Source organism: Phoenix dactylifera, chromosome 9 (assembly GCF_051530095.1).
Source record: "Phoenix dactylifera cultivar Ajwa chromosome 9, Ajwa_hap1_PhDact_Kaust_v1.1, whole genome shotgun sequence".
Taxonomy (NCBI): Eukaryota; Viridiplantae; Streptophyta; class Magnoliopsida; order Arecales; family Arecaceae; genus Phoenix; species Phoenix dactylifera.
The window spans coordinates 31,797,353-32,037,253 of NC_143198.1; the positions used below are offsets into that span (position 1 = coordinate 31,797,353).

Sequence of the window (239,901 nt, forward strand, 5' to 3'; positions counted from 1 at the left end):
CTAATAAACACATCTTTTCTAAAAAATTGAGTTTTGGTTCTGCTCAGCATTTATTATTCATATCTTGAAGATGCATGCAGACATGTAGTTTCCTGTACCAAATCTTGCTTTCCTTTATCTTAGCTTACATTCAATCAAGTAGAACTGTGGAATGTTTCTTGATTGTGCAAGCTTAAACTGTATAACCAAAAAAATTTAAATATTCATGCCTTTCTAGTTTTAACAAAAAGCCTGTCTCTTCCACATCGTGTATGCTAACGATGTGGCACCAACCATTCATATAGATTTCTTATAGCACATCCTCAACTTATGATAATATTGTAGTCTAGAAAGCATGACTTCATAGGGAACTAAAATTTAACATGCAAAATGCAAGTGATTCAACAAAGTACATAAAGAACAACGATGATCTTTTCAACCAATGAAATTTGCTTGACATTACATGCATGACCGATGGACAGCTATTATCCTATTTAACCACTAAAATGACACAAGAGAAGTGCTAGACATGATAATGTATCAAAGAATTGTTTTCCTTTTTGGTTGGGGGGGCGTGAGGTGGGGAGTGCATTTAGTGTTGCATTCAATGGGGCTATAATGGGATGCCGTGACACTTATTCACAAGACTTGGCCATTTATGTCACTTACAGTAATTGACAAAGTTCCTGCCTAGGATTAATAAACACATGTTTCTACAATGATTTCCATGAAATGTAACATAAATCAGGAGCGGAAAGACATACACCTACGATGCACATTCAGACCGTAACTCAACAGGCATTTTCTATTTACCAGAAAGGAGTAACCAACAATGATTACCTGCATTGGTGTGGTTTAGGTCCACTAAAGTGGAAACATAGTTCCACTATGGGCTCATCTACCATACACGGCAGACTTTGAGATTTCGGAAGCACCATCACATGTTAACAGCGTATGACAATGTCCATTTCTGAATCTCACAGCCCACTGTGTACAGCAGATGGGCCTGAACTGCACTCTAACCTGCACCATGCAGAAATTGTTTGTTTTTAGAGGATTGGTAAAAAGGCTTATTAGTATCATGGAACTGACAATAAAACACCCTCAAAGATACTGACAGCAATTCCTAAACAATGTCGTACTTACCTATCAAATATCAGCCCATCAAGATAGTTTCGGTGTTTATTTTTTTTTTAATCTTGTGGTACCTTTCCACTGGAAGAGTAGGGTTTCGATTTTTGAGTTTCAGTATTGGGTCAAGAAAACCTTAAAGATAATAGAACTCCAACTATTTATTCACACAAATATCATTAAATGCAACCAGCTACATTGGTCATGACATATTTTGTTAGGCCTTGGCGTGCCGCTGCATCCCTGGTTAGCGTATTCTAGACAACAAATAACACTGCACCGCAGGTTACTATATTCTAGACAACAAATAACACTTTCTTGAAGCCAACTCTATTATGATTCCTGCATAACTAAAGCAAATCGTATAAGAAGTTCAGGATGAAAATACGCTGAATAACGCCTTGATGTTTCTTTACCACTGTTCAATTGAAAGAAAAGGCCCTTACTAAAGCAGGATCTTATATATTTGTGTCGCCACAAACAGAGACTAGAGCAAGTGCTGGATTTAAAGCTGGTGTTAAAGGTTACAGATTGACTTATTATACTCCAGACTACGAAGCCAAAGATACTGATATCTTGGCAGCATTCCAGGAGTTCCGCCAGAGGAAGCAGGGGCCGGACAATACGAGAACCGGAACGGCACAGATAGAGATAGATGTTGGGGAAGGAGATACCTTGTGATAGAGAGCTTTCCAGGCCCCATCATCGTTGGCAGCCCTCCTCATGGCGGAATTGGTCATGGAGAGGCGGCAGAGGCTAGTGTAGTCCAGGTAGCTGAGAGCGTGAGTGGTGATCTCCGGCACCAGCTGCTCCATCATCGACCCCCCGACCTGCCCTCTTTTCTCCGCCACCGCGGCCCTCTTTTCTCCGCACATCGCCATCTCCCCGTTCGCCCGGGTGGTGCCGGAGTCCCCGCCGCCGCCGCAGGAGCACTCACACTCGCAGGATTTCTTTGTGTTCTTGATTGCTTCAGCCTTCCTGAAGACCCCGCCGAAGGCCCAGAGCGCGCAGAGGCAGCACAGAGCTGTGGCTCCGGCGGCGATCAGGAGGGAGCGGAGGGAGAAGGGGGCAGGCGCCGTCCATCTAGAGGACATCAAGGGCTCGGACGGCATCAAAGCCTAGGAGAGGACAAGGATCGCATGAGAAAAAACAGAAGCCTGATAAGGATCTAGGGTTTTTATCCCAATGGAGGGGATTTTTTTTATTTTTCTTAGGAAGTTTGGATCGGTTTAGGGGGGGAGATAAGAGGCAGTTCCGCAGACTTTCCGTCATTTCTATTTTTTATTTAATCCGGATATCGAGTGACCGGTGTCATGCCTCCGTCCCCGGTCGGCTTAGGTGCGCTTAGCTTACACTTACCCTCGGTTACCCAATTTCGTAACCGAAGGGACTCGAGAGGATGGGCGTGTCCGGAGATGCCGCAAAAGACTGGCGAGAAACCCCTCGATCAGCCCGCCATCCGCGTGTGGTCTCGAGTTGGGCCAACGTACTGGGCTTGCCCAATTTAACCATGTTGGATTCATTTGCCCAAAAACTTAAGCTGATAAGATGAGATAAATTTATTTATATATTTTATATTTTTTTAAAATTTTATTCTTAATAGTTTGGGTTGTATACATTTAATTGCAACAGCATTATATATTTTCATTGTTATGTGCAATGCATGGGATACCAAGGTCTCGAAATCTTTTTAGTTGGCACAAATCGACCATTAAGCTAGTAGACCGGTCCAACCAAAAAGCAATACAAGCTAAAAAAACTTTTCAATCTCCTTTTTCTCTCCCTTTATTCTTTATTCATATTTAGCCATATTGCTTTATGGTGGGATTGGTCCAACTAATAATTTTTTCGAAGAATCTGATTCTACATAACTCGACTTAAAATTTAATCCGTACGTAAAAGTATATTCAAAGCATAAGAAGAAGAGATTCAATGATAAATTCTTTTGATTTCATGATGGAGGTGACCATGGAGTAAAGCCTTAGCTGCGAAGGTTGTGACCTTGAAGGGGACCAAGTTTGCACGCAATGATGGTGATGGAACGGACTGGACTTATGCAAAAAGGCGTCTCGTCTAGAGTCAAGAAATTGCCCGCACAGGACTTGACTCGTGAAGACTGGGTCCAGTTTTATTGTCGGACGAGTATCTGACATTGGTGGCTTCAAAGAAACCGGAGCTTTAAAAGGTTCATGCTGAGGTTCCCGTGATTATTTTGAATGGCTGCCATCACCGAGCTGATGCCCACATCACATATTTTGTGTCGGTGTTGAAATGCTTTTTAAACCACACCTATCTCAGAATAAATGCATCCTCTTATTCTCAAAAAATAGGTTGTCCAGCCACCAATATGGTAGCCCAGTTGGAACGGGGCGTTTGTTTCCAATCAAGTGATTTCGAATTCGAAACGCGCGGACGTCGATTAAATTTGGAGACCGGATGCCCCACGCCTGGACACATGGCTGAAAGCGCTACTGGTCGGCTGGTAGCCTGGATAGTGCCAGATGTGACGTACTCACACGGAGGGTCGGATCGGATAACCGAGCCAGCCCACGGGTGGGAGGGTATGAGTAAAATCGGCCAGGGTGCCCAACACACGGTCATTTCTGCCTGCATCGAATATTATTCTGACATGGTGGGGGCCCAGTGGGGGCTCCTACGTGGGGGTGGGCTTGTCTCTTCCTCCCCTCCTTCATTTTTTTTCAAAAAAAAAAAAAAAAAAGCTGTCCGGCCCCAGAAAAATACTGTTCAAAATATGACATTTAAGTGCTCGTGTGGAAACTAAATGAAGCCGTGGTAGCAGAATTCTTCAACCCCAGAAAGAATCAGTCAAATTCCTCTTGATGGGCAAGCCTTGGTTTCCTGCGGTAACAAGCCTTGGCCGAAAAGTTAATGCACCTGCGCCAGTACAAAACCATTTGGTTTTCTACGAGGACCAGGCCAGCACCGTAGCTCCACGATTCAATTAAGCTTCCTCGCGAAGGAAGGGAGGGGAGGTGCCTTTCTTTGCTCTTGATTAAGGGCAGGTCCTGACCGGTGGTCCAGTATTCCATCTACACAAAATTTCCACGGAGGATTTCTTGATTGATTGGGACTTGGGTCCAAGTTAAATATTTGGATGGGTGAATGATGCACGCACCACGAGTCATGGAAGACGGCTTTTTCTCCACTTGTCTTTCTGTCTGTCTGTCTATCTGTCTGTCTGTCTGTCTGTCTGTCTGTCTATCTATCTATCTGTCTGTCTACATGCTTACACACATGTGTGCATGTAGTTTGATAGCACGCCAATCCTTCAACTTCGTAGCCAAGCAAGGGTGAAATTTTAAAAAGAAGAAACCTTGATTCTTCTGTTCATACTATCTATTTTACCGTTAGCACTTGCAATGTGCCTATGCAGATACATGCATAAAAAACAAGTAGATCCAGTATGGTTCTCTTAGTTTTTTCAAAAAAATTATACATATAAAAAATCTCAGTAGAGATTAAAGCATGGTTTTATTTCCACCATCATTTGCTATTGATCACCGCTCTGTTCCAAAAATGGGAAATAGTCCATGAACCATCTGTCCCTGGGCTGCCAGTTTGGTCTCACCAAACGGCCGCCGCTAACCTTTTTGGGTTCAAGGGCAGTTTCGTTATATTGTATAATATATCACAAGTTTTTAGCTGCCGGCTCGTCGCAAGGCAGCGAGGAGGCGTCTCTTCTTCCGGTCCCCCGTAGGGGGAATTTTTTTTTATATATAAAAAAAACAACCCTAATCATTCCCTATCTCCGCTCTCCAATTGATCGAATTCGGGAGCACGATGCACGCCAAATCGAAGATTTCGGAGATGCTCCCCAGGGGCTTCAAGGCGGGGAAGTGGTAATCTCGAACCCTCCTCGATGCCGCTTTCTCTTTCGTGTTTCTGTTCTTAATCTGGTGTTTTGATCGGTTTTGGATCTTCTTGCTGGGGAACTGGATCCTGTTTTTGTAATTTTTGTCACGGAATTTTGGTTGATTGGGTGGCAGCAAGACGTCGCTGAAGCTCGCGGTGGCTCGAATAAAGCTTTTGAAAAACAGGAGAGAGGTTTTGTTGAAGCAGATGAGGCGGGATTTGGCCCAGCTTCTGGAGTCCGGCCAGGAACAGACCGCTCGGATCCGGGTTCGTTCTGTTCCTTTTAGCACCAACTCACGTTTGTATCATGAAAGATTATTTTTTTAATTCGATCTTCTGTGAGCTCCTGTCTTTTAGTATCACAATCTTAAGTTTGCCGATCGGCCTTTTCAGTGGGCGTTGATATGATGAGATTCGTAGTGCCAAAAATTTCATGTCAACTGAATAATTGATGCTGTCATGATGAGACTAATAACGCTCTGATAGTTGACTTTGGTTTTAGATTCATTATGGTGCTTTAACTTAGAGTAATCTAAAATAAAGTTTCCTAGAACTAAAGATACAAAATATTTTGTTATGTATTTGATTTTCCTCTAAATTTATTATGGTACTTATATTTAGATTTTTTCTTACACATGAAACTTAATTTCAATAGAATAACAATTTTTGGATGGTTAAAAAACCTAATGGCTGAATTTCTGTTACTGCAAATTGGTATTAGATTAAACAAGGAAACTGTCCACAATAACATCATACAGAAAGGAAGCAATTTAGTTACTTCTCAGTATGGTACAGAATAAAATTACTGGTTTTATGACCATTATAAACATATTACGGAAATACTTCATTCTGGATCTAGTGTCCAACAGAACTTATTCTGAATGGAGATAAGATTATAGTATTGTTTTTTCCTGGTGTCAACTGACGTAGGACTTGTTCATCCATAAACTAGGGAAACAGGACCTGTACTTTGAATTTCTTTACATTGAGATATAAACTCACAATAACTTTAAGCTTCATTCGCGTGCAAGCAGAGTTTGAGAGCAATCAATCTTGATTATAAGGCAACCATTTTGGGCTGACATTTAGATCTGACAACCTTCAGGTTTTTGATAAAGTACACAACACGACTTCTTTCTAATGCTTATAGAACTGCTTCTCAATTGCATCGCAATCTAGAAAGCCAAAACAGGAAAATCAAGAGAACAGTATCTGAATACTTATGATTAAAAATTATCTGAGAAAGACATTTTCATTGTTTTATTCTAAATTCAAAATTGCTCTTACTGAAAAAAGAAGAGGAGAATCTAGAGAACGATATAGGATAAATGTTTACATGATTATGTAATTATATTCCAGGAAAAATATGTTAATTATTTGTCATAAATATAAAAGTTTTCTGATGCATCTTATGTCCTTACGCATAATAGCTAGGATTTTACTGTACACAATTAAACTATGACCTGACCAAACATAGGATTGAATTTGTATATGGCCATAATAAACTTTCTGAGGGGTTTGCAGAATCTGATTTAAGTTTATCCATCTGGATTCAGTTATTGTCATTATAAATTTGATAGCCTGGATAATATGACATCTCATTGCTGTCTTCTGAATTGTTGAGGACTTATTATTATATTATACATTTAAATTTCAGTTCTGGATTTAATTATGTGCTGGAGGAGTCCATCTATCAAAATTTGTGTCGATAGGCTCAATACATGGAATTTATGAATTTCAAATAATTCATCACTTCCTTCACTGAGGAGAGAAGTGAATGAGCAGCTTATTGCTCGGAAGCATCCTCCATTTGACTAAAATGATAGAAGATGTGGAGGATATTTCTACACAGTCCGCTGGGAGGTATGGAAGAACAGGAACGATAAAATTTTTGGGGTTTTAGTTTTGTTTCAGCACAGTATGTTTTTCTGAAGCAAGTGTCCGTTGTACTTGGATGGGTGGACCTATGAATGTTGGAGTCTGCGAGATCTGATACTGAGGTGAACATATTGATTAATTAAGAACGTGAGCATAGCCTTCTGTCTTGATCACAACATTAACTCTACCATACAAGTCAGCTATATTGAGTTAATTTCATTTTGGCTGTTATTATTTGAAGATGTGGCAGCAATTCACTTATGAGTAACTGATAAATGTAGTCATACTCTACTGCTGACTCAGACCTTATTTAAATAGCTCCTTATATATTGATGTGATTTGCACCTGAAATTGGACATGATGGAGGTGCAGCATTACCCATCGAGAACAAAAGAAAAACCAAATTTTATTATCGATCTCCTGCAAACCTCCTTTGGATTGACTTTTTCTTCTTGCATTTTCAGGTTGAACATGTGATAAGGGAAGAGAAGACAATGTCGGCATATGATCTCATTGAGATATACTGTGAACTTATTTTGGCACGCTTGCCAATAATTGAGTCACAAAAGTATGTAAAACCAGAGAATTTCATTGTTCTGTTCCATTTTGTACTCATAACTATGTCTAGAGTTTCCTCTATGTGGTTTTGTGCAATTCGCTTCTCTATCATCTTATCTATATTACACGCACGTGATAAATGTTGCATGTGTTGGAGAAATTTTAATTTTCATATATAATTTTACCCATGTAAGATTACATCTATCATTATCCTTGTCTTTGAAAAAATGAGAAAAAGAAATGTTTCTTAATTAGTTTGTTCTAATAATTGGGGACTATTCGGGGAAAAGAATTTGCGGCATTATAAAAGGCTATGTACGAGTGCTTTGACCCATGTGGATACCCACCAGTGCATATAAGCTTGTTCGAAAGAACATCCTGATTTTGCCCTTTCCTACCTCCTACCAGCTGTACTTGAGCCAATTTGTCTTCATCACCTCTCCTTACTGTTTTCCTCATCTCCTGTCTTTTCTTTCCAGCCACCTGTTTGACTAACTCCAAAAACAGAGGACCCTAATCTGAATGAGGTTTTCAGGCTTCATGGTGTTTTGATGTGATTTAGTGTTTTAGTCTCTCCATGGGCTGTAGCCTCTGGCTATAAATTAAACTTGTTGGATCAAGCAATTTTTGTCGTAACATAGCTTATTGAAAGAGTATGACTCAGAAGATTATTAGTTCTTAGGTTGTGATGCATCTTATGTCTCTTGATACTAAAAATAGCACATACGCTTAGAATTTGCTTTGTCAGAAAAGATTTACTCTCCTGTGGAATCCATGAAAGCTTCACTCTCTCTATTGAGATCCCAGTTCAACTTTTCAATTCTTAATGTAACATGGGTATGCTATGAGTTTCAAGTGAGCAATTTTTAGGAGGCTTTGCCTTTCATGTCATGTCAATAGAATTTACAGAATCTTTATTATCAGACTCAGACATGTACTCAGTTGTTGGATCCAGCATGTTAGGGAATTGGTTAATTGTAATTATATCAATCTTTTACATTCTAGAATATGAAATTTTTGAAGTAGCATATATTATGGTGTTTTATCTTATATATGTTTGATACTACTTCTTTGTTTTTGTGTGCTAATTTATTAGAAATGGTTCAATTTATACTGTGATGATGATGTTGCCTTTGATTCCAAAGGTCATGGTGTTTGTGTCTTGTTGGTTGGAGTGCTGAAAAGTGCCATGCTAATGAACTACTGATGCTTTCATATACTTCAAAGGTGGCCACAAGTATAATCATGTAATATGAGATAATTAAAATAGAAGGGCATTAGCATCATAAAGGATTAACAAGACCATATGCATGTTATCTTCCAAAATGTTTTAAACATTTAAAGTTTAGTGATGTATGACGTACCCATAATATTGCTGTCAAAATATGTTTAGCTTGAAACGCCAAATTTAGCTCAAGAAAATGGGGTATATGAAATTCCACCAAAGTTTTCAGTACCTCCATTCTTAACCAAGCTCCATCAATAGAAGTACATTTCTAATACCATGGTGGGATTTGTTTTCAAGTCATATTGCACTCATGGCTGGTAAAGCCAGACTTTCTACCAGTCATCTGAATCTCTCCAATATTTATCATCATCAGTGCAAGAGTCTGATAAACATCTGGCCTCTGATGCGTATTCAAATCCTTGGTCTATGTCCATACAAATTCTTCAAGCTGAACATGAGAGTAGTTGAAAAAGTCAACCCTTAGAAAGTTGCAGCTTTCACCTTGGTAGCATTGTAAGGTTACAGGATTGCATGGACCACATAAACTTTTGAAACTCCCAAAGAACAAATCATAAGCTCCAGTTCATGAAGGTATAGCGGTTGATTTAAAAAGTACTTACCTAAATTTATGTTTTATATATATAAAAAAAAAACTTATGCAACCACAACCGCAAAAGCTACAATTCATGATGGTATGTGCATGTTCCTGACTATGTGTTTCCACAGAAAAGGACTGTGTTACCACAGAATCTGTTCAGTTTCTTCTTACTTGAATCTTCCTCAGGACCTTGACACGCATTGCTGGTTTTGCTAGGATATGTATCTGATATATTTGGCTTATGGATAAATAATATCTTTACTCAATACTATATGATTGTCATTATTTGGATAAATTTTTCACTGTGTTAGAGTTAGAGGTCATTTATCAGATTCCTTGATCTTCCTATAATTTTGTTACCAGGAGATGCCCCATTGATCTTAAAGAGGCTATAGCTAGCATTGTTTTTGCATCTCCGAGATGTGCAGATATACCAGAACTTATGGAAATTCGCAAGCATTTTTTAGCAAAATATGGGAAAGAGTTCATTACTGCAGCTCTTGAAGTTCAACCCGAATGCGGTGTTAGCCGTATGGTAAGTTTTTTTAAAGTTTTGTTGCACTCTTTCTCTCTCTCTCTTGTGTGTGTGTGTTTGAGGGTGGGTGGGGGGTGGTGGTGGTTGGGGCTGCATCAGGGAGAGGGGGGCTGGTTTATGATGGTGGTCGGTCATATTTTCATGGTTGGAAGATATTGGGTGTGTCGAATTTTACCGGCTAGTCTTGTTTCTAACTGTTCTTCTTTCACATTGTTAAAATTTAGGTGGTGGAGAAATTGTCAGCGAGGGCACCTGATGTTGAGACAAAAATCAAAACCTTGACTGCAATTGCCCAAGAACATAACTGCAAATGGGATCCAAAAGCATTTCAGGAGCAGATTCAGAAGACTAATGATGATTTGCTGGTAATAGGCTTTAAAATTTTCTTCAGATGCGTGTGTGGCTCTAGGCCCCTGCATGAAAAACTGACACCTGAGATTTCTTGAATCTGTAATTGAGCAGAATGGCCCTGCTACTTTCAACAACAAGATGACAATGGAATTCTCTAGTGTCAATCCAGCCCCAATGAATGAATCAATTAGGAAAAGGTTTGAGAATGTTGTGACCAGCAAACCGAACAATTTTGATACATTGCCTCATGAAAACACCAACACTCCTATCACTTCGGTACCTGTTACTTCTTACTCTAGTCCAAAAAGTTCAGGTATGAGAAGCATAACCTTCATCCATGAATCTCTTGTTGTGGTTTCATCACATATTCAAATTACATGCAAGATTTATGACCTTTTATGATTGTTCACATGCAGAAAATAGATCTGGAGAGAAAGAATTCAAATTTTCATATTCTACAGAAGATGGTGCTTTAAATCAGTCAAATTGGAATATGGAATTTAAGGATGCAACTTCTGCCGCTCAGGCAGCTGCAGAATCTGCAGAAATGGCTTGCATGGCTGCTAGAGCTGCTGCTGAACTTGCAAACTGCAGCAATGTTTCTAGACAAAGTTCTTCTGGGTCACAGGAATCGACTGTGCATGTGCCTGGCACATTAGAAGGCTCGAGGCTGGATGGTGAGAACCCTGTTGGGGAGCCGGTAACAATGGAGGAGAATGAAAGGAAAAGCTTCCAAGGAATGAAACCAGAGATGCATAGACCACAAGTGGTACAAACTAGCACTATGAGAGATGCAGGCTACGTTTATGATGGCCATGAAACTGTTGGCAATATATCATTGAGTAGATCTCTGTCTCATTCAAGCACCTCATCAATCAATGATGATGTTTCAGAGGTCGATCTTCAAAAAGTTGATATGGGATCATACAGTTATAGTCAAAAAATGTTCTTGGAGGCAGACTATGCAGTTCAGCATCAGAAGAATGAGAAAGTTGAGCATGCTGATGTTGGTTCAGGGAATGTAAAAGAAAGCAAATCAACCTCTTTCCACCGTACTAATGCATTGGATGGTGATACCATTTGGGATAATCCTGAGAATACTACAATTGGTGAGTCTAATGCTGCACTCTTTGATGACTATGGTTCTGATCCTGATTATCATTCAGTACTAGGGAGGTACAGCAGAGGAAACTTGTTGGATTTGCTTATGCCGCAACAGTCTACGGAACCTTGGAGTCCTAAGCAGCAAAAAAGTGAATCCCTGGTTACCAGTGCCAGATCACCTTTTATGACGGAACCCCATCCCACAGAGTATTCAGAAACTAAAGGTACCCTTCCATCACAGCCCACTGATAATATGCCTCCAGCTTATGACTCGGATGGCCTCAGCTCTGAGGATGATGATGAGATAGACCAGTCCACATGTACAGAAGTTATGAAACCTAGCAATTTGCTTCATTTCCAGAGAGGCTCCACAAAAGGCGTACCATCAGCAGGATCTAATCACGAAAAAACTTACTTTAGTGGGACGAAAGATGTTGAAAGAGCTAAAATAAATTCTCTCTCATCGTTCCCTGATTTTAATGAGAAAAACCATGAAGAAGAACCAAGTTCTTCTAATAAATACTGGAAAAGTTCTGGTTTGAGTAAGCGCAGAAACCAGCCATCTCCGATATATGAGAGGAACCTTGATTCACCAAGAGATTCATCGGTGGATGAGGGGGAAACTAAGGACAGGTTTGAAATGGCATCATCACCTGGTATTAAAGATTTTGAACTTTCAGATGAGAGCCATAAAAGTGGGCAAGGCCTGACCTGGGGAGGATTAACTGGTGGATTTAAAAACAGAGGTTATCATCGTCCACCTTATGTAAGGAGCCCCTTGGTTGATGCTTCACTCCCATCAAAGCAAGCCTCAGACGATGCTCCTTCTGCCATTGAGAAGCCTGTTGTTTCCAATGTGGATGATTCATCCGCAAGCACTGAGGTCCCCGTTCAGAGACGATACAGGAAAGGTTACAAAGAGTCAAGCTTAAGATCTCCAATGGCAGATTTCAATCCAGATAGTAATGAACAGGAACATCATACTGTCGGAAATAGACATCGCAGTGATAATTCTTCCACTCCACCAGAACGAGGCCCAGATGTTTCACCCATTATTGAGAAATCAACTGTTTCCCACCCAAGCAAGTTTTTGCGAACTTCTAAAGTTCCCAAGCAGGAGATGTATGGCAAGAATGCGCCCATGAGGACATATACTGAATCAAGCTCAAGTGTGTCAATGAGCTACTTGGAGAATAATGAGGAAGAAGATTTAGAGTCACAACATTCTGTTGGAAGGAGAGGCAATGCAGATGCAAAGCCTCCTCGCCAGACAATATACATACCATCAGAGGGTCAAAGAGGTAATCTTACTAGAAGTATTGATCGACCTGAAATGACAACCATCTTTAATATGGAAAATAAGGCCTCTCAATCAAGTTTTTATGCAGCTGAATCTTTTTCCAACTCAAGAATCCATGCGGGAAACTTAGTTGGAAAAGAGAGTTCCAAGTCTGTGCAACCAAATTCATCAGCTCAACAATCTTCAGTGACACCTTTAAGGACTGAATCTTCAACATTCGATGGAAGTTCAGAGACTTCGCATGCTGACTCTGTGCAACCTCTAATTCCAGAAAATGATGCAAACTTGAAGTTACCAAGTTCGAGCAGGGAAAAAACATCACACGGAAGTTCACAAAAAAAGGCTTCTCATGTACACCCAAAACTTCCCGACTATGATTCCTTGATAGCTCATTTTCAGTCACTTAGATCAAATCGAGCCTAGCTGCAGGTATTACATTTTTTTTCCTTTTTATTGCACATATATGGGGCTTGTGGCAATAAGTAGGCGATCCATCTTTGAATTTTAAATTTCATGGTTATATGTTTAATAAGTCTAGCAAACATGCATTCATACAATTTTTCAGGAGTCATTTGTTATCAGCTCTTGTGATTTTAGCAATACAGAAATATTATACAATAGATGAATTTAGCTTCTAAAGTTTTGCTGGGGTGTCTAATTCCCTTTCTATTGTCTTTTTTTTCTTTTCGTTTTAATCGCTGCTTGGTGAATGTAGTAAAGGGTCTTTCATCTGATGAGTAACATAAGTGATGTGCTTCCTAATACAAAATTCACTGCCAAATTTTCCTCCATTTCCCCTTTTCCAGAATTTTTTTTTTTTTCCTTTCGTGCCTCGTATCCATGCATCTTATACTTTACATGTCATTTCATGGTATCTTCCCAAATTGCAGAAAACTGGCATTAACACTTTCACTAGCAATGGCTCTTCTGTTATTAGTCAGTTTAATCAATTTAGATTTTAAAAACATGCTTTTCCCGGTAGAGACAAAAAAAATTTGAGAAATAATATTTAATAGAAGAGCGGGGGTTCAATTCGGGTCAGACTGTAACCCCTCATGGGTAGGGTGGGTGTTAAGGTAGAAAAGTTGGCATTAGCCCCTCTCAATCTTTTTTTTTTCCTTTTTATCTCAAAAAATTAAGAAAGAAGGTATCTTTTTATCTTTTTCAAACAAGGGTCTATCCATAATTTTTCTAGGAACCAAGAAGCATGAGGTCGGATGCGGCTCGGTTATGGGGCTGATGCTAGTTTTAATAGCATGAAATGACAGCATCCCAGGTTGGCCTCATTGTTCCTATGAATATGTCTTAGAAAACGACGTTGTTCATGTGAAATAAGCTTCCAAAACATCGTTCATGCAATGTTATGCAGTGCGAAGATGCACATCAAATGCCAAGTGGATTTATGCTTTGGTTTTGGATTATTGATGCGAAAATGGTATTAAGCATGGCAAAGCAAATACCAGCAGCCATGCTTGGCTGAATCACTTTCCCCTTTCCTGGTATGTGGACCTTGCTTACATGGGCATGGACCACCAATGGACTTGTAATCTAAGTAAGCTGAAATGTGGTAGTGCCGACCAGTGTAATCTCTAGGCCAGTCTGGTGCAGGATCAGAGCTGTTTCATGTTTGTCTGGGATGGGACCTATTTGGCCCCTCATCCCGTGACAAAATAGGAGCCTAACGTTGGAATGCGGGACAAGAACAGGCCAACGCCTTCCACATTACTGCTGCAAATGTAGGGAATTTCAAGAAGCTCTCGATTTCCTTGAATATTGAGGAATAAGAACAGTCATATTTTTATTGAATTATTTTTCCCCCCTAACCTTTAAGGATTAGACATGTTGCCAATCTCCTTTTATTTGTCGAACTTCCCTTCAACATGACCATATTTTCTTGGCAGCACTTGCTCTTCCAAGAAGACCTCCCCTGGATCCACCTTCAAGCTCATTGAATAGATGATCATATTGGTGTAACCTCAACTCTCGACGACAGGAGTTCATTAGGGATAGCAATCAGGTTAAGTTGGACCAAATATGAGTTGGGCTAGATACGATATAGGTTCTAATTTTATTAAACAGGTCAAAAATGCAAATCCAAATATAATTATTTTATTAAACAGATAATTCAAGTCGACTTATAGCAGTTTAAATCAAGTTAAACGGATTAAATGGATTAAGAGTTGCTATTCCTAGATTTCATGAATATCAAGATCAGTGAAAGAGAATTTGAATAGTTCATGGATGATACTCGTTATTTCTGAACATCCAATAAAATCAAAAAATAAAATATCTTGGAGTGCCGGGAGCAACTCCCTATCTCCGGTCCATAGGGTCTACCTGAGTGACTGATTACATAACCGGCCACCTAGTCCGTAGCTCCATTAGCTTCACGGAAAATATGTTTGGCCTGAAAGGCCCCTCCGTTCCTCATCATTGCCTAGATATCTTGGAGCAAAGGGTGGACACAACCATTACCCCTTGGGCTCTCCCGAATCCAATTAATGACCGTAGCCGAGTCCTCTTTAGAATTGGCCCGTAAAATACACCGGGCATGATGAAGGCCCGCCCAAGTAGCCTTCAACTCCGCACCTAAAATGTCAAAAAGTTGACTGCCCCTGCAGCCACGATCCTGACTGTCGGAGTTATCGTTCTTTAGTCCATTTAACTTTCCCATATATACAAATAATATTTATATAAATTGAAATAGGATATTAGTCGGCTCAATATTTAATCCGATTTGTCTTAGGCTAATTCTGAATTTCTCGACAATTAAATTAGGCAATTCGAAAACATTTTTTTTAAAAAAAATATTATCTCTATACTCAAATGAATTAAAAGATGCCAAATTAACTCCCTTGTATATTCAACCCTCTAAAAATCTTCTTCCTAGCTTAAACTCATTTAAATCTCTCCAAATCAACTTTATACGTATAATATAAGAATCACGGCTCACACATGAGGTGCACAATGATATTAATTTAGCTGTCACATAAATTTATCCGAAACTAACCTGCTCGGAAAGACGAACACCAGCCCCACCTGAACAATCAGGTTTTGTTTTTAGCCATTCCATGAATTATGCATGCAACACACTTTTTTTTTCTTTTTTCTTTTTTTTATAGCAATTCTTATTAGGCCCCCTCTCCGTAGGAGAATATTCGATGCGTGTAGAACATTTTTTACTCATACCCTCTTTATTCGTAGCAGAACTCCGCCAGCATGGCAGTTCTATTTTCATGTAAGTACGTCATACCAGCACCATCTAAATAAATGATGGATAGCGATTTGGGCCACTAAGGTAAAACCAAAGCCCCGTTTTCCTGGTGCCATCGTTTCGGTGGTGCGTGCAACACACGGCCGTGGAAAAGAATAAGCCGACGGCCGTTACCTAAAACGATGGCGTAGGCCCCACTCTCCTGGGACCCTGCCGTGGACCCGCAAACATCACCGGCCATCATCATAGCTGGTTGCGGTGTTAGTTGGTACGTCCGAGTTCCCACGCAGCGACTTCCATCGTTGCGAAATTCGTGGGTGGTGCGTCGCCCATCCCAACTATTTTTACCATTCACACCACCACTCAACCCTCTACCGTCTCTCTCACCATCCCAAATCCCCTGCGTCGCCCACGCCACAAATTCTTCTCCGTTTCCCATTTCCTTTTTTGAGTATTGCAGCCAGCTACGTCCACCCGAAGAAAGAGACCCTGAAAAGAACCAAATCCACCAAAATGGTTAAATTTGTCGTTGACATATCCAACTAACACGACCATTGAAGAATAAATCTCCTATTATATTATCGGAATATTTAAAAAATACGAACGGACCCGAACATTCCCCCGAGAACCCACGCTTACGTGGGGCCCGGTCCCCAGAAAATGGACGGGATGGGACCCGACGTCCATCGTCCCCCCGACCCCGCACGCTGGGCCCCACTCTGTCTCTCCAGTCCGTTACGTTTGAATCGCGGCTTCCCGATGTGCCGCTGAATTCCCCGTATGGCGCCCGCAGGATAGTCGTGCACCGTTTTTTTCTTTTTTTTTAACGGCTTATATACGTAACGGATATAATTGCTCCCAATAAAACTAAAAATTAATAATTTATTAAAAAGTTTCAACAAACTTTTTTATTTTTTTATAAAATTTTTAAAATAATAAGCAGCAAAAGTAGCGTCCTGAAACTCGCAGTTTTTTACTAGTAGTGCCCTCGAGCAATGCCCTTGTGCAGTATTTTTTTAGCTTTTTTTTTTTTTTTTTTTTTTTTTTTTTTTTTTTTTTTTTTTGGCTGAGATGGAAGGATCCTATCCCACAAGTATGGATACATCCAATAAAATTGAAAAATAAAATATTTCGAAGTGCTAATGGCAACTCCTCATTACCAGCCTATAAGATGCTGCCGGAGTGGCTGGCTATATAAGTAGTCACCTAATTCGCAGCTTCATTAGCTTTACTGAACACATATTTGATCCGAAAAATTCTGTCATCCCTCATTATAGCTCAAATATCTTACAGTAAAAGATGGATGCAAGCATTGTCTCGATCGAGTCTTCTTTGAGAACAGGACGTGAAGGGCCACCCAATTAGTCTTAGAACGCCGAGGATGCGGTGGCGCGCGGTTCAACTGTCTGGATTCTCGGTCCCAATCTGCTGTCTGAATTGGAGGTCGAAGCAGAAGTCAAGCTGCGCGAGATTTCGTCGAAGGTGGCGATAAGATGGCTGAGGGAAACCGTACAGGGAGGAGGCGATCGTAGGATACGTGTGATTCCGAGACGGGGACAACGTTGGGGGCGTTGACGGTGGACCCGCGAGCGTTACGAGAAGCGACAGAGGTGGACGCCCGTTGCAGGACGGACGGCAGAGAATCGCTGCCACGAATCGCCCCTGGCCGCAGACTTCTGCCCGTGTTTGCTTCACCTGCACGCGAACTCTGCCGCGCCCTCGTACGATCGCCTTCAGAGCCCACGCAATTGACCTTAAACATAAACCACCTATTTTTATCAAACTCTTTTCGGTACGTACCCTAAATAGCGACTTAAAAGCTCATTGACAATTTAGTTGCATAAAAAAAATTAATAATAAATTAGATAATGATATGTTCTCCCTCTTCTCGTTACGAATAAGCTGAATTTTAATTAGTAGATGCAATATATTGAATGCCTTATATATATATTAGAAAATTAAATATAAATATTATTTTTATTTTTTTGGTACAACTGCTTTATAGCCAATAAAATTTAAAAAAAAGCCGGCCAAAAAAATAGAAAATATTTATGTGATTTATCCAAAAAAATTTGCTACGAAAGAAGACCATCCAGTCAACTATTGAATTCTCCTCGAAAAAATATAAATAACTCTGATGGAGCCGCAGTTGTCCACCACACCACTGGATATCATGAAGCAGCAACGTAGAGTGAATAAAAAAATAATTTGAGCTGATTTATCCCTGTTTAAAATTAGCCTCTAGCCATCAAGGAGATTTAAAATGCATAAATCTTATAGTGATTATTTAAATAAAAAGCTAAAAGAATCTCTTAAACATTGTTTGCCGTTCAAATTCCTCAAAAACCTTAATACGGGCGCTACCAACGGCAATCGCGTCATGGCGACCGCACTACCGCAGCCGCATGGAGCAATTAAAAAAAAAAAAAAAAAAAGACCGCGACCGCGTCCCAGTTTCCAGACTTCACCAAAGCGCGTGAGACAGCACAGTCCGTTCGATGCTCCTCTAGCGGCAGAAGATCGAGCTTGTGTGGGACCGACACCAATTGATGTTTCTCCATCAGAGAGATCTTCTTGGGATTTTGTCTTGGGAAGCGTGAAGCGAACCCAACGCGACCCCACAAACCCGCGGCGCCTCCCACGAACCGACTCCGTCCCCAGAGTTACCAGAAACAGACAAACTGTGTGGCAACGTCACAGGAGAAGCGAAGTAAGGAATAGAGTGCGGATACGGCGACTTGGAGAGCTTTGAAAAGAGAGGAAGCAAGGAAGGGTAGCTCGGGCTCGGCTCTTCTTCTCTCTTTGCCTGCTTTCAGTCCTTAAGATCACCAACACCGGCACCAAAATTTGAGATTTGAAGAGATATATATCTATATCTTCTGCTCTTCATCTGTATATCTTCTCCTTCGATCTTTAGCTGGTGTGGAAATCGAAGAGTGAGTTATGCTTTTCTTCATGCATTGTTAGTGTATATAGGTTGATGCATGTGTTAGCTTTTGAGTTCTTAGTTGAAATCTGAAGTATTCCAATAACTTCTGTGTCCTTTGGAGACATGTCGAGGTTCCATTTGACGGATCGAAGGTATCCACAGTTTTCCCTTCTCTTTTGAAGGAAATATCTGGTTTCTGTCCATCTTTCTGAAACCATATAAACCAAAACGTTCGATCTCTTGTTTTATTTCTTGCTTTTCGTTTAGAAGATGCAGAGTCCATTTCTTTTTACCGAAAACATCTCATTTTTCTTCGACCTCTGAAGGGATAAAAAAAATACAGAAAAATCCTCGTTTTTAATTAAAGGTGGTGTTTTGGAAGCTGAAAAAGCTTGGTTCTCTGAAAATTCACAACCGAAAACAGCAAAGAAAAAAAAAAATCCGATCTTGAAACCAGGAGAATTGATATACAGATCCAATTTTTACGATCACATTACCTGGAGGAGCACATCGAGGAGCTTCGCCCCTAGAAGCGATGCAGGGCCCGTCGACGGAGGCGGCCGGAGCTGTCCAGGGGGCGGCGAAGCCCCGGTTCCCGGATCCGGAGCAGCACCTCAAGTGCCCCCGATGCGACTCCACGAACACCAAGTTCTGCTACTACAACAACTACAACCTCTCCCAGCCCCGCCACTTCTGCAAGGACTGCCGCCGCTACTGGACCAAGGGCGGAGCCCTCCGCAACATCCCTGTCGGTGGCGGTACCCGCAAGAACTCCAAGCGCTCCGCCGCCTCCGCCACCGGCGGTGCCACCGCCTCCAAACGTCCCTCCACCTCCTCCCCGCCGCCACCTCCATCCTCCGATCATCTACCAAAGCCGGAGCCTTTTTCCGTCCTCTATCCGCCAGCCACCGACCCCGACGACCGGCTGCTCGACATCACCGGGAGCTTCAGCTCGCTGCTCGCCTCCAGCGGAGGCTTCGGAAACCTTCCGGAGGCCTTCTTCTCCGGCGTGCCCGGCGGCGCCACCGCGAGGCTGCCTTGTTCCGGTACTCTGAACAGTTCGATCGAGGGTGGGATGGATCAGCTGCAGAGCTCCAGCGATAGCAACGGCAATGAGAACTCGGCGGCGCTGGAGGATTTCTTGGGGGATTCCAGCGGCTGGGCTAATGGCTGGCCCGATCTCCGCATCTATACTCCAGGTTCGGGCTTCCAGTGATCAAGAAAAAAAAACAGAATTTTAGAGCAAAGAGAAAGACAAAAACTCTCTTCTTTTCTCTGTTATGTTTTCCTCCTTTCTCGTTTCCAGGGCTTTTTATATCGTTCTGTGGAACTGCTCTCAAAAACTCTGGTATATGTTTAGTTATATAGGTAATTAATCGCGTACAGATCGATATATAGTTAGTCATTTGGGTTTGAAAAATTTCTTAGATTTCTTTTGGGCTTTGGCTTCTTTGCATGATTGAAACATGGTGAGTCAAGAAGCTTATTGGTTTTATTAGAGTTCTTTTGTGCCACAATTTCCTCTGGTTCTTTTTGATCTTTTGGAGGAGAATGCGGTTGATGGTTGGTGGTTTGGTGATTGAGTGAGACTTGATGTAAGCGTGTGGATGTCAAAAAATTATAGGTTTTATTAATGTTTTTTTTTTGTTGGAATATTGATAAATGGATTGCATGATTTGTTTTTTTTTATTATTAGGAGTTCAGGGGTCTTCCTGTTTTTTTATTATTAGGAGTTCAGGGGGCTTGTTGGTTCTCTGACTGCTTGCTTGTGCCATATCTCGTAACAAGTGCTCTCTTTTGGAGGAGAACGTTGATGGTGTTGTAGATCGATAATTGAATAAAGTATTAGCGCAAGCATGTCCGAACTTAGAAGGTTAATGGTTCCATTAATTTAATGACAAGTTTCTGGGAATATTAATAAAATGGGATGCATCATCATGTTAATATGATCATGAGTAAAGGAGCTTAGTAGATTTTCTTTGGAGTTTTCTTTTGAGCGACATTTTCTTAGAAGGTAGTCTTTTTATTTTTATAATAACTTTGCCATTATTTGGTCTTTCTGCCTGGTCTGGGATTCCTTTTTTTAATTCTTTATCCCTTTAATTACCCTTTTGGAGGAGAATGTGGGTGGTGATAGGGATTTGATGCTTGAATGGAATTAATGCAAGCATGTGGATGTTAGAACGCCAAAGGTTCCCTTATTCTATTGATGGTAAGTTGTTGGGGTTGGTGATATTAGTGGGATGCAGTATAAGTTCCATCTTCTCATTCCCTTTTAATTTGATAAGTATTCTTTGTTCTTTGTATGTTGTATGAATGGTCACAGTTGTTATGTTGGTTTTAGGGTATTTAAGTTGGATAATATTCCGTGAAGTCGTTATAGTTGTTGGGATTATGGGCTAGTGGATGCAATTCCACCTCGCATTCCATCATTTCAATATGGTATGATGTTTCTGGCCTATGTTCTCTGAACTATATAATTAGATATCATTGTTCCTTCACTTGGCATTTCTCTCATATTCGTATTCTTTGTTCTTTGTATGTTGTATGAATGGTCACAGTTGTTATCTTGATTTTGGGGTATTTAAGTTGGATAATATTCCATGAAGTGGTTATAGTTGTTGGGATTATGGACTAGTGGATGCAATTCCACCTCGCATTCCATCATTTCAGTATGGTATGATGTTTCTGGCCTATGTTCTCTGAACTATATAATTAGATATCATGGTTCCTTCACTAGTCATTTCTCTCTCATATTCCATGCACTCTTTGGTGGCCTCTGTGGAGGTTAATGTACCTCTGTGAGATTGCTGTGGTGGTCTCCCATCCTTTCGGTGAGTCAGTGGCATGGGGGTTTGCATTTGATGTTATGTCATCTTATATTCTTGAATCCATAATAGAAATTTTTTTGATGGAAATGAAGCGAGGATATTTTATTATCCGATCACCAGCAGCATAGATTTGATGTGATGGGATAATCTTTTGAACTGTTGGGAATACGATGTTATGCTAAGGCGATGGATGCTTAGTGTCTGTAAGCTGCCAAACGAGCAACTTTTGGTGGGTTGGTGCAACAGGAAACGAGCTATTCTCGGCTTCAGCAAAAACAAGAATTGATAATTTGAAGACCCCAAAATTGTCATCTTCTAATGATACTGGAGCTAATATTTTTTGTAGGACCCTCTCTTAACAATGGGATCAACCATGACATTTTAATTAACTTATTATACCTCTCAATTCTTTCAATAGAAATCTAGCAGCATGGTCGAGTTTGGATTAGGTTTTGTTAGTTATTGTACTTCCATAGGTTCGGTAAATCTCATTTTCGATGCATGCAATTGTAAGTTCACACCATTGTCTCGATCTCTGTGTCAGTTCTGTTTTATCAGAGTTTAGTCTACTTTGTCTCTTAATCCGAGAACTTTGAAAATTATTTCTCGGAAAAATATAAAGTTTTGGTGCGGCTGGTAATCAAAAATTTCATTCATACTGGCGATGTACTCTGCAGAAGAGGTTTGGGCAGTCAATGCTCCTTGTTTGGTATTGAAGCTGAAACGGGTTCTTATTTGCATGTTAATTGCTCTTTTAGCAAGCATTCATGATTTGCTGTTAATATCTGTATGGGGATCGAAGAGGGTCAAGAAATGCTTCAGAAAAAGTTGAGACCAACTTGTGTAAGCTATTTGTGGGAGAAGTTGGCAAGAAAGAAGAATTTGATGAATATATTTTGCATAAGAATGGTTCTGCGCTTTTTGGAGGGTGGCCTCCTTGTCATTTACTTTTATTCCCCACCTCTTCTTAGTTCCCTCTTTATTCTCATTTTCCTACTTTTTTTCTCTCTCGTTATTTCTGTAGTTTCTTATTTATTCTCTTTTATTCCTATGTACTTTTTGATCTTTAATGGATTAATAAAAAATAAAAAAGATGTGTTTGTCTGGATTTGGATTTGGAGCCTCAACTCATGGTGCCTGCACAGCTGCACTGCTGGGGGGGGGGGGAAAGATGTGTTTGTCTGGATTTGGATTTGGAGCCAGCACAGCTGCACTGCTGGGGGGGGGGGGGGGGGGGGGGGGGGGTGGTTGGGAAATAATAATAATAATATTGTCCTCTATTTTTTTTAAAAAAAATAATGTGACAAATGCTACTCATTTTTCCTGCATCCATTAAACTTTTTTTGGGCAAGTAGAAATGAAGGCTAGTATGCTGCAACTAAAGGTGGTAATTATAGCCGACCCACTGGCTATCTAATTTGACCTAATTTGAACGGGGCAGGTTTTATCTGACCCGTTTGAATCCTAGATTGCGTATATATTCTAGATAAAAATAACTGAAGCGGGTTCAAGTCGGATATGGATAATGGTACGTCCTAACTCGAATCTAACCAGATATAACCTTAATCTAAATTCTCCCTTCTAAAGTCACAATTATTTTAGAGTATTTGCACGATAAATTTTTTATCCGACCCAATCCAACCTAACTCGTCTTGTCCATCTTATCCGACCCGCACCATCTGCTTTACCCGATCCGATCCGAGATGGGTAGAGGGCGGGCATAGGTTTGGAATTTTTAATTGCGGGAGGGGAATGAGAATTGGCAGATTCAATCCACATCCCACCGTTGCCATCCCTATCCGCATCAGTTTCACCTATTCAACGAAATCGAAGAGAACCTAACCCTTCTTTTCATAGGATAAAAAGAAAAAAAACACGGTAAGAACAAAGGAAGGAACGCCTCTCGTCGTCAAAGGGATGAGGGTTTGATAGCCGGTTAGGTGAGGAGTGCCGGCGCCGTGTCTCTCGGTGCATGTCGTCTTGCAGACGTACGAGAAGTAAGAGAAGGCAATCCAATGCATGGCAATGTTTTGGCGTCTCCTGGCTCGTTCCCAAGTGTCTCAGATGCAAGCCAGGTTATCGATGGCCCCAAGATTGGATTTAGGTGCATTTTTCGTGTTCGAGACCAAGGAAAACAGCAAGGGGTTGGGGGATATACTACAAGGTGGTAGTTTTGGCGCATGCAACATACGTGGAGTTAGACGGGAGAGAACGGAATCAGTCAAGGTGCAGTTTCATGCGACACTGAGTATCTTCTTCTTTTTTTTTTTTCAATTCCTTCCCGAAGCTGTCAAAATTTCTAGATATGATCCCCCTCTTCTCCTTCTTCTGTTTTTTTTTTTCTTTACCCTCAAGCTCGCAAAGAAACAATGGAAGGTCAACTCTATATGTTTCATTCTATATAGTAATTAAAGATGACATAAGATCTAAGGTTAAGTTATGACCTGAGTCTAATATTTATTCTTTGGGAATGTTAATTAAATGAACCCTTCGAATTATATTATCACGAGGAGTGGATGTGTTCTAATAAGATACAAAGGTTAGAGGGTTGAACGTGAGTCCTGCTGTTTGAATTTCCAGGTTGGAAAATCCAAAGAATAGCCTCTCGTCATTAAAAAGTTTTTAGTTTTATAGATGGCGAGAAGGGGAAAAATATATAGGAAACAGAAACTATACAAAATTTTGGAAAATTCCGTATGCTACATAACCTATGTCCATGAATAAATTGTAAGGTATTCGAGGGAAGGTTTTCTTTCGTGGTGGCCCGGCATCATTGTTAAAATTTATTTCTGTCGGGCAGCACGGACAAAACCAGCATTTTTTTTTCTTGGATGTGATGCAATCATGATTTTGATCCATGGCCCACGAGAGTTTTCAATCCCATCGTGTTTTGTTTTGTTTTGTTTTGTTTTTAATTATTATTTTATTTTTATTTTTATTTTTATTTTTACAACAGCGATTCAAGCGATATAAGTGCAGCACGTAAAGTCAAAAAAAAAAACAGAGAATTCCAACGTTCTTTTATGTGTGGGTGGGTAGCCTAGCATCATCATGCAGACACGCATTTCAGCCCTTCTCCACAACGAGAGGCAAAGCCTAGGGCTGTGCACACCCTTCATGGCTCAGAATCTCAACAAATATGGTTTATGCATCATGGGTCATGAATGCATTCAAAGCACATGTCATCATCACATCATAAACCAGGTCAGATATTATGCCGGGCTAGCCTATGTTGCATTATATAAGAGGGTGAGCCGTCTGTAATACTAAAGTTGCTCCATTGTGATCGAGAGGTTGCAGGTTAAAAAATACAGTATTAGTTTCTCTGTATGAGATATCTCGCTCCTTCTAAATCTTACAATAGCGAGAGTCTCGTCCAGTGAACTGCCTTTTTTTAACTATGTTGCACTATATAATCAACTTGATTGATGATTCCACAAACTAGTGTGTTTTATGAAACTACTCAAAAGATTTTAAATACTTTGTTCTGCATAACCTCAAGGTAGGTGTGGATTGAGGGATCTATGAAGTCTCAATGTAATATTAACATTTTTTTCTTACTATTTTAGCATGTCAATTAAAAATATAACTTGTTCTCGTGCGTGAAATTTGTTATGCCATATCATTGCTAAAAAACCTTGTAGTTACTGATAAAATGAGCGATAATTTTATCTAACAATGCGTTGTTATTTAAATTTTAAGCATTACCGGTCCTGAGACATTCTTGCATGTATGGGCCCGGATGTCCCTTGGAGTAAGCTGGATCTGTCACAAAGTAATTACCTTGTAAAAATTTCTCCTTCCTCTTTTGAGAAATTTTAAGGATATTGGAGGATCCATAAAATTTATCAACATGGACACGGTGGGTGCAATCGGTGAATTTCAGTACAGCTGCTAGACAACTTTACCAGTGTTCTAACTTGGATTTTTAATTACCTCATCATGTAGTAGTAGCAGCTAAGAGTGCCAACTAGTTCAATTAGTAAAATTCCTAGGTGCCAAGTACCGGTGACTTAAAATCAAATCTCAACTTCATTCCAATATATGTCCTCAACCGAATAGCACCCATCTTTTTCATTGAAAAAAAAAAAAAAAAAAAACATAAACACTTGCAACAACTTGTAAAGTTGGTGATCGGTAAATTCAGCCAAATTGAACCGCCAGCTGACTATTACCGTTTCTTACCGCTCTCTCACTGCTTGCTTTTCTGACCTTCCTTATTCTTCTACCATGGAGCCCTTAGATTGAAATTTTTTTTCAAAATATATATAAAGTTCAGTTAGGGTGAGCCGAGCCACTTTTTAAAGAAAGAAAGCTACCTAACATTCAATTCCGTAGAAGTTGTGTTTGAATACCGACTATTTGACTTATTATCATATTTACTAGAAAAAGAACGGTCATACTTTCAAGAATGATTTTTTTTTAAAAAAAATCATAATTGAGCTCAGAACAATAGTTGATGACCATGATCTTGGCTGAAATTTGAGCAAAGTAGGGTCTCGAAACTAGCCGAATAGATATCATTTTTGAGAGCTAGGAGCCTAGGATGGATGATGTATGTCAAAGATTGCCCAACATAGACAGCCTTTTAAGTAGCAGGAAGCCCATCATTCTCCCCATCCAGGACAGTTCTTGGAGCACTCACCATCATTTGCTCAGAGGCCTGCATTGGACTTTAATATCCATGAGTAATTGTAGTCATGCGGTTATCAACTTTGCCAAGTAGCACCTTGCCGAGCGTTGGAGCAATCCCATGTTTGGTGGTTTATAACTAGATATAATAACAATGCTCTTCTGATGTTAGCAAGGAAAGTAGGTTTGGTGTGACTTCTGTTAAACATCACAAATTTGACTGGGAGAGCAATTCATACAGCAGGATGGTCAAGTGTGGAAGTTGAATTGTGAACCCACATTTATATTTTTCTAGGCAACTAGCTAGAAAGGCCTAGAATGCTCCACATATGAGTGGGCACACCTCCACAAATAAAGTTTTCTAGCACTAATTTTGAGGCATGGTTCATTTATACATATTTTTTATACGAATTGTAAGAGCTTGTGCGGGCGTATGTTCAGTCCCACATCGGTTATTTGTTGGGTAGATCTTGAGTATTTATACATGATCAAATAACCCTAATAATACCTTCCGACTAGCCAATTTGGGTGAGGTTCTGAGTTGTTACCAATGGTATCAGAGCAGACCCAGCCTATAACCTATGTGGACTATGGAACACTGCAGCACAAATCCATTGGGGCTGACCACGGGCCGATTGTGGTGTTTGTGATTAGATTTGAATGGATTTGAACCCTTAGCCTGACGAGGATGTCGGGACTTAAATGGAGAAAGTATATAAGGACTCGTGCGGGCGTGTATTTAGTCCCACATTGGTTATTTGCTGAGTAGATCTTAAGTATTTATACAGAATCAAGGAACCCAAATAATACCTGCCGGCTAGCCATTTTGGATAAGGTTCTGGATTGTTACACAAACAATAAGTAACGCACTGATATGCAATTGAGAACCTAAGTTCTGCATTATTGAGATTTTGAGAATTAATATTGAATTTCCCCTGTTCTTCTTCTCCTTCTTCCTCTCTTTTCTCGCCTCCCCTTCTTTTTCCTTTTCTTCCCTCTCCTCCTCCTCTTCCTTTTCATTTCTATGCTTCCTTGTCATTTTTCGGTGTGATACATGCACCTAAGTCAACAAATCCATCTAGGCACCAAAGGTGCTATCCCAAATTAATCCACTGTATTTAGTTCTCAAATGTAGCTTGGTTTAGATACACTGTAGCCTAATGACTGGTGAGTAATTAAAAATGGTATTGATGCATAGCAAGCAACAATCAAGACATTTGGGTCATCCAACTTTGCCCACATTAGCGTATGATTGCGAGCGCATAATTGTATTTGTGACCTGATGTAACCAATTTGGTGTCTTAATTAAGGAATTATTGGTTATGATGATGTTTGCTAGCTTAGAAGAGGACCATGAGAGTATGAGACCCACATATATGCATGTAGGTCAGTGCAAGACGTGAACCACATCAAGCCCTTCCTCCTAGGGTTGCTTGGCCTACGTCCAACATACATAGTGCCCGTGATATGAGAGGGTTAAGTATGGTTCATGCAGGATCTCGATAGTTTCCACCTACACTACACATAGGCCCTTTAGATTTACTCGGTCGTAGGTTGTTACCCAATAATGCCGGCTTAGGTTTGTTGTTATCCAATAATGCCGGCTCTCTTAGTTCTCTTGGGGGAAAGTTTAGGTTACTTCTCAACCTTGAGAATCTAGACCTTAGGCGAGGGAATAGGATTTATATCGCACATTATGATTCCATTTGATCTGAAAAGATATATGTTTCCTTTTATCTTGAAGAAACGTATACTCTCTTCCAGACACATGCATGGCTCCAAATATATATTGGCCGAAGCACAGTTTCTTGCTTATAAGAAATATAGGTATGCCCGGTGAAGATAGCAATTTCTTTTTTCTATCAAAAAAGCCGTATCAATTTCCTTGAAATATAATAGTGATTTTAAAGAGTTGTTATGGCTGCTATCTTTTTTTTTTTTTTTGTTTTTTTTGCTAAAAACGGGTTTTCATACAGTACGTGTGTGAATACACCCAATAAAGTCAAAAAAGACTAACTCACGAAGAGCCAGTGGCAGCTCCCCCTCCCCCACCCAAAAAGTGTACTCTGAATGATGAGCCGCGAAGGCAGCCACCCAGTCGGCTGCCCCATTAGCTTCTCTGAATACATGTTTGGCCTGGATGGCCACCCCAACCCCACACATCGTCCCTATATCCCGAACCAAGGGATGGTCTGAGCCCTCACCCCTCAGCTCCTCCTGGATCCAACTAATAACTGTGGCGGAGTCGCCCTCCAAGACAATCGCGTCAGCCTGCAGTACCTGCCTCGCATAACGAAGACCCGCCCAGGCAGCTCGTAGCTCTGCCCCGGGCACCGACGTACCGAAAACCTGACAGCCTCCTGCTGCCACCACTCTGGAGTGCGGATCCCGTATCACAAAACCCGCACTGCTATCATTTAAGTTGATGCAAAGTGCTGCTTTTATGTAATAGGTCGCATTGGCAGAGTTCCATGGAAGTTGTTGCAGGTGTTATTTGCCGTTAGAATTGGAAAGCAGACTTTTGTGCTAAGTTACATCGAGAGCTTGGAAGCACGCCAAGAATCTCTTTTTCAAAATTTTATGAAGAAATATTATAATAATGAATATTGACTTTGTTAGATCAGATAACATTCCCAAGTTTTGATGACTTAGAATCCTATAGAATCAGCAGATCGCAGAATCATATCTCAGCTCCATCCAAAATTTTGCAATGTTGCCACACCAATGGAAATTTTAATTCATAACGATATTGGCCACCCATCGAGGTCATGCCTCGAATATTCAAAAACCAGGACCTTTATGGATCCTCGACACTCGTAGCTACAATTGCATACCTCAGCCACCAAAAGATGGCTTACACATTAGAGCTAGTTGTCACGTTTGAACCGACTCTGTTAAGTGCTAAGGCTGTGTGCCAATGTTCGACATGTCACAGGAGAATGCTGGACGATGGGATAAAGCATCTCTAGAGGTTTTTTTTTTTTTTTTTCTATTTTTTTTTTTTTTTTTTTGCTAGGGCGGGTGGATCATACCTGACGGGTATGGATACACCCAATAAGGTCAAAAAATAGGATATCTCGAAGAACCAAAAGCACCTACCCATTTTCGGTTCACAGGGTGCCTCCGGAGTGACAAGCTACATACGCAGCCATCCAATCCGCAGCACCATTGGCTTCACGGTATATATGCTTGGCCTGAAAGACCCCTCTAACCCTCACCATCACCCAAATGTCTCGGAGCTATGGATGGTCATAACCGTTACCCCTCGAACCTCACCAGATCCAACTAATAACGGTGGCTGAATCACCCTTCAGGATGATGGACCTGGCCTGTAACACACACCGCGCATGGCGAAGACCCGCCCAAGCAGCCCTCAGCTCCGCACTCGGATTCGAGGTGTCAATAAGTGACTGCCCCCAATAGCCACAATTCTAGCAGACGAGTCCCGAATAACAAAACCCGCACCTCCCCTTGTGCCACCGTCCAGGACTGACCCATCGAAGTTGATCTTGAAAAAACTCGAAGGTAGGAACTCCCAAATGAAAAACACCGTACGGAATGCTGCCGAAGCAAAGTAGAAGCTCCATATATCCCGAACTATCAAAATCCCTCCAATGAGGATGGTGTGACACAGCTCTGCCGTCTGTACACGGACACTCTCCGCCACAAATCTCGACGACATACGCAAATTCCAAATAATCCTAACCCATGTACACTGAAACAAAACATGATCCACCATCTCGTCTACACCGCAAACCCCACACTCTAACGGAATCTCTCAAGGTTTTGATGTGGCATCACTTACAACGATCCATGAGATGGCGATTGCTTACGGGCAGCCGCGCTGACGCTAATTTATAGCATAGTTAAATGAGCAAACACGCTCACTTAGAAAACCATCCATCCCAAATCTTGAGTGTCGCAAAATGGTACAATTCTGTCCAAAACATTGACCTCATCTGCAAGCCCTTCCACACCTACCATTAGCCGCTTACAACAGCTTTTAAACACCACCTTAAATTCGCTTCCAGCTGAACATAGAACACAGACTTATCACGGCTTCTGCAACAGTACAGCAAAATTACATCTCAAACGAGAAAGCCAGTGTTGAAGAATGGTTGAAAACTAGCCATGAAACGCAACAGTTTGATGGATATCTAACAAAAACTTCGGCATCTCAGAGGAATAGTTCAAAAGGGATTTCCCCATAATAATAATAATAATAATAAACAAAAAACATGGATGATCGCATATGAAAAACATGGGCAGAAACTGCTAGTCAGTTTCTTCAAACACCAACAGAATCATCACTAGCTATATAGATGACAAAAAACAAACATAAATATATAGAAACAGCATAAATACTAGATCTAAGGATTTATAAGGATTCTATCACATTATCAGATATATATCCTCTCCCGCACAAGCTACATCTGATTGGAGTTAAGAGTCTACTGTCGGTCTACACATAAGCAACTAGAGCTGACATGGTCTATTCAAGTAGTCACTAACAAAAAGTCATCCAAAACTAATTCCAGTGGCTGAACTCAACAAATAGTCGTTCGTTTACATCGCATTTATCCATGCTCACTAACGTCCGATTTCTGGATTGCACCAAAGCATCTCCATCAGGATGGCACTACAAAACAGGAAAACCACATTTTGTCAGGATTCCAGAAAATATTAACAGAACAATGTGAGAAATATTATACGATCATAATGGCCAGATAGAATAACTCCATCATCAGAAATCACACAAATCTGATGTAATTTAGTGACTAGCATAGAGAATTAGCACAATCATAATGCAAAAGGTGTCTTCAGGCATAAATGAGAACACACCGCCAAAAGCTGTAGAGCAAAACCAGAGAACGTGCAGTGGCAGAAAGCTAACAACCATTAAGATGTGATAAACGCAAACTCAATTAAGCTAGCACCCTGAACATGGTGCCATGGTGACTGGAATACAGTAAAACAAGTTAACCAATGATGACCTGAGCAGATCACATTGCCCGAGGGCTTCTGAGACAATCAAAACAATCAAGACAGAGCATTAAACAGCTAAAATTAAAAAGTTGACACTGGACGGTAAGCAAGAGCATTTTGCCTGGAACAGTAAAATGTAATTATCGTGCCACATCAGCTTCCCCATCCACACCAAAAATGTGATACCCAAACAACAGTTCATAGTGAGATTTCTTTTTTCTGTTTCTCTTTTTTCTGAGTCAAATATAACAGAGGAAACTCGCATATAAGGGAGGATTTCCCAGGTCTAAATTATCTCCCACAATCATGAATGGGATTAACCTACTTATCTCTCATCAATCACTCACAGAGCACAGCACATACAGACACAGATAATATAACCAAAACAAAAACTTTTTGAGTAGCCAAAGGGATTGCTCATGTGTTTTCATGGTAAAACACAGGCATAGAAACTTACTGTATGTCGAGGTGTCAATTTGCTCTGGCAGCTCCTTTATGTCCACCTCAAACCTCTCTTGAACCTTCACATAATGAATCAACCAATCAAAGCTCATTAGCATCACATCCACATCCCAGAACAAGGCAAAGCGTATACACAACAAACAAAACAAACCTGATTAAGAACATCTGAGTCAGAGGCAGAGGAGACAAATGTAATAGCAAGTCCCTTGGTTCCAAAACGGCCGGCTCTGCCAACCTGCAAACGTACGAGAATGGAGCAGTTAGCAAATCAATGACGAACTGACTGAATTACTCTACAATAAATCAATGGATAAAGAGCGTGACCCTGTGCAAGTATGTGTCTGCAGAATCTGGCATGTCATAATTTATTACGATGTTAACTCGTTCAATATCAATCCCTCTGCCAACCAAATCAGTAGCCACAAGAATCCTCTTGTGCCCTTCTTTGAAGCCTTTGTACCTTGTCAATCTGTGATATAGCATAACAAAGCGCACAATACATTTCAATGTCATTGGCAATCAATTATCTAGCAAAAATGAATAGAAAATAACATAAACACTTGTCCCATTATGCCTTGATGTATTGAATAACAAATGTAAATTGGTAAAAAAAAGTCTGATAAGACAGGTGAACATAATAACACAGAACAGTCACTACAGTCCAACAACAATGAATTGTCACCAATCACAACCACAAGCATTGAGAGAAGCATTAGAAGCTAGCAAGTTCTCAAAAAAGGAGAAATATTAAATACAAGTAATTCTCCATAAACCAGAAAGAAGCAGAAGAAGACAGCAGAAAAACAATAACAGTACAAAGCAATTAAATTAATAGAACATACATTCTACATGACATAGCATTTATGGAAAAGGAACATGAAAGTATATGAGTATGATGCTTGTATGATGCTCTGCAAATCAAAGGCTTCTGAATAAGTAAAAGACACTCTTTTCCATTAAATAGTTCGTTCTTAAAGCATTTATCTTGCTAAATCAGCACTTCCAAATATTGTCACCAAGATCACCTGCTGACATTCACCACCAGATACAAACATTCGCATGTAATAGCAAACATCATGCAGCGATAAACAAAAAGCGGAGAAGAAATGTAATTCAGCACCAGCATAACTTTCGATGTTCCAGATATCAGACATCAATGAAAAACAACATAAATATCAAGAGAGTAAGGTTGCTGAAAAACAAAATTATAATGTGATTTACTCCAGATGTCACCCAGGGCTTCTGAGTATAAAATCCGGAAGAAAGAATTGAAGGTCTAAAAACCAAAATAAAAGCCACTGACAAAATTTACAAGGATTACTACTTTTTGAGAACAATAAGGCCATAAGGAAAGAAATAAGATAGAACTGAATCAGATAATATGATTCTCTTGACATATTAACATACACAGAGATATTGTTTTTGTAGTAAAACATGCAATAAGAATTTTTTTAGATGAAAACATAATAAAAATAACACAAAAACGACTCTACACATAGAAACCATGCAATCAACCTGCTAATTTTAGTTCTGTTTGAGGATGACTAGACAATTAATTTGCAGGAGTAACATTTGAAATTAATGATCATTGTAGTTCTGTTTGAAAAGGTCAGCAAGACTCAAACCTCTCTTCCTGTGACATTCCAGAGTGGATGCAGATTGATGGAAAATTGCACTCTACCAGCAACTTGTTCAGCTCTGCAGCTCTGTTGACACTTTTAACAAAGATCACCACCTGATTGAAGTCCAGCGCATCCAAAAGATCATTCAATTTCCGGTTCTTTTCCAACTCGCTCAGTTTGATGTAGTGCTGCCATTGGAATAAATGTCAGAAGAATGCATATCAAAATTATCTACCAAATGTGCAACATATGATAGTAAGTACCTGTACTAAACCATGCAGGGTAAGTTTGGCCTCATCGTCCACGTATATTTCCATCGGCTGAAAGGCAACAAATGTCAGAAAGAATATTAGGGCCTTTTCTTCAAGCAAACTGAACCCAGTACCAAGTGAATGATGCATGAACTCCAGTCCACTTGATTTGGCATATACAGCCTCTTCGTGGCAACTTGTAAAAGTATCGCTGATAAATCATTTTTTATAGCATGCCCAACAAGGAAATTACGATGCTGCCCATAGTTCATTCCTGATTAGCAACGTCTGCCTTGTCTACCAACATCATGATCACAACATAAAAATACAGCAGGAAGCCCAACCAAGAATAACTAGGGCCGCCCTGAGAGCAGCAGGGATTGGCAACGAAACGAACCACGACCATGCAGATACAAACACACCATCAGTCCAAGATGGAAAGCAGACGCCAACCTAGCTGCAAACAACCTTCATGGAAACCAGACTTTTTAAAGACCACTACGAATGCTATGACATAAGCCACTCCCCCTCATTCCCAGGAAATAAAAAACAAAAGGGATAAAACTCCATTCTTGCCCACACCATCTCACCGACCTAACTAAAATAGGTTCAGGAAAAAGGTGAAAAAAGGAGCAGCGAAGACTATAAACACTAAAGAAGAAGCACGTCCAGAGTAAAGTAGGGCATAAAAAAGACTTGACTTCTATATTTGAGCAGGCTACAGTACATTACATCTTGCATAAATCTCTTGCAAACAGGACGTATCTCCTTGCTGAGTGTTGCTGAAAACATCATGACTTGCTTATCATGAGGTGTCATTTTGAAAATCTCCTGCACATCTCTCCGCATGTCTACAGAAATACACAAAGGTGAAATGCAAGAATAAAATAAAATAAAACGAAAGTAGAATAGATGCAATTCAACAGTAAATGCAAATAACAAACTCCTCAAAACCAACATAATGGGGAAAAAAATAAAGCATACCAAGTGACTCGAGCATCTTGTCGCATTCATCGAGAATAAAATGCCTCACATTCTTCAAAGAAAGATCTTTATCCCTAGCTAGTGCCAGTATTCTTCCTGGCGTCCCAACAACAATGTGAGGACACTCATTCTTCAGTATATCCTTATGTTTTGCAATATGAACTCCTCCATAGAACACAGCAACTTTAATATCAGGCAAGTATGTGCTGAATCTCTCGAACTCATGGCAAATCTGAATAATGTAGAAAGGTGTCATGAAACATGAATTGAACATCTACATCAACAACAAGGGATCCACACAAACAGATAAAATTTCAAGAAAGGCAAAGAACAAACCTGGTAAGCTAACTCTCTCGTATGGCACAAAACAAGTGCAGCAACTTGGCCTGCAACAGGCTCGATTTGCTGAAGTGTGGAGAGAACGAACACAGCAGTCTTCCCCATCCCAGACTTTGCTTGACAGATGACATCCATTCCCAAAATAGCTTGAGGGATGCACTCATGTTGTACTGATGGAGAACCAAACAAAATTGGAGCAGTACCCTCAGTAAATAAAAAATAACCTTCTGGGTCCTTTAATGGAAAGGTTTAACAAATTCTCCTCCGAAATCAGAATGTGGAAGTAGTGTTTACCTGAAAATTTATCAAAACATATGTCATTCTCTGAGAGAAACGTTTAAACATGATAAATGATTTCTTCAGAAATATGTAAGAGCAGAATTCAACTTCGAACAATAATTTCCTTTGGGCAAGTGGGAGGCATGTACAAATAATGGTTGCAACCAAAAAGTCCTCAACCTTGTAAGCTTCAAAGGTTTACTTTCACAACTTCTGTCTCGGTTCTAAATTTTTTTACAATTTCATTTTTCCCTACCTATGTAAAGAATGCCTTCACATTGTTTGCTACTTTGAGTTATTAGCAACAAGTTGATCAAAAGACAGTAATTCATTAATAAAATGAAAATCAAAATGAAGAGAAATTCCATGGTTTCCAACAAAAAAATATACGAGCAAAGCAAGCTGCGTGAGCACAAGTTTACACAGAAAAGAACCACATTTTATGTCATCACGCCAAAACAGCACTCATCATAAAGCTGCCAGCATGCAACAGCAAAGTAAGAACTAAGTCAAAACATTTTCCAAATATATAGTTGTTACAGTACAAACATGTACTATACTTTCAAGCTTTCAGACAGACAGGAAAAATCCAAAAGAATGACTGACTCTCGTACACGCTTGAAAGTGTTGGAAGAAACTCCTTTTGGAAGGCCTCCAATTACATGTAGGGAATCAATGTTCCCCAATACAACACATCCAATACAGTTTGTACTCAAAACAAGAAGAAGACCCAAATCACTACAAAACATCCAAAGAAAAAAAAAAGGAAATAGCACTCACTAGAAAGAAAATATAGCACAGTCTTCCTACATAAGTAAGAACTGCTTCATTTCTTCCAAAAATATCATCTTCTCTTGTCTCAATCTAATGGCGAATCCATAAAGCATGCAAGTTTTTAATTTATTTTATACAAGGAAAAGAAAAGATTATTGTCCACTGTGATACCTTAAGCCACTACAAAATTATGCAAGACAATGACCTCATTTTGCTTCCAACACCAAATGTTCATGTTCAGACCTCCATAAAATAAGTCCATCAATAAATGACAACAGCTTCTATCTGTAAACTATACTCAAGGATTCGCCCTTTGCTTCTATGCAGATCACGTGCCCACTAGCATTATGCCACAAGGCATAGCAACTAAGACCTCTCCAGTCATAACATCAACAGAAAGAGTTGTACCATCCAACCACAAAATCTTACAGACCTCTATCCAACACTGCAATCAACAGAAAATGAAAAAGTAAAAACTGATCCCAAAACCAATCCACCCCCAACTTGAATGTTGAGAAAACAAGAAAGAAACCACCAGAATGTCTCCAAATATGAATCCTTCTGCACATGAAACCCATATGGACAACCACTACAAACCTAAGTTCACATGAACTTAATATACATCTTAACCAATTTCATGCCCTAATTATTTTTTCACATGAACCTAACAAACATCTTAACCAACTTCATGCATTTCAAATTCAGTACAAAATCCCTCAATAGCATCTGAAGCTAACCAATACCCCTTAAACAGCCCCGCACTCTCACAGAATCATCTAATACAGAGCAACTAACAATACATCTAGCACCTTTCATCACTATTCTCATTGATAAAAATATTATGTAATGCAAAAACCAACGCGCCCCAAAAGAAACATTACACCAAAAGAAACATTACACCGGAAACACAACCAAAAAGCCAAGTGGTTCTGAAAAACCACAAATGATCAACAAATGATGCAATGCCAACAACACATTAACTAAAGAGTACACAAACAATAAAAGGAAAAAAAGAAGAAATCAATCATTCACTGGAAAAGAGATGCCAACACAACTCTTTTCGTACTTCAATTGGAAGCAAAAAAATCAATAGAACCATATCACCAAGATAGGAGAAAAACTTATACTACATAAAGCATTTTTGGCATGTAGACATCACATGATGATGACATGATATTCTACAAGCTAAATTTCACCCCTCTGATTAAATGTTGTTAATAAAGCCCAGCAGTCCCACATTCTTACAATGGATAATTAAATAAAAGCTAAGTGTATCAATTATTCTGAACAAGTAACACCAAGTAGCACACGATAGATTGCTTACTGGTAGAGAAAAAAAAACACTAACTCTTCCACTCACAAATTATACAATGGACAATTGAATAAAAGCCAACGCTATGCAAGTGTCAGATTGATTATGCTCCACAAGTAACACCAAGTAGTACACAACAGATCGCTTATTGGTAGGAAAAACACCAACACCTTCCCGCAAACAATCATTTGGCACAGTGGAGACAGTTCACAGTGTATGTCAACCAAATCAAAGGAATATCATAAGTTGAATCATTGTTTTACAACATCATGTCAATGTGAAAAACAATGATGATTGAAATAAAATGCTTGCCTTCAGAAGGATGCTCAAACCCTGAATCTACTATAGCCCGAAGAAGCTCTGGCTTCAATAGGAAGTCTCTGAATCCGGAACTGTGAATTCCAACATATCCTCTGCATTGCATAAAACAACGAAAGTAAGAAGTCAATTTTTTTCCAGAACAAAGGCTGGCAATATATAAACATGACTTTGTAGATAAAAACACCACGGACTATATTGCAATTGCATCAAACTGTTCATATTTTACAGCAGCTTTCTCTTTCAGAAAATCATCAATCGAGAATTTAATGGACAACTAACATCAGCTCAAGCGGTCAAATACAGCACATGTCATCAACGAATGGTAAGAATATATTTTTCCTAAAATAGAGCAGAAATTTAAAGAAAGTAGTTATGTAATTCCATAAACTCAATATACCAAGGGGAGGAAAAAACCTACTATATCTATGACTAATAGGATATGAATTCCTCCTGACCGGAATCAAATTAGAGGCAAACTACAAACTCAAAGATACGTACTGTTGTTTCAAAATACATCCCACTAAAATCTGACATTCAGAAACAGGAAACCATGCTTACGAGAGTTTAAGATCCACGAGTATTGAAAATACAACAGAACGTAATCAGTAAGAACATCGGAAATCCAAAAAAAAAAATTAAAAAAGACACGACTAGCAGACAATTCAGGAGAAACATCTAGAGAGTACTCAATACGAACAGTAACTAAATCAGCAACCAAGCAGATAAACCGAGAAAAATGATCAAAAAATGAGATTTGTCGTACTTCTTCGCTGATTCATTATTAGCCTTGGCCGCAACGCTGTCGGGGGCCTTCTCCTCATCCTCTTCGTAGTCGAGAAGCTCCTCCTCGTAAGCATCGTTTTCCCTTGCTTCACCCATTCTGTACGGCTAAAGAAAATCAAATCAGGATCCAAGACGTCTCGCGAAAAGACAAATAACCGAAGTATATCACTAAAACTCACCTTCAAGTCCGGAGATCGCGGATTAGGGTTTGGAGAGGATGCGAGACTTCTGCAAGAAAAATAAAAGACGAAGACGGGGGAAACCCTAGGCTAGAATTTTGAGCGTGGATTAGAGAAGGGGGGAGGAGAGAATGGGAATTCCTAAAGTTTCCGGGGAGGAGAGGGGGGGGGGCGCAGAGTGGAGATCGAAAACCCTCGGCTAGGGTTTCGAGAGGCTATAAGGATGGCAACGATAAAGACCGACGGGCTGATGAGGAGCATATAGAGTCGTATCGTAGGGTTTTAAATAAAGCTAGGTCTTGATGATAGAGGCGCATCAAGGTATACACCGTTGATGCGGTGACCCTTCACAGTAGGGACCGTTTGATTGACTTCTCTGCCATTGCATGGCCTGTTCGCCAGCATAAAGCTCTCTGGAATCCGCGTTTAGAAATTTTTATGCGACGCAAAATCTGCCGTCGTTTTTGACGCATCCAATCCGCTCGTGCTTTCTTCGGCAGGACGCTGCACGCGAACGGGCGAGATGTCTTCATATAAGAGCATCCAACGGCAGATATCATGGGTCCTCGTGATCTGTGTCCCATTGCAATACGGCAGTTGCTTGCTACGATCTGAGAGATTTTTTTCCCGAAGGGTGGGGCCCTGAGGAGGGCAGAGATTCGGGACTCCTGGCCACAGCTTTCGACTTGACTTCTTTTTTTTTTTTTTCTTTTGGATATAAAAGTAGTGTTGCCTAAATTACAAGCACCAACAAGGCCATATATGCAGCCGATCGGGGAAACACCGTTAATTTAACGGCCACAAAGGTGGAGCTTAGTTTTGAGCAAAACTCAGCTACGGTGATGGATTAGATAAAAAATCAGAGACGAAGAAAGATAAAAACTCTCTGTTTTGTGAATTTATTGGATGGTGATAAATTATAACCCCTTTCAAACCATGCATGTATACCGAAAGATAAATAGAGCCGTTGACTGGATAGTCTTCTTTGCTGTCCATCACTTTGAAGAGGTCTTATGAACACATCAAGAGTCTCTTTTCTACCTTCTTGTCATTTTTTTTCTTAATTTTGCTGACTGCACCTACACTAAAGTAGTGTCGGCAGTCCTCGTATCCCAAAAAAAAAAGGCTATCGATTTTTATAGTAATAAGCTAAGATGTATGCTTAATGATTGAGGCTCATAAGAATCAGTGATTGTTATTGGCTATGCGTGTAGTATGGTATTATTTCTTACAGATTAGAGAGGGTGAAGGTAGAGGCAAGACAACTTCATCGGTAACATAGTATTTCCTACGGTGTGTAATTTGCACCTCAGGGTATATGTAGAGTTATCTTGTTTAATAGTTGTCCATGGCATCCAGCTGCATAGCATTTTAAGATGCAAATCAATCTGCGCTCCTTGATCCCTTGCATGGATGTAATAAAACTTGACCAAACTATGCTGCATAAAAGCAAATAGTGTGCATAAAAGCAATATAACTAACCAACCAATCCATAATTCGGTACCTTTTCCAGCTCTTATAAGAGTTGACACGCTAGACAATTGTTTTTTTTACCATGAATTATTGCATGACATGGCTAATAAACCTACTTGAATTGAAATTCCCCCAGAACTCTAGAGGAAAAATCATGTAATTAAAACATGCGACATAGTTACGCTGGTTTTACAACCCAGATCCAAATTTTATGCATTGAAATGGTCGATTTAAAGTGGAATAAGAATATTGCCAAGCTTTTGTACGGTCTGTCAAAGCCTGATAATACACCCGCAGCTGTAGGGGTTTCATTTAGAGTTCTTTGCTGACCTATACATGACAAATTTAAAACCAAAACAAACATGCACATTCACTGTCTCGGGCGTTGACTTATTTTTCCAAGCATATTTCTCCTCCTTTCAACAAATCAAAATGGATAGGAATCTTTCTAAAAATTAGTGTAGAGATATGGTTGAACCAAACACCTTTGTATCAATACAAGAGATTTTAGCATGGCACACTAAGTATTTATCATCTCGAGACAAATTTGCTCAATTTATTTTTTGGAGTATATTTGAAATTAGCTATGGCCATCTTTGGAGCAAGGGATGAAAATTGTTTATGCAACAACCCATGACTTCATCCAAAATGGCTAGCCGGAAGATATTATTTGAGTTTCTTGATCCTGTATAAGTACCTAAAATCTATCCAGCAAATAATCAATGTGGGACTAAACACACGCCCGCACGAATCTTCACGTACTCTCTCCATTCAAGCGGTCCTCATCAGGCTAAGGGTTCAAATCCATTCAAATCTAATCACAACCCCAATAGATCCGTGCTGCAATGTCCCCTAGTCCACATAGGTTATGAGCCAGATCCGTTCTGATATTATTTGCAACAATCTAGAATCTCCTTTAAAATAGGTAACTAGAAGGTATTATTTAGGATTCAAGATCTACCCAGCAAATAACCTGTACGGGTCCTCACATTTTCTTAAATATTCTTTTTATTTTTCAGCATATCACGAAATCATGTTTAGCCAAATCAAAACAAAAAATTAACACTGCCCAAAACCCGCATTCCATGATCACTTTAAGTTATTTTTCTAGCAAAATCACAGCCACTTGGACTTTTCTTATACACGCTTTCTTACATTCGTACTCTCTACGTCCCAAACATCATTCATACCCGTTTAAGCACCCATGGCATTTATGCTGGTGCTAACATACCTAGAACTTTATTTTGATTTAAGTGACGGTGACAAATGTAATATCCTTTAAAGTATACGGTAGTATTTAAAATTAACCAGCTTGGTCAATGTTGAACTACTCATAGATGTTCTTACTCTCCAAATTTTTTCGTTCTCTACTCAAGCTAGCCCAAATAGGCACATAAATTATAATAATTCAGAAGCTCATCCAAAAATATTAGTCGAAAAATATTTTTTAAAATTATTTATAACAAAACAAAACATGAGCTCCAAATTCTTTAGCATTTTGTTCGGATGCGGAGTCGCAGTGCTTTACGCAAGCCCGCGACCCCACTTTTAAAAAACAACAATAATTGCAAAAAAAAATCATAAATTAAAATATAAATCATATTGTTTAATTCAGTCAAAACAATAGTTTGCAATGCTCTTCCCTTCAAAATATACTGTTGCTGAGGGTCCAAACCGAGAACGATTGGCACAGCGGTGTGAACGGGGTTCCCTTTGAATTGCTTTGGTTGCGTTCCACCTTCCGCCGGGAAACCTGCAAGCAAGCCTCGCACCACCACTGGGGTAGTGGGGGCCCTCCGACGATCAAGTTAGAGGGAATCGAAGGAGAAGGAGAGGTAGCAGGTAAGATAATGCTATGGAGAATCTTGCTTTTTCTCCCCCTTCCCCCCCAGCCCCATATATATCAGGCTGGGGGGTTTTTCTGGGGATTGGTCATCGTGTGGCACGATGGGGTTGCCACTGACGTGGCCGTTACAGGGCGTCGTGGGGCAGCGCCGGGTACGGCCATGGCAGGGCGTAGTGGAGCTCCGCTTTGTACGGTTGTTACAGGGGATCGTGGGGCAGCGCCGGATTCGGCCGTTGCAGGGAGTAGTGGAGCAGGGGGCCGCGGCGTGCCTCAGGAGAACAGTCTATTGTTGTCAAGAGATTGCCGACCCGAGGTCGGATTGCTGGATCCAGGGGGCAGCCGACTCGGGGTCGGACTGCGGAGCCGAAGATATCCGACCCGAGGTCAGATTGCTGGATCAAGGGGCAGCCGACTCGGGGTCGGGCTGCGGAGCCGAAGATATCCGACCCGAGGTCGGATTGCTGGATCAAGGGGCAGCCGACTCGGGGTCGGGCTGCGGAGCCGAAGATATCCGACCCGAGGTCGGATTGCTGGATCAAGGGGCAGCCATAGTCTTTCTGGGCGCGCGTGCCGGTCACGTGGGGCATGGTGGCTAAGTTCCCCCGTAACATATACCATATATGTTAAACTCGCCATTACATTAAAGGATGCAAGTAAATTATACTCATTAGCGTGCATCAAAGCCGACCACACCTCACTAGATTGATTGAACAATTAGAATTCACTACAACACTAGTGCTCAGCTGGTCATGAGCTGCCACATGATAGGACCGATGTCGTGCAATCATGGTTCGCACCTCGCAAGCTCCTCATGGTTAGCAACATCCTAGTCGGAATTGTTGGTGATTTCCGAAATTCTGCCAATATGACAGACAAAATATCATCTGCGTGCGAGACGCTTGCACCCAATATCCGGGCCATATTGAGGTTAGTCATTCTTGGCCGACTCATGTGCTCTAATTCTACGGTAGTAGGTAAACTCCTTCACCTATACAACCATCCACAAAGGAGAACCTGAAGGTAAATGCTTAGATGCCCTAACAGACTATAAAAGAACCTCCTTTTGTTTTCCGAGCATCATCCTAACTTAGGGATCAGAGGATTTCCTGTTGGACACACTCCGACAAGAAAATTTCTTCATTTACGTTGTTTCAGGTTTGAGCGCGGCCATCCAACCATGATCCCTATGGCACCTGTTTGCCACGAGTCTTCATCTCGGAGTAGTAGATCATTGGGTTCTCCAAAGTTATTGCATCTCTTATACGGTGTTTAAGATGGATCGGTTCTCAACAGCAACACTAATCATGATCAACCCAACATAGTACCCTTCCAAATCCATTCGATCAAGGAACAACAAAATTTACTTACAACCAAGCATCCTTCATCATCGTGGGTTCACAAAATCATGTAGAAGCTCAAACATAGCTTAATAACCCTTCAAGCGCATCCAAGCATCCTGAGAAATTCAGGATAAGTTTCTCCCTACCAAAGGAAAAATAGGTATCTTTAGAGTTTAAAAATATACTATGCCCCAAGTTAAATTTTTTAAAACATTATATAGTAATTTTTCTGTAGCTAAATAAATCCTCAATGAGCCAGCAAAAACTTTTATAATCAAATTAACCAAGCTCAAATTTCCATTTTGACTATGGAGCCAGGCAGCTGCATCGCTCGGGCTACCACCATGGACTCGTTTAGTTTGCAAGAAGGGAGAAAATATGATCAATAGAAAAATAGAAAAGTACCTTACATTTAGTTGGAGTTTTTAGAAAAAATAAAAAAATAACTTTTGTATGAAAATAAATTTTTCATATTTCATAAAAAATTTACAGATAATATGATTAACACACTGAAAGAATTTTTTTTAAAAATATTCTTAAGCTTTTAAATAAAATAAAATAACATATTTTTTCTTTACTAAGAGCATAATAAATATTTTATATATTTTTTTATTAAAAAAAAGTAAGTACTCAACGGGACATAACTCACTTTAAAATATGACATTTTTTATAATTAGTTAAATATATAGAAATTATTTTTCCAGATATTATATACTTATATATTAGCTCGTTGAAAAAAAAAATTAATGAGAGAAAACTCCGGCGTCCAGGTTGTTGCGAAAATGCGCAGCAGTCACGTTTCACTCAGGATTTGGTGCTTCGCACCGTAACCCACATACACCATCCACGTCATGCAATACGTAGCTTTCGCACGGTATCATGCTTGGGTTCCATACTCTAACCTCGGCGCCCGCAGCGCACGCAACTTCTTTCGACCCGCCTCCAGAGTCCAGACCACGAGACCACGCCCGTGTCTTTCCCATGGGCCCTGCCGTAACAGTAGTATACCGGCGCGACCCAGTTCGATAGCGCATCAAAGAACCCCCATTGGGCCCCACATATATGATCTCAGCGGGCGCGATTCAAAACGGTCACTTGTTGAAGTCCCCAGGTTCTCGTCTCTTTAACTTCACCACCTCACTTCGCGCTCGAGAGAAAACCACTTATCAGCATTGGAAGTCACATCGCCACCCCACGATTCTAATAAAGAGAGAAACGAACGGCTGATTTTAAACATTGCATATATTTTTTAAGCGGTCAGCTTGGGATGGATAATTGGATATATATGTATGAGGGAATTAAATGCGTATCAGTCTCCAACGGCGGTGTTCAGCGGCGTTATCGATAAAAACCCCAGGTCCCAGATCCTTTCTCTCCTCCCTCGTATTTGAATCCCAAAGAAGGAATTAAATTCTCGCATTTTCTTCCAATTTCTTGCTGCTGATCCTCTGATTCTTGGTTCTTCCAGGGTTTCTTGAATTGTTCCTGGCTTTTTTGTTTTGTCGATGGTCGAAATAATTAGTGGGATCACTAGTAACACAGCTTGGCTTCAAATCGAGAAGGATTTCTGTTTTCGGGGGAAGCGAACGATCGAATGAGGGTTTATGGTGGGTTCTTAGCTTCAGAGAGCGGTAATTATGATATATTCTTTCGTTTTGAACCGAGAAAGACGGTGTTGTACAGTTGTACTTCGTCTGGGTATCGAAAATAGGAATTGGTCTCAAGAATCGTTCTTGTTAGGTTTTCTGAATTCTTGTATTGCAAGTTGATCTCCCTTCTTTTTCATGTTTCACTGTTTTAAGAATACAAAAATATTGCCTTTGAAATAAGAAGCAATAAACCTATCATTGTATGGTTACAAGGAGGGAGGAGAAGTGGATGTCATCAAGACCGAATCTTGTTAAATATTGTTTGGGTTCCTGAATGCTTGACCCTTGTTAAATATTGATTGCGTTCTTGAATACTTGAGTCAACTTATCTAGTAGTGATGCTATCGGAGCTGTAAATAATTTGGTTGCGAGGTTATTAGCAAAATAAGGGTATAATGTATGTTGTGAATTTGTTAGACTGAATGTTGGCATCGGGGAGGGGGTGTAGAGATGAACTCCACAATGGATGAGATCAATCTCCTTCGCCAGGCCCAGCGCCATCACCTGGTGGTGAGGGGGATAGGGGAGGAAATTGATTTAGAGATAGGGCCCGGCGATGATGACCCTTCGTTTTCCAGCACCACGCTTGTTGGTGTACATGCACAAGAATCTACTGCTCCCGGAGAGAAAGAAGACCACAAGCAGCTTCTTTTGGCCTCTCAGGCCCCTAACGAAGGGCAGCAGGAGCTTGTGAAGCTGCCACAGGCAAAGAGAAAGAAGAAGGTGGTGAAAAAGTGGAGGGAGGAGTGGGCGGATACCTATAAGTGGGCTTATGTTGATTCTGTCGATGGCATGAATAGGATATTTTGTTCTGTTTGTAGACAGTATGGGAGGAAGCACAGGAGGAATCCATATGGGAATGAGGGAAGTAGAAATATGCAGATGAGTGCGTTGGAAGAACATAATAATAGCTTGCTCCACAAGGAAGCTCTTCGGCTTAAAATGGCATCCAAGGACAAGGGTCTGCCTGCTGCTGAGAGACCTGTCTACGTAAAAGGTTAGTGTGTGTCTCTCTCCATACATATTTGTTCATACGTACGTGCATATGTATTTTCTGTTTATGACCTCATTTCTGTACTTATTCTTGATGTTTCTGTGTCTCTGTAAGTTATAGATACAGACAGATTGAATCTATATTGGCTGATATTTTGAATAGAAAAATTCACTTACTAAATAACAGGCTTATATTCACCTAGCTGATAACCAAACAATTTCCTTAGCTGAATAGCAATTTCCTGACCAGTTTACTGCTTCTTTAACTAGGTTGTCATAACCTTAGGGCATAGGCATAGTTCTGACATGAGATAGCGTATAAATGAATGATTGAATACTCATAGAAGTTAAATTTCAAATCCTTTGGTAAATCGGGCATAACCGGGTATTAAAAAAAAAAGAAATAGAGAGAGACAAAAACAATCTAGCAGTAATGCAAAAAGATCGAACAAATAATATTTTCCTATCTCTTCACCAAGCTTTCCAATCTCACCCATCCAAGATCAAAGGAAACCGCTCACTTTTTTGATTTTTATATTATCCAAAGTCCTCATCAGGCTCCAATACCATATTTGTGTTCTTGGCCTTCCTGACCGGATGATCAAAGGATGTTCCTCACCAGGTACTTACACCAAATTCCTGCACTGGGATCAAAAGCTATATTGTAAAACACAAGTAACATAAGGACAAGCTTCTCTTCCTAATAATGTGTAATAACCCAGGACTTCATCCAAAAAGGATAGCTGAAAGGTATTATTTGTATTTCTTAATACTATATAAGTATCCAAGATCTATCCAACGAATAACCGATATGAAATTAAATACACGCCCGCACGTCTCATGTCATACTTTCCCTGTTAAGCCCTGACGTCCTCGTCAGGCTAAGGATCCAAATCCATTCAAATCCAATCACAAACACCACGATCAACTTGTGGTTAGCTTCAATATACTCGTGCTGCAATGTCCCATAATTCACATAGGTCATGGGCCGGGTTCGCTCTAATACCATTTGTAACAACCTAGGACCTCACCCAAAAAAGCTAGCCGGAAGATATTATTTGGGTTCCTTGATCCTATATAAGTATTCAATATCTACCCAGTGAATAACTGATGTGGGACTAAACACACGCCCGCATGGGTCATCACATAATGTCTTCTCAAAATCTAACTTTAGTAGCTTTCTTGGTCTCATCACATGGAGCATCTCTTGCCTTCTCATCTAGTTTTGTTTAGGCTTACATATTAAACTCCAGCATCCATTTTAACCGCTCTTTTCTATTGAGTCTTCTTTAGTTCCTAAATACCATTACTATTTCCCATCTTCCCATAAGTATATGTTCATAACTGCCTATGTTTTGATGGATAAATCTCTTTCAGATAGATAAATCTCCTCTTTCTACTGTAAAAACTGTGCTGCAACTTAATATGGAATTCTAAATTTACTTGTTTTAATCAGTGCAAGACCAATAGTTGATTCGTATTAACATAATTGTGATAGATATATGTTGGAACTTAGTCAACACAGATATTGCCATGGTATTGTGTCCTCTGTTACTGGAAAAAAAGTGGATTCTTCTGACCAAGACTGACACCTTAACCAACGTTTCAACATGAAGGTCCCTTTTATTTCTTCCCCTTTTCACTCTTACACTGCTATCTATCTTCAAATTAACGATTCTTTAAGTTTTTTGTTCATCATGTTGGCAACCGAACCATAAGTTGGCACATACTGTGGAATGTCTCACTACTTTTTCATTTTATTAGCAATGTGAAAACATGGGAGTCCTTTGTGCAAATATATGGCCAGTCCTTGTCCTTGTATTGCACACCTTTGCTTATGTGTGGATATTTGCTTTCCCCATTCTCTGTTGTTATGATGTTCTCTTTATCTTGGAAGAGCACATCTAATACTTGCTTTGAATTATGATATCTATGAAGTTTTTGAATCATATCCAGTTTCTTTTTTCTATACTAATGGTCTACCAGCTATATTGAAAGGAGATTCCAGGTTTCTTATCTCCTTAACATCTTAGATCATCCTTGTCATGATGCAAGAAATAAAAGATTTTCTGCCCTATAAGTAATCAAGGAGTTCATGTAGCATATATTTTCACATAAGTTTACTCAACATCAAAGTTAGATGTTAGTTTATTGAATAAATTGAAATGACTTACTTTTGTCTTTACTTCATACTAAATATTACCTTGCTGTTTTTTTACTGTGGCATGGAAACTTTCAAGCATTAATGTTAAAGAGTGCTGGATCGATTCTTGAATCCATTTTGAGAAGGGATCCTCATGAAGTTGAGTTCATACAGTATGTGCAAGATGTGGTTCATTCTTTAGAACCTGTGTTGGTGAAGAACTCTCAGTAAGTTTCTTCTTCAAATAAAGTTACCACTACAATTTATTGAACAATGAGATGACCATTCAATACGAAACTTTCTATTTGGGTTTAGAAGGTTTGTAATATCTGAAAGCTACAAGAAGTATTCCTGTTACCTTTTCAGGTATGTTCACATCTTGGAGCGTTTGTTAGAACCTGAGCGAGCAATAGTCTTCAGAGTGCCATGGGTTGATGACAGGGGAGAGAGGCATGTGAACCGTGGCTTTCGCGTGCAATTCAGCCAGGTGCTGGGTCCATGCAGGGGTGGCCTTCGTTTTCATCCATCCATGAACTTAAGCATTGCCAAGTTTCTAGGTTTTGAGCAGGTACTGTTTTACAGCTCAAATTTGTTCTACCTTAAACGTGTAGTTGTTGTTGTTGGTACTCTGCACAATAGCATAGCTGCTAATATTTTGGCTTCACCAATAAATTAGCAGATACATTAGGTAGATCAGAGTTGGTAGAACAATATCTGTTTCTTTAGTTGATTCCTCCATTAGTTCAGTAATTAGGGGTGCAGTGATCTGTGGGTATGGCAGCTTGGTTTGGATGTGACTTGGCTGAGGCTATGGGCAATACAAAGGGACTGTCAGTCGCTTTTTGCATGTAATTGAGTCCTGTGCTCCATCTTGGCTTGATTAGGATTTCATATTGCTTTGTCTGATTTTTTCAGCCCAATCTCATACTAAAAATTGACATTTATTTTCCTACGGTAGTTTGTTGAAACATGTTGAAACTGTAAAAGCGAAAAAATGGAATTAAAATTGAAAGCATCGAACAATTATTTATTGTGCTTAAGCTCGCTCAACTCAGTATCTATGATGTCTGGCGTACCTTAGACTTTTTATGTTAGCGTAAAAATGTTTAATTATGTATGTAACCTAGGCTAATCTAAATCCATCAGTAGGCTAGGATCTTTTGGCTCATTGATTTTGAGTGTAATAAATGTGAGTAGTATATAAATTGAGCTGTGGTAGAACTGCGCCATGTATGCCTGCCTTTCAGATTTATTAGCCTAATTGAGTCCATTGAGGACTTGGGCTTGCTCATGCCCCCAAAATCCAAGTTAAGGCAACTGATTTACCCCCAATGTGGGAAATTTGGAAGGAGATGAATGAGGTTCTTCCCAACGTAGAGACAGCTTATTTTTTCTCCTTTTTTCACCTTTCAGTTTTTTCCTTTACCTTCTTGTCTGCCATTGTCTTCTAATCCTGATATGTTGATGAGTATTTTTCTTGCAATTGACCTTGCCCTCCTCTCACAAAAGAGGAAGTTAGTTGTGAAAGACCAATACATTGGCAGAAGGACTCATAAAATCCTAGTCTTTAGCTGTACCATTTGTTGCCAGGTGAAAGTTTAAATAAGCATGTCCGCACATCCTCATTGTGTATTATTGAGATAGTTATCAACAAACATCACTAACGACTTCTCCCTTAAAGTATAGCAAAACAGTTATTGGATAGAGTGATCCTAGATGCAAGTGCAGTTACTTCAGGAAGTTTTGCATCTCTTCGTATTTCTGTTGTTGTTTCCTCTAAAAATATTTGTTGGGTTATATGGTTGCTTTTGCTACTGTCATAAATGTTGGCTGTTAAGGTCAAGTATGACTTGAAAAATGAGATTGTTGGTTTATTGCATATTGACATGGTGGAGACGTCTAGTTCTTACTGACTTTTTACTTTTCTGCAGACTATGAAGAATGCTCTATCACCATATAAACTTGGAGGAGCTGCAGGAGGGAGTGATTTTGATCCAAAAGGAAAAAGTGAGACCGAGGTATTGCCCATTTAGTCTGGATTTTTTTCTTTTTGTAACAAGTTTCTATTTTATACTGTAGGATGATTTGTCAAGTGTATGCCATGATGGCAGATAATGCGTTTTTGTCAAAGCTTTATAAACGAGCTATATCGATATTTGGGGCCTGAACAGGTAGTGGAAATGCCTTGAACATGTTTTATTTGCTTCATTTGATCATGCAGTCAACAAAAATTAGATGCTAAACCTACCAAATAATTACCTAAAAATGTACGATTTTATGTTTACTTATTATGTTCCTTGTAGGATCTTCCTGCAGAAGATATGGGTGTTGGTCCAAGGGAAATGGGCTACCTCTTTGGGCAATATAGACGCATCGTCAGTCTCTTTCAGGTATGTAAGAATCTTCAGGTGTAAATGGAAGGTGCATTGAGGCTAATTGGTTTATGTCAAGGTCTAATGTGTCGATTTGTACTGACCATACCATGCTATGCTGGTAAGGTATTGGTATGATACTGAGGTTTAGTTTGGTATATGAGTCGAACTAGTCCGTATCGGTTTGGACGGAGCAGAGTTGCCCCATACTCTCTGAAATCGGGGTGCGGACCATATTGCATCAGTCCGTATTGCCTGATTTCAGGTGGTACCGTGATGAAAAGTGAGAAAAAGGAGATCAGGAGTTGTCTCAACATGGGGTGCGTGCTATATTGTACCATATTGAATCGGTAACGTACCAATTTGATACTTGATACAGAGATTGCGGACCTTGATTTATGCACTATTCTTTTAATGCATTAGATTTTCATAATTTATGTTAATTTTAACCCCCGAGTGGATGTACTTTGTGAAATATGGCTATTTAATAGTTTTGATATGTGTATTGAATTGTATGACAAATAAAATAAGCGCATTGGAGCTTTTTGTAAACTTGGGCTGTGTTACTTTTTAATATTTCTTGCAAAATCTTTTTCCCCCATGCCCAATTAATTGAAGTGTGTGTGTTTGTGTGGTCTTTCAACTAAAGTACTTTCAGGCATTGACTATCTTGTCTTCAGATTTTATTGTTATGCTTATGCAGGGAAGTTTTACAGGACCAAAGATCTTCTGGTCAGGTTCTAGTCTTCGAACTGAAGCTACTGGATATGGACTGGTACCTTATTTTTTCTGATCAACTTCAAATTTTTGAACTTTATTATTTTTATAATAGAAGTTTTTATAGATTGAGCTAATGGTAAGGTTGCCCTGTTGCCCTCTTAGACGGGGGTAAGGCTAAGTACTTGTGGCCCTCCTTAGACTCTGCAATGGTGGGGGTCTTGTGCACCGGGCTGCCCTTTTTAATAGATATGTTTATGGCTTTTGCTTGTTCCTAAATTCTCTCAAAACATCCTATTGTTTCTGCAGGTTTTCTTTGCACGCCTTATTCTTGCTGAGACGAACAAGGAACTCAAAGGATTACGGTTTTCAAATTTGTCAAACCTTTTTGCAGAAATAACATATATAAATCTAGGATTGCATTGACATATCTATTGAAGGAGTCATGTGAAGTGCAGAGCCATAACTCATCATCAGCCAATAATTTCATATACCTCATTCTGTTACTAAATTTTATATCCTTACTTGCTACTATGTTTCATGTTTGCATTCATCCTTACTTTGGTGTTATCGACCAATGCTGCATTGACATATAGCATCAGTTAATTATATATTATACACAGAAAAGTGGCCATCAAAACTTTTTATTCTCATTCTTTAGTAATTGTTTTTCAAGTGAAATTTTGGTATATTAACTTCATAAGAGGGAAAGACAAGGTCCAAATCAAGATTTTTCACCAATTCAAGATTAGCAGCATATACTTTACACACTTTCCTCTCTCTACACTCTCCATATTCATTTTGTATTACATATCATGTGTTTAAATTGATGAAGACCTTGCACACCTTTTATCATTTTCAGGACTATTCTGCTTGCGATTGAAGTGAGACATAAGCCTCAATGTTAACCTTTTCAGCATAAGCTGAATTGGCTCTGAGATTTGTTTTTTTTTAATCTTATTCCATAATTTCTCTTTGGTGGTTCATAATTTTGACTTTGTGATATAAATAATAATCTACATCTCACTTATGCTCCAATATATACATCCAACGTTCGCCATACCGGTGCATACCACTCTTTATAGGGCATACTGTACTATACTGACACCGAATTGAGACTCGGTATGGGGGGCGTATCGAGCCTTGGTATACCAAACAAACCATTGTACTAGGCGTACCAACACTACATTAGCATAATACTGATACAGGGTCCGATGCTGAGATTGCGAATCTTGTATACAACCATGTTGTTTCTTTATTTAATAGGTATATTCAAGGTCCACGATCTTGACACTGGTACTGTACTGGTACAATACTGATTTGGTATGGTATGGTATGGTATGCGCCCTGTACCGAGGTAGCTTCCAACCTCTCTTTTGCTCTGCCCGAAACCTGATGGTACAAGTCGGTATGGTGCACACATTGGTGTCAAGTGGTATGGGACGGTTTCACTTGGTTTGGACTGGATGGACTGGTTCAACTCATACCGAATTGAAGATCGGTACCATACTGGTAGCTTACTGATACGGTAAGGTATAGTCGGTATGTGTCAGTATGACAGACCTTATCTATATTTATTATTTAGCGATCTCATCGAAAATGCTAGCAATCCAAAATAATATATGCGCACTCTAAAAATCTCTAGTAAAAGAGGCGAAAGTAGGAAGATCCTTAAGAGTCATAGGGGCTTTTCTAGTGGGAGAAAGCCTTTTGATTAGAATCTTTTCAAATCCTATTTTGAGTTTATTGTCATTTATGTTTTTTAAAATAAATTTTGAGTACGATTATTCGTAATAGTAAATCAGTTAGTGATTGGATTTGGGTGATCCCATAAGTAATCAGGGTTGAAGACTTGAAGTGGTTATGGGCCATTTAGCATTTCTCTTAATTTTGGTATCTTGTTCAAATTGATAGTTATTAAAAATCAACTTCTGGTATATTTGCCTGAACCTTTAACTGTGATTATTTAGTTCATTTTTTACATTTTCTGGGAACTAGCTAAAAACATGGAATAGAGACATATTTGTTTTAATTGATGAAGAAGTCCTTGTAATAGCAAAGTACTGTTCTTTAGAAGGTTTTGCTTTATTTTTTTTTCCTTGTTGTACTTTAAGAATCTTTGGAAGTCTCATTCAAATTAATTGTCAATCATTTTGGTTTTGTTATACTGTAATTGGTGGGAGGCCTAGAGTAATTAGAACTTTTTTTTTTTGGCTGATTCTATAATCTACAACTCAGCTCGATGCAGCGTCATGAGGGTTTTTAGACCGATACAGACATTCATACGTCTATTATACTATTCCTTTCCCATTGCTGTTACTGAATGGCCAGTGTGGGCAATTGCAGCATATGCACCCATAATATATGATTATTTTGTTCCATCGTGCTAAGCTTGCCATTTGCTTAGTATGCACAAGTTTCATGGGGAACAATAAATGCTTAACACCCTACCCCCAGATGTTGGGTTTTATAGATAGTTTGACAAGTTTGCTGGAGGAGCAGTGTATGGTTTGTGACTTTGTAAAGAAGTTGAAATGTTGTAAGATGGATGAGATAGGCGCTTCATACATTTGTGGTGACAAATATCAAAAACCAGTCTCAACCTGCTGTGTACATTGAGGGACTGGAACTTGGTATTTGCCATGAGGTGCATAGGTAGTTGCAAAACATGGGGTGGTATGTTGATAGTGAGCTCCATACGGTAAAAAGGTTGAAGCTTAACCAATCACGAAACAAGAATTGGCTATGGCAAGAAACTTTGAACATACATGCAAGAGAGTATTTGATTGGGGACAAGGATGAATTAAATGACTAGCAAGTTGATCGTAGTGATTCTACCATCAGCCACTTGTCCTTTACTATAGAACTAGGAAGCATGGATGCGGATACGGGATGTGGATATGACATGGTACTAATATGCTCTTACTATAGAACTAGGAAGCATGGATGCGGATACGGGATGTGGATATGACATGGTACTAATATGCTGATACGACAAATCTTTAAAAAATAGGATATGATATGGCTAATATACAACAACAAACATATGTACAAATTTACATATATATGTGAAAAAACATAAGTAAAGCATGGTATGTTATCAAAACTACTGTCCATACTTTTTATATTAGCATCCACTTCCACAAACTCATCATTTGGTTGTCATTCAGATTCATAGACCATAATCCACACTCCGTACTTTAATATCAACATCGCAAACTCAAAAATTAATCAACCATTATTAAAAGATTAATGCTTGTTAAGAAAAGAGAAAAAAAACCTTCCCCTCTTTCTTGGAGGTATCCCTGAAGTATCTTGTGCATATCTGGGCAGTACCAGACCTTTCTTTTAAAAAATAAAAAGTAGGATGCTATTGTTAAGTATGGGGCACATATCCCAGAATATTTGACAAATATTGATATTTAATACATAACTGATATGGACATGGCCTGTGATTTAAAGTATCTGTTCTTCCTAGCTGTATGGAGCTTTTAGTAGAGCTTAATTCTAGAGAGCTTATGCATGATACATCAAGTCAGAATCATGCAGATAGACCATGACTATATAGGCTAGAGCTAGCAAAACAACTTTGTTTGAGCTTCTCTTGCAGCAATTTGTAACCAATATATGAGCAAGAGGAGCTAGCATATATTTTTCTTTGTGAAGAAATGCATTATTCATATTATACTGTTGTCATAGCCACTGATTGGTTGCATCCATCAATGTCTCCATACAAATGATGATAGTCTTGGCAGCTAAAGGTAATGACTTTCTGAAAATCAAAAAACATTCCTGTGATAGAGTTGCTTGTTGTGAGTTTTGTGCAAGTGTCCATGCATTTCAGACTTGACTTGTAGGTACAGTTGGCTGATAGAGGGAGCTTGCCAACAAGAAGGGAAAGAATCAGGTCTTGTGTGTTGAACTAACTAGCCTTCTGACAGGAGGAATATTAAATTTTTAACACCTTTTTAGTTTGTGTATGGCTTCTCATGATGATGGATGACTCTATTGAAACACTAAATTCTGATAAACATGACCATATTATTGAGAAATGAAGTCGTGGATATACTATATATTTTGGCCGACTGGCAAAGATGATCTTATGCCTTTATCTGAGACACTGTTTAGTGTTTACTACTGTTTTATGTGCCCGAATGAAAGGTAATGCCCTCATGAATTATTGGGGCTGCAACTGTGGATTAGTACTTGGTGAGACGTTGTTGAATCAAATCTCTGTTTAAAGTTTTAGTTACTGAAGTGGAGTCAAAACATGTTTTGAATGGTTCATGTTTAGGTTAGGTCCGTTTCTAAGATCCCATTTTCTTTTTTCGGTGTAAAGGAAGCTGACCCTGATAATGAGGTTGAACCTGGAAGATGTGATTTGGATCAGATTACAGCGTGAGTTGTGTACTAATGCCCTAAAAGTTATATGCTATTGACATAAAAGATGCAAACAAAGGATAGGGTGGTCTTCGACAGTATTTTATGCCTCAAATTAATGAAATAAATCTATGTGCATTTTGGAGTCCAGTGGAGGAGAGCTGATTATGTGTCTTCCCATCAACTCAGGCTGTCAATGACTTCATCAGTCGATTGTTTTAAGCATAGTATGAAGTATGAATATTTAAGATAATGGAGTCATTTATTGGTAATCAGGTCATTCAGCATTTCTTTCCATGATCTAAAGGTGTTTTTTATCAGCAGTGGTACCTTTATAAGGTTGCCTTTCATCTTTGATGTTGTCATGACCGCATGATTTTCCTTTAAGCATGGAATTGTCTCCTTTCATAACTCATCAAATGATGGTATTTATGTGCACAATTATGTGCCCTAGATATGGACTATAGTAGTCACTGTAATCTTCTTGTCTACAGATGTGTAGTTAGTGGTGCTGGGAAGATAGCAATGCATGTACTGGAGAAGCTTCTATCCTGTGGTGCCATGCCAATCACTATATCAGGTACCTGCAAGCAACTTGTTAGCATTGCTTAGAAGATCAGGTGTTATTCATGGAACTTCAGAACTTTTTGCTTTCTAAACCAATATGACGTACTGGACTCTACCATTGTGTCTTTGGTTATTTGCTAAACTTGGTCCTCGCCTTTTATATTTTCTGTTTTAGTTTCAAGACATGGCCCAGATGGGGGTATAGTTGTTGGCAGCATATGAGATGTAGAAGCCAAAGTCTATCTAATTATTTATTGCAGGTTGCTCGGTATTTGGCATCCTGCTTAAGTCAATTTTGTGTTCTTAGGTTATCTGAGACTGAGACTCCAAAATTTATAAATGGTGCAGATGCCTGTTCAGATTCTTGTGCTCTCTGTCTTCATGACTTTCAGAAAAGAATGGAAGAAACTCACATGTCATCTTATAAGTTCTGCAGAAGTCTTAATCTCTACTAGCTTAACTCAAAGGTCTGATAGCTATAATTCCAATGTCAGCTGGTGACTAGATAGTGTCTTAGGATGAAATCTCTTTCTACAATGAAGTTGAGGAATAGATCCCATTTCACCATCAGAAGTGGTAAAAGTAATATGCTTTGCAAAATGTTGCCTAGTTGTCCTTTAATTGAAGATAAAACTTCCTCATTATTTTTTCTAAAATACTAATTTGTGAAAAACTTGGGAATTTTTGTGGAGATTTCATACCATTAAATGTTTACATAATGTTTTAGTTCATGCTGTTGCAGATTCCAAGGGCTATCTATTAGATGAAGATGGATTTGATTATGTAAAATTTTCTTTGCTTAGGGACATCAAGGCTCAACAAAGAAGTTTGAGGTGCGAACATGTTACTTTCATGTGTATTTCACATTTTCCTGCCATGTCAGTCGCAGAAAATATGACATCTACTATTTGTCATGTAACAGAGACTATTTGAAATCATATGCACAGGCTAAGTATGTCAAGGATGCAAAGCCGTGGAATGAACAGTGTGATATTGCATTCCCCTGCGCTTCACAAAATGAAATAGATCAACCTGATGCCATTGCTTTAGTTAGTTCCGGTTGCCACATAGTGATAGAAGGTACGAATTTTTCAGTGTGAGGTACTGACTAGATCTTGGTAGCATTCTTGCTCTTTATCTTGCGTTGGATATAATCCTCCCTTTTGAATGAGTAGGTTCAAATATGCCCTGTACCCCTCAAGCAATTGATGTTCTGAGAAAGGCCAAAGTTCTGGTTGCTCCAGCAAAGGCAGCAAGTGCTGGTGGGGTAATGTACTAGGCATTTGGTTCTCTTTATAGCTGCCTATAGATTTTTATCATTAATGAGAATAATATAATGATCTTATGTATTTTGACGCTCCTCGTTTTATACAGTTTTCAAGAAATAGCACATTTGTAGCCTGAACAGTATCCTTAAGCTCGGCTTGAGCTCAACCTGAGCTTAAACAGCTCCTTTATAAATAGGCTGGAATGAAGCAACCTGCTACTTGGTCTGGCTCGGCTTTGCTTGTTTACACCCTAACCGTTGTAAATTTCCCTTATTTATTTCTGACAACTTCCTTATCCAACAAAATTTTGGAATATTGTAATAGTTTTGCTTGCACTGTCCTATGTAAACCATGTCCTTTTCACTTCTGATCAACATAATCTGATCAATGTCCTTCTCGCCCTTCCCTCTCTTAGCTTTGCTAATTTGCAAATTTCTTATCAACTTATCCTATGCTTGACTAAAGGTGTGAATGAACCAAACTTGAGCGAACTAAGGCCAACTCGAGCTTGGGTTGACAATTGGCATGCTCTGCTTGAGCTCGATACGAGCTGGAAAGGCCCAGCTCAAGCTCGACTATTTGAAGTTGAGCTAGCTTAAGCTCAGCTTGTTTAGGATTGAAATTACATATGCTTAGACATAGTTAAATTTAGGGGCAGAGGAGAGAGCATACAGTTGATGACCAGCAGTAGTGGCGGCCAGACTTAGAGATGGGAAAAGGGTTCAGGAAAGGAGAAGAAGCCCTTAGGGATCAAAATGAGGTAGCAGTGAAATGCTGTTAGACTCTGGGATTTGGGCCAACCTTGAGGACAGGAGAAAGGATGAGGGGCAAGGGTGAACTCTGAGAACTGCTGTTGCGGTGTTATCATTCGAGATAGTGGTGACCGGTGAGCGATTCAGTGAAGCAGTTAAGATCCTGAGTACATTGGCCAACAACTTGCCATATTAGGGTAAACTGGTGCATAAAGTAAGCGCATTGGTAAGGAAAAGGAGGAGAAAGGAAAGAATGAAGGCAAAACAAAGAGGAGGCATCAGCTGAAATTTGAGGCATTGTGAGTTGGGTGGCATCATTCTCATTGTCTTAGCTCTCTTAATCCCATCTGTGAGATATCCATCTAATGAATAAAACTTAGAAATATTCCTTAGGCCTGAGCCTAGCTCGAAATAAAATATTCCAAAGTAGGTCCGATTTTGGCCAGGATCAATCTGTGAGACCCGGCCCAACCTGAATCCATACTTTTTGAGTCCAGCTTGTGGATATCTAACAGAAACCAATATAATCTGTGATTGTCTAATATCTGAAGACATTCAACAATAACATCAAAAAGGGATGGACAAAAACAGGAAAATACTGCTGAAATATTATAGAAACACAGCCTAATATATATGAATAGAACATAAACAACAATTTAAATGCCAATATGTGATCTTTAGGTGCAGAGCAAGCTCACCACAACATGACTAAATTGCATACTAAATTCTGGATATCAACCTCCAAATTTATGTCCCCGTACCAACAACCAAAACTTGATCTTCGTGTTCCTAAGCCAGATTACAACAGTTACTATATCTAAAATTCGCAAGTAGTTCACACTTGTCCAGAATCAACGAGTTTAAGATAATATGAATCATCGTGGCACAATCAAAAAATAAAATTAATCAATCAAAAAGCAGCAGCTAGAGCATTGATCCAAGTAGTTGTAGTTTTCCAAGTGTCTCTCAAGTTGAAAGAGTCCAAACTGCTCATTTGAATCCTAAAAAAAAAATGAACGATAGAAGAGAGTGCAAGAACGGCTATATCAAGGTTTTAAACTAGATGACATGGAATAAAGCTTGCCATATTATGTCATATATGAAGATCAGCAAAGCTGTCTTCAAATTCATTGATAGATCCCATTCCAGTGCTAGAACATGCTACACAAGAAGAAACCATTAATCAATGTAAACAAATTAATGGAACTTATAAACAAAAGTACCAATACACTGTAACATACCTTCAACTCTAATCCAATCTTGACCACAAATAAGGGCTTCAAGCCTTCAACTGTTTCACAACTCAGTGAGCTTTTAAATTGACTCACTCATCCTCCAGTACTAAATACTGATTTAGATGCAACAGTTGAAGTGGGTGTGTCTAGCAAATCATGTGCCATGCATGAAAGTATTGCGTACTTTGGTGTGTTTACCATCGACCAATTAATAAGGTTGAATCATCTTTTCGAGGAAAGTCACTTCCAAGCAGGGTATGCCGTACCGGCCGGTACGAACCGGTTCGGGCTGGGACCAGTACCGGATCAGTGTGGGATCCGGTACTGGGAGCTTTTCATTGGAAAACCGGTCGGTACGACTACCGTACCAGTACGGAGCTGGTACAAAATTGGTACGGAACCTGTTCGGCCCGTCACCGGTACGCCGATCGGTACCGGTACGGCGGACCGCTTCCAAGTATCTAGCAAGTTCTTTCAGATGCTGATTACTTAATTGCCTACTTACATGTTGGTTCAAATCCGATAATAAAACAAGGTCATCATTAGAGTCTCGATGCCGTCATCTCTACTCAAAGTAGAAGTCACCATATGTTTAGCAAACTTGTATTAGCATAGTCATTGAAAAGCACTGTGAACTTTTATGTACTCCAGTATATTTTGGCGCTCACTACCAAATGCTTGCTTGAAAGGAAACTCTACAAAAGTTATCATGGATTTTGGATCCAAATATAATCATAATTACTAGATACAAGTATAATGCCTTCCAATATTTGTTAAATTTTCTTTGCATTTGCATCACCATAAGACTAATTGAATCATTTTCATTTGATGCTTCAATTTGTAAAGGCTCCTCACTTGCCCCATGTCATGAAAGTCTGAGGTTGGACAATTGAATCCATAGATCACTTTTAGTGGCATGATAAAATATCTTTAAAAGGTTGTAAATAGTTTCAGCCACTTTCCAATCATCAAGAGAGGGTGCACATTTATAGTTAGGGTCCAATGAAGCCAAAGAAGAGAGTTGCTTTTTTGAAAGTCACAGCACTTTCCAACATATGATACATTGAGTTCCAACATGTTGGCACATCCAAGCAAGGACATTTCTCACAAGGCACTTTCATGAAGGTGAGCCCTTTATGTACTTTACACTCTCGCACACATTATAATTACATCTTGGATTTCTTTTAGCCCATCTTGAACCATAAGATTAAGTGCATGAGCTACACAAGGAATATGGAATAACTTCCCTTGGCTGAAAGCAAATTCTTTTCTAAACCACAGCACTGTTCAAAACCAGATCAAGGAAGACTTTAGCAGAGAGAATGTCGTGCATATAAAATCTTGAAAACTATGATTAAATCTCAAAAAAATTGTGCAAACTAGGTTAGATCTCACAGATTGGTAGAAAATAAAACAAGTAGGCCCAAATGATGCTCCCCAAGTGTGGCACGCCCCTCCTCCAAATCTTCCGACTATCCCCGACGACCCCCACCTCTCCCTCTCCCTCTCCCTCAAGTCCGGCGTCGTTGCCCTGTTACAAGATAAGCCCCCTTCGCCGGAACCATCTCCCGACCTATGCTAAAAAAAATACGGAGGACTGGAGGAGGGACATACCTTGGGACGCCGAAGAATGGGAAGAGGGAGATCCGCGGAATGGGGAGTCGGAAGTCGGGAGATCTAGGGCACCGAGCACGGAAGCGGGCTACTCTTCTCCAAATGATCCTCCGCCGCAGCTCAAGATCTAGGGCACAGCCGCACGGGAGATCTAGGGCACCGAGCACGGAAGCGGTCTACTCCTCGTCTCCTCCAGATGATCCTCCGCCGCAGCTCAAGAGTCAAGACCTAGGGCACAGCCGCTGCGCCGCACGGGAGAGAAAAAGGAAGGGGTCCAACAGGTGAAGCGGATGATTTATATATCATCCGTTGCGGGCTGCGGGCAAAGCACAGAGCACAGTAGTCACTAGTCAGTAGCACTGCGGGCCTGCGGCCCAATGGCCTGCATGTCTTAAAAAAATGATCCAAAAAAATTGGGTCGGGTCGGGTCGGGGTGCGGGTCGAAATTGGGCGGACCCGACCCGACCCGAAAAATAGAACGGGTCCAAATTTAGGACCCGACCCGGCCCCGCGGGTCCTAAAATGCGGGTTGGGTCGGGTCTTAAGCGGGTTGGGTCGGGTCGGGTCACGGGTCGACCCAACCCATTTGCAGCCCTAGATCCATGGGAATGAATCGTGGAAAGAGGGAGAGGGGAGGACTAAGGAGAGGGAGAGGGGAAGAAGGAGAGGGAGAGTGGAGAGGATTGGGGTTCTACAGTTTAGGTTTCTCTTAGATGTTGGTAGGATGTTGGGCGTACTCCTAATTTTTAGTCTATCCCACATGGAGTGGGAACTCAGATTAGTATATCTTCAGAGGGGTGTGTTTTTAACATAAGATACCCAGGCCCGAATTTCTTTAAAACTCTAGGCTTGTTTCTGCTCTGGAATTGATTCGGCCTCAGTTTCCAGGCCTAAGCCTTGATCACAGCCCTAAGACTTGAACCCATAGCCCTGTTTTTTCCAGGTCAGGTCTTCGGTCTGTTCGGGCTGGCCTGGCCCATTGACACCCCTAAAATCATGGCTCAAGCTAGACTAGTCTATTAGTTGAGTGAACCAACGTCAAGCTGAATTCTGAGCCAAGTCTGAGCTTCTCAGTGCTGACAAACAGCTTGCTTGTTTGACAGCCTTAAGCTCAGTATACTTTATGAATCATCAGGAGCCACGGAAGAACTTTGCATTCCTTTTAGCATATATTTTGCTGTTGCCTGATGTGGACCTTTAATTACATGGTAAATTGTAGGTTTTCTATCAAGATGAAGGACATAACAAATTTAATGATTTGTGTTTTTTTATTAAACAAGTGGTTTTAGTTGCAGATTACATAGTGTTATATATAATCTTATATTTTTGCCCTTTTTTATTCTCTAGCAGGTTGCTGTTGGAGAACTTGAACTTAATCATGAATACAATTTAATGCAGTGGTCAGCTGAGGAGTTTGAGACTAAATTACAGGTGGCTTCTACCCTTCTCATATAACTGCATCACTCCCCTTCCAAAGAGATATAGTTTTTATCTTGGAATCTGGTAGGTTGCTATTTGCTCTATATCGCCAAACTAACTATGCCCCCTGGAAGTCTGCGGACTAACAAACAGTGACCTCCAACCAAGATCTTACAGCAATGGTTTTTCCCCTTCGTTTGATCATCTCACTTTTTGCATATCCCGTGTTGTCCAGAGAAGCAAATTCCTTTTCACTATCAATTTGTGATTATCGCCATGGTGCTCTTTGCTTGTGGTCACTGAGCAAATTCTCATGCAATTTGCACACACATGCCAGAATGTAGCCAACTGAAACAGGACATCTGATGGTCTTCAAAGAGCGACAATGAAAGAATTTCATTGACTTTGTTTCTGAACATCCAGCTGATAGCTGGCCACTCAAATTACCCGTCTTATTTGGTCTACCTGGGTTTTACTTTCTGTATATTACCTAGGCTTTAGCACTTGATTGGGCCACCCATAATATTCAGCCAATAAGGTGTCTTGGATGATCCATTTCTTATTAGATGGATGCTAACAATCAAACAGTCCTAACACTAGTAGGTGAACATTAGCTTGTTGATGAGCAGTCATAATAGTACATATTCCTTGACACACTGTTTTTACACTTGGTGGTGTGCATTGACTGAAAAGGACAGAGTGCTAAATGGGTTCTTTAAGATGACTCTAGTTTTGAACCTGTAAGTTGAACATTTACAAAATGAATCCTCATGAATGTGTTCTTGATAAGCACCACTTACAAATACATGTGCTACGCCATTTTATACTGCAAACCGCCTATTAATACTAAAGTCATATTTTGAAGGAGTGTATATCTTTCAAAAACACAATATTTCAAAATGTCTGGTTTCTGTTAATAATGAAGTCAGACCTTGGCGCAATGTAAGGTTGCTCCATTACAATTTAGGTGCCGTGGGTTTGCAAAAAGGAAACAACTTCTCTGCACGTTGGGTAAGGTTGAGTACATCTGACCTTCCCTAGACCCTATGGTGGCGGGAACCTCATGCATTGGGATGTCTTGGAGTCTCTTAATCATATTGTGTGCTATTAGGTATGAATACTTGTATAGCACACTGATCAGAGTACGTTTGACCCTCTCTAGACGCCACAGTGGTGGGAACCTCTTGTATTGGGACGCCTTGGAGTCTCTTAATCATATTGTGTGCTATTTGGTATCAATACTTGTATAGCTCACTGATCAATAAGCCGCAGCACAAATTGGTGCAAACCAGCACTGAGTTAATACAATATCTATATAAGATCTTCAAAATGCAATATGTTCAAACTGGTGAAGCTAGGGCATAGTGCAAGTATAGGCTGGTAGGTTGAACAGTGTGTAATAATGCTAGGTGATTAAGAGTTTATCATGCCCTAATGTGAGAGCAGTTGTCAAATTCCTTCAAAAATCGATAATTAAGGAATATCTTAAAGAGTTTATGCAGGGTTCTGGTTGGATATTTTTATATTTTTTAGAGTTGTATTTCTTTTTGAGAGATTGATCATGAAAAGTTCAAATTAAAAAAAGCCATTTCTAACAGAATCCAAATATAAAATAATATAAACTCTAAAAAATATAAAAAAATCCAACCAGAATCCCTAAACATACTGAGATAAGAAATTATAAACATAACTTTATATGCAAATGCAAGGCTGGCTTACATAATCATTTCTCTATCTCATTCTTCTTTCTACATAGCTTTGTATAATGTCACAACTCTTTTGGTTGAAAAACTGTAGTCAATTCCACTGCCCCCTGGCTGTGTGCTGCTTGTTCGGGTTCCTAATAACTATGTTATTAAAATATAACCCTTCTTCAGAGGTAATATTGCCCAGAAGCCACGGATTGAATGATAGTCATTTATCAACCCTACTCAGTCATTTCATGTTTCTGTCCGTTTATTATTCTGTGGAAACTATATGTGCCTGTTGAACCCTGCTATAGAGCCAGGATGAATAACTTAATCCTTTAGTCACATCCCATGATGGAATTGTTTGTTTCTGAACTTCAAATCCCAACATTTCTCAGACCTCTCAGCTTATAAGCATTCATCAGTTCAATGAGTGACCCTTGCAGATCATCATGTACAGACAATCAATTAGTATAATAATTGCCAGAATGATCTTTTGATTGTTCTCTTGGTAATCACATACCTTTCCCCTTTTGACTCTTCCTTTGTCACTGATTACAGGATGCAATGAAGCAGACCTATGACAGATCGCTTAAAGCTGCAGCTGATTATGGATTTCTAAAAGACAGCCCAGAGTAAGTCTTCTGACTGGTGTCGAAGATGTGGGTGAATCATGACTTGTACTGACTTCTTTATGTACATTTCTTCCTGCTTCATTTTCTGGATACCTGATTGCTGAGTCTGTCATTCTGTAGTGCCATAAATTTGGGCCTATGGGTCTTGCTCATTAATAGAACATACTGTAAATTCACACTAAGCTATAACCTTGCTTTGGATGGCTAGAAATATTTTTTCTTAATGGATGGATAGAAATAGTTAAAAGCCAAATTTGTATCATAATAATGGTATGGAAGCTGCATATTTTCCTATACGTGTTTGTCAACATGTTTGTCCATATAATTGTGAAATCATGATCTTCATCAAGCAAAATTAGAGCAACCATAATGTTAATAGGGTTTTCATTCTTTTGGCATTTTTGCTGGTTATTTCTGCTGGTTATTTCTGGCCTATGGTTGCTCTGCAAACTGTAGATGGCTTGTGTTCGGTTCCTCCTTGTCAAAGTCCACACTGAGTTTCCAGTTTTGTTGCAGAGCTTTGGTGCATGGAGGAAACATCTGTGCGTTCCTTAATCTTGCTCAGGCTATGATCGACCAAGGCTGCACATGATTCAAGGTTCACAAGATCTCATGGTCATCAAATTGGATTATCAAATGGATCAGGCTCAGAGGAGCAGGTATATATGCCAAGCATGTAAAATTCTCCACTGACTGTTGCAGCGCGCACAGGTGAAGTCCTGTGTCACTCCACGTTGCTGAAAGTCTTCTTCTTTTCGGCTCAACGGAATGGAAGATGCTGCGACAAGAGGCCAAGACTGTTGTAACGTAGACATAAATGTGTGGTAGATCTAGCAGGAAAAAAAATCATCCAGAGATCTGTTGCTGTCAGGGTATGCATCAATCCAATTCACATATTCACTATTGTGAAAATGTAAAGGTGATTAAGAATAAAGTAAATTATTCTTTACTGGTCTCAGAAATTTGATGATGACATAGAACCTGTATTCCAATTAGTCGGGTTTCTAAACCATACAGGCATCATTACATGACAATTATGATATTTACATCCCTGCATCCTGGCGTTGATGTTATTTTAAATGTCTTATATGTATGGCCTAAATATAAACCTTGTAGATCCTACGTCATTCTGGAGTATTTGGATTCTTAAGGTTGAAATCTCTGAGATCTCCGGTGTACGTGTAAAAGAACTTCCATGGCTTAAAGCCTAACATGGTGCCTGCTGGTGAGTGTATTTTCAAGTAACAACTCAACTTGCGAGCAACCGTAACCAGCTCGACTCATTGGCCATGATTTTGATTCAAGGATTTTGATTTAAGGCATGCATGCCTGATGACCTAAGAGGCAGCTATTTGGAAAGACTCTTACTGAGTTCCCAGTCCACTTGAATCTCTCACCAGGGGTCTATTGAAATCCATGGGCTAAGAAAGAAAATGAGAACATGTATTCTAATTTTAAATTCATTGGCAAGGAAATCCATTTCCAGCAGGGATGGTTCGTTGGGTTCATGGGCGTTTCCAGAATGCGAAGCCATATGATTACCTTCCATTTGAAACTGAAATACGTCTTGGTTTATTGAAAGCTTCTAAACATGAACTGCAATAGGAACAAAAACATACTAAGATGCTCGGACTTCTTTGTTAGAGTAAGCTTTTGCCGAATTTAGTTCATCCTTATCCATTGATCAACATGATGACAGCCAGTACAGAAACTTGTGGCTGTTGAAATCTTATGCAGTGATGGGAACCAGATTCAATCTACCTGCTCGTAACATATCTAAATTGATCTGTGAATGTTAAGCTGCTATTTAGTCATGATAGATGTTGCAGTTATAACGCGTATTTAACAATATAAATATATCAAAGAAAAAAGTTTAAGATAATACATTCCAGGACAAGAGGGGTAGATGTTTCTGTTTCAATAATCACGGAGACAACTAGGCTTTAACGGATTTCCCCACAACACCACCCGTTCCTTCTAACATGACTGGAATTGAACTCACCCTGGTTGATCAAAATCCGAAAAGCTGGTTCATGCGGGGAAACCTTAGCTACACAATAAACATCGATTTCATAAGTATGAAATATTTATGAAATGTCATGTATCCATCAAAATCCAAAAGAACAATTCTGGAAATATAAACAGAAACAGAAGATTCAAACTTAATTACTTATACTTTATGATAGCAAGTTTATGATCCTGTTTACTTTTGGGATCCCTCAAATAATTTATCAGACCTCTCTTGCAAATAATGCTCAAGCATATCTTCTTCATCATCTGCAAATGCGACAAGGAAAAAAATGGTTCCAATGCTCAATATATAATGACAAACTTTGGACAATTTTAATATCTGTATGTCAAGAGGATCTGATCAAGTTCGGTGGCTCAAACAAATGACACTACAGGAAAGAAAGGATCACCTTCAAAGTCATCATCAAGGTCAATGTCTTCCTCTTCCTCCTCAGATCCTTCAGCAACTGCAGCCACACCTTTCTGAAGAAGTCCCACACATTGATGTTACACTACTGTTAAATCAGAAAAAAAACAAAAAAGTTATAGCTAGACTGGTCATGTTCTTTATGGAGCAGTATGGGTTGTTCCATTTCATCATGTAGCTGTGGTGGAACAAGTAGCCACATAAGAGACAAGATTAATCAACACTGCATACACAATCTTTTTCATACTTAGAGAAAGCATAGGAAAGAGATACCGCTGTACGTCTTCCACTTTCAAACCACTGCCTTCCTGTAAGCTTCTTCTCCTTGGGGGCTGCAAGTGCAGACTCTGGAATTAGCCTGTATAACAGAGGCGTTTATTTATAAACTTTAGCTCCAAACTAATTTTCAACTAATTTTTGGATTAAAAATATCAAAATTTGTAATAGACTGTATACAGTGAATTGGAAACAAAAGACCTACCATAATAACATGGGAAAAAAAACCAGCTGACATTGAAAATCAAAGATAAGCACATTTTTCTGACTTAAAATCACGGGCCACTTATAGATTTTAAGCACATCTAATGTATCTTAATGGGGGGAAAGCAAAGGATTGAACTTTTTTTTCTTTTTTGACAGATACATGCCTTGCAAATGCTAAAATCAAGAGTGCAGAGTGGAGCCCTCATGATATAATTACCCTTCTAGTCTCTTTATTTGTTAGCAAAAATTGAAAAAACAAAAATCCAGATTCATTAAGCTTGGGATGAATGATAGAAAGTAACTTACTTGGCTCGCTCTAGTGCTAATTCAGCTTCAAATCATTCTCGCCAAGCAAGAAAAGTTTCAATAGTAACTGGTTCTCCGTGAGGAACAATTATCTGGAAGTAGTTACAAATAGGCAATATTAATACAAAAGAGTGGTAAAACATTGTTTATTAAGAAATCAACATTGTCTCAAATAGCAAAAAGTAATGGCATAAATAGAATGGAAATATAGCATAATAGCATATTGAGTTAGGCTATCTGAAATTTTTAGCATACAACTTATCCATAAAAAATCATTTAGCAGAAGATTTCAAAGAGATGAAACAGATCCCAACAAAAAGAGCATTGCAATGTATAAAAGACATGGAACAATTAAGAGCGATTTTCATGCTCTTGGAAATAATTCAAATATTTTGAATAAGCACACCAGCAGCATGAACAAAATCATCATTGCTATTTCAATGCAATTATAATCTTTAGTTGAGGAGCCGAAGAATTGATTCAATAAAATCAAGATAAGGCACAAATGAAGGACAGGCAAGAAGCCTCAGATAATTAGCAATATGTAAGCCAATAAGGAAAAAATATTATAAAAAGCAATATAAATGATTTTCCAAGGAAGAAGAAAAAAAAGTCTGCCTGTCAATGATATGGTGTTAATGCAAATGAAGCTGCAGATTGTTTCTTCACTTTGCCTGCTGTCTAGAGATGATTCGGCCCCATTCCTTTCCCAAATTTTCAACAAACTTCAACAGGGAAAAGTAGTAGTTACCCCACTGAGCCAAACTGCTATGGAAGTGGAGGTGGGAAAGAAAGTTGTATATCGACATAAAAATACACAGCCAACTAATGAATTGATTGAAAGTGGTGGATGAGACAGCCACCTCTTTTGCCTTGCAGAAGAAGAAGGTACTGTCAAAATGCTCCACATCAATCTTTCCATGGCAGATACAATAATAGGTCGGAGGATGCTCCATGAAGCCAGCCAGGTGAACTTTGGATGTTCAGAGAAGCATGTAGGTCCCATACATCCATAGATTTCCTTTACCATGCATGCCATACATCACATGTCTCCGCCATGAAGAAAGGCCTTGAGGCGACGCCCTACCAGCATTGCCTTTCCACTTTAAAGTATTGGTAGCTTGTTACCCTCTCTTCTTGATTACTTATGCCAATCTCAACCATTTGCAGGAGAAGCATTATTACCTCTCATTTCTCGAAGTCATTTTGATTGGATATCATCATACAATTAAAATATTGAAAATGTAGATTGACTATCATTTATAACCATCAAAACATCCAGAATGTTACCTCTTATTCTGCTTCATTAGATATCCTGCTCAGAACCTCAATAAAAGACAAGTAACCACACTGAGAGAATGGAATCCTTTGATAAGCCTGTTAGTGCTGCCAGAGACACCTTATGTCATGCATTCACAGCTCATGTATGAGGCAACATGATGAAAGACTTGTAGTTAGATATGATGGTCCTAATTGATCTTCAACTCCTTTGCCATTATAATTATGATAATCGGGAAAGCATTATTTATTCAGCTAGCAGGCCTAAAAACTTTACGTACCAACTTCCATCTTTTCAAGAATGGTATCAAGGTGGCATTCCTTAATGAAGCTCCATTGTGCCCAGATGGAAAAACCCCATGATATCAATCTGATAATGGCCAGAATCACTGAAAAAAATATATTCCAAATTCATCTGTTCCTATGGTTTCCTCCCACTTCAGCAAAAAACAAAAGAGGAACCTCAACAATAAACAGAACCTCTTTTCATCCCCTCTTCTTCAAACTTGTTCATAGTTGGAGCTCGCACTATACTCAATATCCACAAATCTATGCCCATTTAGTTTGATCTCCACATGTTTGGGTACAACAGACAGAAATATAGTATTCAATATGTAACATGGTTTTATTTCAAACTATGGAAACAGTTAAAGCTTGGTCAAGTTGTTTTGAAATATGATAGACAAATCCGGACAAGGTAAAAGAACCACATAAATACAGTTTTCTTGTAATAAGGGTTCAAAGCTGGTCTAAATAAAAAGTATACCAAAGCGCGCACACCCCCCAAAAAAAAAGTTCCATGGAATAAATTGTGATCACTGACTCACAATATGATGATTCAATCATTCAAAAAACAAAGGTGGATAAGAAATTCCTTTCCTTGCCAATCTGTTGTAAAAAGGATCTCTCTAACAAAAACAACAATTACCAACTGCCACTCCATATCCCTTTTCCCCTTGTTACATAAAAAGATTGGATTGTTCTTTTTGAAAATCCTTAGTGGAGGCGAGGAATCCTTCAAAGCATAGATGGATTTCTGCAGCAAAAAAGGCGAAGTCCGGATGGAGACCAGTTTGTAATTGGATTCATTAGATATATCAAAATAAGGCATAAGAACTGGAACGCCAAGACTTCCTGTAAGGGATGACGAAGGCCAGGGGAAAAAAAGATGCGCAAGAAGAGAGCTTATTCAAAAGTATAAAGTTTAAAACATAAATTAGGTACGTATGACCTTTTTTTGACTAGGTGATTTTTTAAATTAGAAAGTCTGTAATAATGGCTAAGCACAGGCAAAACTGTGGCTCCACCACCAGCAAATTTAATGAATGAGCAGACCTTAATCTTAAATCTATGAATGCAGAGACAAGAATTATAGAAGAAAACTTGACAATACAAGTCAAAAGCAGACCTTAATGTTAAAAGCACATTATCAGAAAGCAGTGGGATCATAGGCAGAACAAACAGCCATACATCATCTTTAGCTGTATCGGTTTCTTCAGATTCCTCAACTGCGACCTCATGCCCAAATTTTTCACTCAACCACTCTTTAGCAGATGTGACAAGTGTATAGACCATTGCCATGCCAAGATTCTGAGCCACCTGGAAAACATAAATTTCAAATGTGGAACATCTCACTTGCTGGAAAAATGAAGAAAAGAGATAAAATATATCTGCATATGGATTGTGAAACATATATTGCCCGTAGCAAAAATAATCAAATATGGAACATCTCACTTGCTGAAACAATGAAGAAAAGAAATGAAATATATCTGAATATGCATTGCGAAACATATATTGCCCACAGCAAAAAGAAGTCCACAGGTTACCTCTGAAGCATCCAACTTCAAAAACTCAAGTTATGTAGAGTATATCCCTAGTCTTGTCATGAGTTGCATCCTAAATTGATTTGCAGACAGAATGGTAACGACGGCCTAGAAGCCTTACACCGTCTAATTGGATGACATCTAAGAATGCTAATCTAGCAAAGATTTCCAGTAAAATCCTAGATCTAAGCTCACCCACTGTCAGTAAAGTCCTTGGTTTTTCTTTCTTTTTTTTAAAAAAAAATATATATTTCACAAGATATGACATTATGATGCTGAACATTGTGCAAAACATCTTTCATTTTTTGCTTTTGGCTTTTCGCATGATCCAGTCAGTTGATATTTTTTTAATATTTTTATTAACAACGAATAGGTCCATACACTCCATGGATCTAGTAGAATGACATGTTATTCTAATGAGGACTAGTTTTCCCGACATGTATGTTGATATTAATTATAAATAGACTAATTATAATACCTATTGATAGACTTTGCTTGAATAGGTTACAGTAGTTTTCCTAGCATTCCATAAGATTAATGCTTAGGACTGCATAATAAACCTAATTGTGCAAGCAACAAACAGCCTTAGCTGGAGGTCTGCAACAGGTAGGTTTCTATGTGTCAGTCAAGCTATCACTTCCACAGATTTAAGCAGAATATGTGCTATCACACTTTCGCACGTCACCAGTATAGTCTGCAGATTACCAAAATATAAGTATAAAAGAAATTTGCTGATGAGAAAGAAACTGAAAAAGAAAAATATAAAAAGTAGATATACAACTTCACGATCAAAGAAGAAGAAATATTGTAAGAATCTACCTCTTGCTCGAGCTTTTCTTTTAGTACTGAAAGATCTTCCGCTTTAATTCCTCGTACACTGCAGGGAGTAGTAGCATTTGCAAGTTGTAGATGAGGAACAGGGATAAGAAAAGAAAGAAGAAAGAATTAAAAAAAAAAAATCAAAACCACGTCATAAAGAACCATACTGTGTGGGTAAAGAAACAACCGAAACCAAAGTGAAGAAGCCAATGCTGAAATGTATATTTATAGGAAAAAAATGTTTATCTACTTCATATATACAAATAAAAGTTCTCTAGCTAACCTTTTAAGATTCAATAGTGGGGGTTCATCTGGATACTTTTCAGTATGAGAGAATATCAAAGCCAATTTAACTGCAACAGACAACTATTCTTTAGCTAACAGTATGGAATATGAATACATTATTGAGTAACTTCAAGCTGCCAGCTCACATGTATGAAGCTGCCAGTTTACATATGCATACATATATGTATATATAATAATGAAATAGAACTAACGTACTTAGATATGAAGAAAATAGAAGTCATATTTCTTTTTGGCAGCATCCAAAACTTATAGAGATGAACAGACAAAACCTGGAGTATAATTTGACTCGTCGACATCATTATCCTGTTGAAGTAGAAACTAAATTAATACCATAGAGAACATGAAATAAGAGACCATGATAAAATTTTAGCAAAGGAAAATGCTGGCATTTGTGTTCAAATATTAACATCTATACAGCATGAAGCTGGCAACAAGTAAAACAGAAGAGAACGAAGCTCAAATTGATACCCTTCAACCTCCATGGACTTCCAAAAATGGAGAAAGGGTCATGTGCTTTCGAGAGTTAAACCAAAGGTGTCGTTCCGCATGAATCAATGGAAGAAAGCAAGCATAATGCATGGGGACATGCAGCATGGTCCCTGAGCCTCTGATGATCAGACAACAAATAAAGTGTGTTGTAAAGCTACAGAAAAGCTTTCAGGAAAACAAAAAAAATTAAGACTGCTGGCTCACAGCAGACTATCTATCACTCATAGAAGTCATTGATGCAAACCATGTTTTTCTAATTGATAAAAACAAAAAAAATCTGAACTTCTTCTAGATCACACCCTTCTAAAACACTCTGAGGTACCATGTAATTTTAGATTCTGCATTACATGATTTGCTACTAACGTCTTGCAATCAGAAAACATAAGAGAATTATACCCAGTACATACTCGCGGAGAAAATGATGGGGAAAAAAAACTGAGAGATGACAACTAACTACTTAATTTTAAAGGGCATATGAGAAATCTCTGGACCAAAATAACGAGTTGAAGCATTGGCCATTTTGACCTGTGGAGACAGCATAATTTGGAAGCACCGATTGTTTGTGCTCAGCCCACTCTCACTGGAATCGATCTCTGTGGATTAAAAAATAATGATAATTATTAAAAATAATGTTAAAAAAGAGTGATAGTGCGACGAGCTTAGCTCCTGATTAAGTTAATGGTGTGTGGTTTGTTAAAAGACATAAACATTAAAAAAAATCCGTAGTTTATAAAAAGGGGAACCTTTGATGTCGTCCATGAGGATGGCTTTCTAGCGCTTCGATTTCCATCTCCTGCTCCTGAGCGTAGTCTGTCGCAAAGGGCGTTGCCGAAGAGGCGTCGGAAACGGGGGAGGAGATTAGGTAAATTTTAAACGGCCTTAGTTCGAGATATTACCGATCATCGCCGCTCGAGCTCTTGGGTTCTCTGCTTCGCTTCTCTCTCGAGGCTGAGCTCGAGGGGCGGCGTTGCAGAAGAAGAGAAGCGCGTTGCAGCGATGGCGGACGGAAGCACCGGAAACATCATTGGGCGAAGCTCTTTCTGTATGTGGTTCCCCTGTTAATGGTAGGATAAAGAGTTCTTCCTACGTGGTAGATATTAATTGGGGGATGTTTTGCCCGTGTAGGTTGCGGCTGTGCCCGGAGAGTTCAATTTGATCCCGAAATCGCAAAAAAAATCTTTTCTTTTTTTTTTTGCTAAGGAAAAAAAAATAAAGCTCTCTATTTCTCGCCTGCACCTTTGAGAAATCTAAAGGCCCATTTCGTTTTTTTTTAAAAAAGAAAAAAGTGTGGTCATTGGCAAAATCAAAAAAAAAAATATTTGATTAAAGTTTTCAAAAAAAAATAATTTTATGAAAACTACTCTTAATTCATGAAAACTCATAAGATCTTTTTTTTTATTAACGATATAATAAATATTTTATATGATTTTTTATATACAACTAAATATAGATTATTTTAAAATATATTATTTTTTTATAACAAAATTATTTTTTGTACCAAGCAAGCTTTCTCGCCCTCCTCGAAGCTCTCTACACCCCTAACCATCTCTCTGACAGCAAAAGAACAAGGAGAAATAGGAAAAAAAAACGGGGGGGCAGATCAAAGGACTCGTCCGCCAAGAATCCAGCGCAAGTTGAGGGAGGGGAGGAAAAAAAAAAAAAAGCGAATAAAATCGGATTGCCCCCTTTCTGCCTTTCTTGAGATAAATTTCTTCAAGCACTCTAGGTTTTCTTTTCCCCTCTACTTCCTTCTCTCTCTTCCCCTTCTACCTCGATCGCTCATACGAGTCGCTGCTCCTCCCTCTCCGTCGGGACCTCCCCGTCTCCATCTGAAGGTAGATTTCTTGGTTTCTTATCGCTCTCTTCCCCTTCCTCTTCCCCCGTTCTCTGATGAACAGTTTCTTTCTTTTAGTATTTTTCCTAATTATAGACGAGATTTCAATGCGCATTTTCCTTCCAGAAAGATTTCGCCATCATAGTTCTTTTTCATAAAATGGTTATTTTCACTAGTTATATTTGTTCCTGGGGTTTTTCCTTTTCTTTTCCTTTTTCTTTAATCCTCTGTTTCTCTCAAGAATCTTTTATACAGGCTTGAAGAAATACTTGAGAAGACCTGATATTTCACTTACTATTGTTTTGTCTTTTTATTTTCTTGATCTTTTCGGGTAGGTGGAAGGGTGAGATCTTTCTTTGTTGTTGGAAGCCCAATGCCACCAAGAGGGAAGAGTGGTGATCCTTGATCGTTTTCTTCTGATTGTTTCTCGTGGATTTGGATTTAGAGATGGGCAGTGATCAAGATGGGTGTTTGAACGGGATCGATGCGTCAGCTGGAGGACTGGTTTGGGTCCGCCGTCGGAATGGATCGTGGTGGCCTGGGCGGATACTTGGTCGGGATGAGCTGCCTGCAAAATGCTTGTTTCCACCGAGATCCGGAACTCCCATCAAGCTTCTTGGAAGGGAAGATGGGAGCATGTGAGTATTCTCCCTTGCTGATCTCTTACTCTTAGCTGATACAAGAATCTACTTTAAGATGTAACTTTCTTTTGATTTCTGTTCATCTCAACATTGTTTGAAAGCCAGATTTTTGTTTATACTGCAAAGTAACTGAAAATTTCTTGAGTTGGATTTACTCTTATTTTTGATTTTTTGGTAAGTCTCCATGGCATTAGCCTGCAGTGCATGTAACATAGCATGTTTCTGTTATCTTGTTGTTCATCTTATTTTTCATGTCAATATTGAATGTTTGGTGCAATAAGGTTTTTCATTCGACATGCCAAAGCTCCCTGAGGATTCCTCATACTAGTTTGGAGGAGAATTTGACTGCTTCTAGATGGCTATCTGTAAATTTGCATAATTGTGCTTGGGCATGCCTTATTAACTTGGCCTGAAGAGGATGAATGCTGGCTGATCTCATGCAGACCTCACGTGTAAAATTTTGTGCAAGATGACATGTACCCTAATTTAATGCAAGTCTTGCAGTAAATGAAGTGCCCTCTGCTGGATTCCAGGGGGCAGTGGAGCTATGCCCATCCAGTCATGGCTATGTATCAAGCAACATATGGATATATGTAGATACTTGCAGATATGTGCACAAGCGCATAAACCTGCAGGTCCTTGTTTGTTGTCAGCATCAATGACCCAAATCTAGAAGATTTGCTTTATGAACTTCAAAGGGATATCATACATGTGGTGAATGAGATGGCAGGTGCTCATAAGTGGATTTACTATGATAATACCACATGTAATGATGTTAAGAACCATCTTTATACAAGTTTAACATAGGAATGATGAAAACATAACACCATATCAAGTTTGAGAGTTTAAACGAGTACCACAAATGAATTATAAAAACCCAACTCGACCTCAAGTTCAAAATTTAAATTAACAAGAGAAAATGATAGTTGATTACTTAGACCAAATTAAAAAAGGGCACATTTTTGGAATGTTTGAGTCTAAAAATCGTTTATGAGAAGGTAAAGGGTGGTCTCAAGAAATTTATTAAAGATTAAGACAGCTGATGCAAGCTGTTGATTGTTGAGGACTATTCATCTTCTTCCATTTCCTTAAGACGCAGTTAGCATTTTGTTTCATTTCATTGTACTTCATGTACTCTCCGATCTGCTTTCACTATTTTGGATCATATGCTTCCCTGTATTATGTGGTTGCAGATTTGAGGAAAGCTCGATGAGTGCTTTAATTTTATATGGTTTGATTAAAGGCTAAAGCTTTTGGCCATGTTTCATCATCATAAGACGAAATTACAAGTGTCCGGATAATATGTTAAATAAGGAAGCTAATGTCTTAAGATTCTTAAAGTGCAAGTGCACAAATTGATGTTACTTGAATGTCATTAAAAGCCCAGTGCTAGTCTAGCAAAACAAAAAAGCAAGGAGGCAGATGGAATGGTGACAACGATGACAAGGACAATGCAGATGACAATGTGCATGTAGATGTTGGTGGCAACATTCTTAATGTCAAGACAATGATTGGTGGAAAAAGAAGGATATCCTTTGCACCAGCATAACATGTACAGAAAAAAAAAGGTGTCCTTCAATTATTGGAGGTGGCTCATAATTCTCATGTCTACTAAGTGCTGAAACAATGTTTGAGAATGGTGCACTAACACAATTGTTGCAGGTCATCATGGCTGGATATTTATACCAAAGTTATAATGATATCAATGTCATTATCTTTTTCATTTGATTTGGGTACAAGGTTGGGTTGCGCAAAGCTTATGAAATTCTTGGTAGGCATTTTATGGCCTCCACACATCACATTCAAGGATTCAGTAATGCAGCATACTTGAATTGCTACAGTTATGGCCCTGAGGTACAGTTTCCAACCAATGGAACATCAAGGGGAAACATCTTTATGTTGGAAAGGAGCTACTTAGTTGATTGTTGGTTCCCAAGATTTGTATCACCATCACATCTGAACCCACAATCACAGAACCAATAGTTTTTGGGAGCATGATCATATTAAAAAAGTCAGGGTTAAGATTTTGTGATGAACTATGTTTTAAGGCATAGACATATTCATGGTAACTATTGGTGTAGCTTTTGGATTACCAATATGCAAAAAAAGGTAGCTGTTGCACAGCTGAACACATAACAATGACAAGATGTTGATGCTTTCACAAATCAATATGCTTATGAACAGGTATACAAGTAATCATGTGTGAGGTTGAGGTTGGGAGTTGTTCTGGGTCTTTCCATCACAAGTTTTTATAGAGGGGTGCAAGCTTAGAGCCATTGTAGGCCTAGTCTGAGTTTTTGGAAGTTTTTGTAATAGTTAGGAACAAGGTCTGCAGTACTGGCCTCGGTACGGGCCGGTATGTACCGGTACCGAATCAGCGTGGAATCCGATACTGAGAGCTTATCGTTGGAGAACCAGTACAGGACTGGTATGCGGAACCCCAAAACTCGGCCATTCAATGGGACCGGTATGGGACCGGTCCGGGCAGTCACCAGTATGCCGACCGGTACCGGTACAGCGGACCTTGGTTAGGAATATTATTGCTCATGGATGAGATACAAAAGGCTGGGAACAAGGATTTCCATTGGAGCAAAGTCACGCCACATGGTTCTAATATCTTGTGCATGAGTGGTGCAACCATCATGGTTTGGATTTATAGCAGTAATTGCATATTAAATTTATGATGCTGTTGATGATTATCTATATATATATTCTCTTAGAAAATGGCTATTTCCTATCTTTTTAAGGTGTTTTTGGTTTCCTGTGGCTCCTGGAAGGTTGAGGCTGGGTCATTAAAACACTCTTTTTAGGAAAGATTTTGGTCTTGAATATCCTAGCGGAAAGCCGTAACGAAAAACTTTTGGTTAGGGTCAAGAAGCAGAAAGGAGAATATTGTAGAGAGAAAGGAATGGAAAGGTTTTGAAGAGAGGATGTGCTTGGATGGATGGGTGCATTGAGTGTTTGGTGCTGCATTTGCAGATGTCTGGCTTGTTTGTGGAGAGAGTGAGAGAGAGTTGAAAAATGAAGTTCGAGAAGAGAAAAATTACATATGTCAGATGTAGAAGTTGAGAGAGAGTTAAAAGGCAAAGCTTTAGGGAGAAGAATGACACGACAAGGTCTTTTCACTTCACATATATGGATTCTCTAAATGAAAGTATGCTTCTTGAGTAGGCATTGTTTAGGGATGTTCCCTTAAGTATTTCTTTCTGTAATCTTCTTAGACGAACTTTTAGATGTTCTGGGAACTTGCTCCAGATTTTCAACTAAGTTGATCTCTGGGTAAGAAAGAAACGATTTCCTTAGAAGGCTATGGGGATTTTTCTGTGCAAGTATTTCTGTCTATATTTGGCATAAGTTCTTGGTTCCTCTAGACCATGGTCATTGCCCAATTGGGGTAAGCTGCACAAAATCTTGTGAAATATCTATTTTCTTTTTTTTTGTTTACTCTTTTTTTTCTTATCAGTAAATATAATTTTATGGAAGCTTGTGGGCATTGTTTTCATAGATTGCCTTTCCTAGACTAAATCTTAAAATTTCTGAAGATAGTTTAAATAGTTCCAATTTAACATGGGATGCACTTTGCTAACTGCCTAATTATCATAAGCAAAAGAATTCTCTCTTTGTTTTTTTTTTCACATTCCACTTCGAGATCCATGACCTCCTGCAAAGTAAGGTTTGAAGCATTTGCTGAAATCAACCTGTTTCGGCTGAAATTGGCTATTCTGGTTTCAATTTCAGTTGATTTCATTTTTTGACCAAAACTGACTGATTTGGCCATTTAATCTCATAAGTATGAGGAAAAATGCCTAGATTCAAGAATTTGCTAATTCTAGTCTAGAAATGATGAAGAAAGAAGCCTATAACGCAACAAGCAGCTGAAAGCTTATCAATCACCAAATACAATGATTTTTTGAAATATTGAAAACCAATAAATAAATCATATATATGTTCACAATGCAACATATCTGTGTATTATATAATTTTCACTTATGTACAATATTATTAGCTTCAAGTTAAAACTACTGCAATTTGACAAATAAAGAAGAAATATGAAACAAAACACTTTAAATTTTAAAATATTGCACATTGACTTGTCTATGTTCTTCTCCACTTTTTTTGAAAATTTCCTGATTTTATATTGAAACTTTGTTATTTGGAGTGAAACTGTGAAAACAGAAACTCCCCTGGCCCGATGGAAACTGAAATCAAGTTTCTAAGCCTTGCTCTAAAGCATCACCTACTCTCTGAAACTGTCTTCAAAATGCATCTATGTTCCCCAAGCGCCCTCACCAATAAGACCCTTCATTTCTTATCAGCTTTACATATCACATTCAGTAGTTAAGATTATATTCATCAATGTTTTTTTTTTTTTTGTAAAGGTGAAAAAGAAGTATGAACATGAAGGACCTGTGCTTCTAATAGACAAAAATCAATTCAAAATATTTCTTGAACTTATGTTTTGTAGCTAGAACTGATATGGGTGGCATCCTTCCCTGCTTTCCTATAATTATTAGATTATTGTTATATAATTCTCCAAATAGTTTCATAAGGATTATCTTTTTAAAGAACTGCATTTAATTGTTGATTTCTTGTTGAGTTTGAGCTGTTCACTATGAAATTCATGTTTATATGCTTAGGAAGCCAGGCAGGCACTATAATTTCTATCCTGACTTCCTTCTGAATTTGCAATTAGGGACTGGTATAACCTCGAAAAATCCAAGCGTGTGAAAGCATTTCGCTGTGGGGAGTATGATGAGTGCATTGAAAGGGCCAAGGCTTCTGCAGTTTGTTCTAAAAAAAAGGCAGCCAATGCAGGAAAGTATGTTCGCAGGGAAGATGCTATCCTACATGCTCTTGAGCTTGAAAAGGCTCACTTCTCCAACAGAAATCAGATTAGCTCCGGGATGAATAACTCTATGGATAAAACAAATAATAGTTTGGTCATCAAATCAAAAAACATGCACACTCTTAACAAACAGCCTAGTTATGTTGCCAGAAAACTCAGTGTTCTTGATGAAAACTCTGCTCAGGAGTTATCTCAATCTGTGTTGTCATTTGAACAACCAAATAACCCAATGGCTGGTGACATGCAGTATATGCTGAAAAAGAGATGGAGGACCCCAAATGATTCAGAGGATGATGCCACTGAAGGAATAAAGCGTATGAGAGATCTTCAGGAAATAGGATTGAGGACAGTATCTAAAAGAAAGCCTGCTATTAGTTTTCATGCAAAAGAGTTCGATGAGCTAGCTTTTGCTGACAATGCTTCTCCCAGCGAATCAAACATTGATAATGGTTTTTCTAATATATGTCATATAAGTGGCAGCAAAGTTTCTTGCTCATCTCTGAAAAGAAAACGATCTCATGTGGTCCTGTCATCTGAAAATTTGAGGAAGAGAAACCATCATCGCCCACAGACCAAGGTTTCCAAGGGTTCAAGGGTTATAATTCCGTCGTATTGCCATTGGGGTGGTGGCTTCGCTGGACGGTCATCTCTCCTGGGAGAGACACAAAACAAATTAGGGGCTCTTAAATCTACTGCAAGGAAGGGAGAGTTTTCGGCGGTCACTGATAACAGTCCGAACTGTTCAGGTACTTCAAGTGAGGAGGCTTTGTTCAATGATTGTGAGAAGACTTGTAACACTGTCGATGGCACCGATCTTCTCTCTGAAATTAAGGATAGTGAACTTTCGAGCATGCTAGAATTCATCGATGATGATTGGTCTGATGGCCTTATTGATGTTCCTCTTCTCATGGAAGACAACATTGGTGGAGGTATGCTATCAAAGTTCTCTGTCATGTGATACGTTATATTCATGTTTTGTTCTGAAAGATGACCTGCTTATCCTCTTGTTTGCACGCTTCATATATTTGAACATCATTAAATTACCCAATGTCCAAACTTTCTGATTTCTTGAGAGTGATGCAAGTTGGGTTACTTCAGCTAATTGTAAAAGGTAAAGTAGTATTGAGTATGTGTACTTGCACTTGTGATTGGACGACTAGTGTGGGTTGTGATTCCTGCTCGACTTCATAGAATTTGGTGTTTGAAGTCATAGATGTGACAAGAGATGTGGGTTTATAGCTGGAATTCAAGTAGGTAGAGATCAATCTGGTGGAGGCTTTAATTTTTTACATGAAAACTCCTTTTTCCTTAAGGATGGTTGAGTAGTGTAAGTAGGTTGTTGGCTCTGCTTGATAATACAGCAAGTATCCATTTGTTAGACTGGTAAGAAGAAAAAATGGAAATGGGAAACTGGAAAATGAAAGCTCAGATTCGTCCAAAGTTGAGGACTTGTGGCAATCTCTTCAAAAAAAGATGAAAATGGGCCACGGTATAGAACATTCAGGAGAACTGTTAGCAACCCCTTCTTTTACCTTATTAAACTTAGTGCAGGTATACACCTTGCAAAGATACCACATACATGCATGTGAGCACATGCATAAATGTATATATGTAAAAGATGAAAGTTTTGTGTAAGAATGTTGTGTGCACATTTGTGCGTGCCTGTTATGTGTTATAGATCTTAAATTGATAAAGCTCATAAGTGGATATTATCTCAAAAAGTGGAAATGGTTCTGGTTATGAAGGCTTGTTAATTGTGGTTGCTAGTTTTAGGTGCATGTGTTGTGTGTGTGATTGTTGAGTCTTTTTTATAATATTAAAGTATTTGTCGTAAAATAAAAGTCAAAATGATTTTTTATTATAAAATTCTTTTGTACCAATAAAATTAAAATAAAACTGTAGTGTGATTATATATGTAAGTGGATTAACGTTTTCAATTGGTCAAGGAAATAACCAGTATGGGGTTTCATCTTATGTAACATTCCCACCCGACTAGATTGAAGTTGGTCTATGGAGATCGGCTCCATTTAAGAAGTGGTGTAAGTTATACCTAATAATCTGGTTGTCAGATGGTTGAGATTACTATGATGAAAGGTTTTATTCTTTGTAAGTCTTCTTTTTTATTCATTATGTGTTCAAATAAGGGAGATCTGGTTATTGCTCTACTTGCTGGCGTAGTGAACAAACTATCTTATCATCCGAAATTCCGAGTACAGTAGATGTCTTCTTCTTCCTCTTCTTCAACTTATATTCCATTTATTTTCAACTTTCTTAGACTGAACTAGAAACATCTCAAAGCTGGAACTTGGGACTCCCTCAAATTGCTCTACTTGATGTAGTGAACAAATTATCGTATCATGTCAATACTGTAGATGTCTTCTTCTTCCTCTTCTTCAACTTATATTCCATTTATTCTCAACTTTCATAGACTGAACTAGAAACATTTCAAAGCTGGAACTCAAGACTCCCTCAAATGTATTTTTTGTGCTTTCATAGTTAAGGATTTTGGCGTGAAATTTTCAAAAGATGAAACTGGCATGGAAGATGTATTTAATATTTTGTGAAGCAATTACAGTAGTAATATTTGTTGAACTTAAAACTTGGTATTGTATATGAAATCTTATTGGTTGTGGCTCTAGCTTAGCGTGGGTGCGTAGCATGTGAGGCTATTGATATTTTCATACTCAAGAGTCTCGTTCAGGGATGGTTCGATCTCTTGGAATTTGTTTATAAGTATTAGAAGGAATTGTGTATAAATTAATACTTGCATGGTCTTCCAAGGGAATTCTCTCATCTTGATTAAACTTTTATAAAAAGTTACAAAAGAGATTAGATGCAATCCCATTTTACTTAGTCAAAAGACTAGTAGAGGGGCTCCAATAATGTAAAGCTTATAAGTGATCCTATGTATGGACCATCTTTAGCTTGGAAATCAGCTTTACAGGTATTGGCATTGTCGAGTGAAAAATGAATGCTTTATTGGAGACGACAACTTTTAGTTAAGGGCTGAAAGAGCAACAGTGAAAACATGTACTGACTATTGTAAACCATGAAGTTTGAATATATGAAAAGGAAAATAACTTGTAAACATTTAGTTTATACTTCTTTAGTTGAAATCTACAACAGTGAGATTTGCATGTCTTTAGATTAATAACGTCAATTTTTCTGCAGGCTCTATCATCTTGAGCATGCATAAATGTAGTCAATACCACAATCAACAAGCAGTATCCCATCTGTTTTGGTGGACTTTATAAATTTTATGTTGCTTACCTTCATCATGGTCAAAACAAGCCTTTCCTATCACTTCTGATGACTTTTAATGCAAGGTTTCTTAGGCATGCACTTATTTTATGATTATTCGACTTTGGGTCGTTGGCATACAGTATCTTACCCTCATGGTTTATGCTTATTAGGTCTCCATTGTAGTCTTGTGTTGATTATGTTGGTTTGTGTTATTTAGTTACCAACGTCATAGTCCATATAATGTCGTCCCTATTACTGTGAAAATATCTTATTTTAACTTGAGTCTAATCTCCATATGGTTGTTACATGCCATTACTGTAATCACAAACTTCACTTGATCTGCCATATATTATCTTTTTAGAAATGCTTTTAGTTATTTGCTATATAATAAGATTAAGCTAATGCAATTAATCATTTAAGGTTATTAAGTTGGCTATCATTCTTGATTGGAACCTGATTAGTGAAGATATACCAATTTTACATGTTGGTTTGAACTGATCTTTTTTCCATTAACTTCGGAGCATTCCATCTTTAGATCTTTTCATCTTTATCTTGTCTCGTAACTCAGTAGTGAATAGAGTGCAATATGGGGCTTCTTCATAGAGTATCAGGATTCAGAAATTAATTCATCTTTCATAAGTGCAAAGAGAGATGAGCCCAAAGCCTTTGTGTAGGCTCATGCCAAATGGAAACTCAATGGCCTTAACAGAACAACTTCGTGCATCTTCTATTACAAATGTTAAATGTGGAAATGATTATATAGAGATCTGGAATTAAAGATGTCATAAACTAGTGGCCTTATGGTTGCTATTTAATTAGTGCATTGTTCATACTAGTGTGTTGCTCATACTTGTAGATATATCTCGCTAATTCCTACCTAATGTTACCACCTTTCCAGATTATCCACAGACATTTGAATCTTGTGGATCAAGAAACCTTCAGCTTCATGCAGCGGATAAGCAATATAATTATTGCAGTCCGGATAGGGTGATATCATGGTTTTGGGAAGGACTTGGTGAAAGTGGCTTTACTGGATCTGTAAATCAGGTTGATCATGTCAGACAGAGGATAGACAAGAGGAGCTCAGAACGGTATCCAAATGGGAAAAAGAATTTGAAATATCTAAGACAGAGCAAAAACATAGATTCAGAAAGTTTTGGTGACAGGGCTGATCGGTTCAAGAATTCCTTGAAGGATAAAATGCAGAAGGAGAGGTTGTTTGTGTCTTCTGAAACTAAAATTGGTAACCATTCTTGCGGCGAGTCCCTGAATCATGGCCGGTTTGTGAAATGTGAGTCAGTTTCAGATGTAGGTGATGTTCCTCAAGCTCAAACTTCCAAATTTACCAAATTGTTTTGCATGAATGATGTGGGATCAAGTTTTGATGGGGAACTAGAAGCTGCCTGGTCAGCTGAAGCTGGAAGCAAGCTCTCCAACTCATTATCATATGCAAGAGATAGAGGTACATCGTTCACAGTTGACGTGCCCATCTCCACTATCCCACCCCAACAATCATTTGCAGACCACCAAGTTCATCTCCCAGCTTTCTCCAAGCACCAGGTGCCAAAGCCAATCAGAAGCATGTCGATGGATTCTCTTCTATTTGATGTTGAGTTGAATGTTCAAGCAAGTTACCAGGGTCCACACATACCTCTTGTTTCTCTCACGAGTAAATTGAATGGTAAGGCCATTGTAGGCCACCCTATCTCTGTAGAGGTTCTTCAAGATGGTGCAACTGCTGCTTTGGTGACTAGAAATGGCTGGTGCCCACCTATAAGCAACATTGACCATTCACTTAAGAATAGAATCAATATTATTGGTAAATTGCGGCCAAAGGGTTATACAACACAATCACATCTCAATATTCAAGGGAAGAAAGCCGATCATACAAAGGTCAAGTCTCCTTTGCTGAAAAAGAAGTCTTCAAATAATAAGAAGTCAGGGTTCTCTCCTAGAAAGATTCGCAGGCTATCATCAATTGCTGTTGATCGGAAAGACAATGAAGAAGAGAGAAAGCCAATGGTGGAAAAGATCAAGGGACCTGCTGTTGCATGCGTCCCTCTCAGGCTTGTTTTTAGTAGGATTAATGAAGCATTGAGCTGTTCAGCACGACCAGCAAATGTTAGCTAACACTGAGTGGACTACAACAACTTTTCTCCTTGAAATTTGCTGATGTGATGAATTGGTGCCGTTGCCTGCTCGGTACATTGCAGTTGCTGACATTGTAAATTCTGTCCCCAAAATTAGACATACTGATCTTGTTCATATCCTTTGTATTAGTTTGCAGTCCATCACTGGATTAGGAAATTGTTGGGCGTTACCTGTAGTTGCATTGAACTATTTAGTCTAGAATATTACGGCATCAGATATTTTGGCTTTCACAGGTTATGGTGGCTGTATATGTGTAGATCTTAAGATGAAAAATGATGCTTCAAATTTTGACATTTAAAATACATGAATCAATCAAAACCGTGTCTAAGTTCACTTTTACGAGACTGACTTGTATTAAGTTGCATTATGCTTGTTAATATGCCCCTTCTTCTTTTCCTCCTTCAACCCCCTTACTACTGATTTTGCAGCATCCCCTGCTGTATTTCTTCGAGAGCCGAGTGGCTTTGGCAGAAGATTGTGCATGCTGAGTGCCTTATGTTTTATCGTCCGAGTAATTTGACATCTGTTTTCATACAAATCTATGTATTATCTACATGCTAATGCTTTCGTTCCTCTTTGATATGATATGATCTCAGTATGGATTATGGCAGGCTAAGTTATAGTTAATTTGGAATATATTTAGGAAATGGTCATTTGAATTTGTCATGATGCATGGCAACTTGCTACTTATGGAACAATGCTCATGCAGGACCGCTATTGCATGTCACGGTGATAGCGCTGCACCTTCCTGGCCGCACCACCAGAAGGGACAATAGTGGTGTGCCTCCAGCACCGTGCATGTCATGTTCGCTTCATATTCAGTGTTTGTGACGATGCATTCCATCACGGGTCTATTGTTGTTATATGCTCTTTATTCCAAGCTCCTGCAAGGTTGAGGGATCACCACTTGAGAATTTTAAGCAGTGTAGGCTATGTAATGTGTGTAAATGCATGTGGCTGCATCCATTGTGTCAATAACTCTTCAATTATATTTAGTTTATCTATTTTCTTTTTTGGTTAAGTGATAACCTATGAGCAGTCATGTAGAGAGAAAAGAAGGGCACGTCTACAAATGTCTGTCCTGGTTGAACAAAAGGTGATGCAATGGGAGTGATAAAACCCTTGACAAGCAAGTGAAGTGCATCATCGGACAAGAACAGGTAGGATTTGTTTGGTTTGGAGAAAGAATTTTTTCTTACTAAAATATTTTTCTATAAAGCATGTATATGATGCTTGAGAAAATAATTTTTGCATATTTGGTCGGCCATGAAAAAGTGACCTATTCTAGAGGAATATATGTTTTGGTTGAGCATTTACTTTTCTGAAAAAGTAGTGTAAAATGCATATTATGCCTTTAATAAAGAAAAAAATTTTACCCCATTCTGTCTAAAAGCTAAAGAGCATTTTTGAAAAAAAATATCTCAATTTTCAGACGGTATAAATTAGACTTTTTTATGTCCTATGTGGGTTTTCTTTCTCACAAAATATAATGGAAAAGCTACTTTTTCATCTCTCTCCTTTGAACACTCTAACTAAACATGTGGCATTTTTGAAAGTTATTTTAGTTTTAATAAAATTTTCGTACTAGTCATACCTGCTAACAAATTTTATAATTACATATATCATATCATATCATATTATTACACTATACTATATAATATTATATTACATTATATTTCAACATTATATTACATTATGTTACGTTGTAGCAATATTATACTATATAATAATATATTATTATATTATATTATATTATTTGATATTGTGTTATATTATATCATATTATGTTATTTATTTTATATATTATAATCATATTATACTATATAATAGTCTTATACTATATAATAATATAATAATTAATAATATATCATATAATAATATCTTAATATGTAATATTAAATTGCATTATACTTTATTATCTAATATTATGTAATATCTTCCATTATTATTCTATCATACTAAAAGTATGTTATTAGTTCGGTTATCAAATGTATGTTAAAGTTTTATAATAGTTTAGAAACATATTTATCAAATATCAATCAGCTTTTTGTAAAAGCTCTACTTTTTTAAGAGCTCCAAAAGCTTTAGTATCAATAGCAATCCCAAACAAAATTTATGTATAGGATGGCAACAACATGAATAGATATCTTGAATTTTTAATACACATATATAACATATAGAGAGACACACACAAACACATACATGCGGGCATACACACAGAGCATTTAATAAATATGAGCATTTAGTAAATATATATTGCCCACATCAGGGCAAATTGATTGAAAACCAATAAAATGTGTTCATGTTAAAAAAATTCTGATTTTTCCTTGAAAAATCAATAATCAAATATATTTTTATATCAAATAAACTAGAGGATATCAAATGCTCCCTTTTTTTTATTGGGAATTCCAATGCTTTTTAAATCAAACTGTCACGAGTATTATAAAGCATAAGTTTTTTTTTTAGGTTAAAACATAAACATAAATTTGAGCAAATTATTCTTCATGCCGGATAAAAACATAACATCACCAATGGTCCCATATCCATACATTTCTTCCCCCTCAAATAAGTGGAATTGTAACAAATTGAGCGTGCCATCAGAGGGCTGCTCTTTAAGAAGAGAAGGATTTGAGGCCAATTGTTAGTGGAAATTAACTGAAAAAAAAAAGAGAGAGAGAGAGAGAGAGCGAGAGAAAATGGTACTTACGGCGCTAGCACGTAAAAAGTGGTTCAATATTGTTACCGCTCGATCGGGAGTATCTGATGGGTCGGATCGAACGGACCCGCAGGAACCCCTCTCGAGGCTATTTCGGTCATTCCACTCGAAGTAATCATTTTGGCCTTTTTAGGGTTTTTAGATCGCTATAAATTGAGTATTCTAGGGTTTGCGACTCTTCGCACCGGGCGCCAACCCTTTCGAGGCTGAGGAGGCAGGATCGGGACCCGTTTTGCCGTTTTCTTCTCTCTTGTAATAAGAAGTCGACTTGCTTCTTCGTTACCTCTCCAAGGCTTCATTTCTTTTTTTGCTTTCTTTAGTTTGCTGTCGAGAGTTATCTTTTGAATGATCGAAGGTTTAGGGTTTTGATCGTGGTATATTTATCAGATCTTTCATTGGTTGGTTCCGGTGATTGTAACATCTGAAAGTATTTCTAGAACTACCGGATATCTCTTTGGTAGATTAACATTGCTGAAAATTTAGGGTTTCGACCCGTAGTTGAATTTTGTTTACTTTTAATTTGATTTATGAGTTGGTACCCGTAGTAGATTTTGATCGTTTGGATTGATTGTGCTGCACCGAAAAATTTCCCCGTCTGATGTTCTTCTTTAGCGGTAGATTGTATTTTCTTAACTATGCTTTAAGATCATTCTTGAAGGAGACATTTGTATGATTATTAAGTTTTAAATTTGGCACTCTTAGGGTTTGGTCTTTTTCGCTATTCATTTTTTCTTTTTATTTCTATGGCCTGAAGTAGCTTGAGGTACTCCCGGTTCATGCTTCTATCTTCTTTTTTCTTTGTTTAATTTGGTTTCTGGTTTAATCCTTGCAGTCAAAATGGCTACGGTTCCTGGACCACTTATCTGGGAGATTGTGAAGAGAAACAATGCTTTTCTTGTCAGGCAGTTCGGTAATGGCAATGCCGCCGTGCAGTTCAGCAGAGAGTCCAACAATCTCTACAATGTGAATTCCTACAAGCACTCTGGTAAAAAGTTCAGATTTTGATCTTGTTTTCGTTATTTATCCTTTTGGTTGGGTTGAGAGGGGGGGGGGGGTTGCCCATGGATCTGTGTTGTATATAATTTGTTATGCCACATGAAAAATTATAGGTCTGGCGAACAAGAAGACGGTGTCTATTCAGCCAGGAGGGAAGGACCTCTCTGTTGTTCTTGCGACAACTAAGACAAGGAAGCAAAACAAACCTGGTAATCTGTATCACAAATCAGTCATGAAGAAGGAGTTCCGTAAGATGGCAAAGGCAGTCATGAACCAGGTACTGTTTCTTCTTTTAATTTTTAGTTGGTTTGATGCTACCTTATTGCCTTTCTATTTAGTATGATATTTTTTTGTGTTGTTTATTTGGCATGAAATTCTTTTATGCATCCATTTTTCATCTATTTCTTGCAGTTATTTTATCCATATTTTGTTGTTTTCAAATGCATTCTACCTAGCCGGATTAAAGTCCTCTTCTTTACCATCTTCTGGCAATGGAAATTGGACTCCATATGATACCTTTTTTTGTTACTCTGGGAAGTGAAGCTTTTTATCTTTTTTGTGCCAGAAAAGAATGAGCAGAAAATTAGAAAGTAGTATTGAGATGATTGTTTATAATGCCCCTTGTTAGCATGTGTTTACTTCTGTAAGGGATTCTGCTCAGTAAATATGTTGCTAGTCTTGAACTTCAATTCTTAAATCATTAGTTTCCAATGCTTGCTTGCACAAAACGTTGCTCTACAAGCTTCCAGCTTTGCAACTACCATAAAATGGGATCTTGGAACAAAACTTACAAGAAGGTTCTTCAAAACGATGTTCTGATCAGAATTGATTTTTTTTTTTTTTTTAACTTAGCTGTGGTATGTTCTATAATTCTAGAACTAAAAACCTGCATTTCGGTGAAGCAGTTTTGGAACCAATGGCAAAGTTTCTTTCTTAGCCCATAACTTTGATCTCATGGCTCCAAAGAACATTGCAAACATATTTTATTATTTTTGCCTGATGAATGTAGTTTAAATGAAAAAGTTGTTTCATATTTGATGATGTTCTAGTAATATGCATTCTGACATGACTACTATCTGTGTTAATTTTAGACTTTGACAATGTCAAGGTTCTATTTGTATAAACCATTTGTCCATGTAAATCTGACTATCACAAAGTCAAACAAACATTTGTTGTCACATTTCTATTGTACTCGTTCTAATTCTATCAGACAATGCTTTGTTTGAGTAAGCAATAGTAATAGGGTTTGGATTTCTGTGCTTTTTTTCTTATTGCTCTTTCCTGTTGGCGGCATGGACCTACTGGTTTTTGTGGAATCAATATTACTGTGTTTAAGTGCCATGATGAGCAGCTAACATGCAAGAAGATCTGATCAACTGGTTGGGTCTTCAATGAAATATACTTGTTACGCTTGGCTTCTGAGCTTTTTTTCCCCTCTCTTTCTAATTCATCGCTCTATAAGTGATAGTGGAGAACAAGATCATGGTTCTTTATCCTTACTAGACCATGAGGTTTGTTTCTACAGGGTAGCTTTCCATTTCCTTTTAACTAGTAGGGTTGAATTTTTTGTTTTCTTATTTTCTTTTTAATTGCTCTTTCCTATTGACCATATTGGCTCACCAAGTTTTCTAGAATTCAAGTTTAAACATGTAATTGCAAATTTCCTTTCTTCTTTTAGTCCAATATTGATAAAACACTGTAATGTTAAGCTTCTAACATGTAAGAAGATCCTTTCAACTGATCAGCCCTTTAATGAAATATACTTCATACTTGGCTTCTGAGCTTTGTCTTGCATCATCTAATCGCTTTACTGTTATAGGTCATAGTGGAAAACAAGTTTGTGGTTCTCTATCCGTAGTATGCAATCAGATCAACTTCTAGGGGGTAGTCATCCTTTCCCTTTTAGTTATTGCATTTCAATGAATTTAGTGGGACGTGGATTTGTTGTTTTTATACTCTAGTTTCAATTTTTGGACCTACTAATCCACACAATGTATTTATACACAATTGTCTAATTGTTATTGGCTTTTGCATTGTTACATTCATCGTGGCAACGATTAGTAACCTCAAAGTAAGGTTAGTCACATTAGTTCATTAGTCTTGGTTTCTAGTCGCTTTTTCTCGGATGGATGATTTTTTTAAAAAATGTTTTCGCACAGCCGCCTGTAGACTGCGATCACTATTGTTCACTCCTTAATCTTCTTTTCATGGAGCATTTGGTGATGGATCATTTATTCACATTCAAAGATTTATTCTTGGCATTGGATTACGATTCTGATCGTTCGTAATTCATGGTTATTAATCTTTTATGTTTTGTTCTTGTCTTTAGGTGACCGAAAACTACTACAGGCCAGACTTAACCAAAGCAGCTCTTGCCAGGCTCAGTGCTGTACACCGCAGTCTCAAGGTTGCCAAGTCTGGTGCAAAGAAGAGGAACAGGCAGGCTGTTAAAGTAAAATACTAGGTTTCTGGATGGTTGGTTCTGCAACTATTTGTTTTTGTTCTGAAGAGTTTTGTTGAAGACCCCGCAAATAGAATCATGAGACCATTTAATTATTTTACCAAGTTTCGTTTTGAGATGCCTTACTCGCTTTGGCGCACATTTTGAGTATTAGATGATTTTAGGCCCTCCAGTCGTTTATCAATATCGATCTCATCATTTGGTGAGGGGAATGTTATGCCTTTCATTTGGTGTAATATCATCAGAAATGAATGTGCGTTATACTGTGTGGAGGAGGTATGAGCAACCATTATATTGATTATATGCTTGGCAAACAGCTTACCACCAGCGGTATTTCTGTTTCTCGACAGACTGATTTATCCTGTGTAAAACCTAATTGCTGAGCTCTGATCTCAGGAAATTAGTCCAGATTAAATGACTTATCGGCCAAGGGCAGCTGCAAAGATGCAGGTTGGCAGACCCATCGACATATGTTATGTATATTTGAAATATGTAGTCTGACCTAACATCCAAGGACAGGCTTTGTCGCAATAGGTATAAGCATTAAATGTATCCCAAAATATTGACAACGCCGGCAGTACAAGGCCGTCTGCACCATATAATAAAGCATAGGACCATTTTTAAGAATCTGGAAGAATTAGGCCATTTTGAACATACTCCTTTTGTTTTTAAACAAACATGGTGAACGTGTTTGTGCTTAACACTTCCAAACCGTGCATGGTTTCTGAAAATTTTCACCATATGTACACATAAAAGAAGCGACCGGTACCCCACAATGTTTTGCTGCTCCCACCCAGCAACTTTATGGACTTGTTCATTGGAGAAAACATTTGAGGTGGAGCAAGAAGTTGAACCTAAGAGCAACAGCTGCTCTTCTGGGCAACAGGCCGACCTTGCATTCGTATCGTAGCTGGTTTGCTGGCATTCGTAGCTGGTTGGCTCGCCATCCTGCATCCAAAAATTCAGCAGGGTTCTAAAGGCTGTCGAGTATTTACAGTTGGAAATACAATTCCCCAGGGATTGCTAGGTTCGTGTATTGTTATGGATGATACGTTTTTATGGTCAGTTAACTTTCCGTTCAGATGGATCAGGATAGTGTGTTAGTATCCAAAGATCATCTAGAACCCCAAGTCAGAAGAAATGGAGAGCTCGCTGACACAAACTAAAAAATAGAAGCAGCTCACCGATTCTTTATCTCTGCTGTCATGGTCATAAATGCCTTCTCTACATTAGTGGCATCCTTGGCACTGGTCTCCAGTAATGGTATCCCAATCTCATCGGCAAATGCCTTAGAAGCAGAAACATGAGATACTATTAGTTGTGAATAGATCATGTGACAATCTTGTGTAAGACATTAAGTAGATCTTGCCTGATCCTCGAGAACAGGGTGCACATATAAAGATATTAGCCAAAAAAACCTTAGCAACATATACCTTCCCAGTTTCATAGGAAACCACCCTATCAGCATCCAGATCACATTTGTTTCCTACCAAAAGCTTGTTCACATTGTCGCTTGCGTACCTATCTATCTCATTTAGCCATTGCTTGACATTATTGAAACTCTCTTGGTCAGTTACATCATAAACAACCTGCAAGGACAGACCATCAACCCAGACTGTATTTTGAAGCATTGAAATGCAATTACATGACAACTGAGATATGATGACAGAACTCACAATTATGCCATGGGCACCGCGGTAGTAGCTGCTTGTGATTGTCCTGAAGCGCTCCTGTCCAGCTGTGTCCCACTAAACCGCAAAGAGAAAAAAGAAGTCAAAGATTGAAAAGCCACTAAATATTCCATGGCACAAAGGTATTACTTACAATTTGAAGTTTTATGGTTTTCCCATCCTGCTCTACTGTACGAATTTTCTAATGAGACACAAGAAAATGTAACTACATTAACGGAATGGGAGTAAAAGAAAGTAAGACATTAAAGCATGAAACAATACTTACAAAATCAACACCAATAGTACTGATATAACTCTCTAAATACGAATCATCCTGCACAAAAGGAGGGAAAAGGTAAAACCTCCTTCCTACAGGCTTAATGCAACTGTCATTAAAATCAGATATTAAAGAGCACTTCGAAGAAATAAGTGATGAAGGATTCATGAATCCACATGGACATGCATACCAATCAGAAATCAACAGATGAAACCACCCTGTCATACATTAAACAACTACCCATCATGCAATTAGAAACACATTAAAGGCAACTTTTTATGTTGAGAATATACATGAAGCAACAATGTGTTCAATTGTATAAATAGAAGAAACAAATATTGTCACCTTAATACCTGATAGATCGTGACCAGTGAAGAAAACAAAGAACATTGCCAAACTAATTTATGGTAAGTAGGTTTGAGCACACCAACTCAAAAGCATCATAAAGATACATTAGAAGAATTAAAATTTACAACTCAAAGTCAAAGCTCATTTAGTACATTGACCTCAGCAGCGGGGCACAACCGCAGTTAGGACCATAGGTATGCACCACCACCACCACCGCATGCACCCCTTTCCCCCAACCAAGAGAAAGAGAGGGGGGCACAAAGAAATACTACATAATGTAAGAAATTTTACGAGAATAGAGGATTAAAATAAATAACACAAATTCCACAGTAGTACAAATAAATCATGGCTAACAGCTACTTAATGTACTTGATTTGACATGAAGAGGGTAGGGGATCCAAATGGGCCAGCTGAGCTGAGATTTTCTGAATTCACACTAGGACTGGCCCAAAGGGCCTAATACCCAGCCCACACAATATAAAAGTTAGCATGTGGGAAGGCCATTTGCATGTTTCTCACTATAAACAACAACTGCTTTTTCTTTTTCCTTTTTGTTCATCCCGTGTCATGCGATCAAGCAAAGGTTTTGAAGTTTGTGAATGCCTCTCTTAATTCAGTTTGTTTCCCTGTTGCATGTGAGTAAGATCCCAAATCGTGCAACCAAGCACAAAAAGAAAAGTAGGGTGTCCCAGTGCACGAGGCTCCCATCACAGCTTGGTCTGGGGAGGGTTAGACATACGTACCTTTACTACTATTTCCTATTTTGATCCGTGACTCCTAAGTCACAATAAAGTAATCTTACTGTTGTGCCAAGACTCGCCCTCTATCATGCAACCAAGCAAATGTTTAAAATTTTATAAAGATCCCATTTTCTCAGTTTTTTGCCCTTCGAATGTAGCTTTAAAATTCCTTCAATAGGACTACAAATAAACTCATGCTGCCATTATAAAAGACATCTTTAACCACCAACCCCCAGACACCTGCCTTATCATTTCTATCATGATTTGATCAATGGATAATCATGTTTTCTCCTAGCATCAGTTACCCGTCTATTTGTTGGCAGCAGGCACAAAACTTACAGGGGGATATTTGAACAACACAGAATGTACTATCCTACTGCAATGTCCAATAAAAAATTTACCTTGACAAATCAAGTGTCATCTTGGAATCTTAATGAAAAATTTAAACATGCACACCAACCCTAGTGATTTGATGAGGAGATAAAATTATACTTTGTAAAAAGAGAATTGCCAAATACAGTCTACAGAGTTGTTTGAAAATAATTCAAGTTCTTGCCAAAGAGGATACAGTAATATGCCAATAAAACTGCTGTGCCCAAGTTTGTCTTTTGCAAAACATGGATAAAAATCCCCTTTTAAAAAATGAAGATTATAAAAATTAGAAAAAGGTGTTGGATTGAGTAGAAATGAGCCAGTACCTGAGAATTATGCCAATCATGTTATTTTCTTAAAGTCTTTATCAAACCATAAAAAGGTGTTGCCAATGAATTTTCTTAAAGTTGTCTTTTCAACAACTTGACAACAACGAATATACATATTCAGTCTTCCATGAATGAATCACTAAAGCACACTTCGTGCAGTGGGTGTCAACCTTTCACTTAAGTTGCTTATTTGATTTAACATGTTAATAGATGTTCCTAGACCTTTCTGAAATTCTTAGCCAGATAAAGGGTATTAAAGCTAGAGGATGACAGAAAAGCAGGAATCTCAAAGCAATGAAATCAGTGAGATTCAAGAATAATAAAGGTGGAAAGAAATAAGAAAAGGTGTTTACTGTGAATCTTAATAAATGACATGTGCAATAAGTATGGGTAAAAATAAGAAAGGATTTCACCGCAAATCTTAATAGTAGGCATGACTTTCCAACCCCTGAATCTCCAATAAGCAGAAGCTTGAAAAGATAGTCACTACAAAATATATAATTCAGTTAGAGTTGCTCTTCATACACTTAATTCTTAGCTAACAGAAAAAGGATGCAATGCATGTTTATTTTGAAAGCCTGACAAAAGAAGAGGGGAAAACTTTTATTTTTTCTATGTAATTTTCAAAGACTACTGACCTTTAAGAAAATTCTAGATTCATTAAGATTAGCCAACTATATGTATAAAGTGTTTGCCATCAATAAAATAAAAGAAAAATAAGAGGAAAGTAACATGAACATAAGGACGGGGGGCATTGTATCCCTTAATTGACACCAGCTGCGTACAATTCATCATTCACAAAATGTCCAAGAAACAGGAAAAGAAGAAATGATCTCTAATTCGTTTTTACCCTGACATCCAATTGCAAGACACGTACGTCTTGTCACAAGTCACAATTGTGACAACCATGCTCTTTTCTCTTGGGAAACAACCCACTTTGTTCACTTCCAGTTACTATTCCCATCATGAAACAAGCTAAGCAAGTTCCTTTTGTGAGATAAGAGTATAGCTAAAGGCATACCCCTTGGATATTGATGTTGTATGCCTTTGAAGCCAAATAACTTTAATAATAAATATTTGAAGTCATGCTTCAAACACTTTCATGCACTCCATTCATACAATTTTGGCATGTTTATTACTCATTGACCTTTAAGCGGAGAGAGAGAGAGAGAGTTTTTACATTGCATATTCTGTGATGGCTAAGGTCAAATCAGAGGATGATCCATCTACTCCTACAATAGATGTGTTGCTTAGCTGGGCATTATAGTCAAAAGGCTGTCATGATAGATGGTATCCCTTAATAGAAGAACAACTGTTTCACCAGGCAAAGCGCAGTGAAAGCCCTCAATAAAAACAGGAGTGTTTCACATATAACGATCCTAAAAGTTGTGAAGATGCTTTGTTTGTTTCTTTTTCCTTTTCCTTTTTTTTGGGGGGGTGGGGGGGGGATATGATGGTTTAGAGACATCAAATACATGATTCATATGTTCAGGCCACATATTGTTGGTTCCAATGTAGTCATATGAGGGCCAAATAGGAGCGCTGCGTATAGTAATATGCACATAGTTCCCTAAACAATTGGATTAGCTTAGAAGTGGAAGTGGTTTAAAAAAAAAAGGAATCCACCATCTCATATTAGTATTAGGATGGTGATACAAGTGAACATAAATTTAAAGATCCAAGTTGATTTTTCCCATTTTCTCATGGTCTGCAATCAAGTATTTGGTTCCTCCCAAGTCCTGATAGAGCTCATAAGATACTAGTTATGAATCCAATAGTATGACCATTGCTATTTTTAGAAATATTCATGTTTGGGTTAAAATTATAGATTAAACTGCAAGGTAATTACTACATTGTGAACATGGAACAGCATTCCAGTGAAAAGCTATGTTCTTTCGAGCTCTTTGCCTTGATTAGAGAAATATTCATTATGCAAATATATTGGATCATGCAGTTAGCTATTTTGTGATCTTTTTTTTTTAAGGGAAAAAGGAGAAAAAACCCACCTGCCTGCCTTTTTATCAAGGCTGTTTTGTAAACTTAAGGGTCTCCAACTGAAGATGGTTTTGCTGACAGAAGCAGTGGCTCTTTTTCTATGTTCTCGCCTTCAGAAAAATAGCAGTCAGTCCCCTTGAGAGCATCAGGGAGAACCATAATACCTAGCCACTTATAGCGTATGTGTGTGTGTGTACTAGAATTCTTCTTCCCGAACAATCTAGAGAAAGAGAAATAAGGAGTTTAGGAGAAAAATTAGCAACTATTGGAGATCTAGAAAACACCATTATTGTAGTTCATTAGTTACTAGATTGCCTCGTCTCCATCCTCACTGGCTTACTTTGGATTAGCAATTCATCCTAAAACATCCATAAAAAAACATATTGCATTTTGCTATTATGAAAACACATGTTTAGCTATGATCAATTCCTTCTGGCTGATGGCAAGAAACCTATCATTGCCTGAATTGTTTCCTGCTGGTGGAACACATAATCAGGCAGCCCAAACTTTATTTTAACTGCTGGCCGAGCCCCTTTATTCCAACAGTCAAAAAAGTGACATTAGAACATTACTCATTGCATTAACTAATGAAACCAATTTTTACATCTTTGAAACCTTCTAATCCTAATAAGCAAAATTCTTTTGTAGTATATCTAGGACTAAAATGTGTGAATTCGCCTGTTCCCCATAAGTTAGTTATAGCGGCAAACCATGTGAATGTCGGGATTGCAATTGTGAAAAAAGGAGGCAGCAATGGTGAGCCTTGCTGATATCAAGGATCATCCAAGCTGGTTGGTGTGATCCAGCAGGGAAATTGCATAAATCTTGACGCAACAATTGCGGAAAAGAGGTGATGGTGGTGAACTTGACAGATACAACAGATCTCACTTTCTTTCCACAACCCAGTCCGAATTCTAACTGCTTAAAGCAAATAATCATCATTCAGGAATCAGGAATATATCATGTCATGCCTAATTGCCACAACTTAAGTTATGGCTCTAGTATGGTTCGTAAAATCTGATTATAAAACCCATGTCAATGGCTAGTGGTCTGGTCTGCATTGTCATAACCCAATCGAGTTGATTTGCATCTCTAGATCTACGTGAACTTTGTAGGGAGAAAATAAATCGAAGTAGCAACGAACTGGTTCTGATTATAGGATCCCTGGTACAAATAGTTAACCATCTTGTTGTGATCAAATAAACATGTTCAATGTCACCACAGCTAAGTGTGTTTGATGTAGTTTCGCTGCTTCTTATTTATATAGTGGGGGGTGGCATAAAGAAGTTGTTAGATAAATTGATTTCTTGCAATATCACGAGGGTAACAAAGAAGATCACACTTACTCGAGTAATCTGAAGACTTTTGCATTCCAATAAAATCTCGATGGGAACAAACAAAAACATAAAATTATGGTTAAAGTTATCCTCCATGCTCATTTAACTCTGCTCGCTCAACTTCTCCCGAGTGTTGAAGTAGAAACGGCAGATAAACGCAAGATTCAACTATATGCCACTCATGGCGTCCTTCACATCGGCACGTCTCTCAAAATCTTTTTATTTATTTATTTTCAAATGTTTGCTCGATCAGATGGGAATATTAAATTTTAGGAATCAAATCATTCAGCACCCTTCTAAAAAATCCATTACACCAAGCACGTGCAAGGAAAGCTATTACAATCGCATCAAACCCAACCGTGAACAAAATCACCAACCATTTTATCCAGCACACGATACCAAACAGGAAAAAAAAAATCAAGAAAGCAATCGAGAACGATTAAGACGCAAAGGAAACACGTAAAGATCAGCAAGCTAAGGCTAGCCCTAGAAGAACTTACTATTCGGGATTCATGGCGGAGGAGCTGGAACTGAGATCGACCTTTCGAACCCTAGAAAGCCTCTTTGGGAGACCAGGGGGGAAGGAATTGAACGAAAGCTAGGGGCCGAGCTCTTCTTCCACCTCCTGGGAATAGAATAGGGGAAAGGAAAGGGGGCGAGAGGGGTTGGGACTTGAGAGGTATTTGTAGACAGAAGAGGAGACGCGGCTCCGGTTGGTCGGATCGACGCTTTGTCACCGGCCACGATAGCGCGCGGTGGGGCAGCATGGAAAACCCTGTGAGTACAGCACACACACCAGCTTTACCGTATATATATACATATATATATATATATATATATATATATATATATATATATATATATATATATATACATATATATATATATACACATATATATACATATACATATATACATATATATACATATACATATATACATATACATATATACATATATATACATATATATATATACATATATACATATATATATATATATATATATATTATTTGTGCTAAAAACGAAAGTATTATATATAATTTGTACGAATACAAAAAAAAATCAAATAGCAGTATATCACGGAGTGCACTGGGCAACTCCATCTCTTCCACCCAGAGATGGTCCTTCGAGTGGTTGGCAACAAATGGGGCCATTCAATCTGCAACCCCATTAGCCTCTCTAAACACATACTTCGCTTGGAGTACCATTCCACCGCAAACCATGGCCTGCATATTTCTCAGCAGCGGATGATAATCATCAACCTCCCAAAAAACCTACTTGATCTACTCAACTACCGTAGTAGAGTCATCTTTCAGAAGGACCTCTCTTTCCTGCGAGGCACACCAGATGTAGTATAATTCAGGCCAGACCGCTCTCAGCTCCGCCCCCGGCATCGAGGTGTCAAACAAGTGGCGGCCTTAGCAACATTCACCCTAGAGTCTGCAGGTCATAATATCTTCGCATACAGTTTCTAAAGGACCCAAATTTTTTTTCCTAAAAAAAAGGAGGCTGCTTCATTTACGCGGTAAAATTTTTGTATGTTTGGTTGCAAGACCAACGGTGAGAAGAAACTTTTATCTTTTAAAGAAAATCTAGATTTTTTTATTTGTTTATTTCGAAGGAAAAGTATCCAATTTGGAGAGCTTATATTTTTGCTAGATTTTTTGTTATCAAACATACAATAAGATAAATATTGTAGCGAGCCTTGACCGAAACTGTTGATTGTGTTAATTTACTTTTCCTTGCCTAAATAACCTGATTAATTTACTCGTACTTGTTAGAGATGAATCTTTCTTGTTTTCATATGAAGAAAGTGGGAATTGAATTACCATGGATGAATTTATTACGAATAGATGCATTGCAAACTAAGTAGGGTGCGACGTCCCTCAAATAAAATCCTCTTATTGTTACGGGCAGAGCCTAGATCACCGTAAAGAGAAGGAAAAGAAAGAGAGAGGACATATCATACATTCATACTTGTGGTACTTCAGCCTCATGGAAAGCCGTATGGAGGAAGAGGAATCGGCATCGTATTAGCAGTGTGATTAGTAGGAGAACATGGCTTCGTATTACTGGATAAGCTTAAGCCTACGTGATTAGGATCTAATCAGTTCTTTTTTCATTGCTTGTTCTGGTACTTTTTTCTTCAGCATTTTTGTTTTGGCACGTCAGCAGTGATATCATAATCGAATAGCTTCCAAGCTGCTGGTATTGAGCTAACCAACTCTTGAAGGATTGTCACAGAAGCTGCTTCTGGGTGGGAGGCCATGCCACCACGTAAATTTCTTTTAATACTCCTTCATACTAATAAGTTGGGATATGTCAATATTTTGATAGTCAATTAAGTTTAATTCATAAATAACTATCAAGAAGTTATTTGAATCCCTCAAGAATGATGTGATCACTGGAGAATAACTTAATGAATTGTTCCACCAATAAAAATAATCGCACTACATTTGGAGGTTTTCGAATTTTTTAAATTTGAAATTCAGAAAGTTTGAAAATTAAAAAAAAAAAAGATAAAATGACAAAAGTATTAATCTAAAAAAATGATAATAAAGTAATTTCTTTTAATTTCATGTCCTAAGACTTTGATAAGCTTCCATTGCGGAACACGCATTCAAAGAAAAATCAAAATCGAAGGCACTAGAAGGGTGTGTGCCTGCTAATATTCCGACGTGGACCAAATCAACTCTGGTCGAGGACTAATGAGTAATGACTTGCTGGCTAAGTCTCCGAGCTCGAAGAAGCAGCGCGCTAATCCATACGTGTGGAGAACCTCCGTTGATCCAAACTTCAAACCTCTAAAATCCCGACAAGCAATCTAAAATTGAAGTCAATCCCACGGAACTCATCGCCAAACTTGGAGCCAAACCATTATAAATTCGGCAACCACCTCTGTCTCATAGAAAACACTCATGCCGAAGTCGGGAGTGAAGGCTCTGGCTCGGCCGCCGGAGGAGGCTGTCGCCGGGGACAGCGGCTCTCGATCGAAGCGGGCCCGCTTCGACCGGTGCTTCTCGGGGCTCGAGTTCAAGATGGAGCCCGGCCCGCTCAAGGATCTGGACCCGGAGAAGCTCAAGAACGAGATCAAGCGCTGGGCCAAGGCCGTCGTCGCCTACGCCCGCCAACTGAGCAACAGCTTTGGAAGCTCGCGCGAGAGGTCCGACTCGAGATCCGATTCTCAGAGACGAGGAGGAGGAGCGAGTTGAGATCGATGAAGGCAGGTCCAAAGAGATGACTCCTTTATACGTTTTAGAGAACTAAAAAAAAAGAAGAAGAGGAAAGAAGCTGTTCTCGAGAGCATTCGAATCCGTCGGCTAGTGATGGCGGGTGAACACGGTTGGTTGGGTTGGAGTCTTGTGCATGGAATGCGTCAATAGAAAGATGGTTTAATTAGTCTTGTTTCAAGGTTTACTATTTTTCACAGACACGTATGTTCTCTTTTGTCCTTGTTTGCTTCTCTTGGTGTGGAAATGTGTGCACAGATGCTTCAATGCAAATTTTTCATACTCACTATATTCAATTTTCTGATATTATTCTGCTATTTTTTTCACATTATTGAGGTTGTTTATAAGAATGAAAAACGATATATATCATGGCCTCAGCTTGATACGGAGTTGTCGCTCTCGCTGTTAACAATTTATTAATCTTCGGCTCCAAAATCAGGAGTAGATGTTGGTCAGTAATTCTGCATTTATTTTTCTTTCTTTATTATTATTATTTTTTTTTTTTGGAGTGGGGCCTCCGCGTCATTTTGAAGCTTAGGACAGTTTTATGATTAAAAAGAAATTATTGATTGAACCAGATCTACTAGCTCAGCAATGGACTAATCCAATCATAAACCAACACGCACAAAGATAGATAAAAAAAGAGAGAAAAAAGAGCAATACAAACATATTTATGCGTATTAGCTCATGATCCACCAGCTCGGTGGTTGCTAAATGTCTTAAGCCGATGCAATAAAAAATTCTTAAGATATAACTTTAACAACCCAGGACCTCATCCAAAATAGCTAGCTGAAAGGTGTTATTTGAATTTTTTGATCCTGTATAAGTACCCAAAATCTACTCAGCAAATAACCGATGTGGGATTAAACACACGCCTGCATGAATCCTCACATATTCTCCCGTTCAAGCTCTAACGTTTTCGCTAGGCTAAGGGTTCAAATCCATTCAAATCTAATTACAAATATTACGATCGGCCCGTGGTCAGCCCCAATGGATCCATACTGCAGTGTTCCCTAGTCCACTTAGGTTATGGGACAGATCCACTCTGATACTATTTGTAACAACTCAGGACTTCACCTAAAATAGCTAGCCAAAAGGTATATTTGGTTTCTTTGATTCTGTACAAGTATCCCAGATCTATTTAACAAATAATCGATGTGGGACTAAACACACACTTGCATAAGTACATCCGTACGGGTTCTCACAATAACCAAAAGAACAACGAAGGCGGAATCCTTCCACTCGAAAACCTTACCGAAAAAAAAAAAAGAAAAAAAAAAGCTCCATTAGCCCCACTTAATTTATAACTTTCAAATAATCGCAGAGCTGCAATGTGGCACCGAAATGAAGCGGGATAGAGTCCATCGATCAGATCAATCAACATGAAAGTTTTCCGGTCTATTTACCCTTCTTCAGTTTCTCTTCACCTCCGAGTTGGAGATACGTGTCCCGTCCCTGTCACCTACATTAACTCACTTCATGCGCAACAAAACAGAGCAGAAAAGCAGGAGGGAATAACCTCGGGCACAAAATAAGAGATGGCATGCAACGAGAAGCTGCGATCACAAGAAAGTCTCGCTGCATTTACAGTTTTAAAGGGGCGTGATAGCAGCAATTGTCAATAAAGTTGTACGCAATCCATCTAATCACAAAGTAAATCTTGTTGGGAACTTTCCATTTTAGCACTACAATTTGCCTATGTTCTCTCGTGATCATAAGATTTCCTATATGAAATCTGAAGGATATTTGGTAGAAAGATTCCTACGCATGAAAAGAAAAGTAACACTAAATTGCTTTTGGGTGACTGTTTTATGTACTTGCTAAAATTGGCTCGGCAGGTCTACATTCAACCATGCTGCTATTTATGGTATTAATTTGTGGATTTGTGCTAATCCTCTCCTGCCACGCGATAGAGAGCAGCATTAGTTGGTAGTAAATGCTAGCCAATCAAGGTTAGGATCTATAATTGGCAATCTAGTAATGGTAGCAGAATACGCAGTTAATGTTTATGAGTGAAATCATATGGCAAAATTTTCACTTTTTTGCCATCCAATTTGTGTTTACCTTCTGTCCATCTTTTTTTTTTTTTGTGGTAAATTTAGATTTATTTTGCCACTCTAGTATAAGTACATCTAATGGAAATTAAAAAATTAAATAAATAAAAATTTAAAAAAAAATATGTGTCACAGTTGTTCATAATGTAGTCCTTGTGTTACGCATGCAAAAGCTCGCAGCTAATCATCCTGCGGTGTTTGAGATTTCAGCCCATGTTGTTGCGAACCTTGTACCAATGTGTTCTGTGTTGAGTGATGTTTGGAAAGGGGAGCAATGAGAGCAATTGATTGTATCAAGCCATGTTGAGTCGAGTTCAAAAGGTCTCAATTTAAAATTGATCCATTTATCTGATCCAGATCCCACCCATTTATCGTGGACTCGAGGCTGATTTAGCAGCTAGATCACCTTTAAAATTTAAGAAGAGAAAAGTAAAGAAAATGATAGCTTGACACCATAAGTCATAAGATGCCTCGGCCTCTAAGCTTGCACTAAACCCACCGAGCTCCTGGCCTTCGTGGCCCTATGGCCTTTGAGAGACCCAAAATCAACTAATTGATCTAGGAAATGATTTAGCTCACATCAGGAGCAACCACCTGCAAATTGGCCCGAGGCTAACTCATGAGATGATGCAAACTAAACCGCTGTTGTCAAGTGACCTTCTTGAAGGCTTTGATCCAGTCTTTTGAATTCAATATCGCTGATGCTTCTTGATAGATAGAAAAATCTAGGACTCTTGTTTAGCAGCTTCTTGCGCCTCCTTAAGTGATCTTGCTCGCCTAAGAGCCCCCAATGTTTGAACTTTCTCAAGATCAACTTTCATGATAGTACGAAAGAGAATGGTATGGTTAGCCAGATTTATGATTAGGAATTGCAGATTGGCAATTGTGGTTGCTGGTGGAAGTAACCTATTTGAGACCACAATACCTTGGGCTAAGTTGAGCGCTATCTGGGAGGGTCTAGGTTTACTGTCTTCCAATATTATCTAAAAAGGGGTCTAAAAATCTATGATTTCATCGATATATTAATTTAGACAAACTAGAGGGATAGCACTCATCCTCTGCTTGGAGATGTTTAGGGGCTTATCTCATCCATGGCTAATTTTGAAGCAAAACATGTCTATAAAGAGATTAAGGTGCATTGGGTTGCTCAGTCTATTTCCTTGGTTCCCAGCCAGTTTCATGATATTTTGATTTTGGATTCGGATGGGTGTATAGATAGGAGAGCTGCTTAATGTTAGCCATTAAAAATAAATGCCACGTAGATAAATGGGAATCTCTGGGCTGGATCAGCTGTTCCGTATCCCGTGTCGATTCCTGGCCCTCGAATCCGTTTCGTCGCCCGAACTTTCGGTCTATAAATAGGTCATCGGAGCAAGCCCTCTCCCGAGGTTTGCCTTAGTCGATGGAGGGGAAGGAGAGCGTTTTAGAAGCCATATACGAAGAGTCGGAGTTTGAGGCCGACGAAGAAACCCTAGACGCCGACGGTCTCCAACAAGATGTGGAGATGCTCGATGCCGAATCCCTAGACGCCGACCGCGGACCGCCGGCAGGGGACGGCGCCCCCTCGGCCGGAGGCGCCGACGGGGGCCGTGATCAGGCGGCCGGGGGCGGGTCTCGCTTCAGGAACCAGAGGCGGAGGGCGAGCAAGAAGAAGAACCGGAGGAAGAAGAAGGGCGGCGCTGCTTCCAGTATCACGGATATCAATAAGTAAGTTTTCAATCAGCACTTTCCATGGCTGCTCTGTGATCAAATTTTGAGTTTTGTGTTCCGTGACTGAATTATATCCATTCTTTGAAGAAATCCTAGGTTTTCTTTGTGTTGAAATCTTTCAGTTTTTTCCTGAGTTTTTCGATTACTTTCTCAAGTGACCATTAATCCATAATGAGTACACAGAAGAGAAGATGATGACTAGATGAAGGGTTTGATTTATGTTCCAAGAAAATGATATCCCATCTACTTTCCTTAGAAAGATGGATTTTGTGACTTCCGGTCTGCCTAACAGGAAGTTTTCTATTAATTTTTTGTAGACCATTTTCTCGATTTTTTTAAAAAAAGAAAAGAGACTTTCCATTTAAAAATGGGAAGAAACTTTATTTCATTGCCGTGTTCTTTAACGTTACATACTTTTCACAAGTTTAGATTCTGTTTTCTAAACCTGCATTTCTTTGCATATATTCTTTCCTTTTTTCCATAAGTTGAGAGTCTATTCTTTCTTAGTCTCTCTTAGTTGTTTGCTGGGATCCTGATAAGAGCATCCAAAGTTTAGGTTGTCTTTTTTAAATTGTTCTCGCGTCCAAGTTACAAGAGAGGTATGTAATTCTCTTCTGCTTGTCATTCCCATTAGATTGCATCCTCTAATGATTCATATTTTTATGACTCCAATATTCTGCAGGTTTGTTATAGACACATGCAGGCGCTTGAAAGAGAAGAAGTCATACTTAGTTTGGAATGCTGTAGGTTGTCTTGGTGTTTTGGTTGTTAGCGATCTTGTGAAAGAGGTATATATTTTCATCATTCATTGCATCAGCTTCTTTTTTGATTTTAGGAAACAACTCTTATTCCCTCATCATAATTTCTGGTAATATGGTTATAAAAACTAAAATTTTTACTAAAGTTGATGTGATGTCAAATCAATTTTTGCTGTTTGTTGGTAAAAGACTTCCACTGTCGACATGGATAAATAAGATGGCGATCAACTTGTCAAATCATGTTCTTTGCCTAATAAATGAAGTTGGAGTAGTGTTGCTGACTCTAGTTGGCGTTGGATTATCTGATGATATGGATAAATAAATAAGATGGCGATCAACGTGTCAAATCATGTTCTTTGCCTAATAAATGAAGTTGGTGTAGTGTTGCTGACTCTAGTTGGCGTTGGATTATCTGACTTTGGTGTTCTGGCTGTTGCAAGGTCCTCCATGCTCCTGTCTTAGCTTTCTTTTGATCATGCAGTCTATGCTGTTGTCCATCTCCATTGAGGTTTGCTAAAAAATGGCTTTTCTCTCTGTTCTACCCACTTGCTAGCTAATACTTTATCAATGTTCTAATGTGCCATATTCACCTTCTTCCCTTTCTGTGAAGCTATATGTATTTTAAAACTTACGCAGCAAAAGAAAATTAGCAACCTGATGAATAGTTGTTGATTGATATCATCATTGGAAATTTTTGATTCCAATGAACGTGACTTTGCAAAAGTCCATTTGAAAATGAGGCCTTGCTTTGAGATTAAGATGTCCATACAGTATATGATGGTTTCTAGTTTTGAGAGATAAGTTCTCTGTGATCCTGGAGAAGCTGTTATTTCCCATGTTGAGGGCATATTGGTATATTTTAGTGTTCATTATATTAATCATGGTAATATGATACATGACACTGACCTTCTTATATGCTTTTATTGCTGTTGAAGATGAGTGGCAAAGAAAAGCACATGATTACCAAGAAATTTCCTGTTATATGTCAAGGGAAAAAAATATCTTACACTTGCTGGTAGACAAGCTGTTAAATGATAAAGCCCCCAATGTATTGGTTGGTTTCAGAGTTATTCATCACTAGCTTTGTCTGTAATACTCTGATAGTTTCTGTATATATTTCTTTGACTTCTAGTTTGAAGTTCACATATATTTGTATGCTCATTAGTCATGTCCAAGAGTCCCCAAAAATAACTTGTCTTAGGTCATTGTTGTTACTATCTTATCAAGCATTTCACTAGTCTTCTTGTTAATACTAGATCTAGTTACTCTGTCTCATTACATTATTTGAGCTGATGAGGTTTTCCTGAGTGGATGACATTCTCGTCATCACTTGGCTTTGCCAGCAGGTGTTTTGTGGGGTTTGAATTAATGATGTGGCTATGATATCAGGAAAGGTTGATCCAAAGTCACTTATCTAGTTTTTTTAAGCAATTATGTATCTTCAAGCTGAATATGAAAAGTTCAACATGTCTAACTTTTGCTTGAGAATACTTGTTGGATGTCTTCACTGATGCTTTGACGTAATGACCCTCCAGCTTGTTTAAAAGTTATGATGAAATCTACAAATTTGTTTACCATATGAAGCCTACTTAGGTAGCTCATTGTAATGCTGATGTGATGGGTTGTATTTACTCAAGGAAGAGTGGATCTAGGATCACTCCTCCCTCCCCTTTTGTTCTCCAAGAAAGAAAAAAGGGATGAATATTAAATGCAAAGGCATGCCTTTAGCAGCATAACAAGAAACTCTTCTCATAAAATTCAATATTGTAATCCCCTTTCAGTTTATGCTCTATGTGCCTGTTCAATCAAATCAGTATACACAGTTGTTTTTTTTCGTTTTCTGCTTTCAGTGTCAACCATTTCATCGGCGTGTCATTTAACTCATATCTTTGCATGCATTTGTTTCTTTGCGTTGCACTAAGCAGAGTGGTATTACTTGCTTGAGCTTGCTGCACATGGCTTATAAAGATCATTGTGTGTAGAAATGGTGCTACTTTTCTATATCATGAGTCATCTAATTTGCTTTATTATCTCTGACATTTATACTGAAAAAAGTTGACATGATATTTGTGGTTTCTTGCTTTTAAATCGAGATAGAGAAATTCATGCAACAAAAGTTTTGTTACGTGATCTTTTGTTTAGATTGAGCGAGGAATTATTTGTGGATGATCAAATCTAGTGAAAGAAGTGAAGCCTTGAATTTTCACAAAGTCATTGATGGGGGTTAATTTGTTCAATTACTTATACATGATGGTCTATTTAATGTTAGTTTTTCTATATAATTCGTGGAGAAGAAAATGCTTAGATGATGAAGAAATTAAAATTTGACTGACCTACTCGCCCCTTTCAGCAGGTATGTGCAAAAGATGCAATGATCAGAAGATGTCTAACATGGTACGAAAATATTGTTAATCATTAATTTTGCTCTAGCGACTGCTGTCCTGTGAAAGCTGCGGATCAGCATTTGAATATGTTAAGACAACCTTTAGTAGATAGAAAGTATATGATGAAAGGAAGAGATAAGGGATGCAGGTTGAACTGAAAGTTGATCTGAAATCTTTTTGATAAGGATCAAATATCTTGGCGTCTTCAAATACATATTTACATGATTGCTTACTTCTATCATGTTGATGCAACATTATGTTGTTTAATTCAATTTGTTATGTCAAATGACATAATATTTTAAATATCTATGAATTTGTTAACAGATAACAGCTACCTCTACAGCTTTACCATGCATTGCATCCTTGTGGTTGTGGTTGATTAAGAGAACAGTTGAGACTTCGACGTTTTGGCAAGTAGAAAATCTTTTGCTTGGAAGTGTTTCTAGTCTTTGTTTGTTCCACCTAATGATCTTTTTGAAGAATTATAATTACTAATGTTGGAGAGCAAAAGCTAAAGAGCTGGCTCCAAGTATATAGCTATAAGTGGTGGATGCCAGAAAAATGTACAAGACATCAGTAACTCAGTAATATGGTGGAACAGTGTGCTGATGGCATTGGTTGTTTGGATGTTGTCATTGTGAAATTATTGAGAACATAAATGATCCCTGACCTTATTGTCATGCCATGTAGTTCTTTTGAAGTAAACTAGAGGATTAAGATTAATTAATATAGAGTAAAATAACTTTTCATCAGTTACTGTTTTTGACAACATTGTTGTGAAGTTCTTACTAGGTGTCTAAATGCAGGTTGAAGCCATTCAGAGCTGTGGAGGACAGAAGACTGCTGACGGAAGGCGCTTCCGCACAGGTGGTGGAATTTTATGGAGTATTCTGAAAACACGTGAACCAAATGTGTACAAAGAAATCATGGCAAAGGGGAGGGCATTTGAGGTATGAATTGATGGATGTGTAGGCTTGTATTTGTTTTGATTGCATCCATGTTCAGGTTGATTAATTTGGTGTATGTACTATTTGTCTTTGCTTATTTGAACTGGTTGAATGCTGCTGGTTTTCTCATGAAGCATTGAAACAATGGTATCGCCTAAGAGCATAGGGCAGCAGCATGTTTAATTTCATTTTTTAAAATTCCTGTTATATTTAAACATTTTATAAGAGGCTGTTTGGAGTCCTGTAAGTGAAGCCGCATGCAGGTCGAGTTGCAAGTGCGGGCTAGCCTGCTTTTTTGAAAACTTGTAACTCAAATTGCACAGTAAGTCAAGTTGCTCATTGAGCTGCAACTTAGAGCTATCTTGCAATAGATTGACTCAAGGTCAAAATAGCCGCTGGATTAGTTGCAGTAGCTCGAGTAGGTATCTTAATTATAAAAAATTCTCTTATCCTCCACCACCTCTTTCTCCTTCTCCTTTCCTTCTCATACCCTCTTCCACCATGCTCTCGGCCCCTCCTTACCATTGCTCTTGATGCCACCATGACCCTTGCCACCTATGGGAGGCCTATGGCCGCCTCCCTTGCCTTGAACTTCACCACGACAAGCCTCTCCTCCTTCTCCTCCTCCTCCTTTTGTTTCCTCTCCTTTTCCGCCCTGCCCTCAAGTCCCTCCTTGTCATGGCCCTCGATGCTGGCATGGCCCTCGATGCTGTTGCCGGCCATTGTCACCTTCGGGAGCCACCTTCTCTGCATTGGACTTCACCATGCCACCCTCCTTTGTACCACCTCCTCCTCCTCGTCCGTTGCTACCCACCCCATTCACCTCTCTCCTTCACCTTCTCTAATCTCCTCAAGGCCTACATAGCTGCTCGCTCCCTCCCTATGGGCGCCCAGGTCCTCGCCAATAGCGGCTTTGATGCCGACTGCTTCATCTATCCTTATCTTCATGTACCTCGAGTGCTCTTAGTTGGCTTTTATTAGCAAAGTGTCCAATAGAATGTCTCAATTTTTCGAAGGACTTGATTCTAGGAAAATTTCTTGCATATAAAGTCTTTAAAATAAAAAGTCCTATTCCTGGACCTTGCTTTATTGTGAGTTATGAGGTCGGTAGTTACGACCTGCCTTGTGATGAAAACATTTGAGGGTGAGTGGGAGGAGAGATTAAAAAAATTCACCTAAGATTCTCTCTCTTCTCCACGTTGTGTATATGTACGTAGAGTGCACAAGCACCATCAGACATCCACAACTCATAGCGGCCACACTTCTCATCTCCACCTTGTGGGGGGGGGGGGGAGAGAGAGAGAGAGAGAGAGAGAGAGAGAGAGAGAGGTGAAGGAAATGAGAGAGAACTGCAGAGGAGAGGTGGTAAATGTTGGAGGATTATGTTGCATATATTGGTAGTGATTGCATTCTTCTAGATTGAAAACCAGTGTGAGAAGTATTGTTAAGTTCCATATGCAGCTGTACTAGAGAGTGTTGATCTTTACTTATTTGTTACATTATAAACCGAGGACTGATTTGCAGTTGGCATTTGAGGTGTCTGGTACATGATTGTCATAATGATACTGGAATGCAGGAAAAGCTTTAGATAATAAACATGAAAAATTTGGTGCAAAAACAAAACCAAGCAATCTAAGCTCTTTGTCTGGATAGAATGTAATAAAAAGAGTTAAAAGAATGGGTCTGCATCTGAAAGGCAAGGACTCCGGGTACTCTGGATGGATTTTTCTCTTGTTATCTTAAACCTGTTGCATATGTGGGTTAATTGATATATGTTTGCAACATTAATAATCATGATACTTGATCTAGTTTAAATATGCTTTTAACTTGCTAAGATTCTGTGAGGTCCCTAGTGCCAGTTTGACTAGTAATAAGGCCAAGAATGCATGAATTAGTAACACAATGGGCAAGGTATGAGAGCCTAATGAGCATCACAAAGATGGATGTTTGTCATTATGTTTGATGAAGCTGAAGGGTTGAGCTTATGATGTTAAAAGTGATTGGAATTGAGATGGCAACGATCCTGCATTGAGAAGGGGTGTTGCTGCAGTGAAATGGCCATTGATGGGCCTTGAAAGGTAATCACTGAAGCAAATTCTGGTTTTTAAGGATATAAAAATGACACTTTTATGAGGATGTAGCTTGTCAGGAATGAAAGAGTTGTAAACCTGTCCTCACTTACGGACTGTTCTCCTTTATTTTATGACTTTTTTTCATCATAAGGAAAACTTGTTAAGTATTCAAATAATGTGCAGTAAATTGGGTGTGTTTACTCAATGGTAAGTTCATTAGTGTATTTTGTCTAGTAACATTTCCTGATTACGCATTTTGATGGTACTACCTTGTGTTTTGACCATTTACAGCCAACCCATATTCAACTCTTCATTTTCATAATCTGGACATATCACTGTTTCCTGAACTAATGGATTTATATCCTACTTCACAGAATATATTTGCATGGTTAAATGGTATTTTATCAGTACATTTTGCCAGCATTTTGTATAAGATCTGCACATTATATAGTTGGTGCTTAATGTTTTTGCTTTTATATGAAACAACCTTCCAGTTATTTTGGCCAACTTTATTTAAGATCGGTCTGCATTTTTAAGTTGTGCTCATAGCTAGAGCTATTGACATGCTTTCTTGCAGAGGCAATTTAGGCATGCAAAAGCACCACAGATGACAGGCAAGAGTGAAATAGCTACTTCTCAGAGTACAAATGCACCTGTTGAGGTAGCAGAAGAATTGGATGGTTCAGAGCAAATGCCAGATACTCATCAACAACGTGAATCATCTGATACCAAGATGGACCGCAAATCAGTACTGGATAGGATAAGAGTGCCAGTTGCTTACGATGACCTGTTTGAAGAGGGTGAGATACGGGAATCTGCCTAATTTTTTTATAAAGGTGGATCATCAATCTTATTTAACTGTTGATCAACATTTTCAAACAGACATACAACTGGAGGTTTTTCAGTTGAGGAGGCCGGACATTGTGTCTATTTTGTAGATTTAAAAGCATTAATGTAGATTGCATTTCTTGATGAAATCTTGGCCTTGATTGCTAAACGTTGATATAAGTGGAACACTTAAAGGACATTTTCCCAGGTTGGAGCTCCAGCCGATGAGATCTCCTTCTTCTTTTTTTTTTTTGAATTTACAAGAAATATAAAGAAAGAAAATCTTTTTTAATGTTGGGTTTTTGTGTTTTCCGATAATTTTTTGACTTAAATTATTTTGATATCTTTGGTATACTCGTCAGAATTACACGCAACGAGAATAGCCGACAGAAATTGTGATCAAATCTCAATTTCCAGGTAAGTACTTGTAATGTGTAACTTTGGGGTTGGCATCAGTGTAAGATTTATGCTTTTTGGGTAAAATAATTTTTTAATATTTTTAAATATAAAAATTAAAACTTTGTTTTTGTTTTTCAGAAAACTAAAAATATATGCACTATTTTAAAAATATAAATATAAATTTTATAAATTGTGATGGTGGTGATCCAACAAAAATGGTGATGATGGTAGTAGTAATGATGGCCATGTTGGGGGGGGGGGACATGAATCATTTCTAATAACTTTTTTAAATCAAAAATTAAATTATTTTTAAAAATAAAAATATTTTTAACAATCAGGCTTTTTTTATTTTTATATTTCAATTTTAAAATTAAAAATCAAAAATTGTAGTCCTTATAGCAGGCACTTGTTAGCTGTTGTGGACTGGGACGGGGTTCTACTTGCTAGCTATTAAACCAGGTGGACCGTGATGAATGTAGATGTCAAGTCTAATAAATTAAGGCTATTTCGGAGGGAATCTTGAAAACATTTTGAGGGTTGGGTTATGGATTCAAAGGTAAGAATAATGACTCCTATGATGGCCTTGGAAATTGGAATATTGAAATATTACTGAGTTGTTCTTGGTTAATCTTGCTCATTAAATGAAATATATAAAAATAATAATGGTATTTATTGGATTTCATTTAACTGAATATAAAGCCGGACTTTAATGATCCAACTATCCCACCAGCAAATCTTTAGGTTAGCACGACTGTGTTGATGTCTTTAGAGTAAGAATCGTGACTCATACGTATGTTGGCCTTGGACTCGAATAACAGCCTTGGTGCGCTTAGGGGGGGCTCCAATAATTACTTGGCCTTGTACTGGGGTGCTTGATACGAAGAAATCAGACTCTTCTCTTTCGCTTGTATCCGTAGTCTGGTTCTGAAAAAAGTTTCTGCTTTTTGTTCAAAATTATTATTATTATTATTTGGCTAAAACAAGTATTTTATATATTGCAAGTACTAATATATTTAATAAAATCAGAAAACAAATGGTGACGTAGTGTCTGAAGTAACTATGGTATTTTCAAAATGACTGGCTGCTTAGGCAAATGCTTTATTAGCTTCACTAAATATATCAGCTTTGAAGCTCCAATTTTTACACCTGGTTAAAATTGATGTCCCTGCTCCAGAAGTTCTGAGTTCATGTAAATTTGGCAGAGCTTCTTTTTACTTTTTCATTTTGGTGAAACTAAAACTAGCGTTTAACATTTATGCCGTAGTACGTTCAGTGCGGCGGCTCACGCAGTGCTCTGGGGTTGGGCTCAGGAACGGCCCGTGTAAATATCGTGCGCTTGTAGCATATCCCTCCGCTCTCGCGTTGCCGACTTTCGGGGTCGCCTCCAGTCGAGCGCGCGGCGGGACTTCCGACTTCGCCCGGGGGTGGGGGACGAGCAAGGATGCTGAGCACAAACTGGTGGATACGTCGCCGGCAAGGCGGAAGAAGAGAAGAAGACGATGGCGTAGATGACCGATTCTCCCTCCCCACCCGCGATGATGTCCAGCCCATCGACACCCAAGGTCTCTCTTCCTTCCTTTATTCTCCCTCTCCGCTCGTTCCGGCTTCTTCTTTTGATTTTCTTAGCCCTTCTTCGTCTGAATTTCTCCCCAAGACATGCTATAAATGTTTGTTTTCTGGGGTTCTTCTTCAGAACAAGAGGAGATGGTCCGCTCTTATGAGAGGAAGCACGATCAACAGAGTCTTATTTGGAGGGTAGGGTAACTTCTCCTGTTGGCTCTTTTCCAGTTCAGCTGCATCCCTCATCCAGATTGTCTTGCTTGGGCGATAATTTCTTAATTTCCGGTTTCTTGCAGCGCATTTTTGCTGGTTTTCTTGTTGGCTATGCGGCATTCTTGATCTATTCCATCTTCCACCAAGCTTGGTTTCCCTGGGAACTGGTAAAGAACATTTTTACTCCCGCCATGATCTTTAGATCCTTTTCCAAGTAATCTTCATTTGATAGACCAGGTTTTTATCTAGAACTAAATCAATATGGCTGCTCCTATAACTACACATTGAGTATGATCTCTGGTAGAGATAGAGGCCGACATATTCAGGTTCATGTCAGAAGTTATGTTGGAGCTCGAAGAAAACCTAATCTGCTCTCTAGATTGGTGGAAACTATAGTTTGATCTAGTAGGCTGACTTTTGCTAGTATAAATTGATCAAAGAAACTCGATCTTCACTCTCAACATAGATTGGCTCAGAGGGCACGCTATTTATAAAGGGCCCGTGAATAGCACCATATCATAAAGATGCCATATAAGCCAACTCAGACCTTAATCCCAAACTAGTTGGGGTCGGCTACATGAATCCTTTTCTTTCGTCGATTTAGGTATGCAGATACCATGAGCCATCAAAAATAACTGAACCCATAGGGTGATTCTGTGAAGCAAGGGATCAAAGGTTTCAAAGTTTCTACAGTTATGAAATCTGTTTCAGGGAAAGATGAAGGAAGACATCCAACTTAAATCAAGCTCGGGGTCATGTTTGTGCCCCCCAACGCTTGGGAGTACTTGTAACACTTGAGGATCAAAGAGCGAATGGCGGTGGCTTAAAATTTAAATATTTAAAACAAAAGGCATGTTGAAAAACTACAAGTTTCGGTGAATTGATGGCTTAAGTGCCACCCATAGCATATAGATGATGAAAAATCTTTTAGACTGGTCTTCCTAAAAGGAGGTTATTTCTGAGAATTTCAGAAATTTTTATAACCCAGTACTGGCCATCATCTATAAATGTCAATGGATGAGAGCTATGTGTAGTTTGGTCTATCGACACCATTGTAGCCCTAGCCTCTAGCTTTTCTATCTTCCAAAGTTCTATTAGGAATTATTATTGAATTGGAAATGGCTAGTGCCGGTCATTGATTATTATCGAGCTCTGAATAGTTTTGGTGTTGATGCTGCTGCTTTTCTGAGTAGAACCATTTGGACTAATGTGAATTTTATCATTTAAAATTAAAAAGATGGATAAAGCTCAGGTCCAGATGGCTTGTGCTGCAGTTCTATGCAGTGCACAACTTACCATCTTCTTGCCTTCACGGAAACATTCCATTTGCATATGTATTATTACACAAAACATTCCATTTGCATATGTATTATTTCACTCATGGCTTCATTATTAGAAGATAATTAATACATGTACTGGTCGATGGGAATGTGTTCAGGGTCAAGAAAATGGCAGATTTAGTTCCTGTTATAGAAATATTTATGCAGGTCATGCAAACTTGAGCTTTGTCCTATCAGCTGTAATGCTTTATGTATACCAGGATTATAAAGCTTGTCTAGTGCATGGAAAACTTTATCTTATCCTTATTTAGCTTTTTATTATTAACATTTTGTTGGTATACATAAAAATGCTATTAAAATTTTGAGACAATGCCAATATGGTTGCTTGCTAATCTAACTAATGCGATTCTCTTTACTTTTATGTTTTTAAGCCACAATGGTCCTCTTTCCAGAATTTTATGTGACTATCCAGGGCCTGTTTGCATATGGTTACCATTCTCTTGAGCAACACCTCTACACTTTTCATGGAGCTCAACATTGTTTTAATTCCATTTTTGACTAATGTCAATTGTTCTTCTACTTCCTTTACATTCCTGTTAAGGGTGTTATGGTCTTTGATGGGAAGAACTAGTGGTGAAGTATCTGACAAGGTTTACATTTTGTAACAATATTAGTGTGACTTACCATCACATTTATCTTTTGTAGCTATGGACACCATTTACTCGAGCATTGTTACATGAAATTGTTCCTATCGGATATTTGACATTTTATTTTTACTTATGACCAGCGCTATCATGCTTACTTCATGGATGAGATGCCCACATGGATGGTCATATTTGCAGGTTTGTCACTGTTTTATTGTTACTGTTTGTGAGTGTTTCCAAACAGTCTTGTCAATCCATAATGATTGATCAGTTTATTAAGAATGTTCAGTTTGTTCTCTTAAAAAAAATAAAAGTTTCTGCTACAGCCTTCTAAGGTTGCATGGATATTTTACTACTAGGTATTTACTCTACAGCTTCTATCTTTTTTAGTCACTGATAATCATATCGCACAATTACCAGTCTTTTTGGGGATTGCATGTCTTTCCAGTGTAATTAGTTCCTGTATCGCATGTACCTGCTCATAGCCCAGTTTTATTCTTTGCATCTTTTTTGTTTGATATTAATGATATACATATTTGATTTCCATTATAAACAGCCAGCTGGTGTCGTGGTGTAGTTGGTTATCACATCAGTCTAACACACTGAAGTCTCTGGTTTGCCAATTTTATTATTTTTAAGAGGGCAAGCCTTAATGCGATGGTTAGGTTACTCAATTGTCACCCAGAGGTCATGGGTTCGCAATACGGAAATAGCCTCTCTACATCTGTCCCTCCCAAACCTTGCAATGGTGGGAACCTCCTGCACTAGGCCTCCATTTTTGCTGTTATAAATAACCAGAGTTCTTTGCTGGCTCTTGCTTGCTCGTTTCAGAGCTTTCAGGTATGTTAATATGGACAAGGCCAAAGTTGGGATCAGTTGTGAATAAGTTTTGAGTAATTGAGGAAACTATGGTCCTCTGCAGTACTGTTGTAAATGGCAGAATCCAGCATTTACAATCCACACTCCATTTAACTGGTTGTATCACATTTGAAGGTGCGATAATACAGTATGGAAATGATCCATTCTCTGATATAATATGAAATGTCTGGGTTGGAAAGGAGTAATCACACATTGTTCCAAGTCTTTGGTGTTGCAATGTGCTTGTTGGAGGTGGTTAAGCATGCTAAATTGTAGAGATGAAACATGCAACACTTTGAAGACATTACAGAAAACAACAAGGATCCTGTGAAGTAACGAAATTGGAGTCATGACTATATCAGAGGGCATTGATACAGAAAACCATGAAGGTGAAGGATTCTCTAACTCAACTTTGAGTAGTGGGAGTTACTAGCAGGATATCTGCAGCCTTGATCCCCTAGATTGGGTTGCTGCACCAGTAAATTTCTGTAAAATGTTAGCCAAATTTGTTGTCACAATGTGTCACGTATAGTTTTTTTTACTAGCACAGCTGTGCAAATGGACTAAATGTATTTAAATATAAACATATTGTATTCCAAATTTATATTTATCTAATTACATTAGTTTTATCTCTGTTCAGCTTTTGCAAAGTGATTTGTGTTTCTTATTGGCACATAAAATCTAAGCCAGTCATTTAGCATATTATAAAAGTATATCGGTGTATTTCTCTTCTCTTTTAGCTGATATATTCCCCTGCCTATTTTACAGACTGGGTTGCTGTGCTAGCTTGTTTGTTCACAGTCAAAGGGCTACTCCATAGTTCAAGCTCGTATAAACGGTGGATGTGGTATTCATGCTATACTGGCTCATTCCTGACCATCTTTTGGCTGTATTACATGTTGAGGTAATTATCATTTTTCTTTATTGCTCGGCTTGATGCATGAAATTCTTTCGAAATCGGAAGTTGGGCATTCTCTAAATCAAAATTTATTTTGCTGCCCATTTGGTAGAATAAAAAGAGAACTTTTTCGTGAACTTACAAAGAAATATTGAATCCATCGGTAAGAGAATAGTGATATTCTATCACCATTTTCTCTCTCTCCATTTAATTATTTATAAATTGCTTTGCTGACACAGCTTTGACCTGTGGTAGTTAACTTTGGTTTTGTTCTTCTTTATTATGTTTCACTCTTTTTTCCTTCTAATAGGTCATTCATTCACTTGGCATTGACCACTTTCAGTTGATTTGTTCTTGCAAATCGAATAATTATTGTCTTAAGTTAAATTCTTCACTGTATTAAAACTATATTGTTATATTTATCTATAGCCTAGGTGATTGTTTAGTAGTCCTGTTTATCACTCTAAATCTGCTTTCCTTTTATTATTTCCCTCTTACAGGTTACCAAAATTCCGGTGGGATATAATATGGCTTCCTTTTGGCCCTTTGAGGTATTACCTACATATGAATTTTGCTTTTTATTTAGTACCAATTCAAACTTAGAGAGTATGAAAATGATGAGCAGTGATGGAATGGTTGGCATTTGGAGCATATATTATTACTCATGGGATTATCATATGTGGAGAGCTATTTCCAAGGCACCATTTTAGATTTCAGTTTATTTATGTAATTTTTTTTTTGACAAATATGTCTTGTTCTTTGCAGTGGTGCTGGGATCTGCCTCTATGTAGACCATCTGCTGATGGAGTCACTACAAGATATTAGAAAGTTGCGCAGCTACATGTATAACTACAAAACCTTATGATTTGCATGTTCCGTTTTTAGGGAGTCTTCCAGCAAATTTCTTCTGTATACAAGAATTTGCTATTGGTAAAAAAGAGGGGGGAAAAAAGGAAAACATGCATCCACTTCTTAGCCAGTCCTCTTCCTGTATTCGATTTTACCAGAAACCTGGTTTCTGGATGCCATTTCATAGTTCTAGATAGCAGCTATTCTTACCTTTCTGAATTACAGTGTGGCATGGTGAGTTAATGTGGAAAATGGTTCTCATTCATGATGACCAATTTGCATGCTTCACAGAAGTCCTAATTGAGCTCATCCATTGCAGCAAAGCCCATTTAGATATTGTTCACCAAAAATGAAGAGTTGCCGTTTTCTTCTGTTTCTTACACCCCAAACTGCTTTTATATTTCCTCAGGGTTCGGGCCTTAATATCCAGCACCAAATCTAGAATAACTAGGTCATTAGTTGCTCCTAGAGTAATTTTATGTTTCAAGTCTCCCTATATACTGAGGGATATTTCTTTGTGCGATGGTAAAAAGATTTGGATCGACAATCAGAGCGGTCCGGGTTCAAGTTCTGGGATAATCATTTTGTACGAAAACTATGTGAAAAGTTATATCTCTTCAGTCCTCCTGTTTTAGGATCTTGGGGTATAGGGACCTTAACTTGGTAATGGTCCTTCAGTCTCTCTACACATTATGAGAAGGCCATGAATGGATCGAGAGCAATAGCTTTTCACATAGCCTCAATGATGATGACATCTTAAGTTCAGTGGCAAAACCTCACCACAACCGAACACTAACATTTACATCCAATAAAACATTTGGAGAGCCTATGCATGAGCCTTCTGGGTCCTAGCAGTGGCATGAGAGCCATGTTCCCCTTTTCCATGTCCCAATGACTTGGCAGCCAAATTCCCAAACTTCTGAAGCTTCTGGTGCACAGCATCATAGGGGCCGACGGTTCGGATGGGCGACACACACAAGCCAATAGCATCAAGGTACCAACCGCTCCTTCCGCTAAAGCCAACAATCATCCCTCCATCCATTGGGAATGTGAATGGCGTCCCCTCTTCAACTCCGAAAGGCCCGAAAGCCCTCTGATTACTCTTGAACGTAAGCGATCGAATCACGGGTGAACCACTGTGTACCACCGGAGAATAGTGCCCGCTTACTGATGTCAGGAACTCCTCCGGGTAATGCAGTTTGACCTGCAGTGTTCCATAAACAATGTAAATTTGAAGCATAGAAACTAGAAGCATGATCCTTCTAGGCTGCGAAGTTTTACATAACAATAAGCACGAGACGATAAAGCATCAGTATACCTTGTAGCATAGAAACTAGAAACATGATCCTTCTAGGCTGCAAGGTTTTACATAACAATAAGCACGAGACGATGAAGCATCAGTATACCATGTAGCATAGAAACTAGAAACATGATCCTTCTAGGCTGCGAAGTTTTACATAACAATAAGCACGAGACGATAAAACATCAGTGTAGCATAGAAACTAGAAACATGATCCTTCTAGGCTGCGAAGTTTTACATAACAATAAGCACGAGACGATAAAACATCAGTATACCATGTAATCGTTTGTTTCATAACTATTATGGATCCAACATGTATCTCAGAAGACATAACTTCAGTAATTATGGCATAAGAAATCAGTTCTTCAAATATAATAGAAGGTATAGTTGACATAGAGACATACCTGGACTGTGAGGTTGCCCCCAACTCCTCCATGCTTTTCTGCCAAAACAGGCTTCCCATTCTTGTCATACAAGACCCGAATCGAGTCGATGCACCGATCGTAGACCAGATATATCTCTCGAACTCCACTGTAGCTGCCATCATCCCAAGGACTTCCACCATGGCCGCCCCAAGGGCCTACTTTAACCGTCTTGCTCGAGCCGGCAACCTTCTTCTGAGAATGCTTATCAGACACAGCACAAACATGTTATCTGTTAGAGATTTTGTTGCCAAGAATTTTGAGAAATAAATGTTTTGACTTACTCGCCAACTCACCAAGGTGGAGACTAATTACTGATAGACTTATTAAAAACACTTTAAACTACGACGAAAACTTTGCATGTTTGCATGGGCACCTCAGAGAATCAGAACCAAATGACAAACAGTGTTAAAAAATGAGCTAGCAGGAAAGAAAAAAAAGATGTCTGAACAACATAGCCCAAAATTCAATGCTTAAGACAATTTGCCCAAGATTTAATAACAGGGTTGGCGCATCCGACAGGGGTTGTATCTTTCGCACTAACGAAGGATTTACCTTCCTTCGTGGGAATCCACCGTTGGATCGCGCAAGGATGGCTTAGAGATCTGTGCAGAGTGCGATCCAACAGTAGATGTCTTGAAAGAAGATCAATCATTCTTTGGCATGAAAGATGCAACCCGAACCCTGGTGTATTAGGAAGAACCTTCATCATAGATCAGAACAACTTGCTTATGTTTGCAAAACACTAATACAGGATCCTTTACTGACCATGCTGGGCTAGAGAGCAAGCACCAAACCAGCAAGCTCTACCTACAAGAAATGGAGGTAAACGGACATAGACTGGAGAGCAACTTGGTGCTCAGATTTATAAATGAATGTGGAGCTTGTAGAGGTGAAGGAACCAAGCACTTTGTTCTGTCGACAGCATCCCATATATGCCTTCTGCTTTTCAAAAGCATAAGCATATAATGAGAGCTTTACAGGTAAAATATGGAAGTTTAACAGTGGATCAGACTGGAGAAAGCTTACCACAAAATAGAAAAGCTCACATATGAACAAAGCCCAAGACTTGGCTCAAAGCTTGGTCGAAGTAGAGTAATTTTTTTTTTTATGCATACATGTTGTACAAAAAGAATCATACTATATAAACTAACTAATGCAAGTGCTGCACTAGTAATGTGCATTTTCCGAAGTGGGGCATTGCAAATTGATAATTTCAGCTATCAACAGGATTCTCCTCCTTTCGAGTCAGAAAATATAAAGACACCTTTACAGCTTCAAGCATCAATCTTCGACGTGATTCGAAGCATCAATTGACTTGTTACGTTGTGGTACACAGACTGATGATACAAGTAGAGTAATGAAGAATTCTCCACTTTCGATCAGAAAAAAAAGGCAATTGGCATCTTTCTTTTATCTCTAGTTGAAATAAGGTGAGATTAGCCGATCAAAAGATCCTCCTGAAGTAGCATCTCCCTCCTCCTATCCACTAGTCTCACCTCAGAGAATTTTCCTAGAGAATATAGTTCCAGAGTCCAAAAACAAATCAGCATTCCAGCTGCAGGTTGGCGGCCTTCTTTGTGGGTGTGGATGGATGGAGACACCTCCAATCTGAGGGCCAAAAACCTTGCTGATATTGCACGCTAGTGGTGCAAGATGCTTATTATAATCATGTGAACTCCAACACGTATCCGGTTATATATAGTACGCTTCCAAAAGATCATGCACCTCTAAGTTTCTATACGATTACAGGCTTACATAAGAATTTCGTTTCTGGAAATGCAATGGACAAAATGATCGAAGGCAGGCTACAAATCCTACTGTATAAATATGAAGATGCAGCAGCATATGATGGATATGCTCTACCTTGTTGTGAATATTGTAGTCAACATGATAACTAAAACTTCCTTCATGCTCAAATATACATTTAATCACATATCTATACCATAATCTGGAAGCTTCAAATAAAGTAACCGATGAGCTTCCGATTCGCAAATCCACTTGTAAACATTGGAACACTCATATGGCATCCAACCGATGATGCGAAATAACACAGTTGCTTAGATGAACGAACATCAGCGCACAGGTCCAGCCAGCCCTATCCAACCACATGTAATAATATTACAATGGTGGAACCTAGTTATGATGCTACCATAAACACAAGCTCCTAACAAGTTTGAGTAATGCTTACATGCAAACATGCTGCACAAGACCTTTGAAATTAGGACTAGTGATTCAATGAACTGAAATTTTTCTCTCTTATTGACAAACAAGCACTTAGAGAAGGAATTAGATCCGAGTTTATAAGTCCAAAAAAAAATTAAAAATATAGGAAGAAGATTAAAATCTAAACAAACAAAACAAACCAACCCCTTCAGAGGGCCTACATACATGTCAAATAAACGCAGATAGTTTGGTAGTGTCGATGCTATCGTTCTGGTTCATTTGCCATTGCCTATCCGCACTCTCTCTTAATATTTGTAAGCAAAATGAGCTGACGAGAAAGAAGGCCCGGCCCACCATGGCCATATGTATAAAAAGGTCGATTATTTGCTCTTAAAGACCCAAAGCCCACCTGGCCATCTGTACCTCATCGACCCTTGTCTTTGAAACAAGCCCTCTTAAGCTCTATGTTATGGACCCTTTATCATCCCTGACTTCTTTCCCCACGAAGGGGTGGCAATTTTTGATCCAATTCGTCAACCCGGCATGCAGATGACCAGCAGATTTAGATTTGATATAAATAGATTTGGGTCATTAAATAGATTGGTTTCAATGCTAGATTTTTGATCCATTTTGACCTATTTAATGATTGGATCGGACAGTAATCTAATCTATTTAATCCATTGAAAATATGTTTACTCCATTTAAAACCTACTTTACCCATTTGCGTCTCATTCAACCTAATCTGCACAACTTGTTTAACCGTTTAGATCTATTTAACATTAGATTCACTTAACTTATTTAACCCATGTAGCCTGGTTTAATTCGACCTGTTTAGTAAACTAGTTATATAGGTCATAATGAATTATCTATTTAATGAACACGCCAGATTCGAATCAAATTTTTGACCTATTTAATAAGTAGGTGGATTTCAAGTTGATAAGTCTTTAACCTGCCTACCTCCATGCTATCAAGCATCGAATCTGCATACTCGTACCTTTTGGAACCTAGTTCGGCCATATCATTTAGTGGTTGGCTGAAATCAACTAATGGTGTAACAAATCAGTTTAATTTGGGACCCAGCATCTTGGAAATACCGACCATGGGATTGCCTGCGGCTGTCCATTTGAAGGGTACCCACAGCCAAACCATTCAGCTAGTTGGTCTTCAAATGCCCGAGGAAAGCAGCCTACTGCAATTCAGGTAACACATATTCCCATCTCATTGGTAGGTGGCTACATGTTATGCACCATGATTGGATAGAGAGAGAGAGAGAGAGTTGATACTTTGCTTTCTAATAAATGTTGGTACATAATTTTCTTGGAAGTAATGATACAACCATAGGATCAAGACAGTTCAGCAGAACATATGCTTCTGGTTTTATACTCAATGCCTAAAGAACATAGGCTCTTTTATCTGGAACTCAGAAGCCGGATGATAGATTAGAGCTTAGTAGGAATTCAGAATTACAATCTGAAAAACTTGGAAGTGGAGTATAAAGATATTCGCGCAATGATTTCTCTGAATATATGGATCCCATGAGTGTTTCTTCAAGCCAAAGAAAACAGTTGTTTCATGGTGACTGAAAGCTACAAGCATCGCGTATGAGGAGACTCTATACGAGAGCGCTTTAACCGCACGTAATGTTCTTCTTGATTTGAAGTAATTCTTATGTAAATTTGTTAGGTTTGACAATTCTATGCAACTTCCACTCGACTGCTCGTCTGGAATTATTGGTGTGGATGAGACTCCCAGCTGCCGCGACCAATCTTGTCGAACATCCTAAAGTCATTGTTCTTGCTGTCGGATGTGGAAGTTGCTGTGTCCTTTCGTCTCTACTTGTTCTAGTGATATTCCCTCTTGGTGGATTGTGAAGGCTCGTTCGTGATGCCAAATTTTTTTCCAAAACAAGATCTCATAAGTTGTTGGTGGGGATCGCAATTTATATCTTATATCTGCAGTTGCTCGGATTATCCGGATCAATTCGCTTTGCAATTTATACAGACGAATGAATATCTGTTTTGAGATCTGTGTAGGCGGACGAATATTTGGAATGTAGTTGCTTTGAGATTTGTGCAGATGGATGAATAATTTCGATCATCCACTGATCGCTTTGAGGTCCGTCTAGGAGGATGAATATTATGGATTATCCATGCAGCCGCTTTAAGAACTGTGCAGGCGGAAGAACATTTCTGGTCGTGCAAGATGCTTGAAGATCTGTGCAGGCGATGAATAAAGGAGTTTGGAGCAATTTGAGATCTATAAGATGAATGATCCAATAGTGGATTTGCAGGAAGGAAGGTGAGTCCTAACACCATTCCAACAATGAATTTTTTTATGACATAAATGGTAGTTTGGTCATAATATAATTGAATACTATCATGCGATGATCACGCTACTCTATGAATGAAGAAGAATGGTTTGAATCTTTGTAAGTCGGGAGGGTGACTTTGAAATTGGCCAGATGACTTTGAAATTGGCCCCAAGTTGAGAGGTTTAGCTGCAATTTTCTTCTAAATATTAAGATGCAAAAGCTTCCACGCAGCCTAACTTTCCAATGAGAATTGCTTACAAAGACAAATTTCTCTTGTAATCATTCCACAAGAAATCAAATTTTCTAACCTTTAGGAAGCTGCCATGGGTCTACAGCAGCCTCTTTTTTTTCGTTTTTTTCTATAGCATTGCCCATTTGGTACCTTCTCAAACCAAACCTAAGCTCTACGTTTCCAAGGCGGCGAGACTTCAAACCTTGCAAGGCAGTGACACGTTGGGCCCTCTGTAGCAGTTAGTACAGGTAAGATTCGAATGGACAGTCCAACCGAAACTCTTCATCCAAGATTTAAACTCAAACCAAGATTTAAAATAAACTTCCAATGATGTTGCGACGGCTATTATAATTATTTCAAAGCCTTCCACTAGATAATGGATGTCATGTAGACACATACCTGCCATTCTAGAATGAGAAATTAATTAGGATTGCTATTTAACATTTCTACTTTTCATTAGTCAAAACTAAAATTTAAGTTTTTAATGTCATATGAGTCAAAAAGTAAATCTATATTTGTTAAACACCAACATAGCAAGTAATATTGTCGTGTCTTTTAAATCATTGTTTGTCGTAATGTATAACTTGCCGTGACATCCACTTTTTTTTGTTAATCCACTTCGCAATGAAATGGACAAGGGCGGTGCTAAGTGCTAAGAAAGTTAAGTATGACTTGCAAGAATAGGTACAATATATTATGAGCATTTGGCTCAATAATGAATTACCAAGCTGAGCCTCGGCAGCTTCTATGTAATTAGTCGTACCCAACGCTAAGCAATTAACTATTGTTATTCAATCATTTTCGAGAATCATAGTCATCCAAAGTCAGGATTTAAGTAAATTTTGGTTTTAAAGGATGTGCAAGGCTATATATATATATATATATATATATATATATATATATATATATATATATATATATATATATATATATATATATATATATATATATATATATATATAATAGAAAATCATAAAACAAGAGAGTTTAATTATGACTTGCAAGATCTGTTGACTCAGCAACTTTTGTGTGACTCGGTGCCAAAATATATAAGTAAATATGTTGTTATTCAATCACTTTTGGTAGCTGAGTCAGGATCAGTTCATGCTTTGGTTTTGAACAGTACACAAAGTTGTGTACATACCCTATTACCCATTAAAAAGTTATAAGTAATAGCTGTTATTTTTATTTTAAACTAAGAATAATGAATCAGGATGGGTCCGCATTAAGACTATTCCACTGTTGAAATCTTATAACATTTCAATATTTTTTCAGAATCTAATAAGTTTTTCTTCAAGGACTGATATATCATTAGGAAAGATCTGAGATTGTTCAAGAATCGCAACCTCGTGTCTTATAATTGAGGCATCAAAATCCCCCTTAATTTAATAAATCATACAATAGGAACTGTATTTAGATATTAATTTTGGTGGATACCCATGATTTCTTATTTATAGAGCAACGACGGTAATTAGGGCACAGAATTTCCAAATTTTTTTTTTTTTTGGTAATTTTATTTTTCACGTACGTCGTCAGCAGGTCGCCGATGCCGATATATACCGAAATCTCCGCCTTCATCTCCGTTAATATGAAAGCCTTGTCCCCGAGGTAATCCCGGGGACTCCGTGACTCCATCCAAACTCTAAAGGAGTTATGCTAAACGCACCCCACGTTCTTTGATTATTACCTAAATTTATCCCTCACTCCGCATGCCACACGCCGGTTGCATATGGCGGATGAGAAATTTCTCGAAATAAAGGGGGTCTTTTATCGGATACCTTCTTATTTCTTCGAAACCGGAGGGCGTTTTGGGAAACAAAGGATCGGGACGCCAAATACCACCCGGGACCACCGAAGCCAGCTGTCTTACGTCGTTTTACCAGCTGTCAGTCCGGGCAGCTGCCCGCTCCACCAACGCTGCCCGGCTCCCGTTCGTCTATAAATACCTCCTCTCCCCGTTTCCTCCTTGTCTCCGTCCGCTTGTTCGCCTTCTCCTCCGAGTTCCCTTGCCCTCTTCCTCTCCCCAAAACCCTAACATTTGCTCTAGAGATATCTCGAATTCTCAACACCAGAAGGGAATGGAGGTCATCCGATCCAGCATTCTCTCTGCCTTGCTCATGGCCGTGGTCGCCGTGTTCTTCCTAGCCGGCGGAGCCGCCGCGGCCGACCCTCCTGCCCCGAGCCCCACCTCCACCGCCGGCGCGATGGGTTCTCCCCTCTCCATCGCCGTCCTCGCCTCCTCCATCGCGCTTTTCGTCGGATCTCTCCGTTATTGATGGTTCCGCGGGTGCTGAGGTAGACTCGTAGGTCTCTGCGGTTCGGTGGCGTTTTTGGTTTGGGTTTTCTGATCGATGGTGTCCTTGTTGGTCTATATACTTCGTATATGTGGTTGTCCTTTTTTTTTTCTTACAGCATTGTTCGGTTGGGGCGTCTGTAGATGCCTTTTGTGGCTCTATGGGGTTAGATCTGGACGTTAGGGTTTCAATGGGGTTGAACTATGTCTAGGTAATAAAGACCCATACATCTGATCTGGGAGTGGGTCTATGTGACAGTTTGTAGATATATTACTCTTACTGCATGGATCAATATAGATTGGTGTTATTTTTTTATATAATTTTGCGCTGATTATTGCTGGATTTGATGTTTGTGTGAATGATCTGGTACTTTTTATGCCGGACTTTTGCTATCGGATGTTTGATTCTACGCTTCGATACTCATTCTACATGGGGCCAGATGGCTTTGAGGCGGTGGTGAAGTTCTCATTGGATCAGTTAGTAGCCATATGATTAGTTTTGGACGACCAAAATTGTTGCTTCTTTTTTTACTATTATTTTCTTGTTAAGCCAGCTGCTTTTATGTCGTTGTTGTCATTGGATTGGTTGTTGAATGGTGAGCTGCAGATGAAAACGTAATGGAATGGATGTGGATCTTAATGTTGATATAATTCTCTAACAAAATGACTGGTTTTGATTTATCGCCCCAAAACCGAAATACAGTGTGTATTGATATACCGCAATGGATCTATGGTTTTTGTGGGGCTTACAAAAATTACAATTTGTATATTAAATTTGCTGGACAGGCGAAGGTAAGTTTCATTTTTTATATGATTTCCATGTTCATTGTTTAATTATTCGTGCCTATTTTCCAACCTAAAGCCCTGATTCAGTTGGGACAAGTCATGCCCCTGCTTTCATTTGGAGTCAGGTATATGCATGTTGAAATACATGTTTAATAGTTTCTCGCATACTTGTAAGACATTATTTCAATGTTTACTTGTAAGCCTCGACAATTAGCTCATATAGTGTTATTGTTTTTGTCATGTCATTGTTGCAATGTAGAAATTTGAAACGGAAATTTGAGGTTTACCCTCTTGGTCATTTTGCACCGATTCCTCCTGATTAAATCTTACGGTCGTTTGTGCCTATGTAAAACGTGCATGCCCCTGTATCCAGGAAACAGGGCTGGCTGGGCAAAGAAGAGAGTTTCAGAAATTGGATCGATCTTTCTTCGCCTTTTGTTTTTTGTTGTTTCTGATAAACCCCCTTAAAAAAAGGTATTGGTTCTGTCTTTATTATTCTCCCTTTTGTCTTTGATATCAGTTTCAAACAAATATCTTTTTACAGTCATGCATACCTCCTCCTTGTCTTGAACCAGTTCACAAGGGCCCGGGCCACCACAAAACGTCGTAAACTAATCATTTGATTGTTTGATGCAGCATCAATCACGCACAAAGACCTTGAGATGCCTGCTGGATCAAATTCAATCAGCTGCGCTCATAGTTCCCAACATCAACCTTGATTGACTGCGTTGGTTGATCAGTTAGTTTGCATTTTCGCTTAGTAGAGTATTAAAAGATCATGGGCTTGAACAAGCCATGTGGTGATCAATGATTTGGGCAGGTGAAGTCTATTCAATGGGAATTCATAAGAAAACAGGAAATCATGAGGGTGACCTGCATTTTAGACTTTGGGCTTCGGTTCTGACCAGTCAATTTGAGTTTCCACAGTAAAATTTAGAAAAAAAAGACCTAAGTTGAAGAAAACATTAGATTTAAACTTAGTCGTAATTAAATTCTACAACCAGGAGAAAGGTCGTAGTTGAATTCTACAACCAAAGAAAAAGGACCCATACAAATCGAGGGAAGCTGAGCTAGAAAAAGTTTATTTTGTTTTACTTTGAATGCCAAATGTGATATTTTTTTAAGGACAAGCACGGTCAAATTCGATATATATTGTTGATCTACTTCTTCTCAGCTTAATAATTTTTGTTAGATTTCTTAAATTAGCCGTCCGTGCGAAACTCGAATCGGCTAGCCCTAACCTTGCAGCCCTCCCAATTCCTGCACCGAAACATCTTAATTTCCTTGCCTCCCATCTATTTCCTCGTGCAACCCGAGTTACCAGTCATGGCAATCGAAGTGTCGGGTCAAAACTGACTCGGGTCATAAGTTCCATCCGGGTCTTGTCGGAGACCGACCGGTTCCTGTTCTAAAGCTGACTGGGTCCCGCTATGTGAAGCGTTGGAACGTGCGAGAAGGGACAAACCGGGCTTGCTTGGAATTCCAGTCGAGCAATAAATTGGAACAAAGACCGCGTTCATCTTGACGGAAGAAAGCGACAAGTCTTGGCGCGGAAAATGCGGGCTTGGTGCGTGATTTCTAAGTCTAGGCGTGGCAGCGTTGCAGGTTCGGGACCGCAAAAGGCCATGCCGGTCGCCGGAGTCCAACCCACGTACCTCTTTTGGTCTATATTGTCCCGATTCCTGATTGGTTTTAAAATATTCGTTGTACTGACTACTATTTAAAATAATCATCTTCTTAGGTTATTTATAACAGCTGTTGTATCCAATGGCAGCTGCCTGCTGCCATTATAGTGGCTTTATCAACTATATCTTAGTGTCATTTTTAAAAGCTTGCCAAGCTGCCAACACTTAATAAGTAGCATGTAGAGATAAGTTTAATGACATATCTGGTTGGAATCTAAGCCAAATGACAAAACACCATGAGGGAATAATACTTGTTTTTAAACTCTTCATCATGCATGGTATTGATTTATGTCTTATACATATGAAATCCAGTCATCATGTTGTTGTCCATGAATCCTAGCCCGCTGTCTTTAAACATGTCTCCTAAATATACTCTTTTATCTTCATTCGCTGCAGCAACAAGATCTTGTATGGGGTTGGATAGGATGAAAACCGCTAATACCTAGTCTGTTGCCGAAGAAAAATTAGGTCTTGGTGTCTTCGTTATACAGCAAAGGCATGCTTTCCACTTTACTATTCGACCTACTTACGTAGTTTGTATAATAAGCAGCTAGGCGCCATAAAGTAATACTAATATGATTATATGAAGTGACCTCTCTACTGTATTCCAATTCAAATCGTAGGCTTCCTCAATCACCCTCCCCCGTCAATGCATCGACAAACGACGAATGAGAACTGCCAAGTGAGTTCCCACCACCCTCATCACACGAGTACACGCCTACCTAATGTTTTGTTACTTTACTGCATTTCAGACAGGACTGGCGACACATGGAGACTTGAAAAATAAAGGCACACTAATTGAAGGACAAAAGTGACAACCAGAGGGATGTCATCAACACCAAGAGATTAGCTTTTCCATTTGTGAGTCTCTGTGTGAGAGAGAGTGAGTGGAAACCATGTGGTGTGTGGCCCTTTTGCTCCCTAGCCTTCTTTATTTGAAATCAAATGGTTCTATTTGGTGAGTGCTTTGGAATCGATTTCTTAGCCCACTGCTCCATTTTTCCTTTCCTGCCGGATTTCATGCGAGGTTGAAACTTTCTGGCTCTCGCAGAAATTAAAGATAGCATGTTATTGGAGGACGGAAAGATTTAATCTTTTTAACTCTCATACTATTGCAAGACAAGATGGTCCCATTTAGTATTGTCCACACCACAAAAGCAAGAAGCAGAGAAGTGGAGTTATATTTGAAAGAGGCGCCCTCTTTCCGATTTTTATGCCTTAGTTAGAAATTTGTATGAGAAAGAGGAAACCATATAGGATATGTCTTAGCCATGTATTTCTTTTTCTTTTTTTTAAAAAAAAAGTATTTTCATTTCAAATGACAGAATAAAATAAATGAACTTGCAATTGAAGATTTCCTTGGCAATTAATGTTTTGTATGCAAGGAGTGAAGACCATTAATGAGATCATTTATCATGTTATCCACATAAGCAAAGCATAATAAAAAGCATATATTAAAAGAATGTATTCTTTTCAGTTAGATATAATGAGTGCAATGAAGCTTGCATTCAAAAAACAATTTCATGCAGCCTAACACGCAAACATCAATTTAAAGTGTATCGACTAGCTATTTATACTTTTTTTAGTTGGATTTATTTGGTTAGGTACTCCGCAACAACAAAGAAAAAACTTAGTCTATAGTATAATAATACTTTACTATTCTTATCTAAAATTTATTCACATTATTAAGTAGCATGATTTAATGTATATTCTGATATTTTATATTTTAACAATTAATTCTTTCAAACAATAATCTATTAGTCTACTTCTTTTTATTCATTATGATATTTTCAAATTTTAATTATTTAAAATATTTAAAATACCGATGACTTCTATATATTTCAAAATTCGTAAATGATAATTTTTATAAGTTTTTTAAAAATGCATAATTCATGATTTTTTTCTTTATGCTGCCATTAAAGACCAATGATAATATTTAGCATAGAAAACTATTAATATTTTTATGCTATGTTTTGAAATAATTTTAATGTTTTAATATTTTGATATAAATTTAGTCAAACTAATGAGTAAAGTCCAGGTTAAATATCTATTCCTTATGCTTCGATCTAGTTTTCTATTTATTGCATATGATACTGATTTACATAGCGATTCCGCTACCATTTTTTATGATATTTATATTAATTTTTATTATTAAATTTCATTCAAAATATAATTTATATTCGACTTATATCTTACTTAGAGAGAAAAAAATAGATATAATTAATATCTGATTTGTATTCATACAGGACAATCAAAGTATTAGGTTCGAATATTATAAATACTAATTTTAGTATCTATCCAATGTCTAAATAAATATTTATATTTATCAAAAATAAATAAATTTAGATATGGATATATTAATATTTAATCCGTTTTAATTTATTTTCAGCCCCTACTCATATATATTTCAAAATTTATGACGCAATTTTGACGAAAGTGCTGATACCTTGGACGTCCGCTATTTGTCATAATGCCTATCAAATAAACTTCTTCTCAATCTACGCTGAATTAAATCCAAATCTTCCATAGATGATTTTAAACCAAGATATCTTCGCTTTTCCAATGGCACCAGATCTTAGCCGTTCATCCGGTGGGTTTTTGATGGCACGCGGACCCCCATTATGGAAGGATCTTTCAATAAAACATTTAGAGTTGCGCGGGACCCACGTGACCCAGCTGTCACATATAAGGAATTGCCAGGCCGACGGTTTCGGGCAGCGCTGCCCGTCCAACTAAACCCCTGCCCGGAATTCTTATATTCCCAGTCCCCGTCTTTAAAGCCTCTCAAACCTCCCTCTTACTCTTCCCTCAGAATCCTAACCCTCATCTCCCCCTTCCGCTCCGGCGATCCGAAGCCCTAGAAGACAGAGAATGGCAGCTCTCTATTCCAAGGTCCTCTCCCTCCTCTTCGCGGCGGTCCTCGTCGTGATCGCCCTCGCCGGCGGAGCTGCCGCGGCGGAGGCCCCCGCCCCGAGTCCCACCTCCGGCGCTGGGGCCCTCTCCACCCCCCTCGCCGCCGCCCTTCTTTCCTCGTCCGTGGCGCTCCTGATCGGGTCCCTGCGCCATTGAACGCTCCGACGGCTCCGTTATCAGGTCTCGTCCTTCCGGTTCCGGATCCGACGGCGTCTGATGCGTTTCTAGGCGTACCTACATACTCTCTGGACATGCGTTTGTTAGTAGATTCTTTGTTATAGCATTGTTTTGGATCTTATCTCTATTGACGGCATCTCCGGCGCCTCTATGGATGCTGGAACTCGACTGGTGTTAGGGTGTTTCGGTTTGATGGTTTGATCTATAGATCTGATCTGTATGAGACTTTTTATATACAGATATATTACTCTTGGTTTGATCTGTTCTGCTAGTTTTATACTTCTCTTTGTACGACTTTTTTTATGGATTCCGGGATTTTCTTTTGATGTCACTGCGAGAAAAATTTCATTTGATTCCCCAAGGGAGCATATCGAAATATCATATGCGTTTTTTATCCGATGGTTGGTACTTGGTACTTACCTGTCGGCCTGAGAGATCCAAGTAACAGGTGCCGTCAGATGGTGATCAGACGGACGATATCGAGGCTGCGACGCTCGGTGGCAATTTCGTAGTTAAATTGTTAATTGTTGATAGTTTCCGTAGTGCGGTAGGCATGGTTCACGTGGACCGTGTGGACCGGGGTCTGCTAGTGGTTGAAGATGGAAGATTCTGGATGGTTGCCACATTTCATGGGTGAGAAAGAATATTCATATACATACATATACATGTACATGTATATATGTTATTATAATATACATAAACATACATACATATACATATACACATTTATTCTCTGGGGAGACCAAGAAAACTGCTCATGGTGGTTCGTCTCCCCAGGTTTGCCAAGGTTGTTGAGTTAGGTCTGATGTCGCTGTGATCTCTGAGGTCCAGAATTCAGCTTCTTGGATAACTTGCCTTGATGAAATAACGTTACCCTCAAATAGTCTCTGGTTTCTAGAATGACCAATGAAGGAGATGAAGGTAATTCCTTGGTTTTGGTTAGGCCTCCTAACTCCACTGCTTGACCATCAAGTAGTTGTTGCAGATTTGCTGGCATCATCTCAAATCCCTCAGCTTTGAGAGAAATCGCTTGTGCTGCATTGCAATGAAGTAGGAGAACATGTTGCACCCTTTCTACCATTTCGTTGCATGAATTGCAGCAGGGGTTAGTTGGAACATGCCTATGATTAAGAACATTGCTTCAAGAACAACCTTCCACCGAGTTTCGGTACCACCCATGAACAGACCGAAAATCTTCTGGACTTGGCATGTACCTGTTACTCCACTGTTGGTTGGGTTGTGCTCATGCGAGATTAGTGTGAGGTTGTGCTCATGCGAGATTAGTGTGAGCAGCCGGTGTATAACAAAAAAAAAAGGAACAGGCTGGGAATGAGTCATCCGGTTAATTTTGGGGATTATAAAAAATTCAGGAATTAATAATCAAAAGATCTTAGGGGGCTAATCTGGAAAATAATCCAAGATAAAAAAAACAGACTCTGTCTCCAAGTTTCAAAGCTGCAGGTTTTCCAATTTTAGTAATTATTAAGTCCTAAAGAATGGACAATCAAAATTCTTGCTCTGCCTTAGCACAAATTCAATTTTGTTGGAACCTCTATACCATGCACATCATATCACAAACACCTGATCTCTAACTATATCAGTTAAAAAACATAAAGAATCTCATTATAGTTAGCATCCATGACCTCCTTTAATCAAGGGAGGCATATTAATGCTTTGGAAGTCTCCCTGGCTTTGACAATTGAATGGCGAGTCTTTTAGAGATTTTGTGTCGGCCCTCTCCGATCCTGACAATTGAATGGCTTTTGTAGACACGACCAAAGATCATCACTTATTCGACCTCATTGTTCCCCTCCCTTAGCTTTGCTGTCCGATTGCCGACTCCTGGCTTTCATACTGCCTGCCGGAAAAATAGACCATCAGCCGACAAGACCAGAGGTCTATCTATCGAATTCGGAGGCGAATTGGAAAGCTGTTTTTTTGGTACAAAAAAGATCGGTTTTTCAAATAGCGGTATTATAACCGTCGCAGCGGCGAGTTTCCGCCACCCCGCCCAGCTTCACCTTATTTCACTTGTACCTTCTTTTAGATAAAATATATATTTTTAAAAATAAAACCTCAAATTTCTTTCAAAAACGGTCAAAAATAATATAATTTATCTAACAAAAAGTGAAGTCATGATCCATATGGAATATATTCAACTCATGAGAAATAGAAACATGATCCATATAGAAGTCATGAATAGCTTAACAAAGTCTTGTTATGAAAAAGAAGCTGTAAAATGGCTAATAGAAATAGGAATAAAATAGTTGTGTGCTAAAATCTATCTATATAAGTCAAAAAGGTAGCTCAGGACTTGATGGCCTGTTGCTAGGATTTGCATGACAACCAATCTGACAGCGCAGCCCCAAATTGATCTTGCCCTAGCAGCAATGCCCTTCTGCTTAGCAACCAGAGATTCTTAGTCACAAAAATCATAAAAATCAGGTTACCCGTAAACAACCTTATAGAGATTCATGGAATTTCCACTGTCTGCAAAATCACAGCTCAGTTGTCTGCAAAATTCATGGAATTGCTACTGTAGGATCCCACACACACTGGCATCTATGGTCGCCTCGCCCAATGGACTGCTAGGATTTTGGATGGAAATAACGCCATCCTTTGCTCATCTTACTGTTTGAGAAATATCAATAATCATGCAGTGGGCATGTAGAAAATATCGCAAAGGTAGGGGCTCAAGCTACTAATGTACACTCCACGCACAAGCAAAGAATTAAGATGCTCTTGTTACCATTTAACTGGACTGCTAGCCTCAAGGGAAGCCATCTTGTCCCATAGAAACAAGAGCTCTGCCCTGCGGCTATGGCTTTTCCATATGAGTTCATGGCCAGCGACCATCTTTAAGCCAAGATCTGGGCGTAAGGCAAGACATCGGTTGATACCTGGTATCAAGTGCAGCACAGCAGATGAGCAGAATGACCTTAAAGCTTTACAAAGTCAAGTATGCCAGAACTCGTAGCCTTGTTGAAATAGTCTATGAATGGCCAGCGCCTCCGTTTTCAACTACGTTTCTAACTACTCTCACAACTTCCTTCCAAATTGAATCCAAGAAAACAGCAGCAGGCTATCCAGTTTCACCTGATGGGTAATTGATTAAACAGTCATATTTCCAAACCAAGTAGAAGCTACAACAGCATTCCTCCTAAGAGATGGAAATCCAGCTTTAAGATGAAGTTGTTTACGTCTAACATGAATTTAAGATAAACTACACATAAAATAATGGAAAATTCAGCAGCAGTTGAGCAAGACAAATCACAGCCTGTTATAAATCCCGACATCATCCCAATATACAGTTATAAAGTGCTCATGGTGTTAAACTAACACAATCCACCTGCACAAAACCATCCAATTCATCTGCAACTTAAGACACCAGGAATGGAAAAAGAATGTCTAGAGTTCATCATGGGAATCGGCCTTCGAAGGAGAAGGGGCATGATTTTCAAAAAGGTACCATACGGCAAGAGATGCATGAAGGGCTGCACCATATGGAAGTGCCTCCTCATTGACTGTAAAGTATGGAGAGTGTGCAGGATGTAGTGGTCCATGTGAAGCATTCATCATCCCTACAAAGTAGTAGTATGCCATGGGGATGACTTCAGTAAAAAACGCAAAGTCCTCAGCTCCCATCACCGGCTGCCTATCTCTGACATTGCTGGACCCAAGCATTTCCTCCGCAACCTTCTGGAAGTGTTCATGAAGATCATTGCTGTTAACCGTCACAGGGAAGAAGGGACGTTCTTTGATAAGAAAGTCCACAGTAGCACTGCACCTCTGTACAGACGCTTGTGCAACAATTACCTATTGTGACCAAAACCAAAAGCATCAGATTTGGGAAAACGTCTGTGCCATAAAAGGTAAAGACATGGAGATGCATTTATTCCATTTCAAACTCTCCTTGGTACACCCCATGCATTGCAAGTGGGTGAGGCTAGATTACAGGTAGCTCGTAGGGGTTCATTAAAGTTATGTGATGAGCTCTAAGTTCAGCCATTGGAACTGTAGTATTAAAGATTCTGCTCCCACAGCAGCAATAAGTAACCCACGGATAATATTTTACATGCTGATTCTCATGGCTGTCTTTATTCAAGGACAATATAATAAAGATCCGGGTTTACCAAATGAAAAAAGTTATCTGATGAACAATGCCCAGTATATGTGATAAGAGGTTTTCCGGTTTACCTGCCTCTCCTGAACCAGTTATGACTCGGTGGTAGGGTTCGTAAACAAAATATTTAGAACCTCCTAAACATTTTATTAGATGAGAAGCAGATACAATTTTACCTTGCATCTGGTCAGAATGGTTTAAGCGCATGTTCTGCAATATTCAGGTTATATAGGAAAACAGGAAAATCAGAAGTCGGAACAGGCAGTTTGGATTCTTGATATAACCTCCCATCATTAAAACAGCTGATGCACGATTTGGCAAAGTTATGGTTATGGTCTAATTTGTTTATTAGAAAGATTAAGTGCAGCTTATTGAGATCCCAACTGGACCTGACCTATCAATGGTCAGGGTTCTCTAAAACACTTTAGTAGCTTAGCTTTAGTTGGCCAAATGGGTAATGCTCCTTCAGCCACATGATTATGATGTTTATGGATATGAGGCAAAATCGACTCCAACATCTACCAATAAAGGCTTGGTCTAAACTATGATCTTTCCAGAGTTATCCTTGGAAGAAGTTCCTAGGATCTCATACCTCCTCAATTCGTTGCTTCAGTTGAGAAAAGCTTTCTTTTGAAAAGGCACGGAAAGTTCCCCCAATTGTAACAGAATCTGGAATGACATTAAACGCGCCACCTCCTTGAAATTTTGCCACTGTTAGTACCTGTAATGAAAAGTTTACATGAAACCAATGCTTGCACAGTTGTCAGAAGAATCAGAGGAACAGTAATGTAAGGAACTTTTAACTCAAGATGATCATGCAAACTGAGATGTAAAAGATTGCTCCTGGGAATGAAATAGGCACGCTAATTTCAATTAAATGAGAAAATACAAAACAACGAGGAAGCTCCCAACAAATAGATGCGCTTCTGAAGGATTTTCAAGCAAGAAGTCAAAAGTATATAAATTGGATACCTGTGAATCCAAGGGATCAGCTTCCCGTGAAACAAGATGCTGCAAGCTTACTATCACATTCGATGCAGCCAAAATTGGATCTATCGTGTGCTGAGGAATGGCAGCATGACCTCCCTTTCCACTAATTACAGCCTCAAAGAACCCACTCCCTGCCATAATTGGCCCAGGCCTGGATGCCACTACACCAACAGGTAAATCAGATGCTACATGAAACCCAAAAATAGCATCAACATTCTCCACAGCTCCAGCTTCTATAATTTTTTGAGCCCCACCACCTCCTTCCTCAGCTGGCTGGAAAAGGAGGACAACCGTTCCCTATTGCAAATAACAACTATCATGAGCAGTTTATAGTATGAATGTGCGGTATTTCCCCACACAGAACATTTTTTTTTTACTCTCAATTGAAGGAGAAAATGGATTCTCGATCATACAGTCACTCTATAACCTGAAAAGACTAATTTTGTGGCATAAGCACAATAGACAAACAATAAAAAATTAAAACAGTATTGCAAAATAACTGCAGCAGCTTCATCTCAACAGAAAGTAAAGGGGCCCAATTAACACAGACATCAAGAAGCCCCAATAATGAAGATGAATTTTCATGAGGAAAAGATAATTGGAAGATACTTTGCCAAATCAAGGATCACATATTCCTGGATTGCACAACATAAAGGAATTTTTTATCTATGCAAAACCATTCTAAAGACAGAAAAAGACTGATGATTCACCAGCAATGTGAAGGACTCATAAAGTAGGGTGATCCACAAAGATCAAAAGATGATGGCAACATCATATGAAGAAAAGAATCTCAGGTAACTGCAGAAGCAGATAAATATAGGAGATTAGAAGGAACAAGAAAAGGATTCACAGAAAAAGACACTCATTAATGCAGCTTTCCTCAGAGAAAGGAGCAACATGCACTTAACAGATGTATTTAGTTAGTCTAAACATCTGTCCTAACAACATGAAGTAGCTAGTCTTACAAAGACTGCGTCCCTAACACTGACCAAGCAAACACCTTTTTTAAATTAAGGAAAAAAAAAGCTGATTTAGACTATGGATTTTACAAAACTACACAAAAATATAGCTAAATATATTTTAACATGGTTGTTCATTTACATGCATCTTTAATTCAATGCAAATTGTGCGGACCTGCCTTTGTAAGGTAAAAAAAAAAGTTAGCAGTTTAAGACATAGTGCATGACGAGCACATGCCCAAACAACACACAAAGGGATAAAAAAAGACTAAGGTAATGTAGTAATTATTTGATGCAAGAGTTGTTTTTCCTTACTTCCATAAATTCTACTGAATTACTGCTATCACTCCAGCACTTATCCTTTCCGTTCATCGTAACAGAGTGATCTTGATACTAGTTATAGACTTCAGAGATTGATTGTGAGGGATCTGTTCTTTTTCTGATAATATGTGCCACTCATATCACAGAACACTTTATGTCCAGTGTACAGAGCACAGCAATTGCCTCCATAGTGAACAACAAAGAGGTGCATTTTCAATAGTTTTGCAGTTAAAACTTGTAAAAGGAAACAAATGTAGCGTGTGCACGCACATGCACACATAGTGAGAGAGAGAGAGAGAACCAAAAACTGTGGATTCTCGTACGAAGGAAATCTTGCTTAGATCGCAAATGATCCTGCTGATTTCAAATGCAGCCACTTCACCAAATCCTTAAACCCACAGATATATCTTTTACGAGCCCTATCAGAAATATTCAGACCTTAACCATGGATTATCCATTATAAAGCTAAATTGTAGCTGTTCATGAGTTAGGGTGAATTCACCGCATAGATCAATTGGTCTGTGAAATCCTTTTACAGCATATGTACTAGGGGAAGATTGTGAAAAATCAACATATGAGTAGGAACTTAACAAATTAATTTTTATACAACACTTCTTTCATAATGCTGATTGACTAGTGATAAGGGCTATCTTATTTTCTAGCAACAATCGTCTGAAATCTAACTTCCAAATGATACAATTCAGTAACAATATATTTTGTCATGGAAATCCTAAAAACTCACATTTCAAAAAATTGATCTCAACAAATTAATACAACCACCCCAAAACCTAGCCTTTTCTCATCAAGATGGAGTTGTTCAAAAGTTCATCGTAGAATTGAAAAAGCTCCAACAAAGGACTAAGCCTGAGGTTATTACTACTTTTTAGCATTGTGTCCACCCTCTTACAAATAATGTCAATACTCCTTCTAAGATAATGTATTTAGTACTTTACTAGGTAAAGTGGGCATAAAACAAGCTTACCTTAGTTACAACCAAAGACCCCAAGCTGTCAAGCGTACCTGATGTTAGCCTTCTAGGGTGCAAATGTCAATAATCAAAATTATCTACCCTTACAAGAAAGGGCACAGGACTTGAGGATCAGATCTAATGAGTTGCTTAATCAAATAAGGGTATGTTTGGGAAGTTCCTGCCAGATCTGACGGGATCGACCGGGAAGAGAGTGCAGGGCCGGGAGAGAGAGTCTTGTTGGTCTTTAATCCTGCAATGATTGGACCTCATGAACCCATGACCTCTCCCTTTCCCGCTCCCTCCCTCCCACGTCACACTCTCTCCCCGGCCCATTCCACCAAATCCAGAGGGACCAAAAACAGGCCCTAAGTGGAGTGAAATGTAGAATTATGATATGCCCTTTGGTCTTGCAAAGTCGTATATTATCTAAAAAGCCTAGCGCAAGGTCGGAGGAACCAATACCAGTTCTTTAGCGGGACGACTTGGTACAGGCCGTGCCGGGCCTGTGTCGAGAGAGGGACCACGGAAGAGAGGAAAAAAGAAAGAGAGAGCAAGCGGAGGAGGAAGGGCTGGAGGAGGATAGCAGATGCCGGCGGAGTGCCGGCGGAGGCTGTTGGAGGCTGATGGAGGTTGGCGGAGGCTGGCCTTAGCCATGGGAAGGGAGGTCGCAGCCGAACTCTATTTCAAACCGCTACCCTGTTTCGTTTGAAACAGAGTCAGGCCGCGACCTTAAAAAATTTTGCGTTTTTTAAGTAAAGTCGGCAAGCGATTTGCAGACTTCACTTAAAAGTCGCAATTTTTTTAAAGTCGGTACATGCCTTTTTATAACATATATAGGTGACAGACTTCTTTGTGAATAAATGGATCAATCAGGGGGAGTTATAGATTTATTCTTATCTCAAAATTGAGCAACCTCAATGCTAGATGCAAGAGGATTTTGTCCATAAATCATCGATACCCATGCAAGTGGGCAGGTCATACCATTAAAACACGGCAAACCTGGCATTAATTTAAACACAATAGACCATTAGTTCGCCTTACACTTAGATCAATCTAAACTTTATATATGGAAGAGGACATCAATGCTAAAATGATACGATCACAATATTTCAGAAGATCAGAAAAGAAATGATGAATGTCAAACCTGCAACTCATCACGATGCTCTTGGAGGATCTTAGCAGCACCTAGCAGCATCGCGACATGGGCATCATGGCCACACGCATGCATTTTGCCAGAGACTTTACTTTTGTGCTCCCACTCCACGTTCTCCTGTTCATTGCCAACAGAGTTGGAATCAGCACAAGCATTGCCAATAATTGAAACTTATAAAAAGAATGCGTGATTTAATAAATTTCAAGCAGAAATAAACTGAAAGATAAGTTGTCGCGGTGTAGAGGGAAAAATTAAGGAACAGAAGGTGCCTAGTAAAACTTGGCAAATATAATAATAGCAATGTGGCAACAAAAAAATCAAAACATGACGTATGGTTTCCAATCCAAAGAGCAAATCAGACCTTCTGTCTTATTTAAGGTGCCCAGATTCCGGTTCTTTACATCGAAAAAAGTTTTCTTTTTTTGGCTTTTCCCTCTATCAGATTTGTCTATTTTTCTCTTTCAATAGTAAATCACAAAGGCGATGTTCCAGTTCCGGAAAAGAGGGAGAGGGCGGGGGGGAGGGGCGGGCGGGCGGGGAATGTAAGATAACAAAATCTAGACTCGATCCAATAGACTTCAACATCCATCAAAGGTTAAATATTCAAAGCTCAAAATCACCGTTTTTATCAGAGGCCACGATGTTGCAGAATCCAAAGAGGAGGAGGAAAGTATTGTTTTTTATTCTCTCTGTGTCTTTTTTCCCCTTCCTCTGTGTCATCGTCTGTTGGTAAAACATCCTAAATTCGAAAATCCCTCACTTAAACAAACTTTTTCCTGCAGAAATTCCACCCCACACCCAACGAATTCCTTGCCGCATGCCAAAATCCCATGCCAAAATCCCATCAAAAATACAATCTTTAAAGCTTAAAAGGGCATAACCTGCATCGCAAGCGCATCCATGTCGGCCCTCAACGCAACAAACGGAGCCTTCCCAGTGCCGACAAACCCCACAACACCCGTGACGGCGATCGGATGCTTATAGGCGATGCCCATCGCGTCGAGCTCCCTCCTGATGAGCTCGCTGGTCTTGAATTCCTCATACCCGAGCTCCGGATTCTCGTGGATCCTCCTCCTGATGCCTACCATCCAGTCCAAGAACTCCGATTCCTTTGCCCTCTGGAGGAATCCAGCGGGATCGGGAGAGGAAGAACAAGCAAGGACTGAAGTCAGTAGAGAAACAAGGTGAGCCAACGCGACCCATTTGGAGGAAGCCATCCTCTCCTCTAAGGCTTTGCCCTCTCCGACGAGCCGATGCCCTCTGAAGAGGGAGAGAAATTGATAGCAGGAGATGGAAGAAAGTGGGGATTTTATGGAGGTTTTGGTGCATAAAAAGGCGAAGGCAGAGGGAGGAGGGGTTGGAAATGGGTGCGAGCAGGAGTTTATTCTGTGGTCCTTCCGAGGCCGGCGGCCATAGAGGAGAGAGACGGGAGTAGTTTTGGATAGCAACTACGAACTTTACAAATATTTATTACCTTCCTACACTTAAATTTGTGGGGCCCAACAACCATCATAAAAAAAAAAAGTCCCGTTTGCCAAACAGGAGTGAGAACGCTCCAGACCCAGTTCTTTGGGCCTGTGCGAATTTGCTTTGGCATGTAATGATTTCAACTTTAAAGCACTGACCGTAACATGAGCCATGGTTTTGGAAGCCCTTTATTTTTATTTTTTTTGTCCTCGGACTTTTTTACTTTTCAGCAACCAAGGTTGGCTTTCCGTGCATTTTTCTCCTACGAATTAGCTAAATACTGCTTCATGGCTTGAGATACCAAAGCCGTGTCCAGTCCGGTACGGGACGGCAGGACAAGGTGGTGGAAGCCATAAATCTGGCTCGGCGATGCTTTGGTAAGCGAGTTGGGGCCGCATGACCTTTTTATTTGGCCATGAGGCGTCGCCTGGCCCGCTTGTATGGTTTGGCCAAAAAGGACTTTGGAACCGGAAACGGACCACCGGGGAACATGTTTGCCCATGAGTTTTCGGGTAAAATGCCGATTGGGTGTTCCGTGGGTTTGCTTTTTGGTGCAAATTAAATGGTGGGGCATTAATATGCTTTCGTGCGAAAGCCAACTGGTGTTTGACAAATTATAGATATTCGCTAAATTGTGCACGTGCAAAATATGCATTAACAGGATAAGGACAACACGGTACCGAAGAAAAAACACACTAAAGAAGATAATGACAGCATATTATAGCCATTTTGACAACAAGACGTGACAATGACATCACGTGTTCAAGATCAACCAATATTTTTTTGGACGAGCAATAGAAGTTTCACGAGAAATTCAAATTTTGGTGAAATTTAGATAATAATCACGTAATTTTTATGCACGGTAACGATTGAAAAAACAAATATTCGGCTAACAACTGAAATTAATAGCTTGGGCTCACCGCTGTACATGCCACGGGACTCATCCAATCTATGCTTACAGGGAGAAAAGCACTAATCACTTGACTTGCCGCGAGGCTGGTCCCCAAGCCTCACTATTTTTAAAGTCAAGTGATGGCAATCTGAAAACTGCAGATGGGGCATTTTAGAATAGCCGAAGATGCTCTCTCTTGTAGAGGAGATTTGTTGGCATGTTTTTACTGCTTTGACTAATAATAGATGGCTGACATGAGATGGACACAATATGAATGTTGTGGAGGACCTCTTCGAATTCTAGTGCTTTTAGAATTAGGTGATGACAGCTCGATACGGTCCGAAAACTGTAGGTGAGGCATTTTAGAGTAGTCGGAGATATGCTTTTTCTTGTGAAGGAAAATCTGCAGACATATTTTCACTGCTTTAGCTAATACCAGATGGTTGATTGGACGGCACAACATGGATGTTGTGGGGGATCCTTAGGTGTGGTTACTTTTCCGATGAGGGTTTGGCCGACTATGGTCAATATTGAGGCTGTGGATGGTATGCAGGTTACTAATCTCCTCCTCACTGACAGGACAGGATGGGACTCTAGCCGGATTAGCCATCGATTTTGAGAGCACCTTGCAAAAAAAATGCATTCGCTTATGGTTCTTTGGTGTGCTAGCTCGGATGTAAGGGTTTGGAACAAGACCTGTAGCCCCAAAGCCCAAGTGAGGGACATCTATGACATTTTTCAAAGTGAGCAGTGTCAGAAGCAGGACTACGCATGGATTTAGAGGTTTGGTCTTCACTCGGGGATTTTTTTATTCCTTTTGAAGATGACTTAGGGTTGGCTACCGACAAGGGTTGTCCTGAGTAGGCGCAGAATGAGCATCCAGCCGTACTGCCATGGTTGCGAGGTAGAGGAGACCATGGATCATGTTTTGTTCTAGTGTGATCGAGCTATGCAAATATAGATGCTTGTTGATATCCAATCAGATGCCTTGTGCCAATTCGGCTCCTTCACCTATGCACTTAGGTGGTGGACCAACACAACTCAAACCCGGTATGTGGCTATCAGGGCAACTTATACTACTTACCATATTTGGCTGGCTACGAATACTTGGATATTTGGGGAGAACAGTTCTACACCAAGATTCGTCATGGAGAGGATCCGTGTGCGAGCTATGAAGATCACCCATCCAAGCTTATCGGGCAGGCCATTGACAGCTCGGGACACCTGGAACTCTACCTCTACTCTTGCAGCATCTCAAACTATGTATATCACCTAGGAGCCCCCACCCTCGAGTTTTCTCAAGGTCAACTTTGATGGATGTGTTTTGGATAGTGGCAGAAAAAGTGGTGCGAGTTTCGTGATCAAAGGCCCAAACTCTAAAATGGTGGCAGTCGGTGGGTGCCTAATCTTTGATAGCTCGATCCCTAGGGCGGTGCTGAGGGTAGCTTGGGCTAGTTTGTGTCATGCTCGGCGTGTGCTGTTGGCCAATACAATCTTGCTCAAAGGTTACTCGGCTACAGTGATCAGCTGGATCCAGGGGTGCACTGGTGACATTGATGGTCGTCATCTCCTGCTCCAGGACATCTGGGGAATGGCAAGCGATGATATTACCTTCCGATTCAATTACGTCTACAGGGAGGTTGATGGAGTTACAGACTAGGTAGCTTTTTTTGTGGCTATGTCAATCATGGATAGTTGTTGCCATTTAATGTACGATTAGCTGTTACCGTGCGGTTATGGCACTACCCAATAAATTAGGTAACAAACACTACTCTTATCCTAAAGAGGACCCACAGGTAAGCAAGACTATGCTTCTCTATATTCGTTCTCTCCCTTCTCCGTCTTTGCTCTAAATCTCTGACTTAAACATCGAAGGATCCTCGTCGAAAATCTTCCGACAAATGGACTTTTTTACAAGTCAATCCCGCCTTTCTCCTCAGTTTCACCTAACCCAGCATACCTCAGTTCCAGATGATCTTAGTGTATCTCGATTCTAACTGACCTCAATATACTTTGGGTGGAGACCAATATCAACCCATATTCAAGCAACAATGCTAGGCTAAAACAAGACATCGGTGTCACATGATAATTGGTAGCCCATCTAATTATTGGACTTTCTAGTGGAAAGAACAATGTGTACAACTAGACGGAAGGAAATGATCCAAATCATCACATGGTTGCAGTGCACTAAAACAAAACAAACACAAATGATAGCTATGTAAGCGACAAACTTGACATGATTTGAACGGTGAAGTGCACGCAATCTAATAGCTGCCACAAAAAAAAAACGATGCTGGATAGGAACACCGGACCCAGGCCTAGCAGCCGTTAGATGCACGATCCAAAGTTGCGCCCGGGTGATTCGAACCGGATCGGAGCCGTCCGTTGAAGGGGAATATGTCCTCTGATCCGAGGGGGGACAAGGACAAGGAACCGAAGTCACGGGAGAGAGCAAGCGGCAACACATCAACTCCACTGCAAAACACCCCAAGATGCACCCTCTCAGGCGCAGTGGGGGCCACATGGACTCATATTATTAGAATTCCACTCTCATGGCGGTAAACAACGAGGCGGCAGCAGTGGTTGATTTGAGTGCGCGAAGAAGACTTCTTCGTTATCTCGTCTAGGTCGCCTAAATCCTACAAGCTTTGTCCGCCTCCTAAAAGTTAAAAGAGATGCCGCAATGGGTGCTGAAGGACTCCAATCCAATAGCAAGTGCCTAGCTAGCCAAAGCTAGTAAAATATGATTCCATCTACCAACCTCATCTGTATTCGACCTATAATAAGCAAAATTAGATTTGGGCTAAATAGATTTGGATCTTAAATAGATCGATCCATTTAAACTCTTTAGTGATCGAATCAGGTTTAGGCTCTAGTCTCTTGACCCGTTTAATCCGAATCGAATCAGGTCAAATTAAGTAGATTACATATTTATTAATAGGTTAATAGATTATATAAATTATGTAGGTTAATAGTTTAGGCAGGCAACCTATTTATCAAACAGATTAGGTAATTCAATGAGATCAGCTCTTTATTAAACATGGCAAGTTCGTATTTTAAATCTTGACTTGTTTCATAAATATATCAAGTTCAAATTCAGAAGTTTCCGACCCGAACTAAATCAAATTTTTTACTACTTGTACCAAGGGAAGCGATTTCATTCATCAAAGGTGGGGGCGCATAGAAATACTAGGGCAAGGCTCTCTCCAATTGTGCATCTCAAAGTCGCGTCAGAGCCATATTCGCTTAAAAGGCCGAAAAAGTGGAGGTTCAATTCCTGATAAAGTTCCACTCGCATATATGGCAGAAGTTGCGGGGACACGTGTCGTATGCTGAGCCGTCGAATATGCATTTGCAAGCTCAATTTTGCACGTGGGTCGCCAAAGTGGTCCAACTACGGTATGATGAAAGCATTTGATTCGCTTAGCACGTCACTTCAGCAGGGCCATCTCAGGTGTACCGCCATGGAAAAGGCCAAATCTCTCGAGCATCTTTGGACATGAACCGTGGTCCCTTGTTATGCGAATTTACTGTAGTTTTCTCACTATTCTGCATGTGTGTTGCATGTGATATTTGATATGCCTCGGATCCAACCACTGCAATATGGTAAAACTATGAGGCCTGCAATGGTTATAGCTTGACCCACAATTAGAGGGAGTTAAGCTAACATGTGTGATGCGCGGATGGTTACACAGCAGTTAATGCATGCATCCGTCTCACTTGCTCACAACTGCCGACCCCCGCCCTATATAAATAGCCCTAGAGATTTTTCAAAAATATTTTTTTTAAAATGCTTTTCTCACTTACGCGGGACCATTGTTGTCGCTAAATTCTGAACTAAAGTTAGGATGCTTCTCGGCTCACCTTGAGATCGGTAAGACCCGAGCTGAATAAGACCGGATGAGACCGAGGTAAGAAATATCTAGTCGCCTTTGAGACAAACCTGCAAAAAATCCATTTACTGAAAAGTTTTCGGAGGATGCTCCAATGCTTAAATCAGAATAGTAGAGCAACAATATGGAAGGAATTTTTTTTGTAGAAAGTAGTCTCCAAAATGAACTTACTTTGAGATTCTCGGGTCACTGTTTTATATGGGGTAGAATACTGATCCATTACTTGATTTATCACGGCGTATCTTAACTGTAACGGTTGGCTGTACATTAACAATGTAGTAACTATCCTGCAAGGGCTGTATGCGGTACCAAATATACCAATCATGCATTGACTGCAGTATCGTCATAACTGTTATCTTTATTAGCACGGACAGAGTGACACCTCGGTCTTCACCAAAGTTGTTCACCTTGGTTAAGGAGGTCGCTCTAAGCCGAGGTCAAAAATATCCAATATTTTCTTCATCAACTACTTTCTCAAATTGCAACTATCTTCTTAAAATTCTTATCCGACTTAGGCATTGGAGGGTTCCCTTTGAATAAATTCTAGCTAGTAGACTTCTTCTCTTTATTTTCAAATGAAACAATTAGTCCCAAGCAAGCTTCTTTGTTCGAGTACAGTCACAATCACTCTGGCCAGCCAACCTCTTCGGCTCGAAGCTAGTCCAACCTTTATAAGCTCGGGGTTCGAATTTTGGCAGCAACAGATAGCTAGCTATGATCTAACCATTTATTGAGTAGGTTTGACAAATATAATCTTCATTAATTGTTCATTTTAAAGTAAATATAGAGGAAACTTTTTTTTTTGATGAAAATAAAAATAAGAAAAAGAAGAGATGAATTCCCAAGAAGTCTGCGCAAGAGACCTTTCATGCAGACCAAATATGTGGGGTGCAGGTTCAAAGTAAAAATAAAGACATACATCGCACGTTTGAGGAGTGCACATTATAACAATAGAATTAATAAGTTTTTGAAAACCTTTTTTTTAGGCATGAGACCTTCCATTTATGCACAAACCAATAGAGTAGTAATGTTTAAAAGCATTTCAAATCCAAATCATATCCGAGGGCGAGGGACCGGCTGTACCGATCCACTACAATGCGCGCACGGAAGCTTTTATCCGACAAGCTGAAATCGTTCCATATCTCCAGTACGCATCATCGACATTCACCTCTCCGGAAGCCACTGCATTTGCTTTGCTCACACGTGACGTCACATCCACACGTGACGACGCGCACCAACGTCCTGCACGTCGGCTCGTCCCCTCGGCATGTGAGAAATTGGAGCCGTGATCTGACTAGATTTCTTTTTCTTGCTTGTGTTCGGGTTGTATCCATCGGGCGAAGGAATGTTTCATCTTCTTTCGCGACGTCGATCGTTGGATCGCGCCCCTGGTCAAAAGACTCCGCGCTGCACAAATCTCGGAGCCGATGTTGCGCGATCCAACGGTGCACTCGCGCGAAGGAAGGATATAACCTCCGTCCGCTTTCCTTTTCGGTTTGGGTGCTGATCTAGGAAGTAACCTTTTTGTTTTTTTGTGCTATCTTTTGTTTCGTCGGGGTGTGGGTCAGTGGTTTGACCGCCCACCATTGAGCATGCATCGGTCAAAGAGAAAGTTTTAACAGAAAGAAAAGATATTAAAAGATATTCCCCATTCATCACGCATTTGAGCATCCCTTTACCAGACTTGGAAGCCAATAACCGATTCCCACCTACCCATCTCAAAAGTTTCCAGATAATCTCGCCGACAAGAACCAACTCCAAAAATTCTTAGGATGCCTAACTTTATTACAAGAACTTAGTCTACGCCTGAAAAAAGTCTATCCAATAGGCTGAGGAACCGGAAGATACGAACCTAAATAAATTCTGTGAATGGAACGTTCGAGCTCTGGATCAAGAAGGGGCGTTGAAAGAGTTGACCATACTTCAACATTATATTTCCAGAGTCTCGTCAACCAACAAGTGAAGAGCGCGATGAGGAAGGAAGTGGGGATGGGGGGGAATAAATATCCCTGCAGGAGGCTGCAAAACTGATAGGAGAAGGGATCCAGATCCACAGGAGCCCACAGCCCATAGTATACACCTCATTCACAGAACGTCGATGCCTGCTTCAAATTGAATAACAGCATCAAAACAGCGATAAGTATAACACAGGATAATTTAAAAGAGAGAGAGAGAAACAGGCTTGAAATCTACAAAGCATTTGGTAGAGTTCTGCATGAGAATGTTACAACAATCTCTCTTCGCGCGAAGCTTCGATCCCTTAAACTCTCCAATATCTACCAACCAACCCCCAGTCCACCACTCTCTCTGTGCGCGCGCGAGCGCCAGTCAAATGCAAGATGAGATACGCTATGGTTTGAAACAACCAAGTATGACTATCTTCAAATATGGTCCCAATCTCGGGCTTATTCTTTCAGATTCTTTCATTCCTCTATTGTCTACTAATCTGAGTCACCGTCCATGCTCCCCAATGTCCTCATTGCCTTTAAACCTCTTGGTCTCTGCAAAACAAAATGAAATGAAAATGAGGAAACCAACAAGCATATCTTTCGTCTATTCATCATCCAGTGTCTCTTCTTTTCTGACAGGAACTCCTAATTTTGCAACTCATGATTTTATCAGAATTGAAATCACTGACCTTTTTGGAGACCTTCTTCTCTCGGACTTCATACCGTTCCAGAGTCAGATCGCACAGCCATGCACCTGGGCTCACCAGCTGTTAAGCATAAATGAGGGGGAAAAATTAATACACTTCTCTTATATAAAATCGTTATGAATTGGATGAACAAGAATATATGAGAAAGTACAAGACCCTAGCAGAAGCCACCAAACCTACCATTTATAGATTTTAAGGCGTTGAAGCTGACTTAGTAGAACTTTCATGGTCACTCAATAATATAATCTACAAAAAAGCGCAGATAATCCGAATTCCCCAGTTACAGTATCAATCAGATGAAAATAGGCCAGATGAAATTGGAAGCAGAGTCCCTAAAATAACAGAAAGCAAACCCTTTGCATTTCCAGGTATTTTTCGATACGAACAGTCACATGCCTTCCTGTAACACATCACAACTGCACTCGCAACGAGCACAATCTAAAGAAACTAGAAAACCGATCTTAAATGTGAATATTTATCTCTTTTTTTTTCATTTTTCCTCTCACTCGGTAGTGAACTGTGCTACCGATCAACACCATCATCTCCAAATTCAAGATGAAATCAACCATCTTAATTCCAGGAATCATGGTGGCAAGGAGCCCAAATTCCACTACAACAATGTCAAGAACCACAAGTGGCTCACTATCTAGAAGCTCCAAAGGACTAAGGGGAGAAATTAGGGGAGCAAAACATGATAAAGATTCCATTACGGTTGATGAGAAGTTAACCTGGGTTTTTCTATGGAATTTTTAAGATAAGAGAAGTCTTTATTTGCAAAGGATTTTTCTGAGCGATTAATCTATAAAGCGACAAGTTGTATGCACCAAAAAAGATCTTCAGACTGTAAAATCCCCCCCCCCCCCCCCCCTCCGGCCCGCGGGGAAAAAGCCATATAGAATACGTTGGATTTTTCTAAAGTATAGGAGAAACAATATTGCAGAAGACATAAAGAGGAAAATTATGATTATCACTAGGACATAGGAAGTCTGAAGAGAGGTGTTGCCCTTGCACAAATATTTTGATAAGGAATTCATCCTGGCACAAGTCCCATTAGCTATTTGGTTGTTGATAATTCACTTATTCAAGACCGAAGAGGTCACTAAAAGTTTTATTATTTTCTTCGAACATAATAAGAAATGCTTCAAGGAAATGACATAGATGATCATTGCAAGACGGATAAAAACAGATGGGTTCTGCAAGTTCTACTATCAGGTGAGCCACACAAAATACATGAAAGATCAAAATCATGCACATAGGCATGTAAAACTAAAAGGAGCATCGTAGAAGAGTTCCTCAAGGGATCCAAATCTTGTTCTTCTCCCTTGCTAGTTTTATTTTCTCTTTCTTTTTTTCTTAATTTTAGTTAGTGCATGTTGTGCCCCTCCATTTCTACACGAGCATCAGTATAAGTATCCATGAACAAAGTCAATTGGCAAGTCATAAATAAATAAAGTCATTACTTGTCAACAAGATTTGCTGTACCGGTTAGTACCGGTGCATACCAATTGTACCGTACCCTACTTGTACCGAACCGGCATATAATACGGAGGGCGTCTGACACTCGGCATGCCGAACCAGCCCCCATACCGAATATACTGACACTATAATAGGATGGTACTAGTACGGGGTCTGGTATCGAGATGGCAAACCTCGCTTGTCAGAGTTCAATGGGCATAGACATATTAACCTACCATATATATACTAAAACTTGCATTGATATCGAACCAATTATCGAGTCTTTTTCAAGCTTTCAACTTTATATAACACATGTAGAAAGATATGTCTTGTAAAGACCAACTTGGATTTTCACTCAAAGAATATTTCTATTTCTTCCTTCTTAATAACTCTCCGCATAACTTATTATATAATATTTTACCTGCATACTTGCATCCAGTTATTCCAATCAATATTGGATATATCCGGATTGGGTATGTGTCAAATACTTGAATACTTGTCATTTTTTTATAGTAGCTTTTGAGAATTGGATTCTAATAATGACTGATACACTATAATAATGCTGAAGTATTTCTTCCTTTATAAAGATTGATCAAGAAATTATAATGCATCATTTTTCTAAAATCCTTGAGCTAATCAGGAAGTCTAGATAAGAAACATCCATATTGGAAGACTTGAACAAATTACTTTTCATGTATCCCCATACCCCATTATATCCCTCTTGTTGAGTCCAACACTAGGACATGTGTCCGAATCCATTTCTCATGTTTGTTTCCATGTGCTTTAATCAGCATATATTTGGTTAAAAAAATAATCTTCTCCATTGATCAAAAATAAAAAGTGTTCAATTGGAACATGAAAATGTGACTGAATGGGTCTTAGTTACTCTACGTGATAAATTGAAATGATTCATTTTCAGGGAGTACTCCAGGGTGGGGCCGGTAGCTTGGAGAAGTAGAGCATGTGACTAGAAACCACAATGTTGGCAATTCAAATCCCTCCTCACCTACAACCTTCCACAAGGGGAAGGATATTTCCTTTACCTCTAGAGACAGGAAAATCTTTATTAGGATATCTTTCTTCTGTTACATGAATCAAGCATTTCATTTCATCCAGAAAAAGCCATCTCTTTCTCAACAATGTTTTTGTCATCTGATCCAAGTATTCCGTTAGATGGGAATGGATTTGACAAATATTGATAACTCTCAGATAGAGAAATCTATTGATTCTCTCCCAATAGGTTGGATCATAGGTGCAATGTTTTACTTCAAGAGCGAGATCTCTGGTTCGTCTAAGATGGCCTAGCTGCACCAGGGAAAATAATAGGAGACACAATTGATCTATCAAGCACACTCCACTTAGCTCGAGGGATATAGATCAGTTGGTAGAGCTCATCTCTTGCATTTGGGTCCAATGTAGCTATAAAAGCAAGACATGTAGGTCGATCGACTCATCAAGTTCCTACTGCGACACTATTGCACTACTGTGATAGTTTAAAATAGAATTTATTCTTAACTTTCCACCATATCTAGTAGCATTATTTGGTATTAGAGTGAGGCTTCCCTCCATGACGGTCCATGGTGACCAGCGCACCAAGAGCTTCTTCTAGATCTCAATTGATTAAACAATACTTTCCAAATTGAGCATGAGGAGATAAACTAGATTCGATATTGGAAAACAAAATATTTTGAATCCAATGTTTGATTCCATTAAAATGATGTACTAGTAGAAAGGTTTTTGGACAACCAAATTAGAGGAGATCAGATTTTCTTGGAAAAATGGATGCTTCCTTTTATAGGAAAGGAAATGTCATTACATAGATAGTCCCATTAAAACACCATTATCAACAATGCCATACCAAACCTTTAACACACTGCATCCTTTCTTCCATCCACAAATGCAAATAAGATCCTTTTTGGATTTTAGAAAGACCCAAGAACAAGTTCAACTATTTGCAAAATATCACAAAATTTGCATCACTAAAATTCCAAAACTTTTACAAGAAATTTCTCATTCAATATATACTAATTAGGTTCTGATCAACACAACATGGAAAGGTGAAATCAAATGATATTCCAAGTTTGGAAAATACTCAAGTTTATGAAGCTATTGAATAGAACTCATATATGAAATATCGAAATTCTCCCGTTGGCATACCATTTGTTCTTATTTAGATTAGCCACCTTGGCTCATAGAAATACCACTCTTGCTAGAAATCAAGTGGTGCTATCCTTCAGGGGCCCAAATAACTATCATAAGTTTATGTTAAGAATACACCAATAGCAAGGATTGGGCACACTATGTTGTAGATGAATCTTGCACATTCTTTTCACACGGTAACAATTGCATTCATCCAACTGCTTGCATCTTCTTTTTCCTTTTTCCTTTATTTTGGTGGGAGGATGGGGGATGGAGGGGTGCAGTTGAGCCATGATGGCAAACAAGCAACCTCTGGCAAAAAAGCTTGTATGTGTTTCGCTAGCAACTTCAAGTTCGCATCTCCATTCCTATCGCATCCCTTGTGCCCTCGCAAATATCGCCACCAAGTAGCAACAAAGTCTTTCTCATGTAGAACATGCCTATATTCATATCTAGAATCTGGCTTCCAACAACTGCTATCTCCTCTAGGATTGCATGCCATTCCATTGGCCAACAGTGTTAACCAAGGACCACTTCCTCATTATTATTGCCCACCTCAAGACATCAATCGTCTAAAGGTTTAAATGATGCTTGCAATGGCATGCTACACTAGCTTTAGCAACGTACTTGTCGTGTTGTGTTGTGCCAACGCTTGAAATTTATTGGCACACAATTGTGCCACACACCGAACCAAACTAACATGTTACGTATTGGAAGAATAATCCATTTTGCCATGTCTAGTCACTTCCAATTGCAAGAACTCTAAGCACTTCTTCAGAAGTAGATTTGACTCCTCAGATGGCCAGGCATCCAGAGACCTTGTTGCCTTGGTCACCACTAAATGAAGATGTTCAAAATCATCTTGCATCACAAATCCAATGCCAGCTATAGGATCATTAAGATAAAATGAAGCATTGATATTTACTTTAAGATAGTTGCTTTTCTCCATGATTGAGTCATTTCCAGCTAGACTAAACTACTTTTGTCCAAAAGATATGCCCATATTGACCAAATAAGTCGTGTTCAAACACAGAAACCTTTAAGAAGAATGCATCTTCAACTTTGACACCTCATAAAACTAAGAAACTTATTTTTTATCACCCACCTTTATATTTAATACTAACCATATCAATATGCATCTCCTAAACAAAGAAAAGAGATTCTATTTAGATGTCCCTTTTTCCTATCACATGTGATGGGACAATGTTTCAATTTGTCTCTTTAGCTTGTGACTTGTGCCCTAGCAATGAATACACTTCCTGTTAAAACTTGCATTCACCATTTCTGTAGACTCTTTCTAAGTTTATGGAAATGTTAAGAGGGTTTCTTCCTATTTGTGTGAGTTTAAGATGAGAAAATTAGAGTAGATCTCCACAATTTCATGGCATACCTTCCCTTGCTTATTCTTCATAAACAAGAATTTGGTCTATTCTTAGAAAATTAATATCAAGCTGACAGCTGGTCAGAAATAAAATCTCAATCCTTCCATGAAGCCTTCTCAAATTAAAGCTCCATACCAGTTCCGGTTTTGATGAGAAAAGGCTCGGGAGACCATAAATACCTCTAACATACTAAAATTGTTGGTTGGATTGCGAAATCTAAGATTTAACACATGAACCAACTTGCATGTATTTTCAGTAGAACAACAAAAAGGCCCACCTTGACCAATATCGTACCCGACGCCACCAAAATTGAACTTGATCCCTCAAGCCTGAATTCTTCATGGTTCCAAAGTTTTCAATTCAAACTTGGTCTAGGCTTGGCCAAGTTCAATTGACCTTCATCTGAATTTAGGTTGTGTTAGGCTGGGAACCTTATTTTAGAAATAAACAACTAGAGTCCAATTAAAAGAACTAACCAAGCCTCCAACCTAAACACAGTTTGACCTAAAATCAGGTTGACACTTTCTCATCCAGGCCCAGTCAATCTAATGTATGTATTGGCAGACCCAACACAATGTATGGGTCGAATTTAGGGTTAACCTAGCCCAAGTTGAACCTTAATTGGTAGATTCTAGCAAATTATAGCAAACAAGTAATAGCGTAGGAAATCAAAATTTGGGTTCCATTAGGAAATTGCTAAGTTGACTTCTACTACTTTTGACAAGGAAACGTATAATGTACATACAGTAGTGATCTAAGTCATTTTCAGCTTAAGGAATAAAATTGCAAGAAATATCTACGAAACAACAAAAGAGCTGTAGAATTTTCAACGAGGTTCTTTCTTTTGATTATATTTGAAAATTCAAATTATATTCAATACCATTAACCAACAAAATATATAACAGATAGGATAACATCCAACCTAGATTTGTCACTCTTGCCAAATTGGCCTCACTAATAGTTCTCTTCATGGAGTCTTGCATTGATATCCACAATATACACAGAAAAGGGCTACCAATCAAGCTAGTTACAAAATTCAGAAATTGGAGGATGCAATGTAAGCTAAAAGAATGCAGTATATCACGATTATGTGTAAAGGAATTCACTTGGCTTGCCTAGATGCTCAACAGTGGATTTAATTAGTTTTGTTGAAGAAGTGTAACTAAACACTGCTCTAATCTAATAAATTCTGATGTCTTCGTACTATGCAAAAGAATCACTAAGATGCAGTTTGAATCAAAGCAATGAAATAGAAACAATGAAATGATGTATCAATGTATATGAGGAAAAACAAATAAAGCTTGCTAACATAAACACAGAGATCGAAATGCCCTCTTTAACCTCAGTCTCAAAAATTAATAGGTCATTTCACACTACATACTTCTTACTATATCAGAAGAGTGAGATGAACTCACCACCTCTGCCCTTAACTACTGTCATCCAGCTTACTAACTATAACGAATGACCAATGGGCAAGAATGGAATGAACTGTCACCATATGAAACATATAATTCCCACTCTTCCACAGCTATGATCTCTTCCCCCCCCCCCCCCCCCCCCCCCCCTCCCTCCCTCTCCCCATGCAGCTCCCTTAATTCCATTCAGGATCTTTCCACCAGCCAAATTTTGTATGCCTCCTCTGGGATATCCCAAAAAATCTCTAAATTGGAAAAATAACCAACAAATAGAAGAGAAGCAGATAAACCCATGCCGACCACTTAAGAAATTCTATAGCCTTTTTTCCGAGGTTTGATCGCCCCCCGTGGAGCTGGAGTGTTATAGTTAAATCAGCGCCCCTAACCTTGAAGTAGAATTACAAGTCTGGACTGCGTTTTGACGCTATTACTCTTAGCACAAGGGCGCTTTTGTAACTCAAACCAAGTTCAGGGGCATTTCTTACTACAACAAATGAAAATAAGATCCCAACATCCAGCCAACAGCAGCGACCCTGCAACGAAAGGAAATGAGGACCAAAATTATAGGTCCACCCACCGCAAAGGCACCCTATTTTTGGCCCACCTAATCTACAGAGACCACTGAAAGGCAGAACCAACCAGAGGAAACCCTGAAACCAACGTAGGTCCATCTATCAAGACAAACTAAATGGTGGGCCCCATCTACCAAGACCAATTCTGGAACCAACCGCTGACGAAGTCCAGGCACCCAAACGGCCCCCACTTTCCCCGCCCTCTAGAAAAAGTCGCAGCATCGGCAGCAAACCAGCAGCCTTTCGCCCTTGTTAATCAATGCCTAAAGATTCCGTATCTAATGAAAATATTTCCACAATCTAATATATATCCATATATTTTGATACTAAAATAAAATATTAGGAAAAAAAAACCAAAGAGGGGAAAAAGGAGTGAGGAAGAGTGAGGGCATCCGGCTTACGTTAACGGTCTTTTGGACAAATTTGGCCCTCTTCTTAGGCCTCTGGGGGAGCTTGGATCCCTTGAAGACCAGGAAGTCCTCCTCCTTCTCTTTGTTAGTCAGCGCGATCGCGAACTTGGGCCACACCGTGCCCTCGCTCCCCGACGACGAGCCCGCTCCCCCATTCTTCTTCTCCTCCGACGACGCCGATGCGCCGCCGTTCCTGGCCTTCACCGCCCGCTCTGGCGACGCCACCCCCCGGAGCCCGCCGTTGCTCTGCTGCCGCCCTCTCATCTCCGCCGTCGCAGCTTCCGAATTCCTGAAATGATTTCAAATCAAATCGAGGAATCTATAAAAACGAGTCATGATTCATTCGACTGGAATAAAGAAATAGGAAAGTAAGGGAGCGACTATCTTTCGAGGACCGAAGAATTTACTGCATAATTTAATTCAGTGATTTCGGTTCAGGATTACAGGGGATACGCTCGTGTACCTAGTTTGCTGTCTCGTTCGCCTCGGAGTCGGAGGAGATTGAGGGGGTTCCATGATGGGCCCCTGGTATGTATATGATTTACCCGTGACGAGATACTGTGGTCGTGAGAAAATAAGGTTACCCTCATCCCCCAGAACAAAATGGTTATGGACCATTTAAAACGTCTGGATTGATTTCGCTCTGGCCCGTCTGATCGAAAAGTTGAAGGGCCGCATTCCGCGAGATTCGGGGGTTCAATGCATCTCACGGACGATTTGACCAATCAGACGGTCGGAATTGTGTCCCAATTAAACAGAGATCTGCTGTTGCGGAGTGTGGACCCTTAGCGGCAGGTTGTAAACTGTTGCCTTTTTTGGAACCGCTTACTAATCTTAACATTTGAAGAAGCAGAAAAGAATCAATACATGCATTCCTTCAACCTCCCTGATAAATGCAGTTTTAATGATGCTTGCTATCTCTGGTGCGCCGGTCTGTAGCTGACGGAATGCGGAGTGCTTTGAAAGAGTCATTTCCAAGGGGGGGACAGATGAAACGCCGACCGGTCTTTGTCGCTGGACATTACCCTCGACATTCATGTACCTATCTCAGATATAATCCTGGCCATCCAATGAGAGTCTTTGCTAATGGACGGTGGGTAGAAGTGCTCGAGGAAGGGCGGTCAAGCATAAATGTCGGTTCCCTTAGAAAGGGAGAACACAGAATGTCCGGGCTTCTTTTTTTTTTTTTTGGGTTAAAGAATGTCCGGGCTTTCGAAAGCAAACTGGTCGGGTAATGGATTATGCTATTGAACACTGGGATGGAATTAATGAACCAAAACGGGGATCAGGACTCGGTGCAGAAGGAGCACGTACATGATATATAGTATTATATACCATGCAAGTGGTGTGAGGTTTTGGCAGGGATACGTGGCGCTGCGTCATGAATCGAGAAGTTTATCAAAAGCGTGCGGTGTCTCTCCCTTCATCGAGAGGTTCGTACGAATTCGGTCAAAATGGAGAACTGGAATCCAAAGTTTATCCTACGCCACCAGAAATGTTTTGGGCTGGAAATCGACTTGGCCGAACTGGAGGGGTTCCAGACTCCAGAAAAGCAGCCTCCGAGCCACGCCTACTCCCCCTGGCCGCATGTGGAACAGCTGGACTTTCAGATTCGTGATATATACGGAGGAAACCGCCTTCGCCATCGGCATCGCTGATCGGGGCAGCGTATTGCAGGGGAGCAGCCGGTAAGCTGTGCCTGCAGTGAGAGACACAAGCCACAATACGCACCTCACGTGCCCTGACACAAGCACGTGATCATGGCATGCCGGGCCCCCAGCCAGCCAGAAACGCGAAGGAAACTAACAGACACCGCATAAGAAACCACGCCTCTCTTCTCCTGGTAATTGCGTCCCAACCTCGTTTTCCTTTGGAAAAAAATTGCTGGAGAGAAAGAGAGAGAGAGAGGAGTCGTACCTGAGGGTGCGCTGATGGGTCGGGGAGGTGCGGCGGGGGGGAGGAGCCAAGCCAGAGTGCTTGTCGACCCGGACGACCCGGCGGTCGACACGAACCGTAGTGGCGGCCTTGTCGGTGGTGGCCGCGTCCTCCTTCCGCTGGACCTTGACGCACCTCAGCCGCTTCCGGTTCCCCCAGTGGAGCAGCAAGTCCGGCTCGGCCAAAGCCGACGACCCATTGCCCGTACCATGAACTCCTCCTCCTGAGCCGCGGGTGTAATAGGGATTCCTCGCCTCCCTTTCCATCTATATCCCCTTCAAAGCCAAAGCCTGACACGTGACCACAGCACGTAATCACGGTTAGTCATTCACTTAAACCACGGTTAATGATCAATAACACCGATGGACGGAAGGAATGCTGATGCCCAGAATAGAGACAGGGCGTGAAAGAGAGGGAAGAAGACGAAGATGAGCTGCTAAATAGTAATTTGATCGGAATGGATAGAGAATGATGGGAAAATTGAAAGGAAAAAAAATGAGGAAAGCAAGAAAAAAAACGAGAAGAGAAAGAAGATGAGATGAGTTATTTTTTCCCTTTGTTAACGAAATATAGCATATCTCTTCAAATTTATATGTTTACGGGGAGTTACGAAGCAGAGGAGGTTTCATTAATTGCGGGATTGTTAAATGAAGAAAGAAATTAATGGGATCAGAGAGAACAGATCGCTGGGTACCATCAATAAACTTTAGGGCCTTTGGTAATAGATTTGATGTAATGCATAGGAAACAGCTAAGAGGTTTCATTGGAGAAAATTTGAAGAGCTGAGTAGAGACGAGAAAGGACATGGGAACTTGGAGACAGGGAAGATTTCTGCCAGAAGAATTAGATATTCCTGGGAAAAAAGTTATCGCCTTGGCTGGTTATTTGGTCGTGGTTCTGAAGCGTTGTAGGATTAATCGAACGGCCTCTGAACAAATGCTGAATTCCTTGGCTTCGGAAACGAGCAGAAGGAAATAGATTAGCAACAATAAGAACAGAGAGATCGGAGGGTAGCAATCGGGAAACGGATAAAGATGTAAAATTTCTTCGAATTACCTAGGATTCTGAAATGGTTGCTGCGATCGGAGCTTGTCCCGATCTTCTCTTCTGCAGGGAAAACAATTTGGTCAGGAAAGGGAAAACAAAAGAAAGGTCTTATATGGTAGTTCATGCTAAGGAGAAACGCCAGGAAGGTTGGAAGAAACAGAGAATTATCAAAGCACAAACCATTGAATAATTGTTCAAAGTTTGGCTCTTTCGAACTTTATTTCATCAAACTTCAGAGAAGTAAAGCAGAGATCGAAGGAGTTCGCGTTCAAATGCAGTTGAACTGAGAGGAATCCCGATCGATTCTTAAGAGGAAACACATCCGTCCAAAAGATCGAGAAATTGAATCGTTTTGTCAATTAAATCAGAAGAACAGGGGAAAATATGGCCAGAATCTCAAGTAAACAGAGAAATACAAGAGGCTTGAATTATTAGATCATAAAAGAACCTTCAACAAGGGGAAAGAAGACCTCATTTTCAAATATGGATTCTTTGTAGTTCTTATTTACTCCTGGATAAAGATTTAAATTCTCAAATCTCTCCAAATGTGCTCTTCGAAACTGGAATAAGGACAAACCACGAATGAGAAAAAATCATCCAACAAAACCACGGAAATCCAGGGCAGCGGCGGAATGCAAACCTTTGGAGCTCAAAGTCTTCGCCGCTTCTTCGATCAATCCTAATGCTGGCAAGAATTAGCAGCAGTAATCTCGAAAACCGACAAAAGAAACAGAAATAAAATTCGAGCAGAAATCTCTGATTTTTGGAGGAGGAACACTTGGGCTTTCAGTGACCAAAGATTCCTAATTTTCTCTTTTCAGATTGCCTTCTTTTCTCCAACAAGAGGATGAAGAGAGGGAGGAGAGCGAGGAAAACTGAGAGCTTTGATCGGACGAAATGCTCTCTTCTCACCCTTCCTCCAAGGCTTTTATACGCCCTCTCTAGCCTCTCCTCTCCTCTCTGACCTCCATCGCTCTTCGAACCGTTCCTGTCCCTTGATCAAGTTATCAACGATCAGCATTATCATGATGAGGAGCTCCCCGTTATGCCGACCCGTTTAGCGAGCGGCGTTAACCGTTTCGAGGTTTCGCGGGTTCGCATAACGGCGTTATTGTCGTTTTATTATGTCGCCCCTAATAATGTTTTTGTTTAGTTTTTTCCTATAGCCGTCTCCACCGGAGTAACCTAACTACGGTATGCTGTGGCCCCACTATTAGGTACTACGTCGTCTGCTCTTTGTTTATTATTGGACGGTTCAGATTGATGGTGGACACGTCCCCCAAATGGACGGGCGGATGTCCGCCTTCGCCGAGATCGAGGTTTGGGCTTTCTTTCTTGGCCGCATTCGTGGCTATCATTAATAATAGGTTAGTTCGCAAGTTTTATCCCACCTTACGATTAATGAGATTGACGGTCTAGATTTGACCGAGAAGTTCCTTCCCTATTGAAAAGGAAATGACCAATCACACCCCCTTTTTTTGGTTGCATTATTATTAAAAAATTAATCAAGTTTTGTAAGAAATTCATTCAAAAGCTCCTTTAATGAGAATGCCGTTGAAGGGTGCAATTCTTGCTCCAGATGTGTAAGAATGTTTTGCTCGCATATGTATAGGTTTGATGTTCTTTGTGCAGAGGAAGAATACATTTAGATCATTAAATCGCCCGCGGCAAAATTTTGCAACAAAACAAGCATGCAAGTAGAATAAAATTTCTAAGCCATGCTTTTCAGGCGTTTGGTAATTATGTAATGAAAACTTTTGCATTAGAGACTCGGCAAGATTTGTGGCACCAACTCTTTTGATTTTAACTCTTATGACCAAATTAAACTAGGCTCGGCTCTTAGGGACCATTTTAGTCTAGCCAAAAAAAACTTTGAAGTCATTGCATAGATTTGTATATATATTATTGCTAGGTGGAATATGAGATAAATGGATGGCTATGATCCCTTCACATTATAATAAGCACATGTTTACCTACACCCAAGGTAAATTGAATGTGATTGGATCCAATGGGAACTCAAGTTAGTAAGTTGCTTTCCTCTGGTACCATCATCTAGCTTCTTGGAAGATTTCAGGAGCAAGCAACAACTTATTGGCGATTTCCAAAAACAAGATTTTAGGAGCAAGCAACCAACACAATTTTATTTTCTTTTTCTCAAAAATTTAGTAAAAATATTTAGAACTTGAATAATTGCACGCGAGAGTAGTCCATCGGCGTAAACTGCTGCTTTTTTTTTTGTTTTTTTTTTTAGGAAAAGGGGAAGGGGGGAGGAAGGGACAAGCCTACCTCCGCGTAGCCACCCCTACTGGGCCTCCACCCCGTCAGAAGAATGTTCGATGCGGGCAGAATTGACTGTATGTTGGACATTCTGGCCGGTTTTACTCATACCCTCATCATTCATGGGTCCAGCTTAGTTATCCCTTTAGGCTCCGATACGAATACCACGTGTGAATACTTCGCATCAGCACCACTAAGACTACCAACCGAGCGATACGCCCTTTCAGATTCCGTGTCCGAACAGAGAGTATATACTCTCCACAATTTAATCGACGTTCGCGCGTTTATTCGAAGAACCGTCCAATTTGTGGGACCCTCTTCGCGGGTCAGGAGTCCCCGCGGGGTGCGAGAGTGGGCGAAAACGACGGGTCCGGGCAGACATGGTAAGCGGCACCACCTCGTCGGTTACTTTGGCGACGCGCGCGGCGGAGGAAAGCGAGCGACGAATAAGAGAGGAGACCTTTATCTCGCTCGTACCTTCTCCTCTCTTTCCCTCTCTCTCTAGAAGAAATCTTCTCCCTGCCAACGCCCGTCCATCTCGACGGCCGGCGTGCTCTTATAATCGTAAGAGATCACGATTCCTCCTCTATTGCCTTCCCGTTCCTTTCTCCCACGTCTCTCGTTTTATTACATGATATAATTCTTCTGCGGTAAATCCAAGGATCAGGGAAAATCGCTGTTAGGGTTCTTGTCGCTGGGTGAGAATTTAGGGTTAGGGGTTTAACTTCCTGGCTTCCGATCGTTTTTCTTCTTTGATATCTTTGTTTGAATCGGTTTTTGATGAGCCTGATTAGGTTTCGATGATAGGCTTAGGGTTTTCGTGCAAGAATTTGTCGGATGTGATCCATCGCTTATTTCCTTTTTATCCCTTTCGTAGCAGGATTGCTAATTTCTTCTGGATCTCGGGAATAATCGGAAGGAGTCACGATGAGCGAGGTGTTTGAAGGCTACGAGCGCCAGTACTGTGAGATCTCGGCATCTCTCTCCCGGAAGTGCTCATCGGCTGCTGTTCTTGATGGAGGTAAAGATGTCATCGCCTGTCTCGTGATATACGTTCGATTGAACGATGATTTGATTGAATGACGGTCGGTTTTGCAGAGCAAAAGAAGCAGAAAGTTTCCGAGATTAAATCTGGAATAGATGATGCGGAAGCTTTGGTAATGTCTCTAATTGATTCGATTTATTTATTCAAGATTCTACATCATAGATACTGGTTGTCTTACAAGTTTTGAATGAATCTTTGTAGATTAGGAAGGTGGATCTGGAGGCAAGAAGTTTGCAGCCGAGCGTGAAGGCTGGATTGCTCGCAAAGTTGAGAGAGTACAAATCCGATCTGAATAATTTGAAGGGTGAGCTTAAGAGGATTTCGACTGCTAATCCTAATCAAGCTGCAAGAGAGGAGTTGCTGGAGTCTGGGATGGCAAATACACTAGCGGTATGCTGAGATTAATTTGAAGTGCCATGCCTCTGTGTTTTTTTTTTATTAATTTTTATTTTGAGCTCGAGACCAATATAGTCTTAGTTCCTGGATATGTTTGGGACCATGATGGTTTTTTCTGGTTTTGATGTTCACTCATCATATGTTAATTTATTGCCCTTAAGCGTTCTTTCATATTTCTGTATCACATAGCTAAATATGATATCACCATGTCATGATTCAATAATAATTGGGGAATAAGGCAGCAATATATTTGACAAGACAACTTATTTTTTAACTCCATTTTTCTTAAATTCTAAGAAAAAAATAGGAGTGCTCTTTTAGATGCGTGTATAAAATTTGACTTGGTTTTTTGATCATTTTCTTTTATTCTCTTTGTATATTTTTTGGTCCCCTCATTATGGACGCGTTCTTTGAAGTTCTGATGTTTCATTTCCATGCTTGTACAATAATGTTGAACCCAGTAGTGTGATGCTTGTAACTGAACTACATCCAGTACGAGCCCAAAATTCGCTGCTTTTCAAGTTCTTGTTTTTTTTGTCATATTACTTACAGCATCTCTTCTGAGGCTATGCACTCACAACTCTCGCGACCAATGGCTGCACCACTCACATCTATCTCCATCTTGACATCCTATTCATTAGATGCCCTGCATGGTTATCAATCTTACGACTGAACCTAGTAGTGCCATGTTTTGGTGTTAACTGAACTGTATCCACTATGAGCCCAAAAGATACTGCTTGTCAACTTGATTTTTTTTTTTCTGTCATATTTCTTTCAGAATTTCTTTTGTAGCAATGCGGTCACAGCTCTCACTACCAATGGTTACACCACTCACCTATGTCTCCATCTTTACATCCTATTCGATATGTGCTCATGATCTTCCATAACTGTAATAAAAGCATGGTTTGGTAGGTAATAAATTTTGCTGTTTGTTAGGTGGCAAAGCTTGTTTGGTTCCATGATCATGGCAAAGGCTTTTTTTTAGTGGGTGTGCGCATGGATGAGTCAGTATTTGTTTATCTACATTGAATTCATTTTGAGTGGTTATTGATTAGGAGATCCTTCAAGTTGTGTTTCCTGGTAGTATCCCTTAAAGCTGTTCCATAAAATATGAAGTGTGATATTGTGACAGTCAGCTTTCATACACAAAACACTGAATATTGTCTCATGAGTGCATATCTTGAATGTGATCGTGTTCATCTTAGTCAGACTATTCTAAGAGAGATTCTTGAGTTAGAGACGATGTTCCTGATTAGTTGAGGCATTGTTGCATATCATAATGCATATATTGTTACATCGCTAGACTTTCCCTTTACTAGGAGTCCTTAACTATGAAAGGGAAGAGTGCTTAGGACTTTGTTATCAAGCAACTACGGCTGGACATATTTGTTGATGCTTTCTTCTATGTAGAATAGGATATGGATAGATTTTCTGGTGTCAATTATAAATTCAGTGCCAAGTAATCTGGATATGAGATTAGGGCACATATTGATGGGACATAAACTTTAGGTGATAACTTTTTTATTGTTTTAGAAACTTTTATTTAAGTAGTAGGTTTTTAGAGTCCTATTTTAAGTTGGATTGTTGTGAAAGAGTCCTACTTTAGGCATATGTTGGGTTGAGTCATTAAATCATGTTTCGGGTGTCTTTCTATATAGACTATTATAGGATCACAAAATTTCAATTTAGTAAAGTTTCTAGATAGGGTATTTGGGATTTTGAATTTTTCATTTTAAGAAACTTTTTGGAGATTAGTTACTTGGTCGTTAAGAGTTTGTTTTACTTGTTGACAAGTTATACAAAATTATAAGAGCCTATCATGGCGTGCTCAGAAATCATTGTTTGTGATTGATTATAAAAGAAAGGAAGGATTCCTTTTAGACAGATTTGACCCTTCCTATCTCTCTGTCTCCTGCTCTTCTTGATTTACTGTCTATCATCTTCTGTCTCTACTAAAAATATCTCTGTGATAGTTCTATCATCTTCTGTCTCTACTGTAGATTTGGATATGGACAGATTTTGATGTCAATTATAAGTTCGGTGTAGCGTATAATCTAGTATATAATTAGAGCACAAATGCCATGATATTTGTTGTCAACAACTCTGATAGGCTTCTTTTCCCCTGTTAAGTAACTTTGCAGTTTTATTTAATTCCAGAATTTTGTGGGATGATATTTGTCATTTCTTTATAATCTTGAAGTTCTATTTCTTAATGATATTTTAGACACTTGTTAAAAAGCATCAGGTGCTTGGAAGTTTATTAATGTTTGGTGGAATGTGGCATGCTGTATCTGAATCATTGGATTGTACAGGTATCTGCTGATCAAAGGGGAAGGTTATTGATGTCAACAGAGAGACTGAATCAATCTTCTGAAAGGATCAAGGAGAGTAGAAGAACTATGTTGGAGACAGAAGATCTTGGTGTCTCAATTCTTCAAGACCTCCATCAACAACGCCAGTCTCTATTGCATGCTCATAGTACAGTATGTTTTTCAATGTTCTTCTATCTTATACAATTAGCAGCCTTTTCTTTTTATTAAAAAAAGAAAATTCATTATTTCTCTGCTTCTGTTCATTACCTTTCTGAGTTCCCTATGTTTAATTGAGTACAAATCTTCAGGATAATGCAATAGAACTAGTTTATCTACAAAAACAAAAAACAGACATAAGTCAAGTCCAGCTAATGTTTTTCGGTTTATTGCTTCTTGAGGGTTCGAGGGTTTGAATGGGGGCTGGGGCATAAGTATGCTGAATCTTAAAGACCATGTTTTGAAGCCATTGATGGCAGAGAAGTAGGCTTAAGTTCCATTATCCTAGCATCATGCGTAGCTGTCATAGTGCTTGGCCAACAGTGTAAATAAACAAATTCAAAAGAAAGTGTGTTCGAGTGATAGAAGGGAGGAAAAACATAATGAACTCATGTCCAGATGGAGAGGTGTTTTTAACCTATTAGTCCTAACAAAATCTAGGGCAATTCATGAATTTGTTCTTGGAATAAGGTACAGCCATGATGATAATTACTCTGAACTGAAGGACAGGGTTGAGCATCTAGATTAAATATTTTACTGTTACTTAATTCCCCAAATAGCCAAACAACTAAATTAAATTTTCTGCAGTATTTTTTTTTTAATTCTGGAAAGTGTTCAGTGGAAAGTCTGAAGTCTCTTAGGGGCTGTTTGGTTGCATATGAGGGTTTTATTTTTTTTAAAAAAATAATGTATAATCATAAAACATGGTTATGTTAAAACAGGTTTTACAATAAACAGGGGAAATCTGTTTTTCATAGAAATTCATTTTTCAGGTTTTATGACCTGTCAGATATCACAGAAACAGGTTTTACAAAAAGCAACCAAACGGATGTTTTCGTAGAACTTGTTCATTTAGATTTTGTATAAACCCATTTCAGTTAAAATGTCATCAAACAGCCCCCTGAGAATTTTTCTATTATTTATGTATGCTTAATTAATTCTGCAACTTTTTGCTAATCTATGACAGGCTGGTCAGCTGCTTGACATAATCATAACCTTAGCAATTTAGTACTTTGGTTCCTAAATGCACAAGGAGCAATAGTTTAAGTATTTGTTTATTGATCTTGGACTTGTTAATGCTATGCATTTATATCTTGCGGCATCATTGAAGATGAAAAACTTATCTGTATCGTGCTTCAACTAGAAACACTTGATGATCTGATAGTTCAAATTGATTGGCAAGAAGTACTCTCTAACTGCTGTTGTTTCCAAACCATTCTAGTTCCCTAGCTGCCTGTAAGCTTTTGTTGCAATCAATTTCTGCAAAATGAGAAGGGTATTGCATATTCCTATTTTTTCTCGTCTCATATATTTTTGTTTTTGCTTGTTGAACATACCTGGATATATGATTATGTCCACGGAATTCTCTACCCAACCATATTATATGTAGATATCAGTGCAGCTATGCAAGATCTTTTTTAAGAAATGTCTATCAAGTTGCATTCCCTATTTTAAGGGTTTTTTTGCATGAATACCCTCCTAAATATCGAATTTTGCATGAATATCCTTCCAAAATTGATATTTGCATGTATACCCTCTTACAATACTTGTTTTGCTATTCTATCCTTTTTTATCCTTATTTTTGCATATATACCCATGCCATGTAATGCCATTAAAAAATTAAAGGTTTCAAATTAAAATGACTAAAATACCCTTAATGGGTAGATGTGCAAAAAGAACCATTTATAAGATGATCGTGATGGGAGACAAAAAAAAGTAATTTCAAAATTTTATTTTATTTTTAATTAAAATAAATATGATTTTTATTAACGGTTTAAGAAGAACCGTTATATTAGGGCATTTGTGCAAAAACAATATTTTATGAGGGTACAGAAATAAATATAAATTTTAAGAGGGTATTCACGCAAATTTAAGTTTTTAGAAGGGTATTCATGCAAAAAACCTTTTTATTTTCTTAGGCTTCTTTCATCGTTAGATGTTGTCATTGAGATGATCTAGCGTGTTGTCTATCAAATGGGACAGTTACACCAAACCCCTTTCTCGTCAATTATGTTTGTGATGTCAGGTAGGTCTGTAAATTTTTGAAAAGGAAAAAAAAAAAGAATCCTTCATCTCTCATCGCAGGATCTGGGACAGCTATGATTGGCGATGGAGGAAGGGGCCACTCATTGATGTCTCGATCGTTCCTCGTGCCAAGAGGTGGTGGAGGTGGACTTGGAGAGGAAGGGAATTTAGAGCAACAGTCTAATTTAAATTTAATTATGTAAGCCTAATTTATATTTAATTCTACATAATCTATATTATTTCGCAATAAATAATTATACAAATAATATGTATAGATAATAAGAATTAAATAATATTTTATTATGCTACTTATATTTTAGTATTTCAAGTTAATTCAAGCTGAACTAGAGTGAGCTAAGTCTAGCTGTAGCTCAGCTAGTTTCTTAATCGAGCAAGCTGAATTCCAGCTAAATTTTCAGCTGAAATCAAGCTAGCTTGTGAGCAGCTTGGTCATTTGCCAGCACCAATGAGGAGAGAGGAGGGAAAGAAGATGGTTGAGATGATGGATTGGGAGAAAGGAGGGTAAGGGAGCCACATGTGGAACATATGAGAAAGCAAAATAATGAGGGCTAGGGCACTTCTCCTTTTCCTTGCATTAACTATCCTTGGATGTGATTCACATCTAATGGTTCCAATTGCTGTAAGCACTAGAGCCATTAGATCTTGAAATCTAATGGTTCAAATGTTTATATATAAACACACATTGGAACCACTAAATTCATATCTAATGACTACAATTTCTTCAGACAAACATTGTTGACCATAAGACTTTTTATTATTTATTTATTCTAAAATATTTGTTTATCTATTCATATAGAGCCAAACAAGGAGCCAGGTCCTGCTCGTTTATTTTTTTGAACTCAAAACCTGTCTAATTTGGCTGATCTTCAAATCAAATGAGTCGATATTGAGTTGAATTTCAAGCCAAACATGAGCTGTTCATGCAGGCAAACAGATCAGCAGCTAACTGAATTTCATTGTTTATCGTTTTCTCTTCACATGCGTGCACCTACATGTATGTGTGCATGTTTTTTTGTCATCATATGTCATCTTACATTGGATGTACATGTCTGATGAATGGGATCCGGTTTGTTTGCAGCTGCATGGGGTGGACGATAATATTGGCAAGAGCAGAAAAGTCCTAGCAGCCATGTCCAAAAGAATGGACAGGAACAAGTGGATAATTGGAGGCATTATCCTGGTTCTTGCGCTGGCTATTATTCTAATCCTGTATTTTAAGCTTCGCTAGACATTGCTACTGAAGATTTCAATGCGTCTCTTTTGTGGTTTAAGCGCCGGTGAATGATGAACATTCGGCTGGGCCTATCTTTTGTCTGTTTTCCGTTCTCAGTCTCTGCGTGTATCTAAAACATTTGTTTCTTATGGAAAAACATTATTTTGTGTGTAGTCGTTGCGTGATATATGGTGTGAGCTGAGTATGCCTGGAGAATCTATTTTGCATATTTGATTGCTCCGTTGTTGGTTTTTATGTGCTTCTGATCCAGTGATTTACACGTCCGACGTCTCTTAAAACTGTCTTGCCACGTAAAGACAGAAACCTAGTTTGTGCCCGTTTGGTTCATAAATTGGCGGAACTCGGCCTTATTTGCTCGCACAATGGGCATTCAGATGATTATACAGCTGAATCTAATATATTTTCTTCAGATTCTACATCACACTGTAGGTGAGGGGAATGATACCAAGGAGGCATATATTCCCTTTGAGACGTGCATCTAACAAGCTAAAGAATCTGCAGTGACGCCCTCATCGACAGCTGGAAAATCTCAAGCAAATAAGAGATTCCAAGTCGTGTTCCTATCTCCTCTCACCAAGATCTCCCAATGCAAAACAGTGTCATACTTTACTCCCTCAGCCCCTCCAATGTTAAGGGTTACTCAGGCAGGCCAAGCTGCCATGCTAAGACCCTGATTGCAGGATCTGAGTGCCGTAAAGGCGGATGTGTGGAATTTAATTAAATAAGCACCCTGCCTCCAAGTAGTTTTCAAGCCTTGAAAGGTGACGAGGAGGAATTACTCCCATTGTGAATGGTGAATGATCAGGGGAAATAATTGAACATCCGGGATATAAGCAGTGAACATGAGCGGAGAAGGTGAGGCTCGACCGCTCGAGCAGCTCGGATATCCGGTATGGCTTGGCAATCAAGTGGGGTTATTAGAGGATCCGATCCCCTTGCCTCATCGCTGCCATTTTTCCTAATGCGGCGGCATCATCACCGACGAAGTAACAAAAGCAGCCAATACAAACCAAGATGTGTCCACGTCTTCTCAAGAAAATGCCATGACATGCGCGCCTACACCGAATCTCCACCAAGCGTAATGAAAAACCTTCCGTTTTCAACTTGCGTCCATGAGCGAAAGAAATCCGAATCAACAAAAATGGGGAATCACATGAACTCACAAATACCAATAAGTTCCTTAAAGACCGGAGCTGCCCATCAGATGTCCCTTCTAAATGCAAATTCTTCTGACAAGTGCACGGTCAATTCATAACAAGAATCAGCGAAAGGAGAGGTTGGAATCATCATCTAACAGATACGCATTTTAGCAAACGCCGGCTCAACATAACAGAGAGTAAGAGAGTTACTGCTGAAATCTAGCAGGGCCAGGTAATTATGCATAGCTTCTAAAATGGGTTATATTGCTGTTCTATTGTAGCAAGAGCACGCATTGTCATCGTTGTGGAATGGCACAAAGCTGGCGCGAAGGGTGGTGAGTGCTGACAGAATCCTGTGCTGCGTCTGGCACGAAGAAAGCTCCAGATAGACCCGCACTCAATTATTAACTAACAGAGAATACTTTTGTTAACAAACAGCTACACGAATCTCAGACCAATGTAACAAGAAACACATTTCACAACCAATTATAAACCTGCTGACGCTGTGTTTACTGGAGAGTCAAATATGAGATAACTTTATGATAACTGTTTTCACTCCTTCCAAATCAGACGATTTCACTCAAAAAAACCTAGATTGCCCCATACAAGCATCAATTGTTAGATGCCTTACCTGTTCTCACTCCTTCCAAATCAGACCATTTCACTCCCAAAAACCTGGTTATGGCACATTTTTTCCACAGTGCCGAGGGCTTCCACAAGTTTCATCATAAGTAGTCTAACAACTTTTTCTCCCAACAGATGCAAATTTCTTAACTGATATATCCCAGCATTAAATAAAAGGCTCCTCTTACCCACCCAAGCTGCCTTTCCTAATGAAATTACAGCACTCCATCAGAATACCCCTTTAATAAGATACTGTAAGTTCCCACAATTATTCCTCCTGCCCATCATTAAAACCCGTCAACTCTTGTGATTTTATCCACAAAAGAGCATAACTAGAAATCTCCACAAGTTCTCCTTTCAACCAGGAAAACCAAAACTTTAGTTTAGTTGATATTGCAAACACACTCAGCAAGAGATTGGCACCTAGTTCAGATCATAAAATAAAATCACTCCATTTCCACATCAAAGCACCACCGCATCAACATGCTCAGATCAAAAACAAAATCGTACCTTGCACTTCCTCCCATACAGCTGCCCTATGTCATGCCCTCCAAGTTTGGATGCACATTTGAAAACCTATTGAAATGATTAGGTCCATCCATGAATCACAATTCAAATTTAAATTGCAAAGGAATAAAGGCAAGTACAGTCCAAAACTACGGCAACTCCCTCAAGCCCCTGAAAAGCTAACCTACTGGCTAAACTGGGATCAAGGCAAGCCACTAAAACCACACAAACATCCCTCTTTCCACTGCCAATGTTTATCCTCCTTGTTTTCGGGTAGGGAGTGCTTTGGGCCTCTATATTTTTGGTTTTCTGCTTTACATGTGGATGCTGGATGGGTAGGTTTGTCCTGGGGAAGGAGAGGGTATATGAAGCTAACTGCTTCCAAGCCTAATCCTGTGCATGAAATAGATCTTGATGCCCTTTTCAAGAGTGCACTTAGAAATTATTTAGTCTTATTTGCTTAAGTGATACATGCCAATAATAAGAGGGGGACAAAACCAGGAGGCCGATGTAATTACAAGCGAGAAGCTACTTGGCAGAGCCAAAGAGCAATGAATCAAACAAGGCAGCAAAACACAGGTCAATAAAATTAGTATGTATTGCTGAATGGACAAGAATACAAAGGATTGCATAAGGGCTCTTCTCTTTATCTTCTTGAAAACCCTTACAACCATCTTCACAAGCGGCGAGATCACCTCAACACATAAAGCATCCTTTCCTACTCCTGAACTCAACAAATGGCACACGGACTAAATGACTGCATGCACACAAACACCAGTCCCCATAATTCCAAATTGGAACACCAAATGACAGGATGGTGAAAGGGATGCCATATGCCTAAGCCCTCTAATAATCTAAAACTCCTACCTGAAAAGCACCACCACATTATTGATCGCACTCTAATTGCCAATTAGACAGTTTGACTAGGATGAAACATCCATCATTAGACATGATAACCACAACGCAGACACAGCTGACCTCCAAAACCCATGTCATCTCCTAAAACTCATTAGAAATATCAAATCCACAACCTAAACTTATTCATCAATCACGATATCCAAATAACATCCACACAAAAGCAACTAGATAAAAGTGAACTAAATTGTAAAAGAAAAAGACGACAAATACGATAAAAAGAGGAGACTTCCTTGAAAATAACGATAGCTACAGAAGCATATCTAAAGAGGGGCATAACATATCATCAACCCCCCAATCAGTTCGATGTCCTCATAAATCATTCCCAAAACACAGAATCCAGCCACATAATTCATCATCCAGAAACAAAACCCTAAAAATTCTTTGGAATTCGAAATTAAAGAAGTGTCTACCGCTAAAATACTGATCTCGATCTTTCACTTCTCGGATGAGTTGGGACCCCGCTTCCTCCCGAATCCAACAACTGAAGAGGCATTACAAGAAGGAAGCAACGAATCAGTTAGCAGTTGGAAATCAAACACGCAGATTGAGAGAAGAGGGGGAGGGATAGAAAGATACCGGCTGTGACGAAGCGGCGGTTGTACTGCATGCGCTTGTAAGCCCTGCCCCGGGGCTTCTTCTTCTTGTCCTGCTTCGCGACCTTGGGCGTTTGCCCTCTCACCTTCCCGGCACGAGCCAGAGATCCGTGAACCTTACCTGAAACCAACCAATGCACGAGATCAGAAACAATGGAGAACGAGAGTTAAAGGGTCGAAATGATCTCCTCGACGGAGAGGAAGAGATTGGAGCTTACCCATGGCGGCGGCGGATTGGAATCGAGTTCTATCCGGCGAGCGAGGAACCCTGGGCTTCGAGCCTTCGACTGCTAGACTAGGGTTCCGGAAGGACGGGCTTGGAATATATCCGGTCTTGATGCGGTGATGGACGGCTCTGATCTATCGATCTATAAAAAAGATATTTCAATCACGCCTACAATAAAAAAACTCGCTCGCTCGGTCTATAAAACCCGTTCCGTTAAGTCTTTTATGGTTGCCGGCCCGATGGAAGTGAAGCGTGGCAAACGGACGGGCGATATTCGTTCCTAGAGAAGCTTGGATGGTAGATATACGATGGGCATGTCCGCGGTCCATGGTTCGGGTTCGGAGTCGAAGATGGCGGGTTAGACCAGACCGATGCATGGCTGAATGCGATCTGATCCGGCCTAGACGGTTAGAGGTTTCTTCTTTTTCTTTTTCTATTTTTCTTAGAAAAGTTTTTGCTTTAGTTTTAATTTTCAACCTGATACGCATTTTTTAAAGTTCTCTATACAATTTGGGAATCAAAATACATTATTTTTAGCATGATATGCGCGTGCTTTCATTTCTTGTTTTGCGAAGATTTTTCAATTCTAGAAATCTATCTGCAAACTGCTTGGCCATACAGAGATTTCATACAGAGGATGATCTATATTACAAAATTTACTTTGAAACCAAAAATCATATCTTTTAAAAATCAATTGTCTGTGCATCAATATTCTAAAAATATTTTGTTTTAATGGCTTGATATAATATCTTGCATTATTTATGATATGAAAGCATATGAGTCTATTGAATTTTGGTACGCACATATTTTATAGTTTGCAGATCATGATCTACGTTATTAACTTTTCAATTTTCATGACCTATAATATTGTCTGCCACACTAATATTATTGCAAGTGTTGATGATTGTGCTCATTTGATGCATGGTATGAGCCTTTTTCATGCCATCGCGGTGCCGCTATCACAAGATTTGTATAGAACCCCAAAGCAGAAAACAACAAAGATCTTGATTCACCGGAAAAAAAAGGTTTTTCACTCTCAGAATGTTACCGTCTCCTTCAGCCTGTTTTCATGCCATCACCCTACCACGGACACAGTGTATGAATAGATCCATCAAGCAAATTAACGTAGATCCTGGTCTTGCTCGTAAGAGTGAATGTTATACTTTGCTCCCCCACACAGATTAACATCACAAGCTATAATTCCAAGAGATAGACGAGAGATTAAAAGATACAGGTTCTCCGACACACTGCAAAGTTTCAACTACATTTGTAGCCAAGTTGCGCCACTGCTGCAAGTGATGCTACAATGTCAAGTTCGGCATCCCAAAAAAGTAACAGAATCATTCAATAGTTTGGGAACACAAGCAAAAGCTCATCAGTTAAAAGGGTCATAATAAGATCCAACCATCAAATGGCTGTGCAAACACAAGATACATGAAGATTAAGCATACGAACAGAAGGATGAGGGAGTATGCACAATACTGGCATGGTAGAAGGTAACAGGTCTCGTAGCATCATGTTACATTTTGTGGGACATGTCATTTATAAACTATTGTTGTTAAACAAAGGTCGTCTTGCCACCTCGCTCTTGCTTCTTTACCTGCAAAGACGTGTGATATATTCAACCAGCCATATTAGTATTAATTTGAATTTAATTAGTACTAGTATAATTGCATCTAAAACATAATCCAGGATCCAGGATGCCAGGCTTACCACTCTAAACAACGCCCGAAGATTGGCTACCCCAACTGGGCATTCTCCCTTCTCATCATAGTCCGCAAACTCTTCTCCAGATAGATCCACTTCGAATGGAGTGCCACTTGTCTAGGGAACATGATGCCACCTCAATCCTAAGTTTCAGAATATGTGACACAGCAAGTAGCAACTTACATCTATACATATTTTACTTGCACAAAACTGTAAACTCATGCACATCCCGATCATTCATCCATTTTATGGAACATAGGGGATTTGCATGACCAAGCAACAGTCACTTGTAGAGAACCCATAAAGCAAAACTTAAAGGAGATAAATTTATGCACACCATGTTATTGAGCAAAGCAGCTCACGCACATATGAAATTCATGGGGCTGTAGCAATAGTTAGGGTCTTACGAATGATGAAACATGATTACTCACATAGTAACACCAAGATTACATATACCAAAATTCTACATGGACACCACACATGGAGACAATTACGGTACCATCAGAAAGGTATCATTACCAACAACAAAAATGTTGACATGAACAGGTGAGGCCGGCAACAAAAATGTCATGTCCTTGAGTCAACCAGCACCAAGCTATTGGATATACTCTTCAAAATTGAGAACCCCTTTTTCCATGCTATTATTTGACAAATGACAGATGTAATTAACCATTTCAAGGGATCTGAATTAAGAAAAAGGGAAGATAAAATTTGATGAAGAGAACAAGGGCAAGTAAGAAAAGAAGAACATGAAACTGGGACAAATCTTATTTACTTCCAAAATGACACATTAAAAGGAGGCATGCCAAAACATCCATCTCTTATCAATTCAAGAGAAAAAAAATTCTCCATTTTAGAGGACTCAATGTTTCTGCATGTTAGGACACTCACATGGCAAAATTTTGTTAATTAGCTTTTAACTTCTGATGGAACTGATGAAAAACTATAAGCTTCTAAAGAAAACAAATGTCAACCTGCGGAAAGAGTTGGGCAATAAGACGTTAGCAGTTATTATATCACTAAGCTCTCTCATGTAAGTTACAAAATAAATCTATATTCTATGCTTTATTATCTTACCTTTGATGCCTCACTGTGGGATGCTAAAGTGTTCCAGGTCAAGACTATAATTTGGCAAAGCAACCAACCAAATTAACTGCACTTGGCTGGACAGCCCATAATTTATTTTGTCTATCAAACTTGGTTGCTAATGCCATCGCTCCACAATGACCATCAAGGACTTGAATTGAAGATACTGACAACAGTCCATTTCCTATTCTTGTTCATTTTGTCCCCATAAAAATAAATTCAGGACAAGAGACCTTCAAAAAATGAGAGAACTCTTAGACATGCATCACTTATTTTTCATTTCATCAACATGCCAGCCCAATCATAACCTTCAGATCAAATTTCTTTGCAAGCCCAAACAAAATTAATTAACCACACTCAGGGAGCAAGATGAATTTCTTTCAAAAGCCTCAAAAACCATTCCATGTTTCTCAAAAGCAAGATTTTGAAGCAAGAGCTACGAAACAAGTACAAGTTAAAAGCAATACCAAATTGGTAATGCACAGGGACTGCAAAAGCTACAAATGGCAGATACTTACAGATTCAGCTTTCCATCCATCACTAAAAGAGAAATCAACAGGTTCAAAGCCTCTGCAATCAAAAACCATCAATCCAGTGACCTGTTCACGCTGACTAAGTTCAAGAGTCAATGGTTGACCCTGCCCAGGAATCATCTGAATTGATCCTTCCCTCCCACATAGCTTGCACTAGAAAATCAGATATGGTAGTGTTAGTAACTCTAAAATTTGACCAGCAAAATGTATAAAACACGCCTACATCAATTACGCCTTTTGAATGCCCCTTTTGAGATAGTTATGTTTTGAAATTATGTTTCAAACAAAGATATGTAACACATAAAATTTACATATGACTAGCCACTAGCATTTTCATAAGTTATCATCAGTAAATCTGAACAAATCATTTACGATCAGAAAAAGCCTGGGGCCCACCCCTGGTACCAAAGAAAAAACTCAATTGCCACATGGCATGCTGGTATTGGTGTTTCACAGCATAATCCCACCGTGTATTGCACCGACCCTGCAAATTACACCAATAACTCGTAACATATGGCATTGGGCTTTTTTAGGTACCACAAATGGCAACATAGCAAAACTCTATTATCAGGATTTGTAAGCTATAAGTTCAAGAATAACCTTTTGCCTATTTTTAAATGTTCTCACAATATGCACCAAATGCATCTAGATGAAAAAAGAAAACAGCAAGAAAATGCAGATAAAAACTCAGTACTGGGTCAGAGGTATTCAAATAGAAGGTCGAATATTAGTAAAAAAGGGTATCGACAAATATTCCACTCATTGTTTCAAAAATTAAAATCACGTTGACCCTCCATTAGTCTTTTCTTTCATTCACTCTCTGTTGCTTCTAAGCAAAATGTGTTTCCTTTTAACATAAGATTACAAAATTGTCAATAACATTTACAAAATTATGTCATGATGGCCCAATTAGTTCTATCCTCAAACAGCTATTGGGTAAAAGTTTATTTAGTGGTAGTCAAGGAAAAGATGACAAGACACCACTCATTCTTTTATTCCCTTCAAGTATAAAGATTTTCAGTGAAATGTGGAAACAGCAAATCCTGTCATCGAATTGAAGTTTGGTATATTGAGTGTCTCTAAAAGTATCACCTTGGATAAATCTGATAGGTTAATTATTTATATATTGATTCTGTTTTTGAATAGTAATGGGTTATCATAACTGCATCTACAATAATAGCACTTAATACAAACACAGGATACTTGCGAGCTTCTTATTGATGGGTTCATCTCTGATGGTGAGGGGAAAATATAGCTATGGTGATGGGAAGATTCGTGACTTGCAAGTTTTCTTGCCAATCTGATGATGTTTGGCAACAACCGTTGTGCATGAAAGATCGAACATAGTCATAAACATGGTACCTGACAATGGTACTTGAAATATTAAGCACTCCAATTAAAGTTACCATCGCCAAACTTTCTATTTATGCATTCAATTTCAAAATATCAGCCATATAACCCAATCTAAAGAGTACCGACAATAATATGGGAGAAGGCTTTGTTTAGGGTATTGGTTTGGACAGATGTAGTAGGGACCTGTCACACATGATAGCAGATAGCAAGAAATAATTTTTGTTGATGGTGTATGTGAGTGCTAGGATGAACTTTAATGTACCACGGTATGGAAGGTGTCAAATGCTCTCATGGTCAGTGAAACTAGTTATGAAACAAGGTTCAGGTATCTGAAGTGAATAGGTGATTAAATTTCTAAAATAATATCCATTTGACTCAAACTGAATTCTGAGATGAATACCTGCTTGGGTAATTAGAGTGTGCGCAAAAGGAGAGGGGACATAGGAACAAAATTTCCATAACAAAATGTAGATTAAAATGAGGAGGTGAGTCAGCTTCTAGTTACATCGAAGAGAGCATAGAAGGGAGATTCGCATAGCAGCCTATATTATGTGTTATTTGATAAAATGGAGAACAATGGTACTTCACTAAAAAGAATATGGGATCATCATGCTCCACTCAAAATCTTGGCATTCATTTAAGCATTCTAGGAGGATGTTTAATTGCAGTTAGGGTGTGGAGGGGGAAACATTTATCTCGTCTGCACTTTTAACTATAGCTATTAAATGTAACTTTATGTCATCTTACAAACTCTACCTTTTTTCACTGACATGACAAAATAGATCCTTATATCATGGCAAGCATCTCATCCTATTTAATATATGAATCTACATATTACAAAAACTTACATATGGGAAGTGTTAAATCTTTTACTACTGCTATAATCTCTTTATGCAGTGGGGTAAGCCTGTGGGCTTCTTGCTTTAAGGATTTTATTCAGCCTTCATGACGATCGCCTTTCTTCATTGATATCTTATCAATATCAAAACGGTGACCCTGTTTTCTACCCTCCTTTGTTTCTTAGAGGCACAATTTGACAACATGACAAATGAGGTTACAAGTAAAAAAAAAAAAGTCTTAATAAAGGTGAATAACATAAGGGGTCAAATTGCAAGAGCAAGGGAGGGCGCTATAGAGAAAACATCTTAACAGAGAAGAAGGTTAAAAGTAAGATGGGAGGGAAAAGTGAAATAAATTCCATAAAAAAAGTAATCACGTCTCAAAGGCCATCACTCTACAAAAGAAAAAAAGGTATATGCTATAATCCAGAACATAAATTAATGAAAGTATCACGAGACAATCCATAATTGCAGGTTCCAAATCCTTTGTAAGTTTTCCCCTCAATAAACTCATCTGCTAGCTTCCAGATTGCAAGCCTTCCACCACATTATACTTTTGCTCAAACTCAAACTCAAAACGAGGAAAACCAATTTTAGACCTTGAAATGACATCAATTAAGTGTATTCTGAGGAATGAATCCACTTTCAAAAGTAAAATTGAAATGAGCGGTAATCATATCCAGTAATTAAAGTAACGCAGAAATAAAGTTTTGAGGTAGATATCAGAATGATATACATGGAAATGAGTTAATGCAAACAAAACCCTAGTTCATAGATCATTAACAACCCCATCAGCAGATGCCAGAATCACCTCGAGTAATTAGAAAGTTAAACTTAGATGGAGGGGCTTATCTTGAATGAAAAATTATGGATCGAAGAAAAGCTATAACATGAACGACCCAAGAACAGAGCAAGCAAAACAATCAAACAAGAACTAGCAAGAAAACCATAACAAAAACAAAGGGAAGACAAAAGAATGAGAAAAAGTGGGCAAACAAAGAACGATCCGGCATCAAGAAACGAGGATGAACTACCTTCTGCACGAGATTGGCAGTTCCCCTTCCACTGGGTAGAGGGACCGATTCCGACATCGTCACGCACGTCTTCTTCTGGCTGATCTCCCCGCAGTTCTCGCATTTCACCTGGACGAACCCAAATTCCATCAAGAACCCTCAAAAGAACCGAGCAAAACCCTAGAATCCAACCAAGAAAGCCAAAGATCGTTGCGAAAAACCAGCGATAGATGAAGAAAGACCTTGAAGTAGTAAGGGTAGTTGGGATCGTCGCAGCCGCCGCGGGGCTGGAAGTTGGTGAGGTTATCGAGCTCCGCCGTAAAGTACAGCATGTAGAACACCATCTTCTCCTCGGCGAGAAAGAACGAGAGAGCGATCGGCGATTAGGGTTCCACTTTGGAGGGAAAAGAACAGCGAGTGAGATTTCTTGCGAGGAAAGACGGAGAGGGTGGGGGTGAGGGGATTCCGGTCGGGATCTGCGCGTGTATAAAGGGAGGAGGTGTGAAATGCAAACCGGAATGAATAAAATGAAATGGAACGCAAATCTTGCAGCCTCTCCCAACGAGGCGCAACGAGTCGCGACATAGAGTTGCAACTTATAAGGCCCGAGTAATTTTAAATAGGCCCGGCCCATGATAGACCAACTGAAGGCCTTGCATCAGGGTTTCCTTTTCCTTCACCATTGTTTATATCTCAATTGTTGGCACAAGTTATTTTTTTTTTTTTTTTTGCTAAAAGTTGGCACAAGTTATTGTCCACCTTTATTGCCACTTGAAAGCGTCTCAAACTTAAAAATAATAATTCAAAGCAAATTAACATGCTATTTATATTTAAAAATTAATTTGTCATCGATCAATGGTAGAAAATGGTCCCAGATGTCAGATCGATTAAGATCTAATTATACAAGAGACCATGCATGCATATTTTTTTATTGGAATTAACTTTCTGAAGTAAGTTGTCTAAACGAATGGAAGTTAGTTATGCAAGTAACAACCAGAACCCACCAAGAAAAAAGTTATAACGTAAAAAAATTTAAATTTTGAAAAATAAAACCAATCTCATCTCCTATATATTAAGTATTTCAAAAAATTTTGAACTCTTTTCTTGTTAGTCCCACATACCGAAAGCAAATCTTCTTGCTTAAATAAATTTTTTTTTTCTGAAAGCACACTTGGCCCGGCCGTGCAAAAACATCGCATACCTCAAAATTATCACATTCTTCGTCATCATATCAACATGTCTTGATTCAGACAAATATTTTTTTAAGCAATGTTATCCATAAGTGATGCTAATGTTCATTGTAAGAGTTGATGGTCACTCCATCAACTCTTACATTTGTGGCATGAAAACTCCTCAAATTTGCAGGAGGCACTCCTCGCATGGTACTTCCGGCTATTTGTGGTCGGTGGGTGGTACTTCCGAATATTTTCACATCACTCCAAAATGTTAAAACCTGAATTGGTGGTAGTTGCAAGTTACAACTTCCTAAGATCCTCCTTTAACGACCGCGTCTACGAAGCTCTTTCGACGAGGTGAGATGTGGTAACAGAGTCCGGACCTCTTTTTCAACGAAAAAAACTCATACTTCAATTAGTATGGCGATTTTTTTAAAAAAATATTATATTTATATTTTAGTGTATAAAATTTATAATATTTATCTTTTAGAACTAAAAAAAAAAATTTATATACAGATTAATAGCTGATTTAAAATTATTATAACAAAATGAGCTTCATACATTGTATATATTTTTTAAAAAAATCGAAGCTCAAAAATAAAACTACTTAAGATAAAAGATGGCCTTCTACCATATAATTTGAAAGTTATTTGGAGTTTTAAAGAGTTTTGAAGTCCCCCAATAGCAGTTGTCGTTGTTTCGCTCCCGAGCACAGCTGTAACTAATAAATTTAACCATTGCAATCTGTCACACTGTTAGGGGTGGCAAAATATGACCCGATCCGCCAATCCGACCCGTGTTCGACCCGCCATAAACAGGTTTGGGTTTGGCCTAAACAGGTTCGGATCGTAAACAGGTCGACCCGTTTAACCTGTTTATTAATTGGATCAAATACGGGTTTTAGATGTCTGACCCGTTTAAACCGTTTAACCCGTTTAACTGTTGGGCAGGTTAAACAGGTCTAAACAGGTTAAACGGGTTAAACAGATTAGACAGGTCTAAACAGGTTAAACGGGTCTAAACAGGTTAAACAGGTCGGGTTGGGCAGGTTAAACAGGTTGGGTTGGACAGATTAAACAGGTCTAAACAGATTAAACGGGTCAGGTTGGGCAAACAGGTTAAACAGGTCGGGTCGGATTGGGTAAACAGATTATCTGTTTATTAAACAGGTTAAACGGGTCGGGTCGGGTTACCTGTTTAATAAACAGGTCAGGTTTAGATTTGTAATTCCTGACCCGTTTAATAAACAGGTCGGATTCAGATTTATAGTTTTCTGATCCGATCTGTATTTGACCCGATCTGTTTATGCCTGATCCGATCCGATTGCCACCCCCTACAGATTGTACGTTGGCTCATATCATCATTGCTTTCCAGCTTTGGTGCAATTGCCACTCAAGAATGGTACGAAAACTCCTTAAAGTCGTAGAAGGCACTCCTCGCATGGTACTTCCGGCTATCTCTGGTCTGCGGTTGGTACTTTCGAATATTTTCACATCACCCCAAAATGTTAAAATCATAGTTACGACTTCCTAAGATCCTTAACGCTGACGAGGTGAGATATGGTAACTGGGCCGGGACCTCTATTTCAGCAGTAAAAGAAAAAAAAACACTCATCCTTCAATTAGTATAATATTTTTTTAAAAAAATATAATATTTATATTTTAGTGCATAAGATTTGCTATATTTATATTTTAGAGCTAAAAAATTTTTTCATGTGCAAGTTGATGGCTGATTTAAAATTGCTGTAACAAAATAGGCTCCATATGCTATTTTTTTTTTTTAGAAATAGAAGTTCAAAAACAAAGTAGTTAAGATAGCCTTCTACCATATAGCCCAGAGGTTGTTCGTAAGTCAAAAGGATTTTGAAATCCTTCGATGATTTTGCTTGGGGATGATTGATATTGTTTTTCTACTCATGAGCACAATAGTAAAAAGGAAGCTTGATCATTACAATTTATGCATGCCTTTAAAAGATTCTAATATCTTTCTATATTCTGATATATGTCCTTATATATGCATCTATAACAATAAATATTACAAACTAGTTTTCGATAAAATAAGATATAATGGTACTTGTTATAAATAAAGAAAAATAAAGTAGCATAATTCCATAATTAGTAAAAGAACTTTTATAACTCTTTTTGTTATCTAATTGTCGAATTTATTTTTTTCTTAAGCAATATTTTGTAGAAAACATTGAGCAACAGATAGTAGACTAATCTAAATGTTAAAACAAGTTGAAATAGACAAAAATAAAATTAGATTTTTTTTTGTATATGAAATTGCATTAATAACTTCGCAAAGTTACTATTTAGATGTGTATACTTATAAATATTTTTTTTGTATGTCTAACCATCAAAAGTATTTTGGTTGTTTTAAATTTTAAACGGCTAATTTCTCAACGGTGTTAAAAAATGTAGGTGCATATATAAGAAAAAGAAAAAAATTAAAAGTATACATGCAAAATAAATATTATATATATATATAAATGTAAATATCAATTTTGTGACGATATTTACCTAAATTTTAACATTTAGGAGGTTGCTAATAAAGAAAAACTTTCTATAATTCATGTAACTTTATCGCTGGTAGCCGATTCTCCTGTACTTCGAAGAGAAAAGGAAGGTACAGTCCGCTTCTATGTTGTCATAGCAAGGATCCTCTGTGCATCAAATAACGTGTGCACCGTGCATGACATAGCTGCTTGATGGCTGTTGATCTTTTGACGATGATCATCCATAGCTGCACATACGAGTTTATTTGACGGCTCTTTTTTTTTATGAAAGCTATCCAGGATTGCTCTTTTTTTTTTTTTTTTTTGGCTAATAAAAAAGGATAAGGAGAGGAAGGAACAAGCTCACCTCTGCGTAGCAACCTTCAATGGGCCCTCGCCCCGCTAGGAGAATGTTTGATGCGGACAGAAATGGCCGTGTGTTGGGCACCCGACCGATTTTACTCATGTCTTCCCCATCCATGGGTCCGGCTCAGCTACCTCTCTGGACTCTGGCTCGAGTCCCAAGTGTGAGTACGTCACATCTGGCACCATCCCGGCTACCAGCCTCATGTCCAAGCAGTGGCCAAAGCCATATTTTAATCGTCACCGCAGTGACTCGAATATGGGACCATGAGGTTAGAATTCCCGCCCAGTACCATTAGGCTACCACCTTGGTGGCGAGGATTGCTCTTTTCAATTATATGCGCATATCTCGAATAAAGCAATTCTTTGCCGTTCCTTTCAGCTCAGAGCATTCGATCAAGAACGTACGACGGAAAAAAAAAGAAGAAAAGACAAACTGAGAGAGAACGTATCAAGAAAAGAACCGATCATACTATTCATTCCATTTTCTCCATGAAAGCAGACATTCTACTATCTTTCTACAGAGATCCACAGCCGGAAACCCTGAAACGACGACCTCTCCACAAGTTCCAAGAATAGAAGCAGAAGATGACGGAAACTCTAACCCTGAGAACAAGATCGCTCGATCAAGAACAAGGCATAGATGAAGCCAAAGACTCTTCAAGAAGAGATGAGATGATCAGCTAACGTACCGAATAAGTCCAACCGACTCAGGTCCGGTGGCCGAGCATCTCGAAGCACTTGAGGCCGATCTCGAAGCAGAGGAAGGCGTCCCGGGTGGCGTACATGATGTGCTCGTTGTCCACCACGCGCTCTGGCTTCTTCCCCACCTTCATTCCATCGAGAACCAGCTCCGCCAGCTCCTCCAGTCCCGGCCCCTTGATCACGATCCGCCCCCTGACCAGCTTCGCCTTCCACACCTGCTCCTTCCCGAAGGCCCTCGCCGCGAGCGTCCGGAGCTCCACAGGGTGCGCGACGTGGATCCCCCACTCCGCCGCGAGCCGCTCGGCGTCCAGCTTGGCCCCGATCCCAACGACGGCGAGGTTGCGGTCGCCGAGGAAGTCGTTGAGGCCCTTGGGGGTGTGGAAGCCGCAGTAGCGGTCGTCGTGGTAGATGAGGCAGTGGGAGCCGCCGAGGCAGAGGGCGATGGCGCGGATGGGGTTGTTGGGCCTCCCCGAGGGGGTCCGCCGGCTCCAGCGTGGGGGGCGTGGGAGGGCGCGGAAGACGGCGAGGCCGGCGACGAGGGGCCCGCGGCGCTTCCGGTAGTTGCGGTCGATGTAGCGGAGCCACTTCTTGACGATGAAGTGGTAGTCGCTGATGGTGGTCTCGATGATGCGGTCGCCAATGCGGACGACACCGATCTCGTAGTAGCTTTTGGAGCCGCTCGAGCAGTACGGTTTGCTTCTCTCCTCCTCCTCCCCCTCCTTCTGGATGCTCATCTCCACCTCACCGTTCATGGCGACTTGACTTACCTCGCAAGAATCTCTTCCACGCACTGACCCAGAGAGAGAAAGAGAGAGAGAGAGAGAGAGAGAGAGAGAGAGAGAGAGAGAGAGAGAGAGAGAGAGAGAGAGAGAGAGAGACGGGAGGGGGAGAGTGGGAGGGGGGAGAGAGAGAGAGAGAGATGGGGAGGGGGGGAGTGGGAGGGGAGAGAGAGAGAGAGAGAGAGACGGGGAGGGGGCTGGAAGAGCCCCTCTCTCTCTCTCTTGCGTCCATTTATGGAGGTGGGAGGATGGGGTTCTTGATGGATTGATGGAAGGGTCACAAGATCGAACGTGAGGCGGTGACAGCTGTACAATCTAAAGATATGGTTGGGTTCGTTTGTTGATCGGATGGCTGAGGAGAGTCTTGCTCTCCTAGGCCGTGATTTGGACGGTTAAGATTTATCATGAGTCCAAAAGGATGGGCAACTCGGAAAAAAGTGTTCTAGTGAAGAGGCCAAGTGAGAAAGAGGAATTTCTGCACATGGCCAACCATCTGCCGTTCACTAGTGCATGAAATTTCGTGCTTGAGATGATGACTGCGTCAAGATTTGTAAACGCATGAGAATTACCCGGGTGGCGCCTACACGAGTCATGATCTACGTTGATCACCCACCATTGAATGATAGGGTCGAAATTCTATCAATAGCATGCGAAGCAGAAAAAGGCTCAGAGCGTTACAGTATTGTATAAATGATTTATATTAAGTTCTCTCAATTATTTAATGGTTTCTTTAAATATAATATAATGACTGTTATGTTAACAACTAATTAATTCTGATAGTAAATTAATACCTTTATTTAATTGATTGACATCTTGTTCCAAGAATTAGGTATTATTTATGAATCGACAGAGAAATTTGATTTTTTTGAAAAAATAGTTTCATTGGACAATTGGAGAAAGTATAAAAAGCTTTGCTTCTATTATATAACAATTATTATGAAAAAGACAATAACTAATAACGATTGTTAGTTAAATTTCCATTAAATACGTTATTGTATTGTAAAATATTAAAAGAGGGTCTTTTTGAGAAGCCATGTAACTAGTTATTCAATACAGAAATACTGATAATACCATGCAACCACTGAAAATCGAACAAAATTTTACCGACGGATGAAGACATCATTGGAAAGAATCCTAGGCTTAGTACAGGTAGCAGTGACCTGTAAACATTAGTTCGAATTTCGATGGACCGCATGAAGCTAGAACTGCATTCAGATTTAGATTCATTTCTCAGCTGGTTGACAAGGTTATCTGCAACCTTGAGGATGATTTTCCCATAGTCATGAACAAGCTGTCTCGCCATGAAATATGGAATCCACATGAGAAAAGCTGTTGTAAACCCCAATATGTACACTCTTACAAACCAAAGCTTGTATTTAAAATCGATTCTCCAAAACAATATCATACAGAATTCTGCTCAGCACAACAACTAGAAAAGAAACGCCACAAAACGTTGATTTTTTGTAGATGTCAGAAGATCATATTTACATGTAAACAACTTCAGATCAGACACTAGAAACCTATTTATATTATACCAAATACTGAACCATGGCCAGGGAACATCATCAGGCACCAAGATGACATCAGTTGTGCCCACAGCTACATCCACGTAAAGCTTGGGAAGCGCACACCAGGAGATATATACCAATTACAATTCATGTTGCTGTCTCTCTTCCTGTATAGACTTGAAAATACGTGCTGCTGTTTCTGTTGCGGATCTGGCATTGTGAGGCACAACCTTAATCACACGAGCCTGATTGCCCCTGCCCCTGAACTGTGAGGGTCGAGTTGGACCGTCTGTCGCTGGGGCCATACGAAAGAGAGGCAATGCATCTGTTCCTTCTTGTTCTTTCTCACAAGGACTGCTTGCTGTACTCCCTTGTAACTCACTGTCTTTAGACGCCTGAAACCTCAAAAGACAGCCTGAAAATGCTTCACTCTTTGGATGTAGCATGTCATTTGAGCTCCACGACTGCCGGTCAATTTGGACATTAGGCTTTGAGCCAGGCAGTGGGCTTACTTGTTTGTCAGCTGAGGATGAAATATCCGGGTTCGCAACAGGAAGGCCGTAAGGAGTCGGAAAGTAGTTTGGAGCAATAGCAGGAGCTCCGGAGAGAACACCCATATTTTGAGGCTGATGAGATGCTGGAACACCATAAGCTGGGTTCAAGAAATCTCCAGCTACTGGTGGTAGACTCAAAGGCGTGCAGCTTCCATATACAGGGGCCATGAAACCACCAGTTGGAGGGCAAGGTCCGGTATAAGGCTTATAAACAAGTCCTTCTGAAGGTGACATAACAGGGACCAACCATTGGTTTGAAGGCGGATGGAAACACCAGGCACTTGGTTTGTTCTCAGGAGCCATGGACATAGGTGGGGAGGGCCCAGAGTACGGTCCATTTCTTGGAACCTGATCATGAGGACCTCGGTTAACTCTATCTTCATGAGATGGAAGAGGTGGAGCTCCTCCAGGGTTCTCTAGCAGACACTCTGCATTTTGGTTTGGTTTCTGGGAGCCAACTTTGAGTTTAACAGCCTGCAGTTGAGACTTTCTGTTTCCTTGAGGTGGCAGATTCTTACTTGGTACTTCCACTGAAGATTTGTTTAAGTAAGGATTGCCTTCAAGAAGCAGATGTGGTGATCCTGCAATCAACTTTTGAACCTGTTTGAGGTCAGATTTTGAGATCAGTCACCGCTATGAGGCTAGCCTCATGTTCTATGCACATGATAAAGTGTTTTCTAGTTATTTGGATGGTTTTGAGGGTGACTAACCTTTATTAATCTATGCAACTCAAAAACTTGTACTGCAAAAACTCTCTGTTGACTGCAAGAAATTAAGAACAAGCACAGATTTTAAAAAAAACCAAGAGAGAAGCCAGCAACGATGATAAGCAAATAGCATCCGAAATATAAATGCGAGAAAGTTGACAATCAATTAATCAGCAGGATGACAAAGTTTTAGCAAGTGTTTCTTTATGATATTTATCAACTATTTACTAATTGAAAAATAAAATATGACTAACTAAGCACTACAGCAGCATTATGTGGGACTAAGAAAAAGCATGCCCTTAGCATTCATCAGGATTATATGATACACTAGATTGAATGTGTGTCAAGTAGATGGGCTTACTCAGAAATTTGAATGTGGAGGTCCAAAGAACTAAATATATATTTTATAGCATGCCAACTGAATATGATACATGAAGTTTATATATGTGACCGTGTTACAATATGACTTTTTGGTCTATAATCTTGCCATAGAGAAGAACTAATTTCCCAACATCATTCCTTATCAACATCTCTCTTTAACTAGAGTTTTTTCCATTTGAGACTTCTGGAGGGTTCCTCCCTAGCTGAATGTCACCAGTTAACCTCCTTTACGTGATACGGTTATAGCATGCCACTCTCTTGCCCCTAGTTGCCTTGATTATGAACACAGCACCTAGAGTTGACATCAATAGTTGTTTGAGATGAAAGATAGCAGGTAAAAGGCAGCAACAAACACCTAAAAGTTATGAATCTATTTATAGCCAGGATAAGATGGATGACATCTGATGAAAGTGGGCAACAATAAGATGCAAAACAAACGAGGAGCAAGACAGAGCAGCATCTCAAATAATCAGAACATTGGGCGACAAAGAGGGTGAAACATGTAAGAGTTGGAGGCTTATAGCTGAAAGGACAATGCAATAGTGTTCTATGTAGGACTAGAACAGAAAGAAGGACTAACATAAATGAAGCATCACAAGAGGTAGTAATTTGATACATGGAAGAGGTAGTGTTCTTACTGCAAGTATATTTTATCACCCCTACGTCCAAATTGGGTGATCTTGGGTATTGGAAAGCTCCGGAACAAGACTTGCAATTGCTACTTTATCATAACAGGCCTACTATTGATCAGTAATGGATCAATTTTGTATCTGAATGCCATCAAAATAGATGATTTATCATTGTCATGGTCATTCATGCATTATCATATCAAATAGGTTCAGAAAGACAGCTTGTAAAAGAAGATTTTTCTGATGGATTGAACAGGGTTCTACAACCAATCTGTTGTGGCTTAGGCTATTTGGCAAGCACTCAAGAGAGACTATCCAAATCCGGGGTTGAGGGGAGTGAAAGAGTGGACTTTCCTCCCTAGACAAAAGGAAATTCTCAAAGGAGACATTAACAGATCAGAAAGGTCTGTCAACAACTCTCTATGATAATCAGGTAGAAGACTTAGTCATAATAGGATAATCATACTTGATTCTTGCCAATATTCATACTGACTTGCATGCAACTGATTACATATGTAACAATAGATGTTCAAGCATTTCTCAACTGGTAGAAAACACCAACCAGTACAATAAGGAAAGCAGGAAAACATTATAGATTGTAACAATGCAAATGGTAGACAATGCAAACAACTAGAAATAGCATGGTGCTTACTTGACAATAGCACTTCTCGCTTTCCAGAAGTGCTTTGGACCAATTACTCCAACAACATCATATGGAGATATCTCCAAGCCCGAAATAGAGTCCACCATCGAAGCTTCAGATGCTTCATCGTTGTTCTCTCCATCTCTCATTTCCAATGTGTCATTTTCATTATCACAGCCTTTTTCATTGCACTTGTCAGCCATACTTGAAGTCCTATAGCTGTTCCCAAGCGATGGTTTGGGCGCTGATTCAATTCTTGCCATTGAAGCATCCCAATTTTCTACTGAGTTGATGTCATTCAAGCTCCTCGGTCCATCTATAACACCATTCCCACAAGATTCTTGACAAAATCCTGTTCTTCCATGGAGTGACTTGTCAAAAACATTTATATTATTAGTGTGATGTCTATCTGAAGGCACTTTGGCAATGTTTGATGGCTCTCCCGATGCCTGGTGAGGTACAGACCTTTCCTTGAGTTCTTTGATCTCTAAAGTTTCTTTAGGCTTTTTATCACCACGGTTTCTATCAAAATTTCTCGAAGTATGGCTTTGTTCCAGGGGCTCATCATTAGCATTTGGGTGTTGAAGTGAAGAATTGAATGTAGTAGAGGTGTTCTTCAGTGGACTCTTGGAAAAGTGAGTTAATTTTTCTGGCCCCATTGCAGGCGCATCAATATCACCAATTCCTGACCGAACAAAGGTAGGAACCCTAAAATCATCCTCGTCATCCAACTTCTCAGAAGAATTCTTTGCCTTGGTGTCATGTTGATGTAGTGAACTACATTCAGCAACTGGTCCTGTAGCATTCAAAGTTCTGTTACTCATATTCTTTATGGATCTTTGCTCAAATTCCATCCTTGCGGCATTGAGATTCATTCCATCAGAGGAATGGGAGTTAACTCTCTCAGATGAATGAACAGGTGTATGAGCGGGCATGTAGAATGGAGAGTAAACACTCCTCTCTTGCCCGCACCCCTACAGCCAGTAGTACACTTGATTAATCAACTAATACTAATGTAAGATAAGAAATGGAATGACATCTAGCTTTTTCTAAATCAAGTGTATGTTTTTCTTTCAGAAAGAATACATTTCTCAGGCTAACAAAGTATATCTAATCCAGATTGCTATAGAGAAAAGGCTTGCGGCATGAGTTAAAAAGACCATAAAGAAGACCAAAGATGGTGTTTAACATTGTATGCACATCCTCATTAGGACAAGCCACCAAAGTGCCAGTCAAACATGTCTTAATGAAAAGCATAAAAAAATGAATCAGGGAACCTGAAATGGGGTGAAGAAGCACGTAATTGATGGTTGTTTGGAGGAAATCCTTTACGTCAAAGTGACAAGTTAAAAGTAGAATTTGGTCATATTTGATGGTAAGAAAGTAAAGGCATTAACTTCTTTATTGCTGCTTTAGAGAGGTTGAAGCATGAAAAGCAGTTAACATCCTAGAACTCATCCCAAGATGGCCTTGGACTTCTATTTGTTGATCTTATGGTGCTAAAATAGACTAATAAACTACATCTACGAGCTGAGATGTAGAGGCAACATGCTTCTCTGGAGGTAAGAATATTTCTTTCCACTGGTTCAGAAATAGATAGGCCGGCATAATAATTTGTCAAAACAAGAACCTATTACCAAGAAAATGTAGGATGATGAGATTTAAAACAATGAAAAATGAAAAAACTATTAAAAAAATTGCTAGGCTTTTTCCCAAAGTAATGACAATTAAGATTCAGAAAATTGCTTCAAAGTGACAGAACACTTGACATAGAATGTATAATAAAAGGTCTCCTTCAGTGTGGTGATGCATGTGGGTTGCTATAAAAATTTTAACATTGGAATGAGAATGTAAGAATGACAAATGTGGAAAACATCAGGAGGAGAACAGATGACATTGTACAACAACTTAAGCCCATGTAGAAGCTGAAGAATTTGCAAATAACTGATTGCTGATCAACGTAAAAGGTTAACCTTCCTATTTATCGGCTTTTAGAAGAAAATAAAACTTCCAATTCATTTAGGAGATTAACCCTTCAACCTCATCAGTGTTTCCATTTTTGGGGTCAACAGTACACTGCTTTATGTACTAGTTTTCCAGCTTAATGACTATGATAGCATGCCGACTTTACTTCAAAATTCTAAAATTTTTTAACCACAGTCGGACCCTTGTTTCGTTCGAAACAGAAGAACCAGCCGCGGCCTCGACTGTCGCGGCCTTCCGCTAGCGTCCGCCACCACGCGTTCTACCTCCCTCCCCCACTCGCTCTCTCTTTTCTTCTCCTTCTCCGGCTTCGGCAACTATCTCGTTTTTACAGCCGGAACTATACTGGTGGCTCCCGCCTGATTCGGGACGGTTCCGCCGACCTTGCAATAACATAATCCTTGATGGGTCCATACCTTCTTAATTATTATAGTACTTTATAAAGAAGAAAGAACAACTAACCAGAAGATATTTCATCGCCTACATAAAATAAATAGAACAATAAATTACATGCATTAATTAAACAGTCACTTAACCACAAAAATATGAGACAAATACCAGAATTTAATATACTTGTTAATTCTTCTAAAAAGTAAAGAAAGTTATTTGAATGCACAAGTCAATAAAAAGCTTCAAAAGTAATATTTTTGAACAATTAAAGTTCGATAGCTAAATAATATATATTCATAATACAAAATGCATATTTAATGAATTATGCATAATGCCAATTTCAGCCTAAAACTGTCAAAACCAGACAAACAAAGAACCCATATAATAATAAAATACTTCAAAATGTTGTTGATCATTTTTCTCGGATTCTTTCATTTTTTTTCCTTTTTTCAATTTTTTTTTGATTTTTTCTTAAATTTTTTTAAATTTTTTGACGAAACTCCAAAACTTGGAGTGAAAATTCTGAAACTGCCAAAGCTACCAAAACCAAAACTCTAGAAACCCAGTCGAAACCAGAATCAAAACCAAGTTTTCGAACCTTGAGCCAGAGAAGACAATCCAATCAAATGTTCCTTAAGCTGCATGATTTTGTTGTATGAAGCACTTCTACAAGAAATGTTATGTCATTGTCTTGTTGGTATGGAGAAAAAAGATGCCGGCATTCATTTTTCCATGGATGAACATCATTGTAGACTCACTTCAAGCTAGGTGTTCAACCATAGAGGAAGCTGCAATAGTAGTTATGATGCTCTTCACTAACAAATTTTACTTGTAAGTAATGAATTTGCAGTCAATGATTTATTTTTGAATATTGAGGATTATGAGTTTGGTATTTATGTTTGGATTTAGACGCTTTGAACCACTATTGGTTATATTTAATGGATAATGAAATTGGATTCCTATTTATTCTATTATTTTTGAGATGGATTCGGAGGCTAAATATAATATCAGCTTCGTATTATCGTGGGTTGTGCCCTCCAATAGCACGGCCATGTCATGCTCCGGATCTAGGGCGTGACAGTTATGATGCTCTTCCCTAACAAATTTTACTTGTAAGCAACTGTTATAATCAATAGAGTTATCTCAGAACGCATGCATTAACCACCACTACAGGTGCCTAATAACATAACTCTGAATCATTTTAATATATCCTCATTATGCTATGTGTTTGATAACCAATGTAACAATATTATATCATTAGGTTTTCCATAAGAAGCTTGCTAACATGAGGAATTGAAGAATGATTGAAATACAAAGATTTTCGGGATGTAATAGGCAATTATGTTTTATGGTCTGGCCACTCAACCAAAGCACTGAAATGCTATATGTGGATAAGCATAAGCCATAGCAAACATCACACTACCATCACGAGTAGCAAAACACAAACACTGCAAACCCATGAAACCAATTTGACACTCATCAAGAGTCTCTTATATGATCAATCACTACTTGCCCCTCGAACTCATTAAATTCGAACCGCTTCTCTTATGACAGCATGATAAAAAAGCAGTTCCAAGCACTTGATTGAGATTGAACTAGATTAGGAGCTTATGTGACAATGAACTGACCTGACTCAAAGAAGCCGAAGACACCAAGGTGCTGGCATTGCGAGGACAAGGAGGCAGTGCAGAAGCTGTTGAATTGAACCTCTGTGAAGGTATGCTGAGCCGCTCGTAAAGTGCCATCTTATTCCTCGGAGGTGCTCTGGGACCTCCTTTATCTGTATCGTTCACATGGAGCCTTGGGAACAGAGGGCCCATATTCTTATCGTCCGGATTTCCCCCTTTCATCTCTCTCACATTCACCGACTTACCACAAGATCGCATCAGAAAACCCTAAAATCCGACGAAACTCGAAGAGATACTTCCCAACTCCAAACTCCCGGAAATGGAAACAGGAAAACAGGAATTGTCACCTCTGGCATTCCCTCACAGCTGATTCTCAAGCAGCTTCTTCTAGCTGAACCCAAAATAACCTCAAACTCCGATCGTCACAACTGAGAAAAAGGGTTTCTTCCAAACTGCACAAAGAAAAAGGATGCTAAGCTATTGAACCGAAACCCATGAGAAATAAAACGAATTCTTCCTTGCAACTTTCAAACTATAGTTTGAAAAAAAAAAAATCCAAACCTCTTATCACCGGTAGCACAGTGAATCCCAGATAGAAAAATCACACCAGAAGTCGAACACTTTCACAGTGAATCCCAGGTAGAAAACCCAATTTTTCACCGAACTCTGAAGAAAGTCCTTCCGACTTCACACTTAGGCGGAACAGAAAAAAAAAGGATTTCCAAAGCTTCATCACCGACAGTAAAAGAATCACGACAAAAACCGGAGGTTGGACATTCTTACACAGACCCCAGGTAGGAAAATCCAAACTTTTCGCCGAAATCGAGGCCAAATCTGAAGAAAATCCTCCCGACTTCAACCTAAAGCCAAGGGGTAATAAAACTCCAAACCTCCGATCACCCATGGCACAAGATTGCAACAGCAAAAGCTCTTACGGTGGTCCCCCATAGAAAATCCTATCCTTTGGCCGAAATCGAAACGAAATCCACGGAATACACCTCCGGGAGAACAACTCAGCTGCCAAAGTCCAATCTTTCCAGGAAAGCAGCGACGGATCCCGCACGGCACGCAATACTCTCGGATCAAAACCCTCCGCGAATCCGATCGCCGTCGAGAATTGGGCGTGAGGAGGCCCGGAGGCGAGAAGGGGAAGTCGGTGGGAATCGATGCAAGGAAGAGAAATATCTGGAAGAGAGGAGAGCCAGTAGGAGGGCCGAGAAAGATAGATTCGGCAAAGGGAAAGGGATGCCACCGAGGATTCCCACCTCTAGGGTCTACGAAAAAGGACCCGAAAAAAGTGCTGAGAAGGGTGGGCCCGTGCGGGTGACGTAAGGTTGGTGTGAGGGTTTTTCTTAAGGAAAATATATATAGATTTTTCTTAAGATTGCGTTTGAATGCCGAATACCTAATCTCAGTAAATGGATTTAATCATTGGTAACCACTCATAAGTCAATTGACCATTGGTTAATGTTATTTGCTATTTGGTTTATATTTTTGGAGTTAGTAGGATAAATATTAAAGAAGTAATAAAAGTATATAGGGAAGAGAGTTCTGGTGGCTAACTTTATCATCTTTCAGTTTAAAGTTAACCAAGTTAACCTACTTTTTAGAAATAACGTTATCTGGGCTCTTGGTTTGCTAATCAAACTATTAGCCACCCACAACCAACAACAGATAAGCATCACCTTGGTAGGACCTTAGGATGCCAACAGTCTGACTCATCGAACTTCATATATTGTTTCGACTTGACCATTGGATATAAACTATCTAAAATGTTATGTATGCTAGCAAAGTAAACAAAACCGGATTTATGATTTATTTGACATAACCCCTCATGGCCTTAATTGTTTTTTGAATGGTTGAATTCTGTTCCAAAAAATCTTTGATCTAGCTAAATTGAATATCGAAACTCAATTTACCCAACTCTGACCTATCCCAGCATAATTGCTGGCGGTAATGACCTAAAATAGATATAACTTTGCTAAAATATGGTATGATTATGAGTAGAATTAGCTCAAATAGACTTATCAAATTTAAGTATGCACGACTCTTTGCCTCACTGCAAATTGGACCTGTTAACTGGATCTTGAGATTTGGCTACAAAATTAACATCCCTGTATACACCTATATCAGATGCAATTAAGTTTATAAGTAAAATTTAAAAAAATCATTATATCTAGATTCTAAGGTAAAATTTGGCACCACGATCCATTAGATGTGTAGATCTTTACCTTGTAGTTACTTACCTTGCACTTTTGATGGGATAGGTTACTATATATATGTCTATCTTTCTTGCATTAAAAAAGAAAAATCCTAGTTCAACCAGCCACATAACACTTAGGTTATTCTCCAATTGGAAGACAACATGTTAGGTAAGATCCTACCTCTCTTGTTGTGGTCTACTTACATGGCTTGAGAGCCTCACTTTACTTCCCCAATTATGTTAATCTTGGCGCAACACGAATCTTGTGCGATACGAATCATCGATTTGAATGTCCCACCATGCGCTTTTATCGTTGCTTTAGATCTCCAATATCCCTTTTCCCCTTCCCTAGTATTGAAACATGAGTTCCAATTGGAGGACATCACGTTAGGTAAGATCCTACCTCTCTTGTCGTGGTCTACCTACGTGGCTCGATAGCGTCGCTTTATCTCCCCATCGGAGCACAGCACATGAGCTCAAGATGGGCTTGATCTTCCCGAAGGTAAGAAAGCCCGTGCCGAAATGGGCTTATTCTAGCCCACACAAGCCCGAGAAGCCTGTGCTATTAAAGGTAGCTAGGCGACGTTTTTGCCTCCCCAAGGGGTCAATGTTTTTGGGTCGGTTTGGTATTTTTTTTAAAATACAAATACGCAATGAAATGCAGAAAATATGTCTGATTATTCTAGTTTTATTTATATTTTTTAAAACAACTTTTATTATGTTTGAAAAAAATTAAAAGTGCAAAAGTTTTACTTCCAATTTTTTAAAAATGGGCTTTCATCCTTATTCCAATCTCTCTTCTTCCGTTAAATCTTGCCCTTAGCCCCATCACCCCCATCTAACCACACCAGCTCCCTATGTCTTACTGGCCATCTCTCTGTCTGATATCGAGCTATCCCTCATCTCCAGTCACATCGCCGGCTCCAGCTCCACTTTTCTTTTCTCTACTACTTTCTCGATTGTTTATCCACCCTACATCGAGCTCTTTCCTATCCTTCCTTGATCACGTCGCCAACCCCATCACCTCTCCCTCGTCGCCAGCCTTGTTGCAAAAAAAAGAGAGGAAAGAGCCAATCAAACATGTTTTCTGTTATTAGAAAATTAAAAAAATAGAAATGCATATTTCTATTTTTTTAAAAAAAAAATGACAATGATACCAAATGTAGTCTGTTGGTTGCTCTGAAGCATTAAAAATGTGGTGGACACTAATGAATGTAACTTGGGTTAGACTTAACTCGGCTGCAACCGATTCAATTTATTTTTTGGGTTAGATCAGATCTAAACTCAAATAGAATCCCAATCCAAGTCTAACTCAAACCCAATCCATATCATAAATAAATAAAAATATGCATAAAATAAATGAATGGACTTTGGTTTGAAACAAATGGTCGGCAAACAAGTTCAATTCAAGTAGTTTGTCATGGGCCGGGCCAAAACAGCATGTCCCTTGTGAGAATCAGTTGGGTTGGGCTTAATACTGCAATATCTGCTTGTTGGGCATCTCTAATTCTCCGACCTGCTTTGTCGCCTGCTTGGTGAGCTAAATCTCGAGGACTCATTTGGCTCATGGAAGTATAGTTAATGAAGAAAAATTTCTTGTTTGGTTGGAGTTTTCAAAAAAAAAGAATGGAAAAGTAGCATTTCCATAAAAATAATATTCTCATGCATGTTGCATAAAAGAAAAGTCCATAAGAAATATGAAAAGGCTTCTCTCCCGCCGAATTTTTTCGCGAACCAAACAAATCATGCGCAGTTTCTCTCTCCAATATCTACCATAAAGTTTGCATCAATCACCAAGTAGCAACTTTAATTTTAATGGCCATGACTAATATTGTTTTGGGTCACTTACAACAGATGACTATTTGAGCGAACATTTAGGGATGTTATTAGTTGGTTGTTTTCACGCAAGCAACGGCCTAGAAACAGCAAAATGCATGATGATGGCCATAAGCTCTACAGTTACACCCATTCTTTAGTGGTTACTGTATATATCTATGTCGTAATAAAGAAGCTGTAAGTTACGTAAATTTTGTTATGGTGGCCCTTACTGAAATCATGACCTAGAATAAAACGGCTCAAGCTGCCAGTAGCTGCATATTAGAGTTGGTCAGTGCAGTGCCCTCTACCCCATATAACTTCGAAGAAGAAAAGACATTTAAGACCAAAGTTCGTTATTTTGGTACCGAATTTCATAATAATACCATTCAATCGTAGTGTCGATATATTCAATGTAAGAGCCGGTTTGGTTTACTGAGTATCAATATACTTTCTATACTGTATATTAATTTAGTATTATGGTATGATTGGTATGCATCGGTATAGCGGTGGATGTGGTCTGCCGTGTGATGAAGAGTAGGCGTGGTTTTTGACTGTGGATTTCCAATGACAATGCGAGCCTTTGCTCTCTCTATCTCTCACACACGCCAAAAGAAGAAAACCAGAGTTCTCTATTTTGAATTGACGAAGGCCTAGACTTAGCCCAAGTACAACGCAGTTGCTTGGTCGTGGTCTCCTGGGCCTTGAAACTACGTTCGGACAAAAGTACTGCAAAATATCTTGCCCTCTTATCCTCGGGACTCAAAGATAGGATAGGTTGCTGTTTTGCTAAGAGGGGTTGCGTCACATCCTGGGTCGACCTTTTCCCAAGCCCACCAACCGCCTGCTGTACCCTTTCACAAGTTGGTAGCTCCCCAAGTTTAAGTAGACGAAGGACATACTACGTCCACCAAAACTAACTTCTTCTCACTTGCCATGCCGTGATTCTATCAACCTCATATATAATATATGTTACTAACTTGAGTCAGAGCTCAGGTGGGCTCTTCAAAATTTCCAGGGACCCAAGGATGTCACACTTTATAAAGGAGCAAAATGTGCATAACGAAACAAACTACAAACATACGGAGACACAGATCAAAACTTCGGCGCAGAAACAATGCGAGAGATCCGGGTCTTCCCACAGACCAGAAAATTCTAATTTCAGAAACCATCTCAACCACAGCAAGCACCTCTGGTTTTAGGCTACCAGATCCCTTCTTTTTGAGTGAAGGAAAAGAAAAGTGGCACATGAGATACATAGAGATAAAGAAAGACGACTGCAACTTGGCAATCCACATCACCAAACACCCGAAGTTTGTTACAACAAGATCTATTTTTTTTTCTCTCTGAATGACATAAGAAGTTGGTTAATTTCATGGCTAAGGTGAGGTGAGAGAGACCCGGGAGGGGCAGAGGGGACTGCTAGTGGCATGGCTCTTCTTCTTTTTTTTTTTTTTAAATCTCCACCATGTGGTAACCAATATGGTTGGTGGTCTTCTCAAGGGCACGCTTGGCTCGAATCAAGGGGACAGTGCCCTCCGCCCGAAGGGAATGTCTCTGGCCATGGGCGGTTCGATGTGCCACCACTTAATGAAAAGAAAGCACTAAGATTAGGGTGCAAAACCCAAGAAAAATGAGACTCGCATGAGAGATATTTTTGAGATGGTGATTACTTCCAAGCTCTCAAGCCTTGGGCTCCTAATCATAGGAGTCATGATTCCTTTAACTTTTATATATGTGTAAGAAAGCTTTTGTAATTTTGGTAATGGAGTCCAGGAGATAAGAATTCGAGGGCATTGCCATGTTCTCTTAAACACATAAAGGAAGTAATCATGATAACCATGATATGGGTGTTCGGGTTTAGGGTTTGCATGGGAAAGGCCTCTTCAAAAGAAAAGGCCAGGGTCTTTAAATGGGGGCTTAAAGTTAATGATGAAGAGAATGATAATGGGATTGGACCAAGGTTGCTTTATGGCCGGAGTAAAAAGGTGGCTTAGGATAAAAAGGAGGAACAACACTACCATATCATCGAAAAGGTGAACCTTCTAAATCATTTTCGCTTTTGGAAATAGGATTTTGGTTCGGAAAAAGTATGTGACCGAGTGAAGGAAAAGGAACATCCCTGAACCGCAAGCCAGTGATGCTGAGAATGATTCGAATTCTGGGTTCTTCCGGACTAGTTTTCCTTAACCTTTTTGGTTAGGGTTTTGGGTGGGGGAAAAGAGTGCATGGAAAAAAGTTTGGTTGAAAGGTGTTGGAAAGGGGAGTGTGGCACTGCTCATGGTGTCATCAAATATATTACCTTGGGTTTCCAAGGCCTTAACTTGAGACTTGAGGAACTTGAGATAGTTGGCAGCCTCATCAAGCATTGAAGCGGTGTCCATCTTGCTCCCCCCAGGGACTAGACTTTGCAGCACCCTTAGCTTCTCGCTGATCCTCTCTCTTCTGAGCCTGGCTGCCACAGTCTGGGGGTCACTGGAGATCCTCACATTCTTTCTCTTTGGCTTCTCTACTGCCTCCTCCACTTCAAGGTTCACTGGCCTTAGAGCTGCAGCTCTATAAATCATCTCTTTCACTTGTGCTATCGCCTCGGTGTCAGGCTCGTAGCCACTCTCATGACCGAAGTTGATGCTTGAAGACCCCAAATGCTTCTTCTCTGATCTCGATTTCTTTGGCCTGGGACCATCCCCGAAGCCAATCTCAATGCCTGCTTCCTCCAATTCTCTCTTGGTGATGGGCTTACCTTTGGCTTGTTCAGCATGGGTTTGGTCTGGGTTTGAGAAGCCTGGCTGAGCATGGTGTGGGTTTGAGGAAGCTTGTGAGACTGAGGCCACCTCGCCCCGGTGGTGATCAAAAGAGCCATGGTTTTCAGACTCACCTGAAGAGATATTGCCACTGTAGCCCAAATTATGAATGTTTAATTCACTGCTCGAAAAGATCGCTGAGATGCCGCTTTCGTCGTTTGTAAGGTCGCTCAGGAGTCGTAATTCCGCGGATGAGCCAATAGTTTCAGTAAGACTATCGAATGGATCGACAGCCTTGGAGCTGATGATGGGAGGAAGAGAACATAGCTGAGAAGAAGGTAAAGCATCTCCCCAAGTGGCACCAACTCTTGATTTCTCAAGAACAGAATCAGCTACCAACCTTGTCACTTGTTGGCACTGCAAGAATTCCAGATCCAGATTATTGTTTATCGAGTCCAAAGCAGGAGCCAACATTTCCACCATCTCACCTCCGTCAAGATTTGAACTCATTTCGCTAGCCTGAATCCCTTGGAGCTCTAAACCTGAAGTGAAGAAAGCTTGATCTTTATTGCTGTAATCTTCATTGGATTCTGAAAAAGCGTCATACTGCAGGTTGCTCCATAAACACGATGGAATTGAAGCGATATCTTGTCTGGTGGTTGTTAAATTATTCCAACTCGAGCTATCCATTGCCGAGTTAGTTCCTTTATGCCTGAAATAACAATATGATTATGGGCACAGTTTTAATCAAAAGCACGTACTATCAGAAAGCATAAACGCCTTGGTTATATCTAACATGCAATTTGATGGAAAAGAAAAATTATTCCATTTAGCAGTCACGATTCGTACCTTGTGCAGATCGAAGCTCAAAATAGACCGACTGTCGTCTTTTGACGGAGGAATTTTGATCTCCCAACCTGTCTCACAAGCTCGGAGAGATCTACCGGTAGCTGAATTCTATCGGTGTTTGCTTACATGAGTTTTAGCAACGGAAAACTACAATAGTACGCGCCAAAACTACAAGGCCACAGAGATAATTAACCAAAGAACAAGAAGGAATTAAGAGGCTAAAGAAGGAGAATATATAAATATGCGTGCTTCTCTACCTTTGAGTTTCCATGGAGAAGGTGATGCTTTCTGTTCTATGGGCTGTTGCTAGAATGCGAGCTTATAAAGAGGAGCGAAGCAGAGTGGATCCTTACTTATAGTTGTACATGGACTCTTTTAATTATTTAAATGCTTTGCTGTGTTTGGATTTTTTTAAAAAGATGGGAGGCTTTTGGGAGCCAGTCCATTTGATGGGGGAGATGGGCAGCATATGAGACTTCTGAAGAATGAATTAAAAACTTGAAGCTGGGAAAAGCTCTGCACCTCCTTTGGCTGCTTGTGCTTATTCCATGCGCCCTGCGCGCCAACTTTCACTAGGCTGCAGTGAGAAAAGAGCAGCGAGAGGTTGAGCACCACTCTTGACATAATTAGTGGAGAGTTTATAGAATGATTGGGTCTAAAACTTAACAACCTAAAATTTTGAGTTAAATTAGGTTCCAACTTATATAGCAAGAGATTCTCTTGGATAGATTCAAACTCTCTCTTGTTCTCCTTAAGAAATAGTATCATAGCCAACAACCAACAATTTTGGGGAAACTCTCGAAGTTGTAAAGATCCAAAATTGGCAGCTCTTATGAAAAGCTCTTACTGCACACAGTTTGCCGGCCGTATGTTCATCGCATGATTACAGCTCGCCATCATGGACTGCAATGGCGACTGATCGCGTGGAAGTCAAATTAGCTATTCTTTCAAAGTGCCATTCCTACTCTTTAATCTTTGCCTTTCCCCTTCTCTTCAATATTAAGAGAGAGAAGTTTGAATCATACAGGAGTCAACTAATGCCGACTTGATCTGTATATAAAGCGTCCGTTGACCCACTTCTTCTGGCTCGGTTGTCAATTTTTGCAACTTTGCTCCATTATCTTTCAACCAAATCGATCTTCTCGTCCATACCGTCATAAAAGAAATGAATAGGTTTAGTTTCCTTTGGGATCTTCTAGATTTATTACACCGAACAATGTTTTTAACACCACAACAAAGCAAATTAAAGGAAGATATTTTTGAAATTTCAGCAAAGCTGACAACCACCTTCTTAGTCATTTTTTTCTTTGTTTATTTTTTGCAGGGTAAAAAGCTCGCTAGTGGTGTGATATTTCGTTCAATTTAATTTGTTAAGCGATTCAATTCACTAATTCATCAACGGAAAGCTTTGCAATACAAGCATAAATTGATTGGATAAAACTATTTGACAAAAACGGTTAATAATTTTACTCAAACTTCTCCAATTTTTTTCCTTCTCTGTATTACTCGATTAAAATATCTTAATAGAGTAAATTACATAATATCTTAGTGCTTATCATTTTACCAACCAATTCAAGTTCATGTATCTCTAAAAAAAAACCCTGAAGCCCCTTGATGTGATCTCACTAGTATATTATCGACCTTGTCTTTCAAAACACCACGGTAACTATATGTATATATATTATATAAAGTAAATTACAAAAACTTCTCTAACAAAATTACCTTTATAACAAAATAAAGCTTCTTTTTCACTTTTCTAACTCTCTGATCCTGAAGACTTCTGTTTTTAAGAGTTTTCTGCTATTTGAGATTGAATGGTTAGAGTTTCTTTCTATTTTTTTTGGATAAAAATAAAACTTAAGGAGATAAATATAGATTTTTCAAATATTGGATGTAAATATATTTTATCCTTAATCTCAATTTTTTTTGTAGTTCCTTCATTACTTAGGAGTAATTTTGACTTTTCACATGAGCCAAACAAATTCAAATTTAATAGGATGTAAGTATAGATTTTACAATCTATTAGGTATAAGTATAACAAATATGAATCTAAAAAAAAGTGTGTGTATATATATATATATATATATATATATATATATATATATATATATATGATAAAGATTAAGAAGGAAGTTGAGAAAGTATCCAACTTGGATTCTTGGGACCACCTACCCTTATTCCCCTCTGGGCTTTACCCTCAACAGCTGCGTATTTAGATGGATGAGTTATTTCTGTTCCTTATACTCTGGGTTGGCGTCAGATCCGAGTCGAGTTGTTATTGGTGGACCGATCTTTATTTGGGTTAGTGGTCCCGGACCGACCATGATTTCTCCAAACGCACGGGATGAGCTCGTGGGCTTGACATCGCTATGGAGAACATGGCGCGGACCGATTGGTGGAGGGCCGAGTTGGACCTCTTGATCGCACATGGGGGATCAAAGAGGTAGGGCTGGACTTAGATTCCATTGGTGGGGGGCCAAGCTGGACCTCTTGATAGCGCATGGGGGATCAAAAGAGGTAGGGCTGGATTTAGGACCATGAAGTATTAAACTATATGAAACAATAATATTTAGGTGGAGAAGAATGAAATCAGTCTGACTACGGTCACAAAAAAAAGGAGAAAGTAAATCAGATATTTTGAAAAAAATAAGAAGATTTTCTTAAAAAAAATTCAAAGTGACTGTATTTTATAGCTTTTAGCTTGCATATATTCCTCTTTCCTGTATCTTATTTCTTTTATGATGCTATTAACGTTAGGATGATGTGATTGTTGGAGTCAAGAACCTGCCGGCACAAGCGGTCCGGTTATTCCGCCGGTGGCCTTTGGCAAATTGCTTGGTTGCGTGTCCTTCGGGGGGCTGCTGTATTGCTTTTAGCTGCATTTATCTGTCATGCAGCAATCATCGTGTGCTGTGATCCAAATCGTGTCATGTCCGGAAATCTATCTTGTAATTATGATTTGTCCTGTAGACAGACGAGGAGGGCGGTAAGGTAGGGGACCTCCCTACGAAGTGGAAAGAAGCGAGCACCAATAGCAATTCGTAGATAAATAATGGTCATTGCCAAAGAACCAAAAGGAAAATCCCAGCAATGTGATGCGAGTTGTTTTATGCAAACTTTCCAACTGGTTGATGTTCCACAACCATGATTGAATCAGTTCACAAATGTATTTCCAATAGGCCAGTAGTTGACAAGCAACATGTACTCCCCAATAAATTTCACCCCCAAGGTGGGGTCGAAAAGCATCCGCTCTTAATGTTGACGTCCCAGTAAACTCCCCGTCCAAGGGGGAGCCTGGGCTCGTCTGGTTCTGAAAAAATAAAAATAAAAAAATAATTAATAAAAAAACAAAAATATATATTTTTATTTAATTATTTTTTTAAAAAAATAAAAAATAAGTATTTTTAGGAAAATAAAAATAAAAAGCTACTTTTTCATCGGTTAGAAATTGAAATTTTTTTCTCCAAAAATATTTTTAAACTATCAAAATCTATAAATAGATTCTTTTTCTTTATTAATAATATAATAAATATTTTTTATATTTTTTTAGAAATTAGATGCTCAACTAAATATAGACCACTTTATAATATGCTTATTTTTTCATGATCGGCCGATCAAATATGCCAAAGTTGGTTTTTCAAATATTATACTTTCAAGAATCATTTTTCTAAAAAAAATATTTTATTATTATTATTATTATTTTCATCAAACCAAATAAGTTCTAAAAGGATGGCCGTTCAACAATGAAGAGTGCTTCAGCGCTGATGCAGCGTACAGGCTTTGCATATTATTTTTATCATATTTTTTTTCCGGGATTGATTATCCTAGTTTCTCGGGATTGCACGGTCTCAACTTATTACCGCTAGCAAATGGCTGTGACAGCTCCGTGAAACCACCTGATGGTCCGATCTCTCTTCCGTCCCCCTTCCTCTTCCCGGTTATTTACGGTAGTGTGGCAGTGAGGCCACAGAGAGAGAGAGAGACAGAGAGAGACAGAGAGAGAGAGAGAGAGAGAGAGAGTGAGAGCGCCCTGCAGCGGACCACCTTATCCCCATCGCTATCACACGCTGCCGTAGCTTTCGCCCGGTCAATTGAAAGCTCGTCCGTTCATGCATCGTCCTCCCTCTAAACCCTCTGTACCATTTTGTCACATTCATTGGCTGCATGGCCTTGACCCAGCAAACATCCCCATCCAGCCTGAATTGATCCGCCAACCTCCTCGAAGCACCATCTACGTCGCTTGCATCGATTCATCCCCAACATTATGATTGGATCCGCCAACCAACATGATGCAGCCTCTTGACGAAGCTTATATGCCTCGATCCCCACACTCTTGAGCACAGGCGTACAGACACGTTATTCCACTGCTTCATAGGAAAAATAGTCCAGATGAACTAGCATCTTATTAATTTCGCGTCTTCATTACCATTCCTTCAACAAAAAAAATTGTATGACCCATTGGTGACTTTCTGATCGCAGGTTTCATTTGAAGACCCCAAAGCTTTTTTTTTTTCGCGCCATTCAGGTTGTGTCAAATCCGGTGTTGCACAAAAATTAAAAAGGACAATAGTAAACATACCTTCCTTGCCTTGTATGATAGCTCGAAACGACCCAAATGTAGATAGAAAAGCGCAGCCATGCGGTCGACAAGAGACGCATCCAATCAGTGAGGAGATTTGGGCCCATTCAATACACTGTCGCAGACGGGCGCGGGCAGAACAGAATCAATTGCATGCCTGTGGACCTAGCATGCATTTGGGGGACCCATATAAGATCACGGTGATGATTTAAGATCATCGGTTGTCAGTAATCTAAAGATCATCATGTTTGGTATATCATGATGATCCAATAATTAAGAATCCTAAGTATCCATAAATTATCTATTTGGTATGCAGCCGCTTCATCCCCGAAACCCGGTTCCCAGCTGATAGATGGTGAATAAAGCCTCCTTGGCCCCTAATCCCCCTTCGTCAAATATATAACCATAAACAAGGCCTGAATTACTTGTTTGCGTTCGATCAGTTCTTTTTGAAGACTTTGTTTCTAGACCTGCTTCGATTCAAATCAATTCTTTGAGCCTGCCACGGGCTTTCCAATTTTCTTAGTCTGATGGAACGAACCTTGACTGAAACTGAATTCTCAACCCTATCTTTTTGGCTTATTTATAGTCTGACCCGAAATCCAGAATCACTAGCCATATAATATCAAAAATGCTACTGATACATGACAGAAGGATTTTTTCATGTATTCTTATGATACACTACCATCGCATTAAATAAGATGACAAGAGCAATGCTATGTACGCCTAGAAGTGAAATATGGAAATACCTCACCGTGGTACCCAAGAACCTATTAAATATGTATCAACCATTGCATGAAAATTATGTGCTTTAGGATGAGGCTGGCAAATGAGAAAGCTGAAGCTGAGAAGACTACTGCAAATCAAGCGGGCTGAAGGTGATGCAGAATCCAAGTACTCAACAGTGCTGGCTGGGCATAGTTTATAAAAATTGGTAGCATATAATTAGTTCCATAATTTTCCTCAAAAGTATGCCCTATTAATTTAGTAATTCAAGATTGTTCTGGATGTATCACAAGCTAACAACTACAAAAAAATTGATTTCTAACGCTTGAAAAAAATGATGCAAGTAGACTCAGCGTTAAATGACCAACAGAAAATGAAACTAACCCAAACTTCACCATTAACCATTGACTCCACCTCAAGACCGGCAAGACTACAAGGACACAAATAATGCGTCTCATTCTTTTTTGCCATCTTATGGACATTGTGACAATCCTTCGATCACCAATTTTCTCCATAACATTGATCCCTCTCACAACCTAGAACAAGATTTCTATAACTATGGATCTCCTACCACATTTCCTCTTCAGATAAAAAAAAACACTTGAGGACAGCAATTCGATCAAAAATGGGAACAAACATACCTCATAAGAAATGCGATTCCTAATGAGATAAAAAACCTCTAGAACAAAATCCTTTTCACCCAAGTAATAATAGATCAAAAATAACATAAGCACCAAATCTGAGTATACTCGATGAAAGGAGATGATGCTTCTTTTTCCTCTTCCTCGGTCTTACCGCTGCCAAAATAGGAGACGATTGCAGATCTTCCTCTCTTCTTCCTCAGTCCCTCATCTTCCTAATTGACGAAGAGGACAATAAAAGGAAGGATGCATAGAGACTCCCCTCCCGCATTCATATGGAGATTGGATGATCTTGGAGATCCACCCTCAAGAACAAATTTCTCATCACCAAGTTAAGCGGTAATTTAAGATATGGAAATGATCTAAGATCACCGCCACATAGGATTATTAAAGTACAACCAAATACAATAGTCTCACCACCTCATCTATATCTCTTTTTTTTTTTCTTGCGACATGATTCAAGACTGGACCATCCACCATGGTAATCCAGCCAAGTTAATTATTATCAGGATAAGCATATACAACGGACTAAACTAAAAGATTCCATACGCTTCGGTCTTCTGATAAAACTAACAGATTGTGTTGTCTATTGCTCCAGCGGCATCCATTGGTTGCACATGAAACCCGCTGGCATGCAATCAATAGGAATAGTTTTCAAGAAATAATTAATGATTGTATAAAAGCTAGAATGCATTGTTTGATTGGATGTGGTATGAGAAGACTCACGCCAACAGACTTGAGTACCAAGGGTAAGCCTGAAGGTTTTGGAAATCATATTGGATGTTCTCAATAAAGAAGAAGCTCATAGTGAGCTTTCAACAAATTTCTCTGCATCATACCCTGTACAAACTCCATTTACTCTTTAGCTGCATTATACGTGCCCGGTATGAGAAAAGATCCAATAAAGCAACATTTCCTGAATATTTCATAACATGCATACTCATATTTGTCTAGATCGGAGAGCTTCTAATCAGTAAAATTCAAACATGACCTCGTAATGGTTCTGCTGCACTTATTAAAGGTATTTCTTGGCATGAACAATGCAACAATGAGATTTCTATGTGCACCTGCACATTCTAAAGGCCGAAAAATTAACCATATGCTCAGCATTTTTCAAGGGATTGATATAATAAATCATTGTACCTGTAATAATATGATTTTAAAACAAGCAACATTGCCACTGGCTATAAAAGGCAAGAGGTGAGATTAGGCTGTAATTGGATCTTGGAAAAATAAAAGACCAGGACGATGAACAAGGAGAAGCAGGAATGCCCAAGGAGATCTCCTACATGATTTGGGAACAAGACAATGATGTCAGAAAAGAATTATGGCGGTAACTTAGATCCATGCCAGCCTGAACTTTTTTTTATAGATTCCTGGTGATAAAAAATGCCCAGTACCAATATGATAATTCAAATAAAATAGCTCAAACAAAGAGTTTTATGTCTTGCATTCGGAATCAACTGCTAACAAGAACAAGAACAATAACACTTGGTAGAACTGATACATATTAATAACATGGTCATCACATGGAAAGTTCAATATTTATAATAGAAAAGTTTATCGTCATTTTGTCAGTATTTCAGAGAGTCAGAGGTTACAAAGTTGGAATACATATCATAAATAATGGTCACAAGGGAAACTAAAAATTCGTCATAGCAGTCATGTTGGTAAAGTTAGAAAATGCTTTTGTGATGTTTTGCAGTTTTTGAAACTTGGGACTCAGGGAGCATTCTTGCAAGTCATGATATTCTACAGTTATTTATTACCAAGGCGTTTTACCATTATTTTAGGTTGGTGCCCCCTAGAGAGCCAAACAGCCCCATTGAGATACTAATGCAACCAAACTTACTTATCAGGAGGACACTTAGCAGCACCAGTAAAAGTCTTTCCACCAAGATTTGTCGTACCGATTGGAACCATACCATACCAGGCATATCGTACCGCACTAATATTAAATCGATACACTGTACCATACCGATACTTGATATACCGAACCTTACCATATTGTATCGCATACCAATACTATAATGGGATGGTACCAATACGAAGTCCGGTACCGATTCGGTGAATTTTGCTCTGCACCGCAATAAACAAAACAAAATGAACCATCCAACTCAGAAAGGATAAAAGAACATAAATAATAACACTAGTACAAAATGGATATAGATGGCTCTTTAAACACATTACATGCATAACCAGCTTATTTGCAAGATTCTTTTATTAATCGAATTGAAGCTTCCTTTTCCCAATAACTCATCCCATTTTCCCAGGAGGAACATTTAGCACAAAAAGTATCTCTTCTTCAAGGACACAACCTTGCTTGGATATCTGGATGTCAAAACATCAAAGAAGCCAAATGATTGTGGCACTTCAATATATGAAAAAATTCAAACAATTATGCTACTTCGATATTGACAAATCCTCCTTGTCCGATAAAGTTTGAAATAAACTTCTGTTTAGTTTCATTATTTTTGAATTGCTTATTACTTTCACTTGAACAACCTAACTCATATTTTGCAATTGAAAATGGCTTGCCAGGTCCCTCAATGGTTAGACTTAGACTTATCCTCTACATACCAAGTTTCCTGGCCCTACACTTGCCAATGCAAACTGTTGTTGGGTTAAACCTATGCTTGCTCTGACCCATGTCTCCAGTTAACCTCTAGAAGGTAGGGCTAGAAACGAGCTGGGCTAGGCCGGGCCACACCTCTAGCCAAGCCCGGTCCGAAATTTTTTTCAGGCTTCGAGCTAGGCTTAGGCTAAAAATATTTGGAAAACTCCGAACCGAACCTAATTGGGCCAGCCTGAATTACAAGTTTGAGCCAAAAACTGGGCTGACCCGAACCCCCAAAAAAATCTTTTGAATGACACCCAGAATAGATTAGTCATAATTCAATATCCAGCTATCAAATTAAAGCTAATATAAAACAAATGAAACATCCAACCAATCAAACATACTATAAAGCCTACCAGCCCACTAGCCTAATGAACCCATTGGAGATTTTGAGTACCGAATAGACCCATTTTGAAACGAGCCTAAATGATTGAACCGGTCTAGATTCGGGCCTGAATTTGGGCTTGGGCTTGGGTCAGGCCAATGATTTACCTGAGCCCAACCCGAAAAAATAAACGGGCTTTATAATTAAACCCGAACCCAGCCCAAAATTTTTCAGGCCTAGCCCATAGCCCGACCCGATAGACTTCGAGCCAGCCCAAGCCCATTTCTAGCGCTACTAGAAGGTGCCCCATCAAGTGGACATCATTAAACTGCACAATTTACTATGATATAACCATAAAAGCTTTTCACGCAAATGTTAGATTCTTGACATCAAAATCAACTAAACATTAACTTTAGTTAATCTCATGGCATTGTCCTGCATCTCTAAGTTCACTCCAACTAATCCGGTATGGGGTCATATTTGATGTATGAACATCCCTGTTTATAATTTAAATATAGAATATCTTTAACTTCCCAAGTGAAAATTTACATAATTAATGAGTTTTCTGAGTTATTCATGCTAGCATCTTGATTAAGATAAACATCAGGTTTATATTTCTTTTATTTTTTTTTACAAATATGTACCACGTAATTTAATGGGCATCATAGATTGCACGCACCCAAGGTACAATACAGGTATATTCCTAACTAATTACTAAATCAAATTCTGATACCAACTCCCCTGTAAATGTCTACTGCAGGAATGTTTTCAGACAACAAGATTCAGATCTTCCTAGTGATATTAAACCAAAATAAGTGCTAAAATGACATTAAATTTCTGCAGTATATAAATTTATAAAAAAATAAAAATAAAAATCTTGTCACAAACAGGAATCAGGATTAAGATGAACATGAGGCAGTTGGAATCTCTAGTATGATATCTTTTGCCACCATGAAGTTTGAATTGGATTTCCTTAATATATATTAGATTGATTGAAACATTTTCATTCAATAAATTCGCTCACCACAGAATTAAAAGTTAAGACAGTTGCACTTAGGAATTTACTCATCCAAAGAAAGCTAGAAGTTTCGTGTAATCCCTAATGAAAGGCTTCCCTGAAGTTGGGGCAGCCATAAGAGACTTGGTTAACAGGGTGTTGTTATTTCTGCACACCCTGTGAACAACACTTCAGAGCTATAGATATGAACGACAATCTTACCTTTCAATTGGCGCATGTACATATGGACCTTCAATATATAAATTATCTGATAGAAAGACAAATTACATTTAAATAGCAGCACATGATATTAAATTTGCATGGCATTACCGGTGCATGGAAGAGAAAATTTTATCACACTTTACTTTTCCATAATAAAAACATAGCCATAAGTCTTTAAGCATTTAATTATCTATATATGGTTAGTTATACGGAGTCGCCACTAGTGCCTGCCTGTTGGATTTGGTTCTCATAAATTGCCAAGACTTTTTATTATTTATTCAATATATTTTGATGCATGAAATATTTTCTCTTTATATTTATTTATTGTTTTACGCGTTTGTCTTTATAGTGATAAACTATTACCTTTTCACCTTATCAAATGTATTATCTATTTGGTTTTAAGCCTGTCCATTGTTATAGCTATGCTTAGTAAGGAGGAGGGGAAAAATTATAGAGCCACATAACTTTAATTTCTTGTGTATCGGTTGTTCTTGAAGAAACTTTCAAATGGATGCAGGGTACAATGGCTAGACTACTCAGAGTCCTCTATTTGCGAGCTTCCTTTAAAACACTTAATGTCTTTGCTTCATCTATTTAGACTGTTTTGTTATTTAACTCTGATTTGGCAAGGACTCCCTCCTTAATCCAAATTTATTTGCACAAAGATGACATGGTGGCTTACATCCAATCTACCTGCCAAGAACCAACTTTCATCCATGGCGTCTGAAGAGTTTTGACTCAAAAGGGTTTATTCTTATGATTTCTGATGGGAGTTGATTATAGGAAGGAAATATGTTTTGAGGGTGATATAGTGTGAGGTGGTGTACATATATGCTACAATTTTGTTTCAATTTTTCATTAGAAGCAAAGTTGAGATTATTTGACAAAGAATTGAAGTTTATGGTTTTTGTACAGACATAGTAAAGCTATGTCTCAAACCAATTTACTAGCATAGGTTTAAAATTATTTTAATTTATGAACAATTATAAATTTTGGTTGGAATAGTTACATTCTAAACATGCATTTGCATGGAAATATTCCCTAGCATTTCTAAGAAAAAAGAACTTCAAATGCTCATAAATGCTAATCAAGAAAAAAGAAATATATGTCCAGTGACTAAAGTAACACATTATAATCTGAAAGGAAGCCACCTGCATGGTATAAAGAAAATGATTAGGAGTTAGTGCTAAAGTAAGGAAACATGTACTTAACAGCCACAGGATAAGTCAACAAAACCACATAACTACACCTGGACACGAAAAAATAAGAAAACACTGAAATGAAAAGGCAATAAATATTAGTACAATCAGAAGAAATGAACTGCAGACAAATCATAGAGGTTATGCAACTAAAATATTAGTGTAGCATTTCAATAATATGCAAGCCATGACATCTCAATAATATGTGAACTACAAGCTCCAACAATATATATATATATATATATATATATATATATATATATATATGGAACCACTTCATGCATCTGATTGTAGTAAGAATTGCAGAAATAACTTCCTTCTAGCAAGTTTAGTGATCACTTCAAAATCTTAAAAGAGATGGTTAGCAAGATCATTCATTCCCAATGACAATGACATCACTCGCTCCATATTTATGAAAACATGGTTGTATCCTTTTTTTTTTTTTTTTTTTGCTAATACGGGTGGATCATACCTGTCGGGTACGGATACACCCAATAAAGTCAGAAAATAGGATACCTCGGAGTGCCAAAGGCAACTCCCCATCTCCAGTCCACAATGTGTCTCCGGAGTGGCGAGCTACAAATGCAGCCACCCAATCCGCAGCCCCATTGGCTTCACGGTAGATATGCTTGGCCTGAAAGGCCCCTCCATCCCTCGCCATAGTCCATATATCACGAAGCAAAGGGTGGTCACTACCGTCACCCTTAGGACCCTCTCGGATCCAACTGATAACGGTGGCAGAATCACCCTCTAGGGTGATAGACCTAGCCTGTAACACGCACCGGGCATGTCGAAGGCCAGCCCAGGCAGCGCTCAGCTCCGCGCTCGGAACCGAGGTATCAAATAAGTGACTGCCACCAGCGGCTACAACCCTAGCGAAAGGGTCCCGAATGACGAAACCCGCACCTCCCCTCGTGCCACCATCCAGGACTGACCCGTCAAAGTTGACCTTGAGGAAACTCGGGGGTGGGGGCTCCCAGGTGAAAAACACCGTATGAGATACTGCCGAAGCATGGTGGGGGCCCCAGATGTCCCGAGCTGTCAAGGTCCCTCCGGTGGTGGAGGCATGACACATCTCTGCCGCCTGACTGCGGGCACTCTCGACCACAAATCTCGGCGACATACATCGTTCACTGAATATACGAGCGTTCCTGGCCAACCAGATCTGGTAGGCAGTGCAGCTCACTCGAGTCACCTCCTGACGAAGCGCCGGGGACTCCGAGGCCTGGCGCATGGCCTGTAAGAACTGGTCCCTACAGATCCATACCGGCTGCGGGACCCCTGCCAAACGCCAAGTGTCCCTCGCCCTAGAGCACCGAAACAAAACATGGTCGACCGTCTCGGCCACTCCGCAAACCCCACACTCCAGGGGGATCCTCAAGCCTCGTCCACCAAGTACTGCTCTCGTTGGAAGACGGTCCCAGACCACCTTCCAGAGGAACAGCGCAACCCTCGGGAGGAGGCCCAATCGCCAGATCCAGGCACAATCAGGACCAGGTTCGTACTCCCGCCTAAGAATACGAGAAAGGACGCTCATCCTGACTCTGGGACTGGTCGAGGAACTCCACACTCGTACATCTGGTCCACCGCTCTGTGGCAGAGGGAGGGAGCGAACCCGCTCCGCCAGATGCTCCCCGAAGAAGCGGGCTAATCGAATTTCGTCCCATCCAGCCTCCCCGGGAGTCATAAGATCATAGACCTGTAAACCCTCCCCTGCCTCAACACTAACAGTAGTCGGCCAGCGGCACAGGGGGAGGCCATCAACCCATGAGTCCCTGGTCACATCGATGCTGCGGCCATCGCCTATCAGCCATCGAGTGTGGTCCGACACCATGGGCACATATCTCGCAATCTCACGCCATAAAAAGGAACATCCCCGCCCTCCTCGAACCCCACCCTCCTGGCCTATCCCCCCATAGCGGGCGGTCATGATCCGGCTCCAGAAACCCTGCGGCTCCAGGATGAAGCGGGAAGCATGCCGGGCGAGGAGCAGCTCTCGTCTCTCCCGGAGAGACAACACCCCAAGGCCACCCTCCCTGAGAGGGAGGCAAATACTCTCCCATGCCACCAGGTGCACCCCACGGCCCCACCAAGCGAGCCCCATAAGAAGCCCCGAATCAGTCGCTCAATCTTTAGGAGGACGGATCTTGGCACCACCGTGCTGGTCATGAGATAGATAGGCATAGAGCCCAAAACAGATCTGATCAGCAAAACTCTACCCATCATGGATAGAGACGCTGCTCGCCAGCCCTCTAGCCTACTCTGGACCCGTAGCACCATCCCAGAGCACTCAGATACACGCAGTCTCCTACCTGTGATCGGAACACCCAGGTATGTCCAAGTCCCGTCCTGCTCAGGCATCTCCAGAATCCTCCGAATCTCACGTCGAACCCCGGGTGGCGAACTCGGGCTAAAGGAGATAGAGGATTTCTGGGCATTCACTCTCTGACCAGATGCATGGCAATAGGCGGCCAAAGCCCGCCTAATAGCCATGGCATCTGTTACGCGGGCACGCGTCAGGAGTAGGCAGTCATCGGCAAAAAGTAAATGGGATATCGGCTGGGCCCCTAGAGCTGGGACGTAAGCCTCCAACTCTCCGGCGGCACATGCAGCCCGCAGCAATCGAGACAAAACATCAGAACAAATGATGAATAGGTACGGGGATAGCGGGCATCCCTGCCGAAGCCCCATAGTAGAACTAAAGAATGGGGACGGAGAACCGTTGATCAAGATAGAGAACCGCGGACTCCGGACACACCCCATGACCCAACCAATCCAGGTCTCATGGAAACCCAGACTCTCCAAAGCTCGCCTAAGAAAACTCCACCTGATTCTATCGTAAGCTCGTTCCATATCCAGCTTGATAGCCATCAGGCTTCGACGCTTCGGGGCCCGTCGAAGATCCCACATCATCTCTTGGGCCACCATAACGTTATCGAAAATGCTCCTACCTCCAACAAAAGCACCTTGCTCTTGACAAATAATGCCGGAGAGAAAAGGCTTCATACGATCATCAGTATTCTTGCCACCACTTTGTATAAAGTAGTGCACAAACTGATCGGTCTAAAATGGCTCGGCTCGGTCCGTTCGCTTAGGTATAAGCATGACAAAAGTGGCCTTCCAGTCGTCAGGCATACCTGATCGACTAAAGAAACACAGGACCGCTTCTACCACTGCGAACCGAACGATACTCCAATATCTCCGGAAAAAGAAAGGAGGGAAGCCATCTGGGCCCGGAGCCCTGTCCTCGCCCAATGCCCAGACAGCCTCTCGCACCTCCCCCTCCGTCACTGGTCGAACCAATAGTGCATTCGCAGCCACCCCGATTTGGGATTCAGCTCTCGGGAGCAGGCCGGCGACGTCCGACCCACTATCCTCCGTCCAACGGGAGCGAAAGAACTCAAGTAGGATGTGGCTAATCGCCGAATCATCGTCCACCCAATGGCCCCGCTCATCCCGCAGGGAACGAATAGTGTTCCTCTGCCTCCTAATGACCGTCGATCGGTGAAAGAAACTAGTGTTCCGGTCACCCTCTCTGACCCACTGAATTCTGAATTTCTGTCTCCAGAAGATCTCATGTTGACGTAGGATCGAGTGGTGGGTGGCTAGTAGTCCCCGGAGGCTCACCATATCAGCCTCGGGGAGCACGCCCACCTGATTCTCCCTACTTTGGAGGTCAGCAATCGCAGCCTCCGCATCTTCCAGCTTCCTAAAATATCACCTACGACCTCCCGATTCCAACGACGTAGCCGTCGCTTGGTCAATTCCAGTTTTCGTGAAACCCTCTGCATGGCGTCGCCGTGGACCGGCAGACCCCAAGCTCCCCGGACAATGTCCCAGGATTGAGGAAAGGATAGCCAAACTTTCTCGAAACGGAATGGGCTACGGTGACTCGGGCCTGATACCGTCGAGAACAGCAAAGGACAATGATCCGAAGCAATCCGGGTAAGATGGCTGACCCTATAGGACGGGAATCTGATAAGCCAGTCAGTAGAAGCAACAACCCTGTCCAGTCGCTCCCACACCCGAGCTCGTCCAGATTGGTTGTTACACCAAGTGAAGCGCGGACCGGAGAAACCCAGATCTACTAGGCCGTTCCGCGAGAGGAAATCGCGGAACTCCCTCCTATCCACAGAGTCAGTGAAGGCCCTGCCTCCTCGTTTCTCACTCTCCTCCAAGATACAATTGAAGTCACCCACCATCGCAGACGGAAGACCCAGAGCAATTAGGTGGGTGAGCTCGTCCCACAGAACCCTCCTGGTTCGATGGTTTGTACTAGCATACACTCCGCACAAGACCCACGGTGCAGCATTAGGTTCCGAGATGGTCATGATGACCTGTTGGGAGCAGTTGTGGAATACGTCAATCGTAGCCACACCCCGCTTCCACAGAGCCACAATACCCCCCGACAACCCCTGGGAGTCAACTGCATACGACTCCCAGTCAACCTCTAACCGTCGTAAGACACGACTGAGTCCTCTACCGGAGAGTCATGTTTCATAAAGTAGACAGATCTCCGGACTATGGATCTGGACCAGCCGCCTAAAGGATGACATAAAGGCCGGCTTTGCCGCCCCCCTACAATTCCACGCAAGAATCCTCATGGGGAAAAGTTCGAGAGGTCGGCCACAGGCACATCGACCCTCTGGGCCATAGGGTCTATCTCCACCTCGCGATCAGGATCAACCTGCTGACCCTCATCCGAACTAGTCCCGGACACTACTCGCAACACAGCCGCCTTCACCCGTTGAACGACAGTCGAGTGATCCACGGTCGTGCGAGCAGCCCCCTCATGACCACTCGGGTCCCCTACCCCTGGCACCACCAGTGCAAGCGTATCCCGCCCCACCAAAGGGTCACTCATGGGACAATCAACGCAGACAGGGGCCTCACTCATCCCAGCCCCCTCGGGGCCACTCGAATTACCTGCCCCTATCTCCATAGGTGCAGGCATATCCTGCTCCGCCAAAGAATCACTCATAGGGCCGACAGCGCAGGCAGAGACCCCACAAGTCCTAGGTACATCGACCGAATCAGGCCTGCCCGAGACACCATCCACCTGCCCCACATCCCCCTCTAGAGAGCCTAGAGTGGAGAGCATCACAGCTGGCGGATCCACTCCCAGGGACTGGGCCCCAAACTGGAAGTCACTGGGCCCCGTGAACTGGGCTAGTGGATCAGGCCTGGACTCAGGCCCCATATGGCCCAGCTGGGCCGTGAACAGTGGAAGGCCCCCGCCCACAGGGGCCTTCCCAGGGAATCCCGTGCGTGGCCCATCCGATTTGGGCCACGCACCAAGCTCCGCGCGACGGTCCCCCAGGACCGTCGCGCGGTTCACCGAACGAAACACGCGGGGCACGCGTGCCCCGCGTGCCGCTGTCCCGACCGAGCCACCCCTGTGGCCCGCCCGCCCCCGGCCCAGGGACCGGCCCAGATCCGTTAGCAGCCCAGTGTTTCTGGGCCGCTTCTTGGGCTTGACCGTGGCCTGGCCCGCCGCTCCAGTCGGCCCGCCCTGGTCCGCCGAGTCAGCCCGGGACTCAGGCAGCGCCGACTCGTCAGCCACAGGCACCGGGTCGACACGTCCCACGGGCGGGGCCAAGTCGACTCGGGAACCCTCCTCACGCCCGTCGGAGGCCAGGACCGCCACCCCCGGCGGGGAGTGGTGACGGGCCACCTTGACGGGCTTTTGCCAACCCTCGAGATCCGGTGGGGACACCGGAGGGCTAGGCGAGGCAATCGGCGGATCCGGCTGAGAAAGGGGCAACCCAGCGGATGGCTCGGTCGTCTTCCCCAGCTCCGGCGGCCCTTTTCCCCGCGGCTGTCTGGCACGGGAGGTCACCAACCACGGGCCATAGATCGGGCCGGGGACCTCCTTTTCAGGTGAGCTATCGCCAGTCGGAGCCGGAGCCCCAAACCGGCACACGGGCCCAAGATGCCCGATTCGTCCGCACCGAACGCAGAGGTCCGGGATGCTCTCGAAGACGAAAGGCTGCCAAATAGCCTTCGTCCGCCCGAGTATCCGTATCCCTGGGAGGAGAGGCGCGGATGCGTCGATGGCCACCTTGACACGAGCGAAGCCCATAGCCCGTCGGCCCTCGGTGACACCGTCCACCGCCATTGGCTTTCCTGCCTTGGCCGCAATCTCTAAAATAGTCGAAGGCGACCAGTATTCCGGGGGGAGCCCAGGTAGCCGGAGCCAGACCACTGCGGTCTTGACCGGAGACTCCCTAGGTAGGAAGTCCGGCGCCCACGGCTCCAGGGCAAGCAGTTGCCCTGCCACCACCCAGGGCCCCTCCGCTAGGGCGCGATCCCGGACCTCCGACGACCGGAATCGCAGAGCGAAGTGGTCCTCGGCGAGGGTCACCGCCACCACCTCCCCTGTTTTCTTCAGCCGGGCAGCCACGTCCTTGGCCACCCACTCGACCGGCACCCGCCGGCCGAGGCTCCGGCCGACGAGTGCTAGCCCCTCCCACTCCCGGCGGGCAGCCTCAATGGGCTCCTCCGAGAGCTCGAAGACCGACGGGAAGCGAAGGCTCAAGCGAGCCACCTCCTCGTCCGTCAGTCGATGGGTGATCCAGGGCCCGGGCCGCGTCCAACCACCCGGTCGGTCCCCTTTTCCCCCCTTCCCCTTCCCCTTAGACGTACCTGGTCCTTGAGCTACCACCTCCGCCCAAGACCTCGTCGACGACGATGCCGCAGTCTGCTTCGTCAAGGCAGCTTCCGCCGTCGCCCCCGACCCCGGCTCCCCGACCGAGCCCGCCGAACCCTCCATCGTCGTCTTCCCCTTCATCAGATCCGGTTGACACCCTGCAAAACAAAGGAACTGGGCTCACGGGATGGCCCGGACACAGCAGAGCTCCCCCACCACCGCTCAACGCCGGCGAAGGAGACCGTTAGCACAGCAATCCTTTCTCTCTCCTCAGAGTTTCTCACTCTAAAGAGCCGTTAACGTCTCCTTTTTCCATTGAATTTGACAATAACATGTGTTTTTAAATAATTGAATTCTGATAATTTCTCTCAACATAATTAAATTGCATCACATAAACAGGTTTTTATCTTCATATTGATTAAGGAGAAAAGGTGAGAGACATTTAAAAGTGTGATTTCTTGTTTAAGCATCGAAAACAATAGTTGAATTAGGCCTTACAGCAAGTTGCTTTTAACAAAGTTACCAGTATAAAGAGACATTGCAAGCAAAAAGAGAAACGGAAAGGCCATAACTTTGAAATCCAAGAGAGCATGGACATAGGAGATCTTTATCATGTAACTGCCATTATAAGCTTTATGTTCAACCAAAGCAGCCATCAACTTTTTCCAGTATGTCTACATTTCCATGGTTAAGTCAGAGCATATGGGTCTGTGTTTGCAAGATTGTACATTATCAACAAAGAAACCAGCTAAAAATAATTAGTGTTGACCAAAAATAGAGGGAATCATAGGTAATTGGTAGTTGTTTTTAACATGGAAATAAGCTCAATATCATAATCTTTTAAAAAATGTCATTTCACACTTGTTGATCTATGATCTAATTCGAACACATTGGGTAGTTAATGTTTTTGGAACAATATTTGAGAAAACCAAGAAAAAGTACAATTAAAGAGTAGAGTTTGAATTTTCTCTGTAAATTAAATTGCTTATTTATTAAAAATAATAATTAGAAAAACACAGCATATCCACCTTGCGGCAACTCCAGTACACATAAAAAGGCAAGAATGACCAGTAATATGGCATTAAAAACATAAGAACCATCATAGTAACCCAGAGCAAACAAGAACTCAACAAACAACAGAACTCACAAGCAAAAGGCCAATAAAGATAAAAGATACACCACACAGGACATCTCAAGCAAAAAGGTAATTCTTTCCAAATGGAAATGACTGCTTTCTTTAGTCCAAAAACCCACTGGTGAGATCTACCGTTTGGTAACTTCAACGACAACTGAGAAGAAAAAACAACCAATAACGTGGCATTAAAATCATAAGAATTGCCAAATTTCCACATCAGCATATAGACAGCAGCCATAAATCGAGAATCACAACAAGATCCAGATGCAAAAGCTTCGTAAAGGCAGGCGAGCGATCAAAACCTTCGCCCAACCTCAAAGAAACAGCCAATAAATCCAAGAATCAGATGCAAAACCCAAAAATAGGCAAGACCCAACAAGAAAAGGGCATCAAAGCGATCCAAGCCAGAGATATCAGATGATTGCAGCAATGATTACAGCAAAACGCACATCAAAAACCTTTGTTGCCGCTAGAATCCGAGAAGGTCAGGAACGTCGGTCTACGCCGAGGTCGGGTTGGGAAATATTCACCATATCAACCTCCATGAAAACTTATGTGCAATCAAATCCACCAAAACCTCCAATAAACGACTGTAAGGTCCAAGAATCAAAACGCAAACCCCGAGACAAGAAAAATAAAACTTCAAGAAACAACGAAATCCACGAGATGCCATCAAAGATCGGAAAGGATTACGGAAAAAAAGGAAGGCAAATCGTCGCAGCGACGATCGGATAGGCGAATTAGAGGAGAAATGCGAGCACCTGGAGACGTTGGGAGAGCGACGAGAGCCTGGTGGAGTGGAGGACCGGATGCCATGCGATCGGAGCCTGAGGGTTTCTTGAACCCTCTCCCTAAGCCACAGAGATCCTTGAGTTCTAGTCGGGGGCAGGCGGATCGAAAGATGAAGATTTCGGAACGGAGACATATAAAGGTCTCACTGCTCGCTAATACTTGGGGCGGGCAAGCGGGCAACGCGGGAACGATCTAAATTTTGCCGTGCATTTTTTTTTTCTTCAAAAAAAACGGTTTATAAGTTAGTATGATAAAAGTAAACAGGTGTAAAAGAAGCTTGTCCAGATAACCACCTCGGAGTATCCAGCAACATAAAAAGCAATTCGGTCGGCCACGTTGTTTGTCTCTGATACACATGAGCTATCTAGCAGGAGGATAACTCCCTCAATAATCTACAGGTATCCCGTATCAACTGGTGGCTATTTCTGTATTTATCTATTCTCCGAATCCAGTTAATCACTACGTAGGAGTCATTCTATAGGCATAGACAGTCAACCACCGATACTTGCCTGGCATACTGAATACCCTCTCAAACTGCCCATAGTTCCATTCACACTACGGTCAAATCCGGTGTACTCCGTCCACCTACTGCGATAAATCTTTTTTTCTAGTTCCTAATCACAAAACCTACGCCTCCAGAGGTGCTACCCTCCGTCATGCCTCTATCGAAATTTATCTTAAGATAATCAGAAGAAAGGGTACTTAAAAAAATAGATAAATCTGAATGCTGAGACAGTGGCACTTTGCCGTGCTTCAAGTTTTACTATTTGATACCTACATTTTTTAATTTAATATATATTTAATAATAAAAAATATTTATATAATAAAATAATAATAAAAAAATATTACATAATAACGTAGAGTATAAATACACTGCAATATTACACATTATTACTTATAAATATAATATAATATAATATAATATATATATTTATATTATTATATTATATTATATAATAGTAAAAAGCGATCGAGACGGTGCGGCAGAGATGAGGGAGCGACAAGGTGGAGGTCTTGCAATGGTGGCCGAGCAACTGATCACGGGAGAGCAACCATATTTAGTTACGGCGTAGAGCGGAGATAGCCGGTTACCTATTATCAGATCTCAGCCGTTCGATAGCAAAAGAACGATCCAGACTTAGCTCACTTGCGTACCAGTGCGGAATCTGCACTCCTGTGTCACCTTCCCAATCCCAACCAATAAGCGACCCTCCGGTCCCTCGTCCCCCAGCGTTCCATCATCGTTCATGGACATTGGACAAGAAACGCTGGTCCTAACCCAAACCCTAAACCTAGGGGAAAGAGAAGGGGATTTCTCGATGCCGAGCGAAGGGCGGAGGAGGAGAGGAGAGATCTGAGGAGCGGAAGAGCAGGAAGAAAGGAAGGTGATGGGGGCTCCGAAGCAGAAGTGGACGCCGGAAGAGGAGGAGGCTCTGAGGGCTGGAGTCGACAAGCACGGCGCCGGCAAGTGGCGGACTATCCAGAAGGACCCTGAGTTCAGCCACTGCCTCGCCACTCGCTCCAACATCGATCTCAAGGTATGCGAGATCCCTTTCTTCACCTACCTACCTCCTCCTCTTTTCAGTTTGGGGGACTCCGCGGGATCCTTCTCGGGTTTCAAGGATTTCTCGCGGGAGCTGGATTTCTTCTTTGCTACAAAGTAACAACTCTCACCAGTGCTTTGCTAAAAAATCTCACCTGGTTACGTGATATATTTCATGTTGATGAAGATTTGGTGTCTTGCAGAATAAAAAATTTGATATTTGGGCTGAGGAATTCTGGAAAATTCAAGAAAAAATATTATTTTTCCTGCGTTCTTGTTTGGAAACTCGAATATTTAAACAATGTCGGCGCGGATAGTGTGTTCTCAAGACTAAAAATGCAATTTTTTGTGTTCGAAAGGACTGAGATGGATGAAACAGAAGAGTGTAGATTCAGTTGGCTCACAAGTCACAATGTAACTGGAAACAGAGCGTAGAAAGAGGAGAAGCCACGTTAACGTGTCGTACCTGTACAAAAAATTCGAGTTTTAGCTTTATTTATTATTACATCTGTGTGTCCTGTCCGATTAGTAGCTAAGTTCGAACAGTTTGATGGCTGCACTAATTAGGCCGATAGATATAGAGATAGCTGATAAAAAGGATTGGAGGTCGCATATGATACTAAAAAGAAAAGTCCCTTAGTAGCGAAAAACAAACTTGTATCAGTCCTGGTGCATCATTTTCTGAGAAATGGTACGCTCTGCATTTGTCAGATAGCAGTAATTGAGCTGAAACCAACACCATCTTTTTCTTATCTAATATGCATGTCTGTGTTGGTGTGCAACTTAAGACTTATTCTTTTGTTGTATTGTGCCATTTACTAAGGATCGGCGCATTGTCTTTCAATGGTTTTACCCAACATCTATTTTCCATATTGTGCTATTTTAGCTTGTTACATTGTTCTGTCACTTTATGTCACTATTATGCCATCGGAGTTGCAGTTATTCATCAAGAATGATGATGCTAACCACAAGTTTGATCAGATATTCATATTCTGACAAAATATTTAACTTGTTATCATGCTAAATCTCATTACCTTAAATGCTCAATATATAATATTATCTTGGTTTTATTGATTCTAATTCATCTGGTTTATCCTCCATAATTTTTTTTTTGTACACAATTTAGGACAAATGGAGGAATATGAGTATTGGTGCTTGTGGCCATGGCTCTCGGGAACAGATAAGGGCACCAAAAGTAAAAGGCCTTCCTGCTATTCCATCGACGAACTCCCGGAAGCTCATTGTCTCTGCCCCACAAAAAGATGCTGGAGTACGAGCAATGGTGAATCCTACAAAGAACTCACATGATGGGAAGAATCCTCCTCGGTATATCTTGCTTTTGTTTTCTAACTTTGCATTTTCATTGCAAATATAATCTTGTTATTTTAGGAAAAATATTGCATTAAACTTTGAACCACTAGCAACACCTTTAACTTAGTATCAGAGCTGTCTCTTTGGAACAATTTGAAAAAAATAAAAGAGTTCATACTAGGATAAAAATCAATAATTGAGATCAGATGTGAAACGGCGCACAAGTATCGGTGCAAATTAAACTGAAATTACCAGAGCTTTATGCTTTGAAGTCATAAATCAATTGGTACATGCATTATTAGGTAAGCTCGAGCTAGTGATTCACTCCAGTTTTGTCTATAGATCTCTTGTTGCAGTATTGTTAACTCTACGGACATATGCTTCAGAAGCAGGGATAAAGGTTTTTTTTTTTTTTTTTTTTAAAGCAAAGCTGTTGTTAAGTCATGGTTGTTGTTGTTTACATTAGTAAGGAACATTTTTATTTTTGACACTCTTGTTTTCTTTTGTTAATGTAGTTTTGAGTACCAGTTCCAAGTAGGTTGCCCAGAACCAACTACTAAGGCAGATTTCTTATGTAAGCATGAAGTCAATCTGTTTTCATTGGCTTTGATGCCCCTTTTATCTTTCTTCAGACATGGTTCCTTACATAAGTACGAAGTGATCAAGTAATTTTGATATGTGTTGATGTAAAGCATGTAATGTGTTGCATTTTCATTGTTTAGGCATGCCATACATATTTTGGGGGTTAATTAACTATTTGCTAATCATGATGCACTCATGGTGCTAGTGACTTTTTGTCACCATCTTGCACATTTTCTTCACAGTTCCCCCCAGCATTCTTGTCTCTGGACTTAGAGGGGACTTGTTCTTACAATTTCTTGTTTCGATTTGTGTCCATCAGGTACACTGCAATGATAAGTGAAGCTCTTGTGGCAATGCAAAAGCAAAATGGTTCAGAAATTGGTGCAATTTGTAGCTTTATAGAGGTCAGTGTGAATGCTTTCATCACTACAATGATACTTAGTGAAACATGTATTTCACTTTCATTTTTCCCTTTCTTCTTTTTGCCTGGGGGGTGAGGTGTCCTTAGGATAGTGATCTTATATGCCTCCTTGTTATATCTGCTATGCTGACAGCTCATATAAATAATAACAATGAGAAGCATATTAATGTTTTTTGCACTATTTCAGGCAGCTTATAATATAAAAAGAGGTTATTAATCTCGGGTTCATATGCATTAAAGAGCATGTAACATGTAGACTTGAGTTCTGTTATAGACTTCCCTATGGCTTGACCTCGCCTTGACTGAGAAGACATTGAAATTTCATCACATGAAGGTATAATAGGCACAAAGCATAAACATGTTTCATCGTATCCAGTTCATGTTGATGGTTCTTACTCTGCCAATGGTGTTCATACCCAAGTCCAGATCCTCCAAAACACAAAGTGTCTTCAATTATCTTCCATGCTGATCTCTTCCAACTATTTCATGCTAATCTCCTAGTTTTTACTTATTATGTGACAAATCCAACTTGAGTTTTAGGGCCTTCTCCTTGTAGAGATAATTTTTCGTGAGAACATGCATCTTGGGTGACCAAGCCTATTAAGAAAGGCCTTAATATTGATAATATATCTATCGTAATTTGAGTAATAGGAAATGCATGGGTCCCTAGTTTTGTCAAGACTGTATATTATTAATGTTAAATCCATATGATTTACAAATGGAATATTTTTCATTTTCTTTTGCTTTTGTATCTAACATAGAGAAGCTTGCAATAACATTAGAGGTGACTGTAAATATGATTATTCGGTGAATGAAAATCCATAAAGCAAACCCCAAATTGTCTGGAAAAGGCTGCATGGTTATGACTTTTCCCTTTTATCTATGTCTAAATAAGAAGTTCAATAATGAGACCAAGTTATGGCATCAGATCCATAAACTTTTGCCTAGCACTAGTAGAAATAGTAATGTTTCTCATGGAATATTCTAAAATAAGAGACTTTATAAGTTCTTGGAAAATAATTTTGGTTTCATATTACATTGCATGTTGCGCTTAATATCTGTACAACCAAATGGTAGATATTACCTTCTAGCACTATAAATTTATTCATTTCTTTTTTTTTTCCTTTATTGTCACCATTTGCTAGTGCATATTGCATAATGCTATAATTTCACTTTGAACTCTATTGGTTAGTAAATTTTAAATGTTTGAATGCATTGATAATGTCCAATGATGGCAAGTAAAATTGTTATACCTTGGTGAATAATCATCTTTCAGTACTTTGCGTTGGCAATGCATGTTGACTGAGAAAATTTTGAGTTTAATTTATTACTATATTTTGTTAAGTGACTTCCCCTTTTTTACAAAAAAAAAAAAACAAAAACAGTATGGATGATCAAGAGGATTTGGATCCTTTTTCTTTTTAAATGAATCAACCTGTTATTTTAGTGTTCAAATCATTGTAATTTGATCATTGTCTAATCATTGGAAAAGCATTTATTGGGAATCTTCATATGTGCACCTCTTTGTAGAAATAATTTGAGTGCTTGGCATGTGAAGTTTCAGGAATGAATTATACTTAATGTTTGGTTCCCTGACTCTCACTGAAACTATGCTCTGATGTGCTCAATTTAACCAATCCTCTCTCATAGACTGTTCACATTGGCTTCTTAAATAAAAATCATCTAATTTGACATATTGAAGCAATAAAGCCCAACCATGCTATATGTTTGATCCTAGACGAGATTCTTTCTATGGTAAAGCAAACCAACACACACTCCAAAACAACAACTTTGAACTATAGACGGACTTCAAAGTGACAATATTAAGAAATTATCTTGGATGAACCATGGTTTTGCTGGTAAAGAAAAGAAACATACACTCCATTACAACAATTTTAAACCATAGTTTGACATCAAAATGACAAATTCAGGAAAGTTGGTTGAGTTGAAAAAGCTACATTGAGTAACTATTTCTTTCCTCTGCATCTTTTGATCATAGTACACTGACCAGTAAAGTTTAAATGAATACTATTAGCTCTGCAGATACTGACCTAACTAAAGGGTCTGCAATATGTGTGAAGACATGAACTGTAAATGATAGTTGAAAGATAATTATATTTTAAATTTAGTTTTTACCATAAAGTCTTTTTTTTTTGTTTATTTTGCAGCAATGTGGTGGTAATAAGCCATCGCCACTGTTTAAACCCTGGACCTTTCCAAGAGCTGGCCTTTAGGACAGGGTCCAAATAATTGGACCCAAATCGTGTTGGCACAGCGAAGTATTCTAGAATGTTAAAAATAGCTGCCTCAGTGATGCATCTAGGACAGTTTTCATACTCATCTGGTTTGCAACATTTGCTGAGAAATTACTCACTATCCTTACCTTATGCTATCTACTATGAAAGAAATGAGACTTATATCCTCTGATTTACTCAGTGAATTTGTGAAAGTGAAAGAGAACTTATTTTCTCTGAAATGCATATATACATTCACATCTACAAGACGTGCCAGTTCAGCAAAACTTTATACGCTATGCTCATGTTACATTCAGCATTTGTTTCATATTTTTCTGCAGTAGATTTTCTATTGTAACTGATTCACTTTTGCAGTCCAAATTATTTGGAGCTTAGAACTGGTAACGATGCCTGTGACTAGGACATTCAACCTATTAATCCTGTGGATGGCTGGATCCCTAGATATGTAATGAAACCAGTTAATATATCAAGTCATGGACTTGCATGTCACTGACAAATATTTGGGTTCAGATAACCTGCAAATTGGCTACAAGCAATTCAGGCTCTATTACATGTATGATAAGCAATATGCATTAGTTTCATGTAAGGAAACTAAATAAAACTTTTCATATATCTAAGATCTTCCTATTAGAGTATTCATATCTCTAAGACCTTACTATTTGATATTATGTAATAAATATTCTGTGTACTATGGTTGTCATGAATTTCTGCTAAGCAATGTAGGCTTGTTTCAATGTTTATTATACTTAATTTGTATCTTTAATATTTATGCAGAAAAAGCATGAGGTACCACAGAATTTTAGGAGGTTGCTTAGTTCAAAGTTAAGACGGCTTGTTGCACAGAATAAAATAGAAAAGGTGAATACAATTTTCCAACCAAACAGCGATGGTAATTTTTAAAAGAAAAGATTTAATGATGGTGCTTCTGTATATACGATGTTTTACCTTAATTCAGGAACTGCAAGGTATCTTGCCAAGAATATATGATTTCATAATGACTCAAAGTTTCACTGTGACTGATATGTTGTTTTATTTCAAAGTGTCAGTTTGTACATTCTTCTTGCTACTTTTTTTAAAGCATGGACTCCATCGTATGACTAATATGTATTTTTTTGTGGCTATGTAGATAGGGATACAAATCTACTTGATGGAACCAAGTGCAATTTTTTTTAAAACTCTCATCCTTGTAGATACTTTTGCTGTTTCCTGCAATGCTAGTGCACATGATACATTCACACACTTACCTGTGCATGTATATTCCTGAATGCATGCACAAAAAAAAAAAAACAGTGTGTGTGAGTGATTATTTGTTCATTTTCCTTCCCTTCTAACTTCCAACAAATCGTGAAAGTGAAACCATGAATTATTTAGTAGACCAGTTCTTGAAACTTGACCGATTATCTTGTTAAATTTTTATTTTGGTCTTTAGTTGTGAAGGACCTTGTGTTATGGTACCTATTACTTAGTGCAAACAAAATAAGACGGACACGCATGCACACACACACACAGAGAGAGAGAGAGAGAGAGAGAGAGAGGAGGGGAGAGGTGGGAGGGAGGGGGGGGGGGGAAGACTCGTTCTTTTCCTTTTCTTTCCCCTTCATGTAGGGAAAAAACGCTGGGAATGCCACTGTTTAGGTTGGGACCTGAACTTCTTCTCAGATTGTGCACTTAAGGGGAAGGATGCCATCCAGCTGACACAAGATCTGTTGGCTTCTTTAAACTTATGAAAAAATTAGGAAATAGGTCTCTGGAAGGATTAACGCACGTAGACAGACATCCATGCATTAACATGAGTGCATGCAAAAGATAACAATAACTATTCATATCCTACCAAATGGTCATGCTGTGAAATAATGATATGCAGGTTCAGAAGGGGTACAGGCTCAAAGATTCCTCCTTCGCAACAAAAACTCTTACCCTGAAACAAAAGGATCCAGCCAACCGCTCAAAGCTGCCTCAGAACTTTGGGTCATGCATCTCCCTAAACTCTATCAAGGATGCAGCGATAACTGCTGCTTACAAAATTGCAGATGCAGAGGCCAAATCATTTCTTGCATCTGAAGCTGTTAAGGAAGCAGAGAAGATATCAAAGATGGTTGAAGAGACAGATTCGCTGCTGCTGCTAGCAAAAGAGATCTTTGAGAGATGTAAATAGAGATGATTGATTTTTTTCCCTTCTATGTTTCTTCATATTTGTGCCTCTTCTCTTCTTTAGATACTCATAAGGTTTTCTTTTGTTATGCCACAGGTGCAGGTGGTGAAATCATGACCATGGCTTAAAAGCTGCATGACAGTTTTATGGATGGCATCCTCAGGATCTGCCCCTTGATAGATTAAACGTTTGTACATGAAACTTGCCTTGCCTTTTTCAGTTGTCATTGCAAGCATGGAATTAAGCATGGAATTAAGCATGGAATTAACTTGTTGTGGTAAGAGATTCTTAACAGGAATATCATGGGATCACCCTGTCAGGAATTGTATGATAAAGCTTCTTTGTATAAATATGCTCTTTTTGTCAGATGACCACCAGAATCACTCGTTGCATTCTTCAATGAGGGGCAATATATCCACCACCTCCATTAAAATAATTATAGTAGTACTGCTGCTCATGGAATTAGGGATACTGCATAAGATGGTTGGCGCCCTTTGTATTTTTTTGGATATAAGCCGGCTTGTCCGCTGCGGTTTGTCCAGCGGTTTGTCCAAACACCAACTCTTGTTCCATTGCCTAGGACGAAGAGGCCATAACACAAGGTCAATGAAGCTATGAAGCTCTTCTCTCCAAAGGCCAATGAAGAACGCGGGATCTTTGCTGAGCCTGAATTCTTCTTCGATTATATTTGCAACGTATGAAAGTAGGAGAGGACTCTCCTTCTTTGAGCTACTGATCTCGAATGTTGGCACCAAAACATTTCCTCCTGAGAGGCCATGTTTTCTAAGTTTGTTTCTACTTCATGTAAGCATTTTGTATTGTTGTAGTTTTTGGGCAGTGCTGAATTACAGCGTACATAGATTTGTAGTGGAGTTTGGATTGGAGTATTACTCACAGGTGGTTTGTAACAGGTGTGTCATTGCATGCATTTGGATGCTGGGGTTATGTCAACGGAACGTCTTTCCGTTTCGTAATCTACGTGCGGTGCACCGATTGGTCTTGAAAGAATGTTCCGTGATCGTGCTGTCCAGCCGATCCTTCCCTAGTAAAATATTGGGCTTCCCGGCGGACCAAACGATCAATAGGCGAGCTCCTAAAAATTCTCTCCTTTGCCTCCACTTCTCCTCCGATTCCTCGTCCCCCAAACCTTCATCCCTCCATCCCTCCTCGCCCCGATCCGTGATCCCCCCACGGCGCGATCCGCCGCGGAGATCTCCTGAAGGTAACCGCATCAACCCTCGTCCTTATCTCCACCCGTTCTTCGATTTGGCTGTAGATTTTGAGCTCCTTTCGATCCGATCTCCCCGAGGCTTGGACATGGCGGAAGGCGAAAGCTCGTCACCCGGCTCCTCCGCTGAGAATGAGAACCCTCACCCGGATCCGAGCCCCCCGTCGTCGGACTCCGCGCCGCCGCCAGCGGCGGCGGAGGCCGACAGTGCGATCGAGACGCTCGCCCGGAGGGTCCAGGAGACCCTCTCCCTCGGGAGGCGGCACCGGTTCTGGGAGACCCAGCCGGTGGGCCAGTTCAAGGATCTCGGCGACCCCAGCCTCCCCGAGGGCCCGATCGAGCCCCCGATGCTGCTGTCCGATGTCAGGCCGGAGCCCTACAACCTCCCCGCACAGTACGAGTGGACCACCTGCGACGTGGACGACGAGCAGACCTGCGGCGAGGTCTACAACCTCCTCACCAGCAACTATGTCGAGGACGACGAGAATATGTTCCGGTTTAACTACTCCAAGGAGTTCCTCCGGTGGGCTCTCCGCCCCCCGGGCTACTTCAAGGCCTGGCACATCGGCGTCCGTGTGAAGACCAGCAAAAAGCTCGTGGCTTTCATCACTGGCGTGCCGGCGAGGATCCGGGTGGGGGATGACATCGTTGGCATGGCGGAGATCAACTTTCTGTGCGTCCACAAGAAGCTGCGGTCGAAGAGGCTTGCACCTGTGATGATCAAGGAGGTAACCAGGAGGGTTCACCTCGAGAATATCTGGCAGGCGGCGTACACGGCCGGCGTGGTCCTCCCGACACCCGTCACGACTTGCCGGTACTGGCACCGGTCGCTGAACCCGAAGAAGCTCATTGATGTAGGGTTCTCCAGGCTTGGAGCACGGATGACCATGAGCCGGACAATTAGGCTCTACAAGCTGCCTGAATCCATTGTGACCCCGGGATTCCGGAAGATGGAGCTCCGTGATGTTCCAGCAGTCACCCGGTTGCTGAGGCAGTACTTGAGCCAGTTTGTGGTTGCACCTGATTTTGATGAGAATGATGTCGAACATTGGCTTCTTCCATTGGAGAATGTGGTGGATAGTTACTTGGTTGAGAACCCTGAGACACATGAAGTCACAGACTTCTGCAGCTTCTACACCCTTCCTTCTTCAATTCTCAGCAACCAGAACTACACGGTGTTGAAGGCTGCATATTCTTACTACAATGTGTCGACGAAGACTCCTTTGCTTCAGCTCATGAATGATGCACTTATCGTGGCGAAACAGATGGACTATGATGTCTTCAACGCTCTTGATGTCATGCACAATGAGTCTTTCCTCAAGGAACTGAAGTTTGGGCCTGGGGATGGGCAGCTACATTACTATCTATATAATTATCGAATCAGGAATGCTTTGAAACCATCAGAGCTCGGACTTGTACTTCTGTAGGTTGCTCCTTAGGTCTTGGTTTTCTGGTGCGAACTTGCCTCATCATTTCCGTTGGTCCGTCTGATTGCAATGCCCTTGTTTACTAGCAATTTTGCTTTTTGTGGTAAATCTTCATCTGAGTTCCACACATTGAAACTTTCAAGCATTTGTCAATTCACGTTTATAGCTTGCACATTCAATCTTGGGTATGTGGTGGGGTTCTCAATTTTTTTTTTTTTTTTTTTTTTTGTGCGTGTGTCTTTGTTTGATTGCAATTACCTGAATTCATGGAAGCTTTTACTGCTTATTGTAATTCCAAATTGTTATCTGGGGCTATGATAACCAGCATGTCATGTGGAACTTATCATATGTTAAAACCTTGAACCTCCATTGCTGGAATTATAGTAGGTTGACATGTACTAATTGTCATCATTCTTTATATTCTATGACTGCTTTCAGAAACCAGCCTGGTTGCTGCTGGTATGCGAAACCTTTTTTTTTCTTTAATTATATGCTACAAAATCTTCTATTATTTGCTGCAGAGTAATGCTATGGAACGTCACTCAGTTTGCCTGCTATTTCTCCATTCAACATGGCACCAGGTGGTTGGTTCGGTTTACAGGGGATGGTGCCTTTTTTGGGTTAAATATACTATTTGCCTTTATCATGTCCATGCCATATCAGATTCGGCCATCTGGTGGGTGCTCTGTAGCTTTATCCTTTTCTATATGCTGAAATTGATTGTATCTTGTATGTTGCAGAAGTTTCTGTTTTTCTCTGAGTAGAACTTATTTTTCCAGCCTATTTAGCGTCCTAATATTAGTCTTGCTTAAATTGATGGGATTATTGGTAGGCATTTATCTTTTTCTATTTGATCTTATTTATTGCTTTATCACACATGCATACACATCGTGATGGAATTAAAACACTGTTTTCACTTAAAGAAAAGAGCCGTCTCCATCGCTGGGTCAGACAGCTAGAGACTCATTCCCTCTAGTTATGGAAATGGCAGAATCTGGAATATAGATATATCTGTAAAGTAGATGCTTTTCAATGGATAGTGAAATGATAATAACCAAAGCAATGCCATCAAACATGGTTTCAAGTTTAACGGTAAGCATTGGAATCTACGTGATACTGGAAAAAGAATCTTAAAAAGCCTGCAGTAATACCAGAGGTTGGCCTGGTTAGAAAATATTTGCTGATGAAAATTCATAAGCTGCTGAGATATTGGTTTGTATTAGTACTAGGCATTGACTGGTACAAGATATATCTGTGTGTGTGTGTGTGTATCCTGAGATATTGACCAATACAATGTCAATATTATCAGCTGAGAATTTTGACCTTTCTTTTCCAATCTTAAGTAGCTTTTTTTTATTATTAAATATTAAAATCAATGCCTTAAAATGATGGTAATCTAGTTTTCACTATGTCAATTGAATTTCAGAATCCTGGCCTCTATATCTTGATTGAGATCTCAGAATATATCTCAATTCTTTCCAAATTTTCCAACCTTCCATCTCTACCGAGATAAACCGAGATATCAAAGATACTCATTCATCTTGGTATTGGCTACTCACCGAGAGTGAAGAGACCGCGGGCTTGAAAACCCTTTGTTATGGATGAATATTTCATTCTAAAATCTTCAGAAATGTTTCTCTTTGCATAATTCAAGTTTATTTAAGCAATAAAATTTTACTACTCACGATTGGAAATGTATCATTGAATTCCTTTCTTGATGTTAATAACTCTGTTTTGAATACGTTTCATTTGTCATGAGTTCTTTCTATCTGCAAATTTTGGTTTTTGGACAATGATTTCCTTAAAACAGTCTTAACTGCTAGCTATTTTAATTGTTTTCCTTCCAATATTATGTGGCACACTGAACAATTATTTAGTTTGCTCCGAAGTTATAAACTAATTTCCAGAGCTTAAAATCATAATCGACATACTTACTGTTTATCATTAAAATGCATAAGTGGGCATCCTACATGATAAACAACAAAAAATAAACAATAAATTGTGCCTAAATTATAGGTCAACCTAAGTATCACCTGAATCTTATTTGATTCAACTATTACTAGTTCAGGGGTAAATGTTGCAATTGATGCACTTCCATGAGATTGCAAGGCCTAATATAGAGTCAAATGACTCAAGCCCTAAAAGCAGCATAGCAGACTACGGTTGCATATATAATATAAAGATAAAAATGCGTATACTGAGAATACTCTATATTTCTAAAACTTGTATTAGAAAAGCTTGAAAGCATTGTAACCAGACTTGCTTCTGTAGGTTGCTAACTGGATATTGATTTTTTAATGCAGTCGCTAAATAATATCCGGTAGTCTTTGCTAAATATGCAAAGTATTTACCAGCCTTTTCACTGTTTGGTAATTCTGAATGCAATTATCATGAGTAAGAAAATATCAGAACATGGACTTCTATTTAGTAGCAGATGAGTTTAAAGAACCTTGTTTATGTTTGACTGCAATGACATGCATTTCTTGGTCCACTACTCATTGCTAATTCTAAGTTTCTATCTGGGCCTATGATAACTAGAATGTCATGCCGTACATTTTATATAACTAGGTCTTGATTAATCTTGCATCAAACCTTGTCCTTTTATGTTTTGGGATGAAGAAACCTTGAATGTTCTCCTTTTCTTTTATTTGATTCTCTTTCGATACCTATGACTGCTAGTGCATGTCATGCTGGTTGTCAAGTCTTCTAACTCTTTATGCCTGTATTTTTCATTAGGAATTTGTTTCTTTTCTAATTTGTACTAGTTTCATAGAATGCTTCATCATATTTTTCGGTTATCCCTTAAAAAGTTATTATATGAAGAATTTTGAGACTTAGCGATATAGCTGCCAATTATTTCTAAACCCTTGTTCACCATGTATCTTCTCATATCCTCTGCTACTCCCTACATGGTCATTGAAGTCATCTCTCATATCCTTGCATTAATTTATTCATCTTGTTAACAAATTTCTTCGTTATTCCTTCCTCCTATCCAAACTTTTGGTGCCTAAGCTCTAGGTATACACAATTTTGTTACCTCATACCATTTTTTAGTTATCTGTGTATTAACCCATCCATTATGCATAGACTCAGCTCCGGCATCTCTCCCTAATATTCCAGCCACATTTTTTGTATTATCCCTCCCTGTGCAGATAAGATAGTAGCCATTGCTATATTCATCAAGACTTTTCTCCTTTCTTCTGGTTCCTTTCAAACATGCAATATGTTTCTTCATCTCATCATTTGTGCCTTCAGACCTCATAAAGCAACTTAAAATGGTTTGCCATTCTTTATTAGACATCTGGCATTGCATGTTTAATGCTTGTTGTATGGATCATGTCTAAACCTATAATGTAGTGAAAAACATGTTTTCCCTTTTATTTCTGTAACTTATTGGTCATACTTCAGCGGCATTTGCATTTTGATGTTATGTGAAAACAGTTTCCCAATTTGCCATGATCTCCTTATGAGATTGAACTAGTAAGTTTACTTTTGTTCATGGCATCACAAACAAACATACGACCAATCTGCTTCTTGTTTGTAATGAGCAGCATTTGATGCTGGGTAGATACTAAAATTTTTCACCATCCACTAGCTTTATTACAAATTTGATCTTTTCCTTGTCTAATCTTTGGTACGATCCTTTTCCTTTACTTCTTGATCGGATGGGGCTTTGCCAAATTGGCGTAATTGCAGAAGTATGCTTAATTTCTCACATGATATTATCCAGGCTATTTGACTGCTAAACTTCATTTTGAATGCAGTTACGTATTATTCGCTTCTCTGTTTTTTTTTCTCTTTTTTTGCAGCAAAAGGTGAGTTCTTTTAATATACCGATATATTGAAAGCGCTAAATTCTTGAAAATTCTACCATGCGATGTGTTCTTGAAAGATCGTTCTGTGGGACACAATGATTCTGTTCTTATTCTAATAAATCAGTAGTGCCTATACTATAATACTAGAATCTGATGTAGTTTATAAAATTCATAGGACTGAAATTTGGATGGTAAATGTTACGACATTGCAGGAAGCCACCTGAGCACCATAAGCATTCAACTTGGAAAAGCATCACTCTGTTATCCTATGTTTTTGGCAACTAACCATATCATATCCAAATGAAGTCAGTCCTAGAGGCCATGACCATAGGCATGTCCTAGCTGTTTCTTTTCTAAACTGTAATTCAATGATTCAAGCAATTGTTCAGGAGAACAATAAGAGCACCATCAACTGGAGCAAAAAGCATGGGACAAAGCTTTAAATAAAGTTGGCGTTATGTTTGTTTTGGAAATGCTCTCATTTTCCCTGGTCCTTCTGCCGCCCAAACAAAGAAGAGGAGCTTCTTTCCCCGGTCCTGACGATAATGCCAATCCAGACTCGGTGACAATTCCGAGAAAGAAAGAAAGAAAGAAAGAAAGGTAGAAAAGCATCCTCACCCACTTGCCCGCTTGTGCGAGTCCCCTCCCTCGAAGCTTTATACGGCTCCGTCCAGCTGACGGAAGAAGCTAACAACGGAACAAAATATGAATCAACGGCCGCCATCATGACGTCAACTTGTGAGCTTTAAAATGTAGTACTTGAACTGGCCTAAGCCGAGCGGAATTTTTTTTTCTTTTTTTTTTTAAGTATCAGACCCACCCCGACACCTAATAGCATCCATTTAACACAACCCGGTTTATTATCAAAAAAAAAAAAACACAAGCCGATAGGACTTGCAAAGCATCTAAAATTGAGCACAACCCGGTTTAGCATCTAACTCGGTCTAAATAAAAATTAATCAGATTGATTCAGATATTTGACGAATTTATATTTTTTGACTAGATGAATTTGAGATTTTTGAAAAAAAAATTAATTGGATTTGAGATATAATATAATAGTAGAATTTTAAACCAATTCGGATACAGATAGAATAAATTTTGGAGGTAACTTATATAATAGTTACCATTTCTACAGTCAATGGAGGTCGGTACAGCAAAATGGACACATGAAGATAGTACTGTAGAGGCTGTAAATAGTATATTAAAAAAGAAGGATCATATCATATGTATAATATAAAAAAGATATATGGATCGCAACATTATCACATAATTAATATTTTTTTATTTTTTTATTTTTTTTGGCTGACTTTTTAGCTAGCTGATTAAATGCATTCATGTCAGATAAGGTTTTCAAACTGGCCCTCCTGCGGTCCCTTTTGAGTTGCCACGTAATTATGATAGCATTGTGGAAAGTAAAGCACTTCTCATTTTCGTCTCTAGTTAGTGCCTCAAAATACGGTACTTCAAACACCGACTTCCTGTACATGGTAGGCGTGATTAGGAATTGAAATCCATTTATGGATGGCAAAAAAAAAAAAAAGAGCTTCAAGAAAAATGCTAAACTAGCAATAGCTAATACGAAAGATCAAGAGCCTCAACTTCTAACCTTAATATTCCATGGGTTTATTGGCAAGCATCGGTGTTAGTTTGATATTGCTTTTCAAGCTATTTGATCATTATGTGCTATACAGCTATTATAGGAAGCTTCAAAGGCATCTCACTTTGTTATTATGTTATACCATGAATTTTTGAATAACATCCATTAGCTAGGTGTTATACTTAACAAAACTTATATACCTTGGAGCATTTATCCATGGCCATGAGACCTGGCGATGCTAAAACAATACCACCTATCCATTACAGAGATGCAATGCCCATACTGCATTCTACAATAAAAAAAATGTAAATAAAGATGTATTTAATCACACAGATCTTAATCGTCCACATTTTCCTCTCGCATCTTCAGCACCCGTAATCTTCTATTGAAAAAAACAAAAACAAACTTAACACTTGGTCTTTTCTTGGACCAAGTTTTAACATGCGGTCCTTTCACAACATTTAATTTTTAGTCATGCAAATATTTATATGGGATATGCGTGCTTTTATATTTCTATTGTACATGGTTATACTAAATTTTTAACTAATTAGCCCTGTACATATTTATATCTCCATGTGCTATTAAAACCATCTTAAAAAAAATCGGGCCTGTTTTGCCATTAGAGTAAGGCTCCGTTTGGGTGAACTTTTGGAGAGCCAAAAAATCATCCAAAAGTACTTTTGGATGAAAAAGAATGTTTGGCAAAAATTTCGAAAAGCTATTTTAACTTTCGCAGAAAGCTAAAAACAGTTTTTTAGGTGAAGTTCCATTGTGGAGCTTTCCAAAAAAGCTATTTTAAGCTTTGTCGGAAAGCTATTTTTTTACTAAAATATCCATAATAAAATATAACAAATACATATTTTGTTCCTTTATAAACTTAAAAATCTACTGAAACTTTAACA

At 39.6% G+C, this 239,901-nt stretch overlaps 21 protein-coding genes, 2 non-coding genes and 1 pseudogene across 65 annotated transcripts in view; 12 read left to right on the top strand and 12 right to left on the bottom strand.

Annotated features, from left to right (window-relative positions):
- The window catches only part of LOC103719178 (F-box protein SKIP8), an 8,983-nt gene extending 6,592 nt beyond the window's left edge, over nt 1-2,391 (bottom strand). The window contains exon 1 of one of the 2 annotated variants that reach the window (XM_088705022.2): nt 1,785-2,391. In XM_088705022.2, the coding sequence (XP_088561148.1) occupies nt 1,785-2,222 (438 nt within the window). In that variant the 5' untranslated portion in view covers nt 2,223-2,391. The remainder of the gene's footprint in view (nt 1-1,784) is intronic. The other variant, XM_008808295.5, reaches the window with a different exon arrangement.
- A 2,107-nt stretch (nt 2,392-4,498) lies between these two features.
- LOC103719187 (uncharacterized) lies at nt 4,499-13,174 on the top strand. Of its 2 annotated transcripts, XM_008808316.6 has the most exons (8): nt 4,673-4,970; nt 5,118-5,250; nt 7,326-7,429; nt 9,609-9,780; nt 10,005-10,145; nt 10,243-10,444; nt 10,548-12,536; nt 12,624-13,174. In XM_008808316.6, the coding sequence occupies exons 1-8, from the start codon at nt 4,912-4,914 to the stop codon at nt 12,956-12,958; spliced, it is 3,135 nt and encodes a 1,044-aa protein (XP_008806538.4). In that variant the 5' UTR covers nt 4,673-4,911; the 3' UTR covers nt 12,959-13,174. The 2 variants fall into 2 exon arrangements, with proteins under 2 accessions (XP_008806530.4, XP_008806538.4); XM_008808308.6 differs by having other exon boundaries at nt 4,499-4,970; nt 10,548-13,174.
- Nucleotides 13,175-18,547: 5,373 nt separating this feature from the next.
- LOC103719199 (dof zinc finger protein DOF3.1 pseudogene) lies at nt 18,548-20,098 on the top strand (annotated as a pseudogene). The gene is made up of 2 exons (XR_015969085.2): nt 18,548-18,685; nt 19,152-20,098. The product of XR_015969085.2 is annotated as a dof zinc finger protein DOF3.1 pseudogene (transcript).
- A 10,366-nt stretch (nt 20,099-30,464) lies between these two features.
- On the bottom strand, nt 30,465-38,890 carry LOC103719228 (DEAD-box ATP-dependent RNA helicase 15). Of its 6 annotated transcripts, none has more exons than XM_008808372.5 (12): nt 38,434-38,890; nt 38,235-38,351; nt 37,463-37,563; nt 34,783-34,955; nt 34,447-34,678; nt 34,195-34,313; nt 33,475-33,531; nt 33,215-33,399; nt 31,914-32,058; nt 31,741-31,824; nt 31,585-31,648; nt 30,465-30,780 (listed from the first exon to the last, which is right to left on the bottom strand). In XM_008808372.5, the coding sequence occupies exons 2-12, from the start codon at nt 38,348-38,350 to the stop codon at nt 30,770-30,772; spliced, it is 1,287 nt and encodes a 428-aa protein (XP_008806594.1). In that variant the 5' UTR covers nt 38,351; nt 38,434-38,890; the 3' UTR covers nt 30,465-30,769. The 6 variants fall into 6 exon arrangements, with proteins under 6 accessions (XP_008806594.1, XP_088561151.1, XP_008806602.1 ...); XM_088705025.2 differs by having other exon boundaries at nt 34,783-35,079; nt 38,434-38,692; XM_008808380.5 differs by having other exon boundaries at nt 38,235-38,359; nt 38,434-38,692.
- A 5,437-nt stretch (nt 38,891-44,327) lies between these two features.
- Nucleotides 44,328-65,580, top strand: LOC103719209 (uncharacterized). 18 transcript variants are annotated; one of them, XR_015969086.2, is made up of 16 exons: nt 44,328-44,449; nt 44,561-45,738; nt 47,975-48,104; nt 48,244-48,445; nt 49,809-49,895; nt 49,989-50,048; nt 50,181-50,267; nt 50,953-51,024; nt 51,276-51,331; nt 55,841-55,926; nt 56,641-56,746; nt 56,836-56,993; nt 57,089-57,175; nt 62,130-62,213; nt 64,451-64,524; nt 65,041-65,580. XR_015969086.2 is itself a non-coding variant. In XM_088705029.2 (16 exons), exons 2-16 carry the CDS (start codon nt 45,192-45,194, stop codon nt 65,114-65,116), a joined length of 1,917 nt encoding a protein of 638 aa, XP_088561155.2. In that variant the 5' UTR covers nt 44,328-44,449; nt 44,561-45,191; the 3' UTR covers nt 65,117-65,580. The 18 variants fall into 18 exon arrangements, 11 of the variants coding, with proteins under 11 accessions (XP_088561155.2, XP_088561156.2, XP_088561157.2 ...); XR_015969087.2 differs by having other exon boundaries at nt 62,133-62,213; XM_088705029.2 differs by having other exon boundaries at nt 57,089-57,180.
- Nucleotides 65,581-66,305: 725 nt separating this feature from the next.
- LOC103719248 (uncharacterized) lies at nt 66,306-73,536 on the bottom strand. The gene is given in 12 exon segments (XM_089925612.1): nt 66,306-66,574; nt 66,732-66,801; nt 66,945-67,017; nt 67,235-67,319; nt 67,751-67,842; nt 70,499-70,627; nt 71,671-71,728; nt 71,954-72,023; nt 72,246-72,279; nt 72,991-73,058; nt 73,209-73,275; nt 73,362-73,536. Coding segments are annotated over 11 exon segments (699 nt in total). The 5' UTR covers nt 73,225-73,275; nt 73,362-73,536; the 3' UTR covers nt 66,306-66,570.
- Nucleotides 73,537-73,923: 387 nt separating this feature from the next.
- On the top strand, nt 73,924-86,029 carry LOC103721446 (uncharacterized protein At1g51745-like). 2 transcript variants are annotated; one of them, XR_016396563.1, is made up of 5 exons: nt 73,969-74,300; nt 74,635-74,937; nt 79,634-80,715; nt 83,928-85,253; nt 85,890-86,029. XR_016396563.1 is itself a non-coding variant. In XM_088705028.2 (4 exons), exons 2-4 carry the CDS (start codon nt 74,747-74,749, stop codon nt 85,157-85,159), a joined length of 2,505 nt encoding a protein of 834 aa, XP_088561154.2. In that variant the 5' UTR covers nt 73,924-74,300; nt 74,635-74,746; the 3' UTR covers nt 85,160-85,519. The 2 variants fall into 2 exon arrangements, 1 of the variants encoding a protein (XP_088561154.2); XM_088705028.2 differs by lacking the exon at nt 85,890-86,029 and having other exon boundaries at nt 73,924-74,300; nt 83,928-85,519.
- Nucleotides 86,030-88,000: 1,971 nt separating this feature from the next.
- On the top strand, nt 88,001-91,471 carry LOC103719256 (large ribosomal subunit protein eL28y-like). 2 transcript variants are annotated; one of them, XM_008808409.5, is made up of 4 exons: nt 88,001-88,148; nt 88,729-88,881; nt 89,006-89,169; nt 91,222-91,471. In XM_008808409.5, the coding sequence occupies exons 2-4, from the start codon at nt 88,734-88,736 to the stop codon at nt 91,354-91,356; spliced, it is 447 nt and encodes a 148-aa protein (XP_008806631.3). In that variant the 5' UTR covers nt 88,001-88,148; nt 88,729-88,733; the 3' UTR covers nt 91,357-91,471. The 2 variants fall into 2 exon arrangements, with proteins under 2 accessions (XP_008806631.3, XP_008806641.3); XM_008808419.5 differs by having other exon boundaries at nt 88,034-88,188.
- Nucleotides 90,227-90,319, top strand: LOC113463727 (small nucleolar RNA R24). Its single transcript, XR_003388493.1, has one exon. It is a non-coding gene; the product is annotated as a small nucleolar RNA R24 (small nucleolar RNA).
- On the top strand, nt 90,588-90,678 carry LOC113463729 (small nucleolar RNA R24). The gene has a single exon (XR_003388495.1). It is a non-coding gene; the product is annotated as a small nucleolar RNA R24 (small nucleolar RNA).
- Nucleotides 91,472-91,955: 484 nt separating the features above from the next.
- On the bottom strand, nt 91,956-99,199 carry LOC103719268 (ras-related protein RIC1-like). 3 transcript variants are annotated; one of them, XM_008808439.6, is made up of 8 exons: nt 98,922-99,199; nt 95,503-95,575; nt 93,310-93,357; nt 93,178-93,225; nt 93,030-93,101; nt 92,787-92,942; nt 92,538-92,641; nt 91,956-92,301 (listed from the first exon to the last, which is right to left on the bottom strand). In XM_008808439.6, the coding sequence occupies exons 1-8, from the start codon at nt 98,933-98,935 to the stop codon at nt 92,208-92,210; spliced, it is 609 nt and encodes a 202-aa protein (XP_008806661.1). In that variant the 5' UTR covers nt 98,936-99,199; the 3' UTR covers nt 91,956-92,207. The 3 variants fall into 3 exon arrangements, with proteins under 3 accessions (XP_008806661.1, XP_008806652.1, XP_008806672.1); XM_008808430.6 differs by having other exon boundaries at nt 92,787-93,101; nt 98,922-99,101; XM_008808450.6 differs by lacking the exon at nt 93,178-93,225 and having other exon boundaries at nt 98,922-99,096.
- A 5,779-nt stretch (nt 99,200-104,978) lies between these two features.
- Nucleotides 104,979-112,627, top strand: LOC103719281 (phosphorylated adapter RNA export-like protein). Its single transcript, XM_008808459.5, has 5 exons — nt 104,979-105,415; nt 106,101-106,206; nt 109,367-109,510; nt 112,157-112,379; nt 112,462-112,627. The coding sequence occupies exons 1-5, from the start codon at nt 105,111-105,113 to the stop codon at nt 112,515-112,517; spliced, it is 834 nt and encodes a 277-aa protein (XP_008806681.3). The 5' UTR covers nt 104,979-105,110; the 3' UTR covers nt 112,518-112,627.
- Nucleotides 112,628-114,076: 1,449 nt separating this feature from the next.
- On the top strand, nt 114,077-119,383 carry LOC103719289 (histone-lysine N-methyltransferase). The gene is made up of 7 exons (XM_008808472.5): nt 114,077-114,368; nt 114,500-114,561; nt 114,663-114,746; nt 116,647-116,701; nt 118,130-118,265; nt 118,760-118,810; nt 119,025-119,383. The coding sequence occupies exons 1-7, from the start codon at nt 114,248-114,250 to the stop codon at nt 119,122-119,124; spliced, it is 609 nt and encodes a 202-aa protein (XP_008806694.2). The 5' UTR covers nt 114,077-114,247; the 3' UTR covers nt 119,125-119,383.
- A 433-nt stretch (nt 119,384-119,816) lies between these two features.
- On the bottom strand, nt 119,817-121,754 carry LOC103719297 (jacalin-related lectin 19). 2 transcript variants are annotated; one of them, XM_008808484.6, is made up of 3 exons: nt 121,599-121,754; nt 120,813-121,034; nt 119,817-120,312 (listed from the first exon to the last, which is right to left on the bottom strand). In XM_008808484.6, exons 1-3 carry the CDS (start codon nt 121,599-121,601, stop codon nt 119,935-119,937), a joined length of 603 nt encoding a protein of 200 aa, XP_008806706.2. In that variant the 5' UTR covers nt 121,602-121,754; the 3' UTR covers nt 119,817-119,934. The 2 variants fall into 2 exon arrangements, with proteins under 2 accessions (XP_008806706.2, XP_008806712.2); XM_008808490.4 differs by having other exon boundaries at nt 120,813-121,025; nt 121,599-121,739.
- Nucleotides 121,755-136,649: 14,895 nt separating this feature from the next.
- Nucleotides 136,650-143,365, bottom strand: LOC103719311 (IAA-amino acid hydrolase ILR1-like 1). The gene is made up of 5 exons (XM_008808503.6): nt 142,791-143,365; nt 141,901-142,026; nt 138,489-138,803; nt 138,109-138,237; nt 136,650-137,209 (listed from the first exon to the last, which is right to left on the bottom strand). The coding sequence occupies exons 1-5, from the start codon at nt 143,124-143,126 to the stop codon at nt 136,802-136,804; spliced, it is 1,314 nt and encodes a 437-aa protein (XP_008806725.2). The 5' UTR covers nt 143,127-143,365; the 3' UTR covers nt 136,650-136,801.
- Nucleotides 143,366-149,795: 6,430 nt separating this feature from the next.
- On the bottom strand, nt 149,796-162,075 carry LOC103719318 (uncharacterized). 5 transcript variants are annotated; one of them, XR_015969093.2, is made up of 7 exons: nt 161,813-161,946; nt 161,182-161,232; nt 160,108-160,415; nt 158,182-158,479; nt 150,998-151,063; nt 150,800-150,877; nt 150,299-150,662 (listed from the first exon to the last, which is right to left on the bottom strand). XR_015969093.2 is itself a non-coding variant. In XM_008808515.6 (6 exons), exons 3-6 carry the CDS (start codon nt 160,389-160,391, stop codon nt 150,603-150,605), a joined length of 720 nt encoding a protein of 239 aa, XP_008806737.4. In that variant the 5' UTR covers nt 160,392-160,415; nt 161,182-161,232; nt 161,813-162,075; the 3' UTR covers nt 149,796-150,602. The 5 variants fall into 5 exon arrangements, 3 of the variants coding, with proteins under 3 accessions (XP_008806737.4, XP_008806745.4, XP_038987162.3); XM_008808515.6 differs by lacking the exon at nt 150,998-151,063 and having other exon boundaries at nt 149,796-150,662; nt 161,813-162,075; XR_015969094.2 differs by lacking the exon at nt 161,182-161,232 and having other exon boundaries at nt 161,813-162,073.
- A 1,667-nt stretch (nt 162,076-163,742) lies between these two features.
- On the top strand, nt 163,743-170,850 carry LOC103719336 (vesicle transport v-SNARE 13-like). 4 transcript variants are annotated; one of them, XM_008808539.6, is made up of 6 exons: nt 163,743-164,013; nt 164,330-164,470; nt 164,548-164,606; nt 164,696-164,884; nt 167,203-167,373; nt 170,543-170,850. In XM_008808539.6, the coding sequence occupies exons 2-6, from the start codon at nt 164,377-164,379 to the stop codon at nt 170,690-170,692; spliced, it is 663 nt and encodes a 220-aa protein (XP_008806761.2). In that variant the 5' UTR covers nt 163,743-164,013; nt 164,330-164,376; the 3' UTR covers nt 170,693-170,850. The 4 variants fall into 4 exon arrangements, with proteins under 4 accessions (XP_008806761.2, XP_008806769.2, XP_008806781.2 ...); XM_008808547.6 differs by having other exon boundaries at nt 163,808-164,013; nt 164,327-164,470; XM_008808559.6 differs by having other exon boundaries at nt 163,925-164,147.
- A 3,243-nt stretch (nt 170,851-174,093) lies between these two features.
- On the bottom strand, nt 174,094-174,827 carry LOC103719362 (small ribosomal subunit protein eS30z/eS30y/eS30x). The gene is made up of 3 exons (XM_008808570.6): nt 174,698-174,827; nt 174,463-174,600; nt 174,094-174,367 (listed from the first exon to the last, which is right to left on the bottom strand). The coding sequence occupies exons 1-3, from the start codon at nt 174,699-174,701 to the stop codon at nt 174,321-174,323; spliced, it is 189 nt and encodes a 62-aa protein (XP_008806792.1). The 5' UTR covers nt 174,702-174,827; the 3' UTR covers nt 174,094-174,320.
- Nucleotides 174,828-176,055: 1,228 nt separating this feature from the next.
- Nucleotides 176,056-181,806, bottom strand: LOC103719370 (uncharacterized). Its single transcript, XM_008808582.6, has 5 exons — nt 181,479-181,806; nt 181,258-181,365; nt 178,017-178,184; nt 176,419-176,529; nt 176,056-176,305 (listed from the first exon to the last, which is right to left on the bottom strand). Exons 1-5 carry the CDS (start codon nt 181,578-181,580, stop codon nt 176,264-176,266), a joined length of 531 nt encoding a protein of 176 aa, XP_008806804.4. The 5' UTR covers nt 181,581-181,806; the 3' UTR covers nt 176,056-176,263.
- Nucleotides 181,807-185,735: 3,929 nt separating this feature from the next.
- LOC103719379 (uncharacterized) lies at nt 185,736-187,277 on the bottom strand. The gene is made up of 2 exons (XM_008808593.6): nt 185,961-187,277; nt 185,736-185,874 (listed from the first exon to the last, which is right to left on the bottom strand). The coding sequence occupies exon 1, from the start codon at nt 186,723-186,725 to the stop codon at nt 185,979-185,981; it is 747 nt and encodes a 248-aa protein (XP_008806815.2). The 5' UTR covers nt 186,726-187,277; the 3' UTR covers nt 185,736-185,874; nt 185,961-185,978.
- An 822-nt stretch (nt 187,278-188,099) lies between these two features.
- LOC103719387 (protein HEADING DATE 3B-like) lies at nt 188,100-196,438 on the bottom strand. Of its 4 annotated transcripts, XM_089925613.1 has the most exons (7): nt 195,737-196,427; nt 195,558-195,627; nt 195,176-195,485; nt 193,620-193,637; nt 191,184-192,148; nt 189,525-189,576; nt 188,100-189,414 (listed from the first exon to the last, which is right to left on the bottom strand). In XM_089925613.1, the coding sequence occupies exons 3-7, from the start codon at nt 195,431-195,433 to the stop codon at nt 188,401-188,403; spliced, it is 2,307 nt and encodes a 768-aa protein (XP_089781739.1). In that variant the 5' UTR covers nt 195,434-195,485; nt 195,558-195,627; nt 195,737-196,427; the 3' UTR covers nt 188,100-188,400. The 4 variants fall into 4 exon arrangements, with proteins under 4 accessions (XP_089781739.1, XP_089781740.1, XP_088561168.1 ...); XM_089925614.1 differs by lacking the exon at nt 193,620-193,637 and having other exon boundaries at nt 195,737-196,433; XM_088705042.2 differs by having other exon boundaries at nt 195,176-195,627.
- Nucleotides 196,439-200,204: 3,766 nt separating this feature from the next.
- On the bottom strand, nt 200,205-203,477 carry LOC103719401 (uncharacterized). The gene is made up of 4 exons (XM_039131236.3): nt 203,044-203,477; nt 202,787-202,954; nt 201,496-202,649; nt 200,205-200,779 (listed from the first exon to the last, which is right to left on the bottom strand). The coding sequence occupies exons 3-4, from the start codon at nt 202,625-202,627 to the stop codon at nt 200,649-200,651; spliced, it is 1,263 nt and encodes a 420-aa protein (XP_038987164.3). The 5' UTR covers nt 202,628-202,649; nt 202,787-202,954; nt 203,044-203,477; the 3' UTR covers nt 200,205-200,648.
- Nucleotides 203,478-223,642: 20,165 nt separating this feature from the next.
- Nucleotides 223,643-231,840, top strand: LOC103719413 (single myb histone 4-like). 3 transcript variants are annotated; one of them, XR_015969095.1, is made up of 7 exons: nt 223,644-224,206; nt 225,338-225,537; nt 226,424-226,508; nt 229,555-229,638; nt 230,645-230,927; nt 231,029-231,209; nt 231,300-231,840. XR_015969095.1 is itself a non-coding variant. In XM_008808641.6 (6 exons), exons 1-6 carry the CDS (start codon nt 224,057-224,059, stop codon nt 231,058-231,060), a joined length of 834 nt encoding a protein of 277 aa, XP_008806863.1. In that variant the 5' UTR covers nt 223,644-224,056; the 3' UTR covers nt 231,061-231,298. The 3 variants fall into 3 exon arrangements, 2 of the variants coding, with proteins under 2 accessions (XP_008806873.1, XP_008806863.1); XM_008808641.6 differs by lacking the exon at nt 231,300-231,840 and having other exon boundaries at nt 231,029-231,298; XM_008808651.6 differs by lacking the exons at nt 229,555-229,638; nt 231,300-231,840 and having other exon boundaries at nt 223,643-224,206; nt 231,029-231,298.
- LOC103719422 (glycylpeptide N-tetradecanoyltransferase 1) lies at nt 231,609-233,766 on the top strand. The gene is made up of 2 exons (XM_026809549.4): nt 231,609-231,736; nt 231,844-233,766. Coding segments are annotated over exons 1-2 (1,746 nt in total). The 5' UTR covers nt 231,609-231,734; the 3' UTR covers nt 233,588-233,766.
- The last annotated feature ends 6,135 nt before the right edge of the window (nt 233,767-239,901 follow it).

Bases quoted from the DNA above. Each gene is read 5' to 3' on its own strand.
- LOC103719297 (XM_008808484.6), bottom strand. The intron at 120,313-120,812 runs GTATGTCTCTAT...GGAACACTGCAG, and splicing joins GGGGCAACCTCACAGTCCAG to GTCAAACTGCATTACCCGGA.
- LOC103719281 (XM_008808459.5), top strand. From the start codon at position 105,111: ATGGAGGGGAAGGAGAGCGTTTTAGAAGCCATATACGAAGAGTCGGAG. The intron at 105,416-106,100 runs GTAAGTTTTCAA...AATATTCTGCAG, and splicing joins AGTATCACGGATATCAATAA to GTTTGTTATAGACACATGCA. The intron at 109,511-112,156 runs GTATGAATTGAT...GCTTTCTTGCAG, and splicing joins CAAAGGGGAGGGCATTTGAG to AGGCAATTTAGGCATGCAAA.
- LOC103719311 (XM_008808503.6), bottom strand. From the start codon at position 143,126: ATGGCTTCCTCCAAATGGGTCGCGTTGGCTCACCTTGTTTCTCTACTG. The intron at 142,027-142,790 runs GTTATGCCCTTT...GGCAATGAACAG, and splicing joins TGGATGCGCTTGCGATGCAG to GAGAACGTGGAGTGGGAGCA. The intron at 138,238-138,488 runs GTATCCAATTTA...TTTTCATTACAG, and splicing joins CTGATCCCTTGGATTCACAG to GTACTAACAGTGGCAAAATT.
- LOC103719362 (XM_008808570.6), bottom strand. The intron at 174,368-174,462 runs GTATCTTTCTAT...ATGCCTCTTCAG, and splicing joins CCGCCGCTTCGTCACAGCCG to TTGTTGGATTCGGGAGGAAG.
- LOC103719370 (XM_008808582.6), bottom strand. From the start codon at position 181,580: ATGGTGTTCTACATGCTGTACTTTACGGCGGAGCTCGATAACCTCACC. The intron at 176,530-178,016 runs GTAAGTATCTGC...CATGTTCCCTAG, and splicing joins ATGGATGGAAAGCTGAATCT to ACAAGTGGCACTCCATTCGA. The intron at 176,306-176,418 runs GTAAGCCTGGCA...ACGTCTTTGCAG, and splicing joins TTCGGGCGTTGTTTAGAGTG to GTAAAGAAGCAAGAGCGAGG.
- LOC103719228 (XM_008808372.5), bottom strand. From the start codon at position 38,350: ATGGGTGAAGCAAGGGAAAACGATGCTTACGAGGAGGAGCTTCTCGAC. The intron at 34,679-34,782 runs GTTTGTTCTTTG...TACATTATTCAG, and splicing joins CGAGAGAGTTAGCTTACCAG to ATTTGCCATGAGTTCGAGAG. The intron at 34,314-34,446 runs GTATGCTTTATT...GTATTTCTGTAG, and splicing joins CAAGATGCTCGAGTCACTTG to ACATGCGGAGAGATGTGCAG.
- LOC103719256 (XM_008808409.5), top strand. From the start codon at position 88,734: ATGGCTACGGTTCCTGGACCACTTATCTGGGAGATTGTGAAGAGAAAC. The intron at 88,882-89,005 runs GTAAAAAGTTCA...GAAAAATTATAG, and splicing joins GAATTCCTACAAGCACTCTG to GTCTGGCGAACAAGAAGACG. The intron at 89,170-91,221 runs GTACTGTTTCTT...TCTTGTCTTTAG, and splicing joins CAAAGGCAGTCATGAACCAG to GTGACCGAAAACTACTACAG.
- LOC103719401 (XM_039131236.3), bottom strand. From the start codon at position 202,627: ATGGATAGCTCGAGTTGGAATAATTTAACAACCACCAGACAAGATATC. The intron at 200,780-201,495 runs GTAATATATTTG...CTTTTCATTAAG, and splicing joins TAAGGCCTTGGAAACCCAAG to TGGTGGCACATCGAACCGCC.
- LOC103719318 (XM_008808515.6), bottom strand. From the start codon at position 160,391: ATGGAAAGGGAGGCGAGGAATCCCTATTACACCCGCGGCTCAGGAGGA. The intron at 158,480-160,107 runs GTACGACTCCTC...AAATCATTTCAG, and splicing joins ACCCATCAGCGCACCCTCAG to GAATTCGGAAGCTGCGACGG. The intron at 150,878-158,181 runs GTAAGCCGGATG...TATGCTTAACAG, and splicing joins TTGTCCAAAAGACCGTTAAC to CTGGTGAGCCCAGGTGCATG.
- LOC103719336 (XM_008808539.6), top strand. From the start codon at position 164,377: ATGAGCGAGGTGTTTGAAGGCTACGAGCGCCAGTACTGTGAGATCTCG. The intron at 164,607-164,695 runs GTAATGTCTCTA...GAATCTTTGTAG, and splicing joins TAGATGATGCGGAAGCTTTG to ATTAGGAAGGTGGATCTGGA. The intron at 167,374-170,542 runs GTATGTTTTTCA...GTTTGTTTGCAG, and splicing joins TATTGCATGCTCATAGTACA to CTGCATGGGGTGGACGATAA.
- LOC103719387 (XM_089925613.1), bottom strand. From the start codon at position 195,433: ATGCGATCTTGTGGTAAGTCGGTGAATGTGAGAGAGATGAAAGGGGGA. The intron at 189,577-191,183 runs GTAAGCACCATG...AATTTCTTGCAG, and splicing joins GCGAGAAGTGCTATTGTCAA to TCAACAGAGAGTTTTTGCAG. The intron at 189,415-189,524 runs GTTAGTCACCCT...GACCTCAAACAG, and splicing joins AGTTGCATAGATTAATAAAG to GTTCAAAAGTTGATTGCAGG.
- LOC103719379 (XM_008808593.6), bottom strand. From the start codon at position 186,725: ATGAACGGTGAGGTGGAGATGAGCATCCAGAAGGAGGGGGAGGAGGAG.
- LOC103719268 (XM_008808430.6), bottom strand. The intron at 93,102-93,177 runs GTAAGTAATACC...TTTGCGGTTTAG, and splicing joins AAACCATAAAACTTCAAATT to TGGGACACAGCTGGACAGGA. The intron at 92,642-92,786 runs GTATATGTTGCT...TCTGCTTCTAAG, and splicing joins TTTCCTATGAAACTGGGAAG to GCATTTGCCGATGAGATTGG.
- LOC103721446 (XM_088705028.2), top strand. From the start codon at position 74,747: ATGGGCAGTGATCAAGATGGGTGTTTGAACGGGATCGATGCGTCAGCT. The intron at 74,938-79,633 runs GTGAGTATTCTC...ATTTGCAATTAG, and splicing joins GGAAGGGAAGATGGGAGCAT to GGACTGGTATAACCTCGAAA. The intron at 80,716-83,927 runs GTATGCTATCAA...CCACCTTTCCAG, and splicing joins GGAAGACAACATTGGTGGAG to ATTATCCACAGACATTTGAA.
- LOC103719413 (XM_008808641.6), top strand. From the start codon at position 224,057: ATGGGGGCTCCGAAGCAGAAGTGGACGCCGGAAGAGGAGGAGGCTCTG. The intron at 226,509-229,554 runs GTCAGTGTGAAT...ATATTTATGCAG, and splicing joins CAATTTGTAGCTTTATAGAG to AAAAAGCATGAGGTACCACA. The intron at 230,928-231,028 runs GTAAATAGAGAT...GTTATGCCACAG, and splicing joins AAAAGAGATCTTTGAGAGAT to GTGCAGGTGGTGAAATCATG.
- LOC103719289 (XM_008808472.5), top strand. From the start codon at position 114,248: ATGCTGAGCACAAACTGGTGGATACGTCGCCGGCAAGGCGGAAGAAGA. The intron at 116,702-118,129 runs GTTTGTCACTGT...CCTATTTTACAG, and splicing joins ATGGATGGTCATATTTGCAG to ACTGGGTTGCTGTGCTAGCT. The intron at 118,266-118,759 runs GTAATTATCATT...TCCCTCTTACAG, and splicing joins TGGCTGTATTACATGTTGAG to GTTACCAAAATTCCGGTGGG.
- LOC103719209 (XM_088705029.2), top strand. From the start codon at position 45,192: ATGAACTCCACAATGGATGAGATCAATCTCCTTCGCCAGGCCCAGCGC. The intron at 45,739-47,974 runs GTTAGTGTGTGT...GAAACTTTCAAG, and splicing joins GAGACCTGTCTACGTAAAAG to CATTAATGTTAAAGAGTGCT. The intron at 48,105-48,243 runs GTAAGTTTCTTC...TTACCTTTTCAG, and splicing joins GTGTTGGTGAAGAACTCTCA to GTATGTTCACATCTTGGAGC.
- LOC103719187 (XM_008808308.6), top strand. From the start codon at position 4,912: ATGCACGCCAAATCGAAGATTTCGGAGATGCTCCCCAGGGGCTTCAAG. The intron at 9,781-10,004 runs GTAAGTTTTTTT...GTTAAAATTTAG, and splicing joins AATGCGGTGTTAGCCGTATG to GTGGTGGAGAAATTGTCAGC. The intron at 10,445-10,547 runs GTATGAGAAGCA...GTTCACATGCAG, and splicing joins CTCTAGTCCAAAAAGTTCAG to AAAATAGATCTGGAGAGAAA.